Source organism: Aphidius gifuensis, linkage group LG4, assembly GCF_014905175.1.
Source record: "Aphidius gifuensis isolate YNYX2018 linkage group LG4, ASM1490517v1, whole genome shotgun sequence".
Classification (NCBI taxonomy): domain Eukaryota; kingdom Metazoa; phylum Arthropoda; class Insecta; order Hymenoptera; family Braconidae; genus Aphidius; species Aphidius gifuensis.
This window is the reverse complement of record NC_057791.1, coordinates 12332857-12559180: the sequence shown is the minus strand read 5'-3', so window position 1 is coordinate 12559180 and position 226324 is coordinate 12332857. Positions and strand designations below refer to the sequence as shown.

At 30.0% G+C, this 226324-nt stretch overlaps 7 protein-coding genes and 1 pseudogene across 10 annotated transcripts; 3 read left to right on the top strand and 5 right to left on the bottom strand.

Annotated features, from left to right (window-relative positions):
* Window positions 1-27300: 27300 nt before the first annotated feature.
* LOC122855093 lies at window positions 27301-93907 on the bottom strand. Of its 3 annotated transcripts, none has more exons than XM_044156248.1 (19): window positions 93439-93907; window positions 92487-92577; window positions 92273-92393; window positions 92062-92191; window positions 91808-91972; window positions 91421-91619; window positions 91192-91316; window positions 45919-46164; window positions 41173-41439; window positions 39833-41079; window positions 39645-39753; window positions 38928-39554; window positions 38692-38832; window positions 38468-38567; window positions 35746-35927; window positions 33080-33243; window positions 31649-31850; window positions 29383-29732; window positions 27301-28551 (listed from the first exon to the last, which is right to left on the bottom strand). In XM_044156248.1, exons 2-19 carry the CDS (start codon window positions 92497-92499, stop codon window positions 28284-28286), a joined length of 4656 nt encoding a protein of 1551 aa, XP_044012183.1. In that variant the 5' UTR covers window positions 92500-92577; window positions 93439-93907; the 3' UTR covers window positions 27301-28283. The 3 variants fall into 3 exon arrangements, with proteins under 3 accessions (XP_044012183.1, XP_044012184.1, XP_044012185.1); XM_044156249.1 differs by lacking the exon at window positions 93439-93907 and adding an exon at window positions 92922-93079; XM_044156250.1 differs by lacking the exon at window positions 93439-93907 and adding an exon at window positions 92779-92795.
* Window positions 93908-109442: 15535 nt separating this feature from the next.
* Window positions 109443-124771, top strand: LOC122855092. Of its 2 annotated transcripts, XM_044156246.1 has the most exons (9): window positions 109443-109997; window positions 110083-110167; window positions 110240-110466; window positions 121035-121234; window positions 122893-122992; window positions 123089-123256; window positions 123332-123528; window positions 124085-124264; window positions 124515-124771. In XM_044156246.1, the coding sequence occupies exons 2-9, from the start codon at window positions 110134-110136 to the stop codon at window positions 124666-124668; spliced, it is 1260 nt and encodes a 419-aa protein (XP_044012181.1). In that variant the 5' UTR covers window positions 109443-109997; window positions 110083-110133; the 3' UTR covers window positions 124669-124771. The 2 variants fall into 2 exon arrangements, with proteins under 2 accessions (XP_044012181.1, XP_044012182.1); XM_044156247.1 differs by lacking the exon at window positions 110083-110167 and having other exon boundaries at window positions 109444-109997.
* Window positions 124772-124867: 96 nt separating this feature from the next.
* Window positions 124868-129617, bottom strand: LOC122855091. The gene is made up of 2 exons (XM_044156245.1): window positions 129331-129617; window positions 124868-128995 (listed from the first exon to the last, which is right to left on the bottom strand). Exons 1-2 carry the CDS (start codon window positions 129478-129480, stop codon window positions 125465-125467), a joined length of 3681 nt encoding a protein of 1226 aa, XP_044012180.1. The 5' UTR covers window positions 129481-129617; the 3' UTR covers window positions 124868-125464.
* Window positions 129618-138425: 8808 nt separating this feature from the next.
* Window positions 138426-138941, bottom strand: LOC122853863. The gene is made up of 2 exons (XM_044154274.1): window positions 138839-138941; window positions 138426-138752 (listed from the first exon to the last, which is right to left on the bottom strand). Exons 1-2 carry the CDS (start codon window positions 138902-138904, stop codon window positions 138426-138428), a joined length of 393 nt encoding a protein of 130 aa, XP_044010209.1. The 5' UTR covers window positions 138905-138941.
* Window positions 138942-162682: 23741 nt separating this feature from the next.
* On the bottom strand, window positions 162683-163607 carry LOC122853861 (annotated as a pseudogene).
* Window positions 163608-193607: 30000 nt separating this feature from the next.
* On the top strand, window positions 193608-194999 carry LOC122855083. The gene is made up of 4 exons (XM_044156241.1): window positions 193608-194152; window positions 194225-194341; window positions 194441-194510; window positions 194580-194999. The coding sequence occupies exons 1-4, from the start codon at window positions 194087-194089 to the stop codon at window positions 194753-194755; spliced, it is 429 nt and encodes a 142-aa protein (XP_044012176.1). The 5' UTR covers window positions 193608-194086; the 3' UTR covers window positions 194756-194999.
* A 3221-nt stretch (window positions 195000-198220) lies between these two features.
* LOC122853860 lies at window positions 198221-199339 on the bottom strand. The gene is made up of 2 exons (XM_044154272.1): window positions 199240-199339; window positions 198221-199122 (listed from the first exon to the last, which is right to left on the bottom strand). The coding sequence occupies exons 1-2, from the start codon at window positions 199337-199339 to the stop codon at window positions 198221-198223; spliced, it is 1002 nt and encodes a 333-aa protein (XP_044010207.1).
* A 3027-nt stretch (window positions 199340-202366) lies between these two features.
* Window positions 202367-203377, top strand: LOC122853859. The gene has a single exon (XM_044154271.1). The coding sequence runs from the start codon at window positions 202367-202369 to the stop codon at window positions 203375-203377; it is 1011 nt and encodes a 336-aa protein (XP_044010206.1).
* The last annotated feature ends 22947 nt before the right edge of the window (window positions 203378-226324 follow it).

The window sequence follows — 226324 nt, the reverse complement described above, 5'->3', positions numbered from 1 at the left end:
AAGTAGATCACGTGATATCGCGATATTCACAGGGTGAGAGAATGGAGGACGAACTTTGGTCCTGATGGTTTCTGCTCACGGACGCATTTCACGACCGCCTACTGCACTCGAACTATCAACATCTACCGCCCTCATAAAATTTTATGCAAATAATATTTAAAAAAAAATTTATTTCTTTTAAAAAATTCTTAATAATAACAGTTGATTAGTTTTATTTGATAATAAATATATAGGTGAATTATTTCAAAGGTAAATTGATACTATTATTTGTAATTGTATATATATCAAAGATGATCTTTTTTTATTCATTTTTATTTGTTTTTTTTTTTTTAGGAATTTGGTGCTTCACTTCATTGGGTAAGAAAAAAGTATAGGTACAATTAATAATTTTCGAACACTATATGAAAAATTTTTTTTGATAAGAAAACAAGGGGTGGTTTAAATTTAGTTCTGAAAACTTAGAGTGCTATGACTGACTGACTGATAAATTTATATTTTGTGAGAAACTCAGTAACATATAGTACTGTCAATTTTTTACTAACTTTATTTGCATATACAATTTCACTGATATGATTTATTTTTTCAATGATATAAATCATTTTTGTTTATACATTGCTATTTGCTAAAAAAATATAATTATTAATTATATGAATGGAGTAAGTATAGATATATGATAACCAACGCACCACTAATTATGTTGAAAAAAATATATGTAATTTTTATATTGAAGAAACCCTTATCCAGTTTTATGTCTCTGAGCAATGATTATTTTTAATTAGTAAAATGCTGGTGAATGAATTAAAAATAAGTTGAGAAAAAAAAAGTCAAAGTCTTAAATCAAGCGTGTCTCAACGGATCTGAGGAGGCAAGAACAATAAAAAATTTAATCAAAATGTTCTTTTGGTGATTTAATACTTTTTGTCCCAGTTCCCTTTAACCCTTTAAGCAATGATGTTTGGATTACTATATACGTATATTTTATAAAAGTAAGAAAGCAAAAATTTTTTTATAAACCCTGCGAGTTGAGGTGGGTGCTATAGACATTGCTTCATCTCGATAGTGAATATATAAATACTTTTATGTTAAAAAAAAAAAAGAAAAACTTTGACTTGTATATATTTTTTTTTTTTCATTATTACACGGAGAAAAAAAAACGACAAAAATTTTTGAGAAAACAGGAGAAAAATTGTTGTGCTGCACAGCAAAGTAGTGACCAAGTTGAAAGTCTACAATATTTGTTCTGCCGATAGTACAGTTTTTGTGCATCTGGTAGAGTAATAATTAAAAATAAGTACCGCAGCACGGTAAAATATGCCTTGAAACTGGGCAACATCTATTGAACAGCCAAACAAATATTATTGAGCAACACAACAAATATTATTGAAAGGTAAAAATGGATGTGCAGCTAAATAAAATTTGTTCAACGATACAATAAAATTTGTTGCAGCAAAACAAATTTTGTTGAACGATACAACAATTTTTGTTGCAGCACAACAAAAAGTGACAGGATAGGATATCGCGGAAATATTTCGCCTCTAGTTTGTTGTGCTCTCACAACAATTTTTGTCGTTTTTTTTTCTCCGTTAGATTAAAATTTAACGAACAATAGAAAAAAAATATAGTCAAGTCCCCCAAGGTGCACCCTAAGTGTTCCGTAGGATTTTTTATTTTTTTTCTTGTTGTTTGATTTGTTTTTTCATTTTATTGTAAAATAAATGACTATTTTTTTTGTTTTGTTTTATTTTCTAATGTTGTTTATTTTTGTTGTTCAATGAAAAAAAAAATAAACGACCGAAAATTTCAAAAAAATAACGTAAAGTCTACAGATGAAGCGTCATCGATTGAATCATTGCCGGATCCGATCCGTCAATATTTAAAATTGGGCCCTGTCGAAAAATGGCACTATCACATCTGTTAAGGCCCAAAAACTGAAAATAAATATAATGATTGCTTTTGGGAAAAAAACAAAACATAAATTTTATTTAACATCAACTAATTCGGTTCGGCGGTTCAAAAAATATCTTGCAAAAACAAATTCTGACACTACATTTTGTTTAATAAAAAAAAAAATAAACGACCAAAAAATTTCAAAAAAATATCGTAGAGTCTACAGATGAAGCGTCGTCGATTGAATCATTGCCGGATCCGATCCGTCAATATTTGAAATTGGGCCCTGTAGAAAAATGGCACTATCACAACTGATAAGAGCCAAAAATTGAAAATAAATATGATGATTGCTTTTGGGAAAAAAAATGGAACCTAATGGGCTTCGTAGAAGCCAATTCGATTCATAACTTTTATTTTTATCGCGAAATAACAAAAAGTCACACGAAAAGTGAAAACATACTCTGCTTCCGATCGCCCCCATAAATATCATATCAAATCTTAAATGACGATTTTAACCCGAGTAGTGAAGTGTCGTTATCAAGAGTTTTCTAATTATCCGATGTAATAATGCTGAAATATTCCAAAATTATTCTGTAATAATAAAAGTGAATCCTGTTTATGGAAAAAGTAAGAACTTCCCTGGTGTTCTTTGAACATTTTTCTGAAATCATTTAGCTCTTCAAAGAAACTTTCGATTGTTTGCGGACTTTAGACAAACTATTTTCAGAAATCCGTAGACAGTTCGTTGAAGTGATGAGAAAGTTCGTAAAAAATCGTAGAAAGTTCGTAAAAATATTTCCATCAATAATTTGGCAAAAATCCTCAAAATGTCTCTTGAAGTACGAGAAATTAGTACAAAGAAATCTTAGAACAATATTTTAGAATTTTTCTTCGCAAAGGTGGATTTCGTAGGAATTCGTAAAAAATTTTTAGAAATATTTCCACTAGGAGAGTTTCGAAAAAATTTCTCTGAACCACTCGAGACTCGACCTTTCAAATATTCTTATTGGATGGCATAATTTGGCAAGAATCCTAAAAATGACTTTTGCAGTTTAGAAAAATGGTTAAGAGTACAAAGAAATCTTCCGAAGATATTTCAGAACTTTTTCTCAGCATGAGTCAATCCCATAAGATCTCATAACTATTTGTAGAATGTTCGTTGGAATTCGTAGAGAGTTCATTGAAATTCGTAGAAATATTTCCACCATGGATCATTTGGCTAAAATCCTTGAAATGTCTCTTAAAGTTCGGAAAAATGGTAAAGAGTACGGAGAAACCTTCAGGAGATATTTTAGAACTTCTTCTCCGCATGGGTCAATTTCGTAGAAATTGGTTAAAAATTCGTTAAAATTTGTAGAGAATTCGTAGAAAATTCGTAGAAATATTTCCACCAGGGAATTGAATAAATTTATCAATATTTACTTTTTTTATACAGAAATTAAGGTTGAAAACAAAAAAAAAAAAAAATTAAAACGGACGCTGGCGTCTTTTTGCGTATGGTTTTTTTTTTATTTGATAATCGGAGTGTTTATTTATTAATGGGAGTGATTAAATTATATTTAAAAAATATTTCAAAATTCTTTGTTAATTCATTAATATTTGATTTATTAATATTTGATTTATTATTAATTTATTAATTTTTTTTTTATAATTAAATTTATTTATGTTTTTTTAAACAAAGTTTGTGAGTGAAAATGCTGATAGAATAATGGATTATTAATTTATGAATAATCCGAGTCTAATTTTATGAAAAAAATGATCCTATAAAAAAAAAAAGTCTTCAACTGAAAATTAAATTAAATAAATTTAATTTTGAAAAAAAACAATGCAGGAATTTGATGTAATATGTGTAGATGAACAAATTTACTTGAGCAATAATTTAATTTTTTTTAATTAATGAAACAAATAATTTATTATTTATTTTTATTTATACCCTGGTAGAAATAATCTCTCCGGATTTTTCCGGATTTTCTACCCAATTGACACTTCCGGAGATATTATTCCGGAGCTTTTTTAGATTATTTTGGGAAAAAATTTCTCTTTTATTTTGCGTATGTAAACTCTTATTTCTGGTTTTTTTATTGTTTTTTCCATTTTTTTTTTCGTTGGTTTTTTTTTAAACGAAAATTTCGGAAAAAATCCGGAAATATTATGAAAATAGTCTGGAGATTACTCGGCAAATATCTCCGGAAGTCTCAATTCCATACAAATCCGGAGAGATTTTTTCCATCAGGGTCGCATACACACCGATTATCGTTGCATGTGTCATTTTTCGTTGGAGAAGGTAAGTTTGTCGCATTATTTTGTGTTGAAATGATGCAGGAAATTAAAGAGTTTGCTGCATTATTTCAACTATGTTCCAAATAAGTACTTTCCAACCTATGTTCAGTGTCACAAACTAGTATTTCTCGAGTACGGATAGTGAAAAAACATTTTTTACACTCATCACGTAGAGATGAATAAATCACCTAATATAAAACAAAAAGAGTTAGAATTGAAAAAAAAATAAAAAAAAGAACAAATAATAAAATCAAAAGGAGCAAAAACTGTAAATCGACAAAAACTAATGCCATAACAATTGAATAACGATCAAAATAATAATGAAGAATATCGAATTCATACAAAAAAATGGGATTTAATAAAATTTGTAAAAATAATTTAGTTAAAATTGCCATTATTGATGATATCAACATATTATCAAAACTATTTATTGAATTTGGTTATTTTATGAGTTCTTCTTTAGGCCATAATAATAATATTATGATAGATAAGATTTCTTCAATGAAAAATGGTAGTACACTTCATTTTTATAAATTTATAAACGGCGCTTCCATTTATCCATTTTTTTCCATCTTTTTACGAAAATGAGCCATGGTTGGAGAAATGACGGACAAATTTCTCCAACCTAAAAGTTACTCCAAGTTTTCTCCAACTTTTCCCCACCATTTTTCCGATTTTTTTCCAACTTTTTTAATTTTTAATTTTTCCAAAAAAAATCTACTAATTATTAATTGTTACATAACGCAAAGCATAATGATGTTTATTTCTGTTGAAAAAAATAAAAATTCAGACACTTATTTTTCAAAAAGTTGACATACCTTATGTACTTGGCCTACATAAACTCTCGTGATCGTTTCATGATGGAAAGTTTTGTATAAATTTTAGGTGAAAAATTGTCAGCGTAAATTTTAGGCTGAGAAACCTCAGTAATTATTGAAAAATTAAGAAATTATTTTTAGGTGAAGGTTGGAGAAATGGCGGAAGAAAGTTAGAGAAAAACCGGAGATATGCTGGAGAAAAGTTGGAGTAAATTTTAGGTTGGAGAATGGTTGGAAATATTTCTCCGCCTTTTGTCCACCATTTCTACCCCATTTCTCCACTTTTTCCGAAAATGAACAAATTTCTCCAACCTTGTTTCACCTAAAATTTATTCCGAATTTTCTTCAACCTTTCTTCACCTAAAATTTATTTCAACTTTTCTCCAACCTTTCTCCACCTACGAGTTATTCCGACTTTTCTCCACCATTACTCCACCTGAAAATAATTCTTCTTTTCTTCTACAATGATTAACCTTTCTCCACCTCAAATTTGTTCTAACTTTTTTCCGCCTAAAATTTATACGAATTTTTTTCCATCATGAAACGATCACGGGAGTTTTGTAGACCAAGTACTTAGGTATATCAACTTTTTTGAAAAAAATTGTCTTCGAATTTTTATTTTTTTCAGAAGAAATGAACATCATCATGCTTTGCGTTATGTAACAATTAATAATTAGTCATTTTTTTTTGGAAAAATTGAAAATTGAAAAAGTTCGAAAAAGTTTGACAAATGGTGGAGAAAAGTTGGAGAAAGGTTGAGAAAGGGTGGATAAAAAAGTGGAGAAAGAATGGAGAAAAGTTGGAATAAATTTCAGGTGGAGAAAGGTTGGAGAAATTTGTCCGCCATTTCTCCAACCATGGGTCATTTTCGGAAAAAGGTGGAAAAAAGTGGAGAAAAGGCTGAGATAGATGGAAAAAAGGCAGAGAAAGGTGGACAAAAGACCTAGAAAAATTTTCATCAGGGTAGCCTTTGTTTTTTAAAAAAAAAATTATTTACTGATGGTCGATGGGCTAGGGAATGAATGTGATTGAATATAAATTTTAAATAAATTAATTTGTCCAAGGGAATTAACATTTAGTCACATCCATTTCTTAGCCCATTTACCATCAGTAAATAATTTTTTTTCAATAAATAGAAGCTATCAACTAATGGGCTAAGGAGTGGATGTGACTAAATGTTAATTATATATTGAACAAAACTGTTGAAAAATTTATGAAATTAAAAAAGTATCAATGTAAAAAGTATATATGTTTTGTCAATAACTGTCTGTCTCACAGATAATTTATTGAATGATAAATTTAATAATAATTAAACATATGAAACAAATTTTATAAATAACATAATAGTCAATGCACGCATTAGAATTGGTAAATACCTTGAATGAGGACATCAAGTATATATAGAAGAACTAGAAAAATAATATATATAGAAGAACTAGAAAAGTAATGTTGGATCATCTTTTTTATAAAAATAATCAACCAAACAAAATAATAAAATCATTGAAATTTTGGATGATAATACTTTGGATTTCCGTGAAATAAAATTAGTTAGCATGATAGAGATATAATCCCAACTTTCAAAACTCAATATTAGAAATTTAAAGATATAGTATAGAGTGTTTGTAGAATTGACTGGGTAATTTCACTCATCATAGTCACAAAATCACGTAGGTATATAAATATGTTTATATACTCACGTGCATATACCAATTACAAGAGTAATTGTACTTTAGATAGTGATAAACCATATAAATTGTTTTCTTTTTTATTAAAAAAAACATACATATATCATTCAAAACAAAAAGTTGTTTTTTGTGTCAGCATAATGATTTTTTGTACTAAATTATGCAGAGAAAAGAGAGAAAAAAAATACTTGCTAACGTGTGTTTGGACCTGTTACCCTCGTTATCCTTCGAATGTTAAAAATTTTCAATTGTCCGGTGAGGCCCGGAATAAAAATTTTATAGGTATACCGAAAAAGTCTAGAAAAATGAGACTTGGAGTTTCAAGAATCGACCAATCTTGATGGTTCCAAAAATCACAACTTTTTCAGGACTTTTAAAAAGTCCTAAAAAGTATGGAAAAATAAGACCTTTGGAAATTACCTTGAAAAGGTACGGAATTTCAAGACTTTTTCGGTACTCTTCAGTGTTCTCCGTAAATTCTCGGAGTTGCAACGTTAAAATAGAATCGATTAAGTCAAGATCAAAATGTTGCCAAGACTTGGCTGCCAGTCTTTGCCGATGCTTGGTTCGAAGCTTGGGGATTGACACCAATTTAAGCTGGGCTACCAAATCTAGGCCAAGCATTTCCCGGGATAAAAATTTTAGGTGCGGAAAAAGTCTTGAAAAATAAGACTCAGAGTTTCGAAATAAGACCAATCCTGATGATTAGCAAAATCACTACTTCTTCAGAACAGTTCAAAAGTCCTGAAAAAGTATGGAAAAATAAGACTTTTGGATATTACTTGGAAAAAGACGGAATTTCAAGACTTTTTCGGTACTTTTCGATGTTCACAACGTATCCAGACAAAAGTCTCAAATTCAAATACTTTTTCCAGACAAAAGTTAAATGTCTTGACAAAAAAAATATCGTGTCCTAAATATCAGGAAATTTTCCAGACCGAAGTTAAGAGCTTCAATCAAAATAATACTTTTGTCTTTAAATTCGTACGTTTTCAGATCTTTTTCCATATATACTCTCAATACTTTTTTTATACTTTTTTAGGCCTCAAGACTTTTTCCGTTTACTTAAAATTTTTATCCCAGGTCTCAGCTGGAAGAAAAGTAAAAAGTAAAATTTACAAAGAAAACGTAGATTTTACTTTTTACCTTTTTAACCGTGTAGGAATCACCAAGCTTCACAACACGGCCATGCATTGGCCCATCAATGACACCCAATGATTGGTAGCCAGGCACGGGCCATTCGTGGTTTATCCTTGGTATACCACTGGCCCATTCTTGGATTGCTAATATATGGTTCTGATCCATGGCCAAGCCTTGGCTGACTCTTAGATGGTCGATGATTTGGTTGCAAATCATCGGCCAAGTTCTGCCAGATTTTCTATGGCCACTCCTCCGTTGCCGATTATCGGCCATTGCTTCACGGAGAGAAATCCGCAGCAAATAATGCTGTAGAGTATCAAACAAATTTTACTGTAGTCTACTGGAAATTGAGAAGTTGCGTGGGGAGGCCACCAGGATCGACTAGAATTTCCTACTACACTACAGTAATTTTAATCAAAACAAAACAAAAAAACGTCACAAAAAATTAAATAAAACCTTATTATTTAAACATCAGAATAAAAATGTAACGTGTTTATTAATTTTAAAAAAATAAACCATTTTATAATTTTCATGTGTTTCACCGTATTTTTATTTAAATTCATGAATAAAATAAAAACAATAAACTTTTTTAGAAGAGGTTAGGAACACACTTGATTTCCAATAAATATTCGTGTCATCTGGCGGGAAAACCTGCTGTACACTACAGTAATTTCTGGCATAAAGTATACCATTAACTCGAGACTTCCAAAAATTCCGGTAGACTACAGTAAAAAATTTAGATGAAATATAATAATAATCATTATAATAAGTGGGAATTAGTCGCTTTAATGACGTCAGCTATGATTTTTACGATACCACTACAGTAATATTTGCTGCGGATTTCTCTCCGTGTTGGTTGCAATTCATCGGCCTAGCCTTTGGATCCTTAAATGGCCAATGTGAATGCAAAGCATGGTTGCTATCACTGGCCCAGTTTCAGCTGACTCTCAGACGCTCAAGAGATGGTCTTTGGTTGATTTCATTCAAATCAGAAACTTCCCAGGTAGGAGTTCTCGGGCTTGGACAACTGTACCAGGCTTGTGCGAGGGTCCTGTATCAAGCCTTGGGAGCACAGGCTTGACTCAAGACTGTCCCCGTTGTTTTAAACCGGCTTCACACAGACCTCAATAATCCAAGCTCGTGTCAAGCCTGTATTTTTTTATTTCTCCGGCCTCACACGAGCCTGTCCTTGTTGATTTTCCCCGTCTCACACAAACCTCAATAGTCCAAGCTGGTGTCAAGCCTGTTTTTTTTTTTGTTTTCCCCGGCCTCACACGAGCCTTGTGTCAAGCTCGTATTACCAAGCCTGACACGGGACTTGACTTGTGCATGTTCAATTAAAAAAAAAAAGTGCCAGGCTTTTACAAGGACTGTGTATTAAGTCTCGAAAAGATTCATTCATATCAAAAATTTTTACTGATTCTTTCAAGAATATTCCAGTGGTTGACATGATAGAGCATTGAAATTCCGCGTGAGAGACCTAGGATCGATCTTCCGTTACGCCGTTTATTTTGGTTCAAATTATTATCGTTAATTCTAATTGTATCGCGTAAAAAACAATAATGTCATAAATAATAAAGTAATAATAATAGTTTATTTTAATTTTTTTACATTTTTTTTGGAAGACTGTGTCAAGCCTGTATCAAGCCTGATACACTAGTCCGACACCAGCAAATACATCATGAACATTTCAGGCTGGTTACAGGCTTGTGTTCCCAGGCTTGTGCCCGTCGTCACTTCCTACCTGGGATTATTCATAAGTTTCGTTATAGCCGCCGTGACCGAGTGGCAATGCTTTAAGATGTCACACAGAAGACCCCAGTTCAAGTACAGGTAGAATCAAATTCCAGAATTGTTTAATCATATTTTCTCCACACTCAGAGAAGGATAAGTTAACAGTTAACATACCAATATGTTTACATTAAACATACAAAAGTTTAATGTTAAGATATATATATTAACAATAAACATATATATCTTAACTGTTAACATACGTATGTTTATAGTTAACATACCAATATGTTTACATTAAACATACAAAAGTTTAATGTTAAGATATATATATTAACAATAAACATATATATCTTAACTGTTAACATACGTATGTTTATAGTTAACATACGTATCTTTACGCGGCCAAATATTTTGATGCGCCAGTCTACTTCTTGTCTTTTTTTTTTTTTGACATTATATTGTGATACTATTCTAATTGTAATATAATATAATATGTACTCGTGTTGTCATAAATTTATTTAAATTTAGTTTTTTTGTAAATTCATTCTTAATTTTACATTCAATTTTCATATTGACATACGTAAATGTCTTCAACTATCAGCCTAACCTTCAAATTGTGTCAATTACAGATATCTTAAGAGTTAACATACGCATATTAACTATTAAGATACGTATGTTTAATGTTAATATATGTATATCTTTGTTGTAAACTTATCAGCCACCACCCATTTCAACATGGCATATGTTAACATTAAACAGGATATGTTAACTGTTACCATATCCTTCTCTGTGTGCAAACACTCGAGTGGAAATTGAAATCAAGTTTTGATCAGAACTTGACCAAGCCACATTGATTTCAAGATGCTTGATTCAAACTTGATCAAGAACGTAACGCCAAACGTTACTTGATCAAAAACAAAAATTATATTATTATTTTTAATTATTGTATTTTTTTTTTAATTACCCAGAATTAAAGAGACAATTTTTTTTTTTTTCTAACAAGCGCACCTACCGGGATTCGAACCGACGAAGTATAGATTGTACGTACTAAGGGGAACGCGTTGGACCACTCGGCCACGGAGGGAATCGATACATACAATAGTTTTAAGGAGCTTATATATTTAGACCTTTCCTGAAACATAACTAGGCCATGTTTAACGTAGTTTTTATTAAGGAAAATCTCTATCAGTGAAAGAATAATATAATTGTAACAATAAATGGATTAAACAATAAAAAAATACAAGTACCGAAATATATAATCACTGATTAATTCTTGATCAAGTTTGGATCAAGCCAGCCTTATTCAGGATAAGTTAAGGTTTCCTTGATCCAATCTTGATCAAGATAATTTTTTAAAAAATCCAAGTGCCGAAATATATGTTAATTGATCAATTCTTAATCAAGTTTTGATCAGGCTAGCCTTAATAAGGATGAGTTAAGGTTTCCTTGATCCAATCTTGATCAAGTTATCCCTAATCAAGCATCTTGGATATACGCCAATCAGATATATTCTGGAATTTTTTAAGAATAACACCAGTAGCGCACTCTCGGATATATCCAAATGGCGTTTATCCAGGATATATGTTTTTTCGTGGGGGAAAGTCTATTAATGTTTGCCAAGCATTGGCTAATCCTTGGCCATGTTGTGTTTTCCCCGAGTGGAAATTCCCGAGTAGAAATTTGTTCAGAATAACCTGAACCCTGGAAATCGTAAGGTGATCCTTATTCAGGTATCCTTACCACATCCTGATCCAATCCGGATAAGGATACGATAAGGCTTTTCCTATTCCACCACGAACTGATCCATTCTAGATCAGGATAACCTTAACTTATCCTTAACAAGGATACTTGATCCTATATGGATCCAGATTTGATCGGGTAAAAAATATCTGATAATTTATTTTTTTAAATACAATTTGCCTGATCCGGATAGAATCAGGATAACCTTAACGTATCCTTAACAGGAATATCTTGATCCAATCTGGATCCAGATTTGATCAGGTAAAAATTATCTGATAATTTATTTTTCAAAATACAATTTACCTGATCCGGATAGAATCAAGATAACCTCAACTTATCCTTAACAGGGACATCTTGATCCAATCTGGATCCAGATTTGATCAAATAAGAATAATCAAATAATTTATTTTTTAAAATAGAAGTTGCCTGATCCGGATAGCATCAGGATAACCTCAACTTATCTTTATCAAAGATATATTCATCCAATCTGGGTCCAGACTTGCTGAAGTAAAAATATTGAAAGAATAAGTTAATTTCTTACAATGTTCTTGTTAAAGATAGTATCAGGATAACGTTATTACACCCTTAACATATACATTTATTATACATAAACATAACATTTTATTTATGTATATATACGTATCTATATATATATGTAATTATGTATTTGAAAATTAGCTGAATTTCATATTTTTATTGTGATTATGTCTTGATCACAAACTGATAAAGTAATTTTTATATTTTCCGGACTGAACACGTACAGAAAAAATAATTATATTACGTTTTAATTTTTTTTTCATGCTTTTAATAGTTAATTATTATTTATTTATGTTTTTTGTTTATTTATTCACTAACTCATTCATTTATCATTTATTAATTCATAAAAATAAAAAAATCGTCCCGAGTATCATTTGTCAGAATGGCTCAGTGGGTAGAGCGTCGCCCGCAAATTTGCCAATTCCGTGGTCTCGAGGGTTCGAGACCCGGTCACTAAATTAATTTAGGTCACGTTTTAGAGCAACACAATTAGGTTTAGGTTGGTTCCATATCGTAACGTTTATTCATCCGTCACATATTTACCACTATAATATGTTATAAAAAGAAATATGAAAAAAAAAAAAAAAAAATTTTTTTTTTAAAAATGAAAACATGTTTTGTGGTCCATTTCTGATCATGTATCCTGATCAGGATTGTATCCAGATTCCGGATTCTTTTTGGATTATGCATCCTTACGTTATCCCGAAGACGACATCAGGTACCCTGATCTGATCTGGATCTGAACCTTACCAAAAAACATTACCATCCTGATCCATTTCGGATCCAAATTCTGATAATAGATTTGAAATCAGAATATCCTGATCAGCACCTGACTTGAATTTCTACTCGGGTTACACGGGTAAAGTAGTGATTTTGGCAACCATCAGGATAAGTCTTATTTTGAAACTCCAAGTCCTATTTTTCAGGACTTTTCCCGCATCTGAAATTTTTATCCCGGGATACTTCTTAAATAGATATGAAAATAATAAAAAGAAAATGAAGTTAACATCACTTTGAATGGCACGCAATTATTCCATGACAAAATTATAAAAAATTATAAATTAGAACGCATATTATACGGGCATATTATCTGGGCAAAAAGTTATATAGAAATTACTAAAGTGTACTGTAATCATATCAAGATTACAAAAATCACCGTAGATTACAAATATACGACGTAAGATTATTGCTCTCCGGGATAAAAATTTTAGGTATACGGAAAAAGTCTTGAGGCTTAAAAAAGGATAGAAAAAGTATTGAAAGTATGGAAAAAGATCTGAAAACGTGCGAATTTGACGACAAAAGTATTATTTTGATTGAAGCCTTCAATTTCGGTCTGGAAAAAGTCCTGATATTCAGGACAGGCTATTTTTTTTCTCAAGATATTCAAATTTGGTCTGGAAAAAGTATTTAATATTTTAATTTCGAGACTTTTGTGTGGATACGTTGTGAACATTAAAAAAGTCCTCGAATCCAAGACCAAAGTACGATTTTACAAAAAACTTAAAATTTTTTTTTATCGGCTAAAAAAAACTAAGTTCTTTTTTTTTATGGACTTAAAAAATTTTAATTTTGGTTAAATAAAACAAAGTCCTTCAGTTTATATACACTTAAAAAATTATTATGTGGAGTAAAAAAAAAACTAATTTATAAATAAAGGGTTTATAAAATAATTGATTGTTTTAAATACAGAGCTTTTTTTAAATGTAGAGTCGATTTTATTTTAGAAAATTACAGCTATAATTGATTAATTAATACGTTTGTGTAATATAATATTGATTTGAGTATGATCTGATAAATTATTTCATTAAGTTAATAAAAAATAAATAAACGAATATAAATTATATTATAAATAAATTTTATAACAAATTAATATTAAACAAATAATTTATAATAAATTTTTTAATTATTCTCAGCATAATTATGATTGTTTAATCAGGACTACAGAAAAAGTACACTGAAAAAACGTTCCCGCTGCTGGCACGGTAAGTTCCCGCTGCCGTAGCAGTAAAGTAGACTGCGAAGCGCTGTACTGCTGCTGCAGCCGAACATTTTACTGTCGATGAGTTCAGGCGTATTAGCAGTACAAAGAATAGCTGTATGACACGTAAAGACTCATTCGATAAATTAAATGATGTATATATGTATATTATTAATATTAATTATTAATAAATATAATTATACACTGAGAGAAATTTTAACTAAAAATTAAAACCCATGTTGAATAGAAATTACTATACTGCTTTGTAATTTTTGTTTTATTTCTGGGATTGGCCGCGAGAGATGATATTCTACAATAAAATTATGTAAAATGTCACACAATGTCAAAAAATTGTTATGTTACTTCAAGTCTCTGTACATCGTTATCTATTGCAGATAGACATGGGGTTGAGTGGAGTTAATTATTGAGAATTTAATTCTAAACAATTTATAAAGAATTACTTTTTTTGATTAATGTCTTAGATAATGAGTTATGAGTTAATTAAAATAAAGCACATACATGTTTTGTGGAAACGATAAAAAATATTATAAGTTCGAATAAAACATACTGAACAATTTAATAAATATTCTAATATATATAATAAAATTTATCATGTACACATATAAAAGTTAGCATAGACTTAAATATTTTTTACTATATCGCTTTGTAAAAATTCTGGTTGTGAGGCGAAATAATACAAAGATGGCCGACTGATTGAACAAATGATTGAATTGTCATGTAATTTCAAGCATTTCTACAGCCTTATCTGTTGAAGCTAGGTATGGGGTTAAGCGAGGTTTATTGTTGGTAATTTATTTCTGAACAATTTATCAAGAATGAATTTTTTCTATTTATCAATTAGTTTTCGAGTTTTGAGCGTGTAAACAGAAAAGAAAAAATGTTGCCGGGAATTGATTGCCGTTCTCCGTGAATCTAGCACAAACTGCCGAACTTAGCACAAAAAATGTCCAACTTTTAAATAAAATTTATAATAAAATATAGTAAATTCTAAAACGTGCGTAAATTCTCAACCTGCTAGAATTTACTTGTGAGTTTCGTGAATTTAGTCATTTTTTTTAAAGAAAAATTACAATAAAATTATGTAATTTTTATGGCTTAGTGTTGTATATAGTCAATGGCCAAATTTTTTACATAACTTTATTGTAAAAATTATTTATCAATATACGAATAATTCTTACAAATAATCGGAGGAACGCAGTTTTTACTATTCGCTTTGTAATTTTTTCTTATACGTTTGTAATTTTTAGTTAAAATTTCTTTCAGTGTATATTACTATTATTATTGAATATGAACTGATTTTAAAATCTTGTATATTATAAAAAAATATGAATAAAGAATATGAAAAAAATATATTTTATTTGAATATAGAATTAAAAAAAAAAAAATTACATTTTTAATTTACCGTGTAATAATAATAAATTAACTTATTGAATAAACGAAAAAATTGCATTAACTATAATGATAGCATAAAAATAATATTACACGGTAAATTAAAAATGTAAAAAATTTAATTTTTAACGTGAAAAAAAATTTTCAAATTTAATATTAAAAGAAATGTTTAATTGAACATTTAAAAAATTCTAAATTTTAACCCTAACCTATAAGTGATGTCAAAGTCATAAACCGTATATGACCGCGCATACAGATGTGCGCATTCAGTTGCCACAGCAGTGCTTTGTACTGCTCTCACAGCAGTACAGTTTACCGAGAATATACGAGTGCTTACTGTGGATTTACATGGACATCCTGCTACTGTAGCTGTCTACCATTACCGGTACAATAGACCGTGCCTGCAGCGGGAACGTTTTTTCAGTGTACTGGAAAAGTCTTGATTTCCAATACTTTTATATTATGGAAAAAGTCTTGAAATTCCGTACCCCGAGTGGAAATCTGTTCAGGCTAGCTTGATTTGCTCCCAATCTTGATCAATACTCGATTAATGTTGCCTTAACTCAGGAAACCTGATCAAGTTTTGATCAAGATTTGATCAAGATGCTTTATTAAGGACAACCTGCTCAAGATAGGATCAAGAAAACTTTAACTCGTCTGTGATGAAGCTGTCTTGATCCAAACTTAATCAAGGATTGATCAATAAATCTTTATTTTGTCAGTTGTGTTTTTTTTAAATATGTCTTGATCAAGATAGGATCAAGAAAACTTTAACTTGTCCGTGATAAGGCCGTATTGATCCAAACTTGATCAAGAAAACTTTAACTCTTCTTGACCAAGGCCGTCTTGATCAAGATAGGATCAAGAAAACTTTAACACGTCCGTGATAAAGCCGTCTTGATCCAAACTTGATCAAGAAAACTTTAACTCTTCTTGACTAAGGCCGTCTTGATCAAGATAGGATCAAGAAAACTTTAACACGTCCGTGATAAGGCCGTCTTGATCCAAACTTGATCAAGAAAACTTTAACTCTTCTTGACTAAGGCCGTCTTGATCAAGATAGGATCAAGAAAACTTTAACACGTGAAAAAAAACCAGAAACTTAGAAAAAATAACGAAGTTCCCCGCCGGGAATCGAACCCGGGTCTTTTGCTTTCCGGGCAAACGCCTTGACCACTATACCACAAGGCTTCTCGTTTTTTCTAAGTTTCATGAAGTTAACTCCGACGTCCTTCTATGCGCTTGATCACGATAGGATCAAGAAAACATTAACCTTTTTAATTTATTATATATTATGTTCATTATTACGATTTTTTTTTTTAAATATTGATAAAAGTTTTTTTTACTGAGAAAAAAAACGCCAAACGTGGCCTAATATTGTCTCAAGACTGGTCTAAATATATAAGCTTCAAAAAATCGCACCGTACATCGTTTCCCTCCGTGATCGAGCGGTCAAAACCGTACCCGTTACTACGTCAATCTATACTTCGTCGGTTCGATTCCCGGTTACCGTTTATTAGAAAAAAAAAAAAAACTTTCGCGCCCGATAATTATCTAACTCTTTTCTATGACATCACACTTCATAATACAATAATAAAAAAAATCATAATTTCCCGTGTAGGAATCGCCAAGACTCACAACACGGCCATGCATTGGCCCATCAATGGCACCCAATGATTGGTAGCCAGGCATGGGCCATTCATGGTTCATCATTGGCAAACAACTGGCCCATTCTTGTACTGCCAATTCATGGTTCCGATTCATGGCCGAGCCTTGGCTGACTCTTAGATGGCCAATGATTGCCAACCATGCATCGGCCGAGCCTTGGCTGATTCTTAAATGGCCGATAATTGGCAACAATACATGGGCCAAGCCTGGCTGATACATTAACGGCCATTCGTTGGTTGCCGATCATCGGCCAAGCCTTGATGGACGTTCAATGGCCGTTGCTTGGTTGCCAATCATTGGCCGATCTCTGGCTGATACATCAATGGCCATTGCTTGGTTGCCGATCATCGGCCAAGTCTTGGTAGACTTTTAATGGCCATTGCTTGTTTGCCAATCATTGGCCAATCTCTGGCTGATACATTAATGGCCATTGCTTGGTTGCCGATCATCGGCCTAGTCTTGGTAGACTTTTAATGGCCGTTGCTTGTTTGCCGATCATCGGCCTAGTCTTGGTAGACTTTTAATGGCCGTTGCTTGTTTGCCAATCATTGGCCAACCTCTGGCTGATACATTAATGGCCATTGCTTGGTAGCCGATCATCGGCCAAGTCTTGGTAGACTTTTAATGGCCATTGCTTGGTTGCCATTCATTGGCCAAGTCTCGGTAGACTTTTAATGGCCGTTGCTTGTTTGCCATTCATCGGCCAATCTTTGGCTCATACATTAATGGCCGTTGCTTGTCTGCCATTCATCGGCCAATCTTTTTAATCCTTAAATGGCCAACGCATGGTTGCCATCACTGGCCAAGCTTCGGCTGACTCTTGGGCGGCCAAGAGTTGGTCTTTTGTTGATTTGATTCAAATCAAAAATTTATTTATGACTTTCGTTATAGCCGCCGTGGCCGAGTGGTAATGCTTCAGGATATCGCACAGGAAGACCCGAGTTCAAGTCCAGGTAGAATCAAATCTGAATAGTGTTTAATGATAATTTCTTCAATTGATTATTAATAGCTTGTATAATAAAAGCCCGATTGTTAAATAATAAATAATAAAAAAAATATAAAAATATATAAAAAAATATTTTTTTTTTCAATGGAATTAATAAATGGGCCATACTTGGTTTACTCTTGGGGAACATCATTGGGCCATTCATGTCAGCCGATATTAAATTACCGTAACGCTCCAGGCTTGGCGCATTAATGGCCCATTAATGGCAAGCCAATAATGGCTGATGGTTGGTCTACTCTTGGCTTACCCTTGGTATATCAATGGGCCATTAATGGGCCATTTATCGGGCCAATCTTGGCGAACATTATTGGGCCATTAATGGCAGCTGATATTAAATTACCGTAACGCTCCAGGCTTGGCGCATTAAAGGCCCATTAATGTTTGCCGATTATTGGCCGATGTTCGCCGAGCATCGGCCGATGCTTGGCCGTGTTGTGTTCTCCTACACGGGTTGTAAATAATTTTTTTTTTTCAATTTTTCAATCAAGTTTTGATCAAAATACTTGATCAAATATTGATCACGTTTAGCGTTACGTTCTTGATCAAGATTTGATCAAGCATCTTGATCAAGAATGGATTTGAAATCAATGTTGCCTGATCAAGTCTTGATCTCAATTTTCACATATACCTTTTAGAAGTAACTTCCAAAAGTCTTATTTTTCCATACTTTTTCAGGATTTTTGAACAGTCCTGAAAAAGTAGTGATTTTGGCAACCATCAGGATTGGTCTTATTTCAAAACTCTGATTCTTATTTTTCAAGACTTTTTCCGTACCTAAAATTTTTATCCCGGATTAGTTTCTCTCCGTAAGGCTTTAATCCTAGAGATTTTAAAAAGAAATATTTTGAGTTTCCGTGAAACAATTTTTAATGTTTGGTATTATAATTTTATCCGGTAAATACTTGACAGTTTTTGAAATTGCAGTTACTTTCAGAATTATTGGATATATTGAAAAGCGTTCAAACGATTGGGAGTTCTCGGTATATACCTATAAGCAATATTTTCATAAAGAATATTGAGGAAAAAAAAAAATCTGATTGAATAACTGTTAAGGAATTCATTAATCTTTAAAAAATAATAAACCAGTGACTTTGTGAAAGCAATACCGACATTAACCATCGTTAATGCATGTATATATTTTATAACTAGAAACGTTTTATATCTAAAATATTTCATAAATTGCTTTGAGCGAATCTATGTGTATTGTTCATATCGTTCTTCAGTAATGATGTAAAAGAGGGCAATTTTTTTTTTTTTATTAATTATTAGAGCTATTCCGCCGGTAAACGAAATATATTTCAATATATATATAGCAATAAAAATAAATAAATAAATATATATAGCAATAAAAAGAAAATTTAGAGATATAAAAATTGAAAGAAAAAATAAATGTAGTGAAGAATGCAAAAAATTAAAATTGAGTAAAATGTAAAAGAACGTTACGCTTAATTCTCTGGTGGCACGGGCCGGTGCCAACCAGTTTTCTTGACTTTGCAGTGTATGGCCAAACATTACAAGATTCGGGGAAATTTAGGATTAAGGTAACGGCCTTACAAGAGACCTTAGTCTCAAGGTAAATAAAATAAAAAAGAATAAAATAAAAACTTAAAACATATTTAGGCCTACAAAGACGCTTTAGCATTTTTGCTTCTTCGGACCTTTCGAGGTTTTCTAACACCAAGCCCAAGGGCTGGACAACGTCTTGGACATTTTTTGGCATCAGTTGCACTCACAATTTCGAAGCATAGACGACTCTCTTTTCACTTGATTTCGCAAGTTTATACTCAAATAAGATCAAATAAAGATTAATTATTAATGAATAATTTTTTAAATAAATTTAAAACTAAATCACTTGCATTTAATAATTCACTAAAATAACCAACAAATAAATTAACAATTTAACAAGTAAGTGTTTCTCAATCGATAAATTTCATTCAATTAAATCCTAAAAATATTTTTATTAACTAAGTGTAAATCCTTTTACGGACAATATGTTGAACATTTCTTGCTGCCGATACTAGACAAATTTAGATTGAATTTAAATTAAAATTAAATTGAATTATTAAAAAATACAAAACAGTCTAAGTATACTTTTATTTTGTGAAAAGAAATATATATATATATATATTGTATTAAAATATATAGACATATACATATATTCATACGCATATATACACAATAACAAATTTTAATTCATATGAGTGTTAACAGGTACATTGTTCCATATCGTCTGAACACATTTATATAAGTATTAAGTATACAAATATTCGTATAAAGAAGGAAAATCAATCAATCGGATCAACAACCACGTGCTGTCGCTCAACTTTAACTAACCAGACGCAAGGATTCATCAAGCGGCAAGTTTCATTGAATTATTTTATTGATTAGAAATCGTGCGCTTGTTCCTACAATATTAAAAATAATTCAACAAAAAATAAATAAACGTTTGAGATGAAATTTTGAATAGTGTAAATTAATAAATATCATAATTATTATTTGTGATTATAAAGAGAATTATTCAATTAATGATTTAAATAATAATTGATCAGTTAGAATAAAATTTCGATTAAGTCAGAACTGCATGAAATAAATGATTAATTAAATATTTAATTTAAAATTTAAATAATTCTATAAACAACCGAAAATATGATTGACGAATTATATATAAATAATTATTTATATTGAACTAATTAAATAAATATACAACAAAGTCACGATCAATCAATTCAATGCGTTCAACTTTCTCAAAATTATGAATTAATTAATCAATAAAGTATTTCATTAATTAATTAATTAATTGTTTACAACTGATTGGTTTGTCTTTCAATTAAAAAAGCTTATTTCACAAGCATATATTAAAAAATGAATAAATACAATAAATGAAATTGCATTAATAAATTTTAAGTTATTATTGAAATATATATAAATAAATTTAAAATAATAAAATCATTTTTTAATTAATTTAAATAAACATAAACAGCTTTCAATATTACATTTATATCAATAAAATCTGATAGAGAAAAATAGAACAATTAAATTTAAATACTGTTTCTATATTTCAATTCAAAGTTTATTTAACAGCAATTGATACTAATCACGTGTAGTAATAATTTATATTATATGATAGAGAGCGTATTGATTTATCGACTGTTGATTTTTGCATTGTTTAATTAAATAATAATCATGGTATGTGTAAGATTCATTGTCCAAAAAAGAACAACCCTCGAGGCCCAGATCACGATGCTCCAGAATTTGGTAGAAACCGATTCGGTCGATAGAACAAATATACGTTTACGAATGGGTCGAATCACGGAATTATATAAAGAATTTGAAGCTATGCATGATGAAGTAATGGTGGCCGAACCAGATAATAATCACTCAAACGAATTAGAAAATCTTTTAGATAAATACTTTATGTTAGCTACGAAAGTAGAATCACTCTTGCAACCGGTCAACCCAATGCCTCCTCAATTAGAACCCGCTCAACCAATACAAAAATCGGAATTACCGCAAGCAGTGATCCCGACATTTAACGGAGACTATGTAAATTGGTTTTCTTTCAAAAATTCCTTTCAAGCTCTAATTAAAGCTCACACTGAATTAGACAACATTGACAAATTTCGTCTTCTTGATGAGGCCATAGTTGGTGAGGCAAAAAAGAAAATTGCCATTTACCCTATTGCTGATTCAAGCTTTCAGAAGGCTTAGGCGGCTCTTGAACGAGCTTTTGAAGTCAAGAGAATAATAATCTCACGCCATCTATCCTCATTGCTCGATTTACCTGTACAAGAAAAAGAATCTGCTGAAGGTTTGAATGCTCTTGTCGACCAATTAAGATTTCACGTCACATGTCTTGAAACTTTGAATATCAAAGTTACTCCTGAAATGTTGGTAGTTATTTTAGAAAGTAAATTACATGGAGTCACTGCTAAAAAATGGATTAATACTCTCGAAAGAGACACTTTTCCTAGTCTTGAGTCATTTATCGATTTTTTTACCAATGAAGCCATTTGTTTGTCTGAGTTTGAAAGAAAAAAAATTAAAGTTATTGATAAGACCAAAAAAGCGCCTCAACCTCTCAATAAAAGGCGACGTTCTCTTAATAAAATTATAAATAAACCTAATAATAGCAGTACGTCCAATTGCGTTGTTTGCAATTACCAGCAACACCCTCTCCACAAATGTCAAAGCTTCAAAAAAATGTCTATTCCGAAAAGACGCGAGGTCGTCAAAAAGGCTAATCTGTGTGAAGTTTGTCTTCGCTATCACAGAGGTGAATGTTTCCTTAGAAATTGCAGGTTATGTAATAAAAAACACACACTCAAAAAATTTTCTGGCGAATGCCACTATACTTCTGGGGCCCGATTCTCAAACTCATTTTTCGTGACAACTCGCCGGTGAGCGCGTTCACTCGTGAGCTGCTGTCGCTCGCTCGGCAAAGTTCGCCGGTGAGCAAGTATCACGGTGTAAACTATAACTCACCGGTGAGTTAAGAGTTTCAGTGAATTTGTTGCATACGCATATGTAGGGTACACTTTGAATATCTTTGAATATTTAAAGAAAGTTTTATAACATGAGTGAAGTTAAAAAAACAAAAGCTGCTCGGCCAGCAACAGCAAATCAAAAAGATTTGTTGACAAAGTTTGTAACCCAAAATTATACCTGAGAAGATTCATTATTACTTCTTTAAAATAAATTATGTTTGTAATTTAATTTACATCAAATGGAGTAAATTATGTATCACTGTGATAAACTGTTACATTTGTATACATTTGTATAGTAAACATCAACAAACGAACTCACCGGTGAGTTATAGTTTACACCGTGATACTTGCTCACCGGCGAACTTTGCCGAACGAGCGACAGCAGCTCACGAGTGAACGCGCTCACCGGCGAGGTTGTCACGACAAATGAGTTTGAGAATCGAGCCCCTGGTTGCCACAACTGAACAAAGTTCCGCTGCATGGAAGTTCGGTTACAGCAACCGAACTCGCGTACAGTAACTGAGTTAAGCTATATCAACCATACTGTTCAGCTGTGAGAGCTGAACAACCGTATCATCATATTTTTAATTTAGGTTATGTTTTTGACAGATGCTTTATAAACAAAAAAAATATATTAACTTCTAATTTTCCATAAAATCATCTTGTTATTTTTCTAGTTTCTATTTTACTAAAACATTTTCCTCAAAATTATATATGAACAATTATTATTTATAATTAATATTTAATTTCAAAAATATAGGAAAAATACGGCTAACGTTATATGCGCATGCGTGTATAGCTAAGGGCACGATACTTCAGCTGAGACAACTATAAGTTCGGTTGTGGTAGCTGAACTCGATTACTTGAATTAAGTTCAGCTCTCACAGCTGAACAAATAGTTGCAGTCACTGAACGTATAGTGACTGCAACCATACTCCTGTGACTGAACTTTTTACAGTGGCATTCGCCAGAAAATTTTTTGAGTGCAACATTTTCTTGCATGTTGACATTAAAACCGAGATAAAAAAAGAGAGTGACTAGCTGAGGAGACTCCCAGCGAGCAGGCCACCTGATTTATGACACGATTACTAAAGCCAGCTGCCCTTCTGCTGGCTATCTTTAGTGAGAGTCAAAGGCGGGTCGCAAAAATTTATATATTGTCGAACTCTTTTAGACACCTGCTTGACTGCCAATTTTATTACTCATAGGCTAGATTCTTGTTTAAATTTACATATAAAAAATGATCTATTCCCATCAGCGGTCTGAACTCAATGACAACCACTACACAAAGTACGTTAAAGTCAACAGTTTATGCACACTATAGCGTATTCCTTGTGTGCATGCCTGTGAAAGCAATACACTTAGAAGTAGTTAGCGATTTACTAACTGAGGGTTTTTTGGGAGCGCTGCGTCGATTTATTGTAAGACGTGGTACTCCAGCTAAAATTTATTCTAATAACAGTACTAATTTTGTCGATGCTAAAAAGCAACTAAAAGAATTATATACTTGCTAAATTCTGATGAGCATCAACATCTGGTGTATAACTTTGTATCTTTGCACATACCTAGAATAATATGGAATTTTATTCCACAATTATCATCTCAAACGGGTAGTAAGTGAATCAATGTTCACCTATGAAGTATGTACCACCTTCACCACTGGGGTAGAAGGCATTTCAAACTTAAACCCTCACACCATTGTCTCCTGATCCAAACGACCACAATGTCCTTACACCTGTGCACATTCTAATCGGTGAACCTATTCGAAACTTGCCGGAAAGAATACAACCTACCAATAAATTATCAGCCTGTGAGCATGTCACGAAAAGGCGACAGCATTTTTTGGGCTCGTTGGCATAGTGAATATTTACATAAGTTGCAGAAAAGACATAAATGGGCTGACGACATTGCCAATATTAAGGTTGGTGAAATAGTCATCATTGTTGAGAAAATTACTCCATGAATTAGCTGGCCACTCGGACGCGTAGTCGAGATTTGCCCAAGAGATGACCAGGTGGTCAAAACTGCCAATGGAGTATCCAAAACTGCCAATCACCTCGCTGTCATTCGAAGACGTCACAACAGTTCCAGATCGGCAATAATTAATATTTTTACTGCTCTGTATATTTTTGTAATTCAATCTGTTGCAAGGGAACATCAACTAGTAGATATTTAAAAAGCTTAATTTTATAAAAATATAATTTTTTATATGATTATAATATAATATAATATATGTAATTATATACTTATTACTAAATAAGTAGAATTTAATTTTGATCTTAAAATTTTCTTAGCTAAATTATAATTTTTAATAATTAGGTCTGAGAAAATTAATATTGTTTAATTTTCTTTTTATTTTGTTTATTTGATAAGTTATATTGTAACTAGTTATGACAGTGTACTGACCAGGTTTCACTTTACACCACACTTAGGAAGACGATTCCGTGGGTGCATAAGCACATCGCTCTTATACTGATTAATATTTTGTTACAAGATGATTTTTAAACTTAACATCATTATATATCAATTTGGCATACACATCTCTTGTCACTTGATTTTGCAAGTTTATTAAAGTTTATACTCAAATAAGATCAAATAAAGATTAATTCTAAATTAATTTAAAACTGATTCACTTGCATTTAATAACTCAATTAATAAACAATAAAATATAATCAACAAATAAATTAAAAATTTAACAACAATTTTCAAGTGTCTTTCATTCAAGTAAATCCTAAAAATATTTTTATCAACTAGATATAAATCCTCCATATATCAAACAGAAGGCCATTTTGCGTCCAACAAAAAATGTTCAGCTCTGAAAAAAGTTAATTTGGCTATAAAAAAAAATTGTTGGTTCTGTGAAAATTGGCGTTCTACAATATTTATGTAGTATCAGTTAATTTCAGCACCTTTTTATAAAGCTGCACAGTTTTTGTAAGAAACTTCTGTCAGTACGATTATAACTGATCTCTTAATGTTTGGTTGCCAGAGTAGTTGCTGGCTTTAATAGCATACGTCAAAATATAAATCTAAGATATAATTTAATACAATCATTTTAAGAAAGCACAACAATACAAACAACGCGCTATATAACGTGCTCATCTCTTCGTACACTCTGTTGTCTCGATAATTTGATGTCATTCCAAGTAACCGACACGGAACTCATAATATATTAAGTTAATATACTCTATTTCAATGTTAAAAATTTTATAAAAAAGAAGTCTTAAAAAAAAAAAAAATTTAATTTATAAAAATTAGAAAAAACTGTATGTTTTTCCTTTTCTATTGAATAATATGTCGTCAAATCCACAATACAAAAAAACATGAAGTTTTGGTCCCGTGCCGTACAGGGAAAAAAAAAAAAGAAAGAGTCAAGTAGACGATCCCTCGCTGATGCAGTTAAGTGGATATCTACAAGAAAACAAAAAAGAAAAAAAAAAAACGAAGATAATAAAATAATTCGAGTGAATGGTGGTTACAGGTGTGAGTCGTAATAACACAGTAAAATTGACCTTAGTGACCTCGTGAATACCATTAGAGTATATGCCGACTTCAGTGAGACCGCGAATAGCCAGCGCAATCGAGAAGGCCATGGATAACACCACCAATCATAATCATACCCACAGCCTTCTCATATAAACCTATGTATCAATTGAGACGAATCATTATCCAACTTGGAATTGTCGGCATTAGTCTTTCGTCCTCTCAAGCCTCTTCGTATTTTATTATTTTCTTTTTTTTTTCTTTTTCTTTTGTGCCACATACTACAAGTACACGAATTCCAACTGTGTTCACATTTCCGTGGACCTTCGGCTTTATCAAACACCATAACTCAATTTTTTATCTCAATGATTACCTAGTGATTCGAAAAATTATATTATTGAAAAAAAATAAATAAATAGAAAATACATGTTACATTTTCATTTTACGATATTGTTTTATTTATTTATCAATAATCAAAATACAAAATTAGTATTCGATGACAAATGTGTTAGTATCGATGAAAAAAAAAAAAAAAAAAAAAAGATGTTATTTTATTTACGATTCGATGAGAAAATGGTGCCTAATTAAATTGATACAAAATTCATTACAATATCCTTAGAAATCTAAAGATCTTTTTTTTTTTTTTTTTTTTTTGGAATTTTTCATAACAGTCATATCATGATAGTAATCATACGTATACATAAATAAAATTATTATTGGTATATGTCGTCACTCAGATAATATACGTATATAATTGAATAAATTAATCAATTAAAATTTTCGTTTGAAGTTACGTTTCTATTGTTATTTTATTTTTTTTGTTTTTTGTATTTTTTTATTTTACTATTATCTTCATAGTCAATAGATAAATAGTGTTTATAGTCAGGTACTTAATGATATAGAAGGCAGTTTAATTGTTGATATATACCAATATTATTAAAAGGTAAATAAACATACGACACACAGCATTATCATTTATTAAATTTATGATTAATGAAATTGTCGTAATTATATTTTCTATCAAGTAAAATTAATTAACTTGCATGATAATGCCAATGAAATTAAACAGTATAAGTTCGTTAAAATACATTGATTATTGATTATTCACTCTCCTAATTTAAGGCACTAATTTATTTAAAATTCGGATTTATAAATCTATTTTTTTTTTTTGTAATTATAACCAAACATTTTTTTTTTTTTCCTCAATCTTATTGGGATTTTTTTTTTTTCTCAGTCATATACGTATTAGTTATAAATATTTAAGATAAGTACAAGAATCGAAAACATCTTAAGTGTAATGATTTAACCTGCTAAAATTCTTATTAACTTTTTTTTAATTTTATTTTAATCTTAAATAATTATAAAAATTAATTACGTATCATGAACTTATTTTAAGGGAGCTATTATTTGATTACCCAAAAGACAAATTTATCTTCACTGTATTATCTTATATTTAATTTTTTTTTTTTTTTTAATTCAAGGCACTATATGCTATCGTCAATGCATTTCCTTAAATGACTATGAAAATATGATTGGGATACTTTTTTTTACACTATCAATTGACTAGTCACTACAGCAAAATCATAGAGCTTATACGAAGGGAAAAATTTATTTTCTTCGTTTCGTTTCGTTTCGTTCCGTTTTGTTTTTTTTATTTTTGATGAAAACTATGAAATATAATTAAGGGCCTTTTTTTTTAAATGTATTTCTCTGAATTTGAGAATGGTTTTTTTTTTCTCTTTTAAATTGTAAAAATATAATACTACTATTCTATTTATTTTGTCATCTCTCTTTTTCTACTTGATTTTTTTAAAGCCAAGCGATATAAAATATAATAAATATATTATCTAAAAATCTTAAAAAAAATACGTAATGATTATGATAATTCACTAATCAAAACATTATTATTTTTACAGCATGCAACGTAATATAAAAACTCTGTATTTCTAACAAAAAAATATAATAACTATTAAAAAAAAAAAAAAAAAAAAACAAAAACATTTAGGAATATGACAAAATGCACGATAATAGAGACTCACATCACTGGTCGTAGCATCAATTGGCACGATTTAATAAAAAAAATATTAAAAAAACAAATAAAATTGACCAGACTTATATGTTCATAATAAAAAAAAAAAAAAAAAATTGTTTAAGGATCTCATTTCAACCTCAAATGGAAATGTAAATATGAAAATATTTTATATTTTCTTGTCATAAGATTTTTAATTATTTTTTTTTAAATAAACACGAGTGTAAATCTCGTGTTTCAGTCTCAGATAAGTATTCTCTTTATAGAAATAACCCCATTGAATTTGGGAATAAACAAAAAATTTCTTTTTGTGATAAATAATCACTGTTGATAAAAAAGTTATCGACACTTTTGTGAGCAAAAATACTCAGCTTAAATGAAAAAAAAAATAATAACATTATTTAAACTGGTGGTGGTCCACGTACAAAACGTAGTTGTGGTGTCAGAGATAAACTCAGACCATTGGCAGCTTCACAACAGTGTGGTTCAAGCAGACAAACAGCACAGAATAGTGCAACAATTGCCAATTGAAAGGGTAATGCTGCTTTCAATATTCTCCATACCCAACTTTTTGGCACATAAGGATCATCATCAGGATCATCATTTCCAAGATGTTTTGACTTTTGAATTTTTTCCAAATCTGTTGTTGTCTGTCGCTTCTTCCTTTTACTAAAAAAAAAAAAATTAAACCAAAAGAAAAAAATTAATACATAAACTTGAATGGAAAATGAACAAAAAAAAAAAACTTGAATAAAAATAGTAAAAAATAAATGAGTATTTTTACATCTTTTTTTACGATCTGAAAGCGAGAAGAAGCTTTTTGGGGTTCGGACAAAACCTATTACTTGTACCGCGACTCTTAGATTAAATACAACAATAAAAAATAATAAATAAAAAAAAAAACAGAAAATTGAGTTATCAAAACAATTTTTCATATCAGTTGTTTGTGTTGAAAAAAAAAAAAAAAAAAGGATTTTACATAAATCTTATAAAAATAATAAGTAGGAAAAAAATATGTCGTATAAGAAATGTGAAATTGATGAAAACTAATGTGGCTATCGAAGTCAAATTCCTCGAACGTTATTACGACGTAAAAATTTCATGGAAGGGTGTGATCGTGAATTGGGGACATTTTGCGAGTACTTATGAAAAGCAATAATTCATATTCCCCGAGTTAAAGTAAGCTTCTATCTCACTTTAGTAATGTCAATTTTCACACATCGTCAAAATGCATATTGTGTCACTAAAAACTCTCATTTTCCAGGTCTTTTATATTAAAAAAAAAAAAAAACCAATAATAATATCAATAATAATATCAAAAAACTTAATGACATTACGAAACTTTTTTTCTTGCAATATCCTTCGTCTTAAAATTAAATTGATGCACTTTTCATTTAAAGACTATGCAAATGACGTTTTAGAAAAGTGTCACTTAATTTTAGTTAAAGATATATTATATTTTTTCAAAATGTAAATTGAGAAAGTATTATGATATTTTACCTCGAAGGATATTTTGACTGAGAATTACGATTGACAACTTTAGTCTCAACACTTGCTGCTGTTCTGACAATCAGTTCACGACACTGTTTTTGTAGACATTTTAGTTCAGCTTCAGCATCTTCAACACGTCGCCAAAGTTCCATGAGAACATCACTTCCTGGTGTCAATTGGCTTTCCAGACTACGGGTAAGTCGTCTGAGAGCTGATAATCGACGTTCACGTTCGCTCAATTCCTGTTCACTTCCGCTATCGGATATACCACTGTCTGAATATGTACCAGCCTCTTGACCAAGGCTCATTATAACAGGTTCAGAATAATTTTGTCCAACAATGCCATCCTTAACATCAGTCTGTAACAAAAAAAAAATCAATTGAAATTAATTAAATTTTATTATTTAATTTAAACAAAACATAAATAAATAAAAATAAAAAAATAAATTGATATAGATTTGAATCGTGATAAAAGTAAATGATAATAATATAATAATATGAGAATATGGCTGTTGGTGTTTGAAGTGAGTAAAAAAATAAAAGAAAACCTAAAGGCCAAAATGCCAAGAAGCAAAGAGTAGATTTAGGCTGTTTGCAGCAGCATGAAGACGACGGGAAACGATCCACAGTGGTAATGAAAAGCGTGATCCGCATAACAAGTAGCTTCAAGATACCACTAGCAGAAAATATCTCTAGTCTAGGATGTTGAAATGGTAAAATACATATATATGTCTGAAGCGAATGTCGAAAGCAAGCACAATTCAGGTCAGACACCCACACTTTTTTTAAAATAAAAAATTATATACTTTTGGTTACGAAAAGTTCTAGTAACTTTACAAAGTTATTTTCATTCCCAAAGAATTATCTAACTTTTAGATAAAAATAACAATTTCATGTTCTTTTTTGTTTTAGATTAAATGCTTTTTAGTTATTATTTTTTTTTTATTTTTTTTTAAAAAAAGTGGTTGAAAGAACTGAGAAATCTTGCCGAGTTTTCACTAGCATTCTTGGTCTATCGAGCTGGTTTTCTGTACATATTGATAGCTGCTTAATAATATATCTGATTCAAGGGGTCAAGAGATACGGAGTAAAATGGACAGCATTGGGGATCGAAGTGAGTTGATGGTTTAGGTTACAGAGGTTTTTTTTTTTTCTTGTACTGTGTCTTTATTTAACTTAGTTTAAGAGAAAAAGAAAGATGCCTCGATTTTCCCAGGGGATGGCTTGGGATCGTTAATCGCCCGGACGATTTCCTTTCGCCTCACGTACCAGGATGGCCCGCTGGAATCAGCGTAAAAATACAAATTTAATATCACGAGGTAGGTACACGGACTCATCCCAACCTATTCAGCTAACGCGTTGGATACAATACAATACCGCCTTTAATACAATTTTTTTTTTATTTTTTTTGTTTCCAGTTATACATATATATAAATATTTTTTCTTCATCACTCTTCTTCACCATCGAAGAAAAAAAAAATCATAGTTATTTGTGTTTGAATAAAATGAATTATATTTAAAAAAAGTAAAATAAAATTTAAAAATTTATCAAGTGGATACTAATTTTATACGTAGAATAATAAGTTGAAAAAAGAATAATGTCAGTGTAGAGTAATATTTAAGATGATACTCAAGAGACTCGTAATGCAAATGACAAAAAAAAAAAAAAAAAAAATACTAAATAAAAAGAGGAATGAAAAAAATTCTAGGTGTTTTTTTTTTATCTTTTAGGTGCATAGATTGTTTTTTCATCTTTTGTTTTATATGTGGAGAAAATGAGAGAAAAAATAACATTTCTTGGTTGAAATGAGAGAACGAGAAAAAGGTAAAAAAAAATGTCTAAATTTTTTTGGAGCAGTATGTCTTCTTGACGTACAAAATGAGCATGCGATTGGAAAAGTCACACGATGGAAAGTAAGGAATGGAAATTTACTTTATATGCAAATCGATGTACAATAAATGGTGACGAAGAAATGTAACGTTCAGTCAATTTTCCAACAGTAAAATAATGTAAAAATAAAATTAAAAAAAAAAAAAACAAACTTCAAGAAAATAACGAATAACTACTGCAAAAATATGATTATGATAATGATAGTACTGATGCATCAAACTCATTTCCGATTTATAAAATTCTTTAATTTCCTTTCAAATGCATTTTATGAATTTCAATTCTATTTTTTTTAGTAATAAAATTAGGATTAATCTAATCTGAAAAAAAAAACACAATTTCCTGCGATAAATTCAGAAAGCCATAAAAATATAAAATATATATTACTTGATTATTGCCATCTTGTTTTTCGGAAAGTAATCGTGCAACATCTCGTACTGATGATGCAACTTCAGGTGTTGCTCCAGCTTGTAATGCAGCATCAAGAACAGCAAGTGTATCCTTATCTTTTCGAAGAGCATTTTGAAGTTCAGTTAAACGTGCACCAAACTGTTGGACGGCTTGAACAGCACACAGTTGTTGATTTCCCCTATAAAGAAAAAAAAAAAAATTAGAAAAAATACAACATAAATAAATAAAATGTTATTATCTTTTCTCGTGTGATGAAGGAAATTAATCCGTGACCTGTCGTATCGTGTGACTGAGCCCTTGAGTAAACACAATTGAGACTTTCCAAGTTATTAGCAGGATTCGTTTTCTTTACTCAAACATTTTTACGTATTGATCTGATTGGCAAATAGCTTATTTCAATATGTATTTTATTTTTTTTTATCAATTTTGTGTGTGATAAGAGACGCTTAACATTCTAGAATACATATTGAAAATTTTGGGTAAAGAAAAAAAAAAAAGAAAATAATCAGAGTATAAAAATTCAAGTATGTTTAGAAGATGATGCTTATATAATTTTCTGTTGGACATTAATAAAAACTTTTTATCTAATGACTTTATATATGCACATCCCTTGTGATCATAAATGTCCACCGTTCTTCGATAATAATATTAAATTTAATGACATTTTGACCATATTACAAACATACTATAAAAGGGGTTTTCCACATTATACTTTTAAACATACATATATATTCATCAGCATAAAAAATAACATGTATTATTCACTTAAAATTTTGACTACACCAACGAGATGGCTTATGTGGAATTTAAGTCCGGTTTTAATTTCAACTGGAGAACTTGATCCCTCATTGCTGATAGGAATTTTCTATTGGGGTTGTGTTTAAGCGAATGACCACTGACCTAAAAATCTCAGTATCTTGAATTCACTGTTACTAATTTAAACTCAACAATTTTTATTATATTTTTAAATGAATTAATAAAATTATTATTATTTTTGCACCCTTATACTGAAAATTTTGGTGAGTAACCTGTGGTCAATTACAGTTGATGCGCAGTGACACGTAATAGGACACGCCAAAAAGAGAGACGATTAAAGCGACGATCCTTGGGAAATTTCAAATAATCCCATGCGACACGGGTCTCAAAATCCCCGCGGCTAAAACCAACGAAATGGCCAAATCTCTTATCTATACACAATAATATAAACATCCCCCTTTCATTTTTTTTTTTTTTCTTTCTTTTCTATTCTTTATTTATCTCAACTTAGTGTTTGCATATGAAGCTTCATTACCTTTTATAATATTTAGGGAACGTCTATCAATTGATGACCTCAAGATGTTTATTTTTCATATATATTTGGAATGTCCCAGAGGGTAAAGATAAAATAATAATATAAAATCAACTTACCTTTGAAAAGTTTCATCCCAAACACGATATAAATCAGCAACATCATCTTTTAAAGATACTGATACTGATGAAGCTGCTGATCCAAGATCTGTGATTAGTCTATGTGCAGATACATTTAGAGCAAGCATTGCGCTCTTACGTTCTCTCAGCATAGCAAGTTCACTCTGTAACATTAAATATACATTTTTATTACCACATTTCGGTCAATTTAATTCGTATATATTGCACCTAATGTTGAAAAGTAGGATAAAAATTTTAAGGGTGAAAACTCATGATTTTTTTATACATGGAAGAAAAAGCAAATAAAAGAGTTATTTTTTTTTTTGAAAATATAAAGTTTTTAGAATATATATAATAAAAGATTGTAAAATAATTTAAACAATGATTTGTAGTTTTAAAATATAGAACAATATTATAAAACAAGTAACAACATCATGTTGGTATTCTGTCACGTATTTTCAGTTCTATATAAATTTATAGTTAAAGTGCATAAATAACGTCTGGGTTGTCTGCTCACTTTTACGATGCTTCTACGCTACTTTCTGGACCTAGTATAAGAGCGAAATTTGTCCTGAAAATAAGAAAATGGCTTTCGTGACTGAGAAAAAGATCGTAAAAAAAAAAAAAAAAAAGCCTATATACCTAGTTCAAGAATACTCAATGATTAGTTATTACTTAACAAGAAAAAAAAGAAAACTTTAATTTTCATTAAATAAAGTAAAATTCTTAATATATGCATAGTGCAGTTGTGCATTGGTGATAATAGTGGTATCAATCAAATAGTCGAATGCATATTGGACGCAATTCACGAACGGAAAAGTGGTTGGACATTTATATTCAAGTCACAAATGCAATAGCTAAAGCAAGAGAGAAACACTGTTGGTTTTCTACCCTTACTCTTCATAATGCTTTCTGCCTTCAATTTACCATTCTCATCCCCTCCTACAGTTTCTATCAACAATTCTAACCCTATCTATTGGGCGTACAAGGACAGGCGCATTCCCATTTAATTCAATTTCCAATCAACAGCCAATCAATTGATTCGAATTCCGTATACAGTACGATCGCTTTGGTAACAAGACCTGAATCTATATGAGCTACAGACCAAATCATAGACAACAACAGTAAAGACGATTGAAATTGAAAATTCAATTCAAAAATTAATTTTTGATACTCTAAAAGTGATTGTTTCAATTGTTTATACTTTTTTTTCTTGTGCAATTTTCAAGGGGTTATTTATATAGTAAGTCATGGTGTCAATATTTTTTAAATCACTCTAAATTACGTTAAATTAAAAATAATCAATAATTTGACGTGATTTTTTTTTTATTTTAAACATAGCTCTATACTATTACTTTAAAAATTCAAAAAAAAGTGGAAACTATATAATACAAAAACATATATTAATAATTTTAGTTATGTCGTATAATAATATGTACGAGGTAAAAATAAAAAAATTGTTAAAAAAATATTATTCAATTAAAGTCACTCGATCTCTTAATGAACAACCCCTTTCAAGATTAATTGAACAAAAAAAAAAAAAAAATTGTGTGTAATTTTAGGAGTGTTCATGTTTTTGCTCTTTTCGACATAGTAATTGAGAATTTTTTGGTTTCAAATATATATCAAAATAGAGAAATGAGAATTTTAAAATTCTTACAGTATTTACAATTCAATGATTAATAAATGAAGTAGTCAACTCTAATTTTGACATATAACAAAACAAAACCGAAGCAAACATATGTATTATATAGTTTTGGGGATGGAATCGCAATTCCGTCAGGTTGTGGTCGTATATCTTGTTCTTATAGTTCTTGCATAATGCAGAAGAATGACGAGTTCAGCCAGCAAGTGTTGGACGCTAATACATCTTGATGATAGATAGCAAGCATGTGTTTAGTCTGGGCAATAAGGATGAAGAGGGAGTACCATCATAGAAGTATATATATATACTGACAGGTATTTTTTCTTCTTTTTTTTTGTTTTTTTTTTTTGTAGAGAGGGGGTTTGTGTGAGGCCAATGGCAAGAGGAGAAATATGTGAGGTGGGTTTTCAGACCAAACTATGGAGGAAGAGTGTATTTCGCACTAGCAAAATTTTACAATGCTAAGCACGTCGTGTGCCGACGAGCGTACGTGCGACACGACTACGCTTTTACGTTGGAAAATTTCGCCTGCAACTCATACCCTTTATCCCTCTCTAGTCAATGTCTCTCGCAGCCCCAACAATCCTCTTATGCGATCAACTTTTTAACTCAAAAAATTTTTTATGTGAAAATACAATTGAAATTTTTCAGTTTTTTTTTTTTTTCTTGTAAAATATTTGACATTAATTTTAATAAATATTATGATAATATAATTTTCATTTGAATGGTTATCTAATCTAGAAGAAAAAACAACAGCATATTAGAAAATACTGATAATTTTGCACATAAAAGAGGATATGCATTTTCAAAGTAAAATATATTTGATATATCATAGACGATTGTAATCAATAATGTCGATCATGTATCATGCTTATAAATTTCCACTGGTACGATAAATCTGAGCCAGCAGTTGGAAAGTTATCCAGAAGGTAAAGTAGAAATTTTTATAAATTCGATAAATATTTTAAAGGTAGAAAACTGCGAGTCATACAACAACACAAAAATAAACAAGTTAACTTACATTGATTTTATTAATGCGCTCATCAAGTACGTGATCAGGTTCAAGGATGATTTTTTGCGTAACAAGTCTTTCATGTACAGCACGAAATTCAAGATCCATTGCGGCCAGTTCTCGCTGTAATACACTTGCACGTTGTGACTCTTCAACTTTGTAAGACAGGTCTTGCCAGCGTACAATTAATCCTGAAATTTTAAATATTACAAAAATTACAACCAACAATAACAATAAATTTTAAATTTATGAAAAGATATTTAAAAAAAAGGATTTTTTTTTTTAAATAAAAAAAAACTCTTATTAAATGACCAATAACAGTGGTTTAGTTATTCCAATAAAAATAAGACAAAAACTAATTCAAACTAGCTGTAAAGTTTTTTTCTCAACTTCTTTGTTCTATATATCAATTTATCACGAATTGATTTATAAAAAATCGATTAAACTTGTGGCCCTGTCTGATTCAAGGCTGATAAACTAACAGTATTTATAAAAAAAATATTGATAACGGAACACTAGACTCACTAGATAGCACAATTTTTACGCTGATGACATTTTTAAAAAGTATCTTCAATTAACAGTTCACCGGTTTTTTTATTTTTTTTTATCTTCCAAGAAAGAATAATTTAGATTTCATATTAGTTGGTTTTATTTAAAAAAAATAAAAAAAAATAGCGTTTTAAATTTTTTAAACTGCTAAAAATTCTATAACCATATGAGTTGACTAAATGGGAAAGTGGTATATTGGAATTTGCGATTAAACTTTAGTCGGTACGATCATAAATAATAATCGTCAAGTTAAAAAAATAAATGAATAAAAAAAAAAAAAATTCTGGTTTTTCAGATTCTTTTTATAGACGTTAACACATATGAACATCCAAAGCGATAACAAAACAATGTTTTTTTTTTTCCGTATTCAATAAGTTAAAGAAAATTTTATGCGGATGAGTATGAGTGTGGGTTTTCCCAGTGAAATTATACAATAATTTTTTTTACTAATTTTTAAATAATTAACTACACTGAATGAAAGGAGAAATCTCAGTGAGAATATTACTCGTCACTAGAAAGATTCAATTTTTTAGAAAAGCAAATAAATAGCGACAGTTTTTTTTTTTTTTTTTTTTTTTCATTAACGATAATATCATGAGATATTTTTTTAAAATATTAAATTAAATTTCAATCTAGAAACTGGTTTATAAATACGATTTAATTTGCGATTTAATGTGTTGGGTGAAAGCATAAACTTTTTCAAACCCACCCACGTATGAAAAAAAAAAAAATTACCTTGAGGTGTTTGATGCGAGCCGAGATACATCGTAAAAAGATCAAATTTGATATTACCCGTTAATCTGTCTGAAGGTTGACAAAGAATTTTTAAGAACAAAAACAAAGGTGCAATAATTAAGTTTGACAAGAAGATGTGGCAGAGAAATTTTATTTAAATATGTACCTATTTGATCAGATTTTGTCATAAATTTTTAGATATATTGAGGCTTATTTTTAAACTGAACATATGTTGTTTGCACTAAATTAATAATCATCGTTTTATTTTTTAAAAAACCCACACACATGTCAGAAATTTAAATATTTACAAACACTTAAAGCGACAAAATAAAAAAATCAGATAATTAAATCTTTTTAAAATTTTTTTTCAAAGTCTGTCTGAGGTTTAAATATTTATCACATCATTGATTTGAGAAATTATCAATTCGTAAACAAACAAAACTACACAGGTGGCAATTAAACAAGTTGTATGTTTAAACTATTATTTTTTTTATGATTATTTGATAACACGAATATGTTAAAAGAAAAGAAATGCGTGCGATCGTGTCGAACTGACGACTGAACTGTAAGAAATGAAAGAACGTATAAGCAACACATGACTTATACTAACTTGATTGTACATACTTGCAATCACCTACGCAATTATAGTTTAATCTTTAATTTATAATAATTAAATTTACAACTAGACATGCTTCAAAAATATTGGTCAATCAATTAGTCAAGTGTTTTATCAATTAGATTATCTAAAAATAAATAATAAAAGAAAAAAAAAAAAATTGTTTTCCTATTATTTAAAGATAAAAGAATCTTACCAATTTTTGTAAATATTAGTTAAAAATTTGTTAAATAGTTATTTTAAAAAAATCGTGCAAATGACAAGAAAAACAACAAATGAACTGAAATAAATTTTTGCAGATTATTATTTTTTTTTTTAATTATATTAAAATGGTCATAAAATATAAAATATTCTATCTGATGATGTTGGTAAATGTACACTAAAAATATACATATTATTAAGTGATTGGAATAAATTATAGCGCTGTGCAATGAGTGATAATCGAGTAAATGTACATCATAAGCTACGCTTATGAATACAAAGTAAACAAAATATAAAATTAATAAAAGAAAAAAAAAACTGTTTATGATGAAAGTTATCTCAATATTAAATATTCATATATTTCATATTTATTTATACGAAATCTACAAGGCTTGATCAAGAAGCAATCTAGACTTGCAGTTATGTTCAATAAATACTATAAATAATGATAGATAATTATTTATTTTTTTTTAATTTTTTTTTATATTGTAAAAAAAATTCAATTCAACATTCTTGAATGTCAAAACATGAGAAGATACGTGAGACCACTGACGGCGGTCACTTATGCGGCAATGACATATGATATTAAGGTCAAAGATGACAGACGTTTGCTTTAGTATTTGTACTCACCACGTATTTGTTTTATGAATTTTTCACCCTTATGACTGCTAGACTCAATAACCGTTTGAAGACATCTCAAGTTATCTTTGCAAATTGAACCCACATCCATCTAATAAAAAGTAATTAAAAACATTAAAAAAATATTAATATTTTTTCAAAAGTAGCAACTTTTTTTTAACGAATTATAAAAATTGTTATACAATTATATAATGTAATTTAAAACTTATAAATACCGTGTCTTTAGTTAAATGAAGATTATTCGCACGAGAAAAGTGACTTTCCATGACTAGTAATTTTTTGTATGACCTATCAATAACTCGACGTAACTCATCTTCATCATTTTCACTGTCTTCTGATGAATCTCTCAAGTTTTGCTAGTTAATTAAAAAGAAAATTTGAGTTGAAATATGACTAATTACATATTTTTTTTTAATCAAATTATTATTTAATTAAATAATAAAAAACTTACAGCCTGAATAGTTTGATTGGAGGTAACAACTGCTGGTGAAAAACGTCCAACAGCACTCAAACTTGATGCACAATCAGATTGACTATCCAAAAAATTTCTATAATCATCACCAAAATCAAGTAGTTTTCTAGCACTCTCTACATCAGCTGTTTCGCTATAAGGTTCACTCATATATTTTTCTTGATAACTATCCCATGCTTGTTCGGAAAATGAATTATTTTCAAGACTCGTCTTTTCAATATCACTATCAATATTATTAAATGGGCTATCAATATCTTTTCTACTGAAAACATTGTCAAGTAAATTATCAATTTTTTTTCTTCCACAATTATTTTCTTCAGTATCAATTGACGATGAATCTGGAGTATAACATGTAAGTTTAATTGACGGTGGTGGATCAGTTACAATAGCTTTATCCATTGAATCTTGATGATGTAAACGGCATGATATTGTTGAACCGTGAGTAACATATGACATAATACAACGATGACAATCTTTTGGTACTGTACGTGCACGATCATCCAATGATTTTCTCATAACTGAACGTCTACGTGTCGTTGAACTCGTATCACTACCAGCAGAATGATTTACATTAACTCCATCGGAACCAGATTCACTCTTTCGGCTCTAAAATAAATAATAGAACAAAAAAAAAACATTATTATTTTCTATAAAAAAAAACTGTCTAAAAAAAAAGTTATTAGCCAACCAACTAACCAAGGTTTTTTTACGTAGACGACTTTTTTTCTTCCGTGAAAAACTATTTCGAACGGAACGACCATTCTCTTCCAAGGTCGATGTGGAATGAAAAGGTGTTTTTGATCCGCTGTAATAAAAACAAAAAAATTAAAATTAAAAATAACATTACAAGTTAGATCAAAAGTCATTTGTTCAATTTAACTTACGCGTCTAAAGAAGCTGATTTGAGTGGTGTTGATGCAACGAGCTGATGAAGAGCTGTTTCTGATATTGAAAATTGTGATATTGATGCATCCTTTGATGTATTTAATTGACCAAAAACACATGATACACTCCATGGTCGTTTACCATCTGTTTTTTTTTTAGCTCTCATAACAACTTTACTACTCTCAACACCACAAGAAAATTGATTATTATCATAAATCAATGTTTTTTCATTTTCATTATATATTTCTTGTGATATTGATTGTGATACACAACCAATACTATTATCACAACGACGATATGTTGCAACGCTGCTCTGTAAATCTTCTGATGTTTCAGATTGTTTTTCAATATCAGATTCACCAGTTGTATATTCACCACTTGCATCACAACTATCAAGTTGTAATGAAATTGCTGGTCTACCATCTAAATCATGATTTGAATTTAATTTAAGCCATTCTTTTATTCTAGCATATTTAGCACGATAACTATTTTGTCCTTGATTATCAAAATTTAATTTTGGTATACATGCTGTTATATTTTTTCTTCCATCTTCACTGACTAATTTTTCAACTTCATGAATTAGTTTTTTAATATCGTGTTTTGTATCATCTTCACTTTCAATATTTTCGTTACCAATTTTATCATTTACATTTATATCTTCATCATCTTCTTCAACAATTTTCATATCATTATTTTTAAGTTCAATAGTTCCTGGTTTAATATTTGTATTTTCAATCCTTTCAATTTTAGCTGGTTCACCGAAATCAAGACGAACAACGACATTTGTTTTTTTTTCTTGAAATATAGTTGTCTGACAATTATCAGTTGGTGAAGCTGTATATGTCCATTCTTCTTCAGAGGAATCACTTATATTTTTGGACATATCTTCACGTTGACAATCAGCTTCTGAGTCTGTATCACGATGTTTGAAATAAAATGTTGCACAGTTCTTGGACTTTCTATCAGAAGTATTGAAAAGTGTACTTTCATCGGAAGCACGTCGTCGTTTTGATGATTCAATTATAAGTGTTTCGGAATTTTGTACTTTTCCATCAATTTCATCAATTGAAAGCACTGCTTGAGATACTGCTGGGTCAAGAGTTGGTGGCATTTCGTCGTCACTTGGTTCACTACCTTCTTCAATGTCACCTTCTTCACCTTGATCTCCTTGAATTGATGATTTTGAATTTGAAGAACGATAAACTTTCCGCTTTGTTTCCGTTACACAAAATTCTTCTAGATCATCCTGATGAAATAAATTTATTAAATAAATAAAAATAACAGATACTTTTGAAAAATAATTATGAATATATTGTATTGAATAAAATATATATGTTACCTCGAAATAAGATTCATCGTCATTATTATTTTGATTTTTAAATGACATATCACTGTCAGAACATGAGCTTGATGATGAACAACTTGATTCGTTGTTAGAATGTCTAGAGGAATTGATTCGTCTAACAAGACTTGATCTACCAGAACGCCCAGAACTACAACTAGAATTATCTCTACCAGATTCACGTGATTGACGTCTACTCAATCTTGGTTGTTTTATCACTGGTTCCTCATCACTGTCACTGCTGCAACGACTTGTCACTGGATTCTGAAATAAAAAATAAAAATAATTAGTATATTAAAAACAATTTTAAGATTATATTTGAATTATTAAATTAAACATTTATTTTTAATAGCTTTAAAAATATTGAAATCGATAAGAATAAGAATAAAAATTTTAATTTCTAATTACAACGTTGTCGGCGATATTGTATCAGATCTCAACTGACAGTTGAACTGATTCTGCTGGACCATTACATTACAGAAGAGCTGTGAAAGTTTTCACTCGAGTAATATAACAACAACTTTAGGGCTTCATAATTTTACAAACATTATCTCTTCTCACTTTTCAGAAAATAATGACAATCTTTCTCATATTTATATCATTAAAAAAAAAAAAAAAAAAAAAAATCCGTACATATTTTCAATTTTTGCATCAATAAATACTGTATTATTTAGTTATTTTTTTATTTTTCAGTCAACACTGTAAAATTTTTTTATATTTTTTTTACGGTTCATGGTCTGTGAGTTTTGCAAGAAAAAAATTTTTTTTTTTTTATTTCCTTAATTTACAGCGTAAAATTATCCCCGACTTTCAACATTTTAAACCGCATTATGCTGCAGTTTTCCGAGGATAGTTATGCAGAAGATAAGTGCGGTTTGAATAAATTCTAGTCATAACAATGAGATAGACTGGATTAAAAATTATTTTATAGCAAGTTGAGGTCAGCAATTATCCGAAATGATCTCACAAGTAAAACTAATTCATAAAATTAAAAAAAATGAAATAAACAAAATAACAATATAAACTAAGGAAAACAATGAGTTTCTCTTTTTTTTATTACCGATTTATTATTGATATTTTTAAAAACGAATAATTAAAATTTAACTTGTATTAAATCCTGAAATGAGTCGTAAAAAAAATATTAAACTTGCCATGGAATATTAAAGTGAGAAGCTTTTCATGATTACAAGTAATTTCATATAATTTTATATAATTTAAAAAAAAATGACACCATAGCTTTAATTGTGAATGGGCCCTCGAAATGAAATTTTAAATAGGTTTATTACAGCTTGAAATAAAATCATATTTAATGTTAGTGTTATTTTTTTTTTTTTTTGAATAAAAATATTTTTCATACAAAATGGAGTACATACATATAATGTTTTTAAATGTTTTTTAAATTATAAATAATCCGTTAGCTTGTCAGAAATTAGAGCAAACACTGAGAAAATAAAATAAATTATATATATATTTTTACTTTAAAGTAACGTAACCAAGCAAGATGTGTACACAAAAACCAATAAATTACAATATATTTATATCAATTTTATTTCAATAAAAAAAAAATTATCTAAAATCAGGTCAAAATATACAACTTAATACTCTACAATATCCCACACTGGGGACAATTTATGTTTGTTCATTTCAACATTGTAATAGTGTGATGGGGACGAAAAATGCCTTTGGTGGAATCACTCAAGCAAAACTTTTTAGCCACCTGCACAAATTTACACCAAAGGGTGAGGGTTATTATTATTGTTTTATTATTATTTATATTGTTATTTTTTTGTTTACCTACAAGCTACCTGCGATAACCCATCATTAACAGAATTCTTTGGGGGTCTTTTTCATGAGCTGGCGAGTTTACAATGGGTACTTCACAATTATTTGATACTAAACAGGCTAAACACCAATAGTTTTTTTTTTTTTTTTCAAAGCACATCTGGTATAATGATGAAGATTTTAGATGTTAAATCTTGCGTAGAATTAGTGTCAAATAAGAAAAAAAATTTTAATTGTGGTTGAAAAAAAAAATTATTGGTAGGAAAACCTAGACTAATGAACACAAAAAATTATTTCTATTTATTTTGACAAAGTAGATAATGAAAGAATAATAAATAACAATAAATTCAAATGATGAATCAATAGAATATATATATAACCGGCAGACTATTGTTTATTTTAATTTATCGTCATTGTTTTCAATTTTGTTGTTAAAATATTTACATACTTATGCAAAACCTTTTCTTTTCATCATTTACGATTATTACCAACGGTGGCAATTGAAAAAACCACAAACAAAAAATTATTATACCGAGTTTATATACAGTTAATGAGTATTTCCGTGGTTAAAGATACTTAGATACACCACAAATGCGTGACAAGCGGAAGTTGACTTACGATAAATTTATTTAAAATAAAAAAATAACACAAAAAAAATTTTTTAAATATATAAATAGATAAATCGAGTCTATGATCAAGTAACAAAAAATGCTAAAATAACGAATTAGAAAATTATAATGTAAAAAATAGTGATGTTCATCATTAACATCAACTTGGTTTTTTTTTTTTCTTTTTCAAGTTTATGATTTAGTATAATTAACAGCACGTTAAGTTAAAATAAGAATAATAAACAATTGTTACTAAACGAGTATTCAAAAATAATTAAAAAAAAAAAAAAAAAATTTCATGTAATTTTTTGCACAGTAGTTTTTTTTTTGAATGTTTTTGTTTGTACAAAATACTTGAATAATCTCACTTTAATTTTTGTATATGCATGATTGAATTAATTTTCAAATGAACGATAATTTCGATCCGAGTATATTTTCTTCAGAAGTTACGTTATAGTTTATTTTTCAATTTTATTGATTTTTATGTATGAATAACGGTCAAATAACTTCTCAAAAAATGTTCTATTTGTTTTATTTTTTTGTAGCTCAAATAATTATAATTTGAATTCAAAGGTATTGGATCGGATTAAAATGAAAAAACTACTTTTATCTATCACACTGGACGGTTTTTTTGGAAAAATAAAAATCGATTAAAGTTTTTGGTTGTTTGGTAAAAAAAAAAACATCGATTTGCGTGTTTTATAGATAAAAATATAAATAAATATAAATAAACAAATAAATAAATATATAAATAAATAAATAAATAAATAAATAAATAAATAAATAAATAAATAAATAAATAATTATACATAACCGCAAGGCTTACTCCATAGTATATGTCAACATCAATTTGCAGGATTACCATTTAATTTGACGGGCAATACACCGCAAAATGCTAAAGCAGAGCATCGCAATATTGCATATCACATATTTTTTAAATGAATATATTCTTGTATCACGCATACATGATTAAACTTCAAAATAATCGATAAAATAAAAGATTAAAAAAAAAATAAGTGAAAAAAAGGGTGAAATATTATTTTGTATCCGTACTAGAGTTAATATCACCGTAAGTTATCACAATTACCATCGCAGTGAAAGGCTCAAATATTACTGGTGTTATCGATATTCCGAGAAAAATTATCAAACGAGAAACATGAATTTTTTTATTACCATCAGGGAGTGTATATGCAATATGCATATATTTATATATATATATATATATGATTCTCAAGAATACATTTCTAATTATATATCTACTTTGTTCTGGAAACTTAACAACCAAGAAAATTAAAAAAAATAAATAAATTACAATTGTGTTTTTTAATTCAGACAAGTCTACAGATTTGGATATGATATGTAAATTTTTGTTTTACTTTTGTTATATTATGCAGATGGCTTTTTTTTTTTCAATTAAAAAAAATTTTTTTTATATTCGTGTTTTGGGAAGAAAATAAAATGCAATTTATCAAAACATCAAAGATGACATTCACGGATTTAATTCAAAGATTATTCTGTTAATAGTAAATTGTGTAAAATAAAATGTTATATTATTATAATAGAAAAAAAAACAATCACCCAGTAAAATAAGATAATTTTAACAATCAAAATACCTAAAGTTAATAGTCAGTCATGTTCGTGTTAAAAGAATAAATGACAATGTTACCATTGCATGTATTGCATGCAGACTTTGAAATATTAAAACATACTTTCTATTTAATATATCTTAGCTTCCTTAATGTAATTTACATGCACACGTTAAATTTATTAACTTCAAATCAATAGGTGCTGATTTTAATCAACGTATTAAATATATTGAACACAACAAAATTAAAATTAAATAAAAAAAAGATCTGGTAACGTTTGTTGGGGCGTGTGGCCCGCGTTACCGTTGAAAATTAAAAATTTTCAATACTCTGGCTAGGGCCGTGTTAAATTTTATCTGTTAAATGATTTTTGAAAGTAACAATACAATAATAGTACATTTTTTTTAATTTTTCTCAAAATCAATTTTTTTGATATTTTTTTTCCTTCGAGTTAAGGCAAGCTATAACTTTTGTTAGAATCAACGGAATGGCTTTAAATTAGGCTCAAAAAACGTGGTTTTCAAAACTCTATCGCCCCTCAAGGGGTTTATCCTATTTTCAATAGTCAATTTTTTTCTATTTTTGAAACAAAAGAGACAAAAATATTTCAAAAATTCTATTTTTTACTATTGCTATTTTGCTATTTTACAATTTGCTATTTTTTACTATTTTTTACTACTAATAATTTTTTTTTTTTTTTGGGGATAAATCCAATACTGCGGCTGAGCCTTTCGGCTCCTAGCCTCCGTAATAAAATATAATAATACCTTGGTGGATGAAGGATTAACAAGTAACTCAATACGACACTGCCATTCTAGAGAACTTAAAAACAGTAAGTGCCAACGTCGTTCAAGTGATTTAGCAACATAAATTGGATTTTGTTGTTGATCCTGTTGATTTGTTATTTCACTTGGTGTCTGGTTGTCTTTGTGATTTTGTTTAGTAACACGTTCGCTGAGTTTAACAACTGAATTTACAATACGACCATGTGCCTCAATATCTTTTTGCAGGACCTGTAACAAATAAAAATATTGATAAATAATTTAAATATAAAAAAATAGTTATTTTTATTTATTTTTCAAACTTTTATCTGATACTAGAAGACATTGAATCAATAACAAAAAAAAAATTAAATATACATATGATGTGTGTGTAGGATATATATATCTTGTAGTTTCAACTGATGTACTATCAATTCAAACAATCACGATTTTAAACCACCCCCGCGCTTATTGCTCTGACAACTCTTGTGCCATAAACATTATAGGTAAATGTATTTTACCCCTGCTGTCATGATACACACCCATACATGAACCAAGAAAAAAAGGGGCGAGACTCATGTAAGAGTAAAAAAATAAAGAGGTCATTGCACGGTATCATTTTCATTAGTTATTTTTTTTTTTTTCTTTCTAATCTTTTTTTTTTTTTGCTCACAACTATCTCGTTATTTTATTTTATGTTTATTGCAAAAATAAAAAAGAAAAGTTTTTTAGTCAACACGCGAGAAAACAATATTCTGAAGGGACAAAATATACTATAGATTTTCAAGCTATTGTTGTTATTATTTTTGAAAACTAATATAATAATATATTTGCAATGAAAAGTGATCAGTAACATAATAAATATTAAGGTATAAAATATTTATCATTTAATTTAATTTAATTTAATTTAATTTAATTTAATTTAATTTTGATCAATGTTTAATTAAAGCGTTAAAAGTTATTTAAATTGTATGAATTCAAATATATATACACTGTAAAAAAAAAATAATTAGTTTTACTATGTTACTATAGTACTGAGGGACGTTTTCGGAAATATGGTTCAACATATTATTTTTTATAATTTTTTTTACGATGTGCATTTTAAATTTCACGATAGTAACATAGTAAAAAGTACTCTGCTGAGGTAAAACCGGTTTTTATTATGGTTTTGGTAGACTTTACTTGTTCAATAGATAGTCTTCACTATACCAATGTACGAACAACCATAAACTTGTTACTTTGTACTATGTTGTGTGTTTAAATTCACCATGACCGTGAGGGTACATTTGGAAAATGAACCGTACTATGGAAACCTTTAAAATGTGCTATGCAACTCGTAGGTGTTACTATATACAAAATGGTAAAAATTATTAGGTCTGTAGTTAGTTTCACTATGCTAGCATGAAAGAAGAAGGGAATAAAAGAGAATAAATATATATAGACATTTTCGATTCTTCTACTGTTTTATACCTGAATGGCAATTTGGGTAAACGATCGGAGTTCAAATCCAGAAACCCGGGTTCGAATCCCGAGTTAGGTCAAGAAATAGCCAAGTTGAAAAACATGTATAAACATAATAATAATTATTATAAATAATTTAAAGTTATTTTTTAAATAAACAAATAATTCTGTTTTTTTTTATCGAAAATACAAATAGAATATAATGAAATGTACTATTGAACATCGTAAATCTCACCATGCAACATAGTAGATTCAACGAACGCTAGACTTGACTATGCAACATAGTACTTCTTAACAAGATACATCGTATCTTCTCCAATTGGAACATTGTAAACTATACTAGGATAAAAAATTTTACTATGTGCATAGTACATGTTATTATTTTTTCGAAAACGTCCCCGAGTACCAGAAAAAATAGTAAAAATAATTCTTTTTTTATAGTAAAACTAATTATTTTTTTTTTACAGTGTAGTAAAAAAATAAAACAAATTAATAGAATATAAAACTCATTTTTATGATTCTATTAAATGCTCACAATGTGGAGCATCAAGTATTCAATTTGTCTTGAAAACAAAGTTTACTATTGAAGTCAACTCACAATAAGTAAAGCCTAAATTCGAATATTTCAATTGACGTCACAGTATTAAATTCTTACCACATAGGACATAAAGAGAGAATCTTCTTTTGTCCTAGGAATTTTAATGTGACGTCAACTAGAATAATTTTTTTTTTACGTCCGAAACATTTTTATTTGTACGGATGACAAAATAAGAGTCCGGGCTACAATCTTAGACGTTCATTTTTCAAGATCCATAATTGAAAATTTTGTGTCAATAAGGTCGAAAAAATGTAAATATAACAATTATTGTGTTAATTTAACGTGTCTTTTCTGTATAGGTGTACGGTTCACGTCTCGGCTTGGATGATAATCTACAGTGGTCACTAGTCTAAGAGCTATCCACTGGTGTTCATTTTATATTTATTAAATTATTTATTTTATTAAATGACTAAAAGTAAAAATTACGTATAATAAAAGTATATATACTCAGTGAAAAAAGTAATCAACCACCAAGATAAACTTCAACATTTTGCTAGATAATGGTCATCATAAAGTGGGAGTGTACAGTTTTTATAATGTTAAAAGAAACAAGATTGTTTGGGGATGGTAGAAAACGATAATCCAAACAAGATATTTTTCCATCTAAGCCCTCATGATTCTTTTTCTCTCCTTCCTGCACTTTTTTTTTTCTTTTTTTTCTGACTTAAAAAAATAATGCTTCCGGCAGCAACGAGTGCGCGGGAAATGTGAGAGTAGGATGTGTTACACCATCAGTACACTCTTCCATTGAATTCAACCGTACACTATCAATTCAACTGTATTTTATGTTCAATGTGTTAAACGATATACGATCAACCACGTTGACAATGAAATAAACTATCAATTTTTCAAAAAGAAATAAAAAAAATAAACTAACATTAAATTTGACTTTATTCATAAAATAAAAAAATTATAATACAGTTAATGTAAAATTTTTTTGTTTCCATGATTCATTGTTAATTTACAATAATGATAAATCAATATATTGATTTGATTTAAATAATTATGATGTATATTTATTTGTATTGACTAATTCATTAAAATGTCAATTGTGAATAAATATTTTTGCCGACACAAAGAAAACACGATCAACAATCAAATAATATAATATAACAATGATTAATCATTATCATCGTTGATTCTCTTTATAAACATTAGAAAGTTTATTAGGTATGTTCTACACATATAACAATAATAAATTTATAAATAAATTATAGGTAGTTGTGTATGTGTATATCTGAATAAAAGGCAATGACCCGAACAAGATAATTTAAACTCGTCTCTGTTCATGAAACTAATCTAAAATATTTATCGTTAAAAACTCATTTCCTCTGTTAATTTTGTTAAGCTAAAGGTTATATACATTTTTAACAATATTTCATATTATTATTTTTTTTTTTCATTTTTAAACAAAGAAAGCTGTTGATTGACTTGAGAAAAGACTTGAAAAACTGTAACAAAGTTTTATTAATTTTAGTTTTAGCAATTTTTTTTTTGTTATCTCAATAAGAATTGTGCGTCCAATTGAAAGTAGAAATAACATAAAGACTTCATATGAGCTTAACTAATGAAATTATCAGCCATATGATTAAATGTCCCTATCAAAAAAATCTTGTTATTCAAGAAAAAATTTCGTCGCTAATAACCCTGGATGTTGATGCGACGTTAAATAAAAACATTAAAAAAAAAAAAAAAGAAAAAATTATAAAATAGATTGAAATGACATATTGAACTTTCTTGTTGCCATTATTATCAGCATGAACATACTGGTTTTCTTGGTTTTATATTCGTGAGAAATCAGCCGTGTCGAGTATCAATAACACCGAAACTTACATCAAGATTTTCATTTAAATAAATAAAATATTAGATATCCGAAAGTATAATACCAGACAAAATGAGATAAAATAACGTGATAAGATGCGCTTCAAGAGGATTTGGCATTATTTAAAAACAAAAAATGCTTGTGAATAAAAAAAAACATTAAATATAACAATTTAAATTGAAAAGTATTCATATACTCGCTGTTATTATTATTTTTTAATAAATCACAAATCCATACCATGTAAAAAGAAAAAATAAAAAAATATACAATCTTCAGATAACCTCCGAAGAAAAAAAAATATCTCGTCTTCTTTTTTTTATTTTTTGATCATTGTCTTTTTTATATTGTAATTCATATATAATCATTCAATGCGCATGACTAAGCATATAGTTTATATGAATAAAAAAAAATACGAAAAATATTACTCTCCAAGTCATTAGTCATCGTGTTGAATCATCATCGGTATCGAAACTAGAAAAACAATAATTCTCTATGAGATGATTGCAAAGAAGTTTAATTTTTTTTATCCAAATCGATTGCATTTGAAGCTGTATATATTATCTACATACAAATATATAACGGTACGCCTGGACGAAAAAAATTAATCGGATTTTTTTTCAAATTCATTTTTAACTGTTAAAAAAAAAAAAAAAAAAAAATTAAACTTTTACTCTTCCTGTTTGAACGCAAGATGAACATAATCAGAAACCTGCTGTTACCATCAAAAACAATAATAAATAAATAACAATAATACTAACACACCAAAGATGGTAAATATATTTTTTATTTGGATATATAATCGTGACAAAGTGAAAGCGTATATTGCTGAAACGTATTTCATCTTAGCAAAATAAATACCATTCCCTTTTACTGGACACATACACATTTTGCTACTGCTGAGTGCAAAGGGTCAAAATTATAAATGGACGGAGAGAGATACATTGAATTCGACAAACACATTATTTTTTAACATATATGCATGATCAACTTTCGTTTTAGTAACACATTGCAAATGGTTAATTTTTGACATGAAAAAGAATTATTGCTTTGATGGTTAGTTATAAAATTACTCATCATGACTTTTAAATCGATAATACTTGTTTATTTAATTATAATTATTTTTCTTTTGAGAGTTGGTATTATTTCAATTTTTAATAATAATTATATGATTTTTTTTTTGAATAAAATTTTTTATAAAATTACACGGAGTGAAGTTTCCAATAAAAATTGTTGTGCTAGCACAATAAAAAGGTGGCCAAATGAGAATTTAATAAAAACTGTTTTACCAGCAAATAAATTTTGTTAAACACAGCACGAGCTGCACGACGAATTTTACTATGCTGGCACAACAAAATTTGTTGGCCACATAATAATTTTTATTGGGCGTCAAACAAAATTTATTAAATAATTAATAAAAATTATTAGAAATGCAACAATTTTTATTATAATTAAAAATAAAATTTATTAATCCTCAACAATAAAAAAAAATTATTTGATTATTATTTCAAATAAATTAATAATAATAATAATGATAGTTTTATAACAATAATAATTATTATTAATAATTAATAATCATAGTAATTATAATCGGGAGAGTAATAGAATATAATTGTAGTTTTTGTGATTATATGTTGATAGACATACATTTATTTATTTAGTAATTTATTAATCACATTCACCACAAAAAAGTGTCAAGAAGTCATGGAGGTTATGTTAGTTAGACAAAGAATTAGATTTGATAATTACAAGACAATATTATTTTTTTTTTCGTGATTCTTTTTTTAAACATTATTCTGATTTTTTTAAATTAAATTATTTTTTTTTTTATAATTAGTTGTTATTAAAATAATTGGATTTTTTTTTTTTTTTTTAATGTTTTTATTTAACGTCGCATCAACATTCAGGATTATTAGCAACGACGATTATTTACAATATATACATTTTTATATGTATACATATAATTTTACATTTTATTACTTTTATCTGTTCTTTTGTTTATTTCTTTGTTTTGATTTTTCTTTTTCTTATTATTTTTTTTTTATCTATTTGAGGGTCCGGATGCAATAACTCGCCGAGCGCTCGAAGTCAAGAAAACGCTATGTTGCTGTGGGTGAAAATCAGGAAAAATTAAAATTGAAAAATAAAAAAAAATAAAAATACAGTCGTCGATAAAATTAAAAAATACATAATTTTCTTCAAATAAATTTTGAAGAAATAGCGCGCATACTGTTTGTATTTATATGGATATACAGGCGCGTGAACATAGGCGTTCGCGAGAGAGGAGGCTGACGATCACGCATATATAGCCGTAACGGTAGCTCGCAATTTGTTGTTAAATTAATAACTCAGTCAATAATTAATAAAAATATCTAAAAATTTCTATAAAACTTCTTGATATACTGCTTAACAATATTGCCACTGACAAGTTACTCAATTATTAAATTTCTCCGACTCTTTTTTCATTCAAAGTTAGACAAATTGAATTTTTCATCGACATTAAACAATCATATAATAAAAATTAAACAATATTAATAAATACATTTTTTGATCATACTGTTACAATCGGTAGCTTATAAGGAAGCTACAGTCGAAAATTCAAGTAAATTTATTAATTTTTAAAGAAGTTATCTTGAGTTATATTATTGAAAAAAAGTATTTTTTTCGAAAAAAAAAATTTCGTTTATATTTTTTATCTCTTTAACTAATTATTATAAAAAAAAAATTATTTAAAGAAAAATATGTATTTTTTAATTCTATCGACGACTGTATTTTTATTTTTTTTTATTTTTCAATTTTAATTTTTCCTATTTTTCACCCACAGCAACATAGCAGTTTCTTGACTTCGAGCGCTCGGCGAGTTATTGCATCCGGACCCTCATTTATTAATAAATAATACCAACTTTACAAGCTGCAAATTAAAGAATTTTTGTTTACATAAGTTACGAGGCAATCCCGAGTAGAAATTCAGGTCAGGTTCGGATCAAGCCCTGATCAGGCTTGCCTGATTTCAAATCCAATCTGGATCCAGATACTGGATCCGAACCTGATCAGGATGTAACGCTTTTTCGTAAGGTTTGGATCCAGAATGGATCAGGATACCTGATCAGGCTGTAGTAAAGATACATGATCCATAATGGATCCAGATACTGGATCCGAACCTGATCAGGATGTAACGCTTTTTCGTAAGGTTCGGATCCAGAATGGATCAGGATACCTGATCACGCTGTGGTAAAGATACATGATCCATAATGGATCCAGATTCCGGATCAAAACTGGATCAGGATACATGATTTATTCAAAAAAATAAAAAAAAAATTAATAATTTCAAATTTATTTATTTTTTTTTATTTGAAATCTAACGCCTAACAGAATACAGATAAACTTTATTATTACAAACTGACCTAATTGATAATTTACCTAACTAATTATTGCTACGACCGGGGTTCGAACCCTTCGACACGGGATTACAACGCTAGTACTTGACACGCTCGGCCATTGAGGCATTCGATAATTCGTACTAACTTTTTGTCCTCATAGGTTCTACAAATTGCCTGGTCAGGATAGCATCAGGCCATCTCTATTTTATCCTTAATAGGGATAGCCTGATCCATTCTGGAACAAGACTGGATCAAGAAAAAATTATTTGAAAAAAAAAATAAATTCAATAATTTTTTCTTGATCAAGATTTGATCCAGAATGGATCAGGCTACTCTATTAAGGATAAAATACAGATAGCCTGATGCTATCCTGATCAGGCAATTTGTAAAATTCAAAGACGCAAATTTGATACTTGTTTCTTCATCCATTTTGGATCCAGCTAGCCTTACTCTATCCTTAATAGAGTAGCCTGATCCATTCTGGATCAAGACTGGATCAAGAAAAAATTATTTGAAAAAAAAATAAATTCAATAATTTTTTCTTGATCAAGATTTGATCCAGAATGGATCAGGCTACTCTATTAAGGAGGTTATGCACAAATTACTCTTTTTTTAAAAAATATAATGAGAATCTTCTGAAATTTTGTACACAAGTAGATCTTTTCATTCTGAATACAACGGTATAATTATTTTCTTATGTTGATCGGTTAAATTTTTTGTAATTAATTATTGAAAATAATATTTAACATTGGCTCTTATGGAGATTTCAACCATTTTTTTCGGATAGAAAAAATGATGAAAAAGTCTTGAAAAAAATCACACATATACTAGAAACCGAGTTTTATTAATTGCGCGAAAAATTTTCATATGTTAATCGGTCAATTAATGAGTAATTAATTATAAACTTTACAAAAATTAGATGTGGCAACGTATGGCATGTTCAAACACACACACATACCCGCAATCCCATATATTGTATATGGGGCGCAGGCGCTTTCCACTTTATTTTTTTACAGTGTAGTCGGATTTCAGTTTTGTCTGTGACGTCAGAAGCGCCCCGCAACACCCGCAATGAATTTGTGCATAACCTCCTTAAGGATAAAATACAGATAGCCTGATGCTATCCTGATCAGGCAATTTGTAAAATTCAAAGACGCAAATTTGATACTTTTTTCTTTATCCATTTTGGATCCAGCTAGCCTTACTCTATCCTTAATAGAGTAGCCTGATCCATTCTGGATCAAATCTTGATCAAGAAAAAATTATTTGAAAAAAAAATAAATTCAATAATTTTTTCTTGATCAAGATTTGATCCAGAATGGATCAAGCTACTCTATTAAGGATAAAATACAGATAGCCTGATGCTATCCTGATCAGGCAATTTGTAAAATTCAAAGACGCAAAATTTGATACTTTTTTCTATATCCATTTTGGATCCAGCTAGCCTTACTCTATCCCGAATCTTCCGAATTACGTTCGGTTTTGTATGAAGGGGAAAATTTATTGTGCTGGCACAACGAAATTTATTCCACTGCGCTACAATAATTGTTAGAAGATCAACAAATATTGCTAGACCGTAAAAACTGTTGTGCTGTTCGATAAAAATTATTTAACTACTAATAAAATTTGTTTTCCGATAAACAAAAATTATTATTTCTTAAAACAAAAATTATAATACATATAATAAAAATTGTAGGTCCATTAAAAATTGTTGTGCTGTTTAACAATTTTTGTAGAACACATAATAAAATATGTTAAAAAAAAAACAAATATTATTATAAACTTAACAATTTCTACGAGAATTCAGTTTGGCCACCTTTTTATTGTGCTCGCACAACAATTTTTAATGGAAACTTCTCTATATTTCTTTTAATATAGGTTTTAAATAATTATTGAAATATTAATTTATAAAAAAAATTTCAAAGTCAAGTATTAAATTATCAAGAGATCTTTTGGATAATCCACAAAAAGTTACAAGAAAAGCAACAAGACTTAATTTAAAAGAAATTGCCAAAAGTTGATTGTGTCCTGTATAGATTATATTTGTATACAAAATCATGATAACAAACTTTCATAGCACATGGTAAAAATCTAGATTAATAATAATATTTGTTACGATTAAGGTTGGCATTTTCATATGGGTATTTATATTCATGCCTTAAATATAAACTTAATCCCTTTAATCACGATCAAGACGATGAATCACGTAAGAAAGTCGGTCGTTCAACATGAACAAATAATATCAGTATATTTAAAAAATAAAAAATATGCATATACATATGCGCGTATCTCAATACCCATACACGAGTATTTAAACTGTATGCATATAATTAAAAACAAGTTCAACTTTCGGTTTAAAACCATTGAAAGTTAAGATCAGGTGAATTATAAATGATAGTGAAAATTAGTTCATAGATGTCAAAAAATTATTTGAGAAAGTAGAGCAATAAAAACATGTTTTTATTACGTTTTTGAGGTTAGAAGATAAATTTTGTAAGATAAATTTTCTACGCTAGAACAAACCCGGAAATATGTGAACGATAACGTGAGACATAATTTTTTGTTTAAAACGTGCAAAGGAAAGTAAAGAAGAGTGAATAGAAAAAAAAAAATGGAATATAAGATTTATTAACTCATTGTTTGATTTTGTACGGAGCAATAGATCCAATGTATAATAGGATGAATACATGTATAGTGCACCTGATATTTACGGATATAGATAAAGTTGTTCAAACAAAAAGAGTATGTTTGATATACTCTGCAATATTTGCAATGTTGAATTAACAATATATTTTGATTGTTTAAAAATAAATATGACTGCTACGACTTTTATGATTGCCAACCATGTGGCAGTCGATTTCCAGCTATCGTGACATTATAACTTCCAAAATGAATAGCCCCACGATGAAGTTAATAAAAATGATTATGAAAGTTTCTATATCAAATTTCTGACATACATATGTGTAAGTAAACTACTAATACAAATTTGTTTTTTTAATAAAAAAGTTGTTTAATTTTAATAATATTAGTAGATTATTTATTCAATAATCTAACATATATTTAATATTTAATTTATATCATTATAATTTGAATAATAAATTTAACTGAAAATAATATTATTATTTCTTTGCAAAATATGAATTCAATCACTACAGCTTAACAGCTTTTCGTTTCCAATTATATCGTCAAGATATATAGAGCATTAAGAGTTATCAGTTTAGAAAACGGTTAGTGGATATCTCATCTACTTTAAATGGATAATGATTGATAAATATTGTGAAAATCATTTTAAATATACACATCAAATTGTTTTTTTTTTTTAAATTAAAAAATTCCTTGATATCAATGACGATTTATAAAAAAAAAAAAAAAAAACGAAGAAAATACTAAAGGATTCAACTGATCTGAAGAAGTGCAAGGCAGACCCAACAAAACTGATTTTGGAGATTAAAATAAATAAAAATATAGGTATATTTATCGACATGAAAAAAAAATTGTAGAATATTTCGAAATATTTATTGAGTGACAATATAATCTGCAAACAAAAACAAACATTTACCTCCTTCACAATTTGGAAATCTAAGTCATCATTGATATTTAACCTGAATTTTGTGTCACATAATATGCTACCAATAATAATGAATTTATGATTACTGTGGAAATATTAAGAAAGAAATGAATAAAAACGCAAATATGCGGAATAATATGCAAACGAGAAGAAAAAACGGGACTGGCTTCAAGATTGTACGGATTTTCTGATAAACATATTGACCTATATCGTGTTTTCATCACACATAAAGAAAGTGAGGAACGACTCAACAACAAAATTAATAAAAAATAAAAAGTCCAATTTAACCGTATAGGCGTGGTTCGAGATTTCGCCTTCAAACATGAGCGAATAATATACAATTTTCAAAATTGCAACATATGCTGGAAGCTGAAACAAGCTATGTAAAAATTGGTTCGCCGAAAATTTTACAACATTATGGGATCAGAGTACCGTAAATTGGTCAATGACATTAGTCATATACCTTGGTAAAAATTTTGGAAAAGTAGTATTCCAGATCAGGCTTTGAAGAAAAAACCTGATGAAGTCTAGATCGATTTACGCAGTTTATAAAATAATAAATAAAACATATTTTATCAATTTTTAATTCAAAATAATAAAAAAATTATTTGAACCACAAGTATGACATAAATTTTACAGTTTATATATAAAATACTACTAAGAACCAATAACAAAATAAAAAATATGAACATAGGCCTATAAAAAAAAAAACAAACGAACATTAACTATATTTCTGAATGAATTAATGAAATACGTTTTCAAATAGATAGAAGAGTATAATTTCCGTTGTTTGGTTGAAAAACAAGACTTGATTACAGATAATTAGATGATTAATACATTTTTTGTGTTAAGAAATAAATATACAGATAATAAACCTAGTTATAAACAGATTAATGTACTGTGGAATCGATTAACCTCTAACTTTAATAGCCATTGAATCACAATTGTAAGACTCAAAGTGGTAATTCCTAATCAACAGTTAATCAAATCAAATTTTTTTATGATGTTTCAAGATAATATATGGGCGATAATTACAAACCTGTTGATGACATGTGTTACATTATTCAAGAGTTTGTTAAACAATATGATTGTTATCTAAAACTTTCGAACAGCTGTTTGATTAATATAAATTAAAAATTGTTTTTGTAACTTTTTGAATATTTATCAAGAGACTCGGTAGAGTCTCGCCTCAATTTTTAAAAAGCGAGACTCTTTACCGGGTATAAGTATTTTAAGTCAGTGGTCCGTGACGTCGTCGTTTTTAATTTATCAAATGGCGTTCTAATTATTTGTTAAAAAAAAAAATAAAAATAGTTTCACTATGTATATCGATGCCTCTCTTTCCAATAAGCCTACTCTCGATTTTTTCCAACAAATAATAAAAAAGATATAAGAGTCAGTAAAAGCCAGGTATTAAATCTTACTAAAAAATAAATTTTCAAGCTGAAATGTCTAATTTCTTCGGATACGTTGCGCATACCCCACGCCTATCCCTACTCCTGAATTTTTTTTTATATACGTCTGTATGCAGCCGCATGTGTTAGTTATTTATCATTGATGGTATAGCAGAATTTGTTTCTTTTTCCTTTTATTCAAAGCGTACATATATAGTATATATATACACGTTTAAATTTTTATATTTCAGAAAATTAGTATTCGATTATTATTTATTATTTATTATGGTATTCACGGTCAATTTAAAGTAGACGAATTACAAATATAATTTATTATTAATTTAAACAAAATAAGTGAAATAAAAACAAAACATAAATTTAAAATTAATGTCACCAAAAAGCCTCAATTTTTAAATACCTGTCTATTCATCATACCTTTAATAATCAAAAGACGTAAAATATCCAAAAGAATGTCAAAATTTTGAAGTATAAAGTTGAATAATTTGCTGGATAAAAAAAAATTTAAAAAACAATTAGGCGCTATTTCGATACATGGTATAATAATAATATAATAAATAATAAAAATTGCAGCGCCTAATTTTTTTAAAAATTTTTTTTTATCCAGCAAATTATTCAACTTTATACTTCAAAATTTTGACATTCTTTTGGATATTTTACGTCTTTTGATTATTAAAGGGATGATGAATAGACAGGTATTTAAAAATTGAGGCTTTTTGGTGATATTAATTTTAAATTTATGTTTTGTTTTTATTTTAACAAATTTCAGTTTTTTAAATATTATACACGGAGAAAAATTTTCAGCAAATTTTGCTATGGCGCCATATCATTGAGGGTCTATCTTTTGACTATTAAAATCGAGGGGCTATTCACGGCCAGATTTAGTGACACCATGACTACATAATGTAGTCAAAAAAGACAAATACTACACCTACTACACCTTATAATAACTACAATAACTACACCTTGACTACAACAACAAAATATGATGACTACAATACTACAATGACTACACCATTTACTACAATAACTACACTGTTCACTACATTTTTTGAGTTTTTATTATTATTATTGATATTTTTATTAATATTATTAACACTATCGTATGATACACAATATTGTTTAATAATAATGATAATTATTATCATTAATATTATTATTATAATATAATGGAATTATTTATGAGGGATTATGATATAATGAAATTTAATTTATTGGAATGTATTTATTTTCTTTATCGATACATTTAATAAACTTTCAATAATATTAAATAATATTTAATATTAAATTAAATTAGTATATTCATATAAATATTATTCTATATATATAGATATATAAATATACGTAAAGAATATTATACTATAGTGTTCCCGAGTGGAAATTTCAGTCCGATTCGGATCCAGGACGGATCCGGTTTACCTGATTACATATCCGAATCGGATCAGGCTGGCCGGATCCGATTCGGACTGAAAATGTAACGCCGGCTAGGCTCCGAATCGGATCCGGTGAACCAGATCCGGTTACAATAAGGACACCGTGGCTAAATCGGATACCAAATTATGTATCCGAAATTACATTTAAATCGGATCCGATTTTACATCCAAAACGGATCCGATTTTACATCTAAAACGGATCCGATTTTACATCCAAATTGGATACGATTTTACATTCAAATCGGATCCGATTTTACATCCAAATCGGATCCGATTTTATATTTAAACCGGATCCGAATTTTGTTTTAAAAAAATTTTGATTTAAAAAAAAAAATATATTTGCTTTTTTCAATTATTTTTTTTAACAATCATTAACAATATTTTTATCTTAGAAAATTCAACCTAAACTAAACTAAAATTCCGGATTTTGCGGGGATCGATCTCGGGGCTATTCTGTTCAAAGTCGGCAACTCTATCCTATTGACCACGGCGGCGTACGTGAAATCCATAAAATCAAAAGTCCTTTACAAGTGTAGAAAGTTATTTCAAAATTACAATAGAAAAACTTGATATGATTAATACTATATATATGCAACAATGTATTTATTATTATCAAAAAATAAAATGACATTCTGAAATTAATTTTTTTTTTTTTTTTTTTCAAATACTTCTAAGTTGGATCCGTTTCAAATCAGGGAAACCGGATCCGGCTTACCTTAGCCAAGCCTGACCGAATCCGGAAGTTAACTTTGACAAAAAAAACAAACTTCAATTAAAGTCCGGCATTCCGGATCCGATTCGGATCAGGATAGAGTAAGGAAAACCGGATCCGGTTAGCCTTAGCCAAACCTGACTAAACCCGGAGATAACTTTGAAAAAAAAAATAAAGTCCGATTAAAGTCCGGCAATCTGGATCCGATTCGGATCAGGAAAGAGTAAGGAAAGCCGGATCCGGTTAGCCTTAGCCAAACCTGACTGAACCCGGAGATAACTTTGAAAAAAAAAATAAGGTCCGATTAAAGTCCGGCATTCCGGATCCGATTCGGATCAGGATAGAGTAAGGAAAACCAGATCCGGTTAGCCTTAGCCAAACCTGACCGAACCCGGAGATAACTTTGAAAAGAAAAATAAAGTCCGATTAAAGTCCGGCAATCTGGATCCGATTCGGATCAGGAAAGAGTAAGGAAAGCCGGATCCGGTTAGCCTTAGCCAAACCTGACTGAACCCGGAGATAACTTTGAAAAAAAAAATGAGGTCCGATTAAAATCCGGCATTCTGGATCCGATTCGGATCAGGAAAGAGTAAGGAAAGCCGGATCCGGTTAGCCTTAGCCAAACCTGACTGAACCCGGAGATAACTTTGAAAAAAAAAATGAGGTCCGATTAAAATCCGGCATTCTGGATCCGATTCTATTATTTTTCTGGTGTAACTACGAATGACTACACAATACTTGGAAATACAACACAATACTACATGAAACTACGAATAACTACATAAAATAACTACAAAAGTTGTAGTTAAAAAATTACAATTACTACATAACTGCACTGTTACTACACGATACTACACCATGACTACATTCAGAGTGACACCATGACTACACCAATGAATAGCCCCTCGATTAAAATATTTACTATCATGTTAACAAAAGAAAACAATTTTTGCTTTGAAAAATTGAAATGTACCATAGCAATTTATATAATGTTTTTTTTTTTGCTATGTTCAGAAAAAAAATTACAACGCATTAAGAAATTTTTACCGAGGCCAAATTTATAAGTTAAAATAATCTAGCCTAAAAATTACATTGTACCATAGCAAAATATATTTATTTTTTTTTTTGCTTTGTTATTCATAAAATTTTACGTTGTTGCTGTGGACAAAATTAAAATGATCCTCTGAAAATTTACAATGTGCCATAGTAAAAATTTAATTCTCTCAGAAATCCTATAGGTGTCACTGATATATACAAAGCAACATGGTTAAAATTACAATGGGCCATGGACAAAATTAAAATGATCCTCTGAAAATTTACAATGTGCCATAGTAAAAATTTAATTCTCTTAGAAATCCTATAAGTGTCACTGATAAATACAAAGCAACATGGTTAAAATTACAATGGGCCATAGCAAAAGCAATGACAGACTCAGAACTGTCAACCACCCCCACTTTTTAGCCGACTGCGCAGGCGTGTCTTTGCTTATGTTTAAGTTGTTAATGAAAAACAAACAAATGTCAGCTTTTGTAAATGTTGGATAACGCGTAGGATTTCTGATCGGAAGGTTTGGGGTTCAAACCCTGGTTTGGGCTAATAAATGAAATAAAATAAAAAGAAATAAAATAAAATAAAAAGAAATAAAAAAAAAAACAAATAAATAAATTATAGATATTGACAATAAAAAAAAAAAATTTTATAATATTTTCAATAAATGGAATAAATTTTGCGTTTGACCATAACAAAAATTACTATGGTACACAAAAAAAAAAATAGCCACGCCCACACGATATTTTGCTATGGCCCATATGAAAATATCATGAAACCGATAGATGGCGCAGCTCAGCTATGGGCCATTGTAAAATTTGCTATGTTTTTATCGTAAAAAAAAATAAAAAATTCTCTCCGTGTAACAATATCATTTTTCTCAACACAATTGCTTAATCAAAAAATATATAATTAAAATCAAGAAAATATAAATTATACATGACTTTCACTGATTCTAGAAAGGCACGTGCATTTTTAATAATTAAGATTACATCTTGCATGTTCACGTGACGATTTTTTATGCGAATTAAAAAAAAAAAACATTTTAATAAATATTTCAAGTAATCAACTTTTCAATCACGTCAATGGAAACAAAAGAACAAAATTAAAGAAATGATAGTGAAAAATGTATGTGAGGGTTATGTTCATATAAAATGAATTATAACGTATATAAAAACAAAACATAAATTTACAATTAATGTCGCCAAAAAGCCTCAATTTTTAAATACCTGTCTATTTATCATACCTTTAATAATCAAAAGACGTGAAATATCCAAAAAAATGTCAAAATTTTGAAGTATAAAGTTGAATAATTTGCTTGATAAAAAAAAACTAAAAAAAAAATTAGGCGCTGCAGTTTTTATTATTATATTATTATTATACCATGTATCGAAAAAGCGCCTAATTTTTTTTTTAGTTTTTTTTTATCCAGCAAATTATTCAACTTTATACTTCAAAATTTTGACATTTTTTTGGATATTTCACGTCTTTTGATTATTAAAGGTATGATAAATAGACAGGTATTTAAAAATTGAGGCTTTTTGGCGACATTAATTGTAAATTTATGTTTTGTTTTTATTTCACTTATTTTATTTAAATTAATAATAAATTATATTTGTAATTCGTCTACTTTAAATTGACCGTGAATACCATAATAAATAATAAATGATAATCGAATACTAATTTTCTGAAATATAAAAATTTAAACGTGTATGTATACTATATATGTACGCTTTAAATAAAAGGAAAAAGAAACAAATTCTGCTATACCATCAATGATAAATAACTAATACATGCGGCTGCATACACACACATATATGCATGTAAAAAAAAATTCAGGAGTAGGGATAGGCGCGGGGTATGCGCAACGTATCCGAAGAAATTAGACATTTCAGCTTGAAAATTTATTTTTTAGTAAGATTTAATACCTGGCTTTTACTGACTCTTATATCTTTTTTATTATTTGTTGGAAAAAATCGAGAGTAGGCTCATTGGAAAGAGAGGCATCGATATATATAATGAAACTGTTTTTATTTTTTTTTTTTAACAATTAATTAGAACGACATTTGATAAATTAAAAACGACGACGTCACGGACCACTGACTTAAAATACTTATACCCGGTAAAGAGTCTCGCTTTTTAAAAATTGAGGCGAGACTCTACCGAGTCTCTTGATACCAAGCAAGAATGCGTAACTTGATCCAGAAAAATAACGAGCCTATATATGTCATAATCTTTTTATGAAAAAAGGTATATAAACACCAGAAGTTACAATTGATGTGTAGCCTCGGAAGATAATGTCAAGTTTATAAAAAAAAAGAAAAAAACAATTTGATAATTATAACATAATTGTAACAGAGAATGATTATCAGATATTACGTTATAAGTATTCCGTTTAGTTTATAAAACGGAAATTACAAATTACGATAAAGTACATAGCTATTTATTTGGTAAAATAAAATGATTATATATATAGTGAATAATGTTTGAAGTCCAACATGATGATCGTTAAGTATATACAACTGTAAAATCAAATGCTTTTGAAATACGTATATCATAAATAGGCTAGATCAGTGATAAAATTTGCCATTTCTATAAACCTACATAAATACAATTACAGTTGAAAAATAAATAAATAATAGATAATCGATGAAACGTGATAAAAGGTGTATCTACATTGTATATATTTGATTATTGTATCAAATAGAGGAGAGAGTGAATCCAAATCCACTGGCCTACTATTATTCTCACGATAATAATGGCAATAAGACTTAGCAGGTTTACATCTCTGTTTGCTTTACAACAAAAAAAAAATAAATAAATAAATAAAAAGAATTATTCTTCACCTGCATCATGCTGGGTAATTTCAAGCATCGCAAAATGCTAGAGAATAAATTTTTTTGAAAGTATCATTTACGACACTCTATAACAACAAAGCCTATAACAACAAAGAATACTCAAGTCTTGTTTTTTATTTTTACAGCTATAAAAATAATATAGCTTTAAAGTGTATCGCTCTTCAGAAAAAAAAATTAAATTAATATCAAAAGAAATTTTTTATTTAGAAATATTCGTTTATAAAAATATTTACTAGATTATTGATAATGTTTCTACTTATATTTCAATCTTTTTTTAACTATTAAAATAATTATAAGATACAGTGTCTGGTGTAACCACGATGATTCCGAGATAATGCTACTGTGATTAGTTGAAATATTTAAATAAATGGCTAATATTATGGTGAATTATCTGTGGTAAATAATGTGCTTGAGAATTTTAAAATGCTCAGATAGAATAGAACAAGAAAATTAAATGATGATAAATAAATGGAATAATAGAAGTAAGGTGTGCCAGGGTAGAATTTTCATTTCTGATGGATAAACGTCCTACTTATCTGTGCGAATGAACTTTAGCTCTGATTCAATTTAATGCAATGTAATAAACTATGTTTTATAATAAAACATTGTTTTTTAAATTGATTTTTTAGTTACTACACGGAGAGAAGTTTTGAATAAATAAGTTGCCAAAACGTAGTAGTAACAAACTTTGATGACGTTATTTCTTGGATCGATTCCCATATATACCTGCAGAACTAAAAAATCTCAGTCTTCCACGGTCAAGTTGCAAAGAAGATAAGAAAAAAAGTTCATGAAGAATCAAAAAGAAGTAATAGTAATTTGCTTAGAATTAAATTTGCAATAATAAACCTTGCAAACCATGCCTATAAAAATATTGGACTGCAGAGAAGCTTAAAATTGCATAATAAAAATAATCATTCATCTTGCATGTCATCAAGAAAACAACATGCCTGGCGAATGTTAGTTTTTAACAAAGTACTTGGATAGAAATTCCAACTCTTGTGGTACCACGTGGTTCGGAACAGAATTGATTGCATATTGTAATACTGCAAATACTTTTTCGGTGGAAACAGTTTATTTTTTTTTCATTAGCATATTTTACGTATTTTATTTAGCTGAAAGCAACAATTGAAAAAATTGAGTAAAACTTGAAACATAAGTATATATATTGAAAAAAAAAAAGGCAGTAGTGGCTGTAATCAATCAGAGAATATAATTTTTCTTCAATTGTGCTATAGGCATTATGATTATTTAAAAACAGAATATTTAGTCAGTGCAAAAGAACAAAGAAATTATTGTTTGGCAGAGTTGCAAAGAAGATAAGAAAAAAAAAAAAAAATGGATTTTAAATATATAAAATCAGTGGATATAAAGAAATAAATTATACATAAAAATATAATATTATTCATAAGATTAGAAATAAGTAAACGAATAAATAATCAAACTAATATAAAAAATATTTTCTCAATATTAAATTTTTTATTCTGCAATACACAATCAATATTTTCTCTCAATTTTCTTAGAATAAATTTCAAACTAACTGCAATATTATTGATGAGATTTAAATTAAAGATCAATAAAATCAAAGTATAATTTAATATTTGCCTTCGGTGATAAAATCAATCAACGGAGTCTATAATAAAAATAATACCGTGTTATGCAAGAAAAAAAAAAAAAAATCAGTTGGCACAGTTATGAAAATTATTTGTTACTTATTTATTTTTATTTTTTTCTACAACAAATAAATTCAAAAGTCTGTATTGAAAAAAAAACCATGCATATCATAAATCAGCAAGTGAAAATAATCTTAAGAATAAGAATACGAGACCCACCAACTTTCATCAATTATTCAACGCTTATGATGATAATTATTTCTATTCTATACAAGCAAGGACATTGATAATTAATGGTATAATACTATTAAAAAAGAATTAAATATCATCAAAGAAAACTCAACGATCTAGAAACTTGTTCAGGGGTGTCATAATAAAAAAAACTTTCGCACCGCAGCAAAAGACATATAGACACATCTGACAGGTAATCATGACTTTCACCTCAAAATAAAAAATAATGAGTTTGAATAATAAAAATTTTAATGAAATAAATAACAAGTATAAAGAAAAAAAAACGCATACACCTGAAACAGGGGAGAACATCAATAGAATTGATTTCAAACAGTGAAAACATCAAGTTAAAAAAGGAATTTCTCTCTTTATTTTATTGATTATAATTTTTAAATTTTTTTTCTTGTTGCAAATAAAAATAAAATGAAAACAACACTTGTATTGTTCAATAGCCTGTTTTTCATCAAAACTCAACGAATAAATAAATGTCAAACCAATTCAAATCAAATCATTACAATGCTTTAGACACGCTGCCTGTAAAAAAGCAGTTAAAAAAAAATTTACATATAAACAAAATATATACAGAGTTGTGAATAAAAAAAACATAGCAATAATAAATTTTTTTTTCTTTATTTCTGTTTCAATAATAAACATATACCAATGTGAATAGATTACACATCGTGTGTGTTAAGTTGCATATCAGTATTGAGTTAAAACAGCAAAAATCGTCCTTCGATAAATCTACAAATCTTGATAAGATCAATTGACATTCGAAAAGTATAAAAGCAGCAGGTAACTAATAGTAACTTAGTATATTCAACAACAGAGAAAGTGCATCTAGGTTTATACTGAAAAATAAATCTAGCATATATATATATATATATATATAATACATGGTGAAGAATAAAACATATATATTCTTTCAGTTGTATACTTCTCAAAAAATACATGTAATGTACCAATTCCCAAATAACGATACTGACAATTGCTTCTTAACGTTGATTCCAAGTCCCATCACCGAACTAATATGTATGCCTTGAATATCAATAACGCTATTTTTTAATCCCGCGTCTTGAAGGTTTTTGTGGCGCTACTGATGAAAAAATTAAGTTTCTACTCCGTTTTAACCGAGATAACTAGTGTCAAAGTTGACAACAATCTTGAACTTCAGCCTTCAACACACAAACATAGAAAGCATCGGCACGTTTTTACTTCTATTTAAAAAACCCTTCCACAAATTTTTTTTAGTTTACTACAGCTTATACTTCTTTGAATTACGAAAATAATTAAGAAAAACATCAATTCCTACCTTGGATTTTGAAAGTTATTAATTAATTAAGACAAAAATTTAGGGTTAACAGCAGTCAAAAGGTACCAAGCGAAGCATTCAAAATCCGCTGAAGTAGTATTAGTGTGTGTAAATATGAGCCGCCACACTCATACTACTAAAGACGCGACAGTAAAGTATAGAAATTTTAGACATTAAAGAGCGCTTATTTTTTTCTGAAACTATGGTTACAAGGGTGCCTTTTTGAACCCAAAGAATTGTCCTACCTTGGGACTTACATAAGGCCCTAATATAGTATAATCAACACAAAAAATCTATGCCCCCACGAAAAAATATATATCCTGGATATACGCCAATCGGATATATCCTGGAATTTCTTAAGAATAACACCAGTAGCGCACTCTCGGATATATCCAAATGGCGTATATCCAGGATATATATGTTTTTTCGTGGGGGTGTAATGATGATCTCTGAAACTTTTGCCTGATACTGTAGCATAGCCAGCTAGTCACGGCATCGTTGTTATACATGTATGAGTAATTGTATATATGATTTTAGCTAGACTTGACTTCACTGTTCATGTCAAGTATTAATAAGTTATTCAAACTTCGAACAATACCTCTGAACTGGGATGGTACAAAAATTAATTTTTTTTTCTTTCAATCTAAACAATATCAGTTTTAATATAGTTTTTTTTATCAAATCGATAAGAGATCACGTTTTTGTGTGAAAAGCAAAAATATCACCTCTATAAAGCTAGCTCACCAACATGGGCACAAATGAAAAAAGCTATAATGGGAATTTTGGGCTTTTGTTGGGCTTTTTTTGGGTGGTAATATCGATTTTTGGGCTTTTGTAGATTTTTTTATATGCAGTGTTGTGCTAGCTTAAACTTAAGCTAGCACAACTTTGTCAATAATTGTTTGAATTAAAAAAAGGTAGACTCATTTTTATGGGCTTTTTTTGGGTTTTCATTCTATCATAGTGAAATTTTTTTTTTAATATTATTTTTTTTTAAAAGTCTATTGTTGTGCTACCTTAAGCCTAAGCTATAGCATTTGTTTTTGAAATAATTGTTTGAATTGCATTTTTATGGGTTTTTGTTTTCATTCTATCATAGTAAATTTTTTTTTTTAATATTATTTTTTTTAAAATTCACTATGATAGAATGAAAACCCAAAAAAAGCCCATAAAAATGAGCCCACCTTTTTTTAATTCAAACAATTATTGACAAAGTTGTGCTAGCGTAGGCTTAAGGTAGCACAACAATAGACTTAAAAAAAAAAAAAAATATTAAAAAAAAATTTCTTTATAATAGAATGAAAACCCAAAAAAATCCCATAAAAATGAGCTCACCTTTTTTTAATTCAAACAATTATTGACAAAGTTGTGCTAGCGTAGGCTTAAGGTAGCACAACAATAGACTTAGAAAAAAAAAAAAAGTATTAAAAAAAAAATTCACTATGATAGAATGAAAACCCAAAAAAAGCCCTTAAAAATGAGCCTACCTTTTTTTAATTCAAACAATTATTGACAAAGTTGTGCTAGCTTAAACTTAAGACACTGCATATAAAAAAATCTACAAAAGCCCAAAAATCGATATTACCACCCAAAAAAAGCCCAAAAAAAACCCAAAATTCCCATTATAGCCTTTTTTATTTGTGCCCATGTTGGTGAGCTAGCAGTTTTGGCAGTCAGGGAAATTTTTGTAATCTTCATACATAGAATATAAATCTCTTTATAAGTTCTGCTATTTAGAAGAAATTATCTCACAAAATTGTATTGCAAATAATTTTAAACTTGATCACTGTTGACATCAATGTCAACATATTGTTAACACAAACGAGTTTTTGTTGGCCTTTGTTGACATTCAAATCAATATTGACCAAGTTGAAACAAGTGAAATATAAACTCGTAGTTCTGTTTATATTTTTGTTTTTTTTATTTTTTTTTTCTTGTCGTTATCATAAACATGAATAAAAAAATAAAAGACAGCTTTCTGCTTTACTATATGAATATTTCTTATCAGAAATCGATTATATATCTCGGATGACAGTGATAAAAGAAATGAGATAAGCATTTCACAAAAAAAATATATATGTATGAGAAAAAAGGCTGATAACGAACGGGTAAAAAATTAAACTAGGTTACCAGTTGAAAATTAAAAATTTTTAACACTCCGGTGGAACAACGTGTTTGGAGCGTATAATACAAAAAAACAAGCATTTAACTTTCCCTCTTCAAAACCCACTTGATAAACAAAAAAAATCATATCAGTATTTTATATTTGGTAAAAAATGTTGTTTTTTCATTTATTACAAAAAAAATCATGTAAATATGCCTGAGTGGAAATTTAGTTAAGAATCTCATCAGGATTCCCTATTCAGGATATGCTCAGGTTTCCTGTTCTTTTTCCGAACAGGAAAACTGTGTGAAAAAAGTCAATTTATTTGATATATTTATCCTGATAGTATTCTGGTCAGAATCTCATCAGGAAACCGTATTCAGGATACGTTAAGGTTTCCTGTTCCTTTTCTGAACAGGAAAACTGAGTAAAAAAGTCAATTTATTTGATATATTTATCCTGACAGTATTCTGGTCAGAACCTGATCAGGACGCCTTATTCAGGGTATGCTCAGTAAAGAATAAAGGGTATGCTCTAATAAAGAATTTGAAGTTCGATATTTATTATTTAAACTATCATAAATCGAAAAAATTCACCCTCAAAAAGGATCAATCTTGTGTCAAATATTTTAGAACAAGCATTGGCCACCAGTAGAACGCAAATGTGCCCATCTTAAGAGAAGATGGGCTTTGCTTCACTCCATTGCTTCTCGTCTGATCCCGAGCAACGAGCGACACTTGTTTCGAGTTTCGTTATTTGTATTAAATCAAAATTGCACAACATTTATTTCATATTTCTACATCTTGCCATGAGAGGGCTAAGATTCAACGACAGTAGCGCCACCACCCACCCTAAATATAGAAAATTTTAAGTTACGATATTTATTATCTATATTATCATAAATCAAAAAAATTTAGGTTAAAAATGGATCAATCTTGTGTGAAATATTTTAGAAGAAACATTGGCTGCCGGTAGAACGCAAATGTTTCCATCTTGAGAGAAGATGGACTCTTCTCTTTATCTATTCTCGTCTGATCCCGAGCAACAAGCGACTTATTTATTTGCTCAATCATCATAAATCGGGAAAATTCTGGCTTTAAATATATCAAGCTTGTGTGAAATATTCAAAAGGAAACATTAGTCACAAATAGGTTTCAAATGCTTCGATCTTGAGAGAAGATAGTTTTTACTTGCTTACAACCGGGCTTGTAAACTGAGCATCATCTGATCTTCTTCCATTTGGGATCACTTTTGTTATAAATTTATGATCTAGATGCACTCTTCTTGTTGTAAGATGGGTCTTGCATAATGACAGATCTACCATGCTCCGGCAAATATAAGTCTTTTTGCTTGACTGAGTTACCTTTCAGTTTTCGCCACCAGTTCTCACATGTGAGTTTTTTCTCTACACATTTAAAAGGACTTGCGAAATAAAACACAAGTATTACATTTATACTGAAGCTTACTTTTATTAAGGGCTTCATAAATATTTGGTTTTTTGTTTTAGTTAGGGAGCCCATCGTGCTTTCTCTTACCTCATCGCATAACGATTTGAAATATGTTTATTCGACGTGTCTTGACGAGTACAATAAGCAGCTTCAGTGGCCGACCCTTATAATGCTGTTTTGGTGGAACGACAGGGGGTGGCTGACGGTCAAAGTAGGTGGATGAGGTAAGTTAACTCATCGCATAACGATTGGAAATAGGCCCAATCGATTGGTAATGATGCCCTGAACACGAAAATAATAATGGCCGACCATTTAGATGGAACTTTTTTGATGGCTGATCAAAAAACTCCAAGTTTTTATGTTTGTTCTTAAGATTTAGAGTTTTTTGGTCGGCCATCAAAAAAGTTCCATCTAAATGGTCGGCCATTATTATTTTCGTATCTAAGCCATCATCACCACTTAATTGGGCCTATTGAACCAAACAATTATTACTAGAATATAGTTATTATTAAAAAATAAAAATAATGATCCTGATTTAAAAATTTTTTGGACCGAATAACGTAGCGAAAAGTATTTTATTGCCATACAAAAATTTTCAATTCAACACGATAATGGATAACAAGAAAATCATACTTATTAGAATGTGAATTCCCCAATCGTAAGAGAAAATGGCATTTTTTTCAGATAAATATATATAAGATCTGTTCAATTTTATATTTTCCTACTAGAAAAGTTGTATTTTTTTTATAATCTCGCCAGTTTTCAAACAATAGTTTATAAATTTCATTTAAAAGATTGACTGTCTGGTTCGAAGATAATCGCTACTTGTTCAGTTTTTTTTCCGTGAAATTCAGCCCATCTTGAATCAAGATTGGAAAATTTTCCTAAAATCGGCGATTTCTCTGAGTGTGAACAGGATTGAATAAGGTCACCTGACTTGAGAAAATCTTCAGGTATCCTGACCAGATTCGAGTCAGAAATGAGTCAGGTTTCCTGAATAAGGAATCCTGATCCGTTTCTTATCAGGTTCTCAGGTCAAATAGAGCATCCTGAAAATTTTTCGACTCAGGTGAATTCTAAGTTCAGTTTATAACAATTTATAATAAAATTTAAAAAAATTAAATGAACGACGTATAGTGCTTCCATTTTTTGTTAAGGTTACATTACATAGTCACCATTAGGGTCAATAAGTCCCATTGGGTTGCAACGATATTATTTAAGGGATTACCTCGGACAAATTTCGGGGTATACACGGCGAGAAATTTTAACTAAGAATTACAAACGTGGAAGTAAAATTACAAAACAAATAGTAAAAACTGCGTTGCTAACAGTTTCTGGAATCATTTGTGGGAGTTATTAGTATATCGATAAATAATTTTTACTAAAAAGTTTAGTAAAAATTTGACCGTTGACCATATACTATATTGAGCCATAAAACTTACTCGATTTTATTGTAATTTTTCTCAATAAAGACTAAATTTTACTGTATAAGACTAAGAATCATGATTGTGATTCTACTCCAAAATATATAAATATTTATTATTAACACTTGATTTTTGAGCTACAAATTAAAATCTCTTCACTACAAATTTCTACAAATTCTGACAATGCTATTTCGAACGTTCTAAGTCAATTTAAAAAAAAAAAAACCACTTTCAACCCTTTATCCGTCAACTATACAAATTAAATTATTGTTATTACAAACTTCGGCAAATTCAAAGCTTTCATTTGACCTCTATTACAAGTCCCTATGATTTCAGATAAATAATTTCAAAATAAAAAAAATCTTTTGTTATTTGTGATTTTATTTTAATTTTAAAAAACTGTGACATCATGATTTCAAATATGAATAATCATTTTCATATATTACAACGTGTTATATTTATCAAAAATGATTTTACACCCGATCTTTCTATTTATACATAAATTTCATTTCTAATGATTCAATTAAATCTGAATATTCAATTTTCAATATGTAAAAATTAAACTGTTGGTGTAATCATCATATATAAACTTAAAATTCTATAACAGAATTACAGATATAATCATTGCATTCGTTATAATAATATCAATATATCAAAAAACCGCAAACCGTATATCCCTGTACGGTGAAAAATGTTGTATATATACAACAATTTCAACGATAAGATTTTTTTTATTTTTTTTTTACTATATGAACTTCACGCGCTCGTGGTTACCAGACCGACATGTCATTAATTTTTTATTTATTATTATTTATTATTTACTTTTCTCTTTTTGCTAATAAATAACTCAGTCTTCCATTACACGCATCAACTTGGTGAACGAATTACTTATCAATCAGAAATACGAATGAAAGTATATCTTTTTTTTTTTTTTAAATAAAATTAATTCTTTTTTATTGAACAATATATTTAAATATCATTGACAATGATTAGACATTATTTGTCGAGTTCATATAATAAAAACGGTGTATATATTTTTTTTCGAAAAGATAATCTAGACGAATGATTATTATTGAGTAATAATACATAACAATATAATATGTTTTCCTTCTTGCATATTAACTATTTATAGGTTTTTTGTTTTAACTATATAGTGTTGATGGTTTATTTATTTATTTTACTTTTTATCACAATAAATGCTTAATAAATAACCAAATTAAAAATTTTAATATAAATTAACAAATAAACAATTTGTTAACTTCATAATGACAGTCAGTTTTTTTTTATTTTTTACAATTTGTGAAATAATAATAAATTTTAAAATTTAAAAGTATGTTAATTGGAAATATAGTTGAGAGATTACTAATATTTCTTGTGCTTAACACGTAAAAATAAATTATCATAAGACCGGATATTTTTGTCTTACTACAGAGGCTAATAAAACATCACCTCCGGTCTCATGTCATTAGTCGGACACAATTATTATTTCCACAATCTTTTATAGATTTACAAAATTCAATCTATACTCTGTTTCATATTGTTCTAGGTCAACAAAATAAAAAAGTATTACTTTTGGTATTTGTTCGAAATATATAATAAGTATATTGTCAAAGTGAATTTTTTCTTTTAACGTAAATATATACCTATTACAAATTCGAGCATTCGTTAAATAAATATGATGTATATATATTTAGTGATGATAATTTTTTAAGCCAATTCGAAAGTATACTTATATCCGCAAGCGTCAAAATAAAAAAAAAAAAAAGCATAATAAAATTTTTGGAACATATAGAGCTCCAAAAGAAGTAAAAAATTTCTCTTCTTACAAGAAGGCATCATTTGTGAAGAAACGAAAACTAAAACGGGATTGAAAAAGAAGATGAAAAAAGAAAGAGCCCCTTGAGAGATAAAATAAAGAAAAAAATACTACAAAAAAGGTGCAGGAGATATAGTAAGCAGATGAGATAAATGAGTAGACTTGTCTGAACCTGAAACTCCAAGTCAAATGATGATAAAATAGTCAGACACTTAAATAGTCAGACTCTTGAACTTATAAAATAATAAAAGTATGTACAAGTTTTTTAACCCGAAAATGGTAGTAGCGTTCGCATCCGAATAACTACAACCACTTTATATATTTATTGTATATATATATACATATATATATATATATAACAAGGAAGACCTCGTTTTGCCACGTACGGAAAAGCGTGAACTTCTTCGACCTCAAACAACCGGCTTGAATAACCGCGAATGTCGTCTCACATTTTATAAGTGTACTCAGAGTACACGTGCTTTGTAGAATTTATCTTACTCCAGGACTCAAGTGACATACCGGTGTATATACATTTTTTTTTTCACCAGATTGACATAACTCAAACAGTAGTATGGTACTATTTTGAAGTGCCTCATGTTGAATAAAAAAATGATAATAATATACAGATGTCAAGACTGTAGATGCATTGAGCTTCTCAAAAGAATACCCTCAAGGGACTTTAAATATTTAAATACTAATATGTATCTTGAATTATTGAGTTTGACCCAATATTAAATTGTAACTCACCAAAATTATATCCAAAGTTGTTTGAGTATTAAGAGGTTCGGTTTATTCAGTTAGTGATAAGTAAAAAAACGAGCAAATCAGCTTGACAAATCATTTAAATGATATATTAGAGGTCATTGCCTATCAGTCACCAACGCATCTCTCAGTAAAATCTATAACATCTCCATAAATGATAGTACTACTCAAGATGATGATAATGTATTTTCACTTTTTGTTTTTGACTTAAATTGACAAGTCAAATACCTCATGGTTTCTACTTGCATGTATAATAAAATTATAAAATAACATTCTTCGAGAGCGATTCAATTTATTTTCTCATTTCCATACTTCAATTCTTTGACAGGTACTTGATATAAATATATATATTATATAGATTTATTTTTCAACTTAAAAGTAAAAACTTCCAAGAAAACAAAACCATCATAGCTCAAAATGTTGAAGAGAGGGGACACATGTTTCCGGCATCACGCTTGGCTTCATCTTTCTTCACCTTTTTTTACTTTACTTTTATATATCTCGTTATCTTTTTCTTGTTGCACCAAAAATAAAGCCACTCAACGTCTAACATAAATTCTTAGAAATAAATCTCGTGATTCAGAAGAGTAGAAATTGTAATATTGCTAAGATGAGAATAAATGTAACGAGCACCAATGATACTTTGTGAGCCGGTTACTCACAAATCAAGCATTAAAAAATAATCCAGTCACCACAATTTATACACACAATCAAACACTTATATACTTTTATTAATAAAAAAAAAATAAGAAAATTATCTAATCATTATGACTATTTTCTATTTTTATTTTTCGACAACTCAAATGTGAGTATTTATTTCGTTATATTCGTATTTTATTTTTAAATATTCGAGCTTAGAAACGCGATTGGCCGTTTTTGCCATCCACCAACGGCCGTGGAACGGCTAACTCTGTGTCTTGCCGATTATGAACCAGTCGCGCCACCATAGTTTCACCTCTCTGTTCCCCTCTTGACAACATTTTATACCGACCAAGTCTCAAACCCGAACGAAATTATTTTACTTCGACAAACATCGGCTCCACCACTGTGCTGTTTTAATACAGAGTAACGTGTGCCTCACGATGTTTTATCCTCTCTGCTCATTCTATCGCACACAATATACACATATATTTATACTTATTATCATGCTTCATCCAAGCGTCCTATCTTTTTTTTTTTGTCCCTTTATCACTTTCTTTTTTCTTTTTTCTGAACGTATATTGCTATTAGCCTTTCTTTGTCCTTTAGTTTATTTATTTAGGAAGCGATGATATGGTTTTTTGGGTCTTACTCACTCACTCACTCACTCACTAACACATATACTTTGTAATGGGCCTGAAGAAGGAACCGGTAAAATGTCCTTGTATTGGGACCACATGGTACCTGGAATTCACCCCCCTATTTTTCTTTTGTTCATCTTCTTTGTTGGTTAAAGTATCGTAGGACCCTATGAGTCCCACACATTATATTCATACTTATATACTACACTATACTTTTTTCCAATAAACTATAGTTTACCAAACTATACAATCATACATATATAGGGCCCGATTTGCCATGTTAAAACGAGCTAAAACAGGAAAGAAACTCAAAGTAAGACCTTGAATTTTAAGAATTTTAAGACTCAAAGATAAAAATTGTTGTAGGCACTTTAAAAGCAATGAGTTAGCTGCGTCTATACTGCATATGCATAAAATTGTATTAGTATGAATACATTTCATATATATATGTAAGAAAGATGTATTTGGATTGAAGAATCACGAAAAAAAATGTGCTGCAGGTGATATTGACCAAAATGTGTGCCTGCACGTGCCTGGTTCCTCAAAAGGCATTGAAACCCGGCTTTCAGTTTGGATCAACCAAACACAATAGCAGCATAAATGATACAATGGAATATTTTATATTAAGCCAGACAAATGGATGATAAAAAAAAAAAGTTTTGCAAAATAAAAAATATTAAAAATAACAAGATTTATTATTATGATAAAAAAGTAAAATATATTTTCTACATGTTTTATTACTAGATGTTAAACATTTTTTTCATTTCTTTTTCTGCAACTCAATTTGACTTATTGGTAATACACGCCTAGATATGAAATTGCACAACTACTTGTCATGCAAAAAGTCGTTGATATCGTAGCATTATAGTCTGTGAAGTTTCTCGGATATTTCATGATAAAAAGTACTTTTCTTGGAGTGAAAATCCGTTAGGGCTGTTGATATACTTTTGTATAAAATTATAAAAAAAAGAAGTCATGATTTTTTAAACGATTGCTGCTGCAATCATGTTTTTTTTTTTTTTTTTTATATCGAAAATCTGAATCAATTTTTTTTTTTTTAGATAGAATGGCTTAATATTATTTTTTGAAAGATGAAGTAAAGTTAGAAAAATAAAATATATTATAGGATCAAAGTAAAAATGAAGTAGTAATTTTGAAGGGTTTTAAAAGTTAAAATATTGGTTTGTTAGAAGGACCTTATGTCACTTGTACTGTAATGCGATAATGGAAGGCATCAAAAAGGGGATGCTAGAAACGACAGCTTGAAAATTAATTCTGTACATGAAAGGGAAGCGTTTGTTATGTTTCCTCTTTGACTCACACACGTGCAGTTTAAACTACTGATTGTGTGGTTAATAATAAAAAATAAAAAATAAACTTTTTATTCATCTTCAACACGCTTTGTCAGTTTTTTTTTAAATAATATTTATTTCAGACAAATATGAAAATTTCGTTAAAACGTGACAAACTTTGATAGTTGAAAATTATTTAAAACGAGTTCAGAAAACTTTTTTTGATTACTTTGTTGAGTTTACATATGTAAATTTAAAAATAAATAAATTTTCAAATTCATATAAAATATTTCATATTTTATAAAGGCTTCGTTTTAAAAGAGTCAAAAGAAAAAAAAAACAAGTAAAAATGTCGGCATGAAGATAAGCCAGCCAGTTTAGCATGTGCACTTCTCCAGTCACATATTCAGTACAGTTGTCGGGTCTCATTTTGAATCTCACAGTTAGTATATATAGTAGCAGCAATACTTGCCTTTTTGCATAAACCCAGACGCTAGTAAAAAACAAAAAAATTAATTACAATAAAATAATCACAATTTAACCAATAGAAGAGTCGTTTTTTTTTCCCATAACTTATTACGTTATTTTTTTATTTTAAATTATTATTTTACATTATTTTAAAATTTTAAATAAAATAAACATATGAATAACAAGTTTCTAGCATGTTAAAATATCAGCGTAGTTGTTAAAACCAATGCGGGTGGGCATTACTGCAATCTGTTTGTATCAATCTCATTCTTGGGGGTTACAGCAAAAACATAAACCAAGCCAGTCAAGGCCAGCCTAAACATATAAAAAACTTGGATTTTTTCATCACGTGAATAAACTAGTACTAGAAAGAGACTTTATTTATTTTGACGTATGAAAGTTACAAAAATAAAATAAGACTTTGGTACTGATTTTACCAATTGAAAATTAGAATTTTCAATACTTCGGTGGATGTGCTGCAATCGTTATGGAGTATAATTTTTCTTTTCCAATTTTCTTATCGACAATAAAATTATATTTAACCCATGAATATTTTATATATATCCCAGGTAGGAGTAAACGATTGTGCCAGGCCTGGCACAAGCTTGTGCACAAGGCTCACATGCTTGTGTCTAGCTTGTGCTACAAGCTTGTGCCAAGGTTGTTAAGTGATTGGAAATGTGCCTATGTTACAAGCTTGATGACAAGCCTTGTGCCAAGGCTCGTGTCCCAGCCTCGTGTCAAGACTCGTATTCCAGCCTTGTGCCAAGGCTTGTGCCTCGGGCTTGACTCAAGCTTCCAAAAACAATTTTAAAAAAAATATAAATAAATTATTATGGTTAATCTATTATTATTGTTAATTTAATAATTTCAACATTGTTATTTTTTAATTCAGTCAATTCTATTAAACGATAATAATTAAACGAAAAACTAGGGACGCGACGCGGGATCGATCCGGGGCCTCTAACGTGGAAGTCCAATGCACTATCATGTCGACCATCGGGGTATTGATAAAAGTGGTCGTCAAAATTTTTTATATAAATAAATTCTATTGAGACTAAACACACAGTCCTCGCGAATGCCTCCCACAATAGTCAAAGCCTGATAATTTTTATTTAAAATTTATATTAAATTTATATATCTAATTATTATAATTTTTTTTTTTTTTGAGTTAAATATATGCATAAGTCAAGTCTCGTGTCGGGCTTGGTGAAACAATGGGCACCAACTTGAAACAAGGCTGTATTACGAGGCTCGTGTGAGGGCGGGAAAAATCAAGGGGACAGTCTTGTGTCGAGCCTGGATTAACAAGGCTTGTCTAGTGACTGGAAAAACAGGCTAGACACAATCTTGAAAATTTCAACCTTGTTTAAGGCTTGGAATTACCGATTGACACAGGCTTGGTACAAGCCTGGACTAGCAAGTCTTGTGCAATGACTGTAAATACAGGCTTGATACGAGCTTGGAATTTTTAACCTTGTGTAAAGCTTGGAATTAACGATTGTCACAGGCTTGGTACAAGCCTGGAATAACAAGTCTTGTGCAATGACTGTAAATACAAGCTTGACACGAGCTTGGAATTTTTAACCTTGTGTGAGGCTCGGAATTAACGATTGTCACAGGCTTGGTACAAGCCTGGAATAACAAGTCTTGTGCAATGACTGTAAATACAAGCTTGACACGAGCTTGGAATTTTTAACCTTGTGTGAGGCTTGGAAATAACAATCGACACAGGCTTTGTACAAGCCTAGATTAACAAGTCTTGTGCAATGACTGGAAAAATTCTCTGTGCCAAGCTACGCACATTCTAGTCCACCAAGGCTAGGAAACACAAGCTTGTAACAAGCCTGGCACGGCCGTTCACCCTTGTGGGATCCTACCTGGGATTCGTAATTTATGAAGAAAAGAAAAGAAAAGAAAAAAGATATCATATATAGGAAGTATCTAGTCATCTAGGTCTATCAGTTTTGAAGCTATGAATATTGAATATTAATAAACTTATAACAGATTAAACTTCTTTTTATTGCATAATTTTTTTTGAATTATTCAACTGGAACGAAAATTTAGAGTCGTTATACCAAACTAAATAAGTCCAATTTCTAGCCTAATAAATAATAAATATTAATAAATGAACTATTAATAATGTATTTAATTATTTATTATCCAATCCAAGTGTTATGATGCTAAATAGGTCTTCATCAATGCTGTTCAACTTCTTTTTTTTAATTATTAAAAAATAAATAAATAAAGCGACTATATCAGTTGAGATTCTACTTTCTGTGCCTTTGTGCGAAAAGTACAAAAATACATTTCCATTAAAATGCATTTTACACAAAATAAAAATAATAAAAATTTACTGTATTTTAATATGACTGCCTGATCAAATAATGAGTATTAAAATGCATGTTAATACACATATTTAATATGTCATAATTGACGTTTAAATTGGTTATTTTCATAAAAATGAGAAATTATATTTTGAAATGAAAAATTTATCGAAAACACATTTTATATATATATACTCATTCAACTCCGTCAGTCAGCCCTACAGATTCCGTACAGTCGTTCCCGAGTAGAAATTCAGTTCAGGATATGATCAAAACTTGATCAGGCAACTTGATCTCGGATCAAGTTTTGATCAGACAACTTGATCAAGAATTGATCAAAACGTAACGCAAAAATGGATAAAGACTTGATCAAGCTACCTGTTCAAGAATTGATCAAAACGTAACGCAAAAATGGATCAAGGCTTGATCAAGATTTTTGATCAAAAAGTGATCAAGAAACATTATCAAAAAATGATTAAAAAAAATTATTTAAGGTTGATTCTGGAAATCTGAAATCGCAACAGATTTTTTTTTTTTTTATTTTATGTTTCAATGAAATAATTATCTACATTGTCAATTTTTTTCAATTTTTTTTTGTGTGGTTTTTTTGAGATATTTACTGTCAAAGTTGACAACTTTAACACGCAAGGTATAGGCGGTACATCATATTTTTATTAATAACTTTTTCAAAACGCAACAGAAAACGTTAAATTTTTATCAGTTTGTAGTGCTAGAAAAGACAAATTTTTGATATAAATTTTTAGTATTTCGTCTGTTGCGTTTTAAAAATAAATAACTTTAAAATTCAAAAATTTCGCGAGAAGCGCAGCACACAGACATGAACACAAGCATGGTTTCAGTGTACGATGTAATCTTCGCTTGCTAGTGTGTAGCCACGCACACACATACTACTAAAGAACTTAGTTTTTTTATCAGTGGCGCCACAAAAAATTTTAGGACACGGGAATAAAAAATAGCGTTATTGATATACGGGCCCTTCGTGGCATAAATATTGGTTCGGTGATGCGACTGGGAATCAACCTTAACAAATCACTTTTTTTTTCTTTTTTTTTTTTTTTAATCAGCTAATTACTTATTATTCCTGGGATAGAGTTAGAGATAGATGTGCTGAAATGAAAGACAAAGAATATAATTAAGTAAATTTGCGCAACTAGACGGGATCGAACCTACGAACAACGGATTACTATTCTAAACGCACGCTTTAGCCCGCTCGGCTACCCATACCGGACGATCAATGCAATGTATAGTTTTTTAATCCTCATATTTTACATTCACTCACAAGAGGCAAAAAGAAAATGATAGATTCAAAGAAAGATTAATAATTGGAAAAAAAATAATTGTGCAATATAATAATTATTCCTAAATAATTATTTTTGAATATACATTTTAATTAATAAAATACGAAATAATTTTTTTGTATTTATTTGTTAATTCGTACACTGTAAAAAAAAAATAATTAGTTTTACTATGTTACTATAGTACTGAGGGACGTTTTCGGAAATATGGTTCAACATATTATTTTTTATAATTTTTTTTACGATGTGCATTTTAAATTTCACGATAGTAACATAGTAAAAAGTACTCTGCTGAGGTAAAACCGGTTTTTATTATGGTTTTAGTAGACTTTACTTGTTCAATAGATAGTCTTTACTATACCAATGATACGAACAACCATAAACTTGTTACTTTGTACTATGTTGTGTGTTTAAATTCACCATGACCGTGAGGGTACATTTGGAAAATGAACCGTACTATGGAAACCTTTAAAATGTGCTATGCAACTCGTAGGTGTTACTATATACAAAATGGTAAAAATTATTAGGTCTGTAGTTAGTTTCACTATGCTAGCATGAAAGAAGAAGGGAATAAAAGAGAATAAATATATATAGACATTTTCGATTCTACTGTTTTATACCTGAATGGCAATTGGGTAAACGATCGGGTTCAAATCCAGAAACGGGTTTAATCCCGAGTTAGGTCAAGAAATAGCCAAGTTAAAAAACATGTATAAACATAATAATAATTATTATAAATAATTTAAAGTTATTTTTTAAATAAACAAATAATTCTGTTTTTTTTTATCGAAAATACAAATAGAATATAATGAAATGTACTATTGAACATCGTAAATCTCACCATGCAACATAGTAGATTCAACGAACGCTAGACTTGACTATGCAACATAGTACTTCTTAACAAGATACATCGTATCTTCTCCAATTGGAACATTGTAAACTATACTAGGATAAAAAATTTTACTATGTGCATAGTACATGTTATTATTTTTTCGAAAACGTCCCCGAGTACCAGAAAAAATAGTAAAAATAATTCTTTTTTTATAGTAAAACTAATTATTTTTTTTTTACAGTGTAATAAAAAATTATGGATAGGTATTGGAATAAATTATTTAATAGAAGAAATATTATACAGAGCTGTCATCAGCTCTACATTTTAAATATGATAAAACTAAGTAAACGTTAATCATAATTTGACCAGGTTTACTTGTTCAAAATGTGATCAAGATACTTGATCCTATCTTGAACAGGGAAAATTGTTTTAAAAAAATATTTACTTGAAATCATCGAACTTGATGATTTATTGATCAAGATTTGACCAGACTCACTTGATCAGGATGTGATCAAGACACTTGATCTTATCTTGAACAGGGAAACTTGTTTTAAAAAAATATTTATTTTAAATCATCCAACTTGATGATTTTTTGATCAAGATTTGACCAGGTTCACTTGATCAAGATGTGATCAAGATACTTGATCGTACCTTGAACAGGGAAAATTGTTTTAAAAAAATATTTATTTTAAATCATCCAACTTGATGATTTATTGATCAAGATTTGACCAGGTTCACTTGATCAAGATGTGATCAAGATACTTGATGCTATCTTGATCAAGTTAACTTGAAATTGAACGCAAAAAAATATCTTGATCAAATCCTGATCAGGATTCAATCAAGCTTCCTGAAATAAGGTAACTTGATCAATTTTTGATCAGGATCGGATATCAAATCCGTCGAGCCTGACCAGATTTCCACTCGGGTTAAAATACTGAAATATGGCTAATACAGGTATTTTAAAAACTCTACGCTTTTGTAGAAACTTGATAGAAAAAATTTTACCACACAAAGTTCAGGATCTTTCCTGTAATAATATATTTGAAACTAAATAATGTTAAGCTACATTAAGTTTTTACTCAAGCTTGCTAGAATGTTACTGATGACAAGTTCAAAATATATCTGAGTTCATTGTCTCGCCAATCCCATTGCTCCATCACTCAGTAGGACATAACTTGACCCGTTCGTTTTAATTAAAACAGACTTTTTTTTTTATTACAACTGAATCATAACTGAATGAGACTACTTGCTTACTTATAGGTATATATATATATATATGTATGAACGAAACTATAACAATAATAAATATTTGTCGTTTCTCACGAGGTTAATGTACCCAACGATTATACAAAACAAATGATAAAAATATTTGGAAAATCAAGTTTTAATCATCAGCTTTATATATATTGAAAAATTAAGCATCTTAAAAAAAAAATTAGGAATACAATTGAGCAGTTTATACGGTCCCTCAATATCTAAGAATAAATACACAAGATTCCGATGAAGTGAGTATAATAACTTGAAGGAAGTTCCAAGGTATATTATTTAAAAAAAAATATATATGTAAATTTGTTTTGAACAAGAGTTACTTTTGACTAACTTTTGGCATTAAAAAAAATTGAATGCTTCAATTATCGACCCGGGATAAAATTTTTGAGTATTTATGAGTATTTATGAGTATTTTTTTTCCTCGGTTAGAGTATTTAAGGGTATTTCAGAGTATTTATTCGCCCGCTTCGAGTATTGTAGAGTATTTAATTTAAATACTCTAAGCAATGATATATTAATATGAGTATTTTAGAGTATTTAGAGTATTTTTTTTTGCCCAGTTGTAAAACTTAGAAGTTTTTTAACTTTTTTCGTGTTTTATTTAAATACTCTGAGCATTGATTTATCAATATGAGTATTTTAGAGTATTTTTTTTTGCCCAGTAGTGAAACTTAGAATTTTTTCACTTTTTCCGTGTTTTTGGACTTAGAAATTTTTCATGTGCTATTAGACTTGGACTTAGAGTCGTTTTAAATCTATTTCCAAATGCTAAGCTTCAAAAATTTCACTAAGGATCAGTTTAATTTATTATTTAAAAAAATGTGTTAGTTTAATTGATTTTAAATTTTTTAATTATTAATTGATATCATTTAATCATTTAATTAATTTAATTGATTTAATTTAATCTATTGAACCATGGTAATAAGACCCTAAATAAAAAAATTTTAAAGAAGTTATTTATTCACCTTTTTACTGATAATGAACTCAAATTTATAGCTATTATTTAACAATAACAAATTATTTGTATAATATTTTTCAATTTATTACAAGGAATAAAGGACAGTGAGATGTGATTATATGTGAATATACAAAACAATGATATAAATAAAAACAATAATTTCTAATAATGAAACCTTAAAAAATTTCCATCTCACGGGTTTTGGTCAAGCTAGAATCTCTCACGAAAATAGTATATTTCGATACAAGTAGGGCTGGACCCGAAACCGAAATAATTTCGTTTTCGTTTCGTTTCGTTTCGGTTTTTCGAAACAAAACGAAACGAAATTTACCTCTACACTGGCGAAACGAAATCGAAACGAAACCGTGCTTAAATTTCGAATTTTGCCGAAAGTTTCGGCCGAAACGAAATTTCGTTGAAAAATTTAAATGAATGTTTTAAATATTAATTTTAAATTTTATCCGCATTTTATCTCATCTTAATATTTATTAATTAAATTCTACGTATTGACTGTTTTTTCTATCAACTGTTTTTTTTTTTTTTTAACATGACACCTATTTAACGGACAACGACAGCTAGCACATATATTTTGTTTGTCACGTTCATTTGCTTATCTTTAGTTTTGTTTTATATCCAAAATATAAACTATCGTTCGTTAGCAGGTCAGAGCTTGTTTTGTTTTTTTTTTTATTTTAGTACGCGTGCAGTGTTCACTGTGAAACGTATATATATTTTTTCATATTCATAAATTAAAAAAAAAAATTACTTTAGTAATAACGTGGTTACTAGTTATATATTAATTAAAAATCAATTAAAATACAACAAATATGTCTGACAAAAGCCGATCATTTTATTTGTATTCTAATTTCTATGTAAATTTTTTTTTTTAAATGTCTAAAAAAAAAAAATAAATAAATAAAACAAATAAGTGATGAATAAATACCTCATATAACTAAAAAAAGTTTTTTTTTTTTTATTCACAGTAATATTGTTATTGCATATTTTCCAGGCATTATTAATGAACAGACGAAACCGAAAAAAAACCGAAACGAAACGAAACGAAACCGAAACGAAATTAAGATTTTTGACGTCGAAACGAAACGAAATTTTATTTGACGAAACCGAAATCGAAACGAGACGAAAGTCAAATTTTTTGCATTTAACGAAAACGAAACGAAACTTACGAAAATTTCGTATCGTTTCGTTTCGTATCCAGCCCTAGATACAAGGTTCCAAAACGGCGTTTTGCGCATTGCGATATAATCGTGGAACACGAGCCCAAAGTCGAGTCTCAATCGAGACTACGCCGAAGGCGTAGTCGAGATTTAGACGAGACTTTGGGCGAGTGTTCCACAAGATTATATCCGCCATGCACAGATCGCCGTTTTGGCACCGAGTGTCGAACACTATTTTTCGTCACAAACGACATGGAAAACACGAGACAATAACGTCGATACTCGATATTGAGCGATCAACGTTGCGCCCCTTGACATTCTTACGTATTTCAATAAATTAGGTTACGTTTACCTTTTTTTTTTTTTGTTTTTTATTAAAAATAATTTTTGGTTCTCACTATTATTTTTATTTGTTGTGGAAGACATCATGTCAAGTAATAGTAATGCTTATGTTCGAGTTAAAAAGCCAACATTGAAAAAATTAATTAAAAAATCGACAAAAAAACTGATAGAATCATTGACAGTTACTGATGATATATATAAATTAAATGTAGCAAGTGTCAAACGACATTTTGTTATGAAACAATTATCTTGAAAAATTCTACCATGTAACGATGATGATAATAATAATAATAATAATAATAATAATAATAATAATAATAATAATAATACTAACAATAATTTGGATGTTCGTCATAAGACTGTGCTAGCTATAGAGTCAAAATAATTATCAACAACATTACCAGTCAATCAATGTATAGCTATTAGCTCAAAACAAACAGCACGTTATAATCTTTTGATTGATTAAATTATAAATAAATTGAATAAATTTGTCATATGTCCATTGAATAAATTTGTCATATGTAAACTTGATATTTTGATTTGGATTTTTCAGGCAACATGTCTAAGACAGTGGTATCAGCTTCATCCACTAACTATTTTGTAAATAATTATAGATTTCTATTTATTCATTACACATTTTTAATAATTTTAAAAACAAGTTTTCAAACAATAAGTCAATGATAATTTCACATATGTATAAATTGTTTTTTATTTTTGGTCAGTTGACATATGGTATCTAACCTAACCATGAATATATTAAAAAAAATAATATGTATATGAGTGATAATATAATAATAATAATGATAATAATAATACATAAATATAGTTCACGTATTCCCGGTAGATGACTTCCAGTGCGCAAAATGTCTGACGCTAGATGGCTTTCGATGTGAAAAAATTTTGCTCATCGATGCAGATGTTTTGCGCATGGTATTTCTATCTTTGGCCACTGCCTTTGCGTATCGATAGAAAAACAGGGATTTTGGGACCCTGTAGACGGTGTGATTTCGAGTGTTTTCCATGTCGACGTGGCGAAAAAACATATTTCAAAAAATAGTTACATTAAATAAAAACATTATAGACCTCCTCACAACATAGAGTATTTAAGACTATTTTTTTTAAATACTCTGAAGCATACGGTATAGAGTATTTCAGAGTATTTAAAAAAAAGACTCTTTTTTCTTTCCCATATAAAGTATTTAAGAGTCATTTTTTTAAATACTCGCTTGCTTTCGTTGTGAGTATTTAAGAGTATTTCTGGTGGCACAGGGAAATACTCATTTAAATACTTTTTTTCGTTTAAATAGTCAAAAATTTTATCCCGGGGAGTAAAAGGACTTTCTGAGAAAACTGTTTGATCAGGTATAATAAGTAATAAATTGATGTCAAATAATACAGTTCAGTAGAGTAATAAAACCATAAGAAACAGGTTCAAGATCAAGTTGATTTTAGCCAAAGGCGAGATAAAAAATTATGATGGTTTCATAAGAGTGCATTTAAAACGGCAGGCAGACACATCTGGGACACAGTTAATTGTTTTCTTGGTAAAATGTAGATATCTTTTCATAGGCTAAAGAATTGTATAAAAATCACAATGTATTACCGCTATTTTATTTTGTCAAAGGATTATCTATTCAACACCATAATCGAATAGCAATTTTTTACTTTACCTATTCAGATCAATGATAATAATTTATCTATAATTTAACAAGAAAAATTTTATAAAAACAGAGCAAATGTAGATAATGATGATTAATAAATCATGTTTTCCAAGTCTGCATAAAAATATATTACCGTTATTTGATGTCACTATTCTTCAACATGATAAAAACAACAAATGTCGATATTATAATATGTAGAAGTCACGACCCCATAGCACAAGCCTTCTCTAAAAAAATTAATAATTACAACTCTCGAGGATCTTTTATATGATCATACCATATATATATGAAAAAAAAAAAAATCCTGGTTTGCTTAGCTTGTGTATGCTCGCACTATAATTACCATATACTGTACATCACATACTATATTTGAATTTATTATTTATAAATATAACAATTTATATGCACGTAGTGTCGGCATATACGTTGATCATAGTTTTAGATATAAGTAAAAAAAAATTGATAATAATGGGCATTACTTTCGCAGTGTCGGAGTACCTTCGTATAAGTATAGTATGTTAACAATTTTTTCTAATATTCTTAGGCTTAATTAATTTTTGATCAACCGCATTAAAGTTCATTACTTTATAAGAGGCTATATATATACACTTCCACTCAAGTGTTTAAACAAAGACAGAAATGTATTTTTATATTATATAAAAATAATATTCTCCATCTTATAATTTAATAGTTCTAATTGAACTAATAAATTCTCTATTTTTTCCACTATACACAGAGAGATTTCCACAGCAAATATTACTGCAGTATAGTATAGTAAAAATCATAGCCAACGTCATTTCGGCGACTAATTCCCACTTATTATAATAATTATTACTATATTTTATCTAAATTGTTATTGTATTTTACAGAAATATTTGAAGTCTTGAGTTAATGGTATACTTTATGATAAGTATTACTGTAGTTTATAGTAATTTTTCCCGCCAGATGACACGAATACTATATTAGTGTAACTAAAGTGTGTTCCTAACCTTTTCTACAAAAGTTTATTATTTTTATTTTATTGATGAATCCAAATGAAAATGCGGTGAATCACATGGTAAATATAAAATGGTTTATTTTTAAAAAATTAATAAACACGTTACATTTTTATTTCGATGTCTAAAACAATGAGTTCCTATTTAATTTTTTTTAACCACGCGAAATTATTTGGTGTAAAGGAATTTAAAAAAAAAATCCTTCAGTAATATCTTATTTTATTCTTTATAGATTTGAACTGAGGATTTCCCCGTTCAAAGTCGACGACTAAACTAGATTGATCAATGTTCAACTTAAACTCTTGAAACAAAATCCTTTGATAAACAAGACAGGACATCAATTTATGAAAATAAAATGATTACCGGCCGGCTTTCAGTTAATTTGTTTAATAAATGAAAATACTGTGGGCAAGTTTAGCTAAATAATTAATGTAGCTTACCACATCATTTCTCTGGCTACATTAATTCCTTAGCTACATTATACGTGTATTAACTGGTATAAGGACGAAAAGAGCACGATAACGTAAAAATTAAACAGATTTACCATTTAATATAAAATGGCGATCCATCACTATAGTCACTAGACGATTTCTTTTAAATATATGTTTTAAGTTTAGTTCAAGGGATCAATAGCACTTACTATTTCATCCATCTGTTGTTTTATCTAGATTTAATATTAAAAAACCATTGAATAAATTGATGTTGTCAGTTAACAAGTGGGTAAAACAAGCTGAAAATGATATTAATAATTGCTTAGGTTTATCAAAATATGTCAAGTTAGCAACTATATTAAAAATTAAATAATAATTTTGAATACTCGTTGAAAGTATTAAAGATTCTAATAATTTTCATTTTTATTATTGAGTAATATTACGAAAGTTACTTATGTGCTTCTTGAGAATTTTTAAATGAGATTGTTGTTTTTGTAATTTATTAATAAATAAGCATAACTTTGTTTATAAACATAATCTTGTAATTGATAAACTATCCACTGATGAAAAATATAAATGATTATGTCATGAAAGGCCCTATCATTTGGATTTGCCAGTTGGGCTATTAATAAATATTCTAATTTTAATTCTAATTCTAAAAGTTACAGATCCGTGATGTTATCATTTTTATTTAGTTTATACCTTGTCAATTATTGATTTAAAAAAAAAAAATTGAAAATATTTTCGTCATATAAATCGATTTCTCTTTTTCTAATGTGCCAACTTTTGAATTTTTTCATTGAATGATTAAAAAAATATGAAATTCGGAATAAGTCCAACTTTTTAGAGTAAGCTGAAATATATACATAATATGAAACATATTTTGTGTCAAATTTTTTTTTACATTTTTAATGTTCAATTAACGCAAAAAAAATAAACGTAGTCATTTTTAACCTCCGATTTATGTTAAAATTTACATTTCAATTTCAACAGTGCATAAGCAAAGTAGTGGGGATATTGAATTAATAAGGGTTGAAAGTAATTGATTCAGCTAGACTTCCTTCGCATAAAACCAGACAAAACCGCCTTCAACGGATTATCTTACTTGGGTCCATTGTTTCTTAACATGAGTCATCCAATCATCATCTTATACGATCAGTTTTTTTTTTCTTTCTTACATTGTACTACACACTGAATGACTAAGAAAACTTTCACTAAAAGCCCCATTCAAACGACCGAACCTTTTCTTATGCAATACGAATCAAACTAAACATTAAAAGTTACAATAATTTTATCAGTCATTAGTTTTTTTTTCATCACTTCATGCAATCAACATTTACAAATTAAGTATTAAATATTTTTTTAATGACATATTTAAAAGTCAAAATTTTCATGTTTGATAAAACAAATCGTGAAAACTTTCCTTATTTTATGAGCAAGAAAAATTTTTATAGCTTTTTAGCTAATTAACTTATAGGTATTTATGGAATTTTTTATTAAAAAAAAAAAAAAAGAAACAAATTATATTTTAAATAGACGATGACAAAACAGCACGCAATTGGTCAGTATTTTTTTTTTTTTTTTTTTTTGCTTTGTAGTCTTTTAATAAAAAAAATTTGATTTAACCATATTAATTTAAAAATATCAAAGTAGACAAAATATCGTATGTTACTGATACACACATATAAAAAGTTCAAGTCCGGTATAAAATGAGATAGACTTACTCTTAAAATAACCACGTTTCATATAACAAAATCACTTGTGCTCATCGAAATAATCTAAAATAGTCTGAGAACTCTTAAGTTGGTGTTAAAATTCACATTAAATGACGCTTTCAAGTTGAGTTATATTTTGTAAAAGAGGCTCATCACACTCATTTAAATAAGACAGATATGATATTTAAAAAAAAAAAAAAATAGTCGTTTTTCATTGACTTACCATGTGTTCAGTTGCTTTTTCTTCAAGTTCAGATCTCGACCAATCTTTACGAAAACTCAATGGTTTAAGTCTTGTATCCATTTCCTTTAGCCACTTCCTCAGACACTTAACTTCATGCTCAAAATCTGTTAAAACGATTTTATAATAATACGGATTAATAAAATAATTTGAATAATATATTTAAATTCAGATGAGCGGTAATCTATTGATATATCATAAGGTAAGTTACCTGCTGAGACGTTTTGATGATCAGATGCCGGTCGTGTTGGTGCCATTATTTGTTCAACAAGTTCCCATTTGGCATTGAGATGATCAACTCTCCATGCAACTTCGTCTTTTAACGAAGGTGTACGAGCTACCAGTTTTGTTGATTGATCATTAAATAAACGTCTTCTGTAAGCCTTACGTCGCAACTCCTCCATGTGAGCCTTTCAAATAAACAAAATAATTAATAAAAGCTAAAAAGTTAAATTATTCATACTTGATTCATTTTTTGAATAAAAAACAAATGATTACAAAAAAACTAGATATCAAGTAAAATGTTAAGTTTGAGCTATTATTTCACGTATTGAATTTAATATTCAAATTAATGTTTTTTGTTTGAAATTCAACTCACAGCACGAAGACTTTTATCCAGCAAATTTTCTTCTTTTGAGTAAACGAGTTCTTGCAAAACACCAAGCCATGCATAGAGTTCAGAAAATTGACAGCTAACTTCCTTAAGTCCCCAGGAAAGTGTTGATACATCACCCTCATCCCATGTTAGTTCTCCATTAGCTTCCTGTAAAAAAAAAAAATAATAATCATGATCATACAAAATTAATTAATATTTGATTGGACAATTGATAAACAAAAAACTGGTAAACTTGCCTTGCAGCTATCAATTAAATTTGTATCCATAATGTAGTCATAGTTTGAACGAATAGCTGACCAAAAATCGTCCTTACAGTCGTCACGATTAGTCCAGTTACGTTGGATCTGTTCTTGATTCATGTCTTTTCTGTAAATCAAAAACATCAAACATATAAAAACTTATTTTAAATTAAAAAAAAAATAAATAAATAAATACAAATTTTTTTACCTTCTTTTTGTGAGGCTATTGTAGGGTCTGTCAATCTGAATTTTAGACTGTTCTTGTCCATCAATGATATCACCAGATCTTTGCAACGATGAACACGAAAAACTCATCGTCATTGAACGTTCTGAAATGAAAAATATATAAAAAATTTAGTCGTTTAAAATAAGAAAAATAATCAAAATAAGTATAAAATTGGTTATAAAATAAAATTACTCACTGCTACAATCCATGTTTACTTATTTCGTTATTACCAACTTCTCTAATAACCTTCAGAACCATTCCCAAATACCCAAATATTTCAGCTTCATCTGAAATTAAAAAAAAAAAGTTCAATCAATTTATGTATGAATCCAAAAAAATTTTAGAACTTTTAAGTAAGGTAACTCATTAAAAATAAAAAAAAAACTTGATACATAATACACGAACTATCACACAATAATAAAAAAAAAAATTTATAGTTTTAACTTTTATGTGTCTTTACACATTGCCGGTTATTTGTTAGAACTCACTCAAATTGGGATGCTCTAAGAATCTCTAAAAAAGCAAAATGAAACAGTTCTATCTTTAAAATCCAACACCATTTCCAACACACGCACACACATACATCTCCAAGTTACAAACATCTCAAGCAAAAAAATAAAAAATACAAAACCTATAGAATAATCTTTAGAATAATCCTGGGAGAAGAATTATTGTTTTTTTTTTTTGTTTTAAAATTTTTGAAATTTCGTTTTCTTTTTATATGCATGCACTTGAAACTAGACTATAAATTTCATAACAAAAAGAATCAAAATCCATCACAAGGGGAGATGCCATCGTTCGCCATGGCGCCAGATGACTTAGTATGTATGCATGTGTGTTTGCAAGTGTATTTTGAAGTGTACCTGCATAAGTAACATGGCGATGATTTTATTAATGAATCAACGACCTTGTTGTTTGGGATTAAATATATAAACACTATGTTTTGTTATTGATTTAAAGGATATATTATTATGTTAAATTTTGGAGGTTTTTATAATTGCAAAATATTGATAGGCATAATGCTGATGAAGATGACACATTTGCCTTGTTACATAGCTATTTTCGTTAGATATTTGGTTTTTACACTTCTTTTTTATGTTATGCTTGATCGATGCTGAACAATGCTAATCGCTTAGATAGAATCTTACCTTAGATAGAATCGTACCGATAGATGTTTATTTACTATTATTAGTTTTATTATAATAATGATGATGATGATGATAGTGATAATATGGCCATGCCTTTTGACTGATGGAAAATTGGCAGGTCCGCGTCTTGTTGATATAACATAACCTCACACACTCTTTTTTAATATTAACACTGTGTCACGATACATTTTATGATAATGAAGAAGACACTAGGGCTGGGCTTCAAGACAATACGCAAAACAATTAAACACACTAAATAATAAACTCTATAAGCAAATATACCTATATTTTGACTTTTTTTTTTTTTACTATTGAAAGACTGCTTTGCATAGCGGTGTGACGTTAGGGATGTGCGATATCAGACGATATATCGGGGGACCCGATATTTGTACCCGATATCGACGATATATTTATTCGATATGGATAAGCGTCAAATATCGGATATTCGATATCACTTTCGGAATATCGTCACGAAAATATCGGTTGATATACCGACTGGAAAACTACTTACCAACAAATTTTAATGGCGGCTTGAATGACCACAGCCAATCAAAGATCAAAGAATATTCAAACGTATTAATTTAATTAGCTGTGAATTTATGAGTTTGGACTTATGAGTTTTAAATAGACAGTTGACAATTGATAATTAATAATTATTAATAACAAAATCATTGGAAACTATAATCAGTAGTAAAAAAATTGAGGAATCGTGTATTCATTATTGCATAGTCATGGTTCAATAAAATGTTGATTAATAATTACACATTTTCATTATTATATTTTCTGAGTATCGTATGATAAAATATTATTAATAAATAGAAAATCTAATTATTCTTTTCTGGTCTTATAATTAATAAAAAAAATTACATTGTAAAAAATTTTATTATAATTTTTCCATAATTTGTTATTAATACGCCAATTTATCTGCAATGATTAAATGAATAAATGAATAATTCAATAATAAGTAATAGCAATATCCGAGTTATTTCATGAAAAACCAAGTATACGTATCAATTTATTAATTAACTTACGATTTAATTTCAATAGTTTCTATAATTATTAGTAATCAATTTTGAATTTAAAAATGGACGGACCATTTTTTTGTTAACAGTTGGTAAAATCAATTTACCTCGATATTATCGAATATCCGATATTACTTCGCCAAAATATCGGTTCGATAACGATATCGTATTTTGATATCGCGATATCCGATAATATCGATATTGGCGATATCGCACATCCCTATGTGACGTAAAACTGAAGGAATAAAAAAAAAATATTTGTTTCTCTCTTCTTCTGTTTATCAGCCATCAGCATCCGTATTCACAAGCAGTGTTGACCAGTGTTGGGCTTTTTTGGTTTTTGGAATATTATACGCATTTCGTATAATACACGTATTATACGGATAAAACCGAATAAAACGGATGAAACGTATAATATGGCGGTGCTGCATATATACATAATACATGTAATTTATTTTTAAAAAATAAAAATGTATTTGAGTGCATGGGGTGCATTCCTTTAATAAAAAATTTTTTTTCGTTTTGCAATTTCGCCCTGTAATACCGACTAAAAACTAGAAACAGAAAAAACGACAAAAGTGATAAATTTCTCTATGCAATATTCCAGGCATTACAGTTTACGATAATGTGTGGTATGAGCTATGTGACAATAACAAACAATCACAACAAGTCAATTTTCTATTTATTTCAGTTTGATATAAACATTGAACAGTTATCCATCTAATAATTGGAAGCCAAAAAAAATAATGTCATGTGCTAGTACTGCCACTACAAGAAACAGCTTTTTCCTATGAAATTTTGGCCAGTATTACAGGGCGAAATTGCAAAACGAAAAAAAATTTTTTAAGGTGCGAACTCACGACAAGCTAAAATTTCCACTTGTAAACATGGCGGCCAATGGCGGTGCAATGGTGGCTGCAAACATAACCAAATTATAACTAAATTCACTAAATTATCACTAAATTTACTAAATTTACTGCAAATCCATGGTGTCTCTCCATGACACCGCCAAGCTTGTTCTAAAATCATGGATTTGCAATAAATTTAGTGAATTTGGTTATTTTTGCAGCCGCCATTGCACCGCCATTGGCCGCCATGTTTACAAGCGAAAATTGAGCTTGTCGTGAGTTCGCACCCTTATTAAAGGAATGCACCCTTTAGCTACTGCTTTTCTTTGGTATTTATCAGTATTTATTTATTTATTTAACAAATAATTGTCAAGACAACAGTCAGTAAAAATGTTCAAAATAGCGTCCGAGGTATCTTACAGTTTTTTTACAGTATCTTAAAGTATATTACTGTAAGTGTAAGAAACCTTAAAAATCGACGATTTACTTATCACTGATACCCACTCTAAAGGCTTGTGGTCACTAGCATAGTTTTTCGACCAAGTTCTATGCTATAGTAAATATGCCAAAAAAAATGAATACACAAAAGAAAGCACCTAGTGTAGGACATAGGGGGCTGGATCAGCCATGTTTTAAATCTTATTTTTTAAGAATTATTCGTTCAACGCCACTGTTCCCTCTTCAAGTTTGCATGACATGCGCATTGAAGTTAAAAAAAATAAATACACAAGAGAAAGCACCTACTTTCAAAACTTAAAAACTCACGTGCTTTTTCAGCTTTTGCGCAAATGCGTGGTCATGATGCGCCAACAAAAATTGACGAAAGAACGCACCTAGGGTCCGTTCAGAAAATCGTATTTTCTCGGATCGTCAAGATGGCGGACGTGAGTGCCTCACTGAAATATAATAGGTGCTTTCTTTTGTGTATTTAGTTTTTTTCACTTTAATGCGCATGATCATGCATCAGCTCATATTATGCAAACTTGAGGAGAGAACAGTGGCGTCGAACAAATAATTCTTAAAAAATAATAATTAAAATATGGCTAATCCAGCCTTTCATGTCCTACGCTGTTGCAAAGTGACTTTTTGCTGACTGCGCATTCAACTGCGTCTGCGCGAAAATAAATAGGAAAAAAAATAAATACACAAAAGAAAGCACCTAATAAAACTGCAGTGAAAGTGAACTCTTATGCTTAGCCAATGAACGGAGTGTCGCTATAGATAGCAATATATTGGTTGGCTTTCCCTCTCACTCACGAACGCGCACAACAACTCCTGTACAGTCAACGTACACACAAACTAGTACAGTACTAGTAGAACTGCAGTATTATTATTATTATATTCCTGTATTGATACTATATATAAGCTATATAATTTTTTGTACTAAAAATAAACCTTGAAATAAATGTTGCTTTATTAAAAATTAAATGATATTTTGATTACAGAAACACAAATGAGTATGATAGCGGAAGGGATGGAGATTAATGGGGCAATTAGCAATTCATATGAATCTACTGCATCTCAAATTTAATTTTGTTGAAGGATTATATACTATTTTAATGATAATTATTTAATGAATAAGTCATTACGACTTTTTGATCAAAGTGTTATTTTTTCGAATTTTTATGACATTTATTAAGGTACAACCAGGGAAAATTAAAAATAATGACGATTTCACGAATTTTATAGAGTAGATAATTGAAATAACAATACACCTTTTTCTTTAATCAGTTTTTTTGTTATAAGATGTTTTTTTGATTAATTAACTGTTAAAGATGGTCCTTTTTTTTGAGGTTAAACATAGGCTCTTATGGAAAATGATGTTCGGCTTTTCATAATACCCCATCGAAATACTTGAAAAAATAATGCCATATTTACCAAAAACTAAAGGAAAAAACTAGAAAAAAAGACGAAAAATCATCACCTAAATTTAGTATGGGTTTTAATATTTAATTTCAATTAATAGAGGATAATAAATTTTTGTCTTTGTCTAAATACTTGAGTGGAAGTGAGAAACAGTATTCTCTTTCTTATCTTTCGTCCTTTTCGCACTCATGAATATGTAATGTTTTTAGCAAACATCCGCCAGATATCTCTCATTTTGCCCCGGTTGTACCTTAAAAAAACATTTTTAATTTTTATAAAAGAGGTATTTTTTGAATTTGGAGGAAATTTCTTGTATATTTTTTTTTATTCACCTATATAATGAATTATTGTAATATAATATTTTTTAATAAATTTATAATCAACTTTCTAAGTCACAATGAAATTTACAAAATGCTAAGAGTGTATTTTATGTTGATATTTCGATTAAATTAATAGAAAATGAAAAAATATATAGGTATACATATATCGTGTATAATAGGACATAGAAACTTGAGTGTCTTAACCACTGAAATATGGAAAAACTGCACCCGTATTCACAGGGCAAATTTTATACAATTTAGGGCTTTTTTTTGCCACTGATGGCGCTTATAAAATTTTTTTTATATAGATTTTACATATAAAAGCTCTACAAGCGCCACCGGTCGATGAAAAAAGCCCTAAATTGTAATGCCCTGTGAATACGGGTGCTGGAAGCCGAACTTCGTGTCGCCGAGAGAGAAACTCAATGGTTGGAATGTTGTCCTTGTCGGTACAGTCACGTCAACTATAATTGGTTGAGACTACTGAAATATAATGTAACTTTTATACCGTGTAGTATTAGTTTGTTTTGACGTTGACTGTACACGATTTAATATGCGCATGCGTGAGTGAGAGGGAATGCCAACCAATGTATTGCTATCTCTAGCGACACTCCGTACATTGGCTAAGCATAGGAGTTCACCTTCCAGTTTTATTATATTTCAGCACCCGTATTCAGAGGATGTTCTCATTAGGGCGTTTTTTTTCCGATGGTGGCGCTTGTGAAGCTTTTCTATGTAAAATCTATATAAAAAGTTCACAAGCGCCGCCATCGGAAAAAAAAAGCCCTAATGAGAACATCCTCTGAATACGGGTGCAGTGGTCTTAACGCACTAGCTTTTGACTGTAGTTGGCGTGACTGTACTGACAAGGACAACAGGACAACCCTTGAGTTTCTCTCTCGGCGACAAGAAGTTCGGCTTCCAGTTTTATTATATTTCAGTGGAGTGCCTATCTAAATTGCTGGGTAGGCTGGACACGACATCGAAACCGTTTCGGTATCGGTTTCGTTTCGTTTCGGTTTTTCAAGACAAAACCGGTACGGAACTGACTTCTGAATCGATGGAACAAAACCAATATTTTTAGCATATTCGTTGTCTAAAAAAAAACTTTTCATTTACTACAAAATTTTAGTGATTACAAAGATACATACGATAAAAACTTTTGAATTTTTTTTGACGTGGATTTTAAAAAATAAATAACTTTAAAATATTAAAACTTTGCTAGATGCGCGGCACACTGACATGAACAAAAGCATGGTTTTGGCGTACGACGTAAACTTTGATTGCTAGTGTGTTGCCGCGCACGGCGCACACATGTACTACTAAAGAACTTGGTTTTTTCATCAGTGGCGCCACAAAAATTTCAGGACACGAGAATAAAAAATAGAGTTATTAATATACGGGCCCTTCGTGGCATAAATATTGGTTCGGTGATGCGACCGGCACCCGTATTCAGAGGATGTTCTAATTAGGGCGTTTTTTTTCCGATGGTGGCGTTTGTGAAGCTTTTCTATTAGAGGGGGTATAAGCAGAGTGGAGCCAAAGATGATTTTTACCTCGGAAGTGACGGAACCCCCTTATACCCACTCCATACGGCGAGCTCAAAATGTCGGACTAATGGGACCTCGGTGGCTTCACACCAGCACCCGTATTCACGGGGCAAAATTGTTCTCATTAGGGCTTTTTTTTTCCGCTGATGGCGCTTGACAAAATTTTTTTTATATAGATTTCACATAGAAAAGCTCCACAAACGCCACCATCGGAAAAAAAACGCCCTAATGAGAACATCCTCTGCAGTCCAATTCACAGGGCATTACAATTTAGGGCTTTTTTCCTCTACTGGCGGCGCTTGTAGAGCTTTTGTATGTGAAATCTATATAAAAAAAATTTGACAAGCGCCATCACCGGCAAAAAAAAGCCCTAAATTGTAAAAAATTTGCCTTGTGAATTGGACTGCTGAATACGTGTGCTGTGTTGGGTAGGTATGATACCAGTGTATCATACAGCAGTATCATACACAGCAGTATCATACAGTATGATACATCTCCATTATCATACGCCGTGTATCATACATTAAGAGTGCCTCTACATTTTACTTTTTAAACTATTTTCACTGAAATATAATAAAACTGGAAGCCGAACTTAGCGTCGCCGAGAGAGAGATTCAATGGATGGGCTTTTGTCCTTGTCGGTACAGTCACGTCAACTAAAGTTGGTTGAGACTGTACTGAAATATAATGTAACTTTTATATCGTGTAGTACTAGTTTGTTTTGACGTTGACTGTACAAGATTTAATGTGCGCATGCGTGAGTGAAAGGGAAAGCCATCCAATATATTGCTATCTCTAGCGACAATCCGTGCATTGGCTAAGCATAGGAGTTCACCTTCCAGCACCCGTATTCAGAGGATGTTCTCATTAGGGCTTTTTTTTCCGACGGCGGCGCTTGCGAAGCTTTTCTATGTAAAATCTATATAAAAAGTTCACAAGCGCCGCCATCGGAAAAAAAAGCCCTAATGAGAACATCCTCTGAATACGGGTGCGGGTGCAGTTTTATTATATTTCAGTGACTATTTTACTGACGCCATTTTGCCTATCCGCCATTATACACATATTTGGCGCCCAAAAACAATATGTCAACATCCAACATAATACATATGTAATCTCAAGAATTTATTAATATTCATTAATAAATCAACTAACGAAAAATGATTGTGTGTATTTTATTTGAATAATCTCAAAAATTACAATAAAACAATGAGATAATAGACATGATATGTAGGCAAGGAGGGTTTTGACAAGTTCTAAGGAACATCATGAAATGCCAGGAAAAAAGATATTTTTATTAGCTTGCAAAAAAAAAATAATAAATACAGTAATTATGAGATTATAATCACATAGATAATTTAACATCACTTAGTATCACAAATATATTTTCCCTGTCATTCTTCATGAGAAACGTATTATATTAATCTCGGAGACCTATTTGCCAAGTTGACCTCTTTCATCATATTAGCATACTTGAATTTATTCCAGGCGAACTCATGAGCCAATTTTTTAAAGAAGTCATAATATTGACTGTTAAATTATTTTCTCGTATAATGTTTTGATTGTAATAAAATTTTTTATACACGTTGATGAATTTATTTATTATTTATCATGTAAAAAAAAGAAACAGTTTGACAGCTGTGTACAGTGGTGTGAGTGAGAGTTTAATAAATCATTTAGTTCATTTTATAAAAAAAGAGGGCACTTTCAACTATCATACACTTTATGTAGTATGATACGTATGATTGTATGATACCCCGAAAATCGTCGAATTACCCATCACTGCTTCACACTGCTTATATCCACTCTATTTTCTATGCGAAATCTATATAAAAAAAATTTTGTCAAGCGCCATCAGCGGAAAAAAACAGCCCTAATGAGAACAATTTTTGCCCCGTGAATACGGGTGCGGGAAGCAACCTTAACATTTATTGAAAAAACTAAAAAACAAATAAAAAAAAATAGTTGCCTGTTGGCAGTTGTTTGTTTTTTATTTATTTTATTTATAAAGTTGAAATTTGTTAATAAAAAATTTTTTCCAGTTATTAAAAAAAAAAAAAAAAAAAAACGAAACTGACGAAGTAATAATCCGCCATTGTTGTTGACATATATTTATTTGTTTACATATTGTGCAACAACCTAACCCTCAAATAATAAATATGTCAACAACAATGGCGGATTATTTTTTAAAAAAAGACGCAAGGTGGTGTCGCGGGCTCTGCGTCAAGCCGCAAGCATTCTGCGTCTTCGTTTTAGAAAAATCGCAAGTGCCTGCGTCAGTGCCGAGCGACTCACGACGCGAATGCGAATCATCCTAAAGAAAACAACACCGACAATTTTTAATTTCACCGAAGCTAGAGCTGTGAGTCGGTTATTAACCGGTTAATAACAGGCGGTTAGAAATTTTTCGGTTTTAAACCGAAAAAGGGAGGAGCCTGCGCACGAAAAGCTGCGCGTACTTTATACTAAGTGCTTTCTTTTGGGTGTTTATTTTTTTTTCTGTTTATTTTCACGCATGCGCATTTAAATGCGCAGTCGGCAAAAAGTCAGATTGCAACAGCGTAGGAGATGAGGAGCTGGACCAGCCATGTTTTAATTCTTATTTTTTAAGAATTATTTGTTTCGACGCCACTGCTCTCTTCTCATGTTTGCATAGTATGCGCATGTGCATGATCATGCGCATTAAAGTGAAAAAAAAATAAATACACAAAAGAAAGCACCTACTGCTTATGTGTGTACAAGGCTGAAAATATTATTTTAATAACAATAAAAATAATAATTTATTATTAACAATATTAACATCAAATATTATTTATTCAATGTCAAAATAATATAAATAGTTCAATTATGTTAATACAAATTCGATCGTAGTGTCAACTGAAAAATTTATGAATAAAAAAAGACAGTAGAAAAGGTAACCATCATAACAACTTTATTTTTGATGTTATTAATATTTTTTTAAACATGTTTCTGAAAAATAAAAATTATCAGTGATAAATTTTGAATAATTATATAACAATTAAAATTATAATTTGCAGTTGATTTGTATATCGTATTCAGTTCAGAGAGACTTAGTTGTTGTAAAAAGAGAAAGTGAGTTTAAACCCAGAGTTGACAGTCTATACTTTTGTTGTTGATATGTCATATATGTAAGTAAAAAAAGTAAATAAATTTAGTTCAAAGAGATTAAATAACAGTCCATATATTTTATAGATACTAATTTCAACAATGGGTCGTTCTGAATCTGAAGTTTGGAAACATTTTAATGTTGTTGCAAATCCTGAATGCAATTACAAGACAGGAAGTTATAAATATTGTGGAAAAAAATATGTTTCAAATGCTGGTAGAATGATGAAGCATCCTGCTCAAGAATGTCAAAATTGTGATGATGAAATTAAAACAAATTTTATGGAAATGATGGTGCCAAAAAATAAACCTGATGTCAGACAATCATTTGAGCAAGTTGTAGCACTCATTACGAAGAAGAAGAACAAAACAACTCAAAACATAGGCTCAATTGACAAGATTACTGATACTAAAATATTATCAGTCTTAAATTTTCTTCCTTTTTTTATTATTAATAAATATAATATGGAATCTACAGGTCTTGTTAATATTATTATACCCAATCATTATTTTTCATATTTATTTTTATTTTCAATATGTATCATAAAATTTTTTTTTTCAACTCGAGTTTTATATGGGTTACTCAAATATTATATTTTTTTTGTTCATAACGATTTATTTAATATATTAATTTATTGTTTATATTATTAACAATTAATTATATTAAACATTAAAATAAGTCTCTGATTTTGGACCTATCATAAAGCTTAAAATTTTGCGCATGCGCGCCGATGCCCCATCCCCGTTTGGTTTTAAACCGGTTACGAACCGTTATTAACAGTTATTAATGGTCAAAAAAATAAATAACCGGCTAATTATCAGCTCTAACCGAAGCTCACTTAAAACCGGAACCGAAACATTCTAGTCAGATCAAGTTTGATCTAGTCAGATCTGATCAGATAAGATTTGATCTGAAACCAGATCAAGTTTGATGAAATTAGATCTAATTTGATCTGATTTGATCTGACGATTTTTTCCTGGGATGTTTTAATTCTTATTTTTTAAGAATGATTGATTCGACGCCACTAGGTGCTTTCTTTTGGGTGTTTATTTTTTTTCACTTTAATGCGCATGATCATACACATGCGCATATTATGCAAACATGGTGAGAGAACAGTGGCGTCGAACAAATAATTCTTAAAAATTAAGAATTAAAACATAGCTGATCAAACCCCTCATGTCCTACGCTGTTGCAAACTGACTTTTTGCTGACTGCGCATTCAACTGTGCATATGTGAAAATAAACAGGAAAAAAAATAAATACACAAAAGAAAGCATCTACTAGGTGCTTTCTTTTGTGTATTTATTTTTTTTCACTTTAATGTGCATGATCAAACACATGCGTATGTCATGCAAAATTGAGGACAGAGCAGTGGCGGCGAAACAAATAATCCTTAAAAAATAAGAATTAAAACATGGCTGATCCAGCTCCTTATGTCCTACACTCCTATGCTGTTGCAATCCGACTTTTAACCGACTGCGCATTAAACTGCGCATGCGCGAAAATAAATAGGAAAAAAAATAAACACCCAAAAGAAAGCACCTACTGTTCTCTCTTCATGTTTGCATAATATGCGCATGTGTATGATCATGCGCATTAAACTGAAAAAAAATAAACACCCAAAAGACAGCACCTATTGTGTTTATTTTGTGAATTTAATAATTTTTTTTCAAGACACAAGAACAAATTACCAACTAATAATGTAGAAAGAAAGCGAAAGAACTAGGAAAAACCAATAACAATAAAGCAATAAAAAATTTTAGTTAGGTACTTAAGTTTCTTCATATGACCACAAGACTCCGTGCGTACCAGTGCGTACGCTCCGTGCAGCTTAAGGGTACGTTCCAAAAATCACTCGGAAGCCCGGCACCCGCACCCGTATTCACAGGGCAAATTTTATACAATTTAGGGCTTCTTTTTGCCACTGATGGCGCTTGTTAAATTTTTTTTATATAGAATTCACATACAAAGGCTCACAAGCGCCGCCAGTGGAGGAAAAAAGCCCTAAATTGTAATGCCCTGTGAATACGGGTGCTGTATTCACAGGATGTTCTCATTAGGGCGTTTTTTTTCGATGGTGGCGTTTGTGAAGCCTTTCTATATGAAATCTATATAAAAAAAATTTTGTCAAGCGCCATCAGCGGAAAAAAAAAGCCCTAATGAGAACAATTTTGCCCCGTGAATACGGGTGCTGCAGTCCAATTCACAGGGCATTACAATTTAGGGCTTTTTTCCTCTACTGGTGGCGCTTGTAGAGCTTTTGTATGTGAAATCTATATAAAAAAAAATTGACAAGTGCCATTACCGGCAAAAAAAAGCCCTAAATTGTAAAAAATTTGCCCTGTGAATTGAACTGCAGCACCCTTATTCACGCGGTAAAATTGTTCTCATTAGGGCTTTTTTTCCGCTGATGGCGCTTGACAAAATTTTTTTTATATAGACTTCACATAGAAAAGCTTCACAAACGCCACCATCGGAAAAAAAACGCCCTAATGAGAACATCCTCTGAATACGGGTGCTGAAGTTCAAGATTGTGATCATAGAAAATTTTTGATATTTTGTTGTGGTAGACAAGATTTTTTTCCATGAATTTTAATAGGTGCAAATCAAAAAAATATTATTGATTAATTATTAATAATATTTATAGAAATACTTTTCACAACTGTAATAAATAAGAAAAGCAAGTGGCATGTATGCAATATGGCTAATTTTGTTGTTTGCAATCAACAGTAACCTCCAGTAACTTTTAAGTTTATTTTATTCCTAAATTTTTCTGTCTACTGCGCTGTTTCCGGGCTTCTGAGTGATTTTTGGAACGTACTCTAAAGGCTTGTGGCCACTAGCATAGTTTTTCGACCAAGTTCTATGCCATAGCGCTATGGAAGGAAAAGTTCACATATGACGGCTATAGGGCGGCGTTTTAATCGTTTCTTGAAATTGTTTCAGCTGTACCAACTTGCTTACAAACACATAAAAGATAAATAAAAATATAACCTTTTTTATTTGTTGACAATTTGATATTTTAACAGTCAATCATTATATATATGTACTATACATGTGTAAATATAAACAAAGAAATTTATTAACACCGCTAACCATTGTTGTTGTATTTTTTTAATGTTGGCTGTATCGAAAAAAGCTAGTGTGAAGTTAGCGGTTCTATGCTAAAAATGCATGCAGCATTTTTTTAACATAGTCCCATTGAAATATAATAAAACTGGAAGCCGAACTTAGCGTCGCCGAGAGAGAGATTCATTGGATGGGCTTTTGTCCTTGTCGGTACAGTCACGTCAACTAAAGTTGGTTGAGACTATACTGAAATATAATGTAACTTTTATATCGTGTAGTACTAGTTTGTTTTGACGTTGACTGTACAAGATTTAATGTGCGCATGCGTGAGTGAGAGGGAAAGCCATCCAATATATTGCTATCTCTAGCGACACTCCGTGCATTGGCTAGGCATAGGAGTTCACCTTCCAGTTTTATTATATTTCAGTGGCAGGGATGGGCATGTATAAAACATAATGTTCTAAACCATGTTTAAAACTATGTTTAAAACATCCTTAGTTTTATCCGCTTGTATATAACATTTCCCTCTAGCGGTGAAACTTGGAACTATCATCAAAAGTAACCAAAATAAATTACAATCCCGAAAAAAATCTCAGGAATTGATGTGACATATTTAGCACAACCAGTAGCTAAGGAAAAAATGTAGCTAAGAAAAGGATGTAGCTAAGGAATTGATGTTGCTTGAAACATAATTTTTCTGGCCACAATAATTCCTTAGCTCCATCTTTTTCTAAGCTATTGCTTGTCCTTAGTCATTTATTTATTTAATAAATAAAGTAGATGTTATTTTATTTTTAAAAAATAAAAATGTCCAAGGAAAAGCAGTAGCTAAAGAGAGGATGTGGCTAAGCAATTAATGTTGCTTGAAACATAATTTTTTCGGCAACCGTAATTCCTTAGCTACATCTTTTCCTTAGCCACTGCCTGTCTTTGGGATTTCTATTGATTTAATAAATAAAATACATGTTATTTTATTTTCAAAAAATAAAAATGTCCGAGGAAAAGCAGTAGCTAAGGAAAGGATGTGGCTAAAGAATTAATGTTGCTTAAAACATAATTTTTTTCGGCAACTGTAATTTCTTAGTTATATCTTTTCTTTAGCTACTGCTTGTTCTCGGGATTTTTATTTATTTAATCAATAAAATACATGTAATTCTATTTATTAAAAATAAAAATGTCCAAGGAAAAGCAGTAGCTAAGGAAAAGATGTGGCTAAAGAATTAATGTTGCTCAAAACATAATTTTTCTGGCCACATTAATTCCTTAGCTACATCTTTTCCTTAGCTACTGCTTTTCCTTGGACATTTTTATTTTTTTAAAACGGATAACATGTATTTTACTTGTTATATAAAGAAATGAGTAAGGACAAGCAGTAGCTAAGGAAAAGATGTAGCTAAAAAAAATTATATGGTTAAAATTTGAGTTACTGAGAGATCACGTGGGTTTTATCCGTTTTATCCTGTTTTAACCGTTTTAAACGTTTTATCCATGGATAATTGAAAACAACTCAAAAACTCACAATATGCCCATCCCTGGTGCATTCCTTTAATAAAAAATTTTTTTTCGTTTTGCAATTTCGCCCTGTAATACCGACTAAAAACTAGAAACAGAAAAAACGACAAAAGTGATAAATTTCTCTATGCAATATTCCAGGCTTTACAGCAGTGTTGGGTTTGTATAATACCGCGGTATCATACCGGTCGTAAACCTCGGTATAATACCGGTATTATACCGCGGAGGTTTTATACTTTCATACCCTCTGAAATATAATAAAACTGGAAGGTGAACTCCTATGCTTAGCCAATGCACGGAGTGTCGCCAGAGATAGCAATATATTGGTTGGCTTTCCCTCTCACTCACGCATGCGCACATTAAATCTTGTACAGTCAACGTCAAAACAAACTAGTACTACACGGTATAAAAGTTATATTATATTTCAGTAGTCTCAACCAATTATAGTTGACGTGACTGTACCGACAAGGACAATAGATCAACCATTGAGTTTCTCTCTCGGCGACACGAAGTTCGGCTTCCAGGATAGCTATTCTCGACATAATTATCCCCTCAGTTATCCCCGGCGACAGGGATAACTATTTTGTGGAAATTTACCTTAATTTATGGCTTTATTTGTATCTTCTTCAATGGTTTCCATCAAACGACTATATCGCTTTCGAGCATTTTCATGTTATCCCCGGTACAGGGGATAATTATGTCGAGAATAGCTATCCAGTTTTATTATATTTCAGTGTTCATACCACGTTAGTAACGCCATCTGTAGGCATTTTCGTATTTTACGTCACACACCATTTTGAATTGCTCATAATTTAAATTTAAGAATATCATTCCTTTAATTATAGCATAATAGTAATGATCTTCATCCTTTTCTCAGACTTTTGTCAGTAGTAATATATTTATTGAATATATTAAAAGCTATTGACAAATGTCTAAGGAGAGGATGTGGCTTACCTGTTAATTTCTTTGGCTCAATTAATTCTTTATAAATCAACATGTGGCAACACCCTTCCTTAGTTATTTTTTTCATAGTTTTTTATTTATTTATTTATGTAAAAACCTATTGGAAAAATGTCTATGGACAGAATGTTGTTTACCTGTTAATTCATAAAATATTAATTTAGCCAAAGAAATTAATACGTAGGCAACATCCTTTCCTTAGCTCATACTTTTTCCATAGCTTTTTATTAATTTGAATAAATAAAAAGCTATAAGGGAAATGGTAGCTAAGGAAAGGAAGTTGTCACATGTTAATTTATACGAAATTAATTTTGCCAAAGAAATAAACATGCAGGCAACATCCTTTCCTTAGCTACCATTTTTCCTATGACCATTTATTTATTTAAATAAATAAAAACCTATGGGAAAAATGACAGCTAAGGAAAGGAAGTTATCACATGTTAATTTATACGAAATTAATTTTGCCAGAGAAATTAACATGCAGGCAACATCCTTTCCTTGGATAATATTTTTCCCATAGCTCTTTATTTATTTAAGTAATAAATGGTCATAGGAAAAATGGTAGCTGAGGAAAGGATGTTGCCTGCATGTTCATTTCTTCGGCAAAATTAATTTCGTATAAATAAATAGCAACATGTCTTTCATAGCTTCTACCACTATGACCATTTATTTTGTTAAATTAATAAAAAGCTATGGGAAAAATATTAGCTAAGGAAAGGATGTTGCCTGCATGTTTATTTCTTTTGTAAAATTAATTTCGTATAAATTAACATGTGACAACTTCCTTTCCTTAGCTACCATTTTTCCTATGACCATTTATTTATTTACATTAATAAAAAGCTATGGGAAAAATGGTAGCTAAGGAAAGGATGTTAATTACTTTGGCTGAATTAATTCTTTAGAAATTAACAGGGAAGCTACATCCGTTTCTTAGCCATTTGTCAATAGCTTATTATCTGTTCAAATAAATTGAAATACATTACTGTTGTTGTTTTTATAATCAAATATTGTTCATATTATTTGTTTATTCTGTAATACATCTATTAATATATCAACAAAAAATTTGACATTCGAGAGTTTTATGCTGGTATGGTAGACAATTTTGATGCCATAGGGGGCGTTCCTGAGTTTCATACTTTCATACTTTCATACCGGTATTATACCGGTTTCATACCTTCATACCGGTATGAAAGTATTAAACCCAAAAATCGACCATTTACCCAACACTGCTTTACAGTTTACGATAATGTGTGGTATGAGCTATGTGACAATCCAAACAATGGCGCTTGTGGATTTTTTATCTATTTCAGTTTGATATAAACATTGAACAGTTATCCATCTAATAATTGGAAACCAAAAAATAATGTCATGTGCCACTACTGCCACTACAAAAACAGCTTTTCCTATAAAATGTGTGGTATGAGGTATTACAATAACAAAATTCACAACAAAATTTTTATCTAAAGGAATAAACATTGCTCCATCTAAAATTGAACCAAAAAACCTGCATGTGCCAGTACTGCCACTACAATACAGCTTTTTCATAAAATTTTGGCGCTTTGGAGCTTTTATATGTAAAATCTAAAAAAAATTTTTATAAAGGAATGCAAAAGAAGCTCCGTGTAAAAGTACCGAAAGCGAAGGCACCTGTGGCGTACAATAGCGTATGAACGATGAACTGTATCATACAGTGTATGATACACCGGTATCATGGGTGCGTTCCGTGGCTATCCAGTCCGTACGAACTTCAAAATGGCGGAGTTTGGAAATATTTTGATCCTTTGTTGTGGTAGACCTGATTTTTTTCATTTGAAAATAATCTGATCAAATTTGACGTTAGCCAATTTATTCGACGGATTTGAAATAATTAAATAGAAACTCTGTCAACTTAAACCTGAAAAAAATAGTAATACTTAATATTTTAAGTTTTTATAAATCTCTGGCCTTCTCTTTGGCTATAGTGATGTATCATAGTAACTTTTAACATTATTAGAATTTTCATTTTTTTCGTCGCCATTTTGAAGTTCGTACGGACTGGATAGCCACGGAACGCACCCCATACCTACCCAATACTGGCCTTCACTGGCCAGCTCAGGCCAGCTGGCCTTTATGATTGATTGATCGGTGGTCGTCGTTGTGACAATTGCAAACATCAAAATATTAAACTATCAAATAGTACCTAAATAGTTTTTATTACACAGTACATAGTTACATAGTTACATCTTACATATAACAGTTTGATTGCAAATCAGTAAAGTTGAATAACAGTACGTCAAATAACTATTAAGGTAACTGTCGTTATATTTCATAACTAATTCATTTTCAAACATAAACAATGACAATATAATAGCTGTTTTGAACGAATATCTTTAGGATTTTTAGAACATCACTCTATCAAGGATAAATATAAAACAATAGAAAAAGATGGAAATTAATCAAAAAATTAAAAAAAATAAACGTAACAAAAACTCAATTATTCATCCGGAAATCAATGAAAAATTTAATATTAACGATAATTTTACATCACTAGGTAAAAATCATGGAAGTAACAAAATAGCTCAAAAGAAAATGGCTGAAGAGATATTAAATTTGAGTGAAAATATTGATCTAGCATCGGCATATGTCAAGTCAATTGTGGACAGAAAACATAAAAAAAAAAAGCTCGTTGAGTTTGAAGTTGACAGAAGCTGGATTGTAAGCACTAATAAACCATGTGATCCTGCTCAAGATTTGAGTGGTTTCACTGTTGTTCACAAGGTATGTCAGTATCTTTTTCATTTTATTCACAATTATACTATAAATAGGTAAATGAACTTTGTTATTGATTTGTTGAACTTTACCATGTTGAAATGCTATTGTCAATTACAATATGAATACTTGATTTTTTTCTCTCTTGAACTAAAGTCATGCTATCGTGAAGCTTAGTAACGAACTGGAATGATATTCTTTGTTCCAAATTGTGCCGAACTACTTTTCTTTGCGACATGAAAATAAAGACCGTTCCTCAACTTTTTTCCTATCCAAATATAAAATTAGATTTCCATGAAAAATTTTCGTTTTTTCACTTTATTCATCAACTTGCTTCATTCGATTCACTATAAAAAACAGTGTTGGCGAACTGACTGTGGGGTCCGCAAAGTTTAGCGCAACTTAAGATCAAGAATTGAAATTGGTTACTTTTATTTGTTAAATTTTTTTAAAATTATCAATCAAGTTTCGTCAGTTTTTGTTGAACATTATCACTTTTACTCATGACTGTCGTCAAAATTTGTTAAATTTTGTCAGTTTTTGTTACAATTTGTTAAAATTTAACATGAGTGTGTGTCTCAAGCATATAGCAAAATTAAATAAAAAATATAATTAATTTATTATTATTATTTCAGTGATTTATAAATTATAACTAAGATTTTTTATTTTGAAAAAACAAAATTGATTTAACGAATATATTACGGACGTGACGAGGACTTGAACCCTCTACTCTCACCTTGAATTCGTTATCATATTAACTATCGGGGTATCGCTCATCGGTTCATCAAAGTTTACTATATAGATAAAATTTATTAGGCTTTTTAAAATTGAGCAAAATTTGTTAAAAACTGTTACTTTTTAATAAAATTCAATAGTTTTTGATGAGGAGCCAGATTTAGTGACACCATGACTACAGAATGTAGTCAAAAAACACAATTACTACACCTACCACACCTTATACATAACTACAATGACTACATCAACAAAATATGATGACTCACTACTACACTTCACTACATATTTAGGACGCACCCGAATTCAGTGCCGTGGCCCCCGTGGCGAGGGACGTGACTTATCGTCCATACTGGTCTCCATGACCGTCCGTTGTCATTTTTATTTTTCGACTAGTTTCGTCTAGTTTTGCCATGTTGAAAATAATGTACTTAGAAAAAAAAAAGGAACTCAGGTTAGCCTTAGATGTAGCGAAGTAAAAAATCTAGCTAAGTGAAAAATCTAGCTAAGTAAAATAATATAGATATTGATTGTTCGGCTACAATTACAGCTAAGTAAAAAATCTGGCTAAGTGAAAAATCTAGCTAAGTAAAATAATATAGATATTGATTGTGTGGCTATAATTGAAGCTAAGTAAAAAATCTAGCTGAGTGAAAAATCTAGCTAAGTAAAATAATGTAGATATTGGTTGTGTGGCTACAATTACAGCTAAGTAAAAAATCTAGTGAAATAATGTAGATATTGATTGTGTGGTTACAATTACAGCTAAGTGAAAAATCTAGCTAAGTAAAATAATCCAGATATCTAAATTTTTTTTTTTTTTAAGGGACTTAGTTTTTTTTGTAAAATTTAATTTTTTTTTTTCTAAGTCCATTGTTTTCAACATGGCAAAACTAGACGAAACTAGTCGAAAAATAAAAATGACAACGGACGGTCATGGAGACCAGTATGGACGATAAGTCACGTCCCTCACCGCGGGGGCCACGGCACTGAATTCGAATATTCCCCATATTTACTACATTTTTAAGTAATCAATTAATACACTTTTTCAAAGTTTTTTCAATTATTATTAGGTACATCAAAATGATTATTATTAATAGTAATATCTTATGATTGTTTATAAAGGGTTATAACAATAAAATTAAATCCTTTGAAAAGTATTAATTGTCTTCATTGTTATTTTCAAAAAAATTTTATATATTTATCAAAAATATATATTTTTTTCTTTTTTGTTTCTTTCAATTTAATGGCTCGTTTTGCATGTTACATGGACTGTGACCTCATAATTTGCTTTAAGATCGTCGATTCAGGTAACTTTAGTTTTTATTTTTCTGACTACGTGATTGAGAAAAAAAAGTGATATTGCATTTGGGGAATATGTTTAATGTTGATGTAACAATATAGTCAATTGAATTTTTTGAAATTTGACGTAGCGGAGACCGTGGAGGTTTTTCGATTAGTTCGTACTTATTTATTCATTCCGAGTTATTGAAATATATGGGGAGGACTTTCTCAATTCACCAGATTGTAAGCCTCGTCAGTAATGTTTGTAGTTATCAAATTCTCCATATCCATATGTATTGGAAAGTCCCAAAAGTCTGCTTTAATTTTAGTGGATTGTTCAAGACCCAAGAGGTAGATTGCCCCCCTCCCCCCACCTCTTTGCTGCTGACCCTCGATTGTAATATTTTTTTTTGAGAGGTAAGTGCCATTTTGCCTCTTTATATTGATGAAAATTTTTACCTGAATTCCATGATAAAATCTATAGGTAAATATTTTTCATAAATTTAGAGTGGGCATTACATGCTCAATACTTTTTTTTTGTTTGGGCTTGGCCATATTGTCTCAGAGATTCAGCTGCGTGAACCTGGCACCCCACTTTATCGTAGAGACTTGTAGTATGGCTCATTTTGAAGGTCTTAATTTGTAGTAATTTGTAGTGAAAAGGGTTTAATTTGTAGTTCAAAAATTGAGGGTGAAAAAAGGGTTAAAAGGTACTTTCTTCAAAAATTGACTTAGAGCGATGAGAGTAGGGCCAAAACGTTCGTTGGAATTTGTAGTAATTTGTAGTAAAAAGAGTTTAATTTGTAGTTCAAAAATTAGGTGTGAAAAAAGGGTTAAAATGTACTTTCGCAGAAAATTGAAGAAAAATAGTAATGAAGAGGTCAAATAGCTTTCTTAGAATTTGTAGTAATTTGTAGTGAACAAATTTTAATTTTAAGTTAGAAAATAATGACACAAAAAAAATATTTTTTTTTTTGGAGCAATAATCATGATAAAATTGCATAACTTTTTTGTTGACAACCAGAAAAAAATTACGAGTAAAATAAATGGAGAAAAAATCGTGAAAAATATGAATATATTTTTACTAAACCAGTTTCCCAAAAAAACAAAGTCAAAAAAGTGGAAAAAAAAATTTTTTTTTTACTCCAAAATATTGAATACTAAATATTTTTTTTATTTATTGACCAAAAAACAAACTAAAATATTGGATAGATAGGAAAACATCCTAGCTAATTTGTAGTGAAGAAATTAGAATTTGTAGTTAAACCATTTGTCCGGAAAAATCAATTCTCTGACATATTCCCTTAATAAAATATTGCGTAACTTTTTTATTTATTGACCAAAATTCAAACTAAAATATTGAGTAGATAGGGAAACATCCTAGCTAATTTGTAGTGAAGAAATAAGAATTTGTAGTTGAACCATTTGTCCGGAAAAATTAATTCTCTGACATATTCCCTTAATAAAATATTGCGTAACTTTTTTATTTATTGACCAAAATTCAAACTAAAATATTGAGTAGATAGGGAAACATCCTAGCTAATTTGTAGTGAAGAAATTAGAATTTGTAGTTGAACTATTTGTCCGGAAAAATTAATTCTCTCATATAATACCTTCATAAATTATTGCGTAAATTTCTTATTTATTGACCAAAATTTAAACTAAAATATTAAATAGATAGGGAAACACCCTAGCTAATTTGTAGTGAAGAAATTAGAATTTGTAGTTGAACCATTTGTCCGGAAAAATTAATTCTCTGACATATTCCCTTAATAAAATATTGCGTAACTTTCTTATTTATTGACCAAAATTTAAACTAAAATATTGAATAGATAGGGAAACATCCTAGCTAATTTGTAGTGAAGAAATTAGAATTTGTAGTTGAACCATTTGTCCGGAAAAATTAATTCTCTCATATAATACCTTCATAAATTATTGCGTAACTTTCTTATTTATTGACCAAAATTCAAACTAAAATATTGAGTAGAGAGGGAAACATCCTAGCTAATTTGTAGTGAAGAAATTAGAATTTGTAGTTGAACCATTTGTCCGGAAAAATTAATTCTCTCATATAATACCTTCATAAATTATTGCGTAACTTTCTTATTTATTGACCAAAATTCAAACTAAAATATTGAGTAGAGAGGGAAACATCCTAGCTAATTTGTAGTGAAGAAATTAGAATTTGTAGTTGAACCATTTGTCCGGAAAAATTATTTCTCTGACATATTCCCTTAATAAAATATTGCGTAACTTTTTTATTTATTGACCAAAATTCAAACTAAAATATTGAGTAAATAGGGAAACATCCTAGCTAATTTGTAGTGAAGAAATTAGAGTTTGTAGTTGAACCATTTGTCCGGAAAAATTAATTCTCTCATATAATACTTTAATAAATTATTGCGTAACTTTTTTATTTATTGACTAAAATTCAAACTAAATCATTGAATAGATAGGGAAACATCCTAGCTAATTTGTAGTGGAGGAATTAGAATTTTTAGTTGTACCATTTGTCCGGAAAAATTATTTTTCTGACATATTCCCTTAAGGTTGTATGTAAATGGATTTCCCTGAATTTAATTTTCGATTTTTTTTTTTAATGTTTAAATGAAATAATTATCTATTTGGTGGAATTTTTTCGTAATTTTCCTCTTCGCGAAAATCCAGATAATTAGTGTCAAAGTTGGCAACTTTAACACGCAAGCATAGGGAGTATAGGTACGTTTGCGCTTGTATTTTTAAAACTCTTAATTTAAATTTTGATTTTTTTCTACAGATTTGTACTTTGTAGAATTCCAAAAGTTATGAAAAAAAAATTATTCATTTCCTCAACACCGTTTCAAAGATATTGGCTAATTACTTTTGAAATTTACGGGTTTCAGCCGGCTGAATTACATTGAAAATTTGGGATACGTTCCAATACCACCGTGCGGTTTAATTCTTCTAGCTCTATCCTTCTCTCTATCTCTTCTGGCTCAATCTTCCATCTCTTCTTCTATCCTTCTCTTAGAAGAAATCTACGGTTTTGGAACTTCCCCCTGCATGTTTATTGCTGGAGTAGTATTAGTGTCTGTAAATATAAGCCGGCAACACTCACACTACTTATGACGCATCAGTAAAGTGAAAAGATTTTAGGCATGAGAGGGCGCTACAATTTTTTTTTTTAATATGAGTTTATAAGCACCCTTGTGGACCCAAAAAGTCGCCCGATCATGCGATTTACATACAACCTTAATAAAATATTGCGTAACTTTTTTCTCAATTTAATATTTTAGTTTAAATTTTGGTCAATAAATAAGAAAGTTACGCAATAATTTATGAAGTTATTATATGAGAGAATAATTTTTCCGGACAAATAGTTCAACTACAAATTCTAATTTCTTCACTACAAATTAGCTAGGATGTTTCCCTATCTACTCAATATTTTAGTTTGAATTTTGGTCAATAAATAAAAAAGTTACGCAATATTTTATTAAGGGAATATGTCAGAGAATTAATTTTTCCGGACAAATGGTTCAACTACAAATTCTAATTTCTTCACTACAAATTAGCTAGGATGTTTCCCTCTCTACTCAATATTTTAGTTTGAATTTTGGTCAATAAATAAGAAAGTTACGCAATAATTTATGAAGGTATTATATGAGAGAATTAATTTTTCCGGACAAATGGTTCAACTACAAATTCTAATTTCTTCACTACAAATTAGCTAGGATGTTTCCCTATCTATTTAATATTTTAGTTTAAATTTTGGTCAATAAATAAGAAAGTTACGCAATATTTTATTAAGGGAATATGTCAGAGAATTAATTTTTCCGGACAAATGGTTCAACTACAAATTCTAATTTCTTCACTACAAATTAGCTAGGGTGTTTCCCTATCTATTTAATATTTTAGTTTAAATTTTGGTCAATAAATAAGAAATTTACGCAATAATTTATGAAGGTATTATATGAGAGAATTAATTTTTCCGGACAAATAGTTCAACTACAAATTCTAATTTCTTCACTACAGATTAGCTAGGATGTTTCCCTATCTACTCAATATTTTAGTTTGAATTTTGGTCAATAAATAAAAAAGTTACGCAGTATTTTATTAAGGGAATATGTCAGAGAATTAATTTTTCCGGACAAATGGTTCAACTACAAATTCTAATTTCTTCACTACAAATTAGCTAGGATGTTTCCCTCTCTACTCAATATTTTAGTTTGAATTTTGGTCAATGAATAAGAAAGTTACGCAATAATTTATGAAGGTATTATATAAGAGAATTAATTTTTCCGGACAAATGGTTCAACTACAAATTCTAATTTCTTCACTACAAATTAGCTAGGATGTTTCCCTATCTATTTAATATTTTAGTTTAAATTTTGGTCAATAAATAAGAAAGTTACGCAATAATTTATGAAGTTATTATATGAGAGAATAATTTTTCCGGACAAATAGTTCAACTACAAATTCTAATTTCTTCACTACAAATTAGCTAGGATGTTTCCCTATCTACTCAATATTTTAGTTTGAATTTTGGTCAATAAATAAAAAAGTTACGCAATATTTTATTAAGGGAATATGTCAGAGAATTAATTTTTCCGGACAAATGGTTCAACTACAAATTCTAATTTCTTCACTACAAATTAGCTAGGATGTTTCCCTCTCTACTCAATATTTTAGTTTGAATTTTGGTCAATAAATAAGAAAGTTACGCAATAATTTATGAAGGTATTATATGAGAGAATTAATTTTTCCGGACAAATGGTTCAACTACAAATTCTAATTTCTTCACTACAAATTAGCTAGGATGTTTCCCTATCTATTTAATATTTTAGTTTAAATTTTGGTCCATAAATAAGAAAGTTACGCAATAATTTATGAAGGTATTATATGAGAGAATTAATTTTTCCGGACAAATAGTTCAACTACAAATTCTAATTTCTTCACTACAAATTAGCTAAGATGTTTCCCTCTATCTACCATTTATTGAATTAATGATGGTTCAACTACAAATTCTTATTTCTTCACTACAAATTAGCTAGGATGTTTCCCTATCTACTCAATATTTTAGTTTGAATTTTGGTCAATAAATAAAAAAGTTACGCAATATTTTATTAAGGGAATATGTCAGAGAATTGATTTTTCCGGACAAATGGTTTAACTACAAATTCTAATTTCTTCACTACAAATTAGCTAGGATGTTTTCCTATCTATCCAATATTTTAGTTTGTTTTTTGGTCAATAAATAAAAAAAATATTTAGTATTCAATATTTTGGAGTAAAAAAAAAATTTTTTTTTCCACTTTTTTGACTTTGTTTTTTTGGGAAACTGGTTTAGTAAAAATATATTCATATTTTTCACGATTTTTTCTCCATTTATTTTACTCGTAATTTTTTTCTGGTTGTCAACAAAAAAGTTATGCAATTTTATCATGATTATTGCTCCAAAAAAAAAAATATTTTTTTTGTGTCATTATTTTCTAACTTATATAAAATTAAAATTTGTTCACTACAAATTACTACAAATTCTAAGAAAGCTATTTGACCTCTTCATTACTATTTTTCTTCAATTTTCTGCGAAAGTACATTTTAACCCTTTTTTCACACCTAATTTTTGAACTACAAATTAAACTCTTTTTACTACAAATTACTACAAATTCCAACGAACGTTTTGGCCCTACTCTCATCGCTCTAAGTCAATTTTTGAAGAAAGTACCTTTTAACCCTTTTTTCACCCTCAATTTTTGAACTACAAATTAAACCCTTTTCACTACAAATTACTACAAATTAAGACCTTCAAAATAAGCCATACTACAAGTCTCTACGATAAAGTGGGGTGCCAGGTTCACGCAGCTCAGAGATTCTACGTTCAGTAGTTTGTGCTAGATTCACGGATAAAGGCTATCAACTCCCGGCAACATGTTTTTTTTTCTGTTTACACGCTCAAAACTTGAAAACTAGTTGACAAATCAAAAAAAGTTGTTTAAAGCATGTCCAACGCCGGTTTTAGAGTGTTGTGGAGAGGAGAATGTCCTATCTATTTTACATTACAAGAAATGCACTGCCAACCCCAAAAAAATGATTTTTTTTTTTTTTAAATCGATCATAACACGTTATTTTTACCATATTTGACCTTATTTCATAATAAAAAAATGTTTACTGTCAGTTTTACTCTGCCGACAATAATATGTCAAAATTCCTAATTTTTGCGTCTATTTTTATTTATTAAAAAAAAACCCACCGACAAAACTTTTTTCATATACGGCTCAAAATTTTTGTCTTTTTTCATTTTATAATATATCAGTTTTTCGAAATAGTCTCTGTATTTTTTCATAAAGTTTCTAACCAGGTTTGTCTGAAGTGTACTCGGCTGGCCATAAGAGCCTATGTATAACCTCCTTAAGAAATGTTAACTTTATTAATTAATTTAAAAAAAACCACCGACAAAAAAATTATAAAAAAATTAGAGATTGTGTATTATTACATAAATAATCTACTGTCAAAATTTCAAAAACTTCTCTGTATTTTCGTTTCGCGTTGGACATGCCTTAAGAATAAATTCTCAACAACCCATCTCGCTTAACCACAAATCTAGCTTTAACAGATAAGGCTGTAAAAAAGCTTAAAAATAACATGACAATTTAATTATTTGTTCAATCAGTCGGCCATCTTTGTGTCTTTTCGTCCCACCACCAGGAATTTTCATGATGCGCTAAAAAAAAATTGACGAAAGAACGTTGCCAGTGTAGCCCGATCTCAGTTTTGTCTGTGACGTCAAAGGGGGATATTGTCATGGAAAAAAAGAAAAAATTGTTATTATTATTATTTTCAACGCGTTTCATAATTCGTATTTTTTTCAAATTTCAAAAATTAATATCTCGATCGGGTACCAATTAATTTAGTAGGGATGTTAAAATTAAATTAATATAATAAAATTAAACGTATTAAATAAAAAATTAAGTAATTACGAGCTGTGCAAATTATCGATTTTTCACCTGGCTTACCTGTGGACGGTTACTAATCAAAACGGTTGGGAGTAGGTGCAACGTGTTCTGGGTCTCAGGGACTACCACTGAACGAATATTTGGCCATTTATGTTCTGTCTAGTTTTTTTCCCCTTGCCCTACCGTATATTAGGATATAGGGGATCAATCCCAGGTCGTTGCCAGAATTTCGAAAAAAAAAAATTTGAAATATCATGTTTTATTAACTATTAGTCCGTGAGTAGGTTGCAAAAAACCTGAACAGAACCGTATATTACAAAAATACGTTCAATGGTAGTCCTCGAGACCCAGAACACGTTGCACCTATTGGTTTCCGTTTTAATGACCTGCCGTCCACAGGTAAGCCAGGTAAAAAATCGATAATTTGCACAGCTCGAAATTACTTAATTTTTTATTTAATACTTTTAATTTTATTAATTTAAGTTAATTTTGAAATCCCTACTAAATTAATTGGCACCCGACCGAGATATTAATTTTTGAAAATTGAAAAGTATACGAATTATTATTATTATTTTCAACGTGCCTCATATAATTATAATTATAAGGCTTACCTGTGGACGGCAGGTCATTAAAACGGAAACCAATAGGTGCAACGTGTTCTGGGTCTCGAGGACTACCATTGAACGTATTTTTGTAATATACGGTTCTGTTCAGGTTTTTTGCAACCTACTCACCGTCTATATTTTATTTTGCATTTTCAACATTGAAAAATGGTAGTTTTTACCCACACAATTAAAAAAAAATTCACACCTACACAACAAGAGAGATTTGGCAACGTTTGATCTAAGTAGACACGCGTTTTAGAGACGCAGTCGATAATATACCATCAAATTTATAACACGAATCCAATGCGTAGTTGCCATATTTTTGTTGACAAGAAAAAAAAAATGATAAAATTAGCGTTTTTTTTTTTTTTTCATTGCTATTTTTTATAAACAATAAGATAGTAACTGACAAAACTAAAACTGTCAATCTGTTCTAAATAATTTCATTTACTTATATTCACAAAAAAACACTATACAAAATAATTCCGGTCTATACTTTTTTTTGCAATAACTACTGTTTTGGAGGGTCATTTTTTCATTACTCCATAAGAGCCCATGTTAAATTTTTTTTTTTATAAACATTAAGTATAACTCTTAAACTAAGTCTGTAAGAAACGTAGAGATTTGTTTTAATAGATTCATCATAATTTTAACTATCTAAAAACACAATAAAAAAAGAAGTTTATAATTTCCTTCAATGGGGGCCGTTCTCCCTTAAGAAGGTAAAAACAACTTTAACGCCTTAAAAGGTAAATTTTACTTTTTTTCGGAGTAATGGAAGCGATAACAAAAGTTAAATGTAAATTTAACACCGTCAATACGTAAACTACAGCTTCAATCTTATAACATTTTTTTTTGGTAAATTTTACCCGTTACCTCTAGGTGTCCCTCATTTGTTCATAAAAAAGGTAAAATCTACTTTTTTTTTTGTAAATTTTACCTTTTGTTTTTCTCCGTGTGTTAATTTGTTTTATAGGAGCATTGGAATTATATAAATTTTTCTATTTTGAAATTATTTTTGCAGCCACATAAAATAAAACGAGAAGCCCATAAAGTTACAAGAACTGCTGAGAGTTATGGAAAAAAGGCATATAATCTCATATTACAAAACGAAAAGTTAGTTGCTAGTGAATTCTTAACAAAAGCCATTGATCTCGATCCACATGACTTCCGACATTATTATAATCGCAGTTATTGCTACCTATGTACTGGAAAATTTAAAGAGTAAGTTCAGCATCTGAGTTTTATAAAAATAAATAAATAAGAAGGCCAAACGATCAACGAAACATATGAAAATTCTAAAAAACTAGGAACCTTCATATTTATCTGTTTGCTACGCCTTTTGAAAGTACAGTGTCCAGGAAGGTGACGCTCAATTCTCATTATTTCAACTCTAAATCAGTAGTAGAAGATCGAGCTAGCATGTTGGTTGATACCAACTTAATATCACTAAAAAGTATGTAAAGCTGTAACTAAGGAAAATATGTATTGACGAGATATGGCGAGAAAGATGCAATCATGACGATATTATGAAAAGATTTTTTGATACAGTTCATATTTTTGATTCATATTTACGTCTTATATCTCGGCACTTCATCTCCTGAAACCACCAATTTACGCAAATGACACAAGGCGGTGAAAAGACCTTCGCCATACCTAGCAATTTTATCATCATTTTCTCCACTTTTTGAAGTTATTTATATATGATAATGTGTGCCGTTTAAATTTACTATGGCTCCCTAACTAAGAGTACGGCAACAGTTTTCATGTAATCCATGAACGGTGATAAAATGAGCTAAAACTGTTGCCGTACTCTCTAGCCAGTTTCTCTATAGAAAGTAACGCAAGAAAGCGGAATACAGTGATAAAACGTGGAAAGGAAAACTCTAAGACCGCGGGTTATTTGCGTAGAACGGCGGAGAGGTGAGATATGGCGGCGAAATATTTCCATAAGGGGTCACGATCAAATTTAGAATCCATTTTAAAATTTTTTTGCCTATACATTGTATTTCCCTCTAAACCCTGTGATTCTCTCATAAATCATTTTTTCATTTAAATCATATTTTTGAAGAAAATCTATTTGATAACTATGAGATCGTACTTTCTGCATATAATAGATTATACAGATATTAAAATATAAAAGTTCCTAGTTTTTTAAGGTATTTTAGGTTTTTAGTGTTTTGTTGGATAAATAGTGGCTTATCTCACAATTTAGAAAGTTTTTCAGCGTACTTAGCAAGCCTATACAAAACTGAGTGACTCGGTTATATATTCCGGTCCTATTTTGGTTCGGTTCATTTGAAGTTCTGTTTTTGAACCGTAATCAGACAGACGATAGTTGCGCAAACGCAACCTTTGAAAATTAAACTTTTTATAATTATTTTAATAATTTAAAACAATCAAACAAAAAACTTGCGAAATTTATTTTTTTAAGGTTATTTTCTAAATAGTCGATACATAAGCTTATAATCATTTTATTTAAATAAATTTTGTCTAACACACGCACGTAAAACACGCAAAATTCTACCACCCTCGATATCAAAAATGCTGCATTTCACTTATATAGTGAGCGATGAGAAAAATATTTAGGCATCGCGTTAAGAAAAAATCTGTTTAAATAAAATAGTTATAAGCTCATGAATCGATTACTTTAATAATAATTTTTGAAAAAATAAATCCCGAGAGTTTTTGTGTGATTATTTTAAGTTATCAATTAAAATTAAATTTACAAATCAAATTCTGTAAATTTTTAGTAGGAATGACATAATATTTCTTCAATATAATCTTTACACTACCGGAAAACTGTCTGACTTGTGAGATCCGCCCCTGAATAGCCTTGTCAAAAGCTATTGAATATTGTTGATATTTGATTTATTTTTAAGAGCTCTTTCTGATTGCGAAAACATAATTACACACTGCAATAGTCCCATTCAATTTGCAAGACTTAGATGCAGACAGGGTCAAATTTATTGCGCCATGAAGGTAATTTATCATCGAAAAAATGAAATCTTACATTCTTCTTTATTAGAAAAAAAACAAAAACATCAATAATTTTTTAAGAATTATTATTTTATCTAGGATTTTGAGAAAGCTGATAAATCTTTTAGAGAGTGCTTGAATCTCGCTCCAAACAGTTTATCAGTAAAAATTGAGATGCTAAGAATGAAAATAGTTCAACTGATGAAACAAGGTTTTTCTGAAAATGATATTATGATCAAACTAAATAAACCTCCGCAAGAGCCACAGGTATATAATTATTTTTAATAATGAAAGGCGAATAATAATAAAAAATTAATACTCAATCATTTTTATCAATTGCAGACATCCTCTGCATTCTCATCAACAAATTTAAAAAAAAATGATAAAAACATCAATATGTCAATAAATATGGAAGATGAAATTTACGAGTCAGACCCCGAAGATATACCGTCAAAATTTTTAAACACTGTTAATTTCTCCCATAGCGATCATGATGTATTATGGGTTGCACCAAAAATGATTCGTTTGTTGAGCGGAAGGTAATGAAGTATTTATGAAAGTTTATTTTGAGGATGTAGTAGTGTAACGTGATAAGTCAACTAAAAAAGAAAAATTTGAAGCTGTACTTAAATATTAGTATAACTATATAACTCTAGTTATGATTCATAATTTCAAATACTAGCGTGGTCAATAAAATTTTATATTTTATTTTTTTAAAAAACAACTTTAAGGTGTTAGAATAACAATCTCTCATTTGACGTCAATTTTCCCGAATTGACATTAGTGTATTATATATATATTAATATGCCAATTTTTTGGTATATAAGCTGAAACTCAGAGGCTGGATCGGAGTTCGTTGCTGATATGATGTGCGATTGGCTCCTGATAGTCTTGTAGATGACTGGATGTGTTTGATGGGGTAGATAATGTTAATTTAATGGTTTATAATTAAAATAAAAGCTTTTGGTTCGAAAATTCCGGTTTTTGATTTGATTCTCTAAATGTGCAATTTACAAAAACGCAATTTAGCGCTTATAACAACTTGTAGCTGAACGAACGCACCTAATATAAAAAATTGTAATATTCACATTTCAGCAAATCTTCTAAAAGAGAATTACCAAAACCATCATCAGAGCTTGAAATAGTTAAAGATGTACCAGTTGACAAACTGCTGCCAGTTGCTTCAAATATCAATACCAAAGCTGTATGGATTGGTGCTGCTGACCATGATTTCGATCACGTTACTGATGTCATGATTAAAAAAAAATTTTCCAAGTAACTTTTCAATTGTCGAAGATATAATTTTTTAAATTTATTTTTTTTTTTTTAAACAAACAGCTGTTTGAACCAAAAATTAGACCTAAAAGAAAAATCAATAAATTTTGGTGTTGTATACATCATAAATTATAATTGATTCATAATACATAGTTTTTAATTTTGTAATAAAAAAAAACTTATCTTTTTTTTTTTAAGACAAATAAAATAAATTACATTTTAATAACTTTTTTTTTTCATATTGTTTTAGATTTGGTTCAATTTCAAGTGTGTGTATGAATCCATATGCGTCATTTGGGTTTATCAATTTCACTGACACTGAGTCAGCCAAAAGGGCTCTTGAAATGCAACAAGTTGAAGTCGAAGGTAAAATAATTTTAGTTAGGTGGAATAAAAGAGCATAATAAAGAAGTTATGGTTGTGAAAAAATTATTGTTTCTATTCGTTTTCATTAAACGGAAGTATACGTGAATTATAATAAAAAAAACAGTTATTTAATACGAAAAAAACATAATCTATTTTATTTATTTATTTATTTACATTGTATTACGACATTGTGATGTGACGTCAATTTAATTTCACATAATAACAAACTCTTCTAATAAACAAGTCACACATCATTAAAAATTCTAACAATTATGACTTAATAGCTATGTAATTTTACATTGTTATATTTACGAAGAAAATGAAAAATTTATTCAAAATCGAAAAATACTTGAACAACCTATTGTGATGAACTCATTGCACTGTTAATGAAGAACATTAACAACTAAATTATCATGAGTTGGAGACAATAGTTATTTCTTTATATTCCAAAAAAATTCTTAAATTAAATACATAAAGATACATATAATTTTAATTCAACTCCATAATTACGTTAGTCACATTTAAAATAAAAAACTGTTATTCTCAATTATTATTTATCATTTAATAAATTTTTCAGCTGGTGGTTCATCTATTTTTTCCCGTCAAAGAATAGAAGCAAATGCGTATATTTTTTAAAAATATAGTATGAAAAAAACTAGAAAAAGAAAATCGAGCACTGAGGTTGTGCGGCATTATAAAAACGTAACGCTTAATTTAATTTTTTTTAAACCGTATATTCAATCTTAGCGGCTGAATTTATAAAGCAATAAAAATTAGTTAATAGTTCATAAAAATTGATTTCATATAATATGAAAAGCACAAAGAAAATAAAGATTACAGAGACATTCTATTAGCTTTGTGTATACGACCATGTAAGACGAGTGATTTTTTACTTGGCCATTTGATCATACATACTGGACATTGTAATAGGCCAATTTTTTTAGACATACGTAAGACATTTGTGCACAACCAAACCAACGAACTAACTTGATATTTTTTAGTACTACCACGTTTATAATGAATATTACTCATATTTGGGTTATCAGAATCATATTCAATTTTAATATTATCAATTGAAAGTTGTGAAGTATTTAAGTTGATTGATGTATTGGATGTCATAATGGCATTGTTTGGTAAATCATTAATAATATCATCCGTTTTTCTTTCCCCACTACTATCTCTACTAACAATTTCATACGAATCATTTTTCTTTTTAATTGTTATACTAATACCAATACCAGAATCTCTATCACTGCTTTCGTGTATGTCATTTGTAATATCAATAGTTGTTGGTGAATCAACATTTATTCGGGGTATACATGATATTTTATGTGATGCTAATACATCAGCATTACGAAATACTCTATCACATATTGAACATTGAAAATTTATTTCTTCACGCATACGTAAACTAGCACGTGTTTTACGTGACAATGATCCTAGTACATGATTTTTATTTTCTGGTAACGATGTTCTACGTCCTTTTGATCCATAATATTCTTGCGGGTGTGTTGATTGATGTCCACAAGCTTGTTTATAATTAAATGTTTTGTATGAACAATATTTGCATTTATAATATTGTTTATCACTATTTATCAACTCAAATAATCTATCTGGACCAGGTGTTGGATAATGTTGTGTTATTTCAATTGGTTGTGTATGGCGTCGTCTACCTTTGGTGATATTTCTTTTGCTTCTAACATCATGAATTATGTTATCACTATCATCATTATCACTTGTCGGTGGCTCAGATTTTATTGTTTCATACTTTTCAAGTTCTGGTAAACTTGGTGATCTTTTCAATCCCTTATCTTTAATATCAATATCAATATCAATTGAACTTGATGGTTTACACTGGGCAATTATTGCATCTGGATGTCGTATTTTATGATATTCAGTAAAGTGTTTATATATTTTTTTACAATGACGATTGCATAATATACACTGTATTGAACTGTTCAACTGATTTGTATCATTATCCGTTACTGGTATTTTTTTGAATTCACTTTGACGTATTAATGATTGTTCATCTTGATGCATTGGATTTTTGACAATACCAGATAAATGTGATTGTACGTTTTCATCATAATTGAGACGTTCTTTTGTACGTAAACTACATGATAATTTATCATTATCATGGGATTTTTTTAATTTTTTGGTTTTTGGAAAATCAATACTGTGAGAATCTTTCAAATGCCGTACTAAATGTGAATCGTTCGAACATGTTTTTCCACAAATATTACATACTAATCTTTCTTTGTCACCATTATTTTCTACATTTGATTCACGGTATTCTGTTATTAATTTACAACGCGGACGATGTGATGTTAAATTTCTTAATAAACGAAATGCTTTACCACAATATTCACAATCAGACAACTTTTTCTCACGTTGTTTTGGTATTATTGATAATGATGACGATGATGATGATAATGTTGATGATGGTGGTGGTGATGACGATGATGATAATGATGATAATGATGATGATGATAATGATGATGATAATGATAATGATAATGATGATGATGATGATGATGATGATGATGATGATGATGATGATGATGATGATGATGATGATGATGATGATGATGATGATGATGATGATGATGATGATGATGATGATGATGATGATGATGATGATGATGATGATGATGATGATGATGATGATGATGATGATGATGATGATGATGATGATGATGATGATGATGATGATGATTTTTTATTAATAACCAGCGTACCAGTTTCTGATATTATGCCATCTACATGTTTTTCCATATGCATATCATAATATATTGTACGAAAGAACTTAGCACCACAAATATGACATTCAAAATTGCCTCGATTAACAACTTTTTTATCATTTGTTGGATTCATTAATTTTTTTTTTAATTTTAAATTTTTTAAATATTTTTCAAGTTCAAGTCTTGTATGCCGTCCTGGTGGTAATAATATACCATGTAATTTCTTTAAATGAATTTTCCAACTTATTTTATCAACATATAATTTTTTACAAACTGGACATGAATATAATTCTTTTTTTTTATCGTCTATATAATTATTATCATCATCAATCGTTTTAGTGACTGTCTGTATCAGTTCATTTTTAATGTTTTCTTCTTCGTCTTCACCATCCCCGCCGTTTTTATTGTCATTTCCGCCTTCATCTTCATCCTCACTTTCTTCTCTTCTAACGTGCTCTTCTTCACTATCATGGGATTCTTGTCTTGTTGGTTCAATAGGGTGAATTTTTTTATTTGTTTGATTACAAATATTCATTAATGGAAGGCCATGCTCTTTTTGCATATGATTCTTTAGTTTATCATCACGGTAAAAATCTTTGCCACATGTATTACATCTATGTACATTCATTGTGGATCGCTTAACTGTTCTCCATCTCATTGATGTATTACGATGTTTTATTAAACCAAGCATACCATGATTTGTTTCAAGATGAAAATTTAAATTATATTTATCAGAATAAGTTTTTTCACAATAGGGACAGTTTATTCTACCATCTTTATAGCTATTTATTTTTGAGCTTTCAGTAATATCACTTGAATCATCAATAAATTCATTCGATGTTTCTGGTTGTTCATCAATATCACTCTCATCATTGTTTATATTAGTATCATTTTTCTTGACAGTCGTTGAACTTGGTGGACGTACTGATGGTATTATTATATTATGTATACGTTCAGAATGATCCCGTAATGTGCTACGATGACTGTATTGTCGACCACATGTATAGCAATGATACAATGGCCTTGTACTTTTGACTAAAAATTGAAAATTTGGTAATGCTGTGTTACCATTTCCAATTATTGGTTGATATTGAATGTATGGCATTATTAAAGACTTATGATTATTTGTTGTTTTTTCTAGTAGAGCATCTTCGCAAATATCGTCTTTTTTAGACTTTGCGATTAAAGATAACTCTTGATTATCTTGTAATAGTTTTATTAATTTCAGAGTTTCCCATATTTTATCACATCTTGTTATCGTAACTGAACATGATTTTAAGTTATATTTTTCTTCCAAAGTTTGAGGTTGATATATTTTATTAGCATCATAATAACTTTGATATTGTTTAGTTAGATAATGATAATGTTCAACGTGTGGCTCTTTCTGCAATTGGTTTTTTTGCTGATGTTGATTTTCATCATCAACTTGTTGTAATAATTTATCTACTCTCTCTACCTCATGATTGTCTTTTACCATATTTATTAATTTACCGTCAACATCTTTTAATTCCCGTTGTTGATGTTGTGATTCTACAAAAACCTTTTCATCGACAGTAATATGATCAACGGTTTTTAACTGTGGCTTCTCAGTCACTTCTTCAATACAAGAAACTGATAATGAGTCCTAAATCGGGAAAAAATTATGATATTAAATTGAATCTTGATTTCGATATTTTTATATGCCGTGAATTTCCATGTATTTTGTTATAACTAACCAGAGTCAGGTCAATACTTTCAAGTGATTAATTAAGTTAAAAAAAGACTTGTAAAAAGGCGGGAATATATTGCAAGTAAGTTATGAAAAATATAATCAACAATCAAATACTAAATAAAAACTAATCTAAAACTTTAAAAAATTATCATTTGTGTCAAAAAATGCTATTGAAAGTTTACAAGTTATTTAGATCTACGTTTTTTCTTTCAATTTTATAATAATGAAAAATAAAATGGTTATGCTACCTGATTATTGTTGTCTCCAATGCCATTCATGTAATAGTTATGATCAGATTGTACAGTAAGTATTCTAAACTCTGTAAAATCGCTCATTTTTTCAAAAACATCATTATCTGTCGAAAGAATTGATGATCCTAATTTACTATCAATTTCCATTTTATTTTTGATAACATCAATGATTGCTTTGAATCTTTAATAATTTTGTTTTCAATAAACTTGTTGATCTGTCGTATTGAGCTTCCAGACATCTTGAATCAGCATTCGGAAAACCAGACAAGGATATAAATGTATGATACTTCACGTATCATACTTCGAAATACAAAAACGCAAGAAGCATATGATGAAACCGGCCAAAGAGAGGCGCGACAGCTTTCATGTAAACCATGTATAGTATTAGCTTAAGGTACAACTAGGGCAAAATGAGAGACATCTGGCGGATGTTTGCTAAAAACATTATATATTCATGAGTGCGAAAAGGACGAAAGATTAGAAAGAGAATACTGTTTCTCACTTCCACTCAAGTATTTAGACAAAGACAAAAATTTATTATCCTCTATTAATTAAAATTGAGAATTAAAACCTATACTAAATTTGGGTGATGATTTTTCGTCTTTTTTTCTAGTTTTATCCTTTAGTTTTTGGTAAATATGGCATTATTTTTTCAAGTATTTCGATGGGGTATTATGAAAAGCCGAACATCATTTTCCATAAGAGCCTATGTTTAACCTCAAAAAAAGGACCATCGTTAACAGTTAATTAATCAAAAAAACATCTTATAACAAAAAAACTGATTAAAGAAAAAGGTGTATCGTTATTTCAATTATCTACTCTATAAAATTCGTGAAATCGTCATTATTTTTAATTTCCCCTAGTTGTACCTTAATTATATCTCTGTTAAGGTGAAACACAAGTTGTTCTGTTTTACCGGTAAAGCCTATGTGTGTTTTATATAGGAAAAAATTAAAATAATAATAATAGTATTTTTTTTGCATGTAAAAGCATACAGACTTTACCGGTAAAACAGAACAACTTGTGTTTCCTCTTAATGGCGCTTGTAAATTTTTTTTTTATATAGATTATACATACAAAAGTTCCACAAGCGCCGCCAGTGGAGGAATAAAGCCCTAAATTGTAATGCCCTGTGAATTGGACTGCAGCAGTCCAATTCACAGGGCATTACAATTTAGGGCTTTTTTCCTCTACTGGCGGCGCTTGTAGAGCTTTTGTATGTGAAATCTATATAAAAAAAATTTGACAAGCGCCATCACCGGCAAAAAAAAGCCCTAAATTGTAAAAAATTTGCCCTGTGAATTGGACTGCTGGGGTTCACGGGGTTCACATCGATGTATATATGACACAAGAAGACTAGAGACCAGGAGAGTCAACTCCCTGTAGTGGGGGATAGGCTGGATGGGACCAAAAACGTCGTAAACTTTTACACAGGGGCAGGCTTTAGGTGTATTCTTTCATTGCGGATTTTCTGGCGGATTTCCACCTCTCCTAGCGTTTGAGCTCTCCTTCTCAACTATTTATGCTCAAACGTTCAAAGAAGGGATAAAAAAAAGAAGGGACATGCAGTGGAGGTGGAAATCCGCCAGAAAATCCGCCGTGAAAGAATACACCTTTTATAAAAACGCCGTTTCAGCGCTGTTGTCGACCCACGAACCACGCACACATGCACACATGCAGTGATGGGTAAATGGTCGATTTTTGAGGTTTCATACACTTACAGTAAGATACTGTAAGATACTGTAAGAAACTGTAAGATACCTCTGACGCCATTTTGAACATTCTTATTGACTGTCGACTCGACAATTAGTTCTTATTGCTCGATATATATTGGTACATGTAATTTATTTGTTATATAAATATATATAATATCAAGGAAAACCAGTTTTAAGGAATTAATGTTGCTTGAAACTTAATTTTATTAATTTAGTCTATCATCTTTTCCTGAGCTACTGCTTTTCCTCGGACATTTTCTATTTATTAAATAAATAATATACATGTCAGTTTATTTTAAAAAGATGGAAATGTCCAAGAAAAAGCAGTAGCTAAGGGAAAGATCTAGCTAAGGAATTAATGTTGCTTGAAAAAGACTTTCTTTATAATAATTCTTAGCTCCATCTTTTCCTTAGCTACTATTTTTGCTTGGGATTTTTATTTATTTAAAAAATAAAATGCATGTAATTTTATTTATTAAATAAATTAAAATGTCCAAGGAAAAGCAGTAGCTAAGAAAAAGATGTAGCTAAGAAATTAATGTTGCCAAAAAATTATGTTTTAAGGAATTAATGTTGCTTTAATTTTAAATAACTAATTTTTTAAATAAATAAAAATCCTGAGGAAAAATAGTAGCTATGGAAAAGATGGAGCTAAGGAATACAGTTGCCAAAGAAATTCTTTTTTAAGCAACATTAATTCCTTAGCTACATCTTTTCCTTAGCTACTGCTTGTTTTTGGAATTTTTATTTATTCAATAAATAAATTACATGTATTTATCGAATAAAAAAAAATTGTAGCACGAAGGTTCCACTTTTATTCGTAGGAGGCGCTGGGAACGCAATGTAAGATACCTCGATGTATGAAACCGATGATGTAAGATACGGTATCTTACATGGTATTTTACACATGTAAGATACCAAGGTATCTTACCTACCCAACACTGCACACATGTATTGAATATAATACATATAATACATATACTTAATAAATTAACAGTCTATTTAAATTAATTCCTTAATCACTTGCCACCAATATTTTTATTTATCATAAAAAATATGATATAGACTACAAATTAAATTATTTGGCTAAATCAATTATTTTATCATATATAAATTATTATATATGATAAATCAAAATATTGGTGGCAAATAATTGAAGAATTAATTTAGACTGTTAATTTATTTATTTGGTTCCATCCTTTTCTTAGAAAATATTTTCCATAATTAATCGATTAAATAGCTATTAGAAAATGTATCTAAGGGAAAGATGTGGCCAAATAAATTTATATGTTGTCTAGATTAATTTCTTGGCAACATTTTCTATAATAAATTAAAATATTTGTGGCGAATAGTTGAGCAATTTTTTTAGACTACGAAATAATTTATTTAGCTACATCCTTCTTTTAGCAAAAATTATTACATACAATCAATTAATTGTATAAATTTAGATAACAAACTTGTGTCGTATTTTGATATCAAATTGATATACGTAAAATAGAACAAATCAGCATTAAAATATCAACAACAATTGTGAACAATTTTGGTTCGCGAGACGCCGAAAGCGCTTCTCTGTGGCCAAATGTACAAGCCTTATTTCACGACATATTTTGTCCCATTCCCAATGTACATAAGGTGTTCGTTTTGCACTGGTAGATGGATGTAGTAAGGCAGGTCATTTGAAGAAACTTTAGCAACTAAAATTTACTATTTATTTATTGCTATTCGTTTTTTCCAGTTCTTTCGCTCTCTTTCATTATTATTAATTGGTAATTTGTTCTTGCGTCTGAGAAAAAATTATTAAATTAACAAAATAAACACAATGACTGAAAATAACGAATGTTTTAGTAAATTTTAGTTACTAAAGTTTCTTCAAATGACCGCAAAACACTAGCGCTTCCTTGCATACGCTCCGTGCATACGCTCGGTGTGAATAGTGAACGAACACACCTATAGTTGACTCTCCTGGTTTCTAGTCTTCTTGATATGACATGTTTTGATGATTTTGAGCACCATAACCCTATTAAGAATGTAAACAAATAAAGCTGTCGAATTTTTAAGTTGATTGCTGTTACTGTTGCAAACAAAATTAGAAATAGTGAAGGGCAAAATGAATATTCCAGCAATTATTGGTATCGCCAATTTAATAAATGAAGAAGACGAAGATGAAAATAGGAGATTAAGATTAATTAATATGAGGTGAAACAATAATATTCGCAATATGTCTGATCCTATTGAATATATGAGTGACCAACAGCTTTTAAAAAAATTTAGGTTTTAAAGAAGATATTTTTTTATTTTAGGCGTTAAAAAAAAATCAAGGTGTATTTTTATTAAATTAATTTAAAAAAAAAATTACTTTATTTTAAGATTTCCTAAAAGAGTTGTTGAATGGATATGTGACCAAGTCACTCTTCACCATCATGTTGATGAAGCAAATGGTATTGCAATACCTATAAGAACTCAAGTATATTGCAGTATATTGATCATTGTCCTAGATAGTAGCATATATGTAATACTCCATTAAGGCTTGTGGCCACTAGCATAGTTTTTCGACCAAGTTCTATGCCATAGCGCTATGGAAGGAAAAGTTTTAATCGTTTCTTGAAATTGTTTCAGCTGTACCAACTTGCTTACAAACACATAAAAGATAAATAAAAATATAACCTTTTTTATTTGTTGACAATTTGATATTTTGACAGTCAATCATTATATATATGTACTATACATGTGTAAATATAAACAAAGAAATTTATTAACAACGCTAACCATTGTTGTTGTATTTTTTTAATGTTGGCTGTATCAAAAAAAACTAGTGTGAAGTTAGCGGTTCTATGCTGAAAATGCTGCATGCAGCATTTTTTCCATGAAGACTAGAGGTCTCTAGTCTTCATGATTTTTTCAACATAGTCCTCGGCGGCCATTTTCTAGTAAATTTCTAGTTAGATATAGTGACACAAGTGCTATGGCATAGAACTTGGTCGAAAAACTATGCTAGTGGCCACATGCCTTTACATATATGAATAGTATATATATATATATCGATGTGAACCCCAGCTCGGCAGCATAATTTAAGAGCTCTTTTGTCACTGATGGCGCTTATACATTTTTATATAGATTTACATATAAAAGCTTTTTGAAGCGCCGCCAGTGGATGAAAAAAGCCCTAATTGTAATGCCCTGTGAATACGGGTGCAGCTCGGCTGAGATACGGATAGAGTACATTTCATACATACTCTAGTTTTTGAACGCCATCGGAAAGCTAATGAGACTGTACAGTGTACACAACTGTCGAAACTGTTTTTTTATTACAACAACGATAAATCATGATAAATCAGGGGTGCATTCTTTTCATAAAAATTTTTTCTCGCTCTGCAAATTCGCCCTGTAATACCGACCAAAATATTATAGGAAAAAGCTGTTTCTTGTAGTGGCAGTACTAGCACATGACATTATTTTTTTTGGCTTTCAATCATTGGAAAAATTACCTAAATGACTGTTCAATATTTATGTCAAACTGAAATAAAAAGAGAATTTACTTGTAGTAATTGCTTGTTATTGTCACATAATAGGTTGTGCCCCGTATTCACAGGGCATTACAATTTAGGGCTTTTTCCTCCACTGGCGGCGCTTGTAAGCTTTTGTATGTGAAATTCAACTAATTTTGGCAAATTTTGTCAAATTTTTTTTGTCAATATTTGTCAAATTTTGTCAATTTTAATGAATTTTTTCTTTTGATAAATTTTGGAAACATTTGACAAAATTTGTCAAAATTTGTCTAATGTTGACAAATTTTGTCAAATTTTTTCGGTCAAATTTTGTCAATCTTAATGAATTTTTTTTTTTGATAAATTTTGAAAACATTTGACAAAATTTGTCTAATTTTGACAAAATTTATCAAATTTTGTCCAATTTTGACAAATTTTGTCAAATTTTGTCAATCTTAATAAATTTTTTCTTTTGATGAATTTTGAAAACATTTGACAAAATTTTTTTTGTCAAATTTTGTCAATCTTAATAAACTTTTTTTTTTGATAAATTTTGAAAACATTTGACAAAATTTGTCAAATTTTGTCAAATTTTTTTTGTCAAATTTTGGCAATATTTGACAAATTTTGTAAATTATAATAATTTTTTTTTTTTGATAAATATTGCCAAAATTTGTCAAATTTTGTCAATTATAAAAATTTATTTTTTTTTGAAAAATTTTAAATACATTTGACAAAATTTGTCAAAATTAGACAAATTTTCTCAAACTTTGCCAAATTTTTTTTAAACCGTTAATTTAGAAGAAATTATATGAATTTGATAATTTTTTAAAATTTATCTATAAACCGGAAAATATCGTCGAATTGTTACCTTCTTTGCTACTGATGATATTAATTAATTAGAACAAAATAGAAAATAAAATATTGATGAATGTTTCTCGCATGCAGTCATGTAATGTTCTGTTAGTATATAGAGAAAATCATATATCCATCGCTCATATGGAAATATTGAACAGATAGACAGATTTCTATAGATGATGTGTTAAACTTATGAAAATGATATATAACTGTCGGAAATTGGGTACATAATATGATTATGCAGACAACATAACTAGGTTTTTTTTTTTTTTTTCAATTCAAATAATTTTAGCAAAATTTGTCAAATTTTGACAAAATTAGATTGTCCGTAAATTGAGGAGTCCCAATTTCCTCTCAAAATTTGCCAAATTTTGACTAAATTTGCTAAATTTTGACTAAATTTCTCATAATTATTTGACAAAATTTGACAAATAATTTTTGACAAATTTTGTCAAAATTATTTTCACCAGGGGTTTATTTATCAATATTTTAAAAGAATATCTTAAAAATAAGGAAACATGTTAATAGTAATATTAAATGCATCATATATTTAAACACAGAAATAATATGCACACAAATTCATTGCGCATGCAGGTAAGCCGAATTCTGCCGAATCCCCACTCTTGTCATTGCCTAAATCTTCTAAGGACTGCGACAGAGAGATTGTCTGCACCCAAGAAGACTAGAAATACAGGAGGACAGTACTCCCTATCTCGCCTGTATATGAAAACCGTATCGCTATATGGTCGCCGCATAATTGAGGGGCGCTAGTAGTACTCGGGTAACGTGCGCGACTTGTATCGCTTTTTTTCTACAATGCGCACAATGCAAACATAGTAGGTGCTTTCTTTTGTGTATTTATTTTTTTTCACTTCAATGCGCATGATCATGCACATGCTCATATTATGCAAACTTGAGGAGAGAACAGTGGCGTCGAACAAATAATTTTTTAAAAATAAGAATTAAAATATGGCTAATCCAGCCCTTCATGTCCTACGCTGTTGCAAACTGTCTTTTTGTTGACTGCGCATTCAACTGCACATGCGCGAAAATAAATAGGAAAAAAAATAAATACACAAAAGAAAGCACCTACTCTGACAAACATCATGTGTATAATGCTCTATTAGTGTTTGTCAGAGTATGTTTGTATTGTGCGCATCGTAAAAAAAAAGCGATACAAGTCGCGCACGTTACCCGGGTACTACTAGCGCCCCTCAATTATGCGGCGACCATATAGCAATACGGTTTTTTGAGGCAAGTTCGTCCTCCTGTATTTCTAGTCTTCTTGTCTGCACCGTTTGAGGAACCAGCGTTCCACTTAAGACATGTGGCCACTAGCATAGTTTTTCGACCAAGTTCTATGCCATAGCACTTGTGTCACTATATCTCACTAGAAATTTACTAGAAAATGGCCGCCGAGGACTTTGTTGAAAGAATGCTGCACGCATTAAAACATTCCAACATTAAAACAATACAACAACAATGGTTAGCGTTGTTAATAAATTTGTTTGTTTATATTTACACATGTATAGTACATATATATAATGATTGACTGTCAAAATATCAAATTGTCCACAAATAAGGAAGGTTATATTTTTATTTATCTTTTATGTGTTTGTAACATGGAGGTGTATAAGGAGGGTAATCTCTTGAATTTCATTGAAGCTTACAGAATGGAGCAAGTCAGTACACATTATCGCCAGTGACGGCGCTAGTCTCATCAAGATCCGAAGTCACATGATGTTTTTGTTTACATTTTTTTTTATTTGTGTGGCTCAGTTAGAATATTCCTTTATGTTGTAAGAAAATAATCCAACTCAATATTATACATTATTTATTTAACAAATGAAATTGAAGCAATACATTTTAATAAAAAAAAATACCAAAAGTAAGCAATGGCTAAGGAAAATTTAATGTTAAATAGATAATTTTTTATTAAAAAGATCATTCCAAATAAATTTTATTTCGATTACATGCGATGCCAAAGTTGACATAAGAAATAATAATAGTCTAATTGAAGTTTTTAAAAAAAATATAAAAAATAAACAACTTATTGAGGATGAATATCAAATGCGTGTTGTACAAAATCCACAAAATGTTTATGATGGCATTAATGCATAAAAACCAGAAAAACCAAGTTTTTTAAATAAATTAGTTGGAAAAGAAAAAAAAAAACCGCCAGAGGGTTTGTATTTGTATGGTGCTGATGGTGATATTGGAAAAACCATGTTGATGGATCTCTTTTATGATTGTTGTATAAGGTAATTTATTACAATTATTTTAATAATAATATAAATAAATAATTAATAAATATCATTGTTTACAGATTGAGGAAAAGGAACGTGTACATTTTTATTTATTTATGCTAGACGACATGGAAAAATTCATCAAGTTAAAAAAACAATAAAACGTGATTATAGTAGCACAGAACTTCAACCATTTGATCTAAATAAATAAATAATAATTGTTTACTATTTATTTCTCGTTATTTGTTTTCTTTAGCAGTCCAATTCACAGAGCATCACAATTTAGGACTTTTTTCCTCCACTGGCGGCGCTTGTGAAGCTTTTGTATGTGAATTCTATATAAAAAAAATTTTACAAGCGCCATCAGCGGCGAAAAAAGCCGTAAATTGTAAAAGATTTGCCCTTAGAATTGGACTGCAGTTCTTTCACTCTCTTTCGTTATTATTCATTGGTAATTTGTTCTTGTGTCTTGAAAAAAATTATTAAATTAACAAAGTAAACACAATGACTGAAAATAACGAATGCGTTGGTGAATTTTAGTTACTAAAGTTTCTTCAAATGACCGCACGACTCTAGTGCTTCCTTGCATACCAGTGATGGGTAAATTAGAGTGGGTATAAGCCATATATGTAATACTCCTATATTGCTAACGTCCTATCTCTACAATAAGTGGATTTCCTGCATGGGCTACGGTGCAGACTCTATTGTCTTCCTTGTCGTGTGCCTACCAAAACGACGCGCGCATGTGACACTCGGAGAACGTCGGAAGCTCACTCACACTATTATATCTAATTGTTAAATTTATTTGGTGCAAACATGGAGTTCTCAATTGGTACTATTGGCTTATCAACATTACTATTTATTGGCTCGATATAAGTATGTAATAAATTACCATTATCTGAAGTCATATATATATTTGAAGATAATGGTACGGCTTTAGGTTTTAATCGTTTTCTACCAAAAGGATATGACCAAGTTTCTGATGGTAATTTTTGAACATAATGTGTTATCAAATCGCTTGGATGAAAATGTTTTTCACAAACATAGCTTGACGTACTAAGAGGTTTCTTTAGTTCTGGAAGGTTTGATTTCCAGGCATCAAAAAGTTGTGAATCCTATCATTGAAAAAAAAATAACGATGGAATGTTGAATGATATCAATTAATTGTTAACTGTATACATTTTTTTCATTAAAACATTACCTTTGGTACAGAAAAAAGAGTATTCTTTGCTTCATAACAATCACGAACAATACATGTTCGCCCCATATTTCCTGTCAAATAAAAAGTAATGACAAATAAATTTTGATAAGTGAAAGAATAATAATAAATTTTATAATTTTTCTAACCTGACAGCTATGTAAATAAAAGAATTAATGTATAGGTAAAAAATTGAAAATTCACTTACTGGTAAATTTATAATTTATATGTTCACTAACAAATATAAAAAGTAATTAAACTATAATTGATTGTATTGTATACCTAAATATTTTTATTTATATTATATAGGTATATCTATATAAAAAAAAAAAACTCATTGGACGTGATGGAAAAAAAAGTAAACAAAAACAACATGTGACTTTGGGCACTCGTCCCACTAGCGTCATCACTGGCAGAAAAACGTACTGACTTGCTCCATTCTGTGAGCTTCAGTGAAATTCGAGAGATTACCCTCCTTATACACCTCCATGGGTGCAAACAAAAATTTTTACATCAAATGTAGTAGTGTGAGGGGACGTTCCAAAAATCACTCGGAAACCCGGACCGGCGCAGTAGATGAAAAAATATAGAGATAAAATAAACTTAAAAGTAACTAGAGGTTACTGTAGATATTGTAAGCAACAAAAACAGCCATATTGCATATGCCATTTACTTTTGTTACTTATTATAGTTGTGAAAAGTATTTTTTATAATTATTATTAATAATTAAACAATAATAATTTATTGTTTTGTGCCTATAAAAATACATGAACAAAAAATCATGTCTACCACAACAAAATATCAAAAATTTTCTATGATCACAATCTTGACCTTCCGAGTTTCCGAGTGATTTTTGGAACGTCCCCTGAGTGAGCTTCCGACGTTCTCCGAGTGTCACATGCGCGCGTCGTTTTCGTAGGCGCACGACAAGGAAGACGAAGGAGTCTGCACCATTGCCCATACTTATTTTAGAGATACATAGGAAGTTAGCAATATAGGAGTATTACATATATGACATTGGCAAGCTCAACTGTATGAACAAACTGATTTTAATTTAAAAAAAGTGATAGATTACAGTAAGTATATGATTATCTCTATAAATGTAGTTCAATCAAAGTATGAGACGTGCAGTAAATCTGTATTTGTTGTTATTATTTAATTTTGATTATACTTTTGAAATGTGATTGAAACACTTTTTTTTATATTACAAAAATGTGTCAATACTTGATGGAATGAGGATGTTATGAAATTTTGAGATTAGATAAATGAAATATTAATGCATCTTAATGTGCCCTTAGAATTATAGGTACTGGTATTCGTTTTTTTTATATTAATTATTAAAGTCGGCCTGTTTTAGAGAGATTATACGTGGCTCTTATGGGAGCAAATGTAACAAAATAATTTCGAACATAAACAAATGTGGTCAAATGGAGTTACAGATTTCCCAAAAACTACTGAATTATAAAAAAAAAAATCAAGTTTTTTTTGATACCAATATTATTGTGGCAACCCGTATTAGATTTTCTGTTATTATAAAAACTATCCACAAAAAAATGGAATTTTATCAGGTTTTTCACTGTTTATCACCATCAGTCTGACAACATAATGAACACAATATTCAGTGTTTTTCTTTTAAATACGATTATAAAATTTTTTTTTATGGAAAAATGATTCTTCATGCTATAAAATAATTATACTGATTAAAATATATATAAATAATGATTGATTTCATACAAAAAAAACTAATTGAAAACATTTTTTTTTATTTTTTTGGGGTTGTCAAGCATGAATATTTCCTGTGTTAAAGGCAAGAAGACTAGAAAGAAGGAGAGTCAACTCCCTGTAGTGGGGGATAGGCCAAATGGGACAAAATATGTCCTGTACCTAGAGCTTCTCAAATTTGCCAATTTGGCGCTGATTGTTCTCAGCCGTACTTATGCGCTAACTATTTTTGATAAATATTGTTATAGCGCAGGTTTATTATTCGATCATCTTAGAGCAATGTCAAAGGAATATATCAGGTTTATCAATTTGTTGATCCATATTAAACAGACAAAAAATTCACTGGGTGATGATGATCGATAAGTAACGTTTTTAAAAATTAACAAGTAACATAAAAAATATTACTGTAATAAAATCATATCAACTTGTTCACTTGACAATAAATTTTGTTTGTCAACATTACAAAAATTAATTATTTTTCATCTGCAGCATCACGCGATTTTTGAGTTGCTGACTTAGATAATACAGCACATGGATCATCAAAACTATGATTATGTTTGTCTTGCTGCACATCTACGTTTTGGCCTCACTATTGACATTATCAACAATGTTTGGGATTTATTGTATGAAATAATCAAATTATATCTTCTTCTTGAAAATATAGTTCACAAAAATTGTTAACAACTATCACATTAAGCCATGTTACACGAGCATCCTGCAGAAAATAAGAAACATGAAAATAGTAAACAAAATTTAAATTCAATGATATTATCAGTAGAAAAGTTAATAAATAGGGTTTTAACAAAAATAAATACATCAATGATTTTATAAGCATGTAAGAAGTATGATTTTTTAAACATCAATTAATGATAAACTGTTAACATAAACAAAAACAATTAAATTCTGGCAAGAATTCTTTTTTATCAAAGTGTTGGTCTAACGATGTTGAACTTACTTACTTTTGGTATCTGAAAAAGCCGTCAAATCACTCTTGTTTTTGGTTTTCCGAGCACTTTTTGATGCAACAAACTCGTGGAATATTTACGTTCAATTTTGATATAAAACATGTATATAAATTACATGACAGAAAAAAAAAAAATAAAAAACGCTATCCCAAACGAATCTGCGCTATAACAATATTAATTCAAAATAGTTAGCGCATAAGTACGGCTGAGAACAATTAGCGCCAAATTGGCGAATTTGAGAAGCTCGAGGTACAGGACCAGTGTTGGGTAGGTATGATACCGGTGTATCATACAGCAGTATCATACACTGTATCATACAGTATGATACATCTCCGTTATCATACGCCATGTATCATACATTAAGAGCGCCTCTACATTTCACTTTTTTAACTATTTTACTGACGCCATTTTGCCTATCCGCCATTGTACACATATTTGGCGCCCAAAAACAATATGTCAACATCCAACATAATATGTAATCTCAAGAATTTATTAATATTTATTAATAAATCAACTAACGAAAAATGATTGTGTGTATTTTATTTGAATAATCTCAAAAATTACAATAAAAAATGAGATAGTAGACATGATATGTAGGCAAGGAGGGTTTTGACAGGTTCTAAGGAACATCATGAAATGCCAGGAAAAAAGATAGTTTTATTAGCTTGCAAAAAAAAAATAATAAATACAGCAATTATGAGATTATAATCACACGGATAATTTAACAGCACTCAATATCACAAATATATTTTCCCTGTCGTTGTTTATGAGGAACGTATTATATTAATCCGGGAGACCTATTTGCCAAGTCCTTCATCATATTGGCATACTTTAATATATTCCAGGCAAACTCCTGAGCGAATTTTTTAAAGAAGTCATAATATTAAGGGATTTGGACGATTTTTTAAAACGAAGAGAGAGACAACATCTTTTCTCTGTTTTTTGTCTTTTTCGCACTCATAAAAATATTGTGTTTTTAGAAGTCATCCGCAAGAGGTCTCTAGTGATTTTTCAATAATTCCTCATAAAAATCCATTTTTTCATACTTTAATTATTAATTATAAAAAAACTATGCTCCCAACCTTTTTTATTTTGTTTCTAGACGTTTTCTTTTGTCTCATTTTATGACCCGATAGTTTTTTTTTCATGATGTCATATTGTCGATCGGAGATATTCGTATTTTAATGGATTTTTTTTTGACAAAAATTGCATTCTCCATAAGAGCCAATGTTAAAAGTTGTCAACTATAAAAATTAATAAAAAAAAAACGAGCTTCCAAACAATTACCAAAAAATCACATAAAATGTATTAGTATTTCAAAAATCTACTGTATGAATTTCATTTCTTTCTCATATTCCGAAAAAAATCGTCCAAATCCCTTAACTGTTAAATTATTTTCTCGTATAAATTTTTTATACACGTTGATGAATTTATTTATTATTTATCGTGTAATAAAAAAAAACAGTTTGACAGCTGTGTACAGTGGTGTGAGTGAGAGTTTAATAAATCATTTAGTTCATTTTATAAAAAAAGAGGGCAGTTTCAATTATCATACACTTTATGTAGTATCATACGTATGATACGTATTATACGTATGATTGTATGATACCCCGAAAATCGTCGAATTACCCATCACTGGTCGGAATTGTGTGAGAATTGTAAAATCCAAGAAGACTAGAGACCTGCACCCGTATTCACGGGGCAAAATTGTTCTCATTAGGGCTTTTTTTTTCCGCTGATGGCGCTAAGCAAAATTTTTTTTATATAGATTTCATATAGAAAAGCTTCACAAACGCCACCATCGGAAAAAAAAACGCCCTAATGAGAACATCCTCTGAATACGGGTGCAGGAGAGTCAACTCCCTGTAGTGGGGGATAGGCTGGATGGGACCAAAAACGTCGTAAACTTTTACACAGGGGCAGGCTTTATAAAAACGCCGTTTCAGCGCTGTTGTCGACCCACGAACCACGCACACATGTATTGAATATAATACATATAATACATATACTTAATAAATTAACAGTCTATTTAAATTAATTCCTTAATCACTTGCCACCAATATTTTTATTTATCATAAAAAATATGATATAGACTACAAATTAAATTATTTGGCTAAATCAATTATTTTATCATATATAAATTATTATATATGATAAATCAAAATATTGGTGGCAAATAATTGAAGAATTAATTTAGACTGTTAATTTATTTATTTGGTTCCATCCTTTTCTTAGAAAATATTTTCCATAATTAATCGATTAAATAGCTATTAGAAAATGTATCTAAGGGAAAGATGTGGCCAAATAAATTTATATGTTGTCTAGATTAATTTCTTGGCAACATTTTCTATAATAAATTAAAATATTTGTGGCGAATAGTTGAGCAATTTTTTTAGACTACGAAATAATTTATTTAGCTACATCCTTCTTTTAGCAAAAATTATTACATACAATCAATTAATTGTATAAATTTAGATAACAAACTTGTGTCGTATTTTGATATCAAATTGATATACGTAAAATAGAACAAATCAGCATTAAAATATCAACAACAATTGTGAACAATTTTGGTTCGCGAGACGCCGAAAGCGCTTCTCTGTGGCCAAATGTACAAGCCTTATTTCACGACATATTTTGTCCCATTCCCAATGTACATAGTTGACTCTCCTGGTTTCTAGTCTTCTTGGTAAAATCTCACAGTCGTGTACAGATGATTCTGACAGCTAACCTCACTTTTAATACATAAACGGAATTGAGTTTTTTCAATAAAAAAATTATTCAAAAAAAATTCTAATGTGTCTTAAGTTGTGAGAATATTATTTAGAAATTTTGAGACATAATATTTTATTTTTTAAATGCTTCTTACTATTTATTTTTGTGACTCAGAAATTCTTATAGTCGTGTGTCGGTTTTGTGTCGTTTTTGTATGAGATCAGTGCACAAACCAGCTGCGTGAACCTGGCACCCCACTTTATCGTAGAGACTTGTAGTATGGCTCATTTTGAAGGTCTTAATTTGTAGTAATTTGTAGTGAAAGGGTTTAATTTGTAGTTCAAACTTAGTTGTCCGGAAAAATTATTTCTCTCATATAATACCTTAATAAATTATTGCGTAACTTTTTTATTTATTGACTAAATTATCGTTAATTTGTAGTGAAGGAATTAGAATTTTTAGTTGAACCATTTGTCCGGAAAAATTATTTTTCTGACATATTCCCTTAATAAAATATTGCGTAACTTTTTTCTCAAATGTTTCAACTACAAATTCTAATTTCTTCACTACAAATTAGCTAGGATGTTTCCCTATCTATTCAATATTTTAGTTTGAATTTTGGTCAATAAATAAAAAAGTTACGCAATATTTTATTAAAGGAATATGTCAGAGAATTACTTTTTCCGGACAAATGGTTCAACTACAAATTCTAATTTCTTCACTACAAATTAGCTAGGATGTTTCCCTATCTATTTAATATTTTAGTTTAAATTTTGGTCAATAAATAAGAAAGTTACGCAATAATTTATGAAGGTATTATATGAGAGAATTAATTTTTCCGGACAAATGGTTCAACTACAAATTCCAATTTCTTCACTACAAATTAGCTAGGATGTTTTTCTATCTATCCAATATTTTAGTTTGTTTTTTGGTCAATAAATAAAAAAGTTATTTAGTATTCAATATTTTGGAGTAAAAAAAAAATTTTTTTTTCCACTTTTTTGACTTTTTTTTTTTGGGAAACTGGTTTAGTAAAAATATATTTATATTTTTCACGATTTTTTCTCCATTTATTTTACTCGTAATTTTTTTCTGGTTGTCAACAAAAAAGTTATGCAATTTTATCATGATTATTGCTCCAAAAAAAAAAATTTTTTTTTTGTGTCATTATTTTTCAACTCGAAATTAAAATTTGTTCACTACAAATTACTACAAATTCTAAGAAAGCTATTTGACCTCTTCATTACTATTTTTCTCCAATTTTCTGCGAAAGTACATTTTAACCCTTTTTTCACACCTAATTTTTGAACTACAAATTAAACTCTTTTTACTCCAAATTACTACAAATTCCAACGAACGTTTTGGCCCTACTCTCATCGCTCTAAGTCAATTTTTGAAGAAAGTACCTTTTAACCCTTTTTTCACCCTTAATTTTTGAACTACAAATTAAACCCTTTTCACTACAAATTACTACAAATTAAGACCTTCAAAATGAGCCATACTACAAGTCTCTACGATAAAGTGGGGTTCCAGGTTCACGCAGCTGCACAAACCGACTGTCGGATCGGTGTCGCCATTTTCGCTAGGGGCAAGCTTTAACCAACTTAACCACGGACGCAACTGACGAAAGAAAATTTTTATTCTACTTCTATTGACTCTAGACTGAAGGCTTGCATATAATTTTTTTATTGTAATAAATTAGAACTATTGTGTCAAGTGACGGAAAGATTAATTGAGACTATTATTAATTAATTGAATTAGCTACATAATTTCCTTAGCAAAATTCGCCATAATTGATTAATTCAATAGCTATTGACAAATGGTTCTAAGGAAAGAATGTTGCCAAATAAATTAATTCGTAGACTAGATTATTTTTACAGCATTATTTTCTATTTAAAAAAAATTATTGTGTCAAATGGCTGTAAGAATAATCTAGTTTACGAATCAATTCATTTGGCTACATTCCTTCCTTGGAACCATTTGCTAATAGCTATTTAATTAATTAGCTATGGCAAAAATATCTAAGGAAAGAATGTTGCCAGATGAATTAATTCGTATTTGAACATCATTATTTTGTATTTGAAAATACAATTATTGTTTGAAATGGCCGTAAAAATAATCTAGACTACGAATTAATCTTATATGGCAATTATTATTAAAATATTTAAATAATTGTTACAATTGTAAATTATTATAAGTTTTTTAGTGCATTCAGAAAAATTATGCTTCATACAAAAAAAGTCCCCCAAAAAACTTCCAACACCCCATGTCCATATTATTGCATGTTTTAATATACAATTGAATATGATAACATATAATTTTATATGACGCTGGTTTAATGCAATATATTATGTCAATGTTATTGTATGATATAACATACACTGAAAAAAAAAATTCCTCCGAAGAAGAAATTTTGTTCTGAAAAAAAAAAACATTTGAAATATGAAAGAAAAGTTTTTAATCAATTTCATCATTATACAGAATATACTTATACTAGCTTTGCTCGGGATTATTTTGACAATTTTTAAATGTTATCATTTGTTTGAAAAAAATTGGAGCTAGCTAGCTTGAAATAATATTCCCAGCTTACGGTTGGGAGTTGTATATATTCCCCGTTATTCAATTTTCGATTTTTTGGTTGCAAATGAAAGCCGGAAAAATCATCTATTCCGATGAATTTTCCAGAATTTTCGTGCTCATTTTTTTTTAGATAATTGATATCAAACTTGATGGAAACTTCAACACCTAGGAATAGGTACAGAACACATATTAACGCTTGTAGTTGAAAGAATTTCTATCAATTATTGCTGAGTCAACTATCAATTTGTTCTACTTAACAATACGGATTATTGAAGCAGTTATAAATCCTTTTCTCGGTCTCGTCTCGAGTAAAAAAAATCAGAGTCTCGTCTAGTCTCGGCTGTATAAATATAAAGTGAACAAAAGTAAACTTTTTTTTTTTATTATCAATACAACATTTTTGAATATATACATTCTTGTAATAGGTATATGCATATAAAATATTTTTTTTTATTTTTACTTTTTTATAACGTATGAGTACTTTATTAGTTTTTTTTTCAATTATTAATTAACAACGAATATTGCATTTATTTTAACTCAAAAAGTATGTATCGATTGTACTGAACAACAAACAAAAAAATATATAAAATGAATATAAATTAATAAAAAGACCTGGTAACGTTTGTTGGGGCGTGTGGCCCGCGTTACCCGTTGAAAATTAAACATTTTCAATACTCCGGCTAGGGCCATGATTATTTCAAATTATTGCTGAAATATAATTTAATGGTTTATCAACAATAACATTACTCGAATCAAGGCTTTTTTTGGAGCCTTATAAACATTTTATTTCAACTCTATGATGACATTTTTTGGTCCGTTTTTTTGATTTTTTTTTCAGCGAGCCATAACTTTTGTTATAATCAAGATAGGAAGTTCGTATTAAGCTCAAATTATGCGCCTTAAAAAAATCTAGTGACGGCATTAAGGGTTTTTTTCTCTCTCAATAACAGTTTTCGAGCAAAAAAATTAAATATCCGAATTTTTTATCAAATTTTGAAGTTTTTTTTTTTTTTCTCAAAAACTATTATAGATAGGGGAAAAACCCATTATGCGGGCGATAGAGTTTTTTGAGACGCATAATATAAGCCTTATACGAAGTCTCTCTTTTGATTTCGCGTTGAGTTATTCATTGCGCCGTTTTTCAGTTTTTTTTCAGCGAGGCATAACTTTTGTTATAATCAAGATAGGGAGTTCGTATTAGGCTCAAATTATGCGCCTCAAAAAAACATAGTGACGGCATTAGGGGTTTTTTTTCTCTCTCATCAACGGTTTTCGAGAAAAAAAAATTAAATATCGGAATTTTTTTTTTCAATTTTATAGTTTTTTTTTTTTTTCTCAAAAAACTATTATAAATGGAAAGGGATTTTGCAAAGCGGGCGATAGAGTTTTCTGAGACACATAAATTGAGCCTAATACGAAGTCTCTACTATGATTTTGCGTCGAGTTATTTATTGCGCCGTTTTTATAACTTGTAAAATTTTCACATAAAAACGTATGTACTATTTTAAGTTACATAAATAATAATTTAAGAATAATGAAATATAAAACAGAAAAGATTTACGAACAAAAAACCTCTGGTGATAAATACTCTCTGATGGATAGTTTAGACACCACAAATTTTTAAGTAAGAAAAAAAATTTTTTCAAAATTTACATGTTAATTTTTTGATTAAAAACTATTATCAATAGAGCAAAAAACCTATTACGCGGGCGATATAGTTTTTTAATGCGCTTCTTTTGAGCCTAGTACGAAGTCTCTCGGTTACTTAGTTCGTAAGTTATGAGCGTTTTTTTTTTTTTCGCCGATGAATTCAAGACTGCGGCTGAGTCTATGGCTCCTAGCCTCCGTAATAAATAAATTAAGTTTAAATTAAAAAAAAATGCTTATTTATACTTTGATTTAACATATATAATGAAGATGTTCTTTATTTATTTCGTACGTCTAAATCAGAATATAATTTACCATTATTTTTTTAAATTAAGCTGGATTTCAATTTAATTTTTATTCATTCTATATATTTTTTTGTTCGTTTATGGTTATTATAAAGATGTATAAGAACTTGAAACTGAAAAAGGCACAACAAAAAAAAAAAAAAAAAATTAAGAAAACCAAATTTGATATTATTGACGACACGACGAGACTCTCGCGAGAAGTCTCGGACTAATGCTAGTATCGTCTCGGTCTCGTCTCGCCTGAAAAATTGTCAGTCTCGTCTCGGTCTCGTCTCGAGTTCGCGAGACGAGACGAGAAAGTGCCGAGACTGGTCTCGTCTCGTGTGCATCTCTAGAATTTTTCTATTGCATAATTTTTTTCTGTTCTTTCTATGTATTTTTTATGTATTTCTATGTATTTAACTCTAATTAACCGCCAACGAACCACCAACAAACCCTAAATAAACTATGAGTAAACCATAAATGGTGACCCAAAAGAGTTAGCTTTTGGTTAGTTATTTGAATCCAAAATATTCAGGTTTGAACAAGGTTTATGAACAGTTAACTAACAGTTAGTTCTCATTTGGTTATTTTGAGGTTTAAGAAGGGTTTGTTTTCGGTTTTTTTTGCGCACATTCCAACGTCGAGACAACCGTTTGGTAACGGTTCATAAGGAGTTGGATCGTACCGTTAGGGAAATGAAAAATACTTGCATATGCATTTATATATATGTACGATATGAACTTTACTTCGCCTAACAAATGCAAGTATAACTGATAAATACAAATAAAATACTTGTAAATTAATATATACAATGGTGCATATATATATAATAATAAATAAATTAAATATATAAATACTCGCATTTAAATTCATCTATACTACAGAACGCCTGATGTTAATGGTTACCGACCGCTTACCATGGCGCTGCAAGGAGCAATGTAGACTGACAGAAAATGGATTCCTGCCCAGATCCGTTACCTGATCTGACGTCTAAACTCTATGTTTTTTCCTTTTACTCCATACCCAGCCCGCGCCTAAAGATGTTTCCACATCAAAATGGTAGCTGAGCTAGGTTATTTTTTTTCAATGTATTTTAAATATAAAAAAAAAAAAAATTGTTAATGGGGTTAAAAAAATTATTAAAAATTAAATTAAATTGTAGAGTAATGCAGGGGCTGAGCGGTATGGGGATTACAGAGGGGCGCAAAATTAATAGAGTGGTGGAGAGTTTTTTATCTTTCTTTTCTCTATAGTTTTACTTTTCTATTATAAACTCCGAGCTGACTGCTAAATTCGCGCCACTCTGTAATCCTCATACCGCTCAATCCCCGCACTGCTCTACAATTTAAATTTTATAATTTAATTTTTAATAATTTTTTTAACCTCTTTAACAATTGTTTCTTGGGTAGTTATTTTTTTTTTTATATTTAAAATACATTGAAAAAAAATAACCTAGCTCGGCTACTTTTTTTAACGTATCGTATAAATCGTGTTTTTGTCAATTTTCAAAAATTAATTTGTTGGTTGGGTACCAATTAATTGAGCTGCCATTTCAAAATTCAATTAATATAATAAAATTAAAAGTATTAAACAAAAAAGTATATAATTATGAGTTGTCTAAATTATCGATTTTTGCTTGGCTTACCGATGGACGGGTACATAATTAAAACGGTAGCCAGAGGTGCAACGTGTTGTGGGTCTCAAGGACTACCATTGAACGAATTTTTGGCCGATTAGGTAATGTCTGGTTTTTTTGCCATCATCCCACCGTTTAAAATGACACGTGAAACTTCATATGATATTAATAATTTAAATAAATATATTGATGATAATGGATTTTTATTAATCAATGACCAAAAAAAAGCTTATAAAATGATTACTAAAATTATTAAAAATGGAAAAAGACGCCTTATTTTTTTAGATGCCCCATGAGGAACAGGTAATAGATTTTCATTAAATTTAATATTAGCAAAAATTCACATGAAAAGAAATGTAGCATTAGGAGTAGCCTTATCTGGTGTAGCAGCAACTTTATTACACGGCGGACATACTTTACATTCATCACTTAAATTTACACTATATTTTGATCTATCTGATTAGCTAATTTATAATATTATAAGTAACCCTATAACATCTAAACTTTTTTCAATTAATATTATAAGGCAATTGTAGGCGCAGATAAAGGTTCGAGTGCGAAGACAATCAATCATTATATTGGATTGTCTTAAAAAAAAATTAAACTTGAAAACCCTGGCAAAATCAGGAGCTGTGAAAAATTGGAGCAGGACGTAGACATTCCAGTGAAAAAACAAGTCGAATCAATCAATCCTGGAGCAAGATACGTTATTCTTTATGCATGTGGAAAAGAAGTTTTTGTTCCAGGAGATGATTTTATGTTATGAACGAATAGAAAACTTAAAATAGACGATGACATGGATGTGTAATGTCCGGCGGTAAGCCGCAAAAACTTTTTCATTTTTATTTTTATTTTATATTAAATATCCAGGGTGCATTTGGATACCCCTAGCTCCATCTTACACATTATAAGGGTAACACATTCAGGGGAGTTAAAGGTTTGGCACCCTCAACAAATTACTTGAGCCGGCACTATTGTCAAGCGGCAATGCCGCCAATTTTAATAATAAAAATTAAATATAAAACAATACAATGAGTGATATCGACAGAATCCTAAAATTACGAGGATTCTCTCGATACCACTCATGTTACAATTAAATAATTAGAAATAATTTTAATCAACGACTAAAAATCGTAAGATTTCAGCTGACCAATAGGAAGCTAGATAAGTGGTAGGAATATGGAAATAAAGCTAAGGGAGCAAACGCATCCCGAGCGATCCCGAATAATCCCGACCTACCCTACGGTTAGCTTGTGCCACTGACCCAATATATCGATCAGTTCCAGGGGGGTAGGACTACGTGTATTTTTATGGGCTGTAGTTTGTCACCCTAGATGAGTCGATTCCCCAGAAAAAGTCTAGTAACGGAACGCCATTTTGTAGTCACATGATAAAAACCTTTTTAATTCCTACGTTATCTATCTCGTTTCTTCCTTACCAGTTAAATTGCAGTTTTCCTTGAATGGATGGTAAATTCAAATATATAATGAAACCATACAATTAATTTGATTAATAAATTGAAATACTGTTGCAAAATTATGCTAAGGTGGCCGAGGAATTAATGTGCACAGAGAAAATGAGGCGTTGTTTCCATATTTGAAATTGATTTATTCAACGAATAAATTTTGCCGAAGAAATAAACATGTAGGCGACCTCTTTTCCTTAGCTAATACTTTTCCGATAGCTTTTTATTAATTTAGAAAAATAAATGGTCATAGGGAAAAAGGTAGCTAAGGAAAGGATGTTGTCACATGTTAATTTATACGAAATTAATTTTGCCAAAGAAATTAACATGTAGGCGACCTCTTTTCCTTAGCTAATATTTTTCCCATAGCTTTTTATTAATTTAAAAAAATTAATGGTCTTAGGAAAAATGGTAGCTAAGGAAAGGATGTTGTCACATGTTAATTTATACGAAATTAATTTTGTCAAAGAAATTAACATGTAGGCGACCTCTTTTCCTTAGCTAATTTTTTTCCCATAGCTTTTTATTAATTTAAAAAAATAAATGGTCTTAGGAAAAATGGTAGCTAAGGAAAGGATGTTGTCACATGTTAATTTATACGAAATTAATTTTGTCAAAGAAATTAACATGTAGGCGACCTCTTTTCCTTAGCTAATTTTTTTCCCATAGCTTTTTATTAATTTAAAAAAATAAATGGTCTTAGGAAAAATGGTAGCTAAGGAAAGGATGTTGTCACATGTTAATTTATACGAAATCAATTTTGTCAAAAAAATTAACATGTAGGCGACCTCTTTTCCTTAGCTAATTTTTTTCCCATAGCTTTTTATTAATTTAAAAAAATAAATGGTCATAGGAAAAATGGTAGCTAAGGAAAGGATGTTGTCACATTTTAATTTATACGAAATAAATTTTGCCAAAGAAATTAACATGTAGGGCAACCTCTTTTACTTAGCTACTGCTTTTTCTTGGACATTTGTATTTTAAAAAAATAAATTTACATGTATTTTATTTATATTATAAATAAAAAATGTCCAAGGAAAAGCAGTAGCTAAGGAAAAGATGTAGCTAAGGAATTAATGTGACTTTCATTAATTCCTTAGCTACATCTTTTCCTTAGCTACTGCTTTTTCTTGGACATTTGTATTTTAAAAAAATAAATTTACATGTATTTTATTTATAAAATAATGTGACGAGACTCGCTCGTCTACCTTAAATTAAAATTATATTTATTTTTCTTGAATATTTTTCTCTATTTGTTATTATTATTATTGTACGGTTGACCAGTGACGCTTTCATTATTTTTATTTTTGTGAGTAAAGAGGGGAAAAACCGGTTTGTACACTAATAATATCCCCTCTAGTACTACCATTCCCACCGTGTGCCCTACTATGCTTTTGACTGGTCAATTTGAGTAACTCAATTGAGATTGGTCCATATCAGTCATAGTGGGAATAAAATTGGAAAGGGTAGAATCACAGCTATTTAAGCTGTGGCATAGCACACACAACACACATTCCCTTGCCTACAGCCGCAGTGGGTCCAGGTTCTCTGGTGAGCCATCCCAGAACCTCGGACAACCCCTCCCTTGCCCCCTTGGAATTGGAGTCATCCGTTGCATAGCCTTAGGAAGTAGAGCCATCCCTTCCACCAAGGTCTAGGAGCAGGAGTCATCCATCCTAAGATTCCCCTTTACCCTGGTCATTGTTAGTAATGTGTAGTTCTTTTGTCTCCCTTTGTTAGTAAGCGTACTTGGTCGATCATTTATTGTGTTGTATTTGGATATTAGATAGGTTTGCGTATTTAATTATAAAATAAACTTGGTTAATTTTGAGTCCATTAATTATCGTTTTGTTGAGTGATTTATTTTCCCATTGTTTCATCATTTCAGTGACGTAATTTTAATATTCTTTACCCGTCCCATACTGAGCGACCCAGGCAAACTCCTCAACTTGGTTTTAAGATTTACTATTTCAGGTCCGGATCAACATCTTTGGATTCTTATGCGTTATTTGGATCATTTGGATTATTGTGCGTTTATTTGGATTATTTGGGTTATTGTGTGCTATTTGGTTATTTGGTGCTATTTGGTTATTTGGATATTTGGCTCTTTGGTTTATTTAGTTAGTTTTAAGGTCGTTTTGTTGTTTTAGTGGCGTAGAATAAAGCAACTGGCATATTTTAATTGTCGTTTTTGGTGATTTTAGTGACGTAGAATAAAATCCCGATAGTTTTAGTGACGTTTTTGGTTTGTTTTAGCGTCGTAGAATAAAATTTACTGTCCCCCCTTTGTCTGAAAAATAAGTTGATCCGAGCCTGTAGGTAAAGTCTAAAATTAAGTGAGAAGGTAACATGTCACGTTACAATAAATAAAAAATGTCCAAGGAAAAGCAGTAGCTAAGGAAAAGATGTAGCTAAGGAATTAATGTGACTAAGGAATTATTTCCTTGAAACATAATTCTTTGGCAACCTCAATTCCTTAGCTACATCTTTTCCTTAGCTACTGCTTTTTCTTGGACATTTGTATTTTTAAAAAATAAATTTACATGTATTTTATTTATAAAATAAATAAACAAACAAAACAAATGTAAAAGTGATCTTCTTTATAATTTTTATTGTAAATTCAGTGTTACACAAGTGCGTCAATTAACTCAAGGTCCACGTCGGTCCAAATTTAACTATCTGTTACTGAATATCAATACCATTGGTAAAGTTGTGGTATTTTAATAATAAAATTACCATTTTATTCAACATTATATGTTTTGTGTTTGACTCAAGTTTTTATAAATTATTTGTGTTTAATTTGTGTACTATTCTCGCGTATTTTTCAGGTTCTTTTTTACCTCTCCCTACATTACGTAAAATCGTCTCCCTACCCTTCTAATGTACCTTTGCTTGGCAGGATGAACAGGGTTAAATTAATTACATATCTTGATAAATTGTCAATACTTGACGCTTCTTTTTGTAAAAAAAACTAGGTTTTTTTTTTGTTATGATATCACATCTTTTTGCGAAGTTTTAATAATAATATATTTTTTTTCATACGTTGACGAATTAATTTATTATTTATTCTCATGGAGTTTTAGGAAAATAGAAAAGAAAAATTTTAAAAATTCAAAATTCCGGCATAAACATAGTTTTTTTGAATAGATACTATATTTTTTTTTTTGTACCAAAATGTTCCTTACATCAGAACTAACACTTTCTATTTGAAAATTTTTTCGATAAAATCACTTTTTTTTCGGCCCGGTTTTATATGTTGATGGATTTTCTTAAAAAAAAATGGCTTTGATTTGAAAATGATAATTAGGAAAGTTAGAGTGTTTAAGAAGACAAACACGAAAAAAAAAAAATTCCATAAAAAATTCAAAATGGCAGAGTGACAAGCATGAATAAAAAAAATGGACTTAGCTAAAAAATTTCATTTAGAAAAAGTGTTAGTCTTGATGCGAACAATTTTTTAGTAAAAAAAAACTACACCTAATCTCAAAAAAAAAAATGTTCATACTTTAAACTCCGCCATTTTGAATTTTTTATTTTTCTATGTCCCCTCCAAACCCTACAACTTTTACTGAAAACATTTTTGAATTCAAGCCATATTTTTCAAGAAAAATCCATTGATAAATCAAAATAAGACACTCGGTATATTTAATTAATCATAGTTGAATTAATTCATTGATTAATTTTAATTTTTAAGTTTAAATTATTTTTTTAATTGTCAATTAATAATTATTCCAATTTTTCAATAGAATGTAGGCTAAATTTCAACGATTTATTGATGTAACATCTGGAAAACCTAAATGTATTTTTATCATCACAATCATTATCATCTTGATTTTGAGGACAGTTGAATGTTGAGTTTGGAGATAGTTGTAAATGAATACTGTCATTAATGTTTTGATTTTCTTCTAAATAATCATATGAGTTTGAATCTGTTGTTACAATGCATAGCTTAAATGATTGGGCAAATCAGTATCATATGTAGCATTAGAAATTGAGGGTCCGGATGCAATAACCAGTCGAGCGCTCGAAGACAAGAAAACGCTATGTTTCGGTGGGTGGAAAATAAGAAAAATTAAAATTGATAAATCAGAAAAATAAAAAATACAGTCGTTAATAGAATTGAAAAATACATATTTTTCTTCAAATAAATTTTTTTAAATAATAATTAGTTAACGTGATAAAAAATAAAAACAAAATTTTTTTTTTTGAAAAAAATACTTTTTTTTAATCATATAACTCGTGACAACTTCTTTGAAAATTAATAAATCGACTTGAATTTTTGACTGTAGCTTCATTATGAGCTGCTGATTACAATGGTATGAGCAAAAAACTCATTTTATTTATATTGTTTAATTTTTATTATATGATTGTTTAACGTCGAGGAAAAATTCAATCTGTCTAACTTTGAATGAAAAGAGTTAAAACTGAGTAACTTGTCAGTGGCAATATTGTTGAGCAGTATATCAAGAAGTTTTATACGAATTTTTAGATATTTTTATTGATTATTTACCGAGTTATTAATTTAACAACAAATAGCGCGCATACTGCTTGTATTTATATGGATAAACAGACGTGCGAAAATAGGCGTTCACGAGAGAAGGGGCCGAAACCGCGCATATATAGTCCTAACGGCAGCTCGCAATTTGTTGTTAAATTAATAACTCGGTAAATAATTAATGAAAATATCTAAAAATTCGTATCAAACTTCTTGATATACTGCTTAACATTATTGCCGCTGACAAGTTACTCAGTTTTTAAATTTCTTCGACTCTTTTTTCATTTAAAGTTAGACAGATTGAATTTTTCCTCGACATTAAACAATCATATAATAAAAATTAAACAATATAAATAAAAGAGTTTTTTGCTCATACCATTGTAATCGGCAGCTTATAATGAAGCTATAGTCGAAAATTCAAGTCGATTTATTAATTTTTAAAGAAGTTGTCACGAGTTATATGATTAAAAAAAAGTATTTTTTTCAAAAAAAAAAATTTTGTTTTTATTTTTTATCACGTTAACTAATTATTATTTAAAAAAATTTATTTGAAGAAAAATATGTATTTTTTAATTCTATTAACGACTGTATTTTTTATTTTTCTGATTTATCAATTTTAATTTTTCTTATTTTCCACCCACCGAAACATAGCGTTTTCTTGTCTTCGAGCGCTCGACTGGTTATTGCATCCGGACCCTCAATTAATGATTTTTTAACTGATTGAAAAAAAAACCAGAAACTTAGAAAAAATAACGAAGTTCCCCCGCCGGGAATCGAACCCGGGTCTTTTGCTTTCCGGGCAAACGCCTTGACCACTAGACCACAGGGCTTCTTATTTTTTCTAAGTTTCATCAAGTCAACTCCGACGTCCTTCTATGCGTCAATTCATTTTTTCAACAGATACTGCACTTTTTGATTCACTTGATGTGAATGTTTCATCATTTTTTTTTTTTTTTGACAAACTATCTAATTATTCCGTGAATGCTTCATTATTGTCTATTAACATATTATTTGATAAACATGTATCAACAATTTTGTTATATTTTCTTATTTTCTTGATATAACATCAACTAGTTAAGTGAATGTGGCATAATTTGTTTTTTTTTACTAAAGTTAAAGTCTCAAATTTTTATTATTAAAAACATTTAATGATTCAGTAAAAGTATTATTATTTTTTTTTGTCCAATACATTTAACGATTTAGACGTAAAAGTATTATTTGTATTAGTAAGAGTTTTACTGTGAAAACTATAATCAATTTCACCATTTCAATTATCCAAATAATCTTCTGAAAATGGATTACTTCCAGAAACATCACTACCCAGGGAAAAATCGTCAGATCAAATCAGATCTAATTTGATCTGAGCCAGATCTAATCTCATCAAATCTGGGTACAGATCAAACTTGATCTGGTTTCAGATCAAATCTTATGTAACCAGATCTGACTAGATCAAGCTGAATCTGGACCGTGATCAAATCGTATCTGACCAGATCAAACTTGATTTAACCAGATCTGACTAGATCAAACTTGATCTGCCCCTAGATTAAATCCTATCTGACCAAATCGAACTTGATCTAACTAGATCTGACTAGATCAAACTTGATCTGCGCCCAGATCAAATCTTATCTGACCAGATCAAACTTGATCTAACCAGATCTGACTAGATCAAACATGATCTGCCCCTAGATCAAATCTTATCTGACCAGATCAAACTTGACCTGTCTAGATCTAGTTTGATAAAACTTGATTTGTACTTAGATCAAACTAGATCACGGGCGAATGAATGTTTGAGAAGACAAATTTTTCTTAGGTTTTATAATCACTGCCGTGGTTAAGTAGGTAAGGCTCTGGAATTTCACACCAGAAGCATTGAGTTCATCTCCGAATGATGTCAATTATTTATCGTAAAAATATAGAATTCTTAATTGTATTTCATTCAAACTATAAGAAGAAAAACCAAATTCTTCAATCAAGCATTGACTAATTTAAACTTATTTTTATTAAATTAATAAATTTTTATCCAGATCAAGTCAGATCAAGCCAGATAAACTCAGATCAAGTCAGATCTGAAATTGTCCAATAATCCTTATCTGGCTTGATCTGAAATAACCCAGATCAATTCTGATCTAATTTGATCTAATGACTTTTCTTTGGGTAAACATACTTATTTGCATCATTGATTCAGTTAAAATTTGTGAAACAGCCATTGCTAAACAATCACCAATGTCATCGTTACATTGTGAATATTTTAATCCATTGTAAATTTGTTATTGTTACTTTCGTTTTCATTAATTTAATCAATATCTGTTGTTGATGTATCTAAAAAAAAATGTTCTTGATGTGTTCATACTGTTAATTTTTTTCTTAACCAAGCTTGAAGATCTTCGACACTTGATAATGATGTTCTGTCACCCTGTTGAAAAAAGTTCATATCTAACAATATATATATGAAAAAAATACAGCTGATAATGATGATAATGATGATAACAATGACAATGACAATAGTAATAAAAATTTTGTATATTTCAAAAAGAAATTAATTGATGTTAGTCTTGGTTATGATGATGATAACGTTGATGAATCAACAACTGATGATAATTATAAAGAGGATGACGATAATGATTATGATTCAAGACTAAATTTACCAGTCCCAGATAATACTGATGTATTTTTATCAGAAGTTATTGACTGTTTATTACGTGGCTATCAGGATTAATTAAATTGTAATAATTTAGTTCCATAGCACGTACAATTACTTAAAGAAATAATAACCCTGGTAGAAATAATCTCTCCGGATTATCTCCGTATTTCTCCGGATTTTCTCCGGATTTCTCCGGATTGTCTCCTGACTTTCTCCGGATCGTCTCCGGATTTCTCCGGATTTTCTACGCAATTGAGACTTCCGGAGATATTATTCCGGAGTTTTTTCGGGTTTTCTCCGGATTTTCTCCGGATTTTTTCAGAAAAATTTCCTTTTTATTTTTCGTATGTAAACTCTTATTTCTACTTTTTCTTATTAATTTTTCCATTTTTTTGTGTTTGTTTTTTTAAGTCAAAATTCCGGAAAAAATCCGGAGATATTATCGAAATAGTCTGGAGATTACTCCGTACATATCTCCGGAAGTCTCAATTACGTAGAAAATCCGGAGAAATCCGGAGAAAATCCGGAGAGATTATTTCTACCAGGGAAATCTTCATCTTGTAATGCTGGTATACCCAACTGTTGCATTTCATCATCAGACACTGTACCATATGGTAATTCCATATGTATATCCCATGGTGAATTAGCCATTATAGCAGCAAATTTACCAAGTACTGTCATATCAAGATAACGTAAATCACATTGTATCCAGTGTGGTGGATATAATGTTAAAATTCAGTACCATTACCAGGTACAAATGTTGTAATTTAATATGATTTTTTTTTTTGACAAAAAAAAAAAACTGATTATTTTGTGTAAAAGCTCCTGTTTTTATAAAAAACATAATGAATGAATGAATAAATAATTTGAAGCTTATTTTCATACAACAATTCATTTTTTGTTTATTTAATATTTATAAAAATTATTTATTCATTTAAATATAAAAATTTTTTAAATTTTAATTAGTATATTTTATGAGGTTAAAAATAGGGCTTCATGCGGTACGAGACGAGACGAGATTCGACGAGTCTCGGTATCGGTCTCGCTCGTTCGCACCAGGTCTCGGTCTCGGTCTCGGTCTCGGTCTCGTCTCGCAAGTCTCGCCGGGTCTCGCTTTTATACTAATATTTATTCGTCCAAGTAAAGTAAAAAAAGTGATTGAATAATACCATGTATATCAAATTCGTGTAAAATAAAAACAATTAATATTGTATTACCTAATTTTTTTAAAATTATAAAATATAAAATAATGCAATAAATATTGAATTATATTAATTAATAAATTGATTATTAATTTTAATATTAATAAAATTGATTAATCATACAAAATTATGACGAGAATTATTTTTATATACGACGTTTGTTTTTTATTTTCATTTATTAAATTCATAAAAAAAAATTTGATGTTTTCTTCAACGTGACCACAGAGGAACTGAACAACTTCAAGGATGAAGCATCAGAACGTCCTAATTGTGTAAACAAATACAGTAGACATAATCTTTCTGTTTCCAGAAAAAAAATAAAAATGAAAGACAAACGAATGTTCAAAGTGAATCTTGAAAATTTAAAAATCGTTAAATTAGTCTGAGAAAAGTCTTTAGAAATGCCATAAACAAATAGTATATTTTCTTTTTTTTTTTTCTTTTACTTCATCGATATGTATTTTTTTTCCAAGAAGTAAATCATTGCTTTTGAAACATCAAATACAAAAAATATCAGTTGAGGAAAATATAATTGGCGTAACTTAAGTCTTTACAATTTTCATTGATACATAAGGCTTGTAAATATCTTGTGACTCTGGCGTCAGTGCCCTACTGTGCAGTGTCTTACTGTGCGGGAATATAACAGTTCTTTTTTTTCAATATGATTCAATACAGTTAGAGGAAAAAAAAAAAAAAAAAAAAAATATTATTTAAAATTTTCAGAGTCTCGCGAGACTAGCGAGACTTTCAGACGATACTCTCGGTCTCGGTCTCGGTATCGTTTTATTGATTCAAGGCGGTCTCGGTCTCGGTCTCGCGTCTCGCGAGACGACGCATGCGAGACCGAGACTAGTCTCGGTACCGCATGAAGCCCTAGTTAAAAAAAAATCAAGAATATGTGAGTTCTATTGCACGTAGCCATATTTTAGCATTATTTAAAAGAAAAAAAAAATAATAAAAAAATAGATGCTCATATGAAGATAATTTATTGACGAAATATAAATAGCAAAAGTCATTTTGAAAAAGAAAATTTCAGAAAGCTAAATGTCCACTTTAAATTTGTAAACAAAAAATTAATATCTGGACTTTATTGGTTCTATTCTTCAAGCATAAAAACTGGACTCTTATATTCTGCAAATAATGGAATAAAAAAACAATAATAATTACAGTTATTTTTTACTGTAATAAATAAATAATAGATTTAATTGCTAATCATTACCGTTAGCTTGTTGGTGAATCATTGACTCAAGCTAAAATTTTTTAGTGTTGTAACGAGATTTGGCAGATCTCGCGCTCCCGAAAATAATTAGAGGTCTGGTCTGAGGGGTTTTATCGACTAAGACGCTAATTAATACCACCGGTTTGTGAGTGGCCTCGGTAGTGACATCCATTTTCGCCTGAATGTCAGTGTTGACTTGGTAGACATCCACCACGAGTGGATAATCCGGATTCCTACCCTGGCTACGACAGATTCGTATCCCCTACTTCGACACTCCCACCGGAGAGTCGCATCGAGGTGTGCACACAGATGGTCGTATGGAGTGGGTCAAACGGGAGTGGGGATAGAGAGTCCATAAAACTGGTGATCGCTGGCATCTCACTGCCAGTCGTCGGCCGGCTCTCGGAGCTGGCTGATGGCACCGGGACTGGTGGCAGTCCGTGGTTGGCTTCCGATGAAGCTAGCTGACTCCTTGGTGGAGTTGGCTGGTGACTTGGTGATGTCGACATGCTCCTATGGAGGAGCTAGTTGATATCATTGGTGAAGCTGGCATGACTCCTTGGTGGAGTCAGCCGACTTAGACGATGACGTCGACTGGGTCCTAGGTTGGAACTAGTTGATGTCACTGATGAGTCCAACCAAGCTCTCGATGCGTGGTGCATGCTCTCGGGGGTGATTTACGATGTCGCTATGCTGTATAGGTAGGACGTTGTATATCACTCGCTCTCTGGCTCTAGTTTGGTCACTTACTGTCAGGGTAACCTATAATCGAGTAGTCAGATGCATAGAGTGGTCCGGCGTAAGACCAGCGTGGCTACGGATGGACTTTATGTTCGACTACTTGGTGCACTAGAGTGAGTTGGCAATAGGAGGATATTTGGTAAAGCCGGTGAGGTACGAATATCCTCGTTCTCGTATTGACTTAGGTTGTGCGAGTGAGTTAAACCAAGGTTAATGATCACGGTAATAACCGCCGCCGCGGGGTGAGGTTATTACGCTCCCGGCCAATACTAAAAACAATATACATTTTAGTAATGGTGCCAGAGTGACGTTTTGGAACTAATATGGTGGACCGCGCCCCTCTACCATTTTCTTACTGAACTAGTCGCTACCGAAATGGCCGTCGGCGGCCATTGCTCCCGAAACTACCCCACGGTCCGTTGGTTGCCGTTATACACCAGCTGGCTCCCTCCTGGCGGTAAGAGAGGAGGATGGTGAGAAATCCTCGTTGATCCCATAGTAACTGAGGCTTCTACTTTATCGGTGGAATAATCAGTTACAGTGTATTAAAAGCAGTAGCAAGTGCAACTTTTTTTGGAGTTTTTTTCATAAATGCTGCAACCATTTCAACATTTGCTGGAAGAGCACATGGTTCATTACGTTGAAAAGTACAATAACGATGTAAAAATGTCATGGATCTTTCAGTTAAACTTTTTTAAACATGTTTTAGTAATTTACTTGCTCTATTATTCGGATACATAAATGGTGCATCAGTTTGTACAAGAATTTTATCTAATGGTACATTTCCCATTTCAAGTACTTGTCTAACACCACTATCAGGTTTATCTTTACATAAATAACCAGTTATCGCCAAGTAAAAACCTTTATCAATATATATTTTTGCTTCATCAGCATTACCAATAAATGAATGTATTAAAACTGATGGTAATTTATTCCTATAATGACGTAATATTTCAACATCATTTTGTGAACATTTTCAACATCCTCTTTCATGTATAATTAACGGTTATTCAATTCTACAACCAAGTTCAACTTGTTTATGAAATACAGAACATAATTGTGTTTCTGGATCAGAAAAATTACGATTATAATCAAGTCCACATTCACCAATAGCAACACATTCAGTATTCATTGTACTGTTTGCAGCTCATCTAAAGTATCTAAATCTTCCCATGATTTTGCAGCTGTTAATGAATTCCAGCTGTTGAATAAAGTACACCAGCATATATTCTTGTTGGATGTAATGCTTCTTTACTTGATTTAACACTAGCTCCATTAACCATCATTTTTTGTACAGCAGTATCTTTAGAACGTTGTATAAGACTATCACGATTATATTTTTTATTCGTGAAATTAGCACCAACATCAATGAGAATATAATTTTTATAACACTGACTCATCAATGAATCAGTATTATCAAATTGTTTTAATTCTGATGAACTACTAGAATTATTAGCCATTTTTTTTTTTTTATGAAAACTAATTAATTAATTTTTGAGCAGTTAACTATAGTCAATTTACAACAAACAAACAAACAACCAATGAAGTATCATATTCAATAAAGGATATTGATTCATAACATAAGTTATATGTCAATTAAAATGTTAATTTTTTCATCAGCATATTCACCAATGTCCTCCATTTTTAGTGTATTAAAATACTGATGTTTATGAAAAACGAATTTTCTTTTCTTAATAATTTTTGATTACTTTTAACACTTTTCAAAAAACAATTCAACTATGCCACACTGCAAAAACTGCGCCTTTGGATTATAGGCACTGTTCCATTGGATTCATGGAGCACTGTTCCGCTAAAGTTGTTCCTTTGATTTCTTGGTCCTGTACCTATATATTTGTTGAGCAGATTTCGGCGTTTCGGAGGCATGCGCAAACACAACTACATTATATTTTTTCTCTCTCTCTATTTGTACTTTTATATCTGTCATGTCATGATATTTACATCATAAATATTCATTTATAAATTATTATAAATATTCTATATATCTTTAGTTATTAAATTTATCGAATATTTAACATATATGCATTCATATATATGTTAATTGTTTAATAGTTACTGATATAGAGAGGTTATGTTATGTGTATGCGTGTCTCTTTCTCAATTCGAGTGACGGCTCAGGCTGCTCAACGAATACAGTTGAACAGTACCTTTGAATTAACAGAGCAACTGGACCGATATCGGTGCTCCTTGAATATCATTGAGCAGCGCTCAATAAAATGTGCTCCATGAATCCAATGGAACAGTGCCTATAATCCAAAGGCGCAGTTTTTGCAGTGCACCCACACGGAAAAAAAAGTATATAATTTATATATAAAATTATATATAATAATTATAACCAACGATATGGCACTGCGGTAACGGTTCGGGCTTTGAGACAGGAGGTCTCGAGTTCGATCCCGACCACCGACGCCATGTATCGAGTGGTAGGCGCAAGCCGGCTGTACTGCTCAGGTTTTTCATGGTTTCGCTGGGCTATAATAGGAATCGGGTACAGTTTGAACGCATTACAAAGTCGACATCCATGTCTGTCGCAAAAATGAGTTGTAGGAATTGACGGTTGGAAAATGTTTAAAGAAGGAGAGGCACCGTGCAAGAAACTTCCTAATAAGAAGTATAGCACGTTAAACAATTCATTTATATATATAATAATTATATATAACAATTATATATAAGATTGGGCGAAAACGTGTATATAATTATATATAAAATTTATATATAACGATTTTATATAATAGTTTATATAAAATTATATATATTTTTTATATAAATTTTATCACATTCTCCCCCTCCCCTCCTCCTCCCCAGAATTGTTTTTATTCAAAAGTTTTCTTAAATTTTAATTTAAAAAAATCAAAAACAAATTTTCCATCAAGATTCGAACCCGGGATTTTCTGGGTGGGAGGCAAGTACTTTACCTCGAAGCCACAAATCTTATGATAGATTTCTATAAAAATATACATAAAAATATGACAATTCTAAACTTTTTTACTCTGCTGTTTGGTACTGGCTGTTATGATACTTGTGACGTCCGTATTTTCCTATAGTATAGTCAAATCGTAATATAGGCGTATGTAACACACTATACTTGGTTCACGTTAGTTCCCACAGGTTTGGTTACGTATTTCATAATCCAATCAGGTGAACCGCGCCCCTCTACCATTTCTAAGACTGATTTAGGTTTACATTTAGGACATGGCTCCCCTCGGTGATTTAGAGGAGAATGGTGGAAAATTCTCGTTGTAAACCTTGGCTGACAGTTCTCGCCGTGCAGGTCAGAAAATTAGTTACAGAACAAAACTTTTCTAGTCACGTATTCTCTGACAATCTGTGAAATAAGTATAAAAAAAGCTTTTTATCGAATGAAAGTCTGTTGCAAACTACATTAGATTTATTCCATTGTTTAATTATTTTATTAAAATATTGTAAGAATGTTTAGCGAGACAGAATATTTTTAAAATCCCACAACTTTCGTCAAGGTCACCACGTGATTTGACTGATGCGTTAGTTAGTTTTAAGAATTAAAAATTAAGAAAAAATAGAAAATAACTTCAAGTCTGGCTACCAAACTACAGGGTGCGTCCGAAAATTACTTTTTAAACTTGTATTGTTTTTTTTTTATTAATTTATCGAGTAATGCCGCTCGGAAAATACGTTCTTCAAACTTCAAGATAAATAAGTGTCGCGAAAATTTTAGAATTGAGGGTCTGGAGGCAATAACCGGCCGCACGCTCGAAGCCCAAGAAAACACGACGTTGCTCTGGGTGAAAAATCAAACATGAAATATTGAAAAAAAAAAAATACCATCATTTGTAAAATTTAAAAATACATATTTTCCTTCAAATCAATTTTTTGTTATGATTATTAGTTAACGAGTTAAAAATTAAAAACAAAATTTTTTTTTTTGAAAAAAATACTTTTTTTTCAATATATAACTTGTGATAACTTTCTTAAAAATAAATAAATCAACTTGGAAATTTGACAGTAGCTGTATAATAATCTAGCGATGCATTATTAAAAAAATTATTTATGTGCGTCTATCGTTTGTATTTTTATCAATATACAAATGCGCGAGCATACACGTTTACGAGAGAGGGGGTAACGATCAAGCATATATAGCTTTAACGGCGGCTTGCAATTTGTTGTTAAATTAATAACTCAGTAAATGATTAATAAAAATACCTGAAAATTTGGATAAAACTTCTTGATATACTACTACACAATATTGTCGCTGACAAGTTAATCAATTTTGAAATTTCTCCGACTTTTTTATCGTTTGAAGTTAGACAAATTGAATTTTTCCGTGGACATGAATCAATAAATAAAAAAAAAAAAATGATGAAACAGTTGCTGAAGCAACTGTGCCTGCCCTGCGGGGGGAATTTTAATTTCTTTATTGAAATTCGTGATTACAAATTTCTTTTATTCTCGATTGTTACAATGATTACTGTTACAACTGAAAATCATTCATCATTTTGTTTGTTCCTTCCATATTTTCTTTAGTAAATTTAGTATCTTTACTTGGTTTATTAAATTTTTTTTATTCAAATTTCATTTTACTTCATAATCACTGTCGTCTGCTAATGTTATTGTTCTTTTTTTCAATAACCGTCCTGTCATTGCATATATAAATTCTACTTCATTTATTGCTATTTTGACTGCGGTGATATCTATATAATAACATATCAGCATTGAATTTTTTTTTTTTTTTTTTTTTTGTTGCTAAAATAATTTTATCTCTACATGAATTATTTGGTAGATGATTTCTTGTATTTTGCCAATTCGGAATTAATCTTTATTATATTTTTATTTTTCTCATCATCTTCGAATTTTATATTAGCATAATTAGCTAGCCTCTGTTTATTATCTTTTGCTGATTAACTTTTCTCACTAATCCTTCAGTGATCATATATTTTTTGTTCAACTTGAATATTTAATAATTTATCATATGTTAATAATTTTCCTTTTCGTTTTATACATTTTATTGATAACGGTACCTCAATAAATCCATGATCTTCATTTGCAGCTTCTCCAAAAAAAAAAAATACATCTTATTTTGTCACTCTCATCACATATATCTATCGTAAATTTTTTACCAGTTCCTCGTTCGTTTTCCCATTCCTTTATTCCAGTTTTATTTATAATTCGTGCTCGAATTGTATCACTGTATTGAATTTTTAATTTCATTTTTTATGTAAATTATATTCATTTCTAATTTTTGACTTACCATATTGTGTTTAATTTTCAATCTGTTATTTTTTCAATTTTCTTATTCATCAATGTATTTTTTGTTGTGTTTTTATTTCTGTGATTATTGTGATTTTTCTTTATGTTCAGTAATTTTTTTTTTTATATTTGCTGATATTTTCCTATATTTATCGTTTTTTTCTTTATATTCACTTCATATTTTTCTTTGATATTTTCCTATTTTTTTCTACATTTTTCTTTACATTTACTGATATTTTCCCATATGTATCGTATTTTTCTTCATATTCAGTGATTTTTCCTTCACATTTACTGATATTTTCCATATTTATCGTATTTTTCTTTATACACAGTAAGTTTTCCTTGATATTTACTGATATTTCCCTGATATTTTCCCATAATTATGAGAGTTTTCTTTATATTTACCCCTTATTTACCCTTTTTTTTTATATTTACTGAAATTTTTCGTATTTATCGGTTTTTTCTTCATATTCAGCAATTTTTTCTGTGTATTCAGTAATTTTTCCTCTATATTTGCTGATGATTTCCCATATTTAACGTTTTTTTCTTCATATTTACTGATTTTTCTTTGATATTTTTCTATTTTTTTCTACATTTTTCTTTACATTTACTGATATTTTCTCATATGTATCGTATTTTTCTTCATATTCAGTGATTTTTTCTTCATATTTACTGATATTTTCCTAATATTTTTCCATAATTATGAGAGTTTTCTTTATATTTACTGATATTTCTTCATATTTATCGGTTTTTTCTTTATATTCAGTAATTTTTCCTTCATATTCACTGATATTTTCCCATATTTATCGTTTTTTTCTTTATATTCAGTGATTTTTCTATATTTTCCTTCATATTTAATGATGTTTCCCATATTTATCGTATTTAGATTAAGGGACTTAGAAAATTTTCGGGGGGGGGGGGGGGGTCCAGATGAAAAGCTATAACAAAACTATATGCCAAGTTTCAAGTCGATTCATTAGAATTAGAAACACAGTTAGACCTGGAAAAATAATGTTTTTTTCGAAAAAAAAAAACATTAAATTTTATTTTTTAATTCATTAAATAATTGTAATTAAATATAATTTACTTGAAAGAAAATATGTCATTTTTAATTCTTCACATGAAGGTATTTTTTTTTTTTTTTTTTAAATTATTTTGAAATTTTCGTCAATTCAACCTGAACAACTTTACGTTTTATAGGCCTCTGAGCGCTCAGCATGTTCTAGAATCCGGACCATCAACTGTAAAAATTAAACGATCGATTCCGGCAATGTTCAAATCGACGACGCTTCATTAGCAGACTTTACGATTTTTTTTTCAAATTTTTAGGTCCCTTATTTTTTATTTATTCAAAAATATGTAGTGTCACGTTTTGTTATTAAATATTGAAACTCTACGAAATACTTAGGGTGCAACGGGCACTAGACTATATTTTTTTTTATCCATGTTGAATGACATTTGCCAATGATAAGCAATAACCCGAGTGGAAATTGAATTCGGCTTGGCCGGATCCTGATCCGAAGCGGATCCAGTATGGCAAAAGTAATCCGGATCCGGGTTTCCTGACCCTTTTCGGATCTGTTATGGCTAAGGCTAACCGGATCCGGCTTTCCTTACTCTTTCTTGATCCGAATCGGATCCAGATTGCCGGACTTTAATCGGACTTCATTTTTTTTTTCAAAGTTATCTCCGGGTTCAGTCAGGTTTGGCTAAGGCTAACCGGATCCGGATTTCCTTACTCTTTCCTGATTCAAATCGGATCCGGATTGCCGGACTTTAATCGGACTTTATTGATGTGTAAACATCTTTAGGCGCGGGTTGGGTATGAGTAAAAGGAAAAAACATAGAGTTAAGACGTCAGATCCGGTAACGGATCTGGGCAGGAATCCATTTTCTGTCAGTCTACATTGCGCCTTGCAGCGCCATGGTAATCGGTCGGTAACCGTTACCATCAGGTGTTCTGTAGTATAGATGAATTTAAATGCGCATATTCATATATTTAATTTATTTATTATATGCGCCGTTGTCCTATATAAAAAAGAACAAGGTACTAATAGCTAACTTCATGTGTCGCACCTTTATTCGTGATTCTATTGGCTGACGCTGTCGACACATTCATTTTCATTAGCTCACACACACATACACGTTATACGTTCGATACATTCAATAAATCGATATATTTAAAATAGTGGTTAAGTTAATTTAATATGCAATTTAAGGGCTATGAATACTATTGAGTAAACTGTAAACAAAATAATAGACAAATACCTTGCCTCATTGTCATAGATGCAGTAATGTCAAATATATTTTATTTATTTATGAAATATTTTCAATAAAAGTGCCATTGGAGTATATTATTAAATAACATTAACCAGATGCAACAATTAAATCAACGTCAAGTGTCATTGTTATTGTGTCGTCGTATTCGCGGTGTTAACATGTTGTTCCAACTATTAATACATCAACAACAGCATATACAACATTAAAATGGTCAAAACTTAATTGAAAATATTATTAAATCAAACACATTTGATAAATAATTTAGTGAACTTAAAGCAACGTTTAGTAGATCAGTAATGCCATCAGTTGATAAAAAATTAAGATAGGTTATAATTTGTCGAAAAACATAAATGAGAAAGTAATAAATATTTACACACATACATTGAGTAAAATCGAGCCAAAATAATGGTCAAATTGTATTGACTAATTTGATAATCATTGAATAACACCATCAGCACCAATAATACAATTGGAACAAAAAAAGATTGGCATTCACAAAGGTGCGTGAACCTGGCCTGCATAAGTTCTAGAAAAATTATCTAGAATACTCATTGGAAGCGTCTTAATTTGTACTAATTTGTACCGCCATTGATTTAATTTGTACCTCAAAATTAAAGGGTAAAGAAAGGGTTAAAAATCGACTTTTTTTCTAGATGACTTGAGGGGGAAAAAAAAATTGCTACATACGCAGAATAATTTGTACTAATTTGTAGCACCAAGTTCGGAATTTGTACCTCAAAAATAACAACAAAAAAAAATTATTTACTCCAAAATGATAATTAACAATTGCATATCTGCTTCAATTATTGGGGTACAAATCCCGTTTTAATCGGTACAAATTAGCCCGGAACTCCAAAATATCAATTTACAATACTTTATTATTATTATTGAGGTACAAATTCTAATTTTATCGGTACAAATTAGCTTACATTGTTTTCTTTAAAATAAAAAAAAATTATTTAAAAATATCGATTTTTAAAGACACCATGTATTTGTTAATAAAAATGTTTAACTAACAATTGCATGGCACCTTCAAAAATCAATATTTTTAAATAATTTTTTTTTGTTTTAAAGAGCAGAACGTGAGCTAATTTGTACCGATTTTAAGTTACCCCAATAATTGAAGCAGATATGCAATTGTTAATTATCATTTTGGAGTAAATAATTTTTTTTTGTTGTTATTTTTGAGGTACAAATTCCGAACTTGGTGCTACAAATTAGTACAAATTATTCTGCGTATGTAGCAATTTTTTTTTCCCCCTCAAGTCATCTAGAAAAAAAGTCGATTTTTAACCCTTTCTCCACCCTTTAATTTTGAGGTACAAATTAAATCAATGGCGGTACAAATTAGTACAAATTAAGACGCTTCTAATGAGTATCCTAGATAATTTTTCTAGAACTTATGCAGGCCAGGTTCACGCACCTCATTCACATAATAGTTTTTTTTTAAAAACGAATAATAGAAAGTCAAGGGTTGAGTGCCCGAAGGGCGCGATCTACATGTCATTTTCTGATTTTTCTTTAACATCACATGTTGATCAACATTACAATAATTAAAATTATCTATTGAAATAGAACTTTATAGATATTAATGATTTAAGTGAAAGATAAAAAACTGTCACTCATTCGGAATTAATATTAATGAAATTGATATAAAATATTTGCACTGAATATCGGAATATTCATCATATTTCTTTTTGTTTATTTATTTTTATATATATGTACAGTTTTTTAAATGAAAAAGGCCATTGATACAATAACAAACTTAAAGTATATAAGTGCATATCCAATTATTATATGTATACAAAAAAACATACGAAAAAACGTAACTATTCCCAAACATATGACATCGACATTCAAGAAACGACCGCACACAGAGAAGGATATGTTAACAGTTAACATATCCTGTTTAATGTTAACATATGCCATGTTAAAATGGGTGGTGGCTGATAAGTTTACATCAAAGATATATATATTAACATTAAACATACGTATCTTAATAGTTAATATGCGTATGTTAACTATTAAGATATCTGTAATTGACACAATTTGAAGGTTAGGCTGATAGTTGAAGACATTTACGTATGTAAATATGAAAATTGAATGTAAAATTAAGAATGAATTTACAAAAAAACTAAATTTAAATAAATTTATGACAACACGAGTACATATTATATTATATTACAATTAGAATAGTATCACAATATAATGTCAAAAAAAAAAGATGACAAGAAGTAGACTGGCGCATCAAAATATTTGGCCGCGTAAAGATACGTATGTTAACTATAAACATACGTATGTTAACAGTTAAGATATCTATGTTTATTGTTAATATATAAATCTTAGCATTAAACTTTTGTATGTTTAATGTAAACATATTGGTATGTTAACTGTTAACTTATCCTTCTTTGAGTGCACGCAAGCGGGCGCTCAGTCTCGTATATATTAATATACAAGTATTTTATTTGTATTTATTAGTTATACTTTCATTTGTTAGGCGAAGTAAAGTTCATATTGTACATATATATACATGCATATGCAAGTGTTTTTCATTAACAAGATTAATTCATTTACAGAAATGCACTTAGACTACCAACAAACATCAAGACTTTACTATCAGAGAAAAAAGAATACCCGAACCTACTAAAATTTATAAAAAATAGTAAAATTGATATTTAATTAAAAAAAAAAAAAAAAAAAAAACTATTATAATACAATCAATGTAACTAATCCTTTTTTTACTATTTTAAAATAATGTAGTAGGTCGCTCATGACCATAGCTGTTAATGCGACTTTAAATAAAGATAAAAAAAAAAAAAAAAAAAAAGATTAATATACCTATTATTATTGTTTATATAAAATAATATTTCCTAAATTCAAAACATAATATTGAATTATTATACAATAATAATTTATTTATAATATTGACTGATTTTATGTTTTAAAAAAAGAGAAATAGACATTGATGTGTTAGTTTGAAACCCAGGTAGAAAAATACGCGAAAATCGACGTCGAATCGTTGAGAATTAATCGTTATTTCAGTTTTTATATTTTGAGTTTTCACAATGTCGATATTACGGCGACATCGACGTCGAATCGACCGTTTACCCGACTTATTGTCGACATAGCTTATGTCGATTCCTTACCGCGAATTTCCACCTGGGATAAGAGAAAATTATTATTGTAATTGTACAGAGGAATTTCAGAAGATATCATAAGCGAGACAACATGTTTTTTTATTCGGTTTTTATAGAAAATTTTCTCACGATTACGGGGAAAATGCGGAAAAAATTCCTACGAATGCGCAAAGTGGTTAAAAATGGAGTTGAAATATGGAAAAAACGGCTATTTATCGGTTATATATCGTATAGTTATTGAAATAACGATTAATTCTCAAATTTAATAATGGCTATCAATGAATCTCGTCAAGTAAAAAAAAAAGTCACTTTAACAAAATTCGAATAATTTTCTAGTTATAATAACTTATAAAAACAAAACATAAATTTACAATTAATGTCGCTAAAAAGCCTCAATTTTTAAATACCTGTCTATTTATCATACCTTTAATAATCAAAAGACGTGAAATATCCAAAAAAATGTCAAAATTTTGAAGTATAAAGTTGAATAATTTGCTGGATAAAAAAAAACTAAAAAAAAAATTAGGCGCTGCAGTTTTTATTATTATATTATTATTATACCATGTATCGAAAAAGCGCCTAATTTTTTTTTTAGTTTTTTTTTATCCAGCAAATTATTCAACTTTATACTTCAAAATTTTGACATTTTTTTGGATATTTCACGTCTTTTGATTATTAAAGGTATGATAAATAGACAGGTATTTAAAAATTGAGGCTTTTTAGCGACATTAATTGTAAATTTATGTTTTGTTTTTATTTCACTTATTTTGTTTAAATTAATAATAAATTATATTTGTAATTCGTCTACTTTAAATTGACCGTGAATACCATAATAAATAATAATCGAATACTAATTTTCTGGAATATAAAAATTTAAACGTGTATGTATACTATATATGTACGCTTTAAATATAAATTATAAAGGGAAAAAGAAACAAATTCTGCTATACCATCAATGATAAATAACTAATACATGCGGCTGCATACACACACATATATGCATGTAAAAAAAAATTCAGGAGTAGGGATAGGCGCGGGGTATGCGCAACGTATCCGAAGAAATTAGACATTTCAGCTTGAAAATTTATTTTTTAGTAAGATTTAATACCTGGCTTTTACTGACTCTTATATCTTTTTTATTATTTGTTGGAAAAAATCGAGAGTAGGCTCATTGGAAAGAGAGGCATCGATATATATAATGAAACTGTTTTTATTTTTTTTTTTTAACAAATAATTAGAACGACATTTGATAAATTAAAAACGACGACGTCACGGACCACTGACTTAAAATACTTATACCCGGTAAAGAGTCTCGCTTTTTAAAAATTGAGGCGAGACTCTACCGAGTCTCTTGATATATTTCGATATATTAATTTTTTTTTTTTTTTTAAATATTAATAAAGGCAATCGATAAAACTCGCCAAGCTAAAAAAAAAGCCCAAATAAAAATTTTTATATCTCGAATAGTTATCAAACTATCGATATTTTTTTTTAAATGTATACATTTTTTTTTTTTTCAAAAAAAAAAGTGGAAGTTTTTGTTTTTTTTAAAAAAAAACTGCTAATTATTGATTGTCGCGTATTGTTAAGCACGAATATAACTATATTTTTTTTTCGAAAATAATGAATATATCCAAGTTTTTTTTACTTGGTCGCTAGGTCTTTCACTTAGCTATTTTTTTTTACTTAGCTATGTTTTTTACTTACCTATATTTATAGCAAAACACACAATATCTACATAATTTTACCAGCTATAATTTTTACTTAGCTATATTTCTTACTCAGCTATATTTTTAACTTAGCGTTATTTTTTACTTAGCTATATTTCTAGCCAAACACACAATATCTACATAATTTTACCAGCTACATCTTTTACTTAGCGATATTTTTTACTTAGCTATATTTTTTACTTAGCAATATTTTTTACTTAGCTATATTTATAGCCAAACACACAATATCTACATAATTTTACCAGCTACATCTTTTACTTAGCTATATTTTTCACTTAGCTATATTTTTTACTTAGCTATATATTTTTTACTTAGTTATATTTTTAACTTAGCAATATTTTTTACTTAGCTATATTTATAGCCAAACACACAATATCTACATAATTTTACCAGCTACATCTTTTACTTAGCTATATTTTTTACTTAGCTATTTTTTCACTTAGCTATTTTTTTTACTTAGCTATATATTTATAGCCAAACACACAATATCTACATAATTTTACCAACTAAATTTTAACTTAGCTATATTTTTTACCTAGTTTTTTTTTTTATTTAGCTATATTCTTTACTCAGCTATATTTTTTACCTAGCTATATATTTTACTTAGCTATATTTTTTTACTTAGCTCCATTATATTATCAATTATGAAAAAAATTATCATTAACTTTAAAAAGATATCGATAATTCGAAAACTATTCGCGCGATCAAAAAATTGTATTTATTTTTTTTTCTTGATGAGTTTAATCGACTTCTATTATTAAATTAATAAAAAAAAAAATCGATATATCGAAATTTTAAAAAATATCACAACTCGAAAACTATTCGAGATATCGAAATTTTTTTAAAGACATTTTCTTCTTCCCGACGATCTCTAGTGATTACCCTTATCAAATTTGAGAACTAATCGTTATTTCAATCACTATACGACATATAACCGATAAATATCCGTTTTTTTCATATTTCAACTCCATTTTTAACCACTTTGCGCATTCGTAGGAATTTTTCGTAGAAACACGCCGAAGATGTTTAAACATGATAAACCAGCGAGTCTAGATGGCTCACAAATTTTTTTTTTTTTTAAAGTTATCTCCGGGTTCAGTCAGGTTTGGCTAAGGCTAACTGGATCCGGTTTTCCTGATTTGAAACGGATCCAACTTAGAAGTTTTCGAAAAAAAAAAAAAAAAAATTAATTTCAGCTTGTCATTTTATTATTTGATAATATTAAATACATTGTTGCATATATATAGTATTAATCATATCAAGTTTTTCTATTGTAATTTTTAAATAACTTTCTACGCTTGTAAAGGACTTTTGATTTCATCGATTCCATGTAAGCGGCCGTGGTCAATAGGATAGAGTCGCCGACTTTGAACAAAATAGCCCAGAGTTCGATCCCCGCAAAATCTGGAATTTTAGTTTAGTTTAGGTTGAATTGTTTATATAGAATTATATTTAATAATGATTGTTAAAAAAAATACACCATTTCAGAATTAGAAAAAAATTTCATTTCACTTTTCATAACAGAAAATATATTTGTTCAATAGTGATGGACAACATTTTTTTTTATTAAGTTAAATTTATTTATTGATGTTTTTTGGGCGATATACATGACTATGACAATTAATAATTGTGAACAAATATGAGGATTGACAGTTGACCAATTTATTGATTACAAAAAACGGAAAGAACAACAGATAATTGACTTTGTTTTTTTATTTGTAAACATAATTTTTTTTTTATTAACATAGGTTTGCCGTGAATTTTTTTTCATCGATCAGTTTGTAAAGAGCTGTTAAACAGTCATTCCTCCAAGCAATGATATTGTGGACAAAATCGTTCATGGTTGTAGTTTTTTCTTCAACATCAACATGCATTTCGGGATTCATTATTTATAACACAATTCATGATGAAAATTTGGCAACGAAAATAAAAGCTCTAGGAGTGTTAAGAACAGTTTTAATATTCATCTGTTTTAACGCTGATGGAATTATTCAAATGATTAACAGAAGTCATTTTATATCAGCTTTAAAATATATTCAAGTTTACGACGATACTGCAGAATTTGAACAATCTTCTCAAAAAAAAACAATACATTTTTTTGCATTGATTAAAATTTTCATTTTTATTTTTTGGATCATTATGTTGTCTTTGTGCTACGGTACTACAAAAGGAACTTTTCGCGAAAATATCAATGTTATTTATGGTCCTGCAATTTCTGTGCAAATTTTGAAATTTTCTTCATTGATTATAGATGTTAACGATCGGTTTAATCATCTCAATAAACTCATTTCAGAAAAAGGTAATTAAGTTTTATTTAATTTTCATTGTGAAAATGATAATATTTTTTTCTCCAATTTACTATAGAATTTATCAAAGCAAAAAACGAAACGATGAACTGTAATTTTTTTTGGGCACACGGCTATCGAGATGCTTGGACAATGCACTACAATTTGTCTGCAGCAGTTGAAGAATTGAACAATCTTTTTTCCATTCAATTGTTTTTATGGATATTATCGACTTTCATGGCGGCAATTTCAAGATGCTATGGCTTATTACTATTCGATTATTATCATCAAAGTCGTGATCATTATTTTCAAGTCGTACGTGATACTGGACTAGTTATCATTTGTTTTGTACATCTAAGTCTTATGATTTGTTCCTGTCATGTGACAAATATGAAGGTAAATTTTTTTTTAAATTTTTTGACTATGTTTCATTCATAAAATATTTTTGCTAGCTCCCATTGTGATGCTAGACGGAAGCATTTCACAATTGTCCCTTTCTCGACAGCCTTTATATCGAAATTGGCTCAGGGTCCACTTTCAGGAATTTAAATGAGTCAGAATTTACCTTGATAGAGTTTTTTAAATCGGCAAAAATCTAATACTGACGTCATCAAACATCGATTATATGATTTTTCAAGAACAGCTAGTGATTGTATTTTAAGATGAATTATATCAATTTTTTTTATTTAATTATTCATATTTTGAGCTGCCGCTGCGATCGTAGAGTCCGAAGCGAACGTATGCACACAGAGAAGGATATGTTAACAGTTAACATATCCTGTTTAATGTTAACATATGCCATGTTAAAATGGGTGGTGGCTGATAAGCTTACATCAAAGATATATATATTAACATTAAACATACGTATCTTAATAGTTAATATGCGTATGTTAACTATTAAGATATCTGTATAATTGACACAATTTGAAGGTTAGGCTGATAGTTGAAGACATTTACGTATGTAAATATGAAAATTGAATGTAAAATTAAGAATGAATTTACAAAAAAACTAAATCTAAATAAATTAATGACAACACGAGTACATATTATATTATATTACAATTAGAATAGTATCACAATATAATGTCAAAAAAAAAAGATGACAAGAAGTAGACTGGCGCATCAAAATATTTGGCCGCGTAAAGATACGTATGTTAACTATAAACATACGTATGTTAACAGTTAAGATATCTATGTTTATTGTTAATATATATATCTTAACATTAAACTTTTGTATGTTTAATGTAAACATATTGGTATGTTAACTGTTAACTTATCCTTCTCTGAGTGTGACTGACCGGTATGCCATGGAAGTAAATAAATTAATTAATCGTCAACCCACACGGAGAAAAAATATATAATTCATATATAAAATTATATATAATAGCTATATATAACAATTATATATAAGATTGGGCGAAAACGTGTATATAATTTATATAAAATTTATATATAACGATTGGATATAATAGTTTATATAAAATTATATATATTTTTTATATAAATTGTATCATATTCTCCCCCTCCCCTCCTCCTCCCATGAATTGTTTTTATTTAAAAATTTTCTCAAATTTTAATATACAAAAATCAAAAACAAATCTTCCATCAGGATTCGAACCCGGACCCTTCTGGTTGGGAGGCGAGTACTTTACCTCGAAGCCACAAATCTTATAATAGATTTCTATAAAAATATACATAAAAATATGACAATTCTAAACTTTTTTACTTTGCTGTTTTGATCACAATTCTATTACTGAATTTTATTCAAATATATAAAATTTTGATTTTAACATCTCTGCGTTCATATTATTATGAAAAAAGAAGATAAAATCGGTATTAAAACCAGAAAGTAAAATAATTGAGAAAAGTCATGTTCTTATTTATATTTTTACAAAGATCTATCATAAGATTTGTGGCTTCGAGGTAAAGTACTTGCATCCCAACCAGAAGGTCCCGGGTTTGAATCCTAATGGAAGATTTGTTTTTGATTTCTTTGAATTAAAGATTAAGAAAATTTTCGAATAAAAACAATTCATGGGAGGAGGAGGGGAGGGGGGGAATGTGATAGAATTTATATAAAAAATATACCTATATAATTTTATATAAACTATTATATATTGTTACGTTTTAGGGTTAAAATAAATGATATCTCTCTTTTCTATTTAAATTAATAGATCTTTATTCATTTGCTATTCTATTGCAACTGCCAACTTAACTCTTTCTCTCATCTCTTTCCCGTCATTTGTTCTTAACTAATTCTATTGTCTGTCTCTGTCTATCATAAGGGAGGAGGAAGCGATCAACTTCATATTCGTAACACTACCCTCCGCCCAATGAAGATTGTCGTCCCGACAATCCGTAACCTACAGCTCAAGAATGTTCAACAATCCGATTGTATCAATCAGATCCTTGACCACTGGGGATTCTCGAGTTATCCTAAGATGTTGTACAGTATTCACTCATGGTTCAGGGGAAAACCCAATGTAAAAACCCTGAACGAACAACATTTACAATTATATTTAATACCTACAGTCAATTTTGTTCAGTCAATAGAATATCTTCATTCAATTTATCTTCTTTTATTGATTTATTCTTCTCCTAGATATCTGACGATTTGCTGTATTTATCATTGAGATTTAATTGTTCCTCCAAGTAATAATATCAACCTAAATAAATAAATTAAGAAAACCTAAAAAAAAATTTGAATAATTATAGTTATTATTATTTATTTATTTTCAAAGCGTCCCTTGAAAATAAATAACATCAACCGTTATTTTCACAAGTATTTTAATCTGTGGTGTACACCCATCAATAACCAAGTCACATTCATGCTCTTATACAGGCCATTGATGAGAATTTCTCATCAAAGGGACAACACGTCCGCCATGATTCCAAGGAATCATGCCAAGGCAGTGACTAAAAATTTTACCTAGGATTTTTATTTATTTATTTCTCAACCTTGTTTCCTACTCGAAACAAGGAACCTCACTCCATCGAGGGCCATTTTTACCTTAAACCTTGTTTCCTACTCGAAACAAGGAACCTCAGTCCATCGAGGGCCATTTTTACCTTAAACCTTGTTTCCTACCTGAAACAAGGAACCTCAGTCCATCGAGGGTCATTTTTTAAAATTCCAAAATTTACTTCTAATTTTTATTTCATGTATGCATAAATTCTGTTTACATGTAAACTATTTAGTTCATTTTATTTTAATGATTCTTTTTATTTTTATCACAACTATTTGCATAGTGGCCGAATTTTTTGCATTTGAAACAAACAACTCCAGATTTATTTTTATCAATTTTTTCTCCATTTGTCTTGTTTTTATCACAATAATAATTATTTTTTAGAATAGTTCTTTCATATTTATAATGGTACTTATATTTGTTTATATTATAATTATTATTTTCTTGATGTGAATTATTTTCTCTAAATAACTGTATTATTTCTTCTCTCATTATTTTTCTTGATTCTTCTAGTTCCTTTCTGATTAAATTTCTAAATGCATTTAATTTATCGTCAAATTCTTGTAAATTTTTTGCCATTTTAATTCAGATGTTTGTCACTTTTTTAATATTGATTCAAATATTAATCACTTTTTTTTATTAATTACGTTATTTTTGATATTAATTCTGTGAGCGTTTCACTATTTCAAAAATAAAATAGAATTCAATTCAAATATCTTAATGAATTTATATTTTTTATTTTATTATTTAATATTTTCTTTCTATTTTATTTTTAATTTTTTTTCTGACACCAATGTTACGTTTTAGGGTTAAAATAAATGATATCTCTCTTTTCTATTTAAATTAATAGATCTTTATTCATTTGCTGTTCTATTGCAACTGCCAACTTGACTCTTTCTCTCATCTCTTTCCCGTCATTTGTTCTTAACTAATTCTATTGTCTGTCTCTGTCTATCATAAGGGAGGAGGGAGCGATCAACTTCATATTCGTAACAATATAAATTATATATAATCGTTATATATAAATTTTATATAAATTATATACACGTTTTCGCGCAATCTTATATATAATTGTTATATATAATTTTATAAAGTTCATCATAAATTATATATACAACAGTGTAATGAACTTCGCGAAAATATGTAACGCTGAAAAATTCAATATTTCTCGAATACGTAACTAAAGCTTCACTCATCTGCCTTCAGAAAAAATATTTTTCCCTAGTTGCGTATTCGGTTACAAAATTAAGTAGATGGCGTAGATGGTTCTGCATTTTTCTCTTTCTCGCGCTCGCCCTGTCTATCTCTTCTTATTCTTTAATTCACTACTTACACATACGTGTAAAAACGCCCATGCGTATTAACAGCTGTGCATACGTTATAGTTCAGCGCTTATTTATTTTTTTCAAATAATTTTTTATAATTTTAATCTTTTAAAATCTCAAAACTTAAGATCTTCCCCAGAATAGTTTTTTTACATAAAAAAATTAGGTTCTTTCAAAACTACAAAAACTATTGTAAGATATAACATTAAAACTGTTCAGCGTTGCGTATTTCGACTCGTTCATTACACTGTTGTATATAGTAAACTACGTTACTTGTGCGGGTCATTAGTGTAGTTCTCTCATCACATCTGCGTCATTCTCAGCTTCCACTTGAAGCTTATTTGTCGTTTTTGCTTCAAGTGCCACGTTTCGGCAGTCAATTGAATTACTCAATTGATTCGCCAGTAGTTACTAATGGACAATAATCATTTGATTGTCCATTTACATTATCAAAGTAAATAAATCTAGTTCGCTTGGTGTTAAAGGTTGTATAAAGCTTTATACGATTGAATAACTAACTATTTTAGCATATAAAGACTATTAAAGATGGGGAATAAAAGTAAAACCAATAATACGTTATTACATTGATTGAGTGATTTTCATACTCAATAAGTAGTCTTGAATAAAATTAAGTGAATTATCAACGCAACCATCTATAAATAAAAGTTATATAGATTATTTATTTTGAGAACCAACGAAATAATAATAAATATGAAATGTCTTTTAAAAATTTATATAAAAGGGTGCCAGATATATCTCGTTAAAAAAACTAACATCGTTTTTTTTCTATTCTTTTGCCTTTTTTACACAAGATACTTCTCTGGAATAACTATAAGCTGCTGACGCAGATCTGCTCATTACAACTTTACTCAATCATCAATTTGCTTGTATTAGAAATTTGCTTGTTTTCTACTTTAGCTCAATTCTGTGATTTTACATTGTAATCTTTCGTTCATTAAATTTCTACTAAAATCAGTACTTCCTATTTATATAATGTTACGATTAGGGTTAAATAAAAGATAAATCTCTTTTATATTTTAATTAATAAGTCTTTATTCATTTACTGTTATATCGTAACTGGTCACTTACCACTTTTCCCTCATCTCTTTTTGTTACTAAAGTCGTCATTTGTGCTTAACTAATTCTATTGTCTTTCTCTGTCTATCGTATAGGAGAAGGCAGTAGCTACGGAAGAAATGTAGCTAAGGAATTAAGGTTGCCAAAGAATTATATTTTAAGCAACATTATTTTCTTCAAACATAATTTTTTGGCAACCTCAATTTCTTAGCTACATCTTTTCCTTAGCTACTGCTTTTCTTTGGACATTTGTATTTTAAAAAAATAAATTAACATGTATTTTATTTATAAAATAAATAAAAATGCCCAAGGAAAAGCAGTAGCTACGGAAAATGTAACAACTAAGGTTGAGATTTAAGAATTATATTTTAAGCAACATTATTTTCTTCAAACATAATTTTTTGGCAACCTCAATTCCTTAGCTACATCTTTTCCTTAGCTACTGCTTTTCTTTGGACATTTGTATTTTAAAAAAATAAATTAACATGTATTTTATTTATAAAATAAATAAAAATGCCCAAGGAAAAGCAGTAGCTACGGAAAAAATGTAGCTAAGGAATTGAGGTTGCCAAAGAATTATATTTTAAGCAACATTATTTTCTTCAAACATAATTTTTTGGCAACCTCAATTCCTTAGCTACATCTTTTCCTTAGCTACTGCTTTTCCTTGGACATTTGTATTTTTAAAAAATAAAATTACATGTATTTCAATCATCGAATAAATAAAAATCTCAAGGACAAATTGTAGCTAAGGAAAAGATGTGGATAAGGAATTAATGTTGCCAAAGAAATTATTTTTTAAGCAACTATAATTCTTTAAAACATAATTTTTTGGCAACATTAATTCCTTAGCTTTATCTTTTCCTTAGCTACTGCTTGTATAAAGTAAGCAAAATAAATTCAAATAATTGTGGTATGTGGCTGAGGAATTGATTCATTTTACAAGACAATTTATTTAGTCTTATCTTTGTAGATAAGACATAATATGTAGATGAATGTATTCAACAGGTAAATCAAGACATTGACAAAATTACTGCTTGGGCAAAACTAAATAGACTATCTCTCAACCTGAAAACGACACAAGCAATCATATTTGGTGCTCGTCGCTTTATCAACAGCATTGATTACAATAAACTCGCCAATCTTGGACCTCCTGATGCTCCAATTAAATTCTCATCAACAGTTAGAAATCTTGGGGTCATACTTGACTCCAAACTAACATTTGTCGAACACATACAACATATAAAATCCAAGATGTCAACTGTTTAGTATTGCTAAATACACAGACCAAGAACTACGTTGTAAGCTCTTTCTCACACTCGTCATGCCTCATATTAGCTACTGTCTGGTTGCGCTACATGGCCTTGGCACGTGCTTAGATCTTAAGCTTCAACGAATACTCAATCGTGGGGTTAGATTTGTGACTGGACTCAGGGCAGATCAACCTGTATCTGATGCCAGGAGGGGTCTTGGACTGTTGAGCGTTGAGAACTTTCGCTACTTCCCGAGTAGAAATTCAGGTCAGGTTCGGATCAAGCCCTGATCAGGCTTGCCTGATTTCAAATCCAATCTGGATCCAGATACTGGATCCGAACCTGATCAGGATGTAACGCTTTTTCGTAAGGTTCGGATCCAGAATGGATCAGGATACCTGATCAGGCTGTAGTAAAGATACATGATCCATAATGGATCCAGATACTGGATCCGAACCTGATCAGGATGTAACGCTTTTTCGTAAGGTTCGGATCCAGAATGGATCAGGATACCTGATCAGGCTGTGGTAAAGATACATGATCCATAATGGATCCAGATTCCGGATCGAAACTGGATCAGGATACATGATTTATTCAAAAAAAAAAAAAAAAAATTAATAATTTCAAATTTATTTTTTTTTTTAATTTGAGAATTAACGCTTAACAGAATACAGATAAACTTTATTATTACAAACTGACCTAATTGATAATTTACCTAACTAATTATTGCTACGACCGGGGTTCGAACCTTTCGACACGGGATTACAACGCTAGTACTTGACACGCTCGGCCATTGAGGCATTGGATAATTCGTACTAACTTTTTGTCCTCATAGGTTCTACAAATTGCCTGGTCAGGATAGCATCAGGCCATCTCTATTTTATCCTTAATAGGAATAGCCTGATCAGTTCTGGAACAAGGCTGGATCAAGAAAAAATTATTTGAAAAAAAAATAAATTCAATATTCTTTTCTTGATCCAGTCTTGATCAAGTCAGATCAAACTATAAAATAAAGATAAACGATGCTACCCTGATCAGGCAATTTGTAAAATTTGAAAAAATAAATTTGATACTTGTTTCTTCATCCATTTTGGATCCAGCTAGCCTTACTCTATCCTTAATAGGGATAGCCTGATCCATTCTGGATCAAATCTTGATCAAGAAAAAATTATTTGTAAAAAAAATAAATTCAATAATTTTTTCTTGATCAAGATTTGATCCAGAATGGATCAGGCTATTCTATTGAGGATAAAATACAGATAGCCTGATGCTATCCTGATCAGGCAATTTGTAAAATTCAAAGACGCAAATTTGATACTTTTTTCTTTATCCATTTTGGATCCAGCTAGCTCTACTCTATCCTTAATAGGGATAGCATTATCTCCTTTGAATAAAATCTTGCTCAAGAAAAAATTATTTGTAAAAAAAATAAATTCAATAATTTTTTCTTGATCAAGATTTGATCCAGAATGGATCAGGCTACTCTATTAAGGATAAAATAGCCTGATGCTATCCTGATCAGACTATGTGTAAAATTCAAAGACGCAAATTTGATACTTTTTTCTTTATCCATTTTGGATCCAGCTAGCCTTACTCTATCCTTAATAGGGATAGCCTGATCCATTCTGGATCAAATCTTGATCAAGAAAAAATTATTTGAAAAAAAAATAAATTCAATAATTTTTTCTTGATCAAGATTTGATCCAGAATGGATCAGGCTACTCTATTAAGGATAAAATACAGATAGCCTGATGCTATCCTGATCAGGCAATTTATAAAATTCAAAGACGCAAATTTGATACTTTTTTCTTTATCCATTTTGGATCCAGCTAGCTCTACTCTATCCTTAATAGGGATAGCCTGATCCATTTTGGATCAAATCTTGATCAAGAAAAAATTATTTGTAAAAAAAATAAATTCAATAATTTTTTCTTGATCAAGATTTGATCCAGAATGGATCAGGCTACTCTATTAAGGATAAAATACAGATAGCCTGATGCTATCCTGATCAGGCAATTTGTAAAATTCAAAGACGCAAATTTGATACTTTTTTCTTTATCCATTTTGGATCCAGCTAGCCTTACTCTATCCTTAATAGGGATAGCCTGATCCATTCTGGATCAAATCTTGATCAAGAAAAAATTATTTGTAAAAAAAATAAATTCAATAATTTTTTCTTGATCAAGATTTGATCCAGAATGGATCAGGCTATTCTATTAAGGATAAAATACAGATAGCCTGATGCTATCCTGATCAGGCAATTTATAAAATTCAAAGACGCAAATTTGATACTTTTTTCTTTATCCATTTTGGATCCAGCTAGCTCTACTCTATCCTTAATAGGGATAGCCTGATCCATTTTGGATCAAATCTTGATCAAGAAAAAATTATTTGTAAAAAAAATAAATTCAATAATTTTTTCTTGATCAAGATTTGATCCAGAATGGATCAGGCTACTCTATTAAGGATAAAATACAGATAGCCTGATGCTATCCTGATCAGGCAATTTGTAAAATTCAAAGACGCAAAATTTGATACTTTTTTCTATATCCATTTTGGATCCAGCTAGCCTTACTCTATCCTTAATAGAGTAGCCTGATCCAGTCCGGATCAGGACTTGATCAAGATGAAATTATTTAAAAATTAAATAAATTTAATACTTTTATCTTGATCAAGATTTGATCCAGAATGGATCAGGCTATTCTATTAAGGATAAAATACAGATAGCCTGATGCTATCCTGATCAGGCAATTTATAAAATTCAAAGACGCAAATTTGATACTTTTTTCTTTATCCATTTTGGATCCAGCTAGCTCTACTCTATCCTTAATAGGGATAGCCTGATCCATTTTGGATCAAATCTTGATCAAGAAAAAATTATTTGTAAAAAAAATAAATTCAATAATTTTTTCTTGATCAAGATTTGATCCAGAATGGATCAGGCTACTCTATTAAGGATAAAATACAGATAGCCTGATGCTATCCTGATCAGGCAATTTGTAAAATTCAAAGACGCAAATTTGATACTTTTTTCTTTATCCATTTTGGATCCAGCTAGCCTTACTCTATCCTTAATAGGGATAGCCTGATCCATTCTGGATCAAATCTTGATCAAAAAACAAATATTTGTAAAAAAATAAATTCAATAATTTTTTCTTGATCAAGATTTGATCCAGAATGGATCAGGCTATTCTATTAAGGATAAAATACAGATAGCCTGATGCTATCCTGATCAGGCAATTTGTAAAATTCAAAGACGCAAATTTGATACTTTTTTCTTTATCCATTTTGGATCCAGCTAGCCTTACTCTATCCTTAATAGGGATAGCCTGATCCATTTTGGATCAAATCTTGATCAAGAAAAAATTATTGAATTTATTTTTTTTTCAAATAATTTTTTCTTGATCAAGATTTGATCCAGAATGGATCAGGCTACTCTATTAAGGATAAAATACAGATAGCCTGATGCTATCCTGATCAGGCAATTTATAAAATTCAAAGACGCAAATTTGATACTTTTTTCTTTATCCATTTTGGATCCAGCTAGCTCTACTCTATCCTTAATAGGGATAGCCTGATCCATTTTGGATCAAACTTGATCAAGAAAAAATTATTTGTAAAAAAAATAAATTCAATAATTTTTTCTTGATCAAGATTTGATCCAGAATGGATCAGGCTACTCTATTAAGGATAAAATACAGATAGCCTGATGCTATCCTGATCAGGCAATTTGTAAAATTCAAAGACGCAAATTTGATACTTTTTTCTTTATCCATTTTGGATCCAGCTAGCCTTACTCTATCCTTAATAGGGATAGCCTGATCCATTCTGGATCAAATCTTGATCAAGAAAAAATTATTTGTAAAAAAAATAAATTCAATAATTTTTTCTTGATCAAGATTTGATCCAGAATGGATCAGGCTATTCTATTAAGGATAAAATACAGATAGCCTGATGCTATCCTGATCAGGCAATTTATAAAATTCAAAGACGCAAATTTGATACTTTTTTCTTTATCCATTTTGGATCCAGCTAGCTCTACTCTATCCTTAATAGGGATAGCCTGATCCATTTTGGATCAAATCTTGATCAAGAAAAAATTATTTGTAAAAAAAATAAATTCAATAATTTTTTCTTGATCAAGATTTGATCCAGAATGGATCAGGCTACTCTATTAAGGATAAAATACAGATAGCCTGATGCTATCCTGATCAGGCAATTTGTAAAATTCAAAGACGCAAATTTGATACTTTTTTCTTTATCCATTTTGGATCCAGCTAGCCTTACTCTATCCTTAATAGGGATAGCCTGATCCATTCTGGATCAAATCTTGATCAAGAAAAAATTATTTGTAAAAAAAATAAATTCAATAATTTTTTCTTGATCAAGATTTGATCCAGAATGGATCAGGCTATTCTATTAAGGATAAAATACAGATAGCCTGATGCTATCCTGATCAGGCAATTTGTAAAATTCAAAGACGCAAATTTGATACTTTTTTCTTTATCCATTTTGGATCCAGCTAGCTCTACTCTATCCTTAATAGGGATAGCCTGATCCATTTTGGATCAAATCTTGATCAAGAAAAAATTATTGAATTTATTTTTTTTTCAAATAATTTTTTCTTGATCAAGATTTGATCCAGAATGGATCAGGCTACTCTATTAAGGATAAAATACAGATAGCCTGATGCTATCTTGATCAGGCCATTCCTACTCTATCTTTAATAGGGATAGCCTGATCCAGTCCGGATCAGGACTTGATCAAGATGAAATTATTTAAAAATTAAATAAATTTAATACTTTTATCTTGATCAAGTCCTGATCCGGACTGGATCAGGCTATCCCTATTAAGGAAAAGATGTAGGTGCCTGATCCAGGCTTGATCAGGATGTGATAGAGTTACTTGAATAGGGATAGCCTTACGATACCCTGATCAGGCCTGGATCAGTGTTCAGGCTATCCTGAACAAGTTTCTACTCGGGTTGTATACTGCAACTCTAATATATGGCATTATAAACAACGGAATACCTGAATATCTATCAGATTTGCTCGTTATACCTAATACTAGTAGACCTGGGCGAAATCAAGTAAATCAACCAGTCCTACTCATACCTAACTACCGCACTAATGTCTTTAAAGCAGCATTTGCAGTAACAGCTCCATCTATTTGGAATTCAATTCCTCTGTCAATTCGTGATGCTGACAATATCACCACGTTTAAGAACAGACTTAAGTCAATGCTACTTACCAACGAAAATCTTGTGGCATAATCAAACATACACACATTCATATAGCCAATTAACCAACTCTCAAATGCTTAAAGCTAATTACCCACTCATATTAACTTTTATCACTCACTCACTTACCGACTCCAACTCATTAATTTTTCCCCTATACACTACTTAAATCATATGTACTCTACTCACGCATCTCTCATTTTGCATACATACACACACACACATACACATTCACCGAATGTATCAATATTATAATTTGTTTAAAATTTAAACAATGAAACATTTATTATCAATCAATCAATTAATCTTTTTCTCAGCTACATTTGCTATAATAAATTTAAATATTATTGGGAAATGTGTAAGAATATGATGATACTCAATAAATTTTATTTTAATCTTTATTAACTACTAAGCCATTTGCCACAATAACTTTTATCGATAACAATAAATCTCTTATACGTAATAATAATAATTAATCTCTTATAGAGTCAATTCAAATAGAATAAAAATCTCCGTGTGTCAACTTGCGTTCGTGGACCGTGGTTAAGTCGGTTAAAGCACGGTTTTAGCATCAGGTAGAATTAGGTAGCGTTTAGGGCAAAGGGGTTTCGATACCAGGCAGTGCCATAATTGCGAAAAAAAAAAAAAAAAAAAAATACAACTAAATATCCTGTTGTATTAACAATTTTATTTTGCATCTTCAACATCGAAAATTGGTAAGTTTTACCTACAAAGAAAGTAACACAAACTTTAATAATTAAAAATGTAAAAACAACTTTAACACCTTAAAAGGTAAATTTTACTTTTTTTTGGAGTAATGGAAGCGATAACAAAAATTAAATGTAATTTTAACACCGTCCATAGGTAAACTACAGCTTCAATCTTATAACATTTTTTTTTTGTAAATTTTACTTTTTATTTTTCTCCGTGCAGCTTACCATTTTTATAACTTTTTAAGATACGAATAAATAAAGAGTGAAAAACACGGTCTTGCGTGCCGCTTGACTATATATAGAGATACACTCTCATGAGAGATAGCATGCAGCACCGTGTTTTTAACTCTTTATTTATTCATATCTCAAAAAATTATAAAAATGCTAAGCTAATAATTTGCTCAAAAATTTCTTATATTTTGAGAATTATTTATTGATAGAATAAAAATTGACTCCATGTTTAGAAAAATCGATTTTAATTGTTTATTTAACAAATAATGGTGGAAAAATTGTTTGATCAATTTTTTAAAGGTTTTTTTTTAATCTATAAATAAAAGTTAAATTTTTTTGTCTTCATAATTTTTTTGATTCGGTTGAAAGTTTTTGAGTAAAAAGCATGCAAAAGCTGGTATGTTTCTTGAAAAATCTTTAAAAATCGAAACTGAAAAAAAACACAAGTCAAAATTTTTTGGAAAAAAAAAAAACACACATAAGTATTGCTTATTTTTTGCTTAAGTTAATTTAAAAAATATTTCGAAGTAATCCATTTTTCGAATTTAAATAACACGTGGAATTAGCCATAATCCTGTATTACAAAGAAACTGTTCGCTAATCTACGCCCGACGTTTCACGATAAAAGGTTTACCTTGAGAAGTTCAAGTCATATGTGTTACAATACAACTGATTAACTCATTTTTGTGAAAACCTGTTCACTCATACGATTGAGAATACACTCGATAAGCTTGCATGTGTTCGTCAAACTGTATGTCTATCAATAACTTGCCTACAATAAATATCTTATTATCATTCATGATAAAAATAGTTTTTACGAATATAAGTAAAAACCATCATCTGAAGGAACTATTAAAAAGCAATCTTTTTTGATTTTTTGACCTTCATAATGAATTTTTTCTGAAACGTCAACTGCAGTTGACGTCAACATACAGGTATTGAGGTTTTGAAGTTCCGAAGGCATCAAACTGTGAATGCTTTTAAAATGCTCAAGTGATGGTAATATATTTTCCTTTATTGCATCTTCATTTTCAGAAAGTTCCTGGTTTTGTAAAAAGCGATTGTTTAGAATTAAGTGGTGTTTCATTGCAATTGTGCCTGACACTTTTATGCGGCAAACTGTTGTTTTCGCTGTATTCTTGCCTTCTTGATTTTTGTTTTCATACCACATTGTACAAAACTTCCAAAATGGACGACATTTAGTTAAATTAGGAAAAATATCTTCAGTTAGAGGATGAAATTCAGAACTCACAAGTGTCTCGAGAAGTTGGTTCAACTGAATAACTAATTGCCAATGTTCATTATCATGAGGGATTAGAGAACCGATTATTAACGCGGAAGATGCTGAACAAAGCAGAGCATTTTAGATGAAGACATTCTTATTTCCTTGAATTTAATACCCTGCTAGAAATACTCCGTTGAGTTGACATATGGTTCGAATTATTAAGTCGGCAGTAAAGTCGATTTTAACAATTTGCCGACGTAAGGTCTAGGGAAAGTTGGGATGAGAAAGAAATAAAAAAACTTAAGGTTGAATGTAAATTGCATCGGTGGACGAAGTTTGGGCCCGAGAGGGTGCGCATCTACATATGGTTATAAAAAATATTTTCAGTGCCCCTCTGTCCAAAATATATTCACTATACTGACAGGCTCTTGGTAGTATGTGTGTATATAGTCTATCTGGATAGACACACACATACTACCATAGCCAAGAAACATGAGACAGCACGATGAATAAAAGAGAGAGAATGACGGCTAATGATAGAAAATTTTGATTCTGATAATTGAATATCTTTTAAAATCAACAGACGAAATTGATTGTTGAGGGCTTAAAAAATCCGTATTATCATAAACTACAAACTGATAGTAAATTAAGGAAAATCGTATAGAAACTTTTTGAGCTACAGAAGAAAATATGTGTTCAGTCCCTATACCTACGTGTTAAAGTTGTCAACTTTGACATCAATTATCTAAAAAAAACAACCCACGAAAATTCCGAAAAAAATCAGCAAGATAGATAATTATTCTAGCTTTAATATGAAATCAAAAAATTAAAAATCGTATAGTGGGAAATTCTATTTACATTCAACCTTAATGCCATTGGACTTGAAGAAATTTTTGGGCTTAGACCGGGTTATTCTAATCTCATTTTTGTTCTTCAATTTATTTATACATTCCTATCGATGAATATTATTATTTTTTATTTTGACATTGATATTATCAAATAAAAGTTTCAGTAATTTTTCTCATATGACATAAATATATATATTAATAAGAAAAATCCCTAGATAGAAGATTTGTCCACCTTATCGACAGAAGTAACATGAAATACCAAAGAAACCCTGGTGAAAATAATTTGGCGGATTATGTCATAATATGGCATAATATGACATAATCTGACATAATATGACATATGCCGACAAAAATTCATTTGCCAGAAAATGGCATACTCTGGCATCTAAAAATTCTGTCAGAATATGACAGAATATGCCATATTCTGCCATATTCCGATAAAGTCTATTTGCCAGAAAATGCCATATTATGGCATCTAAAAATTATGTCAGAATATGCCATATTCTGCCATATTCCGACAAAGTCTATTTGCCAGAAAATGCCATATTCTGGCATCTAAAAATTATGTCAGAATATGTCATAATTGACTAATATAGTTATTAAATGGTATTTTGAAAATGATATCCAAAAAATAGACCATATAATAGAAGCTAGAAAAATTTTATATATGTGACTTTAAGATAATTTTTTTGATATTTACTTTAGTATAAAAAATGGATTAGAAAAATTGGAATTCATATTCTTTAAAAATATGAAAATAAAAAAAAAAATGTTGAGACATTACAATATGAATACTTATATCAAAACTGTGACCTCATTATGAACATTTTGTTTACGTTTTTTGGTTACTTTTTTCTCAAAGTTATGGAAGCTTGAAAATATACCACAGCTTACAAGCTTCCTATATTTAGTTTAAATGGTTTTAAGGTTTAAAACATACATAAATAGAACAAAAAAAAAAACCTGGAATCACAGCAAAAAAATACAAGGGGATTGTTTGATATTTTATCATTGGCTTTAAATGATTAAAATATAAAGAAATAAAAGACAGAATAAAAATATTGTTTTTCTGTTTTACTGATTTCTAGGTAATAACTGATTTTATGTCATAATATGACATAATCCTTCGAAATGTCGAAGTATGTCAAATTATTGCATAATATGCCATAAAAAGTTGGCAGGTTATGACATAATATGACATAAAATGCCATAAAAAGTTGCGGCGGATTGTGCCATAAATTGCTATAAAAAATTGGCAGATTATGACATAATATGCCATAGAATGCCATAAAAAGTTGGTAAATTATGTCATATTATGACATAAAATGCCATAAATTAACATTAAAAAATGGCGGATTATGTCATAATATGACATAATATGACATAATCCGCCAATAAAATTTTGTCAGAATTTGTCGGAAGTCCAAATAACCTTAGAAATTTCAGGATTTTTCGACAAATTCTGGGAAACAAAAATGACAGAAGATGTCAGATTATGTCATATTATGCCATATTATGCCATAATTTTTCTGTCATTATATGGCAAATTATGCCATATTATGACATAATCCGCCAAATTATTTTCACCAGGGAAAGCAATTGCAAAAGAGGTAAAACGAAAAAACAAAAAGAAAAAAATGTGGCTAAGGGGTTGATGTTGTTGATATTAAATAAATAAAATACTTGTAATGTTCATTTTTGAAAAATAAAAATGTTCAAGGATCCTTGAAAAATGTTAAGGAAAAAATGTTCAAGGATTCGAAGAGCAGTAGAGTAGTTAAACAAGGAGAGGATCACCCCCTGCTGTGCTCTATTGTTCTTCGCGACGGGGGGCTCCACGGGGGTCTATTGTTCTCCTTAGGGGGCTCCATGGGGGGTCTATTATATACATCATAGCGGGTGGGTGTAGCTAAGGATGTATACAACGCTAAGGAAAACATGTAGCTAAGGATGTAGCTAACGATGTGTAGCTAAGGATGTAGCTAAGGAAGTGTAGCTAACGATGTGTAGCTAAGGATGTAGCTAAGGATGTGTAGCTAAAGATATGTACCTGAGGGTATGTATCTAAGGTTGGTAGCACGGTTTGTAGGTAAGTGCGTGTAGGAATTATTTATTTAAAATGTTGATAATGTAGAATTCCTATAAAATTATATGTCTATATTATCAACATTTTGATAAAGTAGAAATTTTTTTCAATTAATAATCGGGTAAAATGTAAAAAGTGGGGAAAAAGGAGTGGGGGAAAAAAGAAGTGGGGTGAGATAGTAGTATATAAGGCCATGCAGAATAGTTTGTAACCCTCTTGGAATCCATAACCTTATTGTTGAAAATTTTCAACGTATATCATAACCAGTTAGAACAAGTTTTGACAAGTTTAAACAAGTTTAAAATGTTTGAAATGCGTGCAGCAAGTGTTGGTCCATTAAGAGCATATAAAATGAGTATACAATTAAGGGTAAGTATATAATTGTTGTTCATTTATTTATCCTTTGAGAATGATATTAATTATTCTTGTAATTATTTATAGATGAATAAAAACCTAACACGATTACAAAATGAATTAAGAAAAACAAGGAAAGTTATCAACTCATCAAAACCATCTAAAAACCAAGAGATAAACGAACTACAACTCACAATAGAAAGTGTAAGAATATTATATTATAATATATAATCATATAATCTTATTGATTCCATTTTGAATAATATGAAGTTATATATAATTTTTCAATGATAAAATTTTTAGATTCAAACGATGACTCAGAAACTACTTGATGCATCAGACGAGTTATCAAAATTAGAAACAGCTGAAAATGGTAAGTTATAATATTTCTAATTTGATCATCTGAATTTTATTAAATAAATTAACCAAAATTATGTTCCAGTGATACTTAAAGAAAAGAATACATATGAGTTTAAATTTGAACAAAAAAATGATAGAGAGAAGATAAAAGAAGAAGAAGACTTTATTGATGTTGAATATAATGAAGAAGAAGAAGAACTCTCAGTTTTGAAGTCAAACTCATCAAATCCTATTAAATTTGATTTGAATTTTGATTAGTAATAAAAAGAAAAAAAAAAAAAATTTGTATTCATGGTGAATCGATCGTAGTCTTTTATCATTACAACTCCAGTGATGATATCTTTCCACCATCAATACAAATTACATTTTAAATTTATTTATATTCAGTAGTCATTTAACAGTGAAACACGATGAGCGTTGACGTGTTCGGGCATCAATTAACAAAAAGTAAGGTTAGAAATGGTTCTACCGGAGCTTGTGGACCAGCAGGTGAAGGATTTATGATAACAAAAGATGGACAGTTTAATCTTCAAAATAAAAGGTTATGTAATATTGGTTATCCTAAGGAAATAAATGATGCAGCTTTATTGTTAAGTTATATATAATTTTTCAATGATAAAATTTTTAGATTCAAACGATGACTCAGAAACTACTTGATGCATCAGACGAGTTATCAAAATTAGAAACAGCTGAAAATGGTAAGTTATAATATTTCTAATTTGATCATCTGAATTTTATTAAATAAATTAACCAAAATTATGTTCCAGTGATACTTAAAGAAAAGAATACATATGAGTTTAAATTTGAACAAAAAAATGATAGAGAGAAGATAAAAGAAGAAGAAGACTTTATTGATGTTGAATATAATGAAGAAGAAGAAGAACTCTCAGTTTTGAAGTCAAACTCATCAAATCCTATTAAATTTGATTTGAATTTTGATTAGTAATAAAAAGAAAAAAAAAAAAAATTTGTATTCATGGTGAATCGATCGTAGTCTTTTATCATTACAACTCCAGTGATGATATCTTTCCACCATCAATACAAATTACATTTTAAATTTATTTATATTCAGTAGTCATTTAACAGTGAAACACGATGAGCGTTGACGTGTTCGGGCATCAATTAACAAAAAGTAAGGTTAGAAATGGTTCTACCGGAGCTCGTGGACCAGCAGGTGAAGGATTTATGATAACAAAAGATGGACAGTTTAATCTTCAAAATAAAAGGTTATGTAATATTGGTTATCCTAAGGAAATAAATGATGCAGCTTCAATCAAATTCATTCATGACTTGATTACGGAAGAAAAAAGGATAATCAATCAAGCAATTACATCATTACAAAATACTAATGAGAATCATCAGGTAATAATCAATACCTTACATTCAAACGCTCTTGAACTTGAGAAAAATCATATGATTAATATTCAAAAAGTTGAAGATCTTTCTATGCGAAATGTGGAACTTATTCAAAATTTAGATTCACGTTTAGTGAAGTTGGAAAGAACTTGTTTAAATATATTAGATATAATGAAAAAAGCAAAAATTATTTAAATTGAATAAAGAGGGCATGCAAATCAGTGGAAAGAAGAGGGGATTATCAGAAAATCTATATGGTTACACATAATTTTCTTCAGTTCTTTTTTGATTGTCGTCGTTGAACGTGTTTAAGAAAAAAAAATAAAAAATGTCAGTATTCGTTGATTTTCAAGGTTTTGAAAAACCAACAGGTTTATTTGTAATTAAAGAATTAGCAATTCAACCGATTAATCCTACCGGAGTAGTGAGTGTAATAGTTTTTAAGGCACCATGTTCAAAAAATCAATTACTTGAAGATTATCAACGTTCAATTACACAATCTGAAGAAAATTATCATGGGATACCATGGGATAGTGGTGATGAAATTTTCGATGAAGCAAACAACATTTTAATTGAAAAATTGAGTGAAAAAATTGAATATATTTTTGTAAAAGGAATAGATAGAAAAAATTGGTTACTAGCAATACTTCAAGATAAAGCTGTAACAATAATTAATTTAGATGATTTGAGTTGTCCAGATTTACTTATCCTTCAATCACAAGCAGTTATTAAACATTCGATAGGACATCCAATGTGTAAAAACTATATATGTGCATATGAAAACGTACAGCACTATAAAAATTGGTTTATTAAAGATTTTTCTCTCCGTCCAAATGTTCGTAAATCTGTAATATTATTCTGTGCTGTTGATAATTTATGGAACTTAACAGCAAAAGACATTGCTAAATTACCTGTAATGGCATTAATAAAATTTGCATCATCAGAAATTGATGGAGTTTGGGATAAATTATCTGAAAAGCAAAAGAAAAATCATATAGTTGCAGGTTGGAAAAGGTGTAAGGAACATCCAATGGAAGAATTTGAAGATATAACTGGAATTTTTTTTTATACATATGTAAAAGATTGTGATAAATGTAAAAATAAGAATAAAAAAACATTTTAATTCTAAATCTCTAATGGCTTATTTTTTTTATTTTAAATTGAAAAGTAAAATATAAAACTTGAACATGTTTAAATTTAATCAAAGTATACAATAATATATTCTAAATTTATTGAAATAAAATATTTGCAAGTTTTATGGAAAACAGGTTTGGACATGTTGCAACCTGATGAAACCTGTTAAACGGTTTCAATAGTTAACGAGATAATAGGTATTTTTCTTTGAAAACTGGAAGACAGATGTTAATATTATAATCTCTTAATCTCTTTTTCATAAATTTTATGAAAGATTTTTTTAAATCCTAAAGAGATAATCTCTTAATCTCTTTTCTCAGAATATTATATAGTTGTCATCCCTTCCATCGCTGATTCCTCGAAATGAAAACCTGTTTAATTTTTCCTTCTCTAAAAGTTTTGACGAATAGCAATGCTTTATGGAAAAAGAGGGGGTTAAATTTTTAGGAAAGGGAAGTTTTTAGATGTGGTGGGAGAATCATTTTCAGTATATATAGAGGTGTAAAAGGCTTTTCTGACATAGTCAAAACTTGAACGTTTGCAACACTTGATTTGAGGTTAGAATAAAATGTGAGTATTGAAAATTTGGATTTAAATATTATTTTTATTTGCTTTTATTAATAGTTTACTTATTTTTATATTTTTCATTTCTTTTTATAAAGATAAAATGGGTTTGGAAAATTTGAAAAAATTGGAAAAAGCAAAAGAATATTTATCAATTAAGAAATTACAAAATGGAAAAGTTTACAAAGTGACGAAAGTGCGTCAAGTGGATACGAAATATGGATTAGGAGTGACAGTTGAATTGAATAAAGTTGTTCAAGTTTTCCTTCCATCGAGATTTGTCGAACATTTTAAAACTGAGAAGAAAGACTATGAAGAATTTTCGGAAGCAGTCGAGAAAGGAATTCTGAGAATGTCTGTTTCAGGAGATGATAATAAATGTGTTAAATTTGATGAAAGTTTCAAAAAAAGAAATAATAAAAGAGTTGTTGAAGATTATGAGGATGAAGAAGAAATTATAGATCATCCTGATTTTTATGAATAAAAAAATATGTTTTTAATTTTATATTGTGTATTTTCTTTTATTTATTCTTCCTATTACATTTCAAATTATTAATTAATTTAATTTTCTAATAATACCACTAATTGGTTTATATTCCAATATACGATCATGAATTATTAAACAATATGCTGATGTATCCGCTGGAAAGTTTTCTTTTGATTCAAATTCTAAACGTACATCACGGGTCCGCTTTTTAACATTTCATTTTGTCTACTACAATCAATCACAATAAAAGGTAATTTTGATTTGAATATTTCTTTTGAAATTAAAAATTGTTGTTGATTTCCATAGTATGATTCACTAAAATTTGCATACATTTCATATAATAATGCAAACTGATTTTTATTTATATCGAGATTCAAATTTCCATAAGGATAAATTTGAGAATTCAAATGTAATTTAACATCACTAATATTACAATGATCAAAGTTGTTAGCATTTTTATTCCATTGATTTTTTCTATTTGTTTGAAAAACAAGGATAACATATCGAGGTTTTTCTAATTGAGATGCAGTTTTTATGGTCCAAATTTGTTTATTAGTTCTTGGTAAGAGTGGATATTCATATAATTCCCACGATCGAAATCCTATAGAGATTAATGGATCTTTTTGAATATATTTCATCATTTCAATTTTTTGTTTATTTGATAACATGACATATGGTATAAGCCACTCTATTTTCATAATATTGATGTCAATTTGTTCTTCGACAACGACTGTATCATCGCTTGGAATTATTGAATTGATATCATTACGTGAACGTATCAGAATAATTTCATGTTTCGCATTTACAATAATTTTTTTATAATCTTCAGCGAATCCTAGAACCATTTTCAATGGTATACATACATCAAAATATCCATCAGTATTTGTCAACTGTACATTTTCATCGATACTCATCCATCCAGCATTTTCCAAGTTAGTTGACGAATTAATTGAAAGATAATTTTTTATTGTACTCGTAACACCAACATTTTTTGATTTATCAACTTCTATACCATTAATTTCATATCGAATTTCATCAAACATATGACACATTGCATTGTGAACTAATTTAACTTTTGTTGGAGCTGTTTGAGTATTTTTTTTACTTATTTTACCACTTATATGTAAAAAACTTTTTGATGGAAGAATAAATAAATCTTGATTTTGAATAGTAATCCTTATTTCATCGCTATTATTAAAACTTGATGATCCATAAGGTTGGTGTGCATGAAATTCATAATGCGAAATACTTTCATCAAACTGAACTGGTGAATTGATTGCTAATACACTTTCATCAACCATTTTCACTTACATGAACAGTTAAAACAAGAAATATTTACCCAATCGAATTTCCACTTCCAACTCCAAAATTTTTTACTTTTAATCCGAGACTTTTTAGGAATTTGATATTCTGAGGTGTCAACTCCTTCGCTGTTCGATGATGAATGACTGATGGAGTCCATTTCGATGTTTTATATGCAAATCCTCTTTTAATTTTATTATTATTATAATTATTGAATACTAACACCATTATCCTGACTTTATATGGAGCCTCACTGTAATTGTTTCACCACGAAAGTTAACAAGATGACCGTCTTGATCTACAATTTTTATTTGTAGATAATCAATTGTTTTTACTGTTACTGGTAGATATATTGGATTAGTTGGCACCTCAATAATTTTATATCCTGGTGGTGTTGTCGGAAAAAATGTGTGAATTGTATGAACTTTTTTATTATTGCTATATGCACCCGTTGTAATATTACACTCAATTCGTAATGCGTTGATTCGATTTATATTAACTGGCATATCCGATTCATAAAGGTGATTTGCTTCTAATACACGTGGTGAAAAACCAAGTATACTAGCTATTGAATCTTCATATCTGAAATCTATATACTTCGAACTTTTGATATAACTACGTAATGTATTTTGTCCACCCCACAATTCAATTGAATGATTTTGAAGAACACTTGCAATATCTTCGAGTTCATAACTTCCAGTTGGAATTGTTATTACTTCATTATCTCCCAAATAAACTTTATTTATATCTTCATCAATATTTGGAATTGAATTAAATGTCAAAAAAGAAGCGAGACTCAGATAATAGTTTTTTTCTCTCTTTAGTTCGATTGCTGGGAAATATTGTGTCTCTAATATTGATGAATTCCCTGATAGAGTTAAAGTGAATGTATCGTACATGATGAGAGTTATCTGTATACTAAATAAAAATTAAATGTTAACCGTTTTCATATCATCCCTAATAAAAATTGTATACATAAATGTCCACAGTTGTATGTATTCCAATCTTGAAAACGTTTATGATTAAATTTGATGCTACCAACATTCAAATATCTGACAAGATCTGAAGGAGGTTGAAGATTTCCAAAACTATCAAAATAAATTGCAGTGCTCGAGTTTTTTTTATATGCAACCCAGTGTGTACCATTATTCTCTTTATCATCGAGATTAACAATTCCACATTCAACACGCCATGGTCCTTTCTTAGGCATTTCATTACGCATGAATACTCCACGAAAGTTAGGTATTTTTAATTGGACTGCACATTCCATTATATCATTATCAGATAAAGCATGATGTGGTAGCATCTTTAAAAGTTTTTTGGATTTAAATGTAAACCCATTCCTCTTTTATAGGGTGTCATATATAATCCTTTCCCAATTGCTATTGACTCAAGCATTTTATTATGACGAATACTTTCAGCTAACTGTTTGTTTGATGCGTTTGCACTATTAACAGCTTTAACAATCCCAGACGCTCCACCAACTAAACCACCTAATGCTGAAACAGCTGACAATATGGGTATCAGAAGCGGTAAAGCACCACCTACTTTTTCAACAGTTGAAGTTAGTGGTAAAATTCTTGGGATTATAACTTTCGATTTTCCACCATTACTTTTCACTGCTGCTCTAGCTCCTTTTAAAGCATATTTAATTGATGTTGATGATCCATTTGAAGATTTCATAGCTTTCTTTGCTGCTTGAACAATTTTATTGAATGAAACTTTCTTAATTTTTTTACTTCCGGTTTTTCTTTTTGAACACTTTTTTCTTTTAACACAAGATCCTTTTTTAGTTGATGGTTTTCTCTTTTTCAGTGAAACACCCATTCCAAATTTTGATTTAACACGCATTGCTTTTGATACGAGAGCAGCTGCAGCTCTCTCTCCTAAAGAAGAGTCTTTCGCAAAAATTCTTTTTGTCGCTTCTGTTGCTAATATATCATCAGCTTTATTCCTCAAATTTATATTGTTTTGATTTTGAGTGTAAGCAATATCGTGTCTTTTGCAAGCAGCATCCAGCGGATTGATTCCAGGATCACCTCTAGCTAATCGTTTTTCCAATTTCGTACCAGGTCCACAATATGAATATCCAGGGAGATGTAATTCAAATGGAAGTTTATTTATCAATTTATTTAAAATACCACTCCCAGATTTTTTCTTTTTTTTTTGAGATGTATGTTCTATCATCATCAAACTGAAACTGATGAAAATAATATAAAACCGTTGTATATAAATATTTTTAGTTAGTTCAAAATACAATGGAGTTTAAGACACAACAAAAAAAATTACCAGTCAAAAATTTTGATGTACTAACAACAAAAAAAGGTGAAGGAATTACAAAACGCCATGGTGATTTGTTACCAAATACAATTAGAGGAGTTTTTGTTGGCCCATCAAACTGTGGAAAAACTAATGCTCTTTTGAGTCTTATTACTGATCCAAATGGATTGAGATTTTCGAATATTTATGTTTATTCAAAATCTCTAAATCAACCGAAATATCAATTTTTAGAAAAATTGATAAAACCAATAAATGGTATGAATTATCTACCATTTTCTGATAATGAGCAAGTTGTTTCTGTTGATGATGCAAAACCGAATTCTATATTCATATTTGATGATGTAGCAACTGAAAAGCAAGATAACATTAAAGCATATTTTTGTATGGGTAGACATAAAAAAGTTGATAGCTTTTATTTATGTCAATCATACGCTCGTATACCGAAACATCTTATTCGTGACAACATCAACTTTTTAGTTTTGTTTAAACAAGATGAAACGAATCTTAAACATGTTTATAACGATAACGTTAACACTGATATGACTTATGAAGACTTTAGAAAAATGTGTTTGGATTGTTGGAATGATAACTATGGTTTTCTTACAATTGATAAAGATCGTGAATTACACAATGGACGTTATCGAAAAAATTTTGATTGTTTTATTTTAATCAAGAATTAATTATATACTTTTTAGTTAAATGTTGAATCTCATGTGAACAACATGTCATTAAGTAAAAGGAAAATCATGGCTGAGGTGAATTCACTCAGCGAAATAGAAAAAGTGCAAGATGTAATTAGGAAAAAACATAAATTATTAAAATTAGAAAAAGATAATATAGATGAGATAACAAATGAACATTTCAAACCTGTGTTAGAACCTCTTCATCAAATATCTAAACATATGTTATCAACAAAATCAATGCGTTCACCACAATTAACTGATGTAACATCATTATCATTATCTCCGTTCAAACCTTCAAAGAAAAAACCGAAAAGTAATATCAAAAAAAAGATGCAATTAAATCCTTCAGTTGTGTTAAATGAAACAAATGATCTTATATCAGAAGATTTAGATTCAATGAGTGATGATGATCATATAATTAATCAATCATCATCATCATCAGACAACTCTGTTATAAGTCAATCTATTGAAGATGATAATGAAACGATTAGCAATTTAACTTCAGATTTTCACTTTGATAATCCTATCATTAATGAATATTTCAAATTAATAAATACAACTGATTGGGATCGAAGTTATGGAGTTAGAAAACTAAAATCAGGTTACTCGATTGGGAATGGAAGAATTTTTGTTAGAGAAAACAATTTAATTATAAAAGATTGTGAATATCCAATTACATTAGGTCTTTTAGAATTGTTATTGAAAAAACAACCTGATGAAACAAAAATTTATAGTCCTGATGTTGAAAACTATAAAGAAATAGTTTTAACAACAAATGCACATCGAAAATTGTATGAATCAAGGAGTGCCATTAGAAATCTCAATTCGACGAAGTACATAAGATGGATAAAATTATTTGGTGATTCTTCAAGATTAGGAAGAGGTCTTTTACCAAAGTATATGCGAACATCAAAGCAAAATGTAAAATTTGATTATGTACATTGGGATGATGTAAATGAACTTGTTGAAAGATTACAATTATTAGTAGCATCAAGATCAGCTTGTAATCAAAGTCATGATAATGAAATTTTATCAATTATTGAAGAACTACGAGAGGCTCAAGTCATTCATTAGTTATCTAAAGACTTTTCTAGAGTAAAGAATGGAAGGATATAAATGGAATATTGTAAAGGAATTACATGCTCCAGCTAGAAGAAATTTTCAACGTCGTCATGTTGATATTCGAGATATTGATGAAACATGGCAAGCAGATTTAGTTGAAATGATACCATATTCTAAAGAAAATCAAGGAAATAAATATCTGTTGACTGTTATAGATATATTTTCAAAATTCTCATGGGCTACTCCGATCAAAAATAAAACAGGAAAAGATGTCTCCGATGCTATGGAATCAATTTTAAAAAAAGGTCGATTTCCTAAAAAATTGCAAGTTGACAACGGATTAGAATTCTATAATTCTACTTTCAAATCATTGATGAAAAAATATAAAATTCATATGTATTCAACATTCACACATTTGAAGGCTTCGATTTGTGAAAGATTTAATCGTACACTTAAAAGAAAAATGTGGTTGAGATTCAGTTTCAATGGAAACTATAAATGGATAAAACTATTACCTGAACTGATTTCAGAATATAATAATACAAAACATAGAACAATAAAAATGAAACCTATAGATGTAAATATAGAAAATGCTGAGAATTAAAAAAAAAGTATTTATTCATCATCATCATCATCATCATCAGCAAAAAATATATCATTATCAAAAAATTCTAGAAATTTCAAACTTGATGATAATGTTCGAATCAGTAAATATAAACATATATTTGAGAAAGGATATATTCCGAATTGGACGAATGAGATTTTTACTATTATGAAAATCAATAAAACAAAACCTATAACATACAAATTGAGAGATTATCAAAACAATCCAATAGAAGGTTGTTTCTATAAAGAAGAATTAATGAAAGTTAAACATCCAGATATATTTTTGATAGAAAAAGTAATAAAAACTCGTGGTAATAAAATTTTTGTTAAATGGTTAGGTTTTGATAATTCACATAATCAATGGATTAATAAATAATTTAAACAGAAAAATAAAATTATATCATTTATTATAACCTTTATCAATATAATACATCATTTATAAATCATAAGCTTAGTCTACTGTTGCAATATATCCCCATGGTAGTGTGTCGGTACTACCTCTCTGCAAATTACGTTTATCATCCTGCCAACTTAAAGCTTTTTTCGTAATTGTAATTGTTTTTACATTATGATTACGAGAACGTATCATATTTTGCTTTTTGAATATTTCTATTTCATTTATAAGACAATTTTTATAATCTTCAAATGTTATTTTTTTCATGGCAGATTTTTTAACACCTTTTGCTCTAGAATGTACTTTATGTGTATTTATATTTAAAGCATTTTTAACTCTATAACTATATAATTTACTTCTTAAACCTATAAATTCAGTCATTATTTTACCATTGTTTTCATCTTTCATTAATCCAACTACTTTTTTGTTTGTTAACGGAATACCATAAGGATTATTAATATCATAATCTGATGTATCAAATCTATCAATATCTTCTTTCATATTTTCATAAATATTAGGTACAATGAAATGATAAATGCATGAATCTGTATCACCATAAAGATATTTTGCATTATTACCAAACTTTTTCAAGATGTAATTATAATGAAAATCATAAATATATGTTTTCGAAATATCCAATATACTAAATCCTAAATAAATAGGTTTGTTGAATAGTATGCTACTTCGTTTCATTTCTATGATGACTAAATCATCGATTATTTTTGATGATGCAAAATTAGGTTTTGCTATTAAACTTCGAGCACCATATCGACCATCATATTTTGAAACCAATTTAATTTCTCGATGGTTTCTTACGCTTTCCATTGTTTTTCCATAAATGGCATTGTTCATTAATTTGAAAAATGATTTTTCAAATTCATTTTTAGCTTGTTGTCGTAATTGTGTATTTAAATCTATGTATGGTTTTAACCATGAACTTTGATTAAACTTCAAAACACGATGAATTTTGGTTAATTTAAGACCTAGAGATAAATATTGTTTGAGACTTTGATAATGAACAACATATTTTTCTTTTGAATTTAGAGTAGCTAATAGCTTTACACACTTACTCTCAGGTAAAGGTGGTTTTTCATGAACTGGCGCTAAAGGTAAATCTTTATGTAAATCATGAAGATTTGATGGATATTCTAAATCAACTTCAAATATATATCCAATTTTTGATTCATTCGAAATCGATTCGATTTGTAATTGATCGAAGTCCGTACACCATTCAAAATTATGTGTCGGTAATGATTTCGACATAGCTCCACCATATAAATTGTTCACATCAAAATACATCAAATACGATTCTACTTCTGAAGGATTATATTCTTTTTCCATGAATCTATTATTTGCCTTAGCATATCTATTCGAACATTGTGATAAACCTCCACGAATACCTTTTTCAATAAATAGAACCATGTCTGGATCAGTTAGTAATTCAAGTTCTATTTTTGTCATTTTCAACATCGCATCGAAACTCAAACCTGGAGCTGTATAATAAGGAAGAGCATCTAATCCATAAGCTTGTCGACAGTTTTCACGAAAGTTTTCAAAAATATCAGCAAGTAATGTAATATCTAATCGTAAATATAAATCTGAATATTCACCTAATGATTGAATCTTTAATTTCTTCCATACGTTAGTAGCATGATTATATAATTCATCAGTTATATTTTCATCATTTAATTTTGAATAAAAATTCAATTTTGATGGAAGGTTGACATCATCAAATTTATTCCAATCATCTAAATAATCATATGGAAAAACACCTTTTTTAGTTAACAATTCAAATTCTTCATTATCTCTACAAAAACTTTTAGATATTGTTTTTTTATCATTTTCTAAATTTTTCGCCAGTGTATCGATTGAACTAGCCATAAATCTAAATGAATCTATGAATCTCAACTGAATTCTTGTATTATCCACATATTTTGTGAATGAAATATAATTTTCTTTGTTCAATGGAAGTAATTCTATTTTACCTGGAAATCTCTTAGTTAATTGTTTGATTATGAAATGTGCACCCCCTATAAGCACCACTGATATGATCGTGATCACGAACTTTAATATTTTGTTCCGTAAAGATATTATCGCAAATATGACATTTTTTAGCTTGATGAAAAGAACGCTCTTCATTGACTGTCAAGATCATAGGTTTGATATTTGATAAAATATTATCAACTTTAATAGCTATATCAAACAATTCATCAACAAACCACTCAACACAATTTATTGATCTATTGAATTTAAATTCTGACAATGAATCATCATAAGAACATTTCTGATAATATCCTAAACTACAAGGGACATGGTTCTGATATTCTAGAGTCTTTTTCAAATTATTATCATCCTTCACAATTGGTTTTAAAATACATTCCGTATCAGCATATACAACAAACGGAACTGTAATTTGATACTTATAATTTTTGAATTTTAAGAATTTATTCTTCATAGATGGTAAACGCATAGCTGTATCATTTTTTTTCAAGCATTCTACTTGGTGATTATTCAACAAATTTATTGACTGAAAGTAACATAAACATCTGTCACATATTCTAGTACTTCCATTATGTAATGAAATTTGACTGTTAACTAAACGTGACAAATTACGAATCCAAGTGAAATGGAAACTTGAAAGGTTATGAATAAATTCAACATCTTCTCCGTTTTTTTGTTTAATATTAACTTCATTTGCATTGTTTCCATTTTCAATAAGTAATAAATGAATTGTTTCACCATCAACATTATTTTTACTGAAATAATATGGAACTATTCTCTGGGAGTTGTTATATTTTTTACGTTTTTTAGTAAGACTACTATAACTATTTCTAACATCAGCTTCGTTTATGTTTTTTCTTTTCCTGTTACCATTCAAATGATCATTTTGATGATTTTTTCAACGTTAAAATTAATCAACTCACCCATATCATTATTATCATAATCTTCTTCATTATCATCTTCAATACCATAGACATTTATCTTTAAATTATTCATTTTTTCGAACGATGCAATCGATTTCCAACTCATTGGAAATGTGATTCCATCAAGATTAAGCAAACGTTCATATTGTAAATAAGTATTTACTCTACAAGAATTATTAGGGAGTTTATGAATTGCTGCAAGGACTGACCAAATAAAACACTTATTATCATTATTTTGAACATTTACAACGGAACGAGTATTCTGAATCTATTTTGGAACTGTTATGTATGAAGAATTACCACCCTTTAATGGAACATATTTATTAATATGAATTTCAAGATTCAAAATTTCATTGAAAGACCACCCAGAACCTTGTAGCTCACTTTCTTCAATTTGTGTTTGAAGTCTAGAAAAACTATTTTCTATAGCATCATTAATATCAGTTGATTTTAATATCTCAATGATTCTATCATTAAAATATTTAACTTCACACTCATCATCACTTAATTCTTTTCGTCGAATGAAATTACTCGCTAATATTAATTGGACTTTCAATGAACCATGTTGTCTCATTGATTCAGTTATTTTCATATTCAACATTTGTTTAACCTCTTCGAAAAAATTATCTAGATTTTTATGTGATAAGTTTATGACAATACTCACATTCATTCTATTTCTAAATGCACTTTCTACATCAACCCATTCAATACTAGCTTGAGAAGCATCGTTATGTTCATTAATATTACTATTACTATCACTAGCACTATTATCACTATTTCTAATATTAATAGATGAGTCAGGTTGAATTGAACCACCTGAAACTACATCATGTAAAGGCAAACTATGATGTAATCTACGTAGTTTTGATAAAATTGTCGTCAAATGAATTATTGTTGCATTGAATATTACTAACTGACTACAATGGAGCGTGCTGAGACGTGACTCTAACTCTCCAATAATAGTTACCAAATCTCTATGCACCAATTCAACAGCTGTTCGATCGAACGATGATAATAACTGTTGATAAATGGAGGTGTACTGTGATCGAATGAACACATGAGTCTGATAATCATTCCAATTCATCTGAACCTTGAAAATAAAAACATCATCATCATCAAAATTTAAATTTTATCGCAATTTTCTTTAAAAAATTTTTTATAATTTACAATATCAAGTGATATATCAGAGGAGCGATATTTTCACCTCATGCGTACAATGTTCCATTCAATATAAGTAGACTATAAATATTACATATTCGTTATCGATTTCAGAACAGATTAATGGATATGATAAGTTGAAAACATCTTTTTTAAAAAAAAATCATAAATTGTATATTTAACTATTGATATTGTTGATAATGGATAGACTTTATCAACTCATTATAAATTTAGATAAAAAAATCGTGAAGAAATACATGTGGCAAAATAACTTGAAGAATAATAAAAAATATAAAAAAATACAAATTTTATAAAAATAAAAAAAAAAAAAAAAAAAAACCAAAACAAAAACAAAAACAAAAATTTTAAAAACATATTGATTATCAAATTCAAATAGTTCGATTGTTCGTTAATAAACTTTTCAGTTTTAGACTCAAGAAAACCACTTTATAATATAAATTATGATAGGAAAAGCAAGAAAAATTCTACGTGATAGCATAAGTTAGAAAAAAGTAATGAGATCGCTAACAAAATTTTATGATATAGATTTTTTTTTTTTTTTTTTTTTAAATTTAGTTATATTGATTAATTAATAAATTCAAATAGTTGTCTATTCAAGTTAAGAGATAAAGAACATGAGGTAAAATAAATTTAGTAAAATTGATAACCTTAAAAAATCGGAATAGACATGGGAAATATAAAATAAATAGAGAAAAACTCAAATATAATATAAAATTATAAAAAAATTAAAATAAAATCACTTGTAGAATATTATGATAAATATTTTTCAAAATTTAATTATATAATTAAATAAATTTAAATAGATGTGTGTGTAGTTAACCTTTTGAACTAGAACTTTGAAAGCATGTTGTAGAATAAAATTGAATATATAGTTGACCATTTAAATTGAAAATAGAGAACACATGGTAAAATAAATTAAGTGAAATAGATAACCTTGAAAAATCAGAATAGACTTAGGAGATATAAAATAAAGAGAGAAAAACTCAAATATAATAAAAAAATCAAAATAAAAGCACTTGTAGAATGTTGTGATAAATATTTTCCAAAATTTAATAATATAATTAAATAAATTTAAATAGATGTGTGTGTGTGTGTAGTTAACCTTTTGAACTAGAACTTTGAAAGCATGTTGTAGAATAAAATTGAATATATAGTTGACCATTTAAATTGGAAATAGAGAACACATGGTAAAATAAATTTAGTGAAATAGATAACCTTGAAAAATCAGAATATTGTTAGGAGATATAAAATAAAGAGAGAAAAGCTCAAATATAATAAAAAATTATAAAAAAATTAAAATAAAATCACTTGTAGAATATTATGATAAATATTTTTCAAAATTTAATTATATAATTAAATAAATTTAAATAGATGTGTGTGTAGTTAACCTTCTGAACTAGAACTTTGAAAGCATGTTGTAGAATAAAATTGAATATATAGTTGACCATTTAAATTGAAAATAGAGAACACATGGTAAAATAAATTTAGTGAAATAGATAACCTTGAAAAATCAGAATAGACTTAGGAGATATAAAATAAAGAGAGAAAAACTCAAATATAATAAAAAAATCAAAATAAAAGCACTTGTAGAATGTTGTGATAAATATTTTCCAAAATTTAATAATATAATTAAATAAATTTAAATAGATGTGTGTGTGTGTGTGTGTAGTTAACCTTTTGAACTAGAACTTTGAAAGCATGTTGTAGAATGAAATTGAATATATAGTTGACCATTTAAATTGAAAATAGAGAACACATGGTAAAATAAATTTAGTGAAATAGATAACCTTGAAAAATCAGAATAGAGTTAGGAGATATAAAATAAAGAGAGAAAAACTCAAATATAATAAAAAATTATAAAAAAATTAAAATAAAATCACTTGTAGAATATTATGATAAATATTTTTCAAAATTTAATTATATAATTAAATAAATTTAAATAGATGTGTGTGTAGTTAACCTTTTGAACTAGAACTTTGAAAGCATGTTGTAGAATAAAATTGAATATATAGTTGACCATTTAAATTGAAAATAGAGAACACATGGTAAAATAAATTTAGTGAAATAGATAACCTTGAAAAATCAGAATAGACTTAGGAGATATAAAATAAAGAGAGAAAAACTCAAATATAATAAAAAAATCAAAATAAAAGCACTTGTAGAATGTTGTGATAAATATTTTCCAAAATTTAATAATATAATTAAATAAATTTAAATAGATGTGTGTGTGTGCGTGTGTGTAGTTAACCTTTTGAACTAGAACTTTGAAAGCATGTTGTAGAATAAAATTGAATATATAGTTGACCATTTAAATTGAAAATAGAGAACACATGGTAAAATAAATTTAGTGAAATAGATAACCTTGAAAAATCAGAATAGAGTTAGGAGATATAAAATAAAGAGAGAAAAACTCAAATATAATAAAAAATTATAAAAAAATTAAAATAAAATCACTTGTAGAATATTATGATAAATATTTTTCAAAATTTAATTATATAATTAAATAAATTTAAATAGATGTGTGTGTAGTTAACCTTTTGAACTAGAACTTTGAAAGCATGTTGTAGAATAAAATTGAATATATAGTTGACTATTTAAATTGAAAATAGAGAACACATGGTAAAATAAATTTAGTGAAATAGATAACCTTGAAAAATCAGAATAGAGTTAGGAGATATAAAATAAAGAGAGAAAAACTCAAATATAATAAAAAAATCAAAATAAAAGCACTTGTAGAATATTGTGATAAATATTTTCCAAAATTTAATAATATAATTAAATAAATTTGAATAGATGTGTGTGTGTGTGTGTGTGTGTAGTTAACCTTTTGAACTAGAACTTTGAAAGCATGTTGTAGAATAAAATTGAATATATAGTTGACCATTTAAATTGAAAATAGAGAACACATGGTAAAATAAATTTAGTGAAATAGATAACCTTGAAAAATCAGAATAGACTTAGGAGATATAAAATAAAGAGAGAAAAACTCAAATATAATAAAAAATCAAAATAAAAGCACTTGTAGAATATTGTGATAAATATTTTCCAAAATTTAATTATATAATTAAATAAATTTAAATAGATGTGTGTAGTTAACCTTTTAAACTAGAACATGGAAAGCATGTTGTAGAATAAAATTAAATAGATAGTTGACCATTTCAATTGAAAATAGACAACACGTGGTAAAATAAATTTAGTGAAATAGATAACCTTAAAAAATCGGAATAGGCATGGGAAATATAAAATAAATAGAGATAAACTCCAATATGATATAAAATTATAAAAAAATTAAAATAAAATCACTTGTAGAATATTGTGATAAATATTTTTCAAAATTTAATTATATAATTAGATAAATTTAAATAGATGTGTGTGTAGTTAACCTTTTAAACTAGAACTTTGAAAGCATGTTGTAGAATAAAATTGAATAAATGGTTGATCATTTTAATTGAAAATAGAGAACACATGGTAAAATAAATTTAGTGAAATAGATGACCTCAAAAAAAATCAGAATAGACTTAGGAGATATAAAATAAAGAGAGAAAAACTCAAATATAATATAAAGTTATAAAAAAATAAAATAAAATCACTTGTTGAATATTGTGATAAATATTTTTCAAAATTTAATAATATAATTAAATAAATTTAAATAGATTTGTGTGTGTGTGTGTGTGTGTGTGTAGTTAACCTTTTAAACTAGAACTTTGAAAGCATGTTGTAGAATAAAATTGAATAAATAGTTGATCATTTTAATTGAAAATAGAGAACACGTGGTAAAATAAATTTAGTGAAATAGATAACCTCAATATAAAATTATGAAAAATTGGAATAGAATCACTTGTAGAATATGATAATGAATTTTTTCAGAAAAAATTTAATTAATAAATTCAAATAGATATGTAGTTAACTTTTGAGAACTAGAACTCGGAAAGCATGCAGTAGAATAAAATTGAATAGATAGTTGACCATTTTAATAGAGAGATAGAGAACACGTGGCAGAATGAATTTAGTGAGATTGATAAACTTTGAAAAATTAGAATAGAACTGTATAATATAAATATGAAATAAATGAAAGAAAACTTGAATATAAAATAAAATTATGAAAAACAAAAAGAACTTACTTGATTCATGATTGATGATGATGATGATTTTCCACGTGGTCGATAATTATTCAATTTATCAAATTGTTATTGTTTTCTTCGTCAATATTCGTATTTTTTTTTCTTAAATATTTTAATAGTAATTCTCTAGTATATTTGATGAATCTTTAAAAAAAAAAAATATTATTATTAATTTATTATAATAGAATTATTAATTATATTACCTTTTTATTAAATAAAAATGTTTTAACAACACGTTGCGTCTCCAATACCTAAACTAGGAGTGATCGATCGATCTGAGGATCTTTACTATTTTTTTCTTTGTAAGAGTGGGGGATCCCCTCTCCTTTTTTTTTTAGACGAATATGATTGGTTGAACATGTTTGGAAAATAATGGTAAGGTAGGAATAGATGGAGTATCTAGGGAATGTGTTTGTACAATGTTGTTGATTTTTATAAGTTCCCCATTCTTATTAGTTTTTTTTTTTTTTTTTTTTTTTCTATTCCATTTGAGATTCTAGGGAGTATGTTTCTTTAAGGTTTTTTTCATTTTTTATTTTTCTTGAGTTGTGAACATGTCTGAGTATCCATATGCTTGAACAACCAACACCAGTCTTTATATTTTGAACGTTAAACGGAGTAGTTGAAATCACGTTAATTAACACAATGGATAGATATTTACGCCACGTTGATAAAACACACGATCACATCATGTCTCTAGTAAGTAATCTTTATTTATCTATTTGTTTGTTCTCACATTCAATTATTTATTCATTGTTCATTTTTCTTTTAGTATCATTATTACCTATCATTTATTCTATTTTAGCCTAATTTTTTTGTTTTTTTTTTTTTGAAACTCATTAAATTTCCCTACTCACAAAGTTTTTTATATTTTGATCATTTTATTTCATTTCATTCAATTATTAAATCAATAATAAAATTGTTTTATTTTTCGATTAGATGGATCGTGAGATAAAAAATCTAAATACGTATACAAATAAATTGAAAACGGCGTTAGAATTGGAGCACGTGTTGGATGTTGATGAGCACGTGGATCGAGAACGAATTCGTAAAATGGTATTTCTTTTTATCTTTCAAACTATTTTATTTTTTTATTATTTTTTCAATTAATTAATCAATTTTTGTTTTAATTTTTTTTTATGTTCCAGATCCGTTTATGTGGGAAAAAATTTGTAGTGTTATCAAAATCAGCAGCTCAAACAAGCAGCATGAGAAGAAGTAAGTGTTAAAATTTAGTTATTTATTAATCATTTTTATGTATTGATTTAATTCGGAAGTTTGAAATTATATTCATTTGTTTGTTCACAGAGTTCAAGGAATATATCAAAGAACAACAAGAACAGAAGAAAAAATACATTGAACTTCATGAAGAATTCATTGAAATCATATCTGATGAAGATGATGATGATAAGAATATAAAACAAGATGATGATGATGATGATGATGTTCAAATAATTGAAATTATTAATAATGATATTGAAAATAATAATAATAATAATGAGAGTGAAGAGGAAGATGAAGATGTTGAAGAAGAAGAAGAAGAAGAAGAAGAAGAAGAAGAAGAAGAAGAAGAAGAAGAAGAAGAAGAAGAAGAAGAAGAAGAAAATGATAGTGGTTTTGAAGGATGAAAAAATTCAATTTTAATAAACAATTATTTAAAAATAATTTTAAAAATGTACAAAAAAATGATAAAAAATAAATAAATATGAAAGAAATATTTTTTAATATTATTTTTATTTATTTATAAAGTTATATAGATATTACATATGAACGATAAAAAGTAAATTAGAATGGAAAAAAATTTTATTATTATTTTTTAAAAGAAAAGAAAAACTTACACATGATGGAACAGATTATATCCTTACCTGCTTACCATACCTACATCTCCTTAGCTACACAATTTTACCTACATTTTCTTAACTACACATCCTTACCTACACAACTTTACCTACATACCATTAGCTAGACACCCTTAGCTACATCTTTTCCTTAGCTACATCTTTTCCTTAGCTATACACCCTTAGCTACATCCTTAGCTACATCCACTTGACATGTTATATAATAGACCCCCCCCCCATGGAGCCCCCCTATGGAGAACAATAGACCCCCGTGGAGCCCCCCGTCGCGAAGAACAATAGAGCACAGCAGGGGGGTGATCCAGAACTCTCCTTGTTTAACTACTCAGTAGCTAAGGAAAGGATGTGTGGCTAACGAATCAATGTAGCTTGAAAATATAATTTTTTTGGCAACTGTAATTCCTTAGCTATATCTTTTCTTTAGCTGCAGAATTTTCTTGGAAATTTTCATTTTTAAAGAATAATTTTGATGTATTTTATTTCTTAAATAAATAAAATACATACAATTTATTTATTCAATAAATAAAATACATGTAGTTTATTCATGTAATACTAAATAAAATACCGCTGCCGATAATGTCATTTTAATAAAAACCATGCTAAAATTTTTTTTTTTTTTTTCAATTACTATAACTTCGATTTTACGAGGATAAACGGGCAAGTTCGACATTGTACCGACATACGGCCGACATTGAGTCGACTTTAAATTCGACTTAACTATGCCGAACGCAAAGAAATATTTTTATCATATATATTCGGTCAAAAGAAGTTTTCTGTGAGTTTACTGTGATCTTTTCCATAATCAAAACCTCGGACATAATTATTCAATTCATTTCAAGTAAAAAACTTTTCGATGTTGATAAAATGGCGTAAAACAAGTGCCAAATTATATTGACAAATGCCTTCTAACATGTCATGTATAACATCAACAACAATATTTTTTAATACGTGGAAATCTGTCGTATCATGAAATAAACATTTATATTTGAACCCTGTTAATTTGTAATTATTTGTTTATAAATCTTTCTCGTAATTTTCTTCAGTTCTTATATTACAATCTGATTCATTAAAAACGTTATGAATTTTTTTTTCAAGGTATAGCAAAATCTACAGAAATAATAAGCAGTGAAACCTTCGACAAACTCAATTTCAATTCCATTTTGTTCAAGAAAATTCAATTCATCAATATCCTTTGAAAACACAATTGTATTTTCATAAATAACACGATCAAAGGTATTAAACAGAATGAAAAGAATAACATTTGCCAACTTTGATGCTAAATTAGGTGGAAGACAAGCAATCGACACGTAAACAACACCACACTTTGGAAAACCTTTGTGGCTTCTCAATGGGTTATTAGATTCATCGTCATCATAATATAAGTCTATTGGCAGTACAATTTTATCCTCAAATTTTTCACTAATATCTTTCCAAAGACGACATTGTATGATGTTAGAACTGACACTTACATTACTCAGTAGAGAATCTACATAGCTCAAAGTATTATTTAATATACCAGGCATTTCGAAAAATTTTTCGAGAACAAATCGTAATGGAATGAATTGGGCTGTAAGTTCAACCATTTTTAAAACCTTATGTTGTCCTTCATAAACATATTCTTCCCGACGTCCTAAGCTGTAATGTTTAGGTGCAATGAATGTATCTCAACTTTCGAATTTTTTTAAAGCATCACCATTTAGTTTTTACCTCTGATAACATTGAGCTGTTCTGTTCAAACATTTTTTTGACCCGTTCAGTTGTATTATCTTTATTATCCGGAATTGCTTTTTAAACCTGATCAAGAATAACTTTCATTTTCGCTTTCAATGAAATATCTACGTCATTAATAATTTTCTGAGCGTGAGCACGAGATATATTAGGAGAACTGTACAATTTAGAAGCACACAAAAGATATTAAAAATGTCTGTAAAAAAAAAAAAAAGTGAAAAGTCACTTAGCAAACAACCAGTAATTAACAATATACGCCTTTTCAGTATCTTGAAACGACGAACTAATCCGAACAAATGTCAGGCACCGAGTAAACAACAACATAGGCTTTACATGTTAATCAGCTGGTTACACGGAGAGGAAAAAATATTAGGTTTTACTAAAAAAAAACACTTGATTTTGCTATGTTTTATAGTACCGGTCGATGTTTTGGGAAATTTAGCAACATTTATCATGTAAACAGTGAGTTTTACTATGTTTGAGAATTTTAATCAGACGTAGTAAATGTTATAATACTCAATCGTAAAAATGTCCATGTTTAAAATAAAAAGTACTATGTTGCATAGTTGAAAATATATTTGATCAAAAAATTAAATTATTATTTTTTTTTCCTGTTGTGTTATTACGCAGAAGCTTTTGTTTCGGTTTTTTATTTTTTTTCTATCACACCCTGACCGGGGATTGAGCCAACGAAGTGTACGTTGACGTGGTATCGGGCACGCTTTAGACCTCTCAGCTACGGGACTAAACTGGAATTAATGTAAAATTGACTCTTTTGTTTTGTATTTCGTCTTTCCGCATACTTTACCATGTGAACATAGTAAAATTCGCTTAAAATATCGTTGTAACGAGATTTGGCAGATCTCGCGCTGCTTTATAAATTTTTTTTTGTAAAACAATATTTGCTAAAGATTGTAACTGATTTTTCCACCGATAAAGTAGAAGCCTCAGTTACTATGAGATCAACGAGGAGTTCTCACCATCCTCCTCTCTTACCGCCAGGAGGGAGCCAGCTGGTGTATAACGGCAACCAACGGACCGTGGGGTAGTTTCGGGAGCAATGGCCGCCGACGGCCATTTCGGTAGCGACTAGTTCAGTAAGAAAATGGTAGAGGGGCGCGGTCCACCATATTAGTTCCAAAACGTCACTCTGGCACCATTACTAAAATGTATATTGTTTTTAGTATTGGCCGGGAGCGTAATAACCTCACCCTGTGGCGGCGGTTATTACCGTGATCATTAACTTTGATTTAACTCACTCGCACAACCTAAGTCAATACGAGAACGAGGATATTCGTACCTCACAGGCTTTACCAAATTTCCTCCTATTGCCTACTCACTCTAGTGCACCAAGTAGTCCATCCGCAGCCACGCTGGTCTTACGCCAGACCACTCTATGCATTTGGCTGCTCGATTATAGGTTACCCTGACAGTAAGTAACCACACTAGAGCGAGAGAGCGAGTGATATACAACGTCCTACCTATACAGCGTAGCGACATCGTAAATCACCCCCGGGAGCATGCACCACGCATCAGGAGCTTGGTTGGACTCATCAGTGACATTAACTAGTTCTAACCTAGGACCCAGTCGACGTCATCGTCTAAGTCGGCTAACTCTACCAAGGAGGTCGGCCAGTTTCACCAATGATATCAACTCCTCCATATGAGCATGTCGACATCACCAAGTCACCAGCCAACTCCCCCAAGGAGTCAGCTAGCTTCATCGGAAGCCAACCACGGACTGTCACCAGTCCCGGTGCCATCAGCCAGCTTTGGGAGCCGGCCGACGGCTGGCAGTGAGATGCCAGCGATCACCAGTTTTATGGACTCTCTATCCCCACTCCCGTTTGACCCACTCTATACGACCATCTGTGCGCACACCTCGATGCGACTCTCCGGTGGGAGTGTCGAAATAGGGGATACGAATCTGTCGTAGCCAGGGTAGGAATCCGGATTATCCACTCGTGGTGGATGTCTACCAAGTCAACACTGACATTCAGGCGAAAATGGATGTCACTACCGAGGCCACTCACAAACCGGTGGTATTAATCAGCGTCTTAGTCGATAAAACCCTTCAGACCAGACCTGTAATTATTTTCGGGAGCGCGAGATCTGCCAAATCTCGTTACACCACCTTTCCCGCGGAAGTTTCGACCCGAAACTTAACAATCGTCAATTCTCAGGTCGCTCCTCTCTTCTCATCTCCTCGTTTCCTCCTGGGTCACGATAAGGTTTGAGGTCAACTATTGATAGTTTACCTCTATCCTTACCACCGAGATCGGACAATCATTAGACTGTCCTCGATAGCTTCTGCGTTATAACCCACGGCCCCGTAAATGGCTTGTTCAAGGCGGCCGTTCGATACGCTTGGGCTTTGGATAGTTCTCGATTTCACACCAGTACTAACTGACCAACTCCGAATTCAACATTTCGGTGTTTTCGGTTGTACTGTTCAGCTTGTCGATCACTAGCCTCATCGAGAGCAAACCGGAAAGCTAGTCTTAGTGCGTCATGACACCTCATGTGTTCAATCCACTCTTCAGACCCGATTTCAACAGTTTCGAGATCCTTCGTCAAATCTCGTTGGAGAGAACCTTTCGATTTTAATTTTCGTCCAAGATTTGCGAATGCCGGGGTCACCATAAGAAAACTGTGGTATGAAGTATTATAAGCGAATTGTATTTCACTCATATACTTATATATATCCCACTTTCTATGGTCAAGATCAAGAAACGCACGCACCATCATCTTGATACTCCGATTAACCCGTTTGGTGATGGTAGCCTGAGGATGATACGGCGGAGTCGTCGATAACTTCATCTGCGTTTCTTCCGAGAGCGACAACAGGTCCTTGTTTCTGAACTCGGTCCCATTGTCCGTGAGCAAGTCACGGGGAACACCCCAACGGTGTATAACTCTTTTTTGTAAAACTTGACAGATAGCCTTACCTGTCGCATTTTTCAAGGGAGCTATTTCTACCCATTTCGTGAACGTATCTTGTATTACCAAGATATATCCGTGACCGGCTTGGCTCTTCGTATCGACCCATATTGTCCGCCGTTATACGAGACCAAGGCCCCATGAATTTTCTGGGATTCATGTAACCCGCGGGAGCCCTTTGTTCTACTTTACAACGCTGACAATTGATACACTGGCTGACGTATTTTATCACAGTTTTATACATCATTGGCCAAAAGTATCTTACTGCCAATCGTTCATAAGTTCGGAGTACGCCTTGATGTCCCGCCTGAGGGTCATCATGGCATTCTTTCAAAGCACGAGATCGTAATTTCCTTGGTAGGACTGATTTCCACGCATCGAAATCTATATTCTCTGCAGAGGCTAGATGTCCTCTACGATGAAAATACAGCTGACCGTGATCAATAGTCCAATTGGGGTATTTACCGGGAGCAAAGCCTTTCTCTGTCTGATATACCAGCGACCTTTCGTAGACGTGATCGTGGTTATCGTCGTGAGAACAGCGCCGTCTTCGGGAGCACGCGAGAGCGCATCTGGAACATGATGTAGTGCACCTTTCCTACTATCTCAAAATCATATTCCATCAGCCCGAGAGCCCATCTACCAAGTCGACCACCAGGGTCCTGCAAATTATGAAGCCAGAGTAAGCTGCTGTGATCGGTGATGACCGTGAACTTGAATCCCTCCACGTATGCACGAAGTTTCTTGATAGCCCATACGACTGCCAAGCATACTTGCTCCGTGACGGTATACTTTGTTTCGGGAGCAGTTAACCCCCTACATGCGTAGGCGATAACTCTTTCTTGGCCATCTTGTACCTGGGTAAGTACAGCGCCAAGACCTACACTGCTTGCATCGGTTTGCAGTGTAAACGGGATCGTAAAGTCTGGACAAGCCAGTGTTGGAGCTGCAGTCAGTTTTGACTTCAGGATCTCGAACGCCTCTTGCTGTTCGGAGTTCCAATGCCACTTGCATTGCTTTCTCACTAGCTTGGATATTGGCGAGGCTATCGAAGCAAAGTCAGGAATAAACCAACGATACCAAGAAGCCATACCCAGAAACCTCCGGACCTCCTTAGTTGACTGCGGCGCAGGAAAGTTGCGCACAGCCGAGGTTTTCTCGGGGTCTACCTGGAGTCCTTCACTATTGATCTGGAACCCTAGATACTTCACCTGCGATCGGCAAAACTCACTTTTCTCTCTATTGATCGTGAGATTCTAGTCACGCAGTTTGACGAGAACTTTCGTGAGCCATTCTATGTGTTCCTCAAATGTCTTCGTTACAATGATGATATCGTCTAGATAGACAAAGACATGAGGATAGAATTCCGGGCCCAGCAATCTGTCGAGAGATCGCCGCGGGAGCGTTCGACAGGCCGAATGGCATCCTTCGAAAGTGAAAGAGCTCTCTGCCGGGAACAATAAAAGCCGTGATTTCACGACTTTCAGGAGCTAGCCCTACCTACCAATATTCTTTACTAAGGTCAAGCGTAGAGATATAGTTCACGTGGCGCAACTCATCTAGCAAGACCGCCATATTCGGTAAAGGATAGGCATCCTTTTTCGTGATCGCATTGACTTGTCTAAAGTCAACGCAGAATCTTAGCGTACCATCCTTTTTCTTTACCATGACAACCGGGCTGGCCCAGTCGCTAGAGGATGGTTCTATGATTCTATTCGAAAGCATACTATCAGTCTCCGCCCATATCGCCATTTTCTTGTGGTGAGACATAGGACGGATTCTCTGTTTGATAGGATCGTAAGCGCCCACGTTAATAACATGGGCCGGGAGCTTCGACAACGGGAGCAAAGAAGGAGGCGGAGCAATGTATTTGTCCAACAGTTCCTGTAGACGACACTGCTCATCTTCTTTCGGGAGCTTGAGACCATTACACACTGTTAGGTGATGGATGGTTTCAACGGGAGCGAACGAGAACATTTCCGTAGGCTGGTCTCAAAAATACCAGACTTGCCCAAAGAAATCGACCACGATTCCTGCTTCTCGTAGAAAATCGATCCCTATGATAAAATCTTCCGATAAAGATGGCATCCATAGAGTTTCCACGAGAATGGTCTTGCCGCCCAACGAGATAGGTGTCATCGATATTTGTCGAATGATTTCTATCTGTTTGTTGGCAACCAGAACCTTTCTACCATCGCGCCAGAATTCATTAACGCCTCAATCAAACGTCCTCGGATATTAATCGTTAGGTAGAAAGTAATCTTTCGACCAGAACCGAGAGTGTTTTGCCACCTATCCCAGATAGGGTTAGGTTCCGGGGTAGCCAATTCCAATGTATTTCCCTGTCTTGGGGTACTACTAACGGTCAATACGACAGGGTGCTCTACACGACCGTTTTGGCGTTTCCCCGGGTTGCAACGGGAGCATTCTTTAAACGTGAGCCCCGGTTTTCCACACCGGTAACAGAACAATGTCGGCGGCTCTGGACAAACTCTGAACTGGTGTTCAGTGCTTTTGCAATTATAGCAATGCCTTGGTCCCTGGAACCTTGGACGATCCAAAGCATCCAACATTTCGAGATCCGGATTGATAGCTTCCTCGTCATAGAGGATTCCATCTTCCTCGAGAGCGTGGGCATTGTGTCGTACGTCTTTGGCCAGTCGAGGAGGTTCTCGATAAGCCAAGCTTGGACACATGGATTCCTCTGGTTTACGCGGAGGTTGCCAACTACGGGAGCATTCCATGTTCTTCTTCTGTCTTCGCAGTCTATGCTCTAGTAAGTCTAGAGATAAACATTCATCGAATTGTAAACCCAATCGGAATTTGGGCAACAGATTTCGATAGAGCAATTGTACTCTACGAGTCTCAGGCCATGGCGGGAGCGTCTTTGCGAATAGCGCTTTCATCTTAGACATGTATTCGCAGACATTTTCATACCTCCCTTGAGCTCGGGATAATATCTCCTAGGGTGGCTTGAAAATCGAGATCAGAGAAACGAGTTCTGAAAGCCGTGCGAGCAGCACGCCAGCTACCGAATCGTTTCTCTCTAAACCACAATTGGGCTGTATCGCGTAGACACCCACGCAATACTCCTTAAAAATCTTCTTCCCGTATAGGGAAACTTTCAAGAGCGTCTTTGATACGAGACAGGAAATATTCCACGTCTTCGCTTCGTTGACCCGAGAACTGTACGTTCCAGCGACTCAGTAATTCGAAGACTTTCGTTGGTGACATCATTTGAGGTTCCCCATGAGTACGGTGTCCCCCTTGACGCTTCAAGTCGAGTCTCGAAATTTCGAACTCCGGGACGTACACGTGGTCAACCACACGACCATTTGGTGGTGTGGGTTCTTCCACTCGAAGCTCTGGTGTTAGCCTTCCAGGAGAGGACGCACGGCTCCCGTCCTTCTTCGGTCTGCCTCTACCACAAGGCTCCAAAGCTTCAAGACGAGTCTCTATACTGCGCATCCCTTCTAAGAGAGCCTGCACTGTCTTCAACAGTAGAGTGTTTCCGACATTTTCGGAGCTGCCTCCTATTAATGGTGGATTCACTACTGCTACCTCGAGAGCCTCCTCTGGTTTCTCGCCTGGGTTTTGGTCATCAGCCATATCGAGAGCGTTCAGAGAACCTTCCTCCAGCTCGTTGAAGCCAGAAGTGATTTCTCTTTACTCGGGATCGGCCTTATATTCCCAGTTTTGAGTGGTGGGAGTCTTGCATCCTCTCCTCTCTATTCCTGCGCAAAGCCCGGGAGCGCATCTTTCCCTGGAAGGGGAGTGATGCCAGCACCACCTGCTCATGTCCGTAAGTGGGGATCCACCGAACATTAGCGGAAATAGCTGAGAGCGTAGATTTCTGAGATATCTCAGCCCGTACGAGGACAGCCGAGATTGCCTTCAGAGACTACCGAGATCGTAGCCCTTTAGATTGTCTTAGTTTTTCTATGACTGAGACTCTCCGAAGACTACCGAGATCGTAGCCCTTTGGATTGTCTTGGTTTTCCAACGACTAAGACTATCCGAAGACTACCGAGGCCTGTATCCAAAGATACATCGGGAACCAACAACCCTTGGAGCACGAACGACCGTTGAGTTGTCACGAGAACGAATAACCAAAGTTATTCCGGGCAAACGAAAGAAACCGAGAATTTCCGAATGCGAACGAGAACAAGTGGACAGAACCACTTCGGGAGCGACTTAAAACTAGCCTGAAAAAATGAAGGGGAATAAAAAAAAACGCAGTCAGGCGATTAAAAAAATATAAAAGACTATTCATTTATTTCTTTACAGCCTTATTCTTTTTCTTGTTCTTCTTCTTCTTCTTCTTCTTCTTCTTCTTCTTCTGTTCTTCGGGAGCGGCCTGAGCCCCGGATGTACTGGCTACGGCCCTCGCAACATTGCCTCCCAATGCCGCCACATAAGGTTCCACCCATCTTTGCAGCTTTGGCAGGTCTTTAGCGTTACCCCCTTTCTACCACAACGCTTACAGAATCCACCTTCCACCATAGGTAGCTGAAGCGGTGTCCAGGGGCGTAACATAGAAATTGCTTGGCAACTTCGACAACACTTGCTGCGTCGTTACTGGTGGACCACCAAAGATTTCCCCTGAGCCATCGAGAGGACCATGTTGCTTGAGAGGTACTTTGTATGCCTCTTTCATCATACGTTGGTGATGTACCTCCGGCGAATAGCGCATCCCTTGACCAATACTCAGCGCCTCTAGCCCACTTAGCTGTGAGATATCGGGTGTTGGTGTTCGGGGCCAACGAGGCATGATCGGAGGAGTAGGAGCCGAGGATGTCCTAACAACAACATCGTAGTGACTTCGCTTGGCATCCGGAGTCGCCATCTCCTCCTCTCTATCCCGCTCCATGGCTGCCTCTAGTTGGAACCATAGCCCAGGGTCTGCACGAATCTGCTGCAAGATGGATTGTAACGCATGCGACCGTGGTCCGTCATGAGCATAGTATGCTACCGGACTTGGTGCAATAGAGCTTGCAGAGGAGGTGCTGCGGTATGAGTTGACTGAACTTCTCCTTATGATGCGAGCGACCTCGTGCTCCGTCTCATCAGCAGACTCGGAAGGTGTAGATTTAGCCTTCTGGCTAGGTTGACCCTTCTCAACCTCGGGAGCAAGAGGCTTAGCAACCTCTTCGATTGGAGTCGGCGGTCCAGCAGCCGATGGTGTTTCGTCCATCTTCCTCTGTACTGCTGCCTCCACGGGAGCGAGTGGAATTACCACTCCTGCATCCATTGCTGGATCTGCCATCGTAGGTGGTGATAATGGGTCCACCAACTCGAAGTTAGTCCAGTGTCGGACGACCTTCATCACCTCCTCGAAGGTCCGTTCAGTGGATCCTTCCAACGAAGGTTCCCCCGGCTGACCAACCGATGGACTTGGTTCCTGGGTTGACAGAGGATTCCCTTTGGAAGCACCAGCACCGGGTTCCTCTGTCGGAGTCCATTCCATTGCCGGATCAGACTCCCCAGTCGAGAGCGAGTTGGTCTCTACCAATTCCAGTGGCTTAGGATCACCCATGTTCTCCATAGCCTTGCTTTCAGAAATAAGCTATCACACAAGCTTGGTCTCAAAGAGCTGTAACGGGACAAGGAATGAGCTTCTTCACTTGAAGCAGCTCCTTATATACGCGTGGGAGCTCGATATTTCGCTTCTCCAATTTGCTACAACAAGTATCGATCGTCTGCGCAACTCCGTCTTCCCCACCAATCACGCGAGAGGTTCACATGACCAATTGACCGCCTTGACTCTAACACTACTACGTTCCCTATAATAGACTACATTCTTGTTTCGAATGGCAGGGGGTATTTTTTAAGAAATGAACTTCTAAAGTTATGCCACGTGGTGTTTTTATTCAAACGGTAGCTGTTTGTAAAAAAACAATCGTCATTTATTTAAAACGATGTAATGTTTGTGTCAAATGACAGATGACTTCATATAAACAATAAAAGTAATGAATTAAATAAATTATAATTTGTTACAAACAAAAAAGCGTTTTCAAGGAATTTATTTTTTTGTTTAATACAAAGGATTTATTTTTCTAATCAAACTAATAATAATAATTATTTTTTTTCGTAGTTAATTATTTATTTTGTTGTTAATTCAATCATTTTTTAGGCGATTAATTTTTTTTTTTTTTTTTCCCAAACTAAATATAGGGAGGCGAGCGCGTTATCCGATTGACCGCGAGATCGAATATAGAAATCGAAAATTAATTCTGATACATAAAGAACTTTGGAATTGACAGAAATATTAATTTTTTTGTTCGAATAATAACTTGTTACTATTCAATTAATAAATTTATCAACGTATTTTCTTTCAAATAAATGATATTCAATTACAATTATTGAATGAATTAAAAAATAAAGTTTAATATTTTTTTAAAAAAAAAAAACATTATTTTTACAGGTCTAAGTCGTGATAACTCAGTTAAAAATTAATAAATCAACTTAAAACTTTGCATATAGTTTTGTTATAGTTTAGCGATAATAAAAATAACATTAAAAATATTATTTACTTGTATTGTTTTTTTTTTTATTAATTTATTGAGTAATGCCGGTCGGAAAATACATTTTTCGAAATTTAAGATAAAAAAGTGTCGAGAAAATTTTAGAATTAAAAAACTTGTCAGTGGCAACATTGTTCATCTATATATCAAGAAGTTTTTCTCGAATTTTCAAATTTTTTTTGCAATAATTAACCAAGTTATTAACTGATTAACAAAGTGTGAGCTTCCGCTACGATCGTAGGTCCGTAGCAAACGTATGCGCACCCTCATATTGGCAGCGGCAGCCCACCTCTTTTTTCCTCAGCTTGTGGATCTCCTTAATAATGAATTTATTTTCCATAAATTCACTACTAAGCAGTAGCTAAGGAAAGAATGTGACTAAGAAATAACTGTAGATTACCTATAATTTTTTCATGGAAATCATCAAATCAATTCAATATTAAGAAAAGCCACTAGCTAAGAAAAATTTAGTTATTGTAACTTCAATATCCCGATTCTAACTCCCAAAATGTATTGGAGCGTAGCACTACGGGTTGAATCAGATTCATAATTTTAAAAATTAATTATCATTACAGGCAAATAATACAGTCAACTTAGTTTTTTCAACATTCTTTCATCGCGAATGGAATATATCAAAGGTATTTATTCTGAAATAAAGAAGTAATTCGATAATCAATATTGATTGTT

Excerpts from the sequence above, each read along its gene's own strand:
- LOC122855093 (XM_044156248.1), bottom strand. Across the intron at positions 38,568-38,691 it reads TTCATTTAACTAAAGACACG|ATGGATGTGGGTTCAATTTG; the intron begins GTATTTATAAGT and ends ACTTTTTATTAG. Across the intron at positions 28,552-29,382 it reads CAGTCAAAATATCCTTCGAG|TAAAAGGAAGAAGCGACAGA; the intron begins GTAAAATATCAT and ends TTTTTTTTTTAG.
- LOC122855092 (XM_044156246.1), top strand. The coding sequence starts at position 110,134 with ATGGAAATTAATCAAAAAATTAAAAAAAATAAAC. Across the intron at positions 122,993-123,088 it reads AAATTTATTGCGCCATGAAG|GATTTTGAGAAAGCTGATAA; the intron begins GTAATTTATCAT and ends TATTTTATCTAG. Across the intron at positions 124,265-124,514 it reads ATTAAAAAAAAATTTTCCAA|ATTTGGTTCAATTTCAAGTG; the intron begins GTAACTTTTCAA and ends ATATTGTTTTAG.
- LOC122855091 (XM_044156245.1), bottom strand. The coding sequence starts at position 129,480 with ATGGAAATTGATAGTAAATTAGGATCATCAATTCTTTCGACAGATAAT. Across the intron at positions 128,996-129,330 it reads TTGGAGACAACAATAATCAG|GACTCATTATCAGTTTCTTG; the intron begins GTAGCATAACCA and ends TTCCCGATTTAG.
- LOC122853863 (XM_044154274.1), bottom strand. The coding sequence starts at position 138,904 with ATGGGGCGAACATGTATTGTTCGTGATTGTTATGAAGCAAAGAATACT. Across the intron at positions 138,753-138,838 it reads CTCTTTTTTCTGTACCAAAG|GATTCACAACTTTTTGATGC; the intron begins GTAATGTTTTAA and ends TTTCAATGATAG.
- LOC122855083 (XM_044156241.1), top strand. The coding sequence starts at position 194,087 with ATGTTTGAAATGCGTGCAGCAAGTGTTGGTCCATTAAGAGCATATAAA. Across the intron at positions 194,153-194,224 it reads AAATGAGTATACAATTAAGG|ATGAATAAAAACCTAACACG; the intron begins GTAAGTATATAA and ends AATTATTTATAG. Across the intron at positions 194,342-194,440 it reads TACAACTCACAATAGAAAGT|ATTCAAACGATGACTCAGAA; the intron begins GTAAGAATATTA and ends TAAAATTTTTAG.
- LOC122853860 (XM_044154272.1), bottom strand. The coding sequence starts at position 199,339 with ATGGTTGATGAAAGTGTATTAGCAATCAATTCACCAGTTCAGTTTGAT. Across the intron at positions 199,123-199,239 it reads CCAACCTTATGGATCATCAA|CTCCAACAAAAGTTAAATTA; the intron begins GTTTTAATAATA and ends ATACTCAAACAG.
- LOC122853859 (XM_044154271.1), top strand. The coding sequence starts at position 202,367 with ATGGCTGAGGTGAATTCACTCAGCGAAATAGAAAAAGTGCAAGATGTA.